Source organism: Narcine bancroftii, chromosome 2 (genome assembly GCF_036971445.1).
Source record: "Narcine bancroftii isolate sNarBan1 chromosome 2, sNarBan1.hap1, whole genome shotgun sequence".
Lineage (NCBI taxonomy): Eukaryota > Metazoa > Chordata > Chondrichthyes > Torpediniformes > Narcinidae > Narcine > Narcine bancroftii.
In genome coordinates, this window is record NC_091470.1 from 305,772,015 (window position 1) to 306,060,372 (window position 288,358).

At 40.2% G+C, this 288,358-nt stretch overlaps 1 protein-coding gene and 1 pseudogene across 1 annotated transcript; one reads left to right on the forward strand and one right to left on the reverse strand.

The window, feature by feature from the left end:
• Window positions 1–17,251: 17,251 nt before the first annotated feature.
• Window positions 17,252–167,163, reverse strand: sntg1 (syntrophin, gamma 1). Its single transcript, XM_069915697.1, has 17 exons — window positions 167,113–167,163; window positions 160,951–161,085; window positions 150,207–150,263; window positions 135,496–135,553; window positions 135,350–135,393; window positions 135,190–135,231; window positions 110,967–111,069; window positions 99,405–99,487; window positions 93,150–93,280; window positions 88,216–88,345; window positions 78,130–78,168; window positions 57,343–57,459; window positions 45,822–45,893; window positions 38,923–39,075; window positions 32,568–32,660; window positions 28,271–28,381; window positions 17,252–17,386 (listed from the first exon to the last, which is right to left on the reverse strand). The coding sequence occupies exons 1-17, from the start codon at window positions 167,161–167,163 to the stop codon at window positions 17,252–17,254; spliced, it is 1,554 nt and encodes a 517-aa protein (XP_069771798.1).
• Window positions 39,974–42,186, forward strand: LOC138752229 (T-complex protein 1 subunit zeta pseudogene; annotated as a pseudogene).
• Window positions 167,164–288,358: the final 121,195 nt, after the last annotated feature.

The following is a 288,358-nucleotide window of genomic DNA, read 5'->3' on the forward strand; positions in this document are numbered from 1 at the left end:
AAAACCATGGATAGATATGTGAGCATGGGATTGTGACTCAGAATTGAAATGGTTGGCCATTGGGAGGTCGCTGAGGTTGCGAATGGAATGGAGGTGCTAAGTGAGGCAATCTCCCAGTCCGTGACTGGTCTTTCCAATGTATAGAGCGCCACAAAGGGAGCACTGGATACAGTAAATAATTCCTCTAGATGTACAAGTGAAGTGTTGCTTCCCTTGAAAAGCCTGTTTGAGGCTCCAGACCCGTGGGGATGGAGGAGGTGTGGACGCAAGTGTTACACCTCCTGTGGGCACAGGGGAAGTTGCTGTGAGTGTGATGGGTGGGGAGGGATGAGGGAATCACGGAGGGAGAGGTCCCTGCAGAATGTCAAGGGGAGGAGAGGGAAAAATGTGCCTGGTGGCGGGATCCTGTTGGAAGTGCTAGAAATTCTGACAGATAATGTGGATCCGGAGGCTAGTGGGGTGGTAGGTGAGGATGAGGGAGATTCTACATTTGTTGCATCTAGAGGTAGAGGGGGCCAGGGCAGATGAGTAGGAAATGGAGGAGATGTGGGTGAGGGCTGAGTCGATGGTGGTGGAGTGAAAGCCACATTTGTGGAAGATGGCAGTTTTTTTCAGAAGATCTGGACTGGAAGGCCTCATCTTGGGAACAGATGCAGTGGAGATGGAGAAATTGAGGGGATAGAATCCTTTCAATGGATAGGGTGAGGAAGTGTAGTCAAGGTAGTTGTGGGAGTTGGAGGGTTTATAGTATATGTTGGTGGAAAGCTTGTTTCCTGAGATGGAGACAGAGATCCAGGAAGGGGAGAGTGTTATTGGAGATGGACTAGGTGAGTTTGAGATTGGGGTGGAAGTTGGCCAATAAGTGGATGAAGTTGACAAGTTCATCATGGGTGCTTGAGGCAGCCCCGATGTAGTCGTCGCTGTACCGGAGGAAGAGTTGAGGGGTCTTGCCAGTGTTGGCTTGCAGAATGGATTGCTCCACAAAACCCACAAACAGGTAAGTATAGCTGGGACCCATCGCGGGTACCCATGACTACACCTTTGATTTGGAGGAAATGGATGAGTTAAAGGAGAAGTTATTTAGAGTGAAGACAAGTTCTGCCAGGCGGAAGAGGGTGATGGAGAATGATTGGTTGGGTCTTTGGTCCAGGAAGAAGCAAAGTGCTTTCAGACCTTCTGTGTGAGGGAAAGAGGTATAAAGGATTGGACATCCATTGTAAAGATGAGTTGGTCCGTTTCTGGAAATCTGAAGTCATTGAGGAGATGGAGGGCTTGTGAGCTGTTGCAGATGTAGGTGGGAGGGATTGGACCAGGGGAGAAAATAAACTAGTTTGGTGGGGCAGGAATGGGTAGAAACAGTGGATTTACCTAGATAAACTTGTGTCTCTGAATAAGTTTCAGACATGGAGATGCTGTGACCACCCCACTCCTCCCCCCCCCCCTAACAATGCCCAATGTTCCAGACAGAGAGGCCACATGTTCCTCTACAATCCACATATAATTGCACATCACACTGGAAAAATCTTTTAATGTTTCAATATGAAGTATATGACTGAAAGATCAGTAATCTTAGTACTTGCTGCTTGATTTTACTGTTGTTTTTGAAACATTTAATTTCCACATATCTTCTTTCAAAGCGGCTTTGAATCCTGGGCTCCCAACATCCTTGCGATTAGCTTACTATTGACTGGCAAACTTACCATTGACTTCAGTTCTTCTAGCGTGTTTCATCCTATCCAAATTCTTTATGCATTGTCACATAGCATGGTTAGGGGAGCAATTAGGGCAATGATATTATAGAGTCAACATCTGGGGTCTAAATCCAGTGCTGACTATAAGGAGTTTGTACATTCTCTCCGTGTCTGCGTGGGTTTCCTCCACCCTTCAAAAAGTACAGGGGCTGTAGGTAAATTGGGTGTAATTGGGCAGCATGGGCTCATGGGCCAGAAGGGCCTGTTACCATGGCGTATGTATAAATTTAATTTAAAAATTTAACTTAGCTCCTGCCCGCTGTTTGTTTCATCATCTGATCTTTAGGATCAGCTCAGATGCCCTTTCTTTCATTGACTCAGTTTATTAGCATTTGGATCTTTCCTCTGCAAACTCTAATTAATTATGCCTTTGATTAGATTCTGAAGGCATCTCTCTGCTCAGTTTGAACCCTGATTACCATGGTAATGGTCCTATCTCAACCCCCATTTACCAGAATAGCCTAGGGAGTAAAGCAAGTATGTCTTCACAATGAGACAAATATATTGCCCAAAGCTCCTTTCAGTGTTGTCTAATATAACAAATTATAACATTTTGTCATGCATCACTGCTAGGGGAGGATGATTTCAAAGGTGACATCAAGAAATAAAGTTAGATTAATCTTACTAAGTATAAAGTATAGAGATTTCTTGTTTGGTGGCTGAATTTTGGACAAAAAAAGAAAATACCAGATTATCTGTTCTGACAATTGAGCTGTTCCCACCCCTATTGAAGGAAAGATTACAGCTTCTCTAGAGTATTCTTTGGCATTAACCTAATGTGATGGTGCCAGGAAGGTGATTTTGTACAAGGCTGATAACAGGTTTATACCTTTGCTAACAATTTTGAGAAAGGCAATGTATCTGGTGGACCTGATAGCATTCACTCAAGTGAATGTCAAGTTGAATTGTAAACCAAATGGGACCAGATTTGAGCCTGCCAAAGTAATATAGGCAGTATAGAAGCTACATTTTGTTAATAACTGGCATCCCTCTATATAATATGGTCTGAAAGAAATCTATAAACTGGGAATATAGTATTCAATATTTATATTATTTAGTGGATTGTTGCATTTAATGTATACAGATCAGTTAATTTGGATAGAGAGGAGGGAGGTAAAATTTTGGTGAATGTAAAATGTGTGAATGGCTTGGAATGAGTGTACAAGTACATTTAAAGATTGGAATTGCTGAGTAATTCAAACTGTTAATGAAATTGTTTGATGTACATCATATTTGATGTATTTGTGGAATCATTGGGTTATGTGAACATTTATTTTCTTCCTGCAGATGCAAAATGTATGTGTCTCATCTAGATTCATAGTGGGAATGTTTATATTGCTACATGAGAGATGTGTTGTGGCCGCATGCTTACGCAGGCCTCGTGTAGGGCTGATCACCACTGGTGACGCATCAGCGGTGATGCTGGGGAAATGTTAGAGCCCTTGTGTGAGGTGGAACAGGGAGCAAATTGGGAGGCACAGGGCATGGTTGAGGGAGCTTGGCTGTGAGGAAGAAAGAATTGTTGGAAGATATAAAATGATGACACAGGTTCTTTGCTAAAGACCATTACGTGTGTCCACTTTATTGTTATTGCAGCGTGTATTTAGCAGTCACTACACAGGTACCTCAAAGCTATAAATAAAGAATTTTTTTAAAAAGTGCCTTTTTGTTTGGCAGTCTTGGTTTTGGGTGATTTATATTTTATTGTTACCTTTTGAAATGTTACATTTCCATACATCTTCAAAATGTCCTTTTACATTTACTGTATTGGGTTATGAATGTGATCAGTGTTAGGCAGTCAACTTGCATTGTTCATACTTTTCTTAGACAATTTTCAAAAAATGTAGATCTGTATAAACAAAAAAGTCTAGACTCTTAAAAGAATAATAATATTATTTTGTTATCTGAAATATTTTCATCCTAAATTTAATTAGCATAAAGAAAGTAAGAAGGAAAAATATACTGTACAGTTTTGCTGGTCAAAACCAACCAACCTCACAAAAGTGGAGTAAAAATGCAAGTTCACTTTTGAACTCCAAATCAACATGGCATTAGTCAACTAAAGGTTTTCCATGCAGATTTTAAAGGTGCCTGATTGGTATCCACAGACAATCAATTGGAGTTTGCACAGAATCAACTATCTGAGACAGAACTCCTCACAGATCATTAAAAAAATATTTCCAATTGGCCTCTCATTAGTATATCCAAGAAATTTGTATTTAATTTAAAAACAATAAATTGGAGATACAGCACGGTAACAGGCCCTTCAAGGTCACAAGGCTACGCTGCCTAAATACACCCATGTGACCATTTAAATGTCCTTACAGACAGCAGTGCATTCGAACCTGAGTCACTGGCATTGATAGCATATGATAGCATTGTACTAATCGCAACACTGTCCTTGTCGCCCAAGTCTCGTGGCTGGGGAGGCAGGACTTGCCCCATTATGGGTTTTCCAAATGATAACCTTTTCTTCCAGGTCCCCAGAGTTCCTCTTGTTCCCCTTATTTCAGCAGAAACACTCTAGCCAGCTATTTCCTCTTGTAAGGACTTCAAGGGTTTTCAACAGGCTGAACTCAGAACTCACAGCCCATCTTCAAAATGGGGATTTCAACAAGCCTGCCAGCTTGCCATGTTGCAGCCTCATAAGCTATTGCAGAACTGTCTTTCTCTCTCCTTGTAAAAACCAAACCCCCTTGCAGGGCTCCAAACTCATCCTTGCAAGATCTTATCAGCATCTGCCTGTACATTGTTCCATTTGCACCTAGTTCTGAAGTTCCTTCCAAAGTAGTTCCATTTTCTCTGCAAAGTCACGGAGTGTGAATGTCTGGCTTCAGCAAAACCCTTGCATTTTAAATGAGATGTGAAGTGTAAGTATCTCTTTGTGAAGTGACCTACACTGAACCCCCACAATCTATCTCTTTTAAAAACATATTTACATATAATATAAAATATAATATAAACTGTAATGCCACACCTCAGCCAGAAAAAGTATCCTTTACACCTGATCAGTTTACATTAAATATCCATCCATTAATATTCTCAAAAATCAATAAAAATTCTTAACAATTAAAAGTAATATACTGGGTTTTGGTGGCATAGGTCCACAATCACATTCCTCCCACACTTGCCTTACCCAGAGTTGAGGGCCCAGCTTCATCACTCAAAATGCACCAGAATCCAGTTAATTTGCTTCAACTGCACAATGGGATGAAGATGTTGAATGGGAACAAGTTCCACCCGAAATTCTCTTTTTCTCCATGATTGGCAGTGAAGCCTTCCCCAGCTTTAGCAGTTTTCAAAGCTGTCAGGATCTATAAATATTTCTGAATCTATCAGGCTTTCAAAAGTACTTATAAGAAAATAAAACTTACTAAAATGATTAACAATGAAAATATAAAACTGAGCAAAATGTTTAAAATATCTTTTAATAATTAAAAAGACTAAACAGATCAGTTTTTAAAATAGGGATTGACCTTTTTACCTTTCCTCCCTGCAGCCTCAAAATTCTCTTTGAAATCAGTCCCATTAAGGGTTGTGCTCCTGGCTATGTCTGTTGTAGAGGCCAGCATCTTAGCATAAACAGCAGGGAATCTCAGAGGAAGCAAGTTTTATTAGTGGACTCTACAGTCACTACATTGCAGCTGTGCTGTACTGGGGGAAATACAGAATATTCTGTTATCCCAGAAACCGACTGATACTTTTTCATTGAATCCATGCAAACACCCAGCAAAATAAGTTAGGAGAGTGAAAGTGGGAGTGAGATTCCATTTTTTTGGGAATTCCTGCCTTGAGGGTGTACTGCATCTGATACTCCTTGGAAAACAAAATGGAGAGTGAGCCTTCAAGATAGATGCACTCTCAACACAGCAAATAAAATCATTTTATAAAATAGCCGAGTTTAAAGGGATGTTGGTTGGAGGTTGAGGGAAAGGGAGGATCTGACATGCTGTACAAATTTTTAGGATGCACAGAATTTGATGGTGTTTCTACTGATACTGCAAACTCTGGAGAGAGTAGCACTAAAGGACACCAATGTGACGAATTCGGAGAGAATCAATGAGTTAAATTTGACATCAACTTATTTTAAAATTGTCAGTCCATATCCTTCAGGTGAAATATTGCCCACAATTTATTTTAATCGGGAATATCTGTCAATGTCCTCAGAGACCACAATTAAGAACACAGGGAATGGGTTGGTCTTTAATCTGCTTTAAATAGCTCACTGGTAAATGAAAATTAATTATTAAAAAAAAATAAGTAAAATCTACAATGTGACAGATGTAATGATGGGGACTCAACCTTGATACACATGATCTGGCCTTGTCGAACTCTTGAACCATATTGGAGGGAGATTTTTTTTGTGCTTTGCCGATAATATTACATGTTAATCTTGAACCTAATCCTTTAACAGCTTTGTTTAGATTGTTAAAATATATTAATGAGCTATTTTCTTCATCTGATCGTCAAGTCATAATATTTAAAACTTTTATGGCATGAAAAGCTATCCTACTTAAATAAAAAGATCCAATTCCACCCATTAGTACTCAGTGGTTATGTCATGTCTTGCCTTAATTTAGAAGAGATCAGGTGTTCCCCATTGTATGCTAACACTAATTTTCATAAAATTTGGAGTCCTTTTATGGACTATTTTTGTGCTAATTTAATCTGTCTTACATTGAATGTATTTATTTATGAACATGGTTCTCCTTCAGTTAGTAATATTTTATAGATTTACCTTTTATTTTCGGGAGGGGTTAAAGTTCTTTTCTTTGTTTTTCTTTCCTTTTTTGTCATTCTGACAACATTGTATGGGGAAGGGGTATATCGTTAATGTCTTATTTCTGGAAATTTAATTAGATTCTTCATATTTGGTAACCTTGTGTTCTCTCTTCAATTCATGCTTATTCTATAAAACTCAATAAAAAGATTGAAAGAGTAAAAATTGGGCAATGGCTCAGTGCCCATCATTCATTGGCATAAATGAAAGTAATATGGAGATCTTTGATTCTCAAGATAAAAGAGTCCTATAACTAGTCAATTTCCCTGGGTAATTTCTGAAGATTTGAATTCTATTTAGATTTTATTTTTCCATTTAAATCAACAGCCTCTAAGGATTTTATTTGCTCTTAACAAGAGGCACAAGCTCATGCTAATTTTGCATCTAATGAAAGATATTAGAATTAAGTCAGTTTGATCTAATGGATACAAATAGGCTGGAAAATACAGCTGAAATGACAGCCAATGACTTACAGTCACAAATTTGAAAAGGAACATGTTATCAGAAAAAAAAGCATTAGAATCAATAAATCAATGGCATCAAAGCAACATGAAGAGGGCTCTAATGAATAAAATATCCTGTACAGCAATTATAGCAGTGAAAAAAAGGTAACAAGTCCAATGTAAATAAGATGGTAGTGAGTGCCAAGGATTGATTAATTATATTTCAGCTGATGCTGTTCTTTTGAAGCTTTGACAGGTACATGCTTATAAATGAAATAAACAAATAACAAATATTTCATTTGCCCTAAAGCTGGGATGGGGGTTAGAATTTTATTAAGAGTTTCTGCTCATAGACCAGTACAGCACAGGAACAGGTCTTTCTGCTCCATGTGCTTAAAATGAAGTCCAAATCAAACTAGACTTCTGATGTTTGCACCTGCTTAATATCCCTCCAAATCTTTTCACTGTATATATGTGAGTGTGGATTTTGGAGGGTCATTTGATCTCTCTGGACTGGGACCTGGTGGCAGTGTGGATTGAGGAAGGTTATGTGGCATCTCCATTTGGAACCTAGTGGGAAAAAGTGGATTATGCATGGTCACGCGACCTCTCTGCCTGGAACCTAGTCAATAGTCACATCACTCACTGATCAAAGTTGGACCCTTCACACCTGACCATTGGCCCCTTTAATCACCTTGTGGTTACCTGGGCCAGACCCTCCAGCTCATTGTATTTTAAAGTCTACCATGTGCAGTAGCTCTTCCTCTTTTGCTCTTTGGTCCTGAGATTTCACGAACTATGGACAACACTGGAGGAGTCATTGGTAAGGTGTGCACTATACAAGGCTGTTAGGTAGCATTGGAGCCATGCCCACGTTAGTCACGGAATGGTGGGTAGTGTATTGTAATCCTTGCTTATTATAAGTCTGTACACAGTTGCTAGTACTGGTAGTATTAAGTCTGATGTGACTAATTATACTGTATTTATGATTGAGAGTACTAGTGTATGTTATGCCTGTTGCGATTCACTTACATTTTTTTTTATGAAGATCCTTCCTCTGTTCAGCCTGTGTACAAACCCATTGGCTTTTGAACCCACTAAACATTTCCTTTTCCATACAACAATCTGATAATAAGCACTACAATTCCATTCATTTCAAACATTTTATGTGCTCTTGCTGAAAGGTAGCACTTGTTTCCATGGAGTTCATTGAAATGTCCCTTTAGCATTGAATCAAAATGTATGTTATGACTTTTAGTCTTTCAATGGCATTTGAAATGTGGATTTCCTTCAAGGAATATTTTTGTTTTTGTGCACAGAAGGAGGTGATGTGCACCACAGCCATGTAAAAGGTGATTAGAGTTAGGCAGATTAGAACCTTATTTGCCCTGTACATCTAAATATTCATCCATTAGCACGTAGAGACCGACATTTCTTTTCTGGACTTCAAACTCTGTGGTTCAGAAAGAAGATTTTTGACCACTATCAACTACTTAGTGAATATCTGATGCCTGTGGCTAAATGAGAAAACCACTAACAGTACGGCCCTAGATCACCATTACCCTTCATTTTAGAAAGGGCACCTTCCAGGTAAAGAATGTCATACTGGCTCATGGTCTATTTATTTTCTTCCCCACATAATAAGAGTTTGATGCTGGCTTTCCACAAGTACTGGGAGCAATTGATGGGATTCCAAGGCAACTCAGAATCTGAATGAAATATTCTCTAGTTAAGAAACAGAATAGCCTTCCATGTGAAATTGCAATTTTCCACCATACTTCCAATCAGGGCCACCAACAGACCTTGCAGGTGAGGCAGAATTTTACACGCACATGGTCCAACCTGATCTACTGCATTCTGTGTACTCAATGTGGCTCCTGTACATCAGTGAGACAAAACATATCGTCGCATACCTGTGCTCTGTATGTGGACCTAAGCTTGAACCCCCAGTAGCCAACCATTTTATATCCCCTGAACATTCCCACACAGACATGTCTGTCCTTGACCACATCCATTGCCAGAATTAGGCCAACAATAACTTGATGAACAACAAATCATATTCCAACCAGACATTCTTAAACCTAATGATATGAAATCATTGTTTATAATTTTGGGTATCCCCACTGCTATCTGGTTCCACCATTTTCATCTATTCATTATCTACTCCTTTTACTTTTCTCTAACCTTCTCAGTGGGCTCTCCCTCCATCTGTCTCCCCACCTCTCGCACCTTCTGGAAACAGAAACAAGGTACTGAATTTAGTTGATAAGCCATGATCATAATGAATGGCAGAGTAACCTCAAGGAATCCATCTTCCTACAGTCAATCCAGTCCAATGTTTCTTCCCTCCAGCTCCAGTGCATTTATAGATCAGGTAATGGAGATAATGATGATTGAAACATAGAAGTCTGCAGACACTGTGTTACAAACTAACAATCGTCTCAAATTTGTTAGGGACTAAAGAGACTTTGTTAGCATTAACAAAGGAACAGCAATGGCAAAAATTCACCAGACAATAGTAAATTCTAAATAATCGTTTTTTTTTAAACTATAACATGACATTTCTTACTTAACTCTAACTTAAACTCTAAATGTAAACCTCCTCCCCCCACCACCCCCATGCACAATTATAAATGTGTGTGTGTGTGTGTGTGTGTTAGTTAAAAGTCCCATATTCAGAAAAATCAATTTTAAAACTTTAGCATAATTTTGATCTTGCTTTATGGTCTTAAATTTTCAGTTTAGAAATAATTATAAAATGCTTTTTAAACACTTCAGGCCTCTTTAAACTCACAATTCTTTTGATGAGTTGTGTTTCAGAGAGAACTTCCTTCATATGAGTGATTTCACAAACTGCCTCTTAACTTGCTTAAGAGTTTGAGACTGTTTACTTCTCTTGACTGAAGACGTTTGGAATCTGTGTTCCTAACGATCAAACTGCTCTCTTTATCTTAAAAATGCAGTCAGAACAGGGCTTATTTATTTCAAAGCTATTTATTCTGTGTGGTCCTTTTTCAGGAGTAACATTGGCAGCTTTTTCTCCTCTGCAGAACATCTTGCTGCTCGTCAGTTCAACATCTTAACAGAATGGCAGGTTTTCTTCCACTTTGGCTCCCATTTCAATCATATATTTCTGGCAAATGTCTCATGTCGCATCATTTCTGTCACTGAAGTTCATAATGTCTTTTCACATTGATGTACTAAAAAGCACTTATTTGCAGAATCAAAGTAATTAATTTGTTTGATGGTTTTCTCCTGGTTCCTGGCTGCCTGGAATTGATGAACAAAATGGCTTATTGTATACTCAAGCAAACATGGTCCCACTTATTTCAAGAACCATCATCAAAATCTGTTCTCTTTGCAATGCAATATCAAACTCTTTGGGCTTTCAAACTGTGGTCAATAGTGTTTAAAATGCAAATACATTTGTTGATGCTGAAGCCAGTTACCAGCTGCAGAGAACCATATGTGTTTAAAATGCTAATCTGTTGTCTTTGTGCCCCTGTGACCAATCAAATTAACTCATTAAACCATTTCTAGATGAAATATAGCTTTAACATTAAACTATTAATATTAAACACAGATCAGTTACAGTGTGATGGTAATGAAAACACACCAAAATGCTGGAGAAACGCAGCCAGTCTTTTCAGTGCCCATAAAAAGCTAATATATATTGCCAACATTGAATATATTTAATGGAACAGGCATGAAGCGAGAAGGAGGACATAAAATGTGAGAATGAGAAGCAAGAGAGAAATGGTACAGAGAATTCAGTAAATGCCTGATATTTTCTAAACTTGGTGTCCAAATCAGGCACGTGTACCTACTTGCAAAGGTGAGATTATGTGGTATCAAAAACATCTACCAATGAAACATAACTGTGCCTTGTGATTAAAAAAAGCTGTCCTAATATCAATTTAATGCTAAAATATTAAATATATCTATAAAAAATAAACCTAATGATGCATCAGTCTCCAAGAGTGTTCTCTCTTTTTTTCGACTACTCTTCTTTATAACTGCCGCAGCTTTAAGAAATGATGATGAGCTTCAAATTTGCAATGAATCCCCTAATCTTAGATTAAAAGTCTTAGTCTCGCTTTTGTCATGGTTGTCTAGGGAGCTGCAACACCTGCCCAGATAGCTTGTGTTTGTAGAGCACGGGGTTGAGTTGGCCATGCCAGTGCCACCGCCCACGTGTTTCTCCAGCCCATTACGATTGTGTGAGAGAACTCTCTCATCCAGTGTCTAGTCATTTGTGTTTGTTGATTTTGTGTATTTTTTGATTAATTGCTGGAAAGCACTTGGGAACAACATTCCATTGTGTTTAAAATCTGTCATATAAATAAATATTCAATTCATTTCAATAAGAAAAAGATTGATTTTAATCATTGACCAGCTTTGTTTACCAAATATTTGAAAAATATTGGCTTTTATTGGAAAGTTACATCACTATCCAACTTCCCTCCTCTTGAATACATTCTCTCCCTCTCCTCCCCATCTTCCAAGGAATCAAGATGTATTGCTTTAATGCTCAAAATAAGCTGAGGTCAAAGATCAGCCATGAGCTATCCCCGTGAAATGGGCAGTGAGTCAATAAGTCGTTGGAATTATCTTCCTTAAAGAGCAGTGAAATCAGTCCTTTTACTTTACTTTTAAGGTAGTGTAAAGAAAAATGTGATCTGCATGGGGGTGAGAGACTGATAGCAGTAGACTAAAATGAAAAGTCTTTTAAAATAAATTAAGTTGTTAATTTCAGCCCATAGTTCTCAGCCTCTGTTTGTTTATTTTCTGAAGTATCAGTCCTAAGAGCCTTTACATGCTAATTGACAATATATTATTCTTCAGACATAAAGGAGCTCTCTAGAAAGATTTAACATTAAATTTCCTCTAGATATTAAGTGTTCCCAAGTATTACTGGACCATTTAATAGGCTTTTCTGAATTATGTTCCCATAACGTACATGAGTGTTGAACTTAAGGACTCTTACTTGTGCACTTTATTGATTTTCTTTTTCCTCTCTTTATATTGCACAGTCGGTTTGTTTACATTTGTTATCTGTTTACACTTCTTTGTTTGTTGAGATGTTTTACACTGTGTACAGTTTATTTTTTGCACGACCAATTAGTGTTAATTCTGCCACACCTGCAGGAAAAAGGAATCTCAGGATGGCATGTAATATCATGTGTGTACTCAAAAATTAAATCTGAAAATCTAAAGTGAAATCATTAATTTGCCAACTCTAAGTCTATTAAGGGATTATTCATTCTTTCCCTTTGTGATGCGGATGGAAGTTTAAAGCTTTAAACAATCACACCAGAGAAGAGATATCTTGGATGTTTGTTAAACCATACCCAGTGCCTAAAATAAAGAAGCCAAAATTATTAACACAAATGTTTTTACCTTTCAGTAAAATTCATCAAAAGTTCTTGACTGTTCAATGAAAATATCCCAATATAGTATGTTCTCCCTATTTCAGCAGTTCAATTCCTTCAAATAATATTGTATATAAATGGATGAAACAAAACCCCGGCAGAGTTACTGCAGCACGATTACAGTGCTGGTGATTCAGGTGCAAATTCAACGCTATCTGTAAGGAGTTTGTACATTTTCCTCATGTCTGCATGGGTTTCCTCCGGTTTCATCCCACCCTTCAAAAATGTAGGGGTGTGCATTTGGGCAGCATGGGTTTGTGGGCTGGTAGGGCCAGTTACTGTGCTGTATGTCTAAATTTAAATTAAAATGCTCAATTATTCCAAGATGAGCACCATCAACCATAACATTGCTATTTGTCAACTAAAAATACTACAAATTATACACACTAAATAATAATTATGGAAAACTTTACAAATTACAATTTATGGGCTGATAAGTGTGTAGGATGGAGGGAATTAAAATCAGATCAGTTTGCAATTTGCTGGGACAATGCATTTGCAGATGTGGGTTTAGATAGCAGAATATTAATCTAAACATATCCCAACAAAAAGCATGCTATGAAAGCGTATTTGTTCAGTAAATGCCCATTGACAGACATTCCTCAGGATAATATGACCAATTTTCTAAGGAATATTCTCAAGTGCATTGTACAGGAAACAATGACATCCCATATATGCTAGATGTGGTCATCAGTGGTCCACAGTCAACTGCAATTGTAAGTGCCAATACAATTTTTTATGTTGCAATTCAGAAAATAAAAGTTGCAAACTCATTCCAATCTGAAAATTAGATTTATTTTTACATATAATAAGGAAATAAGCTGTTCCTGGTCTGATATTCCCCAATAAGCTTGGGATCATATATCCTGGATTGTCTTCCTTCCTTTCATTTATTGTTACAGGATGTTGGTGACAGAGGCAAGGCCAAAATTTATTACCCATTGCAATGCACAAAAGTAATGGAGAAACTTAGCAAGTCCTGCAGCATCTATAGGAAGTGAAGGTAACCAATGTTTCAAGCTGAGCTCCTCATCAAGGTATCAGTAAAGGGGAAGCAGGCATCTGAATAAAATAGTGCAGAGAGGAGGGAAAAAGGGCAGGGGGAGGTGCACAGGTAATGGGTAAGAGGTCATAGGTGGGAGTTATTGGGGAGTGGGTAGCTCTGAATGGAGAGGGAAGGGAAGGTGGTGGGAATTTGGAGGAGGGTCTACAGGAATTGGAGGTCAATGCCATCTAGTTGGAGAGTCCCAAAATTTTCCTGCTAGCTAAAGGAAAAATTTATCTCTCTCTCATTGATGCCTCTTCCCCTTTCAGCTATTGTTACAATAGACTTCTTCTCTACCTCTATTTTATCCCATCAGCTGCATTTCTCCCTGTTTACCTATTGCCATCTTCATTCCTTGCTCTGTTTCCACTTACCATGGGATAAATGCTCTGCAGCAATTTACTGGGACTTCTTCAACAACTCCTTCCATCCAACTGATTACTACCATCCATAAAGACAAGCAGGCTTATGGGAATATCACTAGCTTCCCAGTGCACCTCAGAGCCACACACCATACAGATTAGGAAATATAACCATATAACCATATAACCGTTTACAGCACGGAAACAGGCCACGTCGGCCCTTCAGGTCCGTACCGGTTCACTTGAACAACTCCACTAGCTCCTCTGCAAACTCCTGAGGACGTGCTGAATTTGAATAAAAACAGTGCACTCGGGGGACAGAAGAATAAGGGGGGACATCCCACATTTCTAACGCTGAAAGGCCTGGGCAGAGTAGATGCGACAAGGGTGTTTCTCATGGCTGGGGAGTCCAGGGCAAGAGGGCAAAACTTCAGGATAAAAGGGCATCAATTTAAAACAGAGATGGAGAAATGTCTTCAGTCTGAGGGTCATGAGTCTGTGGAACTTGTTGCCACAGACGGCTGTGGATGTGAGGTCATTGGGTGTACTCAAGGCAGAGATCGACAGGCACCCGACCAGTCAGGGCATCAAGGGTTACGGGGAGTGGGCTGTACTGATGTTCTTTCAGCATTGCTTGATCAAAAACCTGGAACTCCATATTTTACAGAATTATGAGAAAATTTCACCAGAAATATTATAATGAATTAAGAACGGTTCATCCAACCTTTTCAATTCCAGAGTCAATCTCCATTATTAGCCTTTCCACACCACATTATTCTCTTATCACTCTCCTTTTCATATATATTCATATTCATCTACCCTTGCTTGACATTTCTCACTTTTGTTTCCCAATATGCAATGCTTCAAAAAAGTAATTTAATTTCCTATTAGCAGGCAAAAATATCATTCAACCTGTAGCTTTAATTTTTATTAATTAAAAAGAGAAACATGTAAATAAACTTTGGTGTAAATCAATCATTATTTAGAAATGCACAAATTTATCTCCTCCATTTATCATTGTTTTAATAATATATAGCCTGAGTTTGTTTAGTCAATCAAAACTTGACCTGAATACCAGACACATTTCAATGCTGGAAAGATATTTAAAAAATATCTGACAAAATATCTTTCTGGTTCCATATTATATGAATTTAGCTTTTTTATCCCCCAAGATATATTAACATGTTCCTTACACTTCTGATGCATAATTTGTACAGTACTAAAACAAATTCATGTTCCACAAGTTGATGCATTACTTAGCTTAATGGCTGCCAAGTTTGTGGGAACATAATGCAAAATGAACTTACATTATGATGATTTTATTAGATTTGTTCAATACTTTTCAATAACCATAAAGGAAAGGTTTTCTGTGAAATAGTAAAGCATAAATATGTGTTAGTATCATGTAATGAAAGTTACATAACATTTTACCAGAATTCTAGAGCATTTTAGATGAACGAGAATTTATCAAAATTTTATGCTACTGTAACAATAGATAAAATGTCAAGTAGAATGATCTGACAAATTGCTTGTGGTTCAGTGTCATTCAAGGCTGAACAGATAAATTAAATTTAGCATGGGTTACCAGTAAAACAATGAAAATATTGCCAAGTTTTCACAAAATTACAGCAAATACTTTTAAATAAGTGAATTTTATGATACTGTGGGTAACACATGAAAGAAAACACGTGGCAAAAACAACTCAATTGAATCCATTTTCATAGTATGGAAATGCTTGAGCTTTAGTGTGACACAAAAATTTCAAATGAAGAGAAATTGGATCTGTTGCTTGAAGGATCAATATGCACACCACCAGAGGCTGATGACTAAGATTGATTTTCCCAGTGAATTAAAAAAATAGGATAAAACTATTCTCTTTCATGATGGCGCTAATCTACAAAAATATTTTAATCATGTTCATAAAACAATAGTTTTAATATCTATTTATATAATTTAGGCTTTAACCTTTAACAATCTCTAAATTTGACTGTGCCTTAAAAAACCATGGAAAATACTATTGTCAGTCAATGAATGCAATAGTTACATGATTCAAATGATTGCATTAAAGAGACATGTTGTGGTCAAATTCTCACAGCATTGAATAAATAGACATCTAAACAAATAATTAAAAGAAGTAGCCAATACCAGAAGAGCAGATAATGCAAATATTTTTTTAAAATATTCCTTTTTAGTACAACACTTTCGAAGTGTTGAAACTTAGTGGGATACAAAACATGGATGAGTGGTGTGAAATGCAAAGCTCTTGGTGAAAAACAGCTCAACCCTTCCAAGGCTTTGTTTAGTCAACCTTAATATGTTTAGAGGATTAACAGAACATCTACAACAAATACTATAATCCTGTCTTATATCCTGGAATCATATTATAGTGTGTTAGCCACACGCACACACCCACGCACACCTTCTGTCTGCAATTATAACAAAAATAAATCCATTTGTATGAATTTTACATTGAATCATTTCATTGCACTCATTCACAAGGAGTGTAAGATATGTTAGATCTTCAGTTATTCAGATTATTATGTGGTTTAAAAAACAAATCAAATAGTGTTAAAATTTCACTGGCTGTTTTTATCAGAATGGTCGTACTTCAAAATGTACAGTTAAATATGCAATTGAACAGGTATATTTCTTAATGATTTAAAATTAGTCAATACAGTTGTTTAGGTAATGCTGGTAATGTTATCTAGATTTTAGCAGCTTTTGACAATGGTTCACAGAAGGTTAATTTTTTTGTTATTTTTATCTACAACATTGAATAACTTCTGATTATGTTATTCACAAGTTCAGATTTCAGTATTTCATCGACTTAACATGGAAACAGTGAACACAGGGCATATTGTAAAAATAAGTGCATTTTCACTACAAAAATTATTTTACATAAAAGTGATCCACTTTTGTCCATTTAAATCTTTAATTTTCATTTCACATATTCCTGTAATCATCATCTTCCATCAATCTCCGATTTATTACATTTAAACATCTTGTAAATTGATTTTAAAAATTCCTTCTTTGGAACTATTGATGTACATTAAATTGCAGGGTTGCATATGCAGAGATATGTCCAATAAGAAATCTGTTTACATTAAGTGACTACCATCATCCAAGAAGTACACTGTGACAAGCTTCAGGCTGAAATCTGTAAGGAGGCTTGAGCTCAGTCAATAAAAGAGGAAGAATTATCATGTGGTGTTCCCTTGAGATTTCAGTTCAATTCATTCAGTGGCTGCAGCTTCTGCCAATTTCAGTTCATTTTATTTAGTATGAGTTTACCACTTTGGGCAGAGGCGTGCAATTGTAACTGACAAATTTTCTCCTGAACTGGGAGTCTTACATAGAAATCTCACATGGCTGAAGTGGGATGAATATTCATCTTCAACAATAACGATTCTTCCAATGGGATGGAAGGACAGGGATCCATCAATTTTTGTACTTGATCTTCCCAGGAACAGCCTGACTTCCAACATAGAGTGGGTCCATGCAAGCAACTTTGGCAGCAAGGAAGGAGTGTATGCAATGCAGTACAGCAAAAAGGTTGGAAAATTCCAGCTCCTGCTTAAAAGAAATACAAGGAGAAAATAATATATGATTATTAAAATGTAGCGACGTGCAAAAAAAAAGAAACATTATTAATTTTAACTCTGTTACCCATTTACACACTGGATAGGAAGGTGTGGCCACTGGAATCACAGTGGGCACAACAAAATAACCACACAAGGTATTTTTAGAGTGAATCAAATGGATTCACTCTTCATCTCCCATGCAACCTTTTAAAAGCTCGAATTATGAGCTCAACCCACGCTGATGTCATCATACACTGACATCACATGGCCAATTCAATGACTTCTGTGATTTGTAGTGCCATCATAACACTGCTAAACAGCCACCCCCAACCCCAGCAGAAAGGTTTGTCTGTCTTTTAGGTGGTCGACCTCTATTGGCTGCTGCAGTGGGGAAGACTTGTCCACATGATCTGGTTTAAGCCCGCCAATAGTGAAAGACTGTGGCTTCCTTCCAATGTCCAAAATACAGGTCGACCTAGTTTGTCTGAGTATCCTATAAGGGCCTTTGTAGGGCATCTGTAAAGGTTGACCAAGTGTTCCTCTTCAAGCAAAGACGTATTCACAGTTTTTGAGGTCTTCAGGTGCAAAGGAAGAGTGTTCTCCAAGTGTTGATGTGGTATAGGGGTCAATTTTCCTACTGTCTCCCTTAGCCTACTCAACAGTTCCATAGGATCATTGCTAGAGTTGGAATTGTTGGAGATGAACTCCCCTCGAACCACCAACAGTGCACCGTACATGAGCTCCGCAGATGAAGCTTGGAGGTCCTCCATTGCCCAATAATACCCAGGACATCTCATCAGCCCAGTTCAGGCCTTCTAACCAAGCCATCAAGGCTGACTTGAGATGCCAATGAAATCTTTCCACCATTCCATTGGCCTGGGTATGATATGCATTCGTATGATGAATTGTTGTATTGAACAAGCGAGACAAGGCCATCCACAGTGAGGAAGTAAATTGTGGTCCTCTATCCGAAGTAACATGTGCTTATAAACCAAAATGAGACACCCAGGAACTGAGGAACACCCGAACACAAATGTGTGCCATAGCAGCTACCATAGGCACAGCCTCAGGCATTTGTGTAAACCTGTCTATTACTGTAAAAAGATAACAGTATCCTCTGGAATCACAGAGTACACGACAAAATAACCATACAAGGAGTTTTTAGAGTGAATCAAATGGATTTACTATTCATCATCCATGCAGCCCTTTAAAAGCCCAAATAATGTCCTCAACACACACTGACATCATCATGCACTGATGTCACATGGCCAGTTCGATGCCTTCTGGGAAATGCAGTGCTGCCATAGCACCGCTACAAAGGCGGTAAAAATCATACATGGGATCGAGCCATTGACATCACTGCTAATCCTACAGGCTTCAAATTCTGAGCTGAAATTTTAGACGAGTGACTAAAAACTTGGCTAGAGGTGAGCTTTAAGGTATACAGCATTGAGAGAAGAGAGTGCAACCAGAATGACATGGGGTCTTTATGACATGGGATTCTTTCTTGTGAGAAGTTGGAGACCATGATGGTCTTGGCAATATTTGCTACTTTCTGCAGCCTTTTGCATTCCCGTGCTCTTAAATTACCCAGGCGGGTTATGATTCAATCAGTCAGTATACTTTCTACAGTACACCTGAAGAACTTTGATAAGCATATTAAATGACATGGCAAATCTTTGCAGATGTCTTACAAAGTAGAGGCATTAGTGTGCCCCAATGTGCTGGTTCGAGGAGAGGTTGTTCAATATGTGAACTCCTGGGAACCTGAAGGTACTATCCTCTGCACCTCTGTTCCATTGATGCACAGAAATGTGTGGTCTTTCAGCCTCCCTTTTCTAAAATCCACAATAAGCTCCTTGGTCTAGTTAATGTTGAAAGCAAGATTATTGTTCTCGTACCACGAATCCAAATTCTTGATCTCCATCCTATATTACAATTAATCTTTTCCCATTATTAGACCGCTAACCGTGGAGTTGTCTGTAAATTTGGATGGAGTTGGGACTAAACTTGGATATGCAGACATTTGTGTTGATCTTGTACCCCAATATTTCTCCATATTCCTTCAATTTCTTATGTAGTTCTTTTATTGATATTTCTGGTTCTATTAGGTATACCTTATGTCATCTGCAAATAAACTCATTTTATACTCTTTCTCCTTTATTTTTATCCCTTTTATTTCATTTTCTGTTCTTATCAGTTCTGCCAATGGTTCTATTGCTAAAGCGAACAGTGAAGGAGATAGTGGACATGCCTGCCTAATTGACCTACTTAATTTAAATTGGTTCGATAAATATCCATTTACTGTTACCTTCGCCAATGTTCCATTATATAATGCTTTAATCCAATTAGTATATTTTTCTGGTAGATTGAACCTCTGTCGTATTTTGAATAAATAATTCCATTCTACCCTGTCAAAGGCTTTTTCTGCATCTAAAGCTACAGCCACTGTTGGCTTCTTATTTCCTTGAACTGCATGAATTAGATTAATAAATTTACAGACATTATCCGCTGTTCATCTTTTCTTAATAAATCCAGTTTGATCTTGTTTTACTATTTTTGGTACAGTCAGCCAATCTGTTTGCTAATAATTTTGCTATTATCTTATAATCTGAATTAAGTCGAGATATTGGTCTATATGATGCTGGTGTTATTGGATCCTTTCCCGTCTTTGGTATTACTTTAATTATTGCTGTCTTTCATGAATCTGGCAAGTTTTGTGTTTCTTCTATCTGGTTCATTACTTCCAGGAGAGGAAGAATTAATAACTCTTTAAATGTTTTATAGAATTCTATTGGGAATCCATCCTCTCCAAGCATTTTATTGTTTGGTAGCTTTTTTAATATATCCTGTACTTGCTCTATTTCAAATGGTTTTATCAGTTTGTTTTGTTCCTCCTTGAAATTTTGGCAGTTCAATTTTAGCTAAAAACTCTTCTATTTTATCATCAGTTTGGTATAATTGTTCATAAGATTCCTTAAAGTTCTCATTAATCTCCATTGGATCATATGTAATTTGTTTGACCTTTTTCCTTGATGCCAATACAATTCTTTTAGCTTGTTCTGTTTTAAGTTGCCAGGCTAATATTTTGTGTGTTTTTTCTCCTAGCTCATAATACTTTTGCTTTATTTTCATTATGTTCTTCTCCACCTTATATGTTTGTAATGTTTTGTATTTTATTTTTTTGTCCGCCAATTCTCTATTTTGTTATATCGTCTTTTGTTGCTAGTTCTTTTTCTGTACTTACTATCTCCCTTTTCAACTGTTCTATTTCCCGATTGTAGTCCTTTTTCATCTTAGTTACATAACTTATTATCTGCCCTCTAATGAAGGCTTTCATTGCATCCCATAATATAAATTTGTCTTTCACTAATTCCATATTTATTTCAAAGTGCATTTTAATTTGGCATTCAATAAATTCTCTAAATTCCTGTCTTTTAAGTAGCATGGAGTTTGACCTCCATCTATATGTTCTTGGTGGGATGTCCTCCAATTCTATTGCTAATAACAGGGGTGAGTGATCAGATAGAAATCTAGCTTTATATTCAGTTTTCCTAACTCTCCCTTGAATATGGGCCGACAACAAAAATATATCAATCCTTGAGTATGTTTTATGTCTACTCGAATAATATGAGTATTCCTTCTCCCTTGGGTGCTGCCTCCTCCATTTATCCATAAGTTTCATTTCCTGCATTGATTTAACCATACATTTGGCCACTTTATTTGTTTTGCTAGTCTTTTGTCCAGTTTTATCCAACATTGGATCCAAATTAAAGTTAAAATCCCCTCCTATCAATATATTCCCCTATGTATCTAAAATCTTCAAAAATAATCTTGCATAAACTTTTGATCCTCTTCATTTGGTGTGCATATATTGATCAAATTCAAAAATTCTGAATATATCTAACATTTATTCATTACATACCTCCCTGCTGGATCTATTATTTCCTCTTCTATTTTGATTGGTACATGTTTATTAATTAATATAGCTACACCTCTGGCTTTTGAATTATATGATGCTGCCGCTATGTGCCCCACCCAGTCTCTCCTTAATTTATTATGTTCCACTTCAGTTAGATGCGTTTCCTGCACAAATGCTATGTCTATTTTTTCTTTTTTCAGAAAATTTAATAGCCTTTTTCATTTAATTTGGCTATGTATTCCATTAATATTTATAGTCATATAGTTCAACATGGCCATCTCATATCCTGTTTACACCTCATTTCCCCTTCCTCACCACCACCATCCCCCTTTTCCCCATTTTCATCTCAGTTCTCCCTTTTTGAACTCAATGTATGACAACACTTTTAAAACATAAAGTACTTCAACAATTCCCACATCTAAAATTCCCTTAACCCCAAATTACCACCCCCCCCCCCTCTGAGTTGCCCCTTATCCCTTGCCGGGCAACCACAACTCCCCTCTCCATTTGGATTGCGAACTCGCTCACAAGCATCAACTGATTTCGCAGTGACGGTTATTCTCTCCCACCCAACCCCTTCCAGAAAAGACTTTTATCTTCACAAATAACAAAGTTCACCCTCTTTATTCCCCCTTACTTTCTTTTTTCCCTTTTCTTTCCCTTCTTTAGTTCTTACATATACATTATTTTTACATCTTTATATGTATTTTATTATCATTCTTCGTTCTGGTTTCATCTCTTCATCTCTCCTTCTGTCGTGCAGGCATTCTGCAAATTGTCGTGCTTCCTCCGGGTCCGACTCCGACTTCCACCAACTCCTTGCACATGCGCAGTTGCGCACTTTTGTTTGGCTCAGAGAGCCATTTTTTTCGGTCCAGCAACTCTGTGGGGTCGTCACCAACCTTGGAGAATGGGCTCTCTTCTTCACGACGGCTCCCTGTTTCTTCATGAAGGTAAGGCCTTCTCCTTTCTCTTCCGGCATCTTTTCTTCTTTTTTTCCCTGTTGTTTTTACTCTTTCTTTCTTGGGTGCCATTTTCTTTCTTTTCTCTACAACTTTATCTTTTATTTGTTATGTTTTGTGTTTCTTAAACTTTGAATTTTCTTCACTTTATTTCTTCTTTTCTGAAGAGGGCTGGTATTCTCCTACCGGCCACTACTCCATCACGTGTCTCTTGATATGCAGACATGAATGTATGGGCAGTAGAGCTGGAGATTGAGCAACAGTCTCAAAGTGCCATTGTGTTGATGGTCAAGGAGAAGGAGGTGATGTTGCCAATCTGGCCTGAATGGGGTCTGCCAACGAGGAAGCAAAGGATCCTGTTGCAGAGGGTAAATCAGAGTCCCAAATCTCTTTGGTTGATCATATGTTTTGTTGGTATGGTGATGTTGAACAACAAGCTGCAATGAATGATCAGCAGGTGTTCTTATGGTCCAGGTGATCAAAAACAGAGTGGAGAATCAGTGAGATGGCATCTGCCTTTGAGTTCTGATGATTAGGATAATAATTATGTTGTTACAACACCAGCAACTGGGGTTCAAATCTGGCGCTGTCTGCAAGGAGTTTGCATGTTCTCCCAGTGTCTGCATGAGTTTCCGCTGGGTTTTCCAGTTTCCTCCCACCTGACCAAAACGTACCTTGGATTGAAGATCTATTCAGTGGGCCGTAAGGGCTCGAAACCATGCTGTATATCTAAATTAAAATGAAAATTAAACAGAGTATCTCACGTCAAAAAGACAGTGAGATTCAGGTAATGTATAGGGTATTTGTTTTCCACATCGATTTCTTCCAGAACCAACAAGAGGCGTGAATATTAGCAGTAAGCTCTTTTGGAGGAAAGTGCAGAGGGTTGGGTGAAGAGGGCTGGGCAGGTGTCCAGGTATGAACAGGTAAGCATTTCAGGTAGTGCAGCTTATGTTAGTGTTATGGGAATGTCAGTCAGGGCAGAGGTTGCTCCTCATGCAGGATGTGGGACATCAGGGAGAAACCTAGCATTCCTGGTGACAACATCTGTGGGGAGTGTGTACAGCTGCAGCTCCTCAATGAAGCTAGAGCTGAAGATGAATGAACAGGGGATCATCTGAGGGCAGAGAAGGTCATAGGTTGCAGTTACAGTGAAGTGGTCACACCTCAGGCACAAGCTGCAGACAGTCTGGTGATCAGTAGGAAGTCTAAAAGAAAAAGGCAGACAGTGCAGAGATCCCTTGGGACCATTCTCTTCTGTGACAAGGACACCACTTTGGATACTGGTAAGAGGATGAGCTATCAGAAGGTACCTGCAAAAGCCAGGTCATTGGCACCACAACTGGCTCCAAGTCTCAGTGGAGAGAGGGGCAGTCAGGTAGTGGTAGGAGACTCAATGATCAGGGGCATAGATAGATAGATGTGGCTGCAAGTGAGGCGGGGATGGTGTGTGGCCTCCCTGGTGCCAAGGTCCAGGATATTGCTGAACAAGGACTGAATGTTCCTAAAGGGGAGAGAGAGCAGTTAGAGTGTGATTCATATAGATACCAATCACATAGGTAGGAAAGGAGGTGTGGTCCTGCAGAATGAGTTCAAAGAGCTAGGGAGAAAATTTAAAAAATAGGATCTTCCTGATTTGTAATCTCAAGATACTACCTGTGTGCCATGTGCTAATGAGGCAAGGTATAGGAAGATAGTACATTTTAATTTGTGGTTAAGGAGCTTTGGCAGGAGGAAGCGATTCAAATATTTGGATGCCGCTGTGCTGATTGTTTTCCTTTTCCACTGACATCTTGTCCCAGGAATTAACCGGGACATGGTCCAGTGGAAAAGGTAAACAATCAGCACGCCGGCATCAAATGATGTCAAATCCCTCCAGGATTGATGACCTCTACCCCTACTCCTATCCCCAGTTTCAGCTGATGCTGGCATGCTGATTAAACCAGTGGAAAAAAGACAACTTCCCTCCATTCCATTCAATTTGAAGGTAGACTCTCCGATCCCTGGGGATGAGTTGTGTTCAGTGGAAAAGCAGTGAGTGTCCTAGTTAAGGATGGCCCAATGAAACAGCACAAATGGCTTCCTATCACAGGATACTGGACGGCCAATTAACTGGGATCCCAGTGGAAAAGGGCTATTGATTCTGTGGACAGCCAGACTATTCCCCAGTGTAAAAGTGTCACACTTGAGAATATGCATTTAAGGTGCGGGATAGGAAGTTTAAGGGGTGATGTGGGGGCAATTATTTTAAACAGAGTGGTAAGTGCTTGGAATTAGCTGCCAGTTGTGGTGAAAGCACTACAATACAATAGTAGCATTTAAAAGGCTTAAACACATGAACATAAAGGAGATGGAGGGATATCAAAGCAGACAAGCTTTAGTATGATTTATATATAGTGTTCATTGCAGCATTCCCTCTTCCTACTTTGTTGTCTAGATTTTACTAAATGAAGTGAGTTGGATCAGGTTTGATGCATTGTTCAAAATGAAGAAAAACAAAATACTTCCTTCGATTCAAGATTTGGTCAGGCAGATTCTATAGATATATGTGGTGATACCATGGTAATACTATTTGTTCCATTTGTACCATCTCTGTGTGTTTGGCTAGCCTGCCTCCCTGTTGCCTAACCCTGTGACTCCTCCCCTTGGAATACCCTAATAAAGACTGCAACACTCAAATATGTCCTCCAGTCTTTTGAAGTAATTGATAGCATATCAATTTTATTCCTGTAATTTTTTAAAATCGCAATGGGTACGTTGCTGAGGCCGGACAAGCTAGACATTGATCTGCAATCGCCTGAAGCCTTAGACCAATTTGAGCTCTTGCTACACTGTTTCAACAACTTTCTGCAAGCCTCCACTCGTTGTGGGATCAGCTGACAACAAGGTGCATCTACCACAATCGTGGGTCGGCTACCACGGCTACACAGTGATCGGGGGCTGCACTATGTACAAAGAGGCATGGAACAAGCTCAAAAACAGTACAGGCCTAGGACAAACAAGGTCTACATGAAACATCTCCTGGCCACTCATAAGCAGCAACCTGGTGAGCCCCTCGAAGAATAGTTTTGGGTCCTGTGTGAACTTGGGTGAGCCTGCAGCTGCAGGGATGTTACTGCAGATGTCTATACAGATGAGCTTGTCCGGGACACCTGTGTAGCAGGTGAATATAGATCAGACTATATTCGCCAGTAGCTGCTGCAACAGGACGAACTGACCTTGCAGAGGGTCTTCGAGATATCCAAAACATTGGATGTAGCCCTCCGTAATATGGACTCATTCTCCGTCGACAACGCGCGCGGTGCCTAGTGGGGGACATGGGTGCTGCCAACTTGAAAAGTAGGGTCCCAGGCCGCAGCCATACAGGGGCATTCTGACTTCACTTCAGCCGCTGCTGCAGATGAGCACCCGCAGTGCTACTTCTGCGGCCAATAGAAGCACCTGTGGAAGCACTGCCCAGCCAAGGAAGTGGTAATGCTCAGGATGTGGAAAGTAGGGACACTATGCAAAAGTTTAAAAGTCCAGACCTTCTCCTTTCCCTAGAAGAGCCACGTGTAGGCAGTGGGGTCAGCTACCATCTTGGTAAGTGTCACTTCCGCCCCAAAACAACAGTACTGCATGCATGCCATGGAGGCTGCCATCTTGGCCAGCATCACTTCCAGGGTCACTTCTGTCCCTGAGCCACGTGTGCACCATGGAGGCAGCCATCTTACTGGTCTGGATCGCGGGTGCCACCTTATCAGTTTGGATTGGACAGTGACTCAGACAACGATCTAGTACCTGCATTGATCATACTCAACCAGGATAGCCTTCACCAGCTCACCTGTTCGATGACAGACATGGAGGTAAATGGTCACCTAACAAGCTGTTTGTTTGACAGCGGGAGCACAGAGTGTTTTTATACATCCTGATACTGTGCAGACCTCTTCCCTCATAGTGAGCCCAGCGAATGAAAGATCTCTATGGCCTCCAAATCCCACTCAGCAGAGATCTGCAGCTATTGCGCAGTGACACTGACTGTATGTGGCATGAAGTATATAAGCTTCTTGTAATGCCATAGCTCTACTCGCCCATAATACTGGGGTTGGACTTCTAGTGCCATCTCAAGAGCATCACTATGAGTTCATTAGGCCCCATCCTTCCCTCATGATCTGTAACCACTGTTTTTAAACCACCTGTTCCCCCCTCTGCATGTACCCAAGCAGCAAACCGTGATCCACCCGACTTGTGGGCAAACCGTGATCCACCCAACTTGTGGGCTCCCCATCCCAATCCACAAATCTCTCCCCTGACTGTAAGCCTGTCAAAACAGTATGGGAGACAGGGCATTCATCAAGTCAGAGATAAAATGGCTTCTGGCTGAGGGGATCACTGAACCGAATACTAGCCCCTGGAAAGCACAGGTCGTGATGGTCAAGAAACAGGAAAAACTCGGCATGGTGATTGACTACAACTGCTTCATGCAGCTGGATGTGTACACCCTTCTCTGCACGATGAATCAGATAGCCCAATACTGGGTGTTCTCCACCATTGTAAAGTCGGCATACCATCAGCTCCCGATTGGTCCAAAGGATTGCCAGTACTCTGTGCTCAAGTCAAACAGCCACTTCTACCACTTCCTATGGGTTCCTTTTGGAGTCACCAAAGGAGTCTCCGTTTTTCAGAGTGAAATGGACCGAATGGTAGACCAGCACAGGTACACCATCTGCGGCCATGACCTGCAGGACCATGACACCAACTTAGAAAAATTCTTCTGCACGCCCAAGGCACTCAATGTCACCTATAATAATAACGAATGTGTTTCGCACATCACGTCTGGCCATCCTCCGCTGCTTCGTGGAACATGGAGTCATTGGTCCCGACCCCGACTGCATGTGTTCCCTGTTGGAACTCACACTACCTCACAGCCTAAGGGCCCTGAAAAGGTGCCTGGTTTCTTTTTTCCTATTATGCTCAGTTGGTCCCAAATTACACAGACCCCTGGTGAAAGCCACCTCCTTCCCCCTGTTGGCAGAGGCTCAGGTGGCATTCATCCACATCAAAGGAAACGTTACCAAGGCCACAATGCATGCATAGGTGAATCCACCCTGTTCCAGGAGGATAACAATACCTCTGACTTTGCCCTGGCCACCACCCTTAACAAATCAGGCAGACCCGTGGCATTTTTCTCCCACACCTTCCTTGGCTCCAGGATCCAGCTCTCCTCCATTGAGAAGGAGGCTCAGGTCATTGATGATGCAGTGTGGCACTGGAGGCACTACCTAGCCAGCAAACAATTTACCCTGCTGACTGACCAATGGAATTTTTTTTATGTTTAATAATAAGCAGTGGGGTAAAATCAAGAATGACAAGATTCTGAGATGGAGAATCAAACTCTCCACCTACAACTATGACATCTTGTACCGGCCTGGGAAGCTCAACGAGCCTCCAGATACCCTGTCCCAGGGGACGTGTGCCAGCATGCAGTCCAACTGACTCCAAGCCCTCCACGGTGACCTCTGTCACCCTGGGGTCACTAGGCTTTTTCACTTTGTCAAAGCCCGAAACCTTCCCTACTGACCAGAAACTGCCGGGTCTGTGCTGAGTGCAAGCCACACTTCTACCAGCCCAATAAATCACACCTGATGAAGGCTACCTGCCCCTTTGAATGCCTGAGCATGGATTTCAAGGGGCCCCTGCCCTCCTCAAACCAAAACAGGTACTTCCTTAACGTCAATGATGAATACTCCTGGTTCCCATTTGCCAACTCCATTTGCCATCCACCTGTGCAAGATGACTAGGTGATTAATTTAATAAAATGCATGGCTTTCAGTGAATGGTCTCTTGAGAGAGTTTATTTCCTTGACTCTGACTTTAATCTTGAATGATTTAGAGAATTAACCTCATTCTCAATTTCACAGAAATATTCCAGTCCCACAAAAAAATAAAATTCACAATTATTATTCTTAAACACAGACTTCTCTAATCTGACATCAAACTCAAACTACATTACCTTTGCTTCAATTTGTTTAGTGTCGATACTCTGGAATAAAAATTTAATCTTGCTTTTACCATCATCTGAAGAACCTTTCAGCTGTGAAAATTTGTATCTCCAGAGGACAGCCTGCAAAATTACAAGATAAAATATAGTCAATTGCAAAGAGGTGGTTGGTATTCCCTGTGTTAACATTCTCTTTTAATACACATCTCAATTTTATTCCATGCAGAACAGTTAACCTTCAATCAAATGCAAAACCTAACAATGAATTTGGTTCAGAGACAGGACAGTCATGAGAAATCATTATTATTATCTTCCACGTTCTGCCTCATTCAATTCTTTCTCAAACTTAGTTTTGACAGGTTAAGTTGCTGGCTTGCTGATCTCTATTCAATGCTAGAAAATGGAATCTTTCATTAATTGAATCCTGTGTCCAGCACTTCACAGCAAAATCTAACATTTTGTTCATCATGTTCTCTTACTGAGAGGTTGGATATTTGAAATTAATCGATTCTGCTGCTTATCCTGTGATCAGACAGGTAAGATTTTTTCAATCTCATGATCATTTTAAGAAAATGCCAGCAATTGAATTGCAATAAAACCCCTGGTAATACAGCACCAATGGGGATTGGCAGATGTGGATAAGTTTATTTCCGGTTACTTGACCGAATTATAACACCTACATTAAGAATAAACAGTTTAAAAAACAAAAGTAAAAAAATTCTCTACTGTACTTACAATGAACAAACTTTACTTGCATGAATATATAAACTTAAAGAATTATTCTTGTTTTTCAGTCACAATCTTTGAAAACCTTTAACTGTTGCTGCATCTGCAGGTTCTTCCACCTCCACAGAAGCACCAGAAAGGTGAGCAATAAAATTTAATATAATTAAATCGTGCCCCCCTCATCTTATTTGCTCCAATCTTCGCCAAACGTTTTTGTTCTCCTTTAGAGAACATTTACAATTTTATACATGTATTTTAACCTATTATTTTATTCTTATTTATTTTAATTTTTAAAATCTATTTTCCTCTTTTTTTCTCCAGTTGCTTGAATTCCAGATACCAGGAGTTTTATTGTATTTAAGAACTTCACTGAAGGGAAAGCCACGTTGAGCATTAAATCTATCGAATTATGAGCAAAATGATTTCAGGATTTTTTTGGAATTCACCAAGTAACAAATTTGTTTTTATATGAAAACCATATGCAAGTATATTTTGCTAAAGTATGAGAAATTGGTATTATAACTTGTCCAATACTTGGCACCAATTTAACTATTCTTTGCATTGTTAATCTTTTATCAATCATTTTAAATTCATCAATAATATGCTTGATGCTGTTTAAGACAATTTTGTGATGAAGTCCCACTTCTATTATCTGATCACTTGGTCTCATTTAAATGTAACAGTGCTAAGTGGGATGTGATGTGGGAGGGTATGTTCCAGTGTGGATACACATAACTGTTCAGATCAAATACTTCATGTATTATTTAAGGAATAACAAATTCAAAGAATGATTTTCCCTCAACTATACTACCAATTTAAAAGAAAATAAACTGCCATGTCTTTCAGCTTTTAAGTTGTTGGATTTTGCCATTTGTAATTAGTTATTTTACTTGATTATAAGCTTCAAAATCATTTGAACACTGCAGAAGTCATATGGGGTACTTGGAGGATGTAAAAATGTTGCATGAATGCAAATTCTTTCTCTTTTCTGAATGATACTGGATTAAAGAGCAGAAGGATATAAGAAATCGAAGCAGAAGGAAGGCCTGAGGGAATTCCAGTCTGCTTGCAATTTGTGAAGATGATGGCTTAACATAACATCTGTCAGGTCTTCATGAACTCCCTGATCACCCAATTATCCAAATTTTATTCATCTTCGTCTTAAATACACTCAAGAGTGAATATCTACCATACTCTGAGATGGACTATTTCAAAGATGCATAACCTTTTGTGTAAGAAAACTATCCACATCTCAGTCCTAAACAGCTGATTCTTTATTGTGAAATAATGACCTTCAGTTCAATACTTCAGTTTGAGGAAATAGGGACTCAGCCTTTATCCTGTGACCAACCCTCAGTATCTTGGTTTTGAGGACCCCTTTCTCCTCTAACCTGCAACTAACATAAAAACACACAATTTTGCTTTTATTTTCTCCATCTCATGATACCTCTATCCCCTCTGATATCTATTTTTTTATTGTTAAAAAACATGCCTTCTTTCCCCTGTCCAAAATGCACCTTTATTCTTCACATCATGCTACATTTGCCATTTCCATCTTTAACTTCGCACCTTTCTCACAGCTCAGTTTTTTTTTAAGCTTTGTATCAAATGCAAGCTTGAATATTTTAAATTGTGTTTTCACTTCTCCTTAATATGAACAGTAAATCCCTGATGGTCTGTAGAAAACCCTGACACACTCCAAAGCCAAAAATGAAAATATCTACTATTGTCAGAGAAACAAGTAAATCTGCTGTGACTGTAGTAAATAAGCAAATTTGCTGGAGGAACTTAGCAAGACTTGCAGCGCCATATCAGACAAAGATATATAACCAATGAGGCCTTAATAGTTTTGAGATGTGGGAGGTCCAGGAAGTGAGGCAGAGGGCAGTTTTGAACTATTTGAGTTTTGTGTAATGCCAAATAGTAAAATATTAAATTTTGTAAGTTTTAATATTAATGGCCTTAATGAAGAGAGTATTAGCTTTTAAAAAAAAAAGTTGATATTAATTTTTTGCAAGAAAATCACTTAACAGGTAAGGAACATTAAAAATTAAAAAGAGATTGGGTTGGACAAGTGGTAGCTTCTACTTTTAACTCTAAAGCAAGAGGTGTGCCAATTTTGTTTAAGAAAACATTACCTGTTCAAATTCATAGAGCGACTATTGATCCTGCGGTAAGATTTGTTTAAGTACATTGTCAAACTTAATCTGAGAATTGGACTTTGATGAGTATTTATGCACCAAACAGAGATGATGAAGGATATAAAAGAGATACTTTTATGTTTTTAGCTGAGGCACATGAAAAAGTATTGGTAGGAGGGAATTTTAATTGTTATCTTGATCCAGTTCTGGATAAAATTACTAAATCAGTAATTCAAGCTAAAGCAGCAAAGACAACTTTAAATGCAATGAGAGATTTGAATTTGATCAATACTTGGTGAAGACTAAATCCTGAAGAAAATGACTATTCTTTTTATTCATATAGACACGATTCTTATTCTAGGATAGACTTATTTTTAATTTTAGCACAATTGCAAAGAAAAGTTTTGAAAGTGGATTATTAGGCTAGAGTTTATCCTGAACATTCACAAAAATAAACAAACAATGAGGCTCTTTGTCAAACCCTTATTTTCTTTGACTCCTATGAACATTGTGGGACCTGCTGAGTTTCTCCAGCAATTTTGTTTATTTAATTTATTGTTCATCCTTTAAACTTTATTTACACTAATGTTGCCATAAACAACCTTTTTGTTTGCACATTATCAATAGAAGCTTGCATTACGGTTTGCACCATGCACTTGAGACAGGTTTGTAAATTTGTTTTTTTTATGAATTATGGAGAGTCAGCTACATCTTGACATGCATGAGCTAACAGAAAAACACAAAGTCTGACAATGCTGGAATCTCAAGTGAACTGTGGACTGTGTGGCTCAGGCAGCATCCATGGGTAAATATAATCGACATTTCAACTTGGGACTCTTAATTGGGACTAAAGAAAAATGGGGTTATATTTCATACATGAAGGGGGAAAGATGCTATGAGTGGCCAAGATGCAGTAGGGGGGAGAAATAGAGAGACAACTAGGAAGGAGGCTAAGGGGGAGAGGTTAGAGAGAAAAGTGATAAAAGAAGTCAGTAAAGATGAGATGGAAACAGTAGAATTAGATAAATTTGAATGGACAATAATTAGACATTTGCAAGAAATATTCACTTTTAATGTTGATTTATTTACTACATCACCATCATGCTTGTCAATTTCAACTAATTTAACAAAATTTAGTTAGATCAAAGAATTTGATATATTGTTTCAAAAGTCTGGGCAAGAAACACATTTTAAATTCTGACATATTTTTTTTCTTTATATGCTATTAATTAAAAATGTGTTTGTGTACAGAATCCTCATTAAGGGTTTCTGTGAAGAAACCTAATTAAAATGTCTTTTTTACAATGTTTTGTGACAGTTTTGCAATAAGACACAGCAAATTCAATTAATTCTGGTTTTCTGAACGTTGAGCTCAAAGAATTTAATGGTAATTTTGAACCAAATTAACATTAATGAAAAGGTAAACTTTAGAATTCTGTTACCTTTGATGCAGCATCGAAACACACAAAACCCATATTGAAGTCTATTGTCAGTCCCATGAGGTGACTCTCCAACACACAGGTGTAGGTTTTACACTAAAAGAAAACAAAATATTGTACATGTAACTCAAAAAAAATTGCATTGAAACACATCTCAGGAATATTTCATGGCAATTCACTCTCCTCAGCAATGTAGTTAATATATGAGGCATAACACATAACACCCACTCTTAAATAATTACTGAGATGTCTCTGTCCTGTAACATCCTGAAGTGCCTCCATTGCAGCTTTTAAATGTTGCCATGATCTCAGTTCCACTGCTCTATGTGTAAGTCTATTCCAAGTATATAAGATACTACCAGAAGAAAGATTTCTTAGCATCAATTCTGAAATTACTTTCACTAGTTTGAAGTCATAAATCCTTAGATGATTTTCTAATTTGAAGGAATCAACTTGTTTTAAATTTCATTCTCTGACCTATCTTAAAATCTCTCTCCAATAGTTTTTGATTTAAAGCAAGTAAAAGTCTGAAACAGAATGAATGGAAAGGCAACAAAAGGCAAAAACAACACTGAAACTAGCATAATTAAAAAATGCTAAATATTAATTTAATGTTTATTCTTTAAAATATTCACATTTTACTTTGACATACTTTTGCACTTTAAAACAAAAAGACATCCAGATGTTATGAACCCCGAGAACCCCAAAACCCAGCAGCAATAGATATCCACCAAGACAAATGGTTACATAAACAAAAGGTGCTTTTAATTATCTTTAAACATGAAAACAGAATTACACTTTAACTTATCACTATTGACTTAACTAACCTAACTTAACACCCTTCTAATTCTAAGCACACGTGTATGCAATGTGTGTGTAAGTTCAGAAAGGTTCTTTGGTTCACAGTTCAATCTCACTTCTCAATCCTCCAAGTTCACTGATTGTAGGCAATTCTTATACTGTGTACAGAATTTAACAATTATAAAGTTCACCAGGCTTTGGTTCTTGAAAGGTAAATGGTTATTGCTCAGGAAGGTTCTTGTCGGTTTTCAGAGAGAGATTTGTTGTTCCTTTTTAATCAGCCTCTCCAGTGTCTTGCTGACAAAACTTGCTCCTTCAGGGTTCTCCAGATGATAACCTTTTTCTTTCAGGTCACCACAGAGTGCCTTTTTGTTTCTCTTGCTCCAAGTGAAACATTAGACAGCCAGTCCTCTCCTTCTGCATGAACCACAAGGTCTTTGTCCAGGCCATCTTCCAAACAGGCTATCCACAAGCTTGCCAGCTTGTCCTGTTCCAGTCCCAGCTGCTGTCTGGTGGCTGTAATACTGTACAAGTGATCTCTGTCTCTCTCTCTCTGAGAGAAAGCCTGTTTTACTCTCTCTGCTTGCAAAACCACATGATCCTCTTTCTACAGCTCCAGACATAAGCGGCTCTGACAAACTCTTTCATCTCTTTCATCTGTTGCCTTTTGTAAACAACAATCCATCTTGCTAAAGCTCTGAGGCCCTGATATGTCTAGCATGGGACAGAGTTCCAGTATTTTAAATAAGATCTTTGTTAAAGTGTTTGTATGCAACCTACTCCAGCAAACCTTTCCCAATTTATCTCCTAAAAACATATCTATATATACTTTGTCACACAGAAGAGAGAATTACTGATTAAACACTAAAGCAACTCAGCACAAGAACAGTATGAATTGCTTGACTAATTTATTCTAAAGTGATTCCTACTTTCAAACATGTTGAAGTATATGAAAGCCCTTTGTGGCTGAGAATGCTTGCATTTATTGTTGTTTACCTGTCTGGTTATTATCCATCAAAAAAGCAACAGTTTTATATGATTCAAATACTTTTTTTTGGTCAAATTCCTCCTTCCTGTAGGACTCCTAGCGTTTTAAAACACAGAAACAGGACATGTGATGATCGATACTTGAGCCAACTTTGAAAGACTATTCAGTTAGTTCAATTCTAAATCCATCATTCAAAATTCATCAATGAAAAACAAAGAGTAAAAGCAGAGAATCCAACAGCACAGAAGGAAATAGGACATCAGGAAAACAGTATGATTGGCATGGGCATGGAGGGCCATGGAAGAAGGTTTTGGTGTTGGATAACTCTGTGACACTCAGGATGCCATTTGGCCCATTGCGTCACACCTGGATCTTTTGAGGAACAATTCAACTTGCCTCATGCCTCAGCTATTTAGACATTACATGCATTTTTTTTTCAAAAATGTATTAAATTCCTTTTGAAATAATAACTTTCTTTGTGTAATGTTGTCCATGGTCTAATAAGAAGATATGGCGAACTAGTAACTTTGCTCTTGGGGTTTTTTATCATAATGCAATTCCATTGAGCATTTCTGTTAACTTGATACCTGTACAGTAAAAAAAAATTACCAGGGAAGTTGCTAACTAACGAAATTTAAGATTAAAACATTATCGTACTTTTAATAACTCCAGTCCAAAATTATTTGTTAACTTTCAGAATTCTTTGAACTCTTTACAATAAACACTGGCTTGTTGGAATTAGTCAGATTCCCAATTCTGAAAGAACTAAATCAAAGGCTTCAAAATTATTTGCCTTCAAAAGCCTAGCATCAAACCAACTCCAGGTAAAAGAAAGACACAAATTGAAAGGAAAATAATAATGCTTACCTTTAAAATTTTAAATGATTGACATTAAAATATGGTGAGAATTTTAAATAAAGTGATGGATATTATCCACACACACAAAATGTTATAGCTAAATGAGAGACAAGTCATTCTTGCTGCTGCCACTCAGATTTCAGATTTATTGTCAGAATACATTCATGACCACCTACAACCATGAGATTCCTTTTCCTTGCAGCCGTAGCAGAATTACCATTAATTGGTAGTGCAAAAAATAAGATACGCACAATATAAACAGGTAAACAAACAAAGAACTGTAAACAGATAATGTATGTAAACAAATTGTGTGCAATGCAGAGAAAACAAAAAGCACACAAGAGTGTTTCAATGAGTCCCTGATTGAGTTTGTCTGATGGTGGAGGGGGACCAGTTGTTCCTGAGTCTTGTGGTGTGAGTCTTGTGGTGTGAGTCTTGTGGCACCTATACCTCTTTATGATAGCAACAAGAAGAGAGCATGCGCTAGGTGGTGAGGATCTTTGATGATGGCTGCTGCCCACCAACAGCAGCGTTTCCTGTAGATGTACTCAATAGTGAGGAGGGTTTTTCCTGTGATATCCTACCTCTCGGAGGGCATTACACTCAGGAGTATTGGTTTCGCCATATCAGACCGTGATGCAGCCAGTCAACACACTTTCCTCCACACCTCTGTTTAAATCTGCTAGGGTTTTTGGTGTCATACCAAACCTCCGCAAACTCCTGAGGAAGTAGAGGTGCTGATGTGTTTTCTTCCTGATGCCATCGGTGTGTTGGGACCGGGAAAGATCCTCCAAGATAGTGACTCCCAAGAACTTAAAATTACTCACCCTCTCCACCTCTCATCCCCCAATTATCACTAGATTGTATTCCTCTGGCTTTCCTTTCCTGAAGTCAACAATCAGCTCCTTGGTTTCGGTTATATTGAGTGCAAGGTTGTTGTTGGTGCACTGTTCAGCTAAGTTTTCAATCTCCCTCCTGTATGCTGACTCATACCGTGGTATTGTGGGAAATTTGTAGATGGTGTTTTATTGCCATACAGAGGCACATAGTTGTAGGTGTAAAGTGAGTACAGCACTGGGCTAAGAACACAGCCCTGTGGTGCTCTGGTACTGATAAGAGTCTAGAGGTGAGGAAATCTATGATCCAGTTACACAGTGAGGAATTAACTCCCAGGTCCTGGAGTTTGCTGATCAGTTTTGAGGGAATTATGGTGTTAAATGCTGAATTGTAGTCGATAAAGAGCATCCTGATGTATGCATCTTTGGTGTTCAGGTGTTCCATGGCTTTGTGTAGAGCCAGTGAGATGGCATCCACTATAGACCTGTTACTACAATTGGCAAACTGGAATGTATCCATGTAACCACTCAGACAGGAGCTGATGCTTCATCACCAACCTTTCAAAACACTTCATCCCTGTTGATGTAAGTGCTGCTGGTCGATAGTTGTTAAGGCAGGTAACTGCACTCTTCTTGGGCATCAGTACGATTGATGCCTATTTTAAACAGGTAGGTACCATGCCCTGCTGGAGTGATATACTGAAGATATCCATGAATACCTTGGTAAATTCGTCAGCACAGATTTTTAATAATCAACAACGTACTCCATCAGGGCCAGATGCTTTTCTCAGATTCATTCTCCTGAAGGCAGCACGCACGCCATCCTCAGATACAGACAGGATTGGACCATCAAGGTCATGGTGATGCAGGGGGTTGTTCTTCACTGTTACTGTCATCAAATCAGGCGTAGAAGGCATCGAGTTCCTCTGGGAGAGAAGCTTTGATGTCTGCTACTTTACTGGATTTGGTTTTGTAACAGGTTATGGCATTTAAGACCTGCCACAGTTGTTGGATGTCCCTTGTTCTTTCCATTTTGATTTGGAATCTCCACTTTTCCCAGGAAAGGGCTCTTCACTCAAAATAAGGAGGTTGTTAACAGTACACCACTTTGATCAGTCAGAAGTCACATATTGGCCAATAGGTAAGGACAGCAGATTTCACTCCTGGACATAAGTGAACAAGATTGGAGTTTAATGACAATTATTTTGCAATCATTATTACTGACTGTAGCATTGTTATGTTTTGTGTTGCATTGTCTGTTATGTAAGAAACATGAGAAGTTGTGCTGTTTGTTAATTTGAACATTCCTAGTTCAGAGTTTGGGTGCATCAATCGCTAGAGCAATTGATTCACTGTAATGTAAAAGCTACACCTTCATTTTCTGATCCTTATTTTCACAATAGGGTAGGAGTGTGTAGCAATTAATTTAACAAGTGAAAATAAAAAGAACTGCTATTTTAGTCTGATTGTGTACAAGTACCATGACAGGAGCCCAGATGAAGATAAATAATATTGGAGTCTGGAAAATATTGATTTTAAACTTTATATTTGAGAAATGAGTTTGAAAGTAAAACATTTTAAAATATTTAAAGATCGAAACATTACAAAGGAATTAACAAGAATTGATAGAGCAAAAAATAGCACATTTTCCAACTCTGAATACCTCAAATGCAATCTTCCAAGTACTTCTTGATACTAATCCATACTCTGCCAATCCCACATTTATTTTTTAATGAAATTTCAGGGTTTGTAGGTTATAATATAGCATCATCTGCAAAAAGACTAATTTTATGTTCTTTATCTTCTGTCTTGAAGCCCTTAATCTCATTATCTCTTCTTATCACTAATGGTTCCATAGCCAACGCAAATAAAATTCCAAGTACTTCTTGAAGTGTGTAGTCCCTTTAGTGAGGAAATAAGACTTCAGTTTTGTGAGTGACTGTTCTCTGTAAGTTTAAATGATCGTGTGAAAATAATATTGTGAAATGAGAAAAAGAAAGACCAGTACAGACGCCTAACCTTTCATCCAGGATCATCAGGACAGGACACCTGCCATTGTTCAGAATCCTCTGGATTTTGGAATCCTTTTGATTTCCGCCCCTCTAAGCCCATCCAAGTTGCACTGCCATCTCTCTCTCTCTCTCCCCTCCTTGCCCGCTCAAGTCATGCAGCTGTCTCTCCTCCCCATCCACCTAAGTGCCGCTGCTGTCTCTCCCCCTCACCTGACAAGTCGCGCAGCCGTGTCTCCCCTCTCACCCATCTGAGTCATGCTGCCATCTCTCTCTCTCTCTCCCCTCCTTGCCCACCCAAGTCATGCTGCTGTCTCTCCTCCCCATCCACCTAAGTGCCGCTGCTGTCTCTCCCCCTCACCTGACAAGTCGCGCAGCCGTGTCTCCCCTCTCACCCATCTGAGTCATGCTGCCATCTCTCTCTCTCTCTCTTCCCCCTTGCCCTCTGTTGTACCAACATCAGGAGAATGGCCCCCTTCTCGCTTGCCCTGGTACAGCGGTTTCAGCTGCATGGGGGAATATGAGTAGCGATGACGGCCATTGAACCACTGCTGCTGAGCCAACTAAAAGTGTCATGATGGTGGATGGGTGTCAGTATAGGTGATTCAGAGGTGCTTATAAAGTAGTGGAATGCAACAGGATACACAGGAGTTGAGCAAGGCTCACATCAAACTCCATCTTTGATGAGCAGATGTCATCTACCAAAAAAAGTGCTAGTTTTTGAAGATTCCCGGTTTTCAGAATTCCAGAAAAAAGTTTAGGGACCTTTACTGAGACTAAGATATTGAGGAGTATGGATTTAAAAGAAAACTCTATATATTTTCGTTCATTCATGTGTTCACTTATCTATAACTTGGTATCCATACCTGTATTCGTTCTACCTCCAAGAAGGTTGCTGTCTGAAATGCCTTTTCCCAAAGAATGAGTTCATATTCTAGTTCCACACTGAAGATAAGGTCTTCTCCATTTTCTGTCTGAACACTAAAACAGTGCTTTCGTCGGTCCCACAGATCCCTGTCCTGATGAAAACCTGAAGTTATGTATTCTGGCATACATCATTTAATATCTTCACCTAACACACACATTAATGGTATTTATTGCAGATCTAACAGCTTATGATGAATAGGTTTTCTTATACAAATGTTGGCAAATTTGCTTATAAATTAACACTCAAATGTTGATACAGTTTGAATGAAAAACTATCCATCCATTCTAAAAATAGTGATTTGGTGTTTACAACCCCCTCCATAAATCTTCGTCCGCGAAGCCAAGCCAAAAAAGAATCATAATACATGATCATATGTTTCTTTCACTTTTCCTTAAGTTAAATATTTTACATTTTTATTTCTGAAATTAAAATCTTCACGAAAAGCTAATTCATAATCCCACTACTTCATAGAGCCAATTAAATTGATAAGTTAAGTCTTCCCACACCAATGTAGTTTACTGGCAATCTAGCTAATAATTGGAAATTCTTCAAACAGTGATTCCACATTTATTTAGGGGTGAGGGAGAGACTGATGGAAAACAAAAAGTGTCTATATTTTTGCACATGATGGGACATCTATAACAGTTTTCATATTGACGAGGACAGCTATCATGTTGGACACTCGATACAAAATTTAAGGAGTATTTTGTCCCAAGTATGAAAAGATTCAAGTTTTTCTCCTGCGACCAGTAACAAGGTATGAGTTTTGACCAATACTTAGTCAAGCTTCACACAGTTTAAGTCCTGTAAATTTGGAGATTTGAAAAATTCACTCATTATAGACAGAATAGTTTGCAGAATCCCAGATAATGGACTTAGAGAAAGACTGTTGAATGAAAAAGATTTGACACGGGAAAAGGCTGTGAATATGTGTAGGGCAGCAGAGACCACACAAGCAGGATAACATTATTACTAAGGAGCTGCACAGGATGGACACAGCCGTACAAGTGATGAAGAAAGATAGACAGAGCACCAGGTATTTCCCAATGCAACAAGCAAGCAAAGTGGTAAGCTCAAACAGCAAATGCAACAGGTGCAGAGGTAGACATATTCCAAAGATGTGTCCTGCTATAAATGTGGGAAGAAGAATCACTTTGCAAGGGCTACAGACTGCTGCAGGCCAGAACACTGAGATGAAAACTTTATTTCAAACTTCTCAAAAAGAATAACTTTTCTTGTCATCATTAAAGGAGTCACTTGTACAAACTGCTGCAAGAGAGTCACTCAAACCTCTGGTCCCAACTTTGATCCATCTTCAGATATGGAAAATGAGTCAGAAGATTCTGCAGGGACTGTTGAGATTCTTAGTCAAGATCCATCTTCCAATCAGTTTTGTAGGATTGGAGGATTATGTGTGGAGCTGGCTGATGTAACTTATTTTGTTTCTCGTAAAAGTGATGTTCTTCATTTGGCAAAACAAGAAGATATTGAGTACTACAGTGAGGTCCAGACACTGAGCTGAGAAATTGATGCACTGAAGGGAACAAATGAATCCCACGAGTGCCAGATGCAAGATATGAAAGTGTGATAATATGGAGGCCACTAATGTCACCATTTCACAGCTTGAGGATAAAATCAGTCATTTGCAAGGACGTTAGGAGAAGGCCCTGGAAATGGAGGAGCAGGTGAAAATATCCACAAGAATCAGGATTTATTGTCAAGAACAAGTCATGAAATTCAGTGTTTTGCGACATCATGGTGCAAACATTCATATTATAACCATCTTATGACATTACCATAAAAATAAAATAGAATAAAATAATAACAATAATGGAGCACGAAAAGTAAGACAGTGTCTTTGGTTCATTGATTATTCAGAAATCTGATGGCAGTGGGGAAGAAGCTGTCCTTGTGCTGCTGAGTGCTCATCTTTTAGCTGCCTGTATCTTTTCCCTAAGAGTAGCAAAGTGAAGAGGCCATGGTCTGGGTCGTGGGGGTCTTTCAAGAATAGAGGCAACTTTTTTAAAGACACCACCTCATGTAGAGAAGTCTGGGGCCTGTGATGTTGCAGGCCGAGTTAATAATCCATGGAGTTTATTCTTGTCCTGAGACTTGGCGCCTCCATACCAGGCAGTGATGCAGCCAACCAGAATGCTCTCCACGGTACGCCTGTAAAGGTTTGTGACAGTTTTGTTGACATACTGAACATCCTCAGACACCTCACAAAGTAAACACACCAGGACATGGTAACACACAAAGGACCAACAACGAATTGGCAGCTGTCTTGGCAGAGGCTGTGGTTGATTCTGTTCTGACAATGAAGAAACCAAATGAGTCAATGGATTGCTACATGGTTGAAATTCTGGAGATGAAACTCAAAATTAAAACAGAATTAAAACACACCTTGTTCAGGGAAAAGTATTAAATCATGGTGCTTGAGACCTGGACATGAAGAAAAGAGTGGAAGATGCTTACATTGTCACCTGCTGCGATTCATTGGAGTAGAAAAGACGGAAGTCATTTCTGGATTCTTCTATAAAAGTGCTGATGAAAAAAAAAATGCAAGCAGGGAGAAAGTTCATCGAAGACAGAGTTAATAAAATTTATAGCACTGAAAAGAAATGTTTGTGGAGATTTAAAAAAAAATGATTTGTAGTAATTATCCAAAAGAGTTTCGATCCATTTTTTATTGGAAGCATTTGCAAAAGGAAGCATTGTGGCCTTGAGAAGAGCAAAGCTTGCTTGTGAATTCTGTGGAGAACCTCACCCCAGAATGCTTGGCCATGCTGGATTTGTATATGAGCATACCTTGGGTGGATAAAAGTTCACCTTTGTGGAGTAATGCAACAATCCTCGGTCAGTGATGCTGCTTCTCAAGGGTCCACATAAACACACCTTAATAAAAATCAAAGATGCAGTGCATGATGGTCTGTGTGCAATGAAGGATGCAATTGAGGATGGATGTGTGGCAGATGCCTTGATCAAACACAACACCAACATAAAGAACAGAGCAGAGTTTGGATTGAAAGCATTTGCAGATGCTCTGTTGATGATTCTCAAGGTACTTGCTCAAAACCTAGGATATGACCCTCAAGAGAAACTCATAAAAATTCAGTCAGCATACTCTAAAAACAGTCAACTTGCTGGAGAAGACGTGAACTATCCAGTGAACAGAATAGAAAACAACTTCTGCATCTTCTGAGCAAGAACATTGACATCAAGCATGAGAACAAGATTAAAAATAAAGGAGAAGTTCTGCTGTGACGTTTATATGGTTCAGTGTTTGTGAGACGGGCTAACATTTTGCAGGTGTGAAATTCGTCCCGGTGGAACCTCAAAAAAGAAAAGACTGTTAAATGAAAATACATTTTGTGATTATTGGAAAACCAATACAGACAGGTAATAGCTGTTCAGTCTACTATATCTTGTACAGACTTGGTAAATAGGCTTGTTATGCAGATATAGTATTGTGTTTTTAGTTTTTTTTAAAGGGGAAAGATATGTTATTATGAAGACGCTGTTTACATCCGGTACCGCACGGATGGCAGTCTCTTCAATCTGAGGCGCCTGCAAGCTCACACCAAGACACAAGAGAAACTTGTCCGTGAACTACTCTTTGCAGATGATGCCGCTTTAGTTGCCCATTCAGAGCCAGCTCTTCAGCGCTTGACGTCCTGCTTTGCGGAAACTGCCAAAATGTTTGGCCTGGAAGTCAGCCTGAAGAAAACTGAGGTCCTCCATCAGCCAGCTCCCCACCATGACTACCAGCCCCCCCACATCTCCATCGGGCACACAAAACTCAAAACGGTCAACCAGTTTACCTATCTCGGCTGCACCATTTCATCAGATGCAAGGATCGACAATGAGATAGACAACAGACTCGCCAAGGCAAATAGCGCCTTTGGAAGACTACACAAAAGAGTCTGGAAAAACAACCAACTGAAAAACCTCACAAAGATAAGCGTATACAGAGCCGTTGTCATACCCACACTCCTGTTCGGCTCCTAATCATGGGTCCTCTACCGGCACCACCTACGGCTCCTAGAACGCTTCCACCAGCGTTGTCTCCGCTCCATCCTCAACATCCATTGGAGCGCTTACACCCCTAACGTCGAAGTACTCGAGATGGCAGAGGTCGACAGCATCGAGTCCACGCTGCTGAAGATCCAGCTGCGCTGGATGGGTCACGTCTCCAGAATGGAGGACCATCGCCTTTCCAAGATCGTGTTATATGGCGAGCTCTCCACTGGCCACCGTGACAGAGGTGCACCAAAGAAAAGGTACAAGGACTGCCTAAAGAAATCTCTTGGTGCCTGCCACATTGACCACCGCCAGTGGGCTGATAACGCCTCAAACCGTGCATCTTGGCGCCTCACAGTTTGGCGGGCAGCAACCTCCTTTGAAGAAGACCGCAGAGCCCACCTCACTGACAAATGGCAAAGGAGGAAAAACCCAACACCCAACCCCAACCAACAAATTTTCCCTTGCAACCGCTGCAATCGTGTCTGCCTGTCCCGCATCGGACTTGTCAGCCACAAACGAGCCTGCAGCTGACGTGGACTTTTTACCCCCTCCATAAATCTTCGTCCGCGAAGCCAAGCCAAAGAATAACAAAGTATGTACATAAGAACTATATTTCCGCGTGGTTGGGCAGAAGTCAGAAGTGATGAATATGAGGGGAGTCATGAGGATTGTCAGTTGAAGACAACTGGAAGTCGTTGGAGGCAGTGGAAGCAACACAAGGAAAATAAAGTCAGTTAATTGATAAACCCACATAAAATAATTCTTCTTGAAAGAACACGCATGACAGGCATGATTAACTGATAAGGGATGGGAATAAAACGCTTACACTGTCATGTTAAATCTAAATAAATTCATATAAAGGCTACAGTTAGAATGCCTCTTTCATGTGCATGGAAAACATAGATTAAAAATTTTGAAAACTGGTAATGTTGCAGAAGGATCCTAAAATTTTTTAGTGAACTGATTTTTAACATCCAGGAAAACATTGAACTCTTCCATACACCTTTTGAAAGAAGCTTTTTTTTCCCAAATAAAAAATAAATGTACAAATTGCTCAAAATGACATCCAGTGAAAAATGAAAGTCTGCATACAATTGTAGTAAAAACACAAAAATGCTGGAGGGTCTCAGCAGGTCATGTAGCCTGAGCCCTTCTTATGCACACAAAGTAGGCAGGCACCTGAAGAAAAAGGCTGGGTGAGGAGGGCAGAATGGACAGGGGAAGAGCACAGGCCAACAGACAAAAGGCCATAATTGGACATGGATGGGAGGACACGAGCCAAAAGGTGAGAATTGATCAAGGGAATGGGACAGTTCTGGAGGAAATAAGACAGAGGGAAAAGGAAAGAGACAAAGTTGGATGAAAACAGACATAGGGATAGAGGAAGGGGAAAGATGGGTCAGGAGGATTACGGAAACTGGAGAGTTTGATGTCAATGCCTTTTCTACTTAGGCACCTGCCTGCTTTTTGCTCATACCCTGACAGAGGGCAAATTGTTAGTTATATTTCTTTACATTCTCCAGTGTTTTTGTGTTTTTACATTGTGAAAAGTGATATTTTCAAGAAAAAACATTGGTGAATTAGATGCATTATTTACCTCTGGCTGCTTTGATTCATTACATGATGCTTTTAATCCCCAATTCAACATTGACCCTTTTATTTATTCCCCCATTTGTGGCTGTCTTATTATCATGTGGTCATAACTTCATCATTCAAATAGCCTCAGATCTATGAACAGGTTATTCTTATATATGTATATTGTTCTGCATATGACTGTTTATCATATGTGTGTTATGTCTAGTTAAGTGTCTGCATGTTTTGCACCAAGGACCAGAGAACCATGTCATTGGGTTGTATTTGTGCAACCTGATGATAATAAACTTGAACTGGAACTTAAGACAAATCATTTCAGCCAGGTCAGCTGGGAAAATAATGTTATCCTGAAAGACAGTTTGAACACACCCTTTCTTCAGAGGACCTTAAAACAACATTACAGCAAAATGTTTCAAACTCCATCTTTCAATTCTTTCTGATTGTCTTTTTCAAAATTGTTTGATTTTGAGGTGAAAATATTTTATGGTGTAAGAATTTATCATCATATATACACATATAAGGTACAGGTGCACTAAATTTTGAAAAAAATATTTAAAAAGTCATCTGACATCAGTGATTCACTTTCATTTAGTCCCATGACTTTAGCACAATGCCTTTACAGTGCCAACAATCAGGACCGGACATGGGTTCGAATCCCACGCTGTTTGTAAAAAGTTTGTACGTTTTCCCTGTGTCCATGTGGGTCTTCTCCAGGTGTTCTGGTTTACTCCCACCATTCAAAACATGTTGTAGGTGAGGTGTAAATTTAGCAGCATAGATCCATGGGCTGAAATGGTCTGTTAATGTGCTGTATGTCAAAATTCAAATAAACTTTTAAATTGGACACCTGCAACAAAATAATGGAATCTTGAATTTGATGTGCTGACCACAGAGCCATTTTCTAATCTATAGGCCCATGAAGGAAGGCTTTGCATTTGCTTGGTAAAAATTACTGATAATGATTGCTTCATTTTGAGCATTACTTAATCTTAGTCAATATGGCTCGATTTTAAATGTCTCAAAAAGTTAATCCCAACACACAATTGTACAATAAGCAGGAAAAGTTTCAAAGTACCATAGAACATCTCAATGGAAATTCACTGAAATGCATGCATTTCTTATCTGTAGGGTTCCAAATAGTTGTTGGGGGTATTCCAAAAATACCATTCCAGTCTTGGTCTGCATATATAGTATTAATAGAATCTGCTTGCTCAATCATACCTTAAGGATTTTGCACATTATCTCATAAACTGTGTAACTCCTCACAGCTTTCGTCCAATCCCATGTAGTCACCTAAGGAAAGAAATAACTTAGATGATTAAATATTTAAGTTATTTTATCTTTTTGACTGCAAGTGAACAACATTACTTAGAATATCTTTGGCCCAGCTTTGCAGATGAAAATAAACTGCAGCAGGAAAAATTTAGAGTTACTTGCAGGCCTCTGAGTGTCCAGCAGAACATTAGACTCCTGATTTTTCATTAGGATTCTCATGTAAAACTCCCACAAATAATGGCAACAATAATGCAAAATGTAACTTCAGTATGATTTTCAATCTCATTGGTTTGAAAAGCACTTCTTATTTACTGACAGAACAACCCATGTTTTAGTTTATATTCCCATCCCTTATCAGTTATCAAAAATGATGCTTTTTAAGGGAACAAAATGCAACCTGCATTCTTTGTGCTCAATGAGATCTGTAATTTTCTGTAACCTCAAATTCAGGTACCATCATCAACGAGAGGATATACTTTTCATTCAGTCAACGTAAGAGGGCAGAGCAGATCTTGTCTGGGCACTGTCTTCATTACAAAGTTTTCAAAGCCTCTTTGAAGAAATGCAAGGAACCTCAGGCCCAAAAATGTTCAAAATGGAGAAGCAGATTTAACAGATTTATGTTAATCTTTAATTTAATGTTAAACTATATTTCTTATATAAAAATATCTTAGTTAATTAATTAATTTATATAATTAAAATATTGTATCCGTATTCTTAGTAATTAGTTGTGGGTTGGTACAGGGTCACACACAGGTCACAGCACATCAATAGATACCACTGTTTCAGAGAAGAGTGTTCATTCTAGGAGTCATAGAGCTAACAGATTTAAAGTGGGTTTTAATTATTCAAGAACTGCTGAAAGAAGGCATCTGTTTTTAATCAAAGCCATTTAAGCCTCTTGAACAGAGATGAGGTCAGATGTTGTTATAGATATGGAATGGTTTTGAAAAAGGAAAAGAATCTTGGTAGAAATAAAACTGATGGATATGTGGTTTACAAGAATTAGGACTCACCTAAGTGATGATGTAAAGGTCACATGATTTGGAGAAATAGATGACCAAATTCAGACATTTTGAGTTCAGTTTTTTGGAAGAGTTCAGTTCGGAGAGTACGTCCCTGTTACACAGGGATTGAAACCTTGTGAAAGACAGGGTTGAATTACAGTAACCAGAATTGATGCTGTTGTGTTTTACTCTTGGGAAAGGGGGAACATAGAATCAGTGGCTTTTGAAATAAGGAAGACTACTTCACTAACTCTTTGGAAAAGAGGACAGATTTCTACTGGATCTATTTTTGTACAGCTACTTTGTTTAATTCTTGTCTAGTTTGTGACTTCATCGTGGAAGAAGATAGCCACATTTGTATAACCCATATTTGGGTTTATGACTTAATTGTGGAAGAAGATAGCCACTTCATTTAACCCTTGTTTGGGTTTGTGAATGCATCATGGAAGAAAATAGCCACATGGTGAGTAAAGAGGCCTGAAGATATCATTTTAATAATTGCTTTATAATTACTTTTGAACTGAGAATTTGACCTTCAAGCAAGACTAAAATGATGATGCTGAACTTTTAAAGATTGACTTTTCAGTGGGACTTTAATTATATACACGCACACGCACGCACGCACGCACGCACGCACGCACGCACGCACGCACGCACGCACGCACGCACGCACACACACACACACACACACACACACACACACACACACACACACACACACGTGGGCATAGTGGAGTTAAATTTAGAGTTAAGTAAGTATAGAGATAAGTAAGAAATGTTATGTTGTTAATTGTTTAATTAATAAAAAACCATTATTATTTTGAATTTACCACTGTCTAGTGAATTTTCCATTGCTGATCCTGTGTTAGTGCTAACAAAGTCCCTTGAGTCCCAAAAATAATTAAAAGGGTTGTTAGTTTATAAAACATGGCATTGAGAATCTTTCATCCAAGCATCAGGAATACAGCACTTGACTCAGCACACCTCATTTGTTCCTCACTGCAACAACCGCAGGTAGTCTGCACACCAATTGAGTTGGAAACTTTACTGCTGCATTCTTCCCACAAAATGGACCAACTAGCAGGTGATGATCATGCTTTAGGTGACAGGAACCTAGGCCCCACTCTAGACTGCCCTGGTGAGCTTTTGACAGAAGTGATTTTTTTTCTCTGTCTCAAATAATCAGTTATTGAAAGATCTAAATAATTTGAAAAAATAAGTTCAATGAATGATAAAAATAATATATATTTCAATACATATATTATCTGATATAAATCAACACAAACATAAAAAAACATTTTTGACATATTCAATCCAAGTGATATAAATGTCACTTGTATTATTTAAGAAAAGGTTGGACAGGTATATGGATGAGAAGAAGATGGAGGGTTATGGGCATTGTGCAGGGAGGTGGGACTAGAAAGGGGTGTTTGGTTCGGTGCGGACTAGAAGGGCCTAATGGCCTGTTTCCGTGCTGCAATTGTTATGTATATGTTATTCCAGTCATGGTTGTTGTAAAACTGATTGGCCAGATGCAATGTGTATTATCCTGGCACAGCTGAGTAATAGTTCAGACTCAGTTCTGAATCCAGCAGCAAATCAGTGGGAAGGAGGGGAAGGGGATGGGCAAATGCACCAACACTGTAGAGATGCAGTGGTCAGATCTGTGCTGAACTGCAAGGTTGGACGTCATTAGCAGTTCCCTTAAAAACTGACAGATTCACTCCTCACTGGGAAAATGTTTACCAATGCCTTCGTCCCTATTATAATTTCCTAACCCCGGCCTAAAAATGTCTGTGGGTCTGCTCCTTGCTAATAAAAATTGTCAACTTGACTTTCTATATCTGGGAGGATCTGTTCATCATACAAGGAGAAGAATTGGTGTCAAATAAAATTCAAATATATTAAGTCATCAGTTTTCTTTTCCCCCAAACAGGAATTACAATTGCAATATAGGGCTAGTTGGATAACCATGTTGAGGAACTTTGGGGGGGCATCCGAGGTGCTCTAGTATTTGCCAAAGCCCTTTCCTGCTCTTGGTGTTGAAGGCTTTGGTGAGGTCAACAAAGGTGATGTAGAGCCCTTTGTTTTGTTCTCTGCACTTTTCTTGGAGCAGTCTGAGGGCAAAGACCATGTCAGTAGTTCCTCTGTTTGCGCGAAAGCCGCACTGTGACTCTGGGAGAACATTCTCGGCGACACTAGGTATTATTCTATTTAGGAGAATCCTAGCGAAGATTTTGCCTGCATGATTCCCCTGTAGTTTGAGTTATCCAACTGCACGACAACCAACAAGGTCGGGTCAGATACAGCAATGAGCTCTCTGAACCCTTCTCCATTAACAATGGCGTGAAGCAAGGCTGCGTTCTTGCACCAACCCTCTTTTCAATCTCCTTCAGCATGATGCTGAAGCAAGCCATGAAGGACCTCAACAATGAAGACGCTGTTTACATCCGGTACCGCACGGATGGCATTCTCTTCAATCTGAGGCGCCTGCAAGCTCACACCAAGACACAAGAGCAACTTGTCCGTGAACTACTCTTTGCAGACGATGCCGCTTTAGTTGCCCATTCAGAGCCAGATCTTCAGCGCTTGATGTCCTGTTTTGCGGAAACTGCCAAAATGTTTGGCCTGGAAGTCAGCCTGAAGAAAACTGAGGTCCTCCATCTGCCAGCTCCCCACCATGACTACCAGCCCCCCCACATCTCCATCAGGCACACTGAACTCAAAATGGTCAACCAGTTTACCTATCTTGGCTGCACCATTTCATCAGATGCTAGGATCGACAATGAGATAGACAACAGACTCACCAAGGCAAATTACGCCTTTGGAAGACTACACAAAAGAGTCTGGAAAAACAACCAACTGAAAAACCTCACAAAGATTAGCGTATACAGAGCCGTTGTCATACCCACACTCCTGTTCGGCTCCGAATCATGGGTCCTCTACCAGCATCACCTACGGCTCCTAGAACATTTCCACCAGCGTTGTCTCCACTCCATCCTCAACATTCATTGGAGTGACTTCATCACCAACATCGAAGTTCTCGAGATGGCAGAGGCCGACAGCATCGAATCCACACTGATGAAGATCCAACTACGCTGGGTAGGTCACGTGTCCAAAATGGAGGACCATCGCCTTCCCAAGATCGTGTTATATGGCGAGCTCTCCACTGGCCACCGAGACAGAGGTGTACCAAAGAAGAGGTACAAGGACTGCCTAAAGAAATCTCTTGGTGCCTGCCACATTGACGATTGCCAGTGGCTGATATCGCCTCAAACCGTGCATCTTGGCGCCTCACAGTTCAGCGGGCAGCAACCTCCTTTGAAGAAGACTGCAGAGCCCACCTCACTGACAAAAGACAAAGGAGGAAAAACCCAACACCAACCAACCAATTTTCCCTTGCAACCGCTGCAACCGTGTCTGCCTGTCCCGCATCGGACTTGTCAGCCACAAACAAGCCTGCAGCTGACGTGGACATTACCCCTCCATTAATCTTTGTCCGCGAAGCCAAGCCAAATATATGGCTACTAATCTTTGAGATCTAATAGTTGTAAAAATGCTTTTTTATCAATGTTCATGTTGTTGTAATAAATGGCTTATAACACTGGAAAAGGAAGGACACTTTTGAGTGTGTTTTATAAATTTTGGGCTGCTGAACATGAAAATCGCCTGAAAAAGTTCCTATCGTGTAATGTTTTTTTAGATATAACCTATTTTTTTGATTTGCTATCATATTTTAAGTCTATTAAATCACACAAAACTATGAAGCGCAACATAACATCAAAAATTCATTTTCATCATTCACACTTGGACTTCTTCCCTGTTGATCTTGGTACAGTCAGTAATGAACAAGGTGAAAGGTTTCACTAGGAAATTGCGACTACGGAAAAGCAGTTTCAGAGCAACTGGAATCTATCAGTGCTCACCAATTATTGTTGGACACTGACACCAGGAGCATCAGATGTTGGGTACAAGCAAAATTTAGCGACAAAACATTTTTAGGTCAGTTGAACTTATGCAAGGTGTCAGCATCATTATGCAATTAAATGTGTTAAATTCAATAAACTGTAGCGGCGGCTACACTGCTAACTGAAGGATCGCACAACCAGACGGGTTGAGTTCAGTGAGCAAAACTGATTTATTGCAGGCTGCCTGACTGGTCTTATACTCTCAGCCCAGACCTGGCTGAGAACTGTGCTGGGGGGCCCCGACATCACTGGGGCGTCACGTGGGTCACCAAGCGCGGGCTTCTGAGCCCGGTGCCGAGGTCGGGAGGAAACCCCCGACGGCGCCATTTTGGCCAGCTGCGTGACAAGTGGGGCCGATTCGCCTGTCTAATGGCGTACCACCACAAAACTTTAACTTAATGTGTCTCCAATTTCCTATGTGTTACTGAAAATCTGAAATCATCTTTACGCTCAGCTTTAAGTTGTCTATCAGAGTCCCCAATTATTTTTCAGAAGCAAACCTTTTGAACAAAATATGTTGTCCAGTGTTATCAATGAGCACGTTGCTTAAATCAACTCTTATGTGTCTGGAATTAAAGCATATTTCAATCATTAGGTTCTTTCTGAAATATTTCATATATGTATTTATTCCTTCCTAAATATTAAATGAACAGCTTAGGTAGCATTTCATATAGTTGATCTGTAAATCATATAAGGTAGTGCCACCTGTCTTGAGTGGGGCTATGATTCCCTCACTGAATGTTTTCTGAAAGAACAAGCACAAGTACGGATATGCAGGGTGAAGATTTCACCTCTTTGTAATCAGGTTGAGCAGTCAGCTTAATCATGTAGTTGTTCCCTACTAATTGACTGCATTGGATTTTCTTGGTTATAGAGGATGTAAAAAGAAAACAACTTTTCCCATACTTCAAAGAAAAATGTTTAATTACATTTTCATTTACACCTTATGAAGTTTATGGAGGCATACAAATTTGATTCAAGTTTGTGAACTAAATGCACAATTTCTTGTTTTTGTCCCCCCCCCCCACCACCCCCACCATCCCTTCCCCTGCCAGCCCAAAGATTTTATGTTGGACCAGATTCAAAAGCATTCCATGTTTGATCAATATCGCAAATAGTTAAACTCAGTGAAACTTCAGATCATGTAATGGGTAGTGATCAATCTTTCAACTGCAGTCACTGTTAAATAAGATCAGAACTAATAGAATCAAAGGTTATTTGTATCATGTATAAAAGGTTCATCATTAAATTAATTTGGACAATCTTTCTGGAAGTCTTAGAGGATGCATATACATGCAAGATCGTGGATAATAGATTTAAACTTCCTATCAAATAACCATTTTCACTCAATGTAGCCCAATGATGTGGATAAACTCATTTATGGGATCAGGCATTGTTCTCACCCAAACTTAAAATTAAAGAAGAAATTGCTGGAGATCGCCAGCAATCTGCTCAGCAACTGCAAAAAAAAAAGAAACAGGTGAAGATATTTCAGCAAAGACTCTTCATCAGAACAGATTAAGATGAAGTGTTAAATGTTGATAACCTGTTTAACCTCAGATATACATTTCCTCCATTTTTTTTTTCAAATTCCAGAATTTTGATATTTTCCTCTTTACCTGAAATTACATTATTGGATATGAAAAAAAAAGGAAACACCTAATAGACTGAAAAGCACTCAATAGCTTGAATACGCATGGGATTGTCTGATCTCAGAAGCTAGGACTGGTCAGTACTTGGAGGGGAGACTGCCTGGGAACACCAGGTGCTGTAGGTTTCTGTGAGGGGCACTGGACAAAGTGGTGACACCCTGTCTAACTTATGGTAGACAAAAGTTAAAGAATTTCATGTATGTTACATTCTAAATGTAGTATTACTTGACAATAATTTAATCTTTACCTCTGGTCTCCTTTAAAGTCATATAAAAGACCATCAGTGTGAATGGTATAGAATGGTGACAATAACCAGAAACATAAAATTAATCAAAGGTTAAATAATATTTTCTGGTGGTGAAACATAACTGATAGATAACCTGTTCATAATTTTCAGCCAGCACATCAAATGAATTCCAAAAGACAGTCAACAAATGAAAAGCCTTTCTCATCAAAATTATCCAACAAATGCTCGTTTGTGAGCTTCAAACATTTAGTTTAATTTATCAGATTGTTTTCTTTGTTCTTCGTCACAGAATAAATTGTCATGGTGTTGCTTATAGGTTGGTGAGTTTTGTGTACATTCTGTTATTTCTGGAGATAATTAACAACTACTCGTGCCTGATCTAAGGAGCATTAATGTGTGTTTTCTATAAAATTAATGTCTGTAACTTCCCAAGGCTCCTTCAATTGTAGCTCCCAAACCTGCAAAGTCTACCATGTAGAAAGATGAGTGCATTGGATTTCATCATGTACAGATTCCTCTCCATACCTCATGCATTCTTATTCTGGAGAAGTAATACCTTTCATTGTCAGTGAACTAAAATCATTGTTCCTTTCTTACCAGACTAAAACCATAGACTTTTAGTATATGCAATAAGCAATTATGAGAGTTAAATAAACCTGAGATTTTCTCTGAAATCATCATCTTGCAGATACATGTTTTGAACTGGTTTCTGGCAAGAGCAAAATTGCTCTAAAATTAGATGATCTTGATGCCCTCAGAAAACAGAGGAAAAGATCAAGATGAAACTTCTCTTTCCTTCAATATGGAAATATAATTTTTAAGTTAAATTCTTGAAATAAAATCAAATATAATTTCCTATACTGCTCCTCAGTCTTAATAAACGTTGACAGATTGACACAGCAAATGTCCACCATCTTCTGCTGGGAGTCATCTATCATTTGTCAATAGCTTGTGATGACTTGGGTTATTCAACGACGCATCACTAAATGATTAAATATTGATCCATGAATTAGGAGCAGATATAAATATCACAGCAAGATTATATTTTACCCATCTATTCTAGATTGCAATTACTTGTAAAAATAACTAGCCAGGGGAATATTATTCCTTGTTAGTCATCTATTGATTAAAGGAAGTCACCACTAAATGAAGAGATAAATAGAAGACTCTGTGTCTCCTGATAATGCAACTATTCATGAGACACAAAATGAGAGATTTAAGCAGAATTAAGTTTGATTACCAGCTGAAGGATCTTTTCATATTTGAGACACAGCATGGACTGGGTTCAAATAATGAAGACTCTAATGTTTGGAACTTCTCTTTATATAATCCAAAGCAAGAATTTGCTAAAATTAGAGAGACAAATGTGCATTGAGGCACTATATTGAAGCAATAATTGCAGGCTATTATTGCCACAGAAGTGCTGTACTAATATTAGTGAAAGAAGGGAATTCAATGGCCAGGTCTAGTATCGACATTCTAATTGAATCTAGCTTTTCAGTCATTTGATTACGCAGTATGAACATGTCCAAAGAATTGGCTAAAAGATTATGTGTGCATTTATCTTAATCTTAAATGAATCAATATATTTATCTAAGAATTACTATATATTAAAATTTATGTCAAATTAATTTTAGTTATTTCCATTATTCTTCACTTCAAATAAAAAAGTATTTGATTCAATTTACACCTGTATCATAAATCTGAAATATTTAGGCTTGACTTGTTAAATGATAAATAATATAGTCCAGAAATTCTATTTCTACTTTTTAATAATATTTAAGCAGGATTGAGTGACACCCTCAAGTTGTTATTCAAACTCATAGAAAAATGACAACTCTGTATTATGCTCTGGTTACCTCATTAAACACCTCCCTGTGTCAATTTCTGTGTATTTTTAATGCAAGATACTGAAGCTACTCCCACTTAACGTGATGGCTGTAACCCAGGATGCCACTATTTGAAAGGATATGTTGTGTTCATTTAGTGACAAACTAAACTCACCAGTAATTGTAGGTAAGACCAATTACCTTACTCAATTCTGATGTGCATTTTTAAACCACCCGCACTCCCGACAGCCTTCGCGACTCTCAGCCCAGAAATAACATCATCTCTGACGAATGGCAGCAAGCCCAGTACTCCAGGGCTTCCTGTTCTTGTTAACTCAAACTTCCATGAGCCAGTTCATTGTTTAGCACAGTTCATCCCACTACAGTACCAGTGTTAGGAGGTGATGATCCCATTGTATATACCTCGTCTGCCTGCTTACGTGGGTAACCTCTCTGTGGTGGGCATGCAACCATCACTGGTTGCTGGCTTGAGGTGGTCAATCATGATCATCCCTTACCTGCCTCTCATGTCCACTAGACACATAATGCCATTGTGCCAAATCACTTATCCATCCAATCAGGGCCTTTTAGGCATGCCATGAGTGCCGACTTCAAATGGCAGTGGAATCTCTCCAAAAGGCCATTGGATTGTGAATGGTATGCCATAGGTGATGCAACTGTATGCTGAGTAGCTGGGCTAGTGCCATCCACAACGCTGATGTGAATTCTGCCCCACCCCCCCCCCCACCCCATCTGAGGTTATGTCTACAGGAAACCTGAAGCAAGCCACCCTATTCGCAACAAACTCTCTGGTGCACGACGTGGTGGAATTGTCTAAGAGTGGGTCAGCTTCTGGTCACCTCGTAAACCTATCAACCATTGTCAGAAGATACATGGCACCTGGCGACGATGGCAGTGATCCCACGATGTTTATATATACGTGGTCAAAATGCTTGTGTACTGGGGGAAAGAGTGGAGCGGTGATTTTACATGTTGCTGTTTTTCAGGTCTGACATTGTTTGCAAGTTCGGGCCCAGTGTGCAACCTGCTTCCCTAGGCCATGTCATACAAATCTTATAGGATTGTAGCCATTGAAGGCCTGAATCTCAAGTCTTCCAGCTTAAGAACAGATACTGCAGTACATCAGGCTGCTATGTCATCGTCCTTCTGCTACTGCACTCTGAAAATTCTCTTTGGTCATCTAGTGTCTGATTGGGCCTGTTGGGGTCACCACTGTGGTCATTTAATGATGAACTATCCTCACCAGTCATTGTAGTGAGTTAAGACTAACTGCCTCACTCAACTCTGATGCGTGTTTTTAAACCATCCATGCTCCCGATGGCCTTCACGGTGCTCAGCCCGAAAATGACATCATCTCTGACAATTGGCGGCAAGTTCAGTACTCCAGGGCTTGCTCTTCTTGCTGACTCAAATCTCCATGAGCCGGTTCATTGTTTAGTGCAGTTCAGCCTGCTACAATGTGTACAATATAAGCAGAACTCTTGAGAAGCTAGTGATTAATGATTGGATGCTGCAATGATGGGAGAAGGGAGAATGTGCTCCCCAAGAATTCAGAGGGACTTGGACAGGCTAGTAGAGAACAGCATCGGCAGGAGGTGCATTGCTTCAGTAAGGAGGCACAGAGATTTTCCAGACTTATAATTAGGCACATCTGATAGGGTTTCCCAGGGTAAGGAAGAGGAAGATGCAAGGAAGAGAAAGAAGCAGATTGTGACAGAGGCAGAAAGATGATATATGGAGACAACAAAGGGCTACGTTTATGAAATCTGATATGAAAGAAAAGTGAGGAGTGGCAGCAACTAAGGGAGCGATGGTGGACAGATGGGAAAAATGAATGATGAAGTTAGGGGACCCAGTGGGAGGAATGCGTGGATGATGCCAGATGGTGTAGGTGGAAGAGGGGAAAGTAATGAGATAACATGGGAATTGAATGTGTGAGATATCCTGAGTAGATCAGAAGGAAAGAATAAGAGATAGAAAGAGAACAGATCTCCTGAAATTAAAGAATTAGGTTGTAGACTCTCCAGACAGAATATAAAGTTCTGGTTCTCCAGTGTTGGTTTGGCCTAGCATGGATGAGGCCAAGGATAGACAGGTCTATATGGAAATGGGAATTAAGATGGCTTCTAACTGGGAGTGCCAAATGACGTCTGTGGACAGAGTCGAGGCGCTTGCCAAAATGGGTGTCTGTTCTGTGCTTGGTCTTATTGATGAAGATAAGGCCATAGAGTTCTTTGAAGTAGCCTGCTAAAAAATGCTGCTAACTCTTGGGCTTGTACATAGCAGAGTCTTGAGAAAAACATGGAGATTATGAGTTGTTTCTTCTATGAGTAAATAAGAACTGCTATTTTTCAGACCAGAGGGAGTGAAAACTACACTGGAGATACTGTGTATAGTGGGTGTGCACAGTAGTGGGGGCTAATTGGAGAAGATTCAATTGCTAGAGTTAACACCCACTGAAAAAAGTGGTGGAATTTTATGCCTGTTGTCAGGAGGTGCAGAATGGTGTGTGATTTTTCTCCTGCTCCATATTCAGCCTATTTTCAACTGCAATGCACTATATTTGTCTGACATTATGAGAAGATGGGCTTTCCTGCATTATGACTAAAGAAAATAAAATTTAAAAATTACAAGCTATAACATTTGTAATCAATTGGTGCAACATCTTATCCAACTGATATATTATCCATAAGCTGTGTACTAAATTAAAAATGCATGCTGATTAAGTCAAAACAAAACCTACTGGAGGTGCTGTAAATGTGTATAGACAAGCGCCTCTCACAGCGAGATACTTTGGTGTATATAATTTATCCTGCAACGAGTCTGCTTCCCGGTCTTCTACCCAGCCCATGTAGACTATCTGACAAAAAAAAAGACAACAACATTGAACAATTTTACATTAGTATCTCAAGATGATATATAGAGCAAAGTAAAGTATTTACATGCAAACAATTTCAAATTCAACAACCATTCTTTGGTGTTATCATTTTATGAAAGGGTACAAGATGTATGATTATTCTCATTCATCATGCAGTACAGTTTTTCTTTGACTTTAAAGTAGAGAAATGTTTTCCATTGGTTATGATGCACACAAAATGCTAACATTATGCTCCCTCTTTATTTGCATGTCCTGCTTCTACAGCCAATATTAATGCCTCTGAACACGAACACTGGCTCCATTTACCTGCAGAGGCCAAACATTGAATTACTAGGACAATCTAAAGCAAACTTGCAATAATTACTCAGTCTGCACTTCTGAGGAGGTACACTGTAGCTGGAGCAGGTACTGGAAGAAGCTTGAAAGCTGTGAACAATTGTCCAATAATTACCATTTACTGAAGCAGAAGAGAAGCAATGAACTCTTAACACTGTGATAAATCTCCAGGAGAAGATGGTTTTCCATCTGAATTTTATAAAGAATTTAAGGATTTATTAATTCCTATATTTGTGCAAGCATTAGATCAAGCTTTACAAACTTCTACTCTTCCAGAATCATTTTTGGTGGCAATAATTACTGTTATAGCTAAAAAAAGAGATAGAGACCCTTTGAAAACTTTATCTTATAAGCCTATTTCATTATTAAATATAGATTATAAAATAGCAGCAAAAGTTCTGGAAAATAGAATGAATAATTTGTTACCTAAATTAATTAATATGGATCAGACAGGGTTTGTTTAAAAAAAACTAGATTGCTTAGTATAATTCATTTAGTGCAAAAAAAGAGATTACTTAAGTGTTGCATTGGCTTTAGATGCAGAAAAGGTATTTGATAAATTAGAGTGTTTTTTTTGTTTAAAGTATTATTAAAGTTTGGATTTAGATCAAATTTTTAAAATGGGGTTAAAGCACAAAATAATAGTCCCAAAGTTCTTCTTTGGCTTGGCTTCGCGGACGAAGATTTATGGAGGGGGTAAAAAGTCCACGTCAGCTGCAGGCTCGTTTGTGGCTGACAAGTCCGATGCGGGACAGGCAGACACGATTGCAGCGGTTGCAGGGAAAAATTGGTTGGTTGGGGTTGGGTGTTGGGTTTTTCCTCCTTTGCCTTTTGTAAGTGAGGTAGGCTCTGCGGTCTTCTTCAAAGGAGGTTGCTGCCCGCCAAACTGTGAGGCGCCAAGATGCACGGTTTGAGGCGATATCAGCCCACTGGCGGTGGTCAATGTGGCAGGCACCAAGAGATTTCTTTAGGCAGTCCTTGTACCTTTTCTTTGGTGCACCTCTGTCACGGTGGCCAGTGGAGAGCTCACCATATAACACGATCTTGGGAAGGCGATGGTCCTCCATTCTGGAGACGTGACCCATCCAGCGCAGCTGGATCTTCAGCAGCGTGGACTCGATGCTGTCGACCTCTGCCATCTCGAGTACTTCGAAGTTAGGGATGTAAGCGCTCCAATGGATGTTGAGGATGGAGCGGAGACAACGCTGGTGGAAGCGTTCTAGGAGCCGTAGGTGGTGCCGGTAGAGGACCCATGATTAGGAGCCGAACAGGAGTGTGGGTATGACAACGGCTCTGTATACGCTTATCTTTGTGAGGTTTTTCAGTTGGTTGTTTTTCCAGACTCTTTTGTGTAGTCTTCCAAAGGCGCTATTTGCCTTGGCGAGTCTGTTGTCTATCTCATTGTCGATCCTTGCATCTGATGAAATGGTGCAGCCGAGATAGGTAAACTGGTTGACCGTTTTGAGTTTTGTGTGCCCGATGGAGATGTGGGGGGGCTGGTAATCATGGTGGGGAGCTGGCTGATGGAGGACCTCAGTTTTCTTCAGGCTGACTTCCAGGCCAAACATTTTGGCAGTTTCCGCAAAGCAGGACGTCAAGCGCTGAAGAGCTGGCTCTGAATGGGCAACTAAAGCGGCATCGTCTGCAAAGAGTAGTTCACGGACAAGTTTCTCTTGTGTCTTGGTGTGAGCTTGCAGGCGCCTCAGATTGAAGAGACTGCCATCCGTGCGGTACCGGATGTAAACAGCATCTTCATTGTTGGGGTCTTTCATGGCTTGGTTCAGCATCATGCTGAAGAAGATTGAAAAGAGGGTTGGTGCCAGAACACAGCCTTGCTTCACGCCATTGTTAATGGAGAAGGGTTCAGAGAGCTCATTGCTGTATCTGACCCGACCTTGTTGGTTTTCGTGCAGTTGGATAATCATGTTGAGGAACTTTGGGGGACATCCGATGCGCTCTAGTATTTGCCAAAGCCCTTTCCTGCTCACGGTGTCGAAAGTTTTGGTGAGGTCAACAAAGGTGATGTAGAGTCCTTTGTTTTGTTCTCTGCATTTTTCTTGGAGCTGTCTGAGGGCAAAGACCATGTCAGTAGTTCCTCTGTTTGCGCGAAAGCCGCACTGTGATTCTGGGAGAATATTCTCGGCGACACTAGGTATTATTCTATTTAGTAGAATCCTAGCGAAGATTTTGCCTGCAATGGAGAGCAACGTGATTCCCCTGTAGTTTGAGCAGTCTGATTTCTCGCCTTTGTTTTTGTACAGGGTGATGATGGTGGCATCACGAAGATCCTGAGGCAGTTTACCTTGGTCCCAACAAAGCTTGAAAAACTCATGCAGTTTGGCATGCAGAGTTTTGCCGCCAGCCTTCCAGACTTCTGGGGGGATTCCATCCATACCTGCTGCTTTGCCACTTTTCAGTTGTTCGACTGCCTTATATGTCTCATCCAGGGTGGGAACCTCATCCAGCTCTAGCCTTAGGGGCTGTTGAGGGAGCTGGAGCAGGGCGGAATCTTGGACTGAGCGGTTGGCACTGAAAAGAGATTGGAAGTGTTCTGACCATCGGTTGAGGATGGAGATCTTGTCGCTGAGGAGGACTTTGCTGTCTGAGCTGCGCAGCGGGCTTTGGACTTGGGGTGAGGGGCCGTACACAGCCTTCAGAGCCTCGTAGAAACCCCTGAAGTCGCCAATGTCCATGCTGAGCTGGGTTCGTTTGGCGAGGCTAGTCCACCACTCATTTTGGATCTCCCGGAGTTTGCGCTGAAGATGGCAGCATGCGCGACGGAAGGCTTGTTTCTTCTCTGGACAGGACGGCTTTGTAAGGTGAGCCTGGTGGGCAGCTCGCTTCTTTGCCAGCAGCTCCTGGATTTCCTGGCTGTTTTCGTCAAACCAGTCCTTGTTTTTCCTGGAGGAGAAGCCCAGTACCTCTTCAGTGGATTGCAGTATGGTAGTCTTCAACTGATCCCAGAGGGTTTCAGGGGACGGGTCCGTGAGGCGGGTTGCATCGTCGAGCTTTGCTTTGAGGTTTGCCTGGAAGTTTCCTCTCGCTTCGTCTGACTGCAGGTTTCCAACATTGAACCTCTTTCTGGGGTCTTTATTGTTCCTGGGCTTTGGTTTGAAGTGAAGTTTGAGCTTGCAGCGAACCAGCCGGTGGTCAGTGTGGCATTCCGCGCTAGGCATGACCCTGGTGTGGAGCACATCTCGTTTGTCACTTTCTCGCACCAGGATGTAGTCCAGGAGGTGCCAGTGTTTGGATCGGGGATGCATCCAGGTGGTCTTAAGGCTGTCCCTCTGCTGAAAAAGGGTGTTTGTAATGACAATCCGCTGTTCTGCGCAGAGCTCCAACAGGAGGCGCCCATTGTCGTTGCACTTGCCGACGCCATGCTTGCCCAGGATTCCTGGCCAGGTTTCTGAGTCTTTGCCGACACGAGCGTTGAAGTCGCCCAGGATGACAACCTTGTCGGCTGTAGGGGTGCGTTGGATGAGGTTGCGCAGGTCGGTGTAGAACTTGTCCTTTTCTGCTGGTTCCGCCTGGAGGGTTGGAGCATAGACACTGATGAGGGTGATGTGACGCTTGTTCTGAAGGGGGAGTCGCATGGACATGATTCGGTCCGAGAGGCCTGTCGGAAGGTTTTCGAGTTTGGAGGCAATGAAGCTCTTGACCATGAAGCCTACAGTTAGTCCCAAAGTTAAAGTAGTAAGAAATGGACAAGTGTCTCTGCTATTAACGTTAACTAGATCAAGTAATCAAGGATATCCCTTGTCACCAGCTTTATTTGTTTTAGCTATAGAACCACTTTCTCAGGTGATTTGTTCTGATTTACAAATTAAGGGCTTTAGGGTAGGTCAAGATAAACATAAATCAGTTTATTTGCAGATGATGTTTTAATATATTTTATTGAATTTGAGTCAATTTTCTGAAGATTGTGCACCAAATTTGAAGAATATGGAAAAGCTTCAGGTTATAAAATAAATTGGGATAAAAGTGAAATTATGCCTTTGATAGTAGATGACTAAACTCAGTGTCAGAGAGATACACAGTTTAAAAGGCAAAAGGAAGGTATTAAATATTTAGTAATAGATACAGATAACAATTTGAAGAATTGGGCTGGGTAGAATTTACTTAAAAAGATTGAGGAAGATTTTTTTTAAATGATAAATTTACCTATACTTTAGTTGGAAGAGTGAATTGTATAAAGTTGAATATATTTACAAGGATACAATATCTTTTTCAGACATTACCAATATTAATACCTCATAAAATTTTCAAGAATTAAATAAACAAATAAGGAAATTTCTTTTTAAAGGTAAAAGGAGACTAGGTGGCGACCTGGTGGCGACTCGAATCTCCGTTGGTTGCAGAGACTAGCCAGGTCTCCGGGGAGTCGCAGAAAATTCAAGCATGCTCGATTTTTTTTGGAGACTTTTTCCAGTCTCCAGCAGATCTTGGAGACGTTGCGGAGATGTCGCGGAGACGTCTCCCCAGTCACAGACAAAATTAGTCTCCATGACATCACCACAAGTGATGGAAATGTCGTGGAGCCTAATTTTGACTGTGACTGGGGAGACGTCTCTGCGACGTCTCCGAGACCTGCTGGAGACCAAGGAGACTGAGAGAATTTTGCAGCAACTGCCGGAAACATCGCAGAGATGTCGCCGTGACTTCCGGGCGAATTGGTTGTCACCTTGTCTGGAGACATCACGGATGTCTCCCTGGCGTCGCCTTGGTGAGAGCACAAGCTATTTTTTGGTCTCCCGAGACACGATCTCCGCCAATAAGATACCAGTGTAAAATGGCAAACGTTTCTATAGAGAAGTTAAGATGGAAATATGAATTAGGAGGACTACAGCTTCCTAATTTTAGGGATTATTATCGAACAGCACAGATGAAATTTCTTTCTTCCTTTTTTGAAAATGTAAAACCGGCATGGGTTAATATAGAACTGAACAAAATTGGAGAAATTAAACCAGAGATATTTCTATAGTGGGAATCAAAATTGTTGGTTGCTGATGACCACTATTGAAAGATTTACTTAATTTTTGGAAGAAATAAATCTAGATATTGGTGGAGGGTCTTTATCACATAAAATTCCATTGATTAATCTGCTTTTAGTTGTTTTTAAAGAAATAATTAGTTCTTAAATATATAGTATTATAGCAGGATTGTTAATGTGAAAGACTCCTAAGAAAGAGGTCAATTGAGGAACAAATATACTATACCACGTAATACACTTTTTTGTTATTTTCAATTAAGGGCAAATCTGAGATAAATAAGGGCAATAATGTTTTTGTCTAATCATACTAAGGTAGAACTTCTTATTAGGACTGGGATAGTCAAAAAATATATTTCTTTGATATCGTCATCATTACGAGTAGGAACTCCTCAATTAGGATTGTATAGATCTAGGCAGATATGGGAAATAGATTTGAATATCACGATAGATCAAAAAATTTGGGAAAATGTATGTAGAGATTCTATGACTAATACTATTAATGCAAGGTATAGATTAGTTCGATATATTTTTACATCAATTATATCTTACACCACAGAAGTTGCATAGTTTGAAATCAGATTTATCAGATCAATATTTTAGATGTGGTGAGGATGTAGGATCTTTCATAAATTCAATGTGGTCTTGTCCAAATGTGAGACCCTTTCAGGTGTCTATAAGCATTTTTTTTTTACAAGTTACAGGAGTTGTTTTTCCCATTAAATCCTACTCTGTTTTTATTAGGAAATATTGAAGGTACAAATTCTAAATTGAAATAATCTATTTATCAATTGAAATTTATCAAATTAGCTTTAGCAGTAGTGAGAAAATGTATTGCAATTACTTGGAAATCAGATATATTGTTAACTCTGCCAAAGTGGCATACTGAAATTCAAAGTTAAATTCTTTTGGAAAAAAGTTACTTGTAATTTAAGAAATAAATACTCTATGTTTTTACAAATTTGGTGCCCGTTCACTCAAATCATGGGATTAAATTTGTAGTGATATCTTTTATATACCTCTTGCCCTGTGGGATTCTCCTCTGTATGTTTATGTTAGAACTGATGAATTGTACTGCACAGCATCTCTCTGCAATCCAAAAACCCTTTTTTACTTTCTCTTTTCTTTCTTCTTATTCTTTTATACCTATAATTTTTTTTAACTTTTTCAATTTGTCTATTTTTTGTGGGGGGTTGGGTGGGAGGAAAGGAGGGGTTTTGGGATGGGGTGAAAACTATCATGTATGTAATTGACGTTCTTTTTTGATATCAGTAGTATTATAATAATTGTAGTTACTGCATGTCTGGAATATTAAATAAAATATTTAAAAAAAACAATGGCCCAATAATGACATCAGGCTGCAAGCTATTCTCACATTAAACATGAACCTTCTGCGTATCAAATGGTAAGTGGGACAAGACTAGATTTTTCCCACAGTGAGTAGTGTGCTCAAGACACAGCACAGGCAGTGGAAATTCAGATCAGGAATTAAGCCCCAAAGACTTAGATGCTGCACTACAATAAAATTATTGGTGTGGACAAAGTGAATGACTGTAACTCCCACTAACTGCATTACCAGTATCTCACACTGCTCCCATCAATATACTGCTACATCTGACCTTTGACAACATTATTTCTTGAAGCTCACACCAAATGATCAGAGGTGCATTCTGTCCTTGTGCATTTACTGCTGCTGGAAACCTTGCATCTTATTCCAGAACTCTCACTCACTGTCACATCACTGACATGAGTGCTACAGCATCTGGACACACTGGACATCCTCTCATGCATGACAAAATGACATATAATCGGAGTCACTAGTGATTCCCCATTGAGGTCAGGCACACCTGAATTATCTCACCACTCGGGGAAACACTGTCTTGTTCCAGATCTTACTGTATCTTGTTCCAAACTTAATTTAAAAAAATAAATCCTAGACACAAGTTGAGAATGACCATTATTGACATCAAGCTAGCATTCAACTAAGTAAGGCATCAATCTCTGGTAACATTAAAGAACAAAAGCATAGAGTGAAAAATATTCAACCAATGGAATTATAATGCTCATGAGAAGGCATCTCAGCCCTGAAATATTATTACATGTACTTTTCCTGCGATTTATAGGGCTAGCCAACTTCAGCTGCTTCATCAATGATGGATCAGGAGGCAGTAAGTAGCTTTAGCACCACAGAAAGTGAGCCGTCATCATCCTCAACACAAGTAAAGTCCAATGACTCATTCATACATTCTAAATAATTACCATTGTCATTGAAGTTCCAAGGTCAACACTGAGCAGAAGCTTAACCAAGTCAGTTACATAAATATTGTGGTTATAAAATGTTAGAAGTTCAAGTTCATTGTCAGCTGATTGTACATATACAAACAAATGAAACTGCACCACTCCAGACATGGTGCATCCACAAAGAACATAGAATGCACAGTACATAATTATCACATAAATAATCAAAATAATATATAAATATTTCAGATGATTTACGCAGTTTCAGAATACTGTTTATCAGTCTCACAGCCTGTGGGAAGAAGCTATTCCCCAGCCTGGCAGTCCTGATTTTGATGCTCCTGCACCTCTTCCTTAATGGTAATGGGTTGAAGATACTGCGCTGGATGGTAAGGATCTTCTATAATTTCTTAAGCCCTATTAAGACAGCAATCCCAGTAAATGTTGTCTATAGAGGAAAGGCAGACCCCAGTGATTGTCTTGGCTGTTTTAGTGATCCTCTGTATAGACTTCTGGTCTGATGCTTTGCAGCTGACATACCACACAATAATGAAGCCAGATAGGACACTCTCAATTATGCTCCCATAAAAGGATGTCAAAATGGGGGCCAGGAAACCTGCCGTCCTCAGCATGTTTAGGAAGTGTAGGCACTGCTGAACCTTCCCGATTAATGAGGAGGTGATGCAAGTCCAGGATAGGTCGTCCCTGATATGCAGGCCAAGGAACTTCATGCTCTCCAGTTTTTCATGATGGAACCTTTGATGTGTAATGGAAAATTGTTGAGCTTCATCCTCCTTAAGTCCACAATCATCCCCTTTGTCTTGTCCACATTGAGACTCAAGTTGGGCATGCTGTAGTAAATAAGTCACTTTCTTGGCATCCTCCATGGTCCTTCCCCACACCACCACAGCATAAGCTTTTCCATCATCTACAAGTCATAAGTAGGAGTGTGATAGGGTATTCTCCAATAGGTTTCAGGAACTTAAACCTATCCAGGACAAAGCAATTGGGTGAATGACATTGCACTCAAAACATTCACTGCCTCCACCCCCATGGCACTAAATTTAAATGTTTAATTTTTTTTTCAATTTAGAGATACAGCATGGTAACATGTCATTTTAGTCCATGAGCCCCTGCCATCCAATTACACCCTATTGACTTAGTACATTCTGAACAGTGGAAGGAAATTGGTGCCCCCAGAGGAAACCCACTGTGTGCCATCTGTAACAGATCTGTGTTAATATTAATCCATAGTTTAATGTTAAAATTATATTTTATCTAGATATAGTTTAATAATTAGTTTTAGGGTGGACAGGGCTCATTTACATTCTTCATAAACATGGTTCTTTGCAGCTGTTAGCTGACTTTAGCACCAAGACAACATATTAGCATTTTAAACACACATGGTTCTTTGAAAAGGAAGATGGAGAGCTATTTTCAGAGACGGAATGGATGCTGATTGAAGTTGAAGAGATGAATGGATTCATGATGCTTCTTGAGGTACTGGAAATGTTATCACAGAAGCACCACTGTAAACACACAGCCATTTTGTGACCATATGGGCAGACAGCCTGGAGCCAGAAGAAGTTAAATTATTTTGATTCTGTGAGTAAGTGGACAGAGATGTTTTAGCACATCAGTGTGAAAAGACATTATGAACTTCAAAGGCAGAAATGATGTCACCTACCATGTGACATGAGAGATTTGGAGAAATATATTATAAAATTCATAAATTTTGGATCAGTTCAGAAGTTAAGACCCTGAGTGATACACACAGGAGTTGGAACCTTGTGGAAGACAGAATTAAATTACAGTAACTAGAATATGTGCTGTTATGTGTTACTCCTAAAGAAAGGGAAAATAAGTGGATTTCAAAAGGGAACTCATTTTCTGACTGCTCTTTTGAAAATAAAGAATGCAGCCTCAACATGGAAGAAAACTCCATGACTGTTAAGAAGAAAACTGAAGAAGAAGAAAAATTTGACCTCCTGGAAAGACAGGAGATTATCGTATTCATAGGAGATTCAAATATAAGTGGCTTTTAATTAAGTAAGACCACTTCTTATTTGCGCCCAGAAAATGGTCACTCCTGTTGAAAGGCAGCTCATCAAGAGAATTGTGAGTTGAAACAGATCTGGAAGATATGATGTTTAAAAGTGCTTTAGAATTATTTCAGAACTGAAAATTTAAGACCTTCAAGCAAGACCAAAATGATGCTGAAGTTTTAAAAATGGAATTTTCATAGTTTGAGACTTTAACACACACACACACACACACACACACACACACACACACACACACACACACACACACACACACACACACACACAACACACACACACATATTTATAGTTGCACATAGTAGGGGTAAATTTAGAGTTTAAGTTAGAGATAAGTAAGAATTGTCATGTTATCATAGTCTAATAAAATCTATTATTTTGAATTTACCATTGCCTGGTGATTCTTTTTGCTTTTGCTATTCCTTAGATAGTGCTAACAAAGTCTCTTTAGCCCCTAACAAAATTGAGGGCATTGTTAGTTTGTAACACATCTTTAAAATGTAAAGCAGTTATTTATTTAGGCTACTTGAATAGTTCTTCCTAAACGTCTGCCCTCCAAATCTTAGAAAGATAACAACAACAAGTGCAAGGAAACACAAGTTATAGATGTTTCTCCGAGACACATTCCAGTTTCAAATTCGGCACCGTCTGTAAGGAGTTTGTACATTCTCCTGGTTTCCTCACACATTCCAAAAGCATACGAGGTTAATTGGTCGCATGAGTGCAATTGGGTGGCACAAACTCAGGGTTCGAAGAGTCTGTTACTGTTCTGTATCTCTAAATTTAACAAAATCTACCCCAGTAATAGAGGCAGCTCTTTCACTAGAAGGACTTCAACAAAGAAAGAATGGGGGAGTGGCGCATTACCAATTAGTTCTCAAGACCATTGGAGGATGAATAAGCAATCGTCTTCTATAGACAATAAAATCCATAGCTCTGCAATGAATTCTTGAAGAAATGATAGGGCTCCACATATCAAGGTTGATACTATGGGGAGTGGGGGGAAGTTAATTCAAACATAGAAAGTTTGAATTAAATCTTGATCTTCATTTCTATTAGTGGAAAGACCAGCTCTTTAAACACCAATCAGGAATAAGATTAAGACTACTTTTCTCTTTTTTTAATATTTTGATTTTCACATGTAAAAATGCATAAACAACATTAATTGAATTTATAATAATAATGACATTAAATAAGTCAACAAACTCTAAAACACATAATGCAACAATAATACTAAAATACATCAAAAAGACCTTTTTTTTTCATGTAAAGCATGGCTCTAACCCCAATCTCCTAACATACATTGTATTATTAGAGAAAAAATGTACTTTGCTCCTGAAGTAAAATGCTAAATATTAAAATTCAGAAATAATATTATGCCTAGACCAGTGGTTCTCCACCTTTTTCTTACCACCCACACACCACTTTATATTCTTTATGCCATAGGTGCTTTTGATTAGTAAGGGATTGCTTAAGATGGTATGTGGATGGAAAGAAAAAGTTTGAAAACCAGTTTCAATCGTACCTAATTGTCTTGTTATATATACGGTTTCATAACTCCAAAAGAAATGGGCTAATGACCATTTTTCTCAAGCAAAATATTTCAGTAACAATTGGGTCTAGAGCAGTGATTCTCAACCTTCCCTTCCCACCCACATACCACCTTAAGCAATCCCTTACTAATCAGAGCACCGATGGCATAGGGATTACTTAAAGTGGTATGTGAGTGGAAAGAAAGAAGTTGAGAACCACCAGCCTAGAGGGTATGAAAATAATTCAGAAATGATCCCCCAACATTTGAAACCTTCTACTTGAATTATTAATTGAGTAACAAATCTTTTCTAAGTTTAAATAGGACATAATGTCCCTAAGCCACTGAGCATGAGTGGGCAGGGTAGCATTTTTCTATCTAAACAATATTGCACATCTTGCGAAAAGATAGAGTTTGACATTGAATTGGAGTTAAAAGAATATCATCTGCTCCAATTGTACCAAAAAGAACAACCAAAGGATAAGGCTCGAAATTTACATTAACAATTAAAGATAAAGTTTGAAATATCTCCCTCCAGTAGTTTTCAAGCCTTGGACATGTCAGGAGAATATGGATTAAAGAAGCCTCTCCTCTCTTTTATCACAAAAATTTACATCTGAATAGATATGTGATTATTTGACTTTAGACATATAGGCTATTGTAGAATCTGCTAATGGCCATACTACCAAAATAAGAGACGCCCACACAGCACGAGGTGAACCAGTAACTGAACTTTATTTTGAATTACTCGCACTGCTCGCCCATTTCCTGTAAGGGCGCACTGGCCTTAGGGAGTGGCGTCAAGGCATCACTCCCCATCCAGCGGCACGCAGCACAGAACCAGTGCTGTCCCCAGGCAACGTGTGTCGCCAACCGTGGGTTTCTCGTCGGAAGGGAAAGGCGGGCCCATGCCATCTTGTGTTGGATGACTGGGGCGGCGATTTGGCCTGTCTAACTGCGCGGTCGCTCAGCCTACTACACCACACCCCCCCCCACCCCCGAATCACTGCCACCCTTTAAGCAAGTTACTCTACTGTCTTTGGGCAGGCAGCCTCTGTGTCTGACGTGGGGGTCCAGGGCAGGCTGGTTTGAGTCCATATGTGCTGCCTTGAGGTGGTCAATGGTAATCCTGTCCTGCCGTGTGTCAATGTCCAAGGTGAAAACGACACCGTCGCACTGCAACACCTTGAATGGGCCTTCATAGGGGCATTGTAGGGGAGTCCCTTCCTGTCCTCTCTGCATGAAATCGAATGCAGTGGACTCCAGGTTCACCAGGACATGGCAGGGTGGAGATCCATGTCGGAAAGGTGGCAGAAGTTTCTGTCTACCCGTTTGATCCCTCAATCACTAGAGGACATCTAGAGCACTGGGTTGTGGGCTGGGAGGCTTGAAGTGAATGTCCCCTGGTATGGATAGTGGGGAGCTGTACATCATCTTGACTGACGACACTGATGCTGTGATCTTTTTGATGCTGTGTGAATTCTTAAAAGCACCCATGGGAGATTCTTCATCCAATTAGGGCCTTATTGAGCTTTCAGATGGTGATGGAAACGTTCAATGAGGCCATTTGCCTGAGGATGGTAGGTCGTGGTGTGATGTAACTTGCTGCCATAGAACTTGGCTAGGATGACCCAGAGTGAAGACGTGAACTGGGCCCCTCAGTCTGAAGTGATGTAGGTCGGGACTCCAAAGCATGGGACCCAAACAGACACGAATGCTCTGTGTCACATGTGGGCAGGGGTATCACTTCTGGCCAACAGATAAAATGGTTGATTACTGTGAATAAATACCACATACCATGGCTCACAGGGAGCAGGCTGATGTGCACATGGTCAAAACGGCACTATGCCAGGTTGAAGCTCTGGAGTGGGACCTTGGTGTGTCTGTGCACTTTGGTCTTAGCCCATAGAGTTACATTGCGATGGAGGCCGTGCCACACTAAGTTGTCAAACAGTAGGCAGACTGTGGACCTTATGGAAGGATGTGACAGACTATATTTGGTTTAACACCTGCCGACATAAGTTCGTGGGTAGGATGGGTATGGGGAAGCCTGTGGACATGTTGCACAGTAAAGTCAGGCTCCCTGGTGAAGTACAGAAATTGCTAACCTTCAGGCTGGTTATAGCAGTCCGGTAGGCCTGGACGTCCACATCCTCTGCCTGGTCTTTGGCTAGCTGAGCAAAATCGAGCCCTCCTGAGGTTGACAGCGCGTCGGCCACCACGTTGAATTTGCCTGTGACGTAGCGAATGTCCATTGTATTCTCGGAAATGTGGGAGAGGGATTGTTGTTGCCTCACTGACCACAGGTCCAAGACCTTGCTGAGTGCATGGGTGAGTGGTTTGTGGTCTGTGTAGGCGACGAAAACCCTTCCTTTTGATGTACCGGAAATGTCATATTGCCAGGTACAATAGTTTGAGATTGAAAGCGCTGTACTTGAGTTCTGGTGTCTGGAGATATTTGCTGAATGAAGCCAGGGGGTACCACTGTTCATCAACGCACTGCTCCAGCACCTCACTGACCGCTCTGTCCAATGCGTCTGTTGTAAGGGTCGGGAGAAGAAAGAGTCTGGATGGGCCAAAGATGTGGCCTCCGCTAGTGCCGCTTTGTTGCCTGGAATGCTTCAATGGTTTCACGTGTCCACTGAAGTGCCATGTCACTGAGTTTGATGAGGTAGAATAGGGGATGCATGAAGGTAGCTCCTCCCGGGAGGAAACAATGAAAAAAGTTCACCATCCCTATGAATTCCTGTAGGCCTTTGATTGTACTCGGCCTGAGAAAATGTTGGATGGCTTCCACCTTAACTGGCAGCGGTGTGACCCCCTCTCAGGTGATATGGTGTCCCAGGAAATCAATAGTTTCCAGACCGAACTGGCACTTAGCCGGGTTCACCACGAGTCCCAACTCCTGCAACTTGTCAAAAAGGCGAGTCAAGTGTATCCTGTGTGTGCTGGTGATGGGCTGGCGATGAGAATGTCATCCAGAAAAATGAAATTGAGGTCCCTGCCAACCACTTCCATGAGACGCTGAAATATCTGGGCTGTGTTCTTTAGACCGAAAGGCATCCGAAGGAACTTGAAAAGGCCAAAAGGTGTAATAATGCCATTTTCGGGACTCTGTTAGGGTGCATCGGAATCTGATGGTACCCTTGGACGAGGTCCACCTTGGAAAAGATCCGGCAGCCCTGGAGCCTTGTGGCAAAATCCTGGTTGTGTGGGATGGGGTATCTATCTATGACAGTGGCATTGTTGAGTCATTTGTAGTCACCACAGGCACCAACCGCTGGAGTTCTTCTGGACCATGAGCAGCAGGGATGCCCAGGGGCTGTTTGAACAGTGGATGATACCCAACTCCTCCATGGTAGCGAACTTGCTCTTAGCTTGAAGGAGTTTGTCCTGCAGGAGATAACGTGCCTGTGCATACATTGGGGGCCCAGTGATCTCAATGTGGTGCTCCATACCATGTGCTGTTTTAACATTGTGGAAGTTGGAGTACACACCAGAATTGTTTGCACTCACACTCCATAGGAGGATTTTCCACTAAGGAGCTTACTTTGACTGCAGTAGTGGCGTCCAGGGCGCTGACGATGTGCCAGAACTTGGTATCCTCCTAGACAATGCCTCTGATCTGGAACTGTGATTTGGCCAGTTTTAACCAATTCCTGGGCTGGTTTGGCCAGAAATGCAGCAAATGCACGCTCACAGCATTGGTCGCAGCTGTTGCGACTGTAGCGGTAGTAGCATTCTGCATTTTGTCACATCCAAGTGCGTTTGAACCATCAGGATCACCACTGTAGCGTCTGCTAACGGCAGCACTATAGAAATGAGAGATGCCCACATAGCATGAGGTGAGCCAGTAACTGAACTTTATTTTGAATTCCTCGCACTGCTCGAAGGGACCGCCCATTTCCTGTGAGGGGCACACTGGCCTTAGGAATTGATGTCAGCGTGTCTCGGCGTCACTCCCCGACCAGCGGCACGCAATACAGAAGTGGTGCTGTCTTCCTGGGTAATGTGCGTCACCAACCGGGGGCTTCTGCTCGGAAGGGAAGGGGGGCCCATGCCATGTTGTGTCAGATGACTGGGGCCCATCTAACCACGTGGTCGCTCGGCCCGCTACACTATGTATAACTTTAAATTGTAACAAGCAGTTATGGGCACATAAGGATGTAGTATTAACCAGTTTAAAAATTAGATCCCAAACTTTCTCTGTAAATGAGAGATTTAAATCCTGTTCCCAGGCATTTTTAATTTAAACTAGGGGGGTATGTCTCAAACCCACCAGCATATCATATTAAACCAATGCAAGAATTTTGTAGCCTAAATAATACATCAACAGTGTTCACATCAGGTGCCCGAGGAAAATCAGGTATCTGAGATTGAAGAAAATGTCTGATTTTCAGATATCTGGAAAAATGAGTATTTGGTATATTGAACTTTCCAGAAAGCTGTTCAAATTACACAAAACTGTTATCAATAAAAATGATTCAATACTTAATCTAAACCATTCATGAAAAACAAGAAGGTTGAAAAAGATAATTGGATAAAATAGGGCTTGAAAGAAAAAAAAACATGAAGTGCAAAGTGTTTTCTAAACTGCACCCACATTCTCACAATATGCTCCATTTTCAATTGATTTATTTTAAGAGAAGGAGTCTAAGAAGTGCTGGAATGGAAACTTTTTTAGCAGAATTCAGCTCCATTGCTACCAGACGTTCCTCTCAGTTAGGAAAATCTAACCAAAATATAAAGTTACCTATATATAACATCTGAAATTAGGTTGAGCCATGCCTCCATTCTTTTTAGGTTTTTGAAGGTGAATTTTATTTAGACGAGGGAGCAGGTGCAATCTTACTAGCTCTCCATTCAGCCCCCGATGAAGTAGACAACAGCAATGCATATTTGCTTTCATCAACTACAGCTCAGTTTTTAACACTGTCATACCTTCAGTGCTGGTCAGAAAGCTTCAAAACCTGGGCCTCTGCAACACCCACTGCAATTGGATCCTTGACTTCCTCAGCAGATGACCATAGTCATTATGAATCAGAAGCAATGTTTTCTCCGCACTGACGCACAGACGCACCTCAAGAATGTGTGCTTAGCCCACTGCTCTACTTGCTCTACACCCATAATTGTGTGAATGCTATCTACAAATTTGCATATGACATCATGGTCTTCAGCAGAATCACAGGCACTGATGATGAAGCATACATGAGTGAGATAGATCAGCTTGCTGAGTAGTGTCACAACAACAACATTCCACTCACTCATTGTTAGCATAACTAAAGAAATGATTGTGGACTTCAGGAGGGAGAAATCAGGAGAACACAAACCAGACCTCATCAAGAGGTCAGCAGTGGAAATGGTAAAGAACTTCAAATTCCTAGGTGTCAAAATCTCTGAATTTGTGAACTCAGCCAATGCCATCATGGCCTTTAGTCTTCACTCCATTAAGGACTTCTACAAGATGTAATGTCTCAACAAAGTAGCCTAAAGCATCAAGGACTCTCACCAACCAAGGCCATGCCCTCTGCTTACTGCTTCCATCAGGGAGGAGGTACAGAAGCCTGAAGATGAACACCTGGTGGTACAAAAACAGATTCTTTCCCTCCACTATCAGATTTCTGAATGGGCAATGAACCACTTTTTCTCTTCACTTGCACTAATTTATTTATTTTTAAAAGTAATATAAAGCAACTCTGCATCTCCAATACTGCCGCAAAAAACCCGAATTTTATGACTTATGTTCATTACAATAAATTTTGATTCTAATTCAGATGAGGCATGGTTGCCCATCTATTGACTAGGTCTTTAAGTACATAGTTACTGGTAATGAGTGGAGTAACACAAGTGCTGAATCTAACAACCTCATTACTCAACTATGCTAGTTGCATCTGTCCATGGTAGAATCAGTAAAAGCAGCTATTGAACAGCCATTGTGGACCCTCTCTAATGTGTGGTGAAGCACTTGAATTGTGCTAAAAGAGTGAGACTCAAAATAAATCTATCAACTGAAATCTGGGTATCCGTGAGATGTAGTAGACCATTTGCTGCATCAGTCTGTAACCTGCATTAAGTAAGAATTTTCGCACACACATTGATTGTACAATCAATGAAACAACAAAATTATTATCATTATCACGCCAGGAAATAACTTCAGTTCTATGAGATAGAAATCCTGGGAGAAGCACTCAAGATATCCATAGAAGGGCAGCTAACATTGCAAAGCTGCAACACACCTGTACCAAACAGCAAACAACTGACTGACCAAAATAATCTCACAATTAATATGATAAAAGTACTGCAACCTGCTACATCTTGTCATGAATTGTAGTTAACAGCTAAACAGCAAACAGAAAATGGGGCTACAAGACGTTTCCTAATCTCAACAATGGCAGGGCCTATAAAAGAGTGCAAAGACAAGTTGAAACTTTTATTTTCATGTTCCAGCAGAACTGCCAAGTGAATGATTGATCTTTATTTCTTCTAAAATCCTTCCCATCACAGAAGCCAAGTTTAAACCAATTTAATTCAAGTAAATTGAAGAAATGGTTGAGAGCAATGCCAGAGACATAAGCTGTGGGGTCATGAATCTATTACTGAAGACCTGCAATTGAGAACTTGCTTTATCTCTACTCACACTGTTCTATACACTGACAAAATAGGCAACTCCTGAACAATGTGGAAAATTGTCAAGAGTATCATGAAAAAGAGAAAAATCTTCAGTAAGCACTGCAAGGTGCTTATTTAACTGAGATTCATCCAATAGTCCAATGTTATTGAACATTGGGGAAGAAACTGTCCAATGGGTTTGCAAACTCACATATCTTCTGCCTGAGTGAAGAAGAGAGTATGACCACGATGGGATGGGCCTTTCAAATATGTTGCTGCTTTTCTGAAGCAGTGAGAAGCATGGAGGGAAATCGAGACAAGGAGAGATTGGATTAAGTGATGGTGAGCTGCATTCACAACTCTTTCCGCCATTTCTAGTGGTCTTGAGGAGAGCAGTTCCCATACCAAACTGATATGCAATTGGACAGGATACTTCCTGTGTCACCTTAACTAAAAAATAAGAATTGACATATTTCTTTGAACCTATAAGGAAAAAAAGCTAATGGTGTGAATTCTTGGGCATAGCACTTACAAGAAAAGCCAGGTGATGATTGTATTCAGCAGCAAGTGACTCACTAACACCTCAAAGCCTTTCCACCGTCTACAAGACATTTGATAACATTCTCTACATTTTTTTCACGTAAGGATAGCACCAACTCTTTGCAGCCTATTTGTTTGCCATCCCATGCATCACCCAAATCATTTATTCTCCCTCGGCTATTAGGAATGGGTTCTAATTGCTGGCTTTGGCGGCATGACTTAAATTCTGAAAAATACATAAATAAAATATTGAAAATTCAGAGGCCATAACTTGGGTCTGAGGTTAGAATTGCTATCAGGAGATGTGGATTGTGGCATCAATATTCTTGGGGTGTCTCAATCCATTACTCTATATTAATACATGATTTTGCACATGTCACATTGATAGTTGTTTCCAACTCAACAAGTCTAAGTTCCCCCAAAATTCTAAATGGACAAGGGTAATCCATTGTTGTTATAAAAATTTCCAGCGTGATACAAAAGTTCAAGAAATAGTGATGTTCCTTTTCACTCTTGGTGAAATCAATTTTCACTTGCATTACAATGAAAATAGAATTGAATTTCCATCTATTATTAAATAGATATAGCCTCCAATAAACTAATAATATTGGTCATATTGATATTCTATTTTACATAAATATTTCTATGACAATATAGTTTGATATAAATTAGAAATTTAAAAAATATCCTTTATTTAATAGATTATCTTTCAGCTTCAAGCTTCTATAAATAAATGCAATAAACTATCTAGAGTGACTTTTAATAAAGGATCTGGAAGCTAAAGCTTACCTTGTAGGAGACTTGATCAAAATCTTTAGTTAAAAACATACTTTGATTTAGAATTGCTATTTATTTCTCCCAAAAACCATATAAAGCACAGTAATAAAAGCATTCAGTTGTAAATTCACAAATTGCTTCCACTTGGAAAAATTATGGAATTAGAAAATGCTGACAGAATATTATTATAATGCAATGAAAAGATGCTATAATATAATAAGATCAATGACTTGCAATGAGCAATTGGCAGTCAAAATATCTTGATGGATGATAAAAAAGATTAATAAAAAATATTTAGTCCATATTGATTTTATTCCTTTCATCAACCAGGAAGATTACAGTCTATTACAAAAGTCAACCAACTTGGTTGTTGTCCAGTGGAAAAATTTATACAACCTTTCAGTGATCTCCACACTGAATGAAGTCAAGATCTAAAATATCAATCCTGGACAGTTGATTACCAAGCGTAATATTTCCCTGGTTGTGTTGGCATAATAATGATTATATTCCACAAAGTACTTGGATATCTCTTGCTAATGAGTTCTACAATTATCCCTATAACCTTTGATCCTATTTCCAGTCAGACAATTATCCAGTTTTGGTGCAAAGGACTCCATCAAATCACCATTAGCTACATTTACGGAGTTTCTCTTCAATTAGCTTACTATCCTGTGGAGAAAAAAAAGTGTTTAATTATTTTGTCTCAGTTACACTTCTGCTCTTTTGAAAATTTATTTCTTATCTTCATTTTCCAGCTGTCTTTATTCCATAAATAAGAGGATCATGACCTCCTTCTGTTTTCTATTTGGAACGGAGAGAGGTTACTCCTCTGAGGATCTTTGTAATGTTGTGACTGCTCAAAAATTATCCCTGTTTTTCATTAAACCTTGACTAATATATGTTCTTTTGAAGATAAGATGCACAAAATTTCTTGATGTTTCATTCTCAATGATCCAGACAAGGTTAGAATGAATTAATTAGAGTTAACATGAAACATCCTTAAGATGCATCCCTGTACTTGCCTTACTAAGAGCATGTTCTCAGTAAATAAAGCTACAATTTCATTTTAATTTCTGTCTTTGATAATTGATCTGTTAAAATGTACATGTACATGCATGAAAATACACATATAATTGTGGAATTATCTGTCATTTCTTAACCATTTGACTGAAATGTGCCCTTCATTTCACAAATGTCATTGGAGTCATTTGTGTAAAAGGTTAATTATTAACAGAAATGAGATTCACTGCTTCTGAATCATATTAATAAAATACCGTAGTTCTTGCTCCCAAGCACATTTAAGATCAAAGAATATAAATATTTTAGTTTATTAAAAAAATCCAGAAAAATCAAAGGGTTACTAGGTGTATGATCCAAGTCAATGAATTCCTGAAAATCCTCATTAATAATATCAATAATCATTTAATTGGAACTCTTGTTCATGGGGATAGTCATGGGAATAGATAAGCTTTTATTTAAAGGTCGTAGTACTCCAAAGGTAAAAACAACATTTGAAACAGTGTAACCAAGTGATAAACATGTCAATGTTTTGTTACTTGAATATTTAATCTTACCTGTTGGTTTACTGGAAAATTTCTGTTTATCTTTTTAATCTGAGGAAATAAAAGGAATTAAATGTATTGTATTATGCAATGGGAGATTACGCTGGCACAGCAGCACAAGACAGACTATCAGAATAACAACATATACATATTTCTAATTAAACTATAATATTTTGGCTATAAAAATTTTAAAAATCTATTTAACTTTAATGGTCATTAATGTCTCAGATTAAATTTACATATATATTACAGCTGTAAATTACACTGGACAACAATTTTTTTCCAAATAATTTGCTTCCTGAAAAAAAATGGGGATTATGATCGACAACTTCAAGATGAACACAAATGTAATATTTGTGGTATCATCTTAGAAGTTGGAGAAATATTAAATTAACTTTTATTGAATTTCGCATGTTTAATCACATAATAATGCTGACACATTTTGTTAGTTTAACTGACCTAAGAATGTTTTGTCACTGATTTTTGTTTGTACTCAGTATCTGATGCCTCTCATGTCAGTGTCTAACAATAGTCGGCCAGCATTGATGGATCCCAGATGCCCTGATACTGCTTTACCAAGGTCCTGATGAAACCTTTCACCATGTTTGTCACTAGCTGCACCAAGATCAGCAGGGAAAGTCCAAGTACAAATACAGAAAATGAATTTTCAATGAAATATTCATATTTTTCTATGTTTGAAGTCTGGGGAATGAGAGTGCCAGAGCAGATAGAGGAGTAGAGGAGGGAAAAGATGATGTTAAAATTACATGCATTGTTGGAAGTCAACAGATTGAATGTGGTGGAATTGTTCTCAGATGCATCTGTTTCAATGCAAGGAGTATTTTAGGAATGGCAGATGAGCTTAGAGTGTGGATTGGCATGTGGAATTATGGCATTGTGGCCATTAGTGAAACTTGGTTGCAGGAGGGGCAGGACTGGCAGCTCAATGTTCCGGGCTTCTTTTGCTTTAGATGCAAAAATACAGCAGGATGAAAGGGGGAGGAGAGTTATTGCTCCTCAGGGAAAATATCACAGCTGTGCCCAGGCAGGACAAGCCAGAGGGCTCATCTACTGATGCTATATGTGTGGAACTGAGGAATGGAAAAGATATGACCACACTCATGGGATTGTATTATAGACCATCCAATAGTCAATGAGAATTGGACAAGTAAATCTGTAGAGAGATAGCAAACAGCTTCAGGAAATGTAAGATTGTGATATTAGAAGATTTTAACTTTCCATATATTGACTAGGACTCCCCTACTGTAAAAGGGCTGGATGGCTTGGACTTTTTCAAATGTATTCAGGAAAGTTTTCTAAACCAATATATAGTACTAACTAGCAAGAGTGCAATACTGGATCGTCTATTAGGGAACAAGAGAAGACAAGGTGACAGAAGTATGTATAGGGGAAAATTTTGGGTCGAGTGATCATAATGCTATTAGTTTCAAGTTAATTATGGAGAAGGATAGATCAGGACCTTGGGTTAAGATTCTAAATTGGAGAAAGGCCAATTATGAGGCAATGAGAAAGGATCTAGAATGTGTGGATTGGGATAAATTGCTTTTGGGCAAGGATGTGTGAAGTAAGTACTTTCAAAGGTAAAATTTTGAAAGTACAGAATTTGTACATTCCTGTCAGGATCAAAGGCAAGTTTCGAAGGTAAAGGGAACCTTAGTTTACATGGAATATTGGGGATCTGGTTTGGAAGAAGAGAGAGGTGTATAACAGGAATAGGGAACATGGAGCAAATGAGGCACTTGAGGAGCATAAAAAATGAAAGAACAATATCAAGAAATAAATTAGGAAGGCTAAAAGAACACAAGAGGTTGCTTTGGCAAACAACATACTCATAAAGGTTTCTACAGGTATATTAAGAGCAAAAAAATAATAAGAGACAAAATTGGTCCCTTTGAAGATCAGAGTGGCCGGCTTTGTTTGGAACCAAAAGAGATGGTAGAAGTCTTAAATCTTTTTTTTTCTTTTTATCAGTATTCACTCAGGAAAAAGGAACTGAGTCATGGGAAAGAAAACAAGCAGTGAGGTCATGGAACCTATACAGATTATAGAAGAGGAAATGTTTAGTGTCTTAAAGCAAATAAGGGTGGATAATTCCCCAGGGCCTAACAAGATATACCCTTGGACCTTGAGGGAGGCTAGTGTAGAAATTTCAGAAACTCTGGCAAAAATATTTAAAATGCACTTAGCCATAGATGTTGGACCATTGGATTGGTTTCAAAAAGGCCTCCAAATTAACTGTGGAAATTATAGTCTGGTGAGCCTGAATTCAGTAGTATGTAAATTATTGGAAGGTGTTGTAAGAGATTGGATGTACAATTACTTGATAACCATGGACTGATTAGGTATAGTCAACATGGCTTTGTGAGTGGTAGGTCATGTTTAACTAGTTTTATAGAGTTTTTTGAGTAAGTTACCAGGAAAGTTGATGAAGTAAAGCTGTGGATGCTGTCTACATTAACTTTAGTAAGGTTTTTGACAAGGTCCTGCATGGGAGATTAGTCAGGAAGGTTCACACACTAGGTATTCATGGTGAAGTAGTGTTGGGAGAAGCCAGAGAATAGTGGTGGATGATTGCTTCTCAGACTGGAGGCCTGTGACTAGTGATGTGCCTCAGGGATCAGTGCTGGGACCATTGTTGTTTGTCATTTAAAGCAATAATCTGAATGATCATGTGGTAAATTGGATCAGCAAGTTTGCAGGTGACACTAAGATTGGATGTGTTGCAGACTGCAAAAAAAAATTTCAAAGCTTGAAAAGGGATCTGGACCAGTTGGGAATATGAGCTGAAAAATGGCAGATGGAATTTAATGTAGACAAGTGTGAGGGGTTGTATTTTGGAAGTATAAATCAAGACATACGTGATAAATTGTAGGGCACTGAGGAGAGTGGTAGAATAGAGAGATCTGGGTATTCAGCTTCATAATTCCATGAAAGTGGTATCACAGGTGGATAGAGTTGTAAAGAGAGCTTTTCGCATATTGACCTTCATAAATCAAAGTACTGAGTTGGGATGTTATGTTAAAGTTGCATAAGACATTGGTGAGGCCAAATTTGAAGTATTGTGTGAGTTTTGGTCACCTAACTAAAGGAAGATATCAGTAAGATAGAAAGAGGGCAGAGAGGATTTACTAGGATGTTGTCTGGACTTCAGGAACTGGGTTACAGGGAAGGGTTAAAAAGGTTAGGTCATTATTCCCTGGAAGGTAGAAAAATGAGGGGAGATTTGGTAGAGGTAATTAAAATTATGAAGGGTTAAGAGTAAATATAGATAGGCTTTTTCCACTGAGTGTAGGTGAGATATAGACCAGAGGGCATGGGTTAAGAGTGAAAGGTAAAAGTTCAAGGGGAACATGAAAGAAAACCCCTTCACACAGAGAGTGGAGGGGGTTTGGAATGAGTTTCAAGCTGAGGTGGTGAATGCAGGCTCAATTTTAACATTTAAGAGGAATTTGGACAGGTACATGGATGGGAGACGTATGGAAGGACTATTTTATTGGGTGAAGGTCAGTGGGACTAGGCAAAAGAAAAATGTTTAGTTACAAAATGGAAGGGCTGATGAGGCTTGGTCCTGTGCTGTAATATTCTATGATTCTATGGATGTAGTTTAGTGCTCTGTAGCTGCCAAGAAAATTCTCAAACATTTTTAAATGTTTGGCCAGGCCAACGACAACATTTTGAGAATCAGAATCAGATTTTATTGCCATGAACACATTACAAAATTTGTTGCTTTGTAGCCGCATCAGACTGCAAACATTCATTGAAAACACTTTATAACAATCAATAAAAGTAGTGCATGAAAAATCAAAGTAAGACAGTGTCTTTGGTTCATTGATCATTCAGGAATCTGTTGGCAGTGGGGTAGAAGCAGTCCTTGTGCCACTGAGTGCACGCCTTTAGGCTCCTGTTGAACAGTGGGATAAGCATCCACCATTGAGATGCACCTGATTTGATCATCAGGGAGGAGGGGAGGTTGTTTCCAAATCATATTGACTGTGGTCTTCTTATGAAGAATTCAAGGATCCAGTTGCAGAGGCCCAGGGTTTGAAGCTTGTTGACCAGCACTGAGGGAATAGTGGTGATGAAGGCTAAGCTGTAGTCTATGAAGAGCATTTGAATGTATGAGTTGCTGTTTTCAAGGTGATCTAGAGCTGAGTGGAGAGCCAGCGATATTGTGTCTGCTGTGGAGCAATCGTGCCTATAGGCAAATTCCAGTGGGTCCAGACCTTTGCTTAGTGTCAATTCTGTCCATGACCAACCTCTCAAAGTGTTTCATCACAGTAGATGTTATTGCTACAGGTCGATAATCTTTGAGGCAGCTCACACTACTCTTCTTGGGCTCTGGGATGATTGATGCCCTTTTGTCTAACTGCAGCAATGAGAGGTTGAAAATCTCCACGAACAGTCCAGCTAGTTGGTTGGCACAGATTTTCAGTACCCTGCCCAGTACGCCAACGGGGCCTGATGCCTTGCAAGGATTCACCCTCTTGAATGATGTTCTAATGTTGACCTCAGAGGCAGATATCACTGGGTCCTCAGCCTTTGCAGGGGTTCTGGTAGGTACTGTTGGGTTCTCCTTCTCAAAGCTGCCATAGAAGGTGTTCAGCTCATCGGGTAATGAAGTATCTGCTGTTTGCCCTCACTTCATAAGTTGTAATGGCATGCTTGGACTGACCAAAACAGCTCGATTTGTGGTAGATTTCAAATATGATAGGACATCACACAAAAATTGGTAAATCTAAATAACAGCATGTGATAGGATAGTTTTAAGGTGATTTTCATGATCAGCAGCCTAAATTCTATAAAATACACCCCAAAGTGTTCTGGAAGAAAAAGCCTCATCGCTCAGTGTTATTGGTTCAATTATTTACAAAACATTTCAATTTAACATAGATACGACACAAGATCACTTGCATAAAATCAAAATGCTTAAGCTTTTGTTTAATGCTATCTATACCCATTCACTTCCCAATATCTCAAGTTTTCTTCTTCCTTGAAATGACAAGTGCATATACGATCTGGGAACATCCCCAAGCTGGACAGTTGACCAGAATCAGTTGTCTTTGACTTCCTTGGGTGGCAGCAAAGCTATCCTTAACAGATCCAAGGTTCTGCCAGTTCCAGGATAACTGGATCTAATTGTTTGTCTACCCTAATAGGAATCTATGAATGTTTATGGCCTATGTTGTCTACACTGGCACAAAATGGACTTTGGATGAATTCCAATTATCTGTATGTAATCCATGGCCATGCAGATTTCATATTTATTGCCAGAGTACATACATGACATCACATACAACCCTGAGATTCCTTTTTCCTGCTGGCGTGGCAGAATTACCACTCATTGATATTTCTGGTAATTGGTAACAGGTTGTGGAACTTCAAATGTTCATCCTAGTTTTTTTTTTAAATGTGGTTAAACTTTCTACCTTTACCCTCCTTTCTGGCTATGAGTTCCACACCTCAACTGCATGCTGAGTGAAGTGTCTATTTTCTCCACTCTCCTCCACCCTTTCTAGTTACTAGTTACTGAACCTACTGAGTGAATATAATTACCCCATTAATGTTTCTTAATGTTATGTACCTCAATTAAATCTCACTCAGACTATAAAGAAAACAACATCAGCCCAGCCATTTTTCCAGTTCTGGCAACATCCATGGAAAAACACTCTGCATCCCCTCTAGTTTTTTCATCTACTAATCAGAGGGAGATATGGATGTCTTCGTACAAAAATCATAGGAAGTTAGCAAGCAGGCAGTCAGCAATTACAAAAGACTTCTTGCTGTAATTGTAAAAATCATAGTGAGATTGCACCAAGTTTATTGAGTATCGTAGTAAAGAGTATATATTTATAAAGAGGGAATGTAACAAATTATCAATATATTGATGTGGTGAATCTTAGCAAAGCTTCAGGCCCTGATGGCATACCTGGCAGGGTGCTGAAAATATGCACCAACAAACTAGCTGGAGTGTTCATGGATATTTTAAACATCTCATTCTGGTAATCAGATGTTCCCACCAGCTTCAAAAGAGCATCAATCATCCCCATACCCAACAAGGGGAGTGTGAGCTGCCTCAACTACCTGTGATGAAATGTTTTGAGAGCTGGTCATAACCAGAATTAACACGTATCTAAGTAAAGATCTGGACCACTGCAATTCACCTATCGTCACAATCGGTCCACAGCAGATGCAGTATCGCTGGCTCTTAATTCAGATCTGGATCACCTCGAAAATAGCAATTCATAGACTACAGCTCAACCTTCAAAACTGTTATTCCCTCAGTGCTGGTCAAGAAGCTACAAACTCTAGGCCTCTGTACCCCCCTCTGCAACTGGATCCTTGACTTTCTCCTTGGAAGACCACAGTCAGTACAAATTGGAAGCAATGTCTCCTCTTCACTGATCATCAACACAGGCGCACCCCAAGGATGTGTACTTAGCTCACTGCTTTACTCATTATATACCCATGACTGTGAGGCCAGGCACAATTCCATTGCTATCTATAAGTTTGTCCATGACACCACAATTGTTACCAGAATCACAAACGCAATGAGGAAGTATACAGGAAGGAGATAGATCAGCTCATTGAATGGTGCAATGATAACAACCTTGCGTTCAATGTCAGCAAAACCAAGGAGATGATTGTGGACTTCAGGAAGAAGTCAGAGGAACACAACCAGTCCTCATTAAAGATTCAGTAGCAGAGAGAGGGAAGAATTTCAAACTCCTGGGTGTCAACATCTCCGAGGATCTTCCTGGAGCTTCCACATTGATGCAGTCACAAAGGAGGCTCACCAGTGGCAGCTTTGTAAGGTGTCTGAGGAGATTCAGTACATCACCAGACTCTCATAAACTTCAATAGGTGTACTGTGGAGAGCATTCTGGCTGGTAGCATCACTGCCTGGTATTGAGGTGCCAACTCTCAGGACAAGAATAAACTCTAGAGGGTTGTTAACTCGGCCTGCCACATCACAGGCACCAGACTTTACTCCATCTACATGAGATGGTGTTTTAAAAAAAGCATCTTCTATTCTCAAAGACCCCTACCACACAGGCCATGCCCTCTTCACTCTGCTACCATTGGGAAAAGATAGAGGAGTCTAAAGATGAGTACTCAGTGACACAAGGTCAGCTTCTTCCCCATTGCCATCAGATTCCTGAATAATCAATGAACTAAAGTCATTGCCTTACTTTTTGTGCAGTTATTTTATTTTTATAGTAATGGCATAATATGTATATTTGCACTATGTTCCTGCCACAAAACACCAAATTTCATGACTTGTTCATGACAATAAATCCTGAATCTGATATATGTTGAGAAGATTATCTCATGTGGAGAAATTCAGCAAACAGAACTATTCCCAGGTCCCACCTCCTCCCCCACAGGTAAGAACAATTAGAGGTCAATTCATCACAACCTAATCATATGGTTTGACACGATACATGCAAGTTCTAATGTGAGATCATCGGCCACAAATGTTAGCTCATCCTTCCCTCCACAGATGTTAGGTGACTGTTTAAATGATCTCCAGACGTTTCTGTTTTATTTCAGATTTCTAGCATCTGCAATATATATATATTGCTTTACAATTACAGGCTAGAAGGATATTGCTGAATATCCTTCAAACGGAGATGAAGAGAAATGTCTTTAATGTGTTAATGATTAATGTATTACTGATCTATGGGATTTCTCTAGTTTCATAAGATGTTGACCACATGGTTATTTGATACATTTAAGCGTGAAATCGATGAATTTTTGATTACCACAATAATTAAATAACATCGGGATGGTGCAGGAGGTGATGTTAAGGTCACAAATCACTGTGACTGGCACAGTTCTGGCATCCTGAGTCCAATTCCAACCTCTAGTGGTAGCTGCGTGGAATTTGTGCTTTGTGTCTGCAGGGGTTTCCCTTGGTCCTTCAGTTTCCTCGCACATCCCAAAAATCTGCTGGTTGGTAGGTTAATCAGCTACTCTAAATTTCCCCTATTGTAGCTGAATGGTAGAGGCATGTTAATAGTCATTTTTGAGTAGGACACCAGGAAATAAATATGGAAACTGGATTGCTGGTATTGTTTACAATAATAATGCTGAAGAAATTCAAGTAGCGTTCTTTATTGCAAAATGTGGCGGCCCCCTCGGGTGGCCTCCCAAAATGAAGGACGAGCATGACGATCCAGCAGGCAGCATGAGGCCCACAGCGCTGCCCTCCAATTGGCCACAACTAAAGGAGCCTAACTGGTCTATCAAGGAAAGCGGATCGCAAATGCACCAATCAGCGCTGAGGGGGTTTTGACCACGCCCTTCAGTTTGAGAATGAAAGCAGGGCTGTGAACCCAATAAAGCTCAGTGTTAACTACACTCAACTGGGGTTTGTGTTATTCGTTCTTGGAACAGCATGTTCTTTCTGAGCTAACCGGTGTGCAGTTATAACCTCTCCTGCGCTATAGGCTCTGCCAATGCTTGTAGCAGCTCACTCCAAAAAATATATAACTAACATTTCAGGCTTGAGCATTTCATCAAGATATAACCAAAAAGCAGGCAGGGGCGGTGGCGGGGGTGGGGGGGGGGGGCGGGGGGTGGGTGCGGAGAACGGGAAGGGGGAGGAGCACAGGGCCATGGACAAGAGGTCATAGTTGGATATGGATGGGAGAAAAAAAAATAGCTGAGAAGCAATAGGGAGAGGGAATAGCTGTCTGAATGGAGAGGGAAGGAGACAAGAAGCTGGAGGAAAAGAGACAGGGATAGGTGAAGACAGGGGAGGTGCCTAATGGAAACTGGAGAAGTTAATGTAAATATCATCTGGTTGGAGAGTACCTAGATGGAATATTAGAACAGGCATAAATTTGATTGACCAAAACGGCTTCCTCTTTTCTCATCAAAAAACAATTGATCATCAATGAATTCTCTACTTTCATATATTTTCAATATCCTTACATATACATATAGCTACTCATATCTACAACTACACAGTCAAGCACAGTTTGTAACCATGCACATTCTAATTCAAAGTATGTGCCAAATCCAGTTCTGTAATTGTAGATGTAGCAGAGCAGCCAACAGTTCTGTCAATAGTTCGAAGGAAGGCAGCATACCAGGAGAGGTGGCAGAAGCAGATTTGATTGCAACATTTAAGAGGCATTAGGGTATCACCTCAACATTCAGGAAATAGGGAGATAGAGAAAATGTGCTGTATTCATCTATATTTTATGCAACTGAATTTGGATAAGTTTGGGTGCAATTGCAAAACAAATTTCACATTCTTGTCATTTTTTATTCACATTGAACGTTGAAAAATAACTAGTGAAGCTCAAGGGTCAAATAAATACCTGTTAGAATCATTTGCATAAATTCAACTTCATAATGAGAGAAGTATTTGCAGATTCTGATATGAAGATCATAAGTCTTTCACTCAAAGATGTTATGGAGGCATCACCAATAGTTGACCACAACTCCTGCCTCCAGTTTCAATTTCATTGCAGTGTACAATATCAATTCTTGTTACTTTCCTGTCAATTTTTTAATTGCATAAAAGCTTAGTGAGTTTAAATTTGTGGATCAAATAAAAAAAAGTGGACTGAGATTATTCAACTTGATATGATTGGAGAACTTTTAAATGGAGTCAAATTAAGATCTTGCAATATACATCTGGATGTGATTGAACATCGTATTGTCAGTGGAAGTGAATTGGTAAAATTCTCTGAAATAATATTATTAGAAAGCAACTTATTTAATTGGAAAATACTCAAATGAAATTGTTCATCTTTTTAGCTTTGTCACTATTCATGGGAATAATTAAATAAGGTTGTTATAATTACATGTCCTGTTATTTTAGTTAAATTAATCAATTTAAAGGTTAAATAATGATGTAAATGTTATCTGTAACTGTATTACCATCACATAGTAATTGCAGGTAAATCTTTCATGAAACCTTTGTGATGTTAAAATCAAAGGCACACAAAAACACATTTATATACTATACATATACATTCATTTTTATCTATGTTGTATATTATCATTACATTAATGTGGAAGAGTAAAATTTGTATATTTCCTTGTACAAACATGAATACATACATTGTGCTTGGTAAGGTTGGATATATTAATTGCTAGCGCTTGCAGCCAATCTACGCAGTCTTCAGCAGTGAGACACTGAATGACACCACTGCACACTCCATCCACAGCAATGACTTGAAATGCATTTTGCCTAAAAAGTCACAAAATATATTAATAGATATAGTATCCAACATCATACAGCAACCTTGGGAAAGATTTAGAGACAAAGTCCCAGTTTTTGCTAAGTAGGACGAAAAGCTTGTGGAACACAAATCCCTAACCTTTGAAGTCTCAATCTTGTCAGTCAAGGAGCGTGGAGTGAGGCCGCATGCAAACTATCGGTCCTGAATAATGTATCTGGGTGGACCTGAACAAGTTCCATCCATGAGATTCCCTCGGAAAACTTTTACAGATTATTGGAAAGACCCTGTCAAATCTGTTATGATTTTTAAATATCTAATAACATTGGAAGATAATTATTTTAAAATCGTTGAAAACATTGAAATCATTAATAAGAACAAAACTTCTGAATTCATAAAAATAAATCAAACAAGAATAATTAAGAAATGTATCTCAGCCTGTTCTGCAGTTTTTCACAGATATACATTCCTCATTTATATCTATGGACTCACAGATCAAACCCAGTGCAGGATCTAAATGGATTCTGACCATGAGGGATGGGAAGTATCAGCAAGCTCTTGCTCCACTGTTGAATTAGAATTCATCAAAGGAATTTCCAGAAAAATTCAGGCTAATAATTTGTGGAATTTCCTTAATTATTCATTGCCCCTGCTGAGTGAGTCATCTGTTGGGTCCGATGTACCTGTACCTGTACCTGTCACACGTGCATGCCATTTCATCAGGTCTAACTTGATCCTCTTGCTAATTATAATAAAAACAACCTATCACTCTCAGTGGAACTTGCTTTCAAATATATGAAGAACAAAAATGTTATCAGAGTTCTTGAATAAATGTGCTGTTATGACACAGCAGCAACACTGATTTCCCTTGGCATTCTCCTCCAAAATTAAATGGAACTGCTGTTGAAATAGTGAAAAATTGGAATACTGGCAGGGGCATTTGCTAGGGATACTAAGGGGGCTTTAAACTAGTATGGATGAGGGAAGGGGTCCATATAAGGGAGGACAGCGGAGAGAAGGTTTGTCGGCAAAGACAGAAGGCTTGTAGACAAAATTTGAGGGTGGAAGGGCAGATGCTCAAGGAGGATAGGGATCAGTGCCATGATGAGGAGGGATGATGGCAATAAATAGTATTACTGTTCATAAAGAAGGGGATAAGCAGAAGGTAAGATGTGGGAAATCTCTGAAATGCATTTACTTTAATGCTAGGAGTATTGTAAGGAAGGTGGACGAGCTGAAGATTTGGATAGACACTTGGCAGTATGACATGGTTGCAGGAGGGATGTGACTGACAGTTAAATATTCCAAGATTTCGCTGCTTTAGGTGTGATAGAATTGGAGGGGTCAGGGAAAATATTACAGCGGTGCTGATACGAGATAGTTTGGAGGGCTCGTCAAGGGAGGCGGTATGGGTGGAATTAAAAAATAGAAAGGGTGAGGTTATAATTATAGGGGTGTATTATAGACAATCTAGTGGGGAGCGAGAAATAGAGGAACAAATGTGTAAGGAAATAGCTGAGCTTTCTAATAAACACAAGGTTGTGTTAGTTGGGGATTTTAATTTTCCTAATATAGATTGGGAGACACATTCTATGAAGGGGTTGGATGGTTTAGAATTTGTAAAATGTGTGCAGGATAGTTTTTTTTTGCAGCAATATGTTGAGGTACCCACTACAGAATAGGCAGTGTTGGATCTACTGTTGGGGAATTAAATAGGGCAGGTGACTGAGGTGTGTGTGGGGGAGCACTTCGGATCCAGTGATCATGGTATCATTAGTTTTAATATAATTATGGAAAGGGATAGATCTTGTCTGACAATGAAGGTTTTTGAGTGGGGGAAAGCCAGATTTGATGAAATGAGAAGGGGTTTTCAGGGAGTGGTTTGGCTGATTTGTTTTATGGGAAGGAGGTAGAGGAGAATTGGAGGTCATTTAAAGGTGAGATTTTGAGGGTACAGAATCTTTATGTTCCTATAAGGGTAAAAGCCAGGACCAAAAGTTCAAGAGAGCCATGGTTTTCAAGGGAGATTTGGAAATTGGTTTGAGATAAAAGGGAGACCTGCATTAAATACAGGAAGCAAGGTATAGACGAGATGCTTGGAAAATACATGGATTGTAAAAAGAAGCTTAAGAAGGAAATTAGGATAGCATAAAGAAGGCTATAGCGAACAGGGTGAAAGTAAATCCGAAGGGCTTTTACAAATATGTGAATAGCAAAAGGAGAGTGAAGGATAGAATTGGTCCATTAGAGAATCAGAGTGGACAAATGTGTGCAGAGCTGAATGAGATGGGGGAGATATTGAATGGATTCTTCTCCTCAGTATTCAATAGGGAAAATGATATGTATTGTGTAGGATAAGTGAGGCAAATGGGGTAATTATGGAAAACAAAGGGATTAGGAAAGAAAGGGTGATGGAACTTTTGAGGCATATAAAGGTTGATAAGTCTCTGGGTCCTGACAGGATTTTCCCCAGGACCTTGAGGGAAGTCAGGGATGAAAGAGTGGTGGCTATGACAGTGATTTTTCAACAGTCACTGGAGGGAGGAGTGGTGTCGCAGGATTGACATGTTGCAAACATGGTTCCTCTGTTTAAAAAGGGGTCCAGGTATAGGCCCAGCAATTATCGGCCAGTAAGTTAGATGTAAGTGGTTGGTAAGCTAATGGAAAGAATTCTTAGAGATAATATGTATAAGTATCTAGAGGGGCAGGGACTGATCAGGGACACACAACATGGGTTTGTGAGGGGAAGGTCATGTTTGAGGAAGTGACTAGGAAGATTGTTGAGGATAGAGTAGTAGGTGCAGTCTATATGGATTTCAGTAAGGGGCCTTTGATAAAGTTCCACATGAAAGGTTGGTGAAGAAGGCTCAGGTGCTAGGGATTAATGTTGAGATAGTCAGATGAGTTCAATGGTGGCTAGAAGATAGGCACCAGAGAGTCATGGTGGATAACTGTCTGTTGGGATGTAGGCCAGTGACAAACGGTGTGCCTCAGGGAATGGTGTTGGGTCCCTTGTTGTTCGTCATTTACATTAATGATTTGGATGATGGAGTGGTAAATTGGGTTATTAATTATGCAGATGATGCAAAAATAGGGGGACGTGGATAGTGAAGATAGTTTTAGGAGACTGCAGAAGGATTTGGACTGCTTAGAAGAGTGGGCTGAAAGATGGCAGATGGAGTTTAATATCAATAAGTGTGAAATACTTCATTTTGGGAAGAATAATCAAAACAAGACATATGCAGTAAAGGGGAGTACATTGAGGAATGCAGAGGAACAGAGAGATCTTGGAATAACAGTTCATTGTTTTTTGAAAGTGGATTCTCATGTAGATAGGGTGGTGAAGAAGGCTTTTGGTATGCTGGCCTATATAAATAAAAGCATAGAATATAGGAGCTGGGAGGTGATGCTGTGACTGTTCAAGGCATTGGTGAGGCCAAATTTAGACTATTATGTGTAGTTCTGGTCCCCAAATTATAGGAAGGATATCAATAATGTAGAGAGGGTGCAGAGAGATTTACTAAAATGTTGCCTGGATTACAGAATCTAGAATACAAAGAAAGATTGAGTAGACTGGGTCTTTATTCATTGGAGTGTGGAAGTTTGAGGGAGGATTTGATAAAGGCATTTAAAATTATGAGGGGGATAGACAGAGTAGATGTGAATAGGCTCTTCCCCTTGAGGGTAGGTGAGATTGGAATGAGGGATCAAGAGTTAAGGGTTAGGGGGAAAAAGTTTAGAAGTAACATGAGAGGGAGCTTCTTCACTCAGAGTGGTGGCTGAGTGGAATGACCTTCGGGAAGAGGTGGTTGCAGCAAGATCAATTTTGTAATTTAAGAGAAGGTTGGATGAATGCATGGATGTGAGGGTATTGGAGGGTTATGGACAAGGAGCAGGTAGGTGGAACTAGTGGAGTTCCACTAGTGCAGACTAGAGGGGCCGAGATGGCCAGTTTCCGGACTGTAATTGTTCTATGGTTATATAAATGCAACGCAGACTTGGATTTTTCTTTTCCACTAGCTGGAGCTAGCGTATTTTCCTCATCTGCAAAATGCGCCAGTCATCTATCAGTTTAAAGGGCCATAGAACATAGAACAATACAGCCTTCGATGTTATGCCGACCCATATATTCGTACCTAAAAAATAGTACTAAACCCTCCCTACCCTATAACACTCTATTTTCTTTCATCCATGTGCCTGTCTAAGAGTTTCTTAAATGCCCTTAATGTTTCATCCTTCACCACCATCCCCAGCAAGGCATTCTAGGCACCCACAACTCTCTGTGTAAAAAATAATTACACCTGAATGTCTCCCCTTAACTTTGGACATAAGTCCTTTGGTGCTTCCTGATCCTGCCCTGGGAAACATGTGCTGGGTTTTCCACCCTATCTATTTCCTCTCTTACTGTTGTAAACCTCCTTCAATCTCCTCTCATCCTTCTGCACAAAAAAAAGTCCCAGCTCTGCTAACCTTGCCTCATAAGACTTGTTTCCAATCCAGGCAGCACCCTGTTAAATCTCTTCTATGCCCTCTCCATAGCTTCCATATCCTTCCTATAATGAGGTGACCAGAACTTAATGAGGTGGCCCTTGTTGAGACAGAGGCCAAACCAGGCTCAAAGCAGGGGGATTCTAGGGCCTCAAGGTGTTCTGAGAGCGACTTGTGGGTCCACAGGAAAATAGATCAAGTTGTAGTCAAATCAGAGCATAATACTTGAAGAATATTCAAGTATTAATCACACTTGTGGCATTTTAATTCCAAATGCAAAATTTGAATAATAATTTACTACACACAAGTATTATGTCAAACTGTTACCTGGAAATATCAGTGCCTGGAACATGATGTGACAGACGAGAATGAAGAAGAGGAATTAACTGCAGATCACACCATCTCTTCTCCCACTTCAGGCTTGAGGATGTTGGCCATGAAGAACATGACAATAAATCCTAAAAATTATTTGTCACATTAGACTTTCCGAGTGAAAGACATTCTTAAAAGATTTGTATATTCATGTTTCCACATGGCAAAAAAAAATTGTTACTGTAATCATTCTACAAACTTTCATTAATTTAAATACATATTGAAGCAGTTCATCAGAATGAATATCAGGTCAAACACGTAAAGATTTCACATACCTGGAGTTGAAAATCAATAAGTTCATATTACTTTGACATACTTAATTATTCCTTGGCTTTGACTTTAGCTGTTGATTTAAATTAATGTAACATTCTAAAATTCATGTCATTTTAGGCTCTGTGAAATCAACAGAAAATTCTAGTAACTATTTGAATCCGGCAAAATCAATGAATGCCTATTTTGTCATTCTGGTGTGAGAATCCTTCCTTTTGTTTTAATTCCATTTCAGCCCCATTTTCTGAATTTGCCATTTTTCAAAATGGTGACCATGTTACTCATGCTAATGAAAGCCAAAGAAGCCATTATGAGGCTAAAAAAAACAAGAATACAACATTCAAAGGCATTGTCCAAACCTTAGGGTTACCAAAACCAATTGTTCCAAACATTATTAAGAAGAAAGAGCATACTGGTGAACTCAGTAATTGCAAAGGGACTGACAGGCCAAGGAAGACCTCCACTGCCTTTTGACAGAAGAATTCTCATCATAATGAAGAAAAATCCCTGAACACCTCTCTGACAGATCTTCAGTATCCAGGTGTGGATGTGTCAATTATGTTTTTTTTTACATAGAACTTGTGTGATTTTTCCATTCTGAAGTGTCTCCCTACCTTCAAGGTGTGGCCGTTCACTCAGGAACGACCAAAACTCCAAATATCCTGATGTCACTGTGAGTTTAGACAGAATAAGTGAAGTGCGACATTTAAGGAGACTGGGCATCCTATTCATTGCCTCATTGTTCATGGATCACCTGTAGTTCAATTTCGACTGGAGGTGATCCATGGAAATAATTAGGAGTTTAGGAGGTAAGATGTCCGAATGGAATGAGTCTTTATTCCTGTTCCGATCTTTTTACACAGACTGCGTTCTGAAAAATTGGGAATAATTTTCTGGAACACAGAAGCTGGGTAAAATAAACATAAATGACCACTGTCTGCAGAATATATCATAAACAGAAATACAGAGGTTACACTGCGTGATGCAAATGACTAATTAGCCACAGAAACAGGGTGGCCAGATTACAGTTTGTCAAGAAGTATTTATAAGAACCTGTAGAATTCTCAAAAAAGGTCTTGTGGTCAGATGAGATGAAGATCAACCTGTATCAGAGTGATGGCAAAAGCAAAGTGTGGAGCCATAAAGGGCTTGCCCAAGATCCAAAGCATACCGCGTCATCTGTGAAACGTGGTGGTGGGGATGTTATGGCCTGGGCATGTATGGCTGCCACTGGTACTGGTGCACTTAGCTTCATTGATATTGTAACTGCTGATGGCACTGAGAAATATAGAAGCATCTTATTTACTCAAATGCCCCCAGATGCATGGTATGGCACTCCTTCCAAGAGCAAAACAATGATCCCAACATATTGCTAAAGCAACAGAGGAGTTTTTCAAAGCTAAACACTGAAAAATTCTTGAATGGCCAAGTCAGTCACCCAATCTAAATCCAATTGGGCATCCCTTCCATATGCTGGAGAAAAAAACTTAGGGACAACTCCCTGAAACAAGCAACAGCTGTAGATGGCTGTAGTAGAGGCCTGGCAGAATATAATTAGAATAGATACTCAGAACCTGGTGATATCCATGAATCGCAGACTTCAAGCAGTCATTGCATGTAAGCAATATGCAACAAAATCTGGAATGTGCACTTAAATCACATATGAATTGTTTGATTGCAAATTTAAAACTATGAACCACAGAAGCAAATAAAGGGGAAAAAAAAATTGTCTTTGTCCCAAACATTATGGTGGCACTGTAAATGATATTGTCTTCCCAACATAGCCAACTCGGTTTAACTAGGACTTTAATACTGCAGACATCATACTGGAGAGGATACTGATATAGGACATTAGAACTCTACTATTTATTTAATAATATTTATTTCTTTTTATATACAGTATGTATGTACTGCATATGAATTGTTTGTCTGTACGTGTGTTATGTCTGTATGTGTGTTTGCATGGTTTTTCACCAAAGACTGAAGAACACCGATTGTCCTGACAATCTAATGATAATAAACTTGAACTTGAATTATACCTGAAGAGTTCAGGCTCAAAATGTCAACTGCCTATTGATTTCTAAGGATTTGGCATGTCTGCTGACTCCCTCCAGTATGTTTATATACTGCATTAGTATTAATTTGCATGTCCTTGTAGTGAATTTTCAAGATTTTAAAGATGTGGTACATTTTCAATATCTTGAAATGCTTGCTGCACATAATTCAGATAACAGAACTATAGAGAAAGCAAGGGATCACTGCTATTTAGATCATGGGTTTTGAGCCAGGCCTGAGACCTTGAATTTCAAATGCCATTTCCCCCAATTGACCAAAGGCTGCATTGAAGCCAATATAAAATGTCATCATGTGTCTTCCTTTGCTGGGAAGTGGCTGCTGATATATTGGATGCTGTCAACAAACCTTTTCTTATATGAAGCAGGGGCAAGTTGGTTAAGGACCTTTGCAAATGTTGAATGTAAAGCCCATCCTCTCATAAGAAATAAGAACAGGATTAGGCTATCTGGCTTCTGGTTCCTGCTCTACCATTCAACAAGATCATACCTGATCTGGACATAGCCTCAGCTCTATTTACTCACCTTAATTTGCATTCTATGCAAAAACCTCATATGCTTCTGTGAAAGTGTCAACATGATCTTGCTCAACCAGCAAGGTTTTGGTAATCTGACTCACCCTGGCTCTACCCCAAGAAACATGCCTGCATCTTATACAGAAACAAGGACTGATAATAAGGAGAACCTTGATAAGCTCAGACTGAAGGAGGGGGAACATTTTAAAGGCTGAAGGAGGGGGAGCATTTTAAAGGTTTTAAAACCACCAAGAGCATAGATAAGGTCATAGATATTTTTCCCAGTGTGGTAAGAATTTTATACCAGAAGGCACAGTTTAAGCTGAGAGGGAAACTATTTAAAAGGGACAGGAGAGGTGCCTTATTCAAAGAAGATGGTAGGTATATGGAATGAAATGGATTTATGTCAATCTTTAATTTAATGTTAAACTATATTTTTCATAAATAAAAATGTCTTAGTTAAGTAAATTGTAAGGTTAAAGTATTGTAGATGTATTCTTAGTAAGTTAGTGGTTACAGCACCATAAATACATTAGCATTTTAAACACACAGATCACAGCACAATTATAGACACACCATTGTTTTCACAGAAGAGTGTTCATTCTAGGAGTGTCAGTGGTTTGGGCAAACAGAGCTCATGGATTTCAAGTAGGTCTCAATTATTCAAGAACTGCTGAAGGAAGCCGTCTGTTTTTAAATCAAAGCCACTTTAGTCTCTTGAACAGTAATGAAGTCAGAGGTTGTTATGGATATGGAATAGTTGTGAAAAAGGAACAGAATTTTGGTAGACACAAAATTGATGGTCATGTGGTTTCCAAGAATTGGAACATTATATTGTTATGGATATGGAATAGTTTTGAAGAAGGAACAGAATTTTGGTAGACACAAAACTGATGGTCATGTGGTTTCCAAGAATTGGAACATGATATTGTTATGGATATGGAATAGTTTTGAAAAAGGAACAGAATTTTGGTAGGCACAAAACTGATGCTCATGTGGTTTCCAAGAATTGGAACATGATATTGTTATGGATATGGAATAGTTTTGAAAAAGGAACAGAATTTTGGTAGACACAAAACTGATGGTCATGTGGTTTCCAAGAATTGGGACTCACCTCGGTGACAATGTAACAGTCACATGATTTGGAGAACTAGATTACTGAATTCAGACATTATAAGTTCAGTTTTGGAAGAGTTCAGAAGTCAAAACCCTGTGACATAGGGGTTGAAAGCTTGTGAAAGACAGGATTGAGTTACAGCAATTGGTGCTGTTGTATGCTAATCCTGGGGAAAACGGTTTCCTTTGAAATAAGGAAGACCATTTCACTGTCTTTTTGATAAAGAGGACAGATATCTACTGATTTTATTTTTGTTTGCACTTTGTTTAACCCTTGTCTGGGTTTGTGAATTCATCGTGGAAGAAAATAGCCACATTGTGAGTAAAGAGGCCTGAAGATATAATGTTTAAAAACACTTTATAATTATTTATGTACTGAGAATTTAAGACCTTTAAACAAGACTAAAATTATGCTGAACTCATAAAGATTGACTTTTCAGAGTGGAGTGGAACTTTCATTACACACACACATACATACACATAAACACACACACATTTGCACAAAATGGGGTGAGGTTTAGAGTTAAGTAAGTTTAGAGATAAGTAAAAAATGTTATGTTATTAATAGTTTAATTTAAAAAAAATTATTTTGAATTTACCATTGTCTGGTGAATTTTCCATTGCTGTTCCTGTGTTAACAAAGTCCCTTTAGACCCAAAAATAATTAAAAGGGTTGTTAGTTCATAACAGGAATAAAATCCTAACGTAACTGGTAGAAGTGGGGACAACTGTAATGTTTAAAAGCAATTTAGACAAGTATATGGTCAGGAAATGGATCTGGGCCCAATGCAGGCAAATGAGATTAGTTCAGTCAGCATGGACAAGCTGGGCCATAGGATTACATTTTTGTATTGTCAGGAAACCTGGTGATATTACATTCATAGTCTAAATCATAGATTATAGACTGCTGGCAGCAAGAGCCCCATTGCAAATCTTCACATCACCCCACAAGCTCCCAACCCAAAAATAACCAATGCTATTTGTACTCATTGTGTTGTCAGCCCATAATCTCCTGTGCCTTTTTTATGCATGAGAGAACTATTTTGTTCATGGAGGCAATTGGTCAACAAAACTAAGACAATGAACAGATGCACTTCTATGTTTCAATATGTTCAAAGCAATAATTGTATTGTGTTGCCTTTCCATTTTTGCTGGTGAAGTCATGAAACATAGCAGCTCTGATTACTACAATTAGTGATTACTGCCATAAAGGACTCAGAACAAACTATTCTTCGGACATCAAGTTAAGTCAATCTCCAAATCAGTATTATGCTAGGTACAATGTATCAAAGCAAGGCAATGGAATATGCTACTGATATTTTCCTGCATGTGCAGTCAGAAGGCTTTATTATTTAATTGAATTTAATTTAGATATGGAGGACGGTCACAGGCCCTTCTGACCCATGCCCAATTTCACCCAATTAACCAACAAACCCTGTATGTTTTGAAGGGTGGGAGGAAGTGGGAGCACCCGGAGGAAACCCATGCAGACACAGGGAGAACATACAACCTCCTTACCGACAGCAAATGAGTCACTGGAACTGCATTAGCATCATGCTACCATTAGACTAACTATGCCGCTCTTTTAATAGCAGATTTAAATCACTCTTGTTTCTATATGTTAAATAAGGAGTAAGAGTATACATATTCCAGGCCTTTTTGGCAATAAATTCTCTCTAAAAGCTAAATTATCTGGATTTCAAGCAAGTGATTTACTGATAATGGCCTGACAGTATCCTTATATTATAAGGATCATTGTAAAGTTTGTTATAAAAATGCAACTTTCAGCAGTCAAGAATTCACCTGCAAAGTCTACAATACATTTCCAACATGAGGCACAAGAAGATTCAAATCATGTCATAATCATGCCATCATTAATACTGAAATAATTTTATTTTACCAGTATTGCCTCTCTTCATACAATAAGTGTTCAGACACTTGAGTTTATACCATGCTGTGGCACTTCTAATGTTTCCATCATTTTCCAAAGATTCTGCTTACCTGTCCAACCTGTGAACAGAGCTTCAGCATCAGTACAATTGCAGATAAAGCACTAATTTCCATTTACCCTAATCTCCCATCATTATTTACCAAAATTTAAAGTAAAGAAGTTGGGAATGAGTTGCTTCTGTTAAAATAAATCCAAGTTGCAGATCTACCTTCTAAAAATTGCAAAAGGAGAAAACTGACCACTGTGGAGGCTTCAACATAAAGTTTAAGGTTGAAATGTATCTTACTGTGTTGTTTGGATGATAATTCAGATGTAATCCACTGTCACAAAGTGGAGAAGATGTCCCACTGCTCTGGTCACTGGGGATACCTGGAGGCAAATGGGAAATAGATTAATGGCTGGCCAAAATCAATACACCGCAGCTTATGAGCAGTAATGTGCTTAACCGTATTTGTAGAAGGCCAAAGTATTGAAAAGGTGCCCAGCTAATACAATTAAAGAGGCAGAACAAAGTTTAAAAAAATCAGTGCATTCATCTAATTCACCCGAAAACGTTAATTTAAATCAATTCCAACAGTCAAAACAGTTCAAGTCCCAAAATGAGCAATTGTGTCATTTTTACTCACTAAATTAAATAAATGTTTAAAAGAACCCTCGTATCATAAGGATAAATGTGAAACTCAGAGATTGATATAAAATCCCAACTTTCATCAATCTTTTTGCTCCATCATTACCATTGCATTGTTTCAAGGCTGAAATGGCAGTAATGGTTTGGAGTATTTGGATCCATTGACCAAGACTCCATTAGTTTTTTAAAAATAGTTTTGAATCAAGATGGGACTTGTCCACAAGTCCTAAATTGAGGCAAGGTTGAATTTGGAGCAAATGGGCTAGAATTTGTCGAAGTTGATTGGAAGAGGATATTTGCAAGTAGGAGGATGGCTCAAAGGAGCATGTTTTTAATGGTAAGGTAGCAAAAGTTCAAGAACAGCATGCTCCTGTTGGGGTGAAGGGGAAGGGTGACAAATTTAAGGCACTCCGGTTGACGAAGGACATTGAGGCACTGGTCAGGAAAAAGGAGGCAGGTTATGCCAGACTTGGATTAAATGAATCCCTGAGTGGAATATGGTAGTGAAATATAGTTAAGATGGAAATCATGAAGGTAAAAGGAGAACAAACTGAAGCTGGCAGATAGGATATGGGAGAATCCCAAGAGATTCTTCAGGTATATTGAAAAGAAATGTATGGCTTGGGAGAGACTTGTTCCCATTAAAGATCAGTATGGGAAATGGGTGGGATTTTGAATGATTATTTCTCTTCAGTCATTACTGTAGAGGAGATCATGCAAGCCAAGGAACTGATGGAAACAAATGGTGAGGTGCTGAACCATATTAGAACCATCAGAGTGGTCTTGGCAACCTTGAAGTGTATTAAAGTTCACATATCCCCAGGGTTAGATGAAGTATATCTATACACTTTGTCAGCACCTAGTGAATAAATTGTAGGAGCTCCTGCTGAGATATTTATATAATCTTTGGCTCAGGTGAAGTGCTAGAATACTGAAGTGTGGCTAATGTTGTGCCATTATTTAAAAAAAGTGTTAAGGACAAGCAATGAGCTTGATGTCAAAGGTTGGAAAATTTCAGCAGATGATTCTAAGGGACAGGACCTACTATGAGCTGGATACTCGGAGACTGAATGGAGGTCATCAGCATGAATTCATGCAAAGCAGATCATGTCTCACAAATATGACAGAGCTTGTTGGAAGAGTAACAAATTGTATCGATGAGGGCAGGGCAGTGAATGTTGTATGTATGAATTTTAACAAGGTCCCACGTGGCAGGGGAGCCTGGACCCGATATGAGCTAGCCCACTGGATTCATCACTGGCATTATAGAGCAGAGAGCAGTTGTGGAAGGATGTTTTCTTTCTGACTGTTGGCCTGTGTCCAGTGATGTGCCGCAGGAGTCGGTGCTTGGTCCACTGCTGTTTGTCAACTATATTAACAATTTGGATGGCAGTGGAGTTAACTTGATGAGCAAATTTGCAGATGAAACCAAAATTGGTGATGTAGTGGACAGTGAGGAAGTGTATCCAAGTTTACAACAGGATCTAGATTAACTGGGAAGGTGGGCCCAGGAATGGCAAATGGAATTTAACTCTGACAAGTGTAAGATATTGCACCTTGTTAAGTCAAACCAGGCAGACTTTTATGGAGAATGGCTGCGTCCTGCATTGTGTTGTACACAGAGAGATCCAAGGATACAGGAGAAAGTGACATGTTAGGTAGAGATTAAGGCATTTGGCACAATGGCCTTCATTGGGTGGGAAGTAAAGTACAAAAGTTGTCACCTCATGATTCAATTGTATAATCCATTGGTGAGAACACACTTAGAGCACCATGCACAGTTCTGGTCACCCAGTTATTGGAAGAACATCACTAAATTATAAGGGATGCAAAGAAGATTCACCAGAATATTGCTGGATCTGGAGGGATTGATTTATAGGCAACAGTTGGGCAGGTTGGCTTTTAGTCCCTACAGCAAAAGAAGCTGAGGGGTAGTCTTGTAAAGGTTTATAATATAGTGATGGGGATGGATAAAGTGAATGCTTTTCTCCAGGGCAGGTGGTTGACATAATTTTCCTTTAAAATGGTTTGATATTCTACTTTGATGTAATACCAAAGTGCATGAATTATAGGTAGCAAAAGCAGGCCAAGTCCTGTCAATTCACCAAACTCTCCTCACTCACAGACAGGCTGACTGGAGCCTGTATTTGGGAGGTTCATCATACAGGCTTGTCAGCCTCATATAATCATATGAAACCATGGAAGTTACCTCCCTTTGTGACTTTTAGTATTGCTGATGAGGCCAACTACTGTTGTGTCATCTTCAAAATTGATGACGTGTCAAGTTTTCAGATCAAGAATGGCCAATATTGTGAGCCAGAATCCTTCATGAGGACTGAAGAACAAACACTGAAAATTCTTTGTCTGCCACTGAGGATGCTTGACCAGCTGAGTTATTTCAGCAGATTGCACATGCCCCACATCCCAACATCTGCAACCTCTCATGTGTCAAGATCATTAGCTTCAATTCCTTAACTTCCATGACTATCTCCATGATATACACAGATTAGAACTATTCATTTAAAATAGCTTGTGGCAAATAACATTGGGAATCCACTGAGAACATTGAGACTTTATGCTGAGGAAACCCTTGAAACAACAAGCTGGCCTGAGACAGGTAATCTTATATTTTATAATGTACATAGATATGTTTTAAAGGAGATAAATTGTGGCAGGTTATTTTTTAGTGTCTTCTTCTTTGGCTTGGCTTCGCGGACGAAGATTTATGGAGGGGGTAAAAAGTCCACGTCAGCTGCAGGCTCGTTTGTGGCTGACCAGTCCGATGCGGGACAGGCAGACACGATTGCAGCGGTTGCAAGGGAAAATTGGTTGGTTGGGGTTGGGTGTTGGGTTTTTCCTCCTTTGCCTTTTGTCAGTGAGGTGGGCTCTGCGGTCTTCTTCAAAGGAGGCTGCTGCCCGCCAAACTGTGAGGCGCCAAGATGCACGGTTTGAGGCGTTATCAGCCCACTGGCGGTGGTCAATGTGGCAGGCACCAAGAGATTTCTTTAGGCAGTCCTTGTACCTTTTCTTTGGTGCACCTCTGTCACGGTGGCCAGTGGAGAGCTCGCCATATAATACGATCTTGGGAAGGCGATGGTCCTCCATTCTGGAGACGTGACCCATCCAGCGCAGCTGGATCTTCAGCAGCGTGGACTCGATGCTGTCGACCTCTGCCATCTCGAGTACCTCGACGTTAGGGATGTGAGCGCTCCAATGGATGTTGAGGATGGAGCGGAGACAACGCTGGTGGAAGCGTTCTAGGAGCCGTAGGTGGTGCCGGTAGAGGACCCATGATTCGGAGCCGAACAGGAGTGTGGGTATGACAACGGCTCTGTATACGCTTATCTTTGTGAGGTTTTTCAGTTGGTTGTTTTTCCAGACTCTTTTGTGTAGTCTTCCAAAGGCGCTATTTGCCTTGGCGAGTCTGTTGTCTATCTCATTGTCGATCCTTGCATCTGATGAAATGGTGCAGCCGAGATAGGTAAACTGGTTGACCGTTTTGAGTTTTGTGTGCCCGATGGAGATGTGGGGGGGCTGGTAGTCATGGTGGGGAGCTGGCTGATGGAGGACCTCAGTTTTCTTCAGGCTGACTTCCAGGCCAAACATTTTGGCAGTTTCCGCAAAGCAGGACGTCAAGCGCTGATTCGGAGCCAGCTCATTTTTTAGTGTAGGTCACATACAAACACTTCAAAACAGATCTTGTTTAAAATGCCTGAGCTCTGCTCAAGCCAGACAGTCCAGGCTCCAAGTGCATTTGCAAAAACTGTGAAGAATGCCTATCAGGTCTTCACAAGTAGGTGTTAATTGGACATGCTGTGGACTAAAGAATTATTGTTTTGGAAAGCAACAGATGAATGAACTTGGAAGATTGGGTCCGGAGCCGCAATTTCTCTGAGTGCAGTTGGCTGTTCTAAGAGGGTTATGTGGTTTTCTCTGAGAGAGAGAGAGAGAGAGAGAGAGAGAGAGAGAGAGAGAGAGAGAGAGAGAGAGAGAGAGAGAGAGAAGCAGCAGCAGGGACTAGAACATGACCAGCAGGGAAGCTTGTGGAAAAAACCCATTTTGAAGACAGCTTGTGAGTTCTTAGTTCAGCCTGGTCAAAGCCCTTGTGGTCCATACAAGGGGAGAAGATTGGCTGCGTGATGTTTCACTTTAAATATGAGAAACAAAAAGGAACTCTGTGATAACCTGAAAGAAAGAGGTTATCATCAGGGAAAACCCTGATGGGGCAGGTTTTCGGCCAATCACTGAAGTGGCTGATCAGAAGGAATCAGTTGTGTGTGTCCAATGAGCAACAAATCTATCTCTCAAAAAAGAACCTTCCTGAGTGGTAACCATTTACCTTTCAAGCACCAAAGCCTGGTGAAATTTATAAATGTTAAATTCTGTGCACTGAATAATAATTAGAGGAGTGAGAAGTAAGATTGGACTGTGAGTTAAAGAACTTTTCTGAACTTATATACACATTATATACATGAAAGCTTAGAATTAGAAGGGGGTTAAGTTAGGTTAAGTTAACAGTAATGAGTTAAATTTGATCCTGTTTCTATGTTTAAAGAAAATTAAAAGTAACTTTCGTTTAAATAACCGTTTGTCTTGGTGAATTTCTATTGCTGCTGGGTTTTGGGGTCCTCTGGTCTCATAACAGGCCAAAAACTAATAAAACATGGAGCAGCATCAGCAATAAAACAATTGGCAAGTAATCCATTTCCATTACATTATTCAGTCTACCACGAAGCCCAAAAATAGCATCACAATAATGAATTTTACATTACATGTAAAATATCAACAGGAGTTAATGCCTGTCAATCAGAGGATTTTAATGTACTTCACGAATTGCATCTGGCATGGGGCTTTTTTTTTTACATCCAGCATATCAAAATGACATCAGGAATGGTGCAACACTCAAATTTTGATTTTGGCAAGAATTTTAACCAGATTGACACAAATGGTTCCTGTATTGCTGACAACTTTCTTTGTTCAGACTGTTTCATGACTCTTTGTAAAACAAATGATTTATCTAATCAGGAAGCCCACTCACCGGACTCTCAGACAGTTTCAGCAGGTTTTAGAAGCTTTTATACCTATAACAATCAACTTTGAGAATGCTCAAAAATATCAAAATTAGTTAACATTTGAATACAAGCAAAATTCTTTATTTTAATTTAAAATATGGTGAAGACGGTTCTAGCTACTTAAACCCTTGCTGCCAAATTACACCAGAATTAACCTACAACCTCCATTGAACTGGAATTCACTGTCTATGTATTCTTCAGATCGCTGGCTCCACCCTCACCTACCCCAATACCCTGGTTTTCCCACCTTACCTCAGATTCACCTGAGGACTGTTGTGTCAACTGACCATTGATTGCAAGCTATTAAAAGCATTTGTACTCCTCACCTGTCTCTGAATGCAATCAGTCATGTTACAATTTTAATAGCTTAACTTTGAAGCAGGAAGGAAGCCCTGTTGAAGCCAGGCATGCTCCAGATCAACCCTCTGTCCCCGAGGCTCCAGAGAACTCTAATAGATTCCGGAGATTGGCACTTCTCTCTTGAGTCGGCCCCAAGGGGTTCGCTGTCATCAGAGATTGTGCTACATATGAGTCAGCGATCGAAGGCTTGAAGGCCCATTACATGAGGCCCCAGAACAATGTGCTGGTGAGGCACCGACTCTCTCAATATCAGCAGTGGCCGGGTAAGTCACTAAGAAGCAGCCACGGCCTGGGTGAGAGAGGAAGAACAATTCTGGACACCCTCGTGGCAGGAGTGAGCTCGAGGTATGAGAGGCAGTGACTGCTAGAGTTGGGGAAGAAAGACTTGGGCAGCACCCTGGAGCTGGCGAGAGCACTCGAGCAGGCCCAACTGGGAGCTGACGACCTCATGGGCAAAAGCAGTGCCTTATAAGAGGACCTGGGCATTGAGGCACCTGTGACCCCCACAGCTCAAGCACCGACCGGTGCAGCCATGCATGACTGGGGATGCTATTTCTGTGGACAGGCTCAGCAACCACCCCACCCCCCCAGGCCCCGCAAAGGACTCTTTGTGCTTAGGATGCAATAAGCAAGGGCACTGGGTGAACATCTGCCGGGCTAAAGGGAACCCAAAGAGGGCAACCATGTGTGCAACCCACAAATCATCGCTCAACCCATGCCCAAGTCCTGAAGTGCCTCAGCCTATCCTTGCTGTTTGCCACCAGCGTCTTGCTGCGCTTCATGACGGTACGTGCCACCGGAATTAAAGCATTGTGGGAAGCCATGGCTATCTTGCTGCGTCTCAAGGTTGACGCCACCTAGTCCTTTGTCTGGTCAAGATGAGGGTGGCCATCTTGCTGCACCTCGTGATTGATGCCAGCTTGTCTGCCTGCAGGCTAAGAGGAGAGAGTCGACATCAGCGTGGGGAGCGATAAGGTTTCCGGAGCACTGGCACTGGTTGTCCTGGATCAAGCAATATCTCATCAATTGAATAACTTGACGATGGAGGTGAGAGTAAACGAACATTTGACTGATTGCTTAGTAGACACTTAAAATGTACCTGATGGACTATTGTTTTTTCTTAGTTTCACACTGACACTCTGCGACGATCCAAGGGTATTGTATACTACACCTGACTGTAAAAAGAGTGGGGAGGGGGGTGGTGGATTTTGTAAATTCCGATTATATGTATTGAAGGATTTGTGTGCTCCTGTGCTGCTGGACTTCCTCTGTCACCTTAAAAGCATGACCATTGAGAACTCTGATCCTCCTTCCAATCATGGTGTGGAACAGAAGGTCCCAAAAGCCGGACGCCACAATGCAGTCTCTCCACCCTAAATATTGATCTTCTCCCCCCCCCCCCACCCCCCCACTGTTTCTGAACTTGACTCCCGATTGCAAACCAATAGCTACAAATAGCAGGTGATTCAGTGCGGGGGATCGGGAATTTATTAGAGCCGAGTCACAGCGGCTGCTCAAAGAAAACATCATTAAGTCGAGTAACAGCCCAAGGTAGTCGTGAAAGGGGTAGAAAAGTCCAGGCAAGTGACTGACAACAGCCAAGCAATTAATCGTTTCACACTCCTGGATGCGTACCCACTCCTTTGAATTTTGGGCATGGTAAACAAAATTGCACAGTACCGGTTCTATTCGATTATCGACCTGAAAGCTGCATACCATCAGATTGAGGATTGCCCCTACACAGCATTTGAGGCAGAAGATGGCTCTATCAGTTCCAGAGGGTCCCTTTTGGAATCACAGAGACAGATGGACAAAATGGTTGATGAGTATGGGTTGAAGGCCATCTTCCCTTATCTCGACAATGTCTCCATTTGTGCACACTCTCTGGAAGCCCATGATGCCAACCTCTAGAGTTTTCTCCACACGTCCAAGGCACTGAACTTCACAAACAACTCCAGTAAGTGGGTGTTCCAGATGAAACATGTGGCGATTCTGGGCTATGTGGAGGAGAATGGAGTAATTAGTCCTGACTCCAATCGAATGTGTCCCCTATTAGACCTCCTGATCCTGAAGACCATGAAAGCCTTAAAGAGGTGCTTGGACTTCTTCTACTATGCCTAATGAGTCCCTCACTACACGGATAAGGTCCTGCCCCTCTTAAAGTCCACCTCTTTCCCTAAGTCGGGAGAAGCCCAGGCAGCTTTTGACTACATTTGGAGCAACATCGCAAAGGCCACCATGCATGCAGTGGATGAGAATATACCTTTCTAGGTGGAAAGCAATGTCTCTGATGTAGCTCTGGCCGCTACCCTTAACCAAACAGGCAAGCTTGTTGCCTTTCTCTATCTTATCCTACAAAGCTACGAGCTTCAGAACCCATCCATGGAGAAAGAGGCTCAAGCTATTGTAGAGGTCAACAGGCACTGGAGGCATTATCTGACCGGCAGAAAATTTACACTGCTCACCGATCAGCGATCGGTGGCATTTATGTTTAATAATTTCAAAAAGGGGAAAAATAAAGAATAATAAGATCACTAAGTGGAGGATTGAACTCTCCACCTATAATTATGACATAGCATATAGGCCAAGTACTCTCAATAAACTTCCAGATGCCCTGTCAAGAGGAAGCTATGCCTGTGCACACACCAACCAATTGCGGACACGGCACGATGAGTTTTGCCACTCAGGCATCACTCCATGGCTCATTTCATCAAGCCGCACTTCTACCGCCCCAACGAAGCACACACGATAAAGGCATCCTGCCCCTTTGAATGACTCAGTGTTGATTTCAAGGATTCCCTCCCTTCCACCAACAGAAATATGTATTTTCTCAATGTTATCGACGAGTATTCACGTTTTCAGATCACCATCCCCTGCTGAGACATGACCACCATCACAGTCATCAGGATATTGCAATCTATTTTTACCCTGTTCGGGTATCCCAGCTATATCCATAGTGACCGGGGCTCATCATTTATAAGTGAAGAGCTACGCCATTTCCTGCTTGTAATGGGCATTGCCGCAAGTAGGACGACTAGCTACAATCCCCGATGGAATGGACAAGTTGAATAAGAGAACGTGACTGTATGGAAGGCCGTGAAATTGGCTCTCTGGTCCAAAGGCCTTCCACTGGCAGGAAGTCCTATCTATGGCACTCCACTCCATAAGGTCGCTCCTCTGTACGGCGACCAACGAAACATCTCATGAGCTTAATTTTATGTTCCAGAGGAAATACACATCTGGGTCTACTCTCCCAGCTTCGCTAATGGCACCAGAGCCAGTCCTGCTGATAAAGCATGCAAGGAGGAGACAGGTCCCCTGATTGAGAGGGTGCACCTGCTGTATGCCAACCCAATGTATGCCTACGTGGCATCCCCTAATGACAGAGAGGACATTACCTCGATCAGAGACCTGGCACCCGCTGGAACTGAGGATCCGATACCTCAAGTGAGCCAGGGACGACTGGGTACCCCACTCAGGGTCCCAGAGGACACTGCTCGAGAAGTGGTCTAAACCACCCCACAACCTGAGACCCACTGACCCTATTCTACATGGGGATCCAGGAAATTCAGGAAGCCCAAAGTCCTCCAGTACTGCGGCACTCAACCAGAATTACCAGATCCCCTGACAGACTTAAATTGTAAATATTTGTAAATTATTGGTTTTTTTTTTGAATGAGTGGTCTCCGTTTTTCACCCACAGGCTCAATTCTGAAGGAATGGGTGAATTCAGTGAACTGGAATTCACTGTCAATATATTGTTCAATATATTGTTCAGATGGCTGGCTCCTCCCTTGGCTCCACCCTCACCTACCCAATATAAACCCTGGTTTTCCCACGTTACCTCAGATTCACCTGAGGACTATTGTGTCTACCAGCCATTGATTGTAAGCTATTAAAAGCGTGTTTATACTCCTCACCTGTCTCTGAGGGCAATCCGTCGCGTTACACAACCCAATACATTTTGGAGATCTCAGACAAGGGGACATCGTACAAACTCCTTAAAGACAGCACCCGATTTGAACCTGGATTTCTGGTGCTGAAACAATCATGCTAACTGTGCTACCCACAATTATAAATTTGATTGAACTACTCTAAATATTGCCAGTCTGAAAATAGGTGATAATGGATGAACTTCTGAAATTAGTAGCATAGTTCATTGGTAAGCTGTTAAGATCATTTTAACTGTGGAAATCAATGCAGATAAATTTCTAGATCTTTTAATCATCTCTTTTTTTTAATGTATCATGTGCATTTTTTCCATTCGGATTAATTCAATTCCAGATATTTTCTTCCAATATGAGACAAGCTCATAAGGCCATATTTATGAAATGAAACTCATCTTGACCTCTACTCACAGCAAGTGTTGCCTGGTCTGTAACATATACTGATTAACTCCAACTGACCTGCTGCACAAATTAAATATCAAAACAGTTAGAAGACCAGTAGTAGCCAGCGTGGTTTTGTATGTGGTAGATCACGTCTAAAGAATCTTATAGAGTTTTTCGAGAAGGTTACTAAAAAGGATGATGAGGGGAAGGTGGTGGGTGTTGTCTATTTGTACTTTACTAAGGCTTTTAAAAAGGTTCCCCATAAGAGGTTAGTAAGAAAGGTATTAATGATGAAGTAGTGAAATGGATTCAACAATGTTTGGATGGGTGATGCCAGAGTAGTAACGGAAAATTGTTTGTCAAATTGAAGGACGGTGACGAGTGGAGTGCCTCAGGGATCGGTACTGGGTCCACTGCTGTTTGTCATATATATTAATGACCTAGATGATAGGGTGGCAAATTGGATTAGTAAATTTGCAGATGATACAAAGGTGTTGTGGACATTGAGGAAGATTATCAAAGCTTCCAGGGTGATATAGGACAGTTAGAAGAGTGGGCTGAAAGTTGGCAGATGGAGTTTACTACTGATAAATGTGAGGTGTTACATTTTGGTAGGACTAATCAAAATAAGATGTACATGTTAAATGATAGACAAATGAGGAGCAGAGAGTAACAAAGGGATTTAGGAGTCAGGGTACATAGTTCTCAGAGTTGCATCACATGTGGATATGGAGATGAAGAAGGCATTTAGTATGTTGGCTTTCATAAATCAGAGTATATAACACAGGAGTTGGGATATTTATGTTGAAATTGTATAAGGCATTGGTAAGGCCAAAAATGGAATATTGTTTGCGGTTTTGATTGCCAAATTACGGCAAGGATATAAACAGTATAGAGAGAGTGCAGAGGAGATTTACAAGAAAGTTGCCGTTGTTTAAGAGTTTGAGCTACAAGGAAAGGTTGAACAGGTTGGAACTTTATTCCCTAGAGCATAGAAGGTCAAGGAGTGATTTGATAGACATATTCAAAATTATAAAAGGGACAGATAGTGTCAATGTGGATAGGTTTTTTCCACTGAGAGTGGGGGAGATTCAAACAAGAGGGCATGGATTGAGAGTAAAAGAGGAAAAGTTTAAGGTAAATATAAGAGGGAATTTCTTCACGCGGGGGTGTGGAATGAACTTCAGTCAGTGGTGGTAGAAGCGAGGTCGATGTTAATATTCAAGGAAAGGTTGGAAAGGTATATGAACAGGAGAGGTATGGAGAGTCATGGGCCAAATGTGGGTCAGTGAGACTAGGTGGGAGACAATGTTTGGGATGGACTAGTAGGGCCAAACTGGCCATTTTCTGTGCTGTAAATGGTTATATGGTTATAAGGGAGTGATAGAAAAATAATAGGTGATAGTGAAAGAAAATGTAGCCAAAGTCATTCATTTCTTTAAAAAAAACAGTGCTTACATGTGCAGTCTTCATACAGAGGGAGCTTCAGGAAGGCAGGTGCTCTTTTTAGAAATGATACTGAAAGAGTTACTTCCTCTCCAGCATTGCGTAGAACTTGAACCTGCATTTCATTATGGGATAAAAAAGGTATAAACACAACTGTATTAATTTCACAAGGAAACAATGCCGAGTATTCCTAATTTAAAGAGGCTATGGATTTATTAACATATGCATTCGAATTGTATGCCCTGCCAGTTAAATAAAAAACAAAGCACCAAAGCTAAAATGATTTTCCTCAGAAACATTCAAATGAAGATGAGCTACTCAAACAATTCTATTGCTTTTAATGAAGAGCTGGAGAGAGAACAGAGAGTTGTGAAGCACTAATATATGCAGAAAGCACAATGCTAAGACTAGGATTTATATCACTGATCATCAAAACTAAAATAAACTGATGCACAACAGATACATCTATAAATATATATCTTTCAGAGTGGCTGTCATCAGAAACCAAAGTCAAATTGCTTTTGAGCTTCCCTTTCAGTTCTACTTATTTCTGAATTGAGTGACAGACACTGTTGTATCTCTCAAAACACATGCTAATGAGGACAAGAGAAATATCAAGTATCTGTTGAAATCCTGATTTGGGATTACAGATAAGATTTAACATCTGTCTTTGGATCAGGCTCACTGGACCTTTCAGTTAATAGGTGAGATATGTGATTATTATAATCCACAGCCTGAATGGCAGGTTCTTCATTGGGATTTAAGAATGTTCTCACCACTCTTGTTAAAAATGTCAAAAATGTGAGATTTACATGGCTAACACTGTTAATATACAAAATGTAACGAAAAGGGAAGTTGTCACTTGAGAAAAACTATTGGGTAAATTGATTTGAAGGAGTAGTCTAAAATAGGCAAAATTAAACAGATTGCCCATGTCCTGTCGCACCCTAACAACTATCCCTCCAGTATAATACAGAAGTGCTTAAGAGTGGCTAAGTGATAATACTTACTTTATGGCATCACCTGACTTTAAACTAAACCCTATTGACTTTTGAGTATTGAAAAATATTTGACTGTTCATTATATGCATATGTTTTGGGTATGAATTCCATGTTTAATAATTTGTCATGTATTCAAAACTTGTTTGATTTAACTACAGTGTTTGATGAAATACAACAGAAAAAAAACCTCAAATCACAAAATTAAAACAAAGGTCTACTACTCTCCTTCCACCTGCCTATTCACTTCTCCCGCCTTCCCTTACCATTATCCAATCCCCTTAAGCTGCTTAGCCCTCCTCTTTTTTCCCCTTGATCTAACTGAGATCACCCCCCTCCTACTTAGTATCGAGAATGGGTCTCAATCTCAAACATTGACGATTTCTACCCATGGGCACTGCCTGAGTTCCTCCAGTGTTTCATTCTTTGTCTGATGCAAATTGGGCTCGATGCAAAAACACTCTCAAAACTGATGCTGTTTGCCACAGAGGAGTATTGAACAATAGAGACCAGCACAGAATGTTCAAAATGATTTGGGGTTTGGATATCTCTCTGGCAATAAAATTATTCCTCCTGCCATAATGGGCATCGGTTAATTCACCATAATCTATGGGATCTCGCAGGAAATATTTCAAGCCTCTTTCTCCATGTTTTTGATATGTGACCAGATGTTTGTTTGCCATTTGTAAGTTGCTTGATGTTCTTAGATGATCTACAATTGGGCAGGGCAACCCTATGTGACTCCCATTCTTCATCTTATGGATGAGCTCAGGTCACTAAACCACATGCATATTCCTGACATTTATTTCAGAGATCTCTAAAGCTTAGGTGACATTTGTTGATCATATACTGTTACTGAAAAGGGGGTAGTCTCAAATCCACGTCCACACCTCAGAAAAAGACACAAGTTATTGGGAATTTCACATTTATCATTGGGAAGGAAACAAGTGTTTGAATGATGTAATATAGGTGTTCAATTTAAACAATATATTTTGGCCATTTTCAACCTTTATTAATGGGTTCCCCAAAATACCACTATCTTGCTAAATGGAACTTTTAAGTAGAAAGTGTTAATGAAATTCACTTCCATCTCAGTGCAGCACTTCCTAACTTCAATAACACATCCTAGATTATACCAGAGAGCACAGGAATGGACAGGGTGTCAGTCACCCTCCTTTTCACACCCACACTTACACTCAGCCTGCGTCTCATTCAGCCAGATGCATCTTCCCATTTAGCCTTCCCGTTACGCTGGAAAACCTCAGCATAGTGGGATAGCTGAATTGTGGGTGTTGCCTACCAACACCACTTTGCACCGTGACAAGTTCCAGTTTAATCAGTAAGTGTCCAGCTCATGAATCATCATCCATTCTGCTAATCCAGTCTGCTTTCAACCAGAAATATTAGCATGTGCCAGTGTTTACTTTGGTAACTGTCAGTCAGCAGAAAGGGGATGCAATAACTTACAGAACAATACAGAGATGGAGAGAGAGAGAAATTCTCTCTCCGATGAGACTATCAGAACTTGTTCAATTTGCTAAATGATTGTCAAGTCACACCAACATCATGCACTTTGTAGCAATGGAAGGCCAACAGAAAGATTATAAATTACATATAGAAATTTTTACTGTTGGCTCTATTGTGCATGGGCAGAAGTTTTGCTCATTTGAACAGTGCATTTGAGCCCAGGATTTAGTAACTGCTATCTTTCCTTTGTTTTGATTAGTTGTTTTAACCTGTAATATTTGTCAGATTTCAGATTTATTGTCGTAGTACATAGATGACATCACATATAGCCCTGAGATTTTTTTGTTCCCTGTGGTCCAGGGAGAATTTCAACTCATAGGTAAATGTAAATTGTGCTCAAAATAAAAAAAATATGTATACAAAGAAGAAATGAAAACAAATTTAGAAATGTAAACAGACTTGTGCAATACTGAAAAAAAATGAATATACAGTAATAAATAAAGTGCATAGTAAATCCTTAAATGAGTCTCAGATTGAGTTTGTTGATAAGGAATTTGATGGCGGAGAGGTAGCAACTATATATTTTTCCTCATGGCAGCGGTAAGAACAGAGCATGGCCTGGGTAGAGTGGATCCTTGATGATTGCTGCCGCTCTCCAATGGTAGCATTCCAAGTTGATTTTCTTGATGGTGGAAAGTTTTGCCTGTGATGTACTGGGCTGTGTCAACTACCATTTTCAAGGTTTTCTGCTCAGAAGTATTGGTGCCCTCACTAGGCATTGATACAGCCGGTCAGCACAATTTCCACTACACATCTATGGATGTTTGCCAAGGTCTCTGATGTCACACCAAACCTCAGCCAACTCTTGAGGAAGTTAACTCCCAGGAATTTAAATTTGCTCACCTCTGATCCTACAATGTCCATTTGATCATACATCGCTGGATTTCCTTTTTTAAAGTCAGAAATCAGCTCCTTGGTTTTGGTGACACTGAGTGAGAGGTTGTTGTTAGCACACCATTCAGCCAGGTTTTCTATCTCCCTCCTGTATGCTGACTCATCACCCCTTTTTTATACAGCCCACTACCGTGGTATTGTAAGCAAATTTATAAATCATGTTGTCATACTGAGCCACACAGTCATAGGTGCAAATAAAGTAGAGCAGAGGGGTGAGTACACAACCCTGTGGTGTTCTGGTGCTGAATGTGGTGGTACACCACCGACCTACTGAAGGGAGCAACCTCTGTACCTGCAGGAGAGTATGGGGGACAGGATAACACCTGGCTGGCTGTCAATCAGCCGACCTGAATGGATCAAGCCCCACCTGGTTGGGTTTCAATCACCCTCCAGGATATAAGCCTGAGCTGGCCCTCTGAAGACTCACTCAAAGTTTACAGCAGTATAGCCAGCCCTGCTCTGTGGATGTCTTTGCCGATTAAAAGCCTGTTGCACAGTCTCTTCGGTTTTGTGTGTTTGCTTCTGTCTAACAGCGCACCACAATTTAATCAGTAACGTCATTTTTACAAGGCTGCTATGGAAAAACTCCTGAGTGGCGGGAGCCTTGAAATCGACCCACGCCACCCGGAAGCCCAAACACGCTTCGAGATCTGGAGCCACATTGTCGAAGCAATCATCAAGGTGCATGCAGACAACATTCTGGACTCCAATCGAAAGAAACTTGTCTTACTCTGATCCAAGCTGGGTCCTCATGCCTTCCAGGCAACCAAAGGTTGCTCCAAGTTCAAAGAAGCAATGGGCACTCTCGAGACCTTGTACAAACCCCCCACGAATGTGGTCTTCGCAAGGTACCTCCTGAATACCCGAGCCCAGCAACCCGGGGAGACGGCTGAGTCTTACCTGGGACACCTGCGTGAGTTGGTCCAACTGTGTCTGGCTGAATCCGGGGTAAATGAAGAGGAGGTTAAGAGACTGATCCAGGACACCTTCGTCCGAGAGCTACGCTTGAGGGTCAGCTGCTGGAAGAAAATATCTACCCCCTGGCCAAGACAGTGGTAGTAGTCCGAACCCTGGAAGCTGCAGACCAGCACACAGAAATCTTAGACTCCAGGCTCACCCAAGCCTTCTCGTGGTTGCCTCACACTGCTGCTGTGGCCCTAGACCAAGCTGAGGAAGGAAACATCGCTGCGATGGGTGCCCAGCACCCCTGTAAGTACTATGGGTCCCAGTGTGGGTCAGACCATAGATCGCATCAAAACTGCCCGGCTAGGAACCAATACTACTCCCAATGTGGCAAGAAAGGCCACTTTGCTAAAGTGCACCTCTCAAAGCCAGCCAGCAGCTCAGTGGCCCTCTACAACCTCCCTACCCCCTCCCCGCGGACCCCACCAACTGTGCATTCCGAGCGATTCCATTGCCCCCACTACCACTTCTGGCATCCTCGACCCTGGCGGCACAACTTCTGGCCCTGCCGGCAATGAATGTCATGTGTGCCCCGCGCATCTGGACCAGCCCCCGCCCTCGCCAGCGCCACCCGCCGAAGACTACAGTGACATCACTTCTGGCTTAATATCACTTCCGGCCCACGAAGTGACAGCACTTCTGCCGACCATGATGACATCACTTCCCCCGGCGCGACAAACACAGCCGGGGAAGGAGGCCAGCCATGCCTCAGCCTCCCATGCGGTGCCGCCATCTCAGAGGCTGACACCAGAGGCCGACACCAGGGCCCTCCGACAACAACACGATCAATATGGGCGATGACCAGGCCGCCCTACTGATGCTCCCCACACCTCTGGACACCATTAATCACTGCACCCCACAACCGATGATGATGTGGTCAACACAGGCGATGACCAGGCCACCATACTGATGCTCCCCACGCCTCCGGACGCCATTAATCACCACCTACTGCACCCCATGACTACGGAGGACATCACTGGTCGATACTCACCTTGCATGCTGCCTGCAGAGGACACCCACAACCACGACTCCCCTCCACAGCCAGAGATCGACAACTCAGACCCCCGAGACAGTCCTAGCAGCCACCTCTCTGACCAGGAACATTCACCTTGGACGCTCCATGATGGACATGCAAATCAATGGGCAGGTAACAAAGTACCTGTTCGACAGTGGCAGCACTGAGAGTTTTATTCACTTGAGCGTGGCCTATTCCCTTAAACTGAAAATCCACCCCACCACCTTTCCTATCACCCTCGCCACCAAGGACTGGACTGTTGGTACCCTCGGGCGCTGCTCAGCTGATATAACTGTGGGGGGGAGACGTACATGGGGTTAAGGCTCCTGGTCATGCCCAAACTCTGTGCCCCAGTCCACCTGGGCCTAGATTCCAGTGCCACCTGCAGAGCATCACCCTTTCCTTCGGGGGGGGGGCCCCAACCTCAACTCACGCTACACAGCACGCCAACCTACCAGCTCCGGCCAACCTGCAGCCTCTCCACACTGTGCAGAAGTAGGCACTATTGCGCCGCAGACAGAGATTTTATCAAGGCGGAGCTGCGGCGAGTTCTGACAGAAGGTGTGAGAGCCCAGCAGCAGCCCTTGGAGAACCCAAGTCCTGGTGGTCAAGGGGGGAAGTAAACTGAGGATGGTCGTGGATTACAGCCAGACCATAAACCGGTACACTCAACTAGACGCCTACACCCTGCCGAGGATAGCTGACATGGTCGATGAGATAGCCCGCTACCGGGTTTTCTTCACGATTGACATGAAGTTGGCCTATCACCAAATCCCGATTTACCCGCGGGACAAGCCCTACACCGCCTTCGAGGCAGACGGGCATTTGTACCAGTTCCTCCGAGTTCCTTTTTGGGTAACGAACAGGGTCTCCAAAAAAAAATAAAAAATCTCCATCTTCCAACGGGAGATGGACCATATGGTAGACCAGCACAAGTTGAAGACGATATTCCCAGGGCAGATTTGGGACACCCAGGTCCTCCTTGAGCACCAGAGGCCCACTTCAGCCATGGGGGAAGAAAGAAACTGCCCCCCCCACTCATCCAATACGACACACACACTTTGACCCCAGCCCCTCCAGCCACCCCTCCGCGCTGCACACCAGTCCCTCCGAACCCCATCGCCAAACCCCCCCACACCCCCTCTGACCAGTGACCAGGAACCAGTCCTGTGACGGTCGCAGTGACCCCGACGGCTGCCAGATCATCTCAACCTGTAAATACTGTATATTGTGTGTGATTTTTCTTTTGTAAATGCACCCTACCCCCCCACCAGGCAATTTTAAAGAAGGGTGAATGTGGTGGTACACCACCAGCCTGCTGCAGGGGGCAACCTCTACACCTGCAGGAGAGCATGGGGGACAGGACAATAATTGGCCGGCTGTCAATCAGCCGACCTGAATTGATCAAGTCCCACCCGGTCGGGTGTCAAACACCCTCCGGAATATAAACCTGAGCCGGCCCTCCGAAGATTCACTCAGAGTTTACAGCAGTATAGCCAGCTCTTCTCTGTGGATGTCTTTGCCGATTAAAGTTTATTCGGTTTTGTGTTTGCTTCTATCTAACAGCGCACCACACTGATGGCCATTGTAGAGATGTTCTTGCCAACCCTCACTGATTGGGGTCTGGAGGAAATCCAGATTCCAATTGCACAGCGGGGTATTGTAGAAGTAAGGGTCTGCTTTGCAAAGGTCTCCCTTTCTAAATAAGGGTGTGCCCTGCTGCTTTGCAAAAGAATGCTGAGGTTATAAATATTCAGAGAATGAGGAGCCACATGACAAAAATGCCGGGCAACCTCTGCCCAGCTAGTAAGTTTCCACAGCTTGGATTTTCTCCAGTTCAGGTGACATGCAAGAACAATGCCTGAGGAAAGGAGAACCTGTTTACTTGATTGGATCACATAATGATGCAATTTGCAGATGAATAGTGTATAGCTTAATGCTGATTGGGTAATGCTTGTCACATGGGAGAAGACTGCTTCTTAGATTGGTTAGTCAGATTGTGGAGGGTAGACAAACTGATGAAATTGTACATTTGGAGACCTCCTGATCCCCTGTTTTCCTTGGTTTAACTCTCTTGAACACAGCCCACATGTCATCTTCAGATACTGACAGTCGAGGATCATCAGGGGATTTAGGTTGCACAGTGGTTCTTCCTTGTTCTGGTAGTTCAGTCAGTCGAACAGGCATTGAGCTGATATGGGAGTGAAGTTTTTGTTGCCTTCTATTGCACCAGTTTGGTTAAGGGACATTTATACTGAGGTGATGTGGAAGTGTGGGAGTAGTGCATGTTAAATTGTGCAATTGGTTGTGTTTGGATTGTCAAATTGTCAAAGGGCTGTTTTTATCAGCAATTATACAGCTGAGAGTCTAAAAGGACAGCACCAGAATAATGGCCCATGATTTACTCTTTCTCTCTGCATTTGTATACTGAAGGTTATTACAAGAGATTATGGGGCAATTCCTCTGTCCTTTTGTTTCTGAAAACTACATTATACTTATGAGCCATTAGTGTTAATAACTGAGTAGAGATGGCAAAAAAAGGGAAAATAAACAAGACATGCCACATATGTATTAAGGTGCCTGTTTAGTGCTTTTAGGAAAATATGAAACCTTTTGTTTTATTTTGTCAAAATTTAATGGATGATGAAGATTAAATTACGTCCAATTAGTAAACAGTTAATTCTTTTCTGGAGCAACATCAGTTCCTACCAATGCTGAGATAAAAGCAGACCTTAACAAGTGAAAAGGCACTATATCTGTTTCTATCTCCCATCTTTTCCTCCCCTGTCTGGTTCCATCTCCCCAACAACCCCATCTCACCTGAATCTTGCCCACTCATCACTTGCAACTCCACCCCTCCCTCTCACCTCCTAATACTGACTATATCCCTACACACTCTCTCTTAGTCCGATGCAGGGCCTCAACGCAAAACATCAACTATCTCTTCCGTCCCCAGAGAATGTTTTAAGCATTGTTGCACACCAGTATAATAAACAGGGCAGCCAGCACAATGAAGGAATTGCTGAAGATTTTCATTCTCTGAAATACATTCATTTCAAATTACTAAATTAATGAACTTTGACCTTAACCCAAGGCTAGAAGTTCATTAGCTGTTTGTCAGGGAATTAAAATAACATTTCTCAAAATGTGTTCAGGTTGATTACTTTGTTTCACTGCCACCAAAGAAATCAGTGGGAAAACTTTCAGTTCGAGTGGCTCTCTGGCAATTTGTGTATCCATCCCTTCAACCAGGCCATTTCACACTAAATAACAGGGATGAAACGCAATTACTCAAAGCAGCCACACTCTCAAAGTGCCATTAATGTGTAGAACATAAAACAGTACAGCTCAGAACAGGACTTTTGGGTCATGTGTCAGTATGAAACACAATGTCCAAATCAAACTAAAACTCTCTTGTGCTTGACAGATATCCCTCTATTGCCTTCATGTTCATGTGTCTATGAAGAAAACTCCTAAATGTTAATGTATCTTGTTCCACCTTGCAACCTATTCCAGGCACCCACAACTGTGTAAAAGATTTGTCTCACACAATTTACTATGGTTTTTTTTTACACTGGGGAAAAGATTCTTACTCTTTATCCTATCAATGCCTCTCATGCTCTTGTAATATTCTGTCAGGCATACTCTTCAGCCTCTGATGCTCCAAAGAGAAAAAAAAACAAGTTTTTCAGCCTCTGCCCAAAACCTGTATCCTCTAAATCAGACAACATCCTGTTGAACCTTTTTCAAAGCCTCCATATCCTTCCTGTAATAGGGTGACCAGAATTGTACATAGTATTCAAAGTGCAGCCTAACCAAAGTTTTAAATAATTGAACATGAACTTTTAAATCATTGAACATTTGTACTCAATGTCCCATGCAACGAAGGCAAGCATACTTGAGCAACCACTTTCCTGGACACTTACAGTGAGCTATGGACTTGGACACCTACAGTGAGCTATGGACCTGGACACCCAGATATCTTTACACATCATTGCTATTAAGCCTCCAGCCATTAACTGTATATTTCCCCTTCTCGTTTGACCTCCCAATACCTAACACACATCTGGATTAAACTCCACCTGCCAGTTCTCTGCCCATATTTATAACTGATGAATTCTCTGATAGCCACAACTCTGCTAACCTTAATGTCATCTGAAAAAAAAACACACAAATGCTGGAGAAACACAGCAGGTCAAACAGTGCCTTTATGTAGCAAAGTTGAAGATACATCACCAACGTTTTGGGCTTGAGCCCTTCATCAAGGTGTGGGGGAGCATGAAAGATGTCTGAACAAAAAGGAGAAGGGAGGAGGGAGGATGGTGAAGGTGGGAGATGATAGGTGGGGGGAGGAGTCTAGGCTAGGTGGAGAGAGAATGGAAGTAGGAACTGGAATAACAATTAGTTATAGGGGAAGTGGGGGGGAGGCAAACTGATTAGTGGAATGCAGTGAACTCGATGTTCATGCCCTGGGGTTGGAGGGTGCCCATCGAAAAATGAGATGTTGTTCCTCCAATCTGTGGGTGGTCACGATAGGGTAGTGTGAAATGCCATGGACAGACATGTGAGATTGAGAGTGTGACTCAGAATTGAAATGGTTGTCTATGGGGAGGTCACTTTTGTGGCAGACGGAGAGGAGGTGATCTCCTAATCTGCGACCAGTCTCACTGATGTCGAGAAAGCCACAGAGGGTGCACTGGATGCAGTAAATGAGTCCTTTGAGGTACAGACAAAGTGTTGCTTCACCTGAAAGATATGTTAGGGACCTCGAACTGTGGTGAGGGAGGAGGTATGGCTGCAGATATTACACCTCCTACAACCACAATGGAAGGTGCAGGGGAGGGTGATGGGTGGAGAGGGAAGAGGGCACAAGGGAGTCATGGAGGGAGTGATCCTTACAGAAACCTGAGATGAGAGGAGAACGAAATATGTGTCTGGTGGTGGGGTACTGTGGTAAGTGCTGTAAATTCCGGCAGATAATGTGTTGGATGCGGAGGCTGGTGGGGTGGTAGGTGAGGACAAGGGGGATTCTGTGTTTATTGTTTCTAGGGGTGGGGGTGCTAAGGCAGATGAGCGGGAAATGGAGACATATCGGCCAGGACTGAGCTTATGGTGGTGGAAGGGAGGCCATATTTATGGAAGAAGGCAGACATTTCAGAAGCTCTGGACTGGAAGACTTAATCTTGGGAGCAGATGTGGCAGAAACATAGAAATTGAGAGAAGGGGATGGAGTCCTTGCAGGGGACAGAGTGTGAGGACTATCTTTACCTTTGCTCCATAAAGGCACTGTTTGACCTGCTGAGTTTCTCCAGCATTTGTGTGTTTTTTCACTTAACCATGTTGTCAATAGAATCCTGTGTTTTACCCCTTAATTTCATCTGAGAATTTACTAATCATTCCACCTGCTTTTTCATCCCAATCTTTTATGTATATCACAAACAACAGGGATCCCAACACAGATCCCTGTGGAACACCACTATTCACAGGCATCCAGCCAGAAATAACAGCCTTCCATCATTACCCTCTGCCTTTTATCGGCCAGCCAATTCCTTATCCAATTCACTGTGATCCTATGTATCTATACCTTCTCGCCAGCTTACCATGAGGGACTTTGTTAAACACTTGACTAAAATCCATGTGGACAACATCCACAATCCTACACTCAGCAGGTCAACTTTGTCACTCTTCAAAAAACTCAGTGAAATTGGAAGGACATGATCTTCCCCTCACAAAGCCTCACTGTCCCTAATCTGGCCTTCTAATTATCCTTAGCTACTTTCCAGTCTTCTGGGGCATACCCTGCAGCTAAAAGGATCTTATGAAGCCCAGCAACCTTTTCAATATATCTTTCATTTCATATGCCATCAGGACCCTTAATGCTCCTCAAAAGACCAAGCACTACCTCTTTTTTTCATCCCAGCCCTAACACATCAGCATTCTCCAGTTATGTCATGTCCTTCTCCTTGGTAAAAACTGATGCAAAGTACTCATTTAGTGCCTTATTCACTTCCTCTGACTCCGAGCATAAATTCCCTTCTTTGTCCTTGAATGTCCTAATTCTCTCCCTTGTCATCCTGTTGAGATTCTCTTGAATCTTGCTCATTTCTTGGCCTCCTTTTCCTTCCTAATTCCTTGCATGAGCTCTTTGCTGAATTCCTTCCAGGATCTTCTCTGATTGTAGCTCCCAGATCATTACATGTGCTTCCTTTTTGTTTGTTTTTGACTAGATTCATGTCCTCTCTTACCTTGCCATCCCTGACCTTACTTTGCACTGAAGCAGGTCAGCCTGGGCTCAAATTAGTTGGCTCTATGTCATTTGAGGGCTTACCTGATCACAGCTGCTTCCAAATAAATCCCCATAGCTTCTGTCCAATAATGGTATCATTCATCCTTCCCAATTTAAAACTTTTCTAAAATTTTCCCCAACTAATTCTTCCTTTGAAACTTAAAGAATTTCGATCGCCATTTCCAAAATGCTCTTCCACTGAAATTGCAATCATCTGACCAAGATCATTTGCTAACACAAGGTCCTTTACTGGTTGGACTATGTACATTCTACTTCAAGAAGTCCTTCTGGACACACTTAACAAAATCTGACTCATCAAAGGCTTTAGCACAAGGGACATCCCAGTTAATATTGGGAAAAGTAAAGTCGCCACTAAGATTATCCTGCTTTTGCAATTTTCCATAACTTTTCTATGTAATACCTTGGGTGGCTCAGTAAGCGTTAATGGTTCGTGCAACCTATTACAGCACCAGTAACAAGAGTTTGAACATGACGCTGTCTGTAAGAAGTTAGCATGTTCTCCCTATGACAGTACAAGTTTCCTCAGGTTTCCTGACATATGGGTGTGAATGGGTGGCTTGGACCTGTGGACCAGAAGGGCCTGTTACCGAGCTATATCTCTAAAATTAGAAAAAAATAAATTAATTGATTATATCTAGTCCTCCAGCTCCTGATAGCTATTGGGATGCCTTTTGTATAGCTCTATTGAGTGATTGCACCTTTCTTATTTCTGAACTCTACTCACACTGCTTCAGTAGTTGATCTTAGTTCCTTCTGAGTACCTTTGTGACACTGTCTCTGATAAACAATGCTACATGCTTCCTTCTTTTATCTCCTTTCTTATCCAATCTAAAACAGTGGAACTCAGGAGCAATGAGCTGCCAATCTTATCTCCTATCTCTCTTGCACCCAAATCTCTGTAATGACCACAATACCATAATTTCAACACAATATCATAGTTCCAGACCAGGCACTAAGCTCATCTACGTTTTCCACAGAACTCGTTGAATTAAAATAAATACACTTCTGCCTATGTTGCCATTCATCTGTTCCTTCTTTGCCTTCCTTTCAATCTTAATTGTTTGAGCATCAGCCATCCCTCCGTTGCTCTATTTACAGTCCTGCTGCTCTTCTTTTCACCCTGCTGCCAATCTAAATCCTTCCAAGTAGTACAAGAGAACCTCCCTGTGAAGATATTTGTTCATCTCCAGTTCAGGTGTAACACATTCCTCTTGTACAGGTCCCAAATCTGTCTTGGATTACTTAGGTTAGTATTTTCCCTAGTTTGTTAGTCATGTTGTAAAATAGATTTTTTTTGGGTTTCCTGAAAACAAATGCAACTTTAGAACTTCAAACAATTAAAGGCAACATCAGCCTCATTAAGCAGAAACTCACCCAGACAGCCGCACGCATATCGTGGGTGCAAGAATAATGTGAAAGGATAGACACAAATTAGAAGCATTCTCCACTCGCCTGGAGTACAGTTCCACCAATTCTCATGCTCAACATCAATTGTCCCATACTTGGTTGGCACCCAAAATGTTCACCTTTCTCTTCTTCTTTGGCTTGGCTTCGCGGACGAAGATTTATGGAGGGGGTAAAAAGTCCACGTCAGCTGCAGGCTCGTTTGTGGCTGACAAGTCCGATGCGGGACAGGCAGACACGATTGCAGCGGTTGCAAGGGAAAATTGGTTGGTTGGGGTTGGGTGTTGGGTTTTTCCTCCTTTGCCTTTTGTCAGTGAGGTGGGCTCTGCGGTCTTCTTCAAAGGAGGTTGCTGCCCGCCAAACTGTGAGGCGCCAAGATGCACGGTTTGAGGCGTTATCAGCCCACTGGCGGTGGTCAATGTGGCAGGCACCAAGAGATTTCTTTAGGCAGTCCTTGTACCTTTTCTTTGGTGCACCTCTGTCACGGTGGCCAGTGGAGAGCTCGCCATATAACAGGATCTTGGGAAGGCGATGGTCCTCCATTCTGGAGACGTGACCCATCCAGCGCAGCTGGATCTTCAGCAGCGTGGACTCGATGCTGTCGACCTCTGCCATCTCGAGTACTTCAACGTTAGGGGTGTAAGCGCTCCAATGGATGTTGAGGATGGAGCGGAGACAACGCTGGTGGAAGCGTTCTAGGAGCCGTAGGTGGTGCCGGTAGATGACCCATGATTCGGAGCCGAACAGGAGTGTGGGTATGACAACGGCTCTGTATACGCTTATCTTTGTGAGGTTTTTCAGTTGGTTGTTTTTCCAGACTCTTTTGTGTAGTCTTCCAAAGGCGCTATTTGCCTTGGCGAGTCTGTTGTCTATCTCATTGTCGATCCTTGCATCTGATGAAATGGTGCAGCCGAGATAGGTAAACTGGTTGACCGTTTTGAGTTTTGTGTGCCCGATGGAGATGTGGGGGGGCTGGTAGTCATGGTGGGGAGCTGGCTGATGGAGGACCTCAGTTTTCTTCAGGCTGACTTCCAGGCCAAACATTTTGGCAGTTTCCGCAAAGGTGCTTTTCACCTTTCTACCATGGGTACAAAGGCCCTGTGCTATGCATTATCTACAAGATGTATTTCTATTACTTGTCTAGAGTACGCAAGCATGTGACCTCCACCATCAAGAAGCACTATGACTTATAAGTTCCTCTCCAAGTAGCAGACCATATTGATTTGATAATATCACTGGTTCTTCATTGGCACGAAGTCAGAGAACTTCCAACACAACAGTTTTGAACAAAAGGCTACAGTGTCTAGCAGGATTGGGCTGTAGTCTTTGAAGCACCGTGAACAAATGAAATTCCAGAGGAGCAATGTTTCCTCATGAATGACTCCTTGAAGATCTGCAGGTTCAATCAACTCTGTGGGAGAGGGAATTCTACCTGTCTGGCTCTTACTATTAAAAGTTAAATGATTCCAAATGCTGGAAATAAAAACAAAAAAAAAAATCACTTGAACTATTCTTTAGAAATGAAGAATAGCTTTCGACCTGATGCATTACGTGCTGATCTCTTTCCACAAATGCTCTTTTACCTTCCCTGAGCTACTGCTTTGATTGTGACCTCCTCCAGTACAAATAATTTTTTGAACCCAAGTAAAATTTGAGCGATAAAATCAGAGTTGTACTTCACAGAAATGGGCATTTGGCACATTGTCTGCATACTGACCATTTTGTCCATCTGCACTGATCTCTTCTGTCCACACCAGGTCCATATTCTCCTCTGTGCCTTTCCAAATCCTTTCAAATCTCCTTAAAACCTCCTTCCTCTCACCTTAAATCTATGCCTTCTGGGGTTTGTTTAACCACAGCTCAATTATCCCGCATTCAATCATATGGCTGCCCAAATGTTCTTGGCAATCTCTCTGCTGTATGACCCTTTGTCTTTTTATGAATAGTGTTTGACAGATGGCAGAAAGCCAAAGTTATTCTTACAACACACATTTAACACATATATTGGGCATATAATATATTGGTTATGTTATTACACCAATAAATCAGAGGCTTGGAAATAATGATCCAAGGACATGAGTTCAAATAACATCACCAGTGACTAGTTAATTAAATAGTCTGGAGTAAAAATCTGACACTACATTGCCCTCTCTGATCTCTTCCAGGACACATGGCTGATGTTCACACAGTCACACCAGATGTCACCACCTGCCTCTAGATTTGGAGATCAAACAAGCTGGTAACTATTAAAGACATCTAAATATATATTTAAAAAAAAAATAAACTACAATCTTTCACCTCCTTTCTTGAATTTAGGGTCCCTGTTTAAATAAGTTGACTCTCCAATGCTAAGCCAAATCTGACTGGCATGGGATCAGGAGGGTAGATTCACAGGGAATTTTCCAAATCTCTCGGTTCTGCTGGAGGAGCAAGAGCCGTTCTGCTGTAGAGTGAAGTAACAGATGGGCTGGCATCTGTCACCCAGCTTACGTCAAAATGTAGATGTGGAATTGGGGAGTTGGGGGGGTGTTTGTTGTGATGGGAGTGAGGAAGGTCCTCAGCAACAACCCTGCCTCCCATGAACTTGTATGATGCACATCAATGACAGAGAATTTCATCTGCTGATTACCACCTACTGCATACCCTCAGGTGATGACATAGCACGCCCTCATGTTAAAAATTGCTTTGGAAGATTAATGAATGGAAGCAAGATCCCAGAGAAAGGCAATAACCTTCAAATATCTCTGAGTAACTCCAAGATTAAGTGAGCTGGCAAAGCCCTGAAGGTCACAATGAATCTTCAGTCAATTCCGTTCAGTCCATGTATCAAAAAATGGTTGCGAACACAAGATATACCAAAGGCTACAGAATACATAAACGTCCTGACTGTATAACTCTAGATTCATGCTCCACAAAGAGCTGCCTCTTAAGTCATGAACAAAACTGATATCAACATGAGAAAATACTGGGAGGATAGAGTGCATTCACAAGGTGCAGGACAAACCTAATATGAAAGGCACACTGCAACCAGTCTGCACTAAATCCATAGAGAAATGATGTAAAATGCTACAAATCCTATTGTGTAGCATTAATGAACTAAAAGTGAGATGATTTCTTAAAGCTGAGGTTTATTTCATTTCAATGAATCTGAAATCATTTGATTGAGGGCCATAGAAAAGATAATCTACCATAATTTTTTTTATGGTGTAGGAGAATCTGCAACTGGAGGGCACAGATTTAAGTTGAAAAGAGAAAGATGTAAAAGGAAGCTGAGGGACACCTTTTTAATGCATAGGATAATACATGGAACTATCTGCCAGATGAAGTGGTGAATGCAGTTCCAACCACACTCAAGATAATTGGCAATGCCGTTCAAAGAAGCCCACTTAAATTACACGTTATGGACCACCCTAAACATTCTTACTTTTACAATTTCTGGACTCTTATGGGTGCCATATACATTATATAATTTCCAAGATATACATCAAGAACTTGAATAAATGCTATCTCACGAATGACCATGAGCAGGTGTACAGGAAAGTCTTTGAGTCAACAAACTCTCCTGACTTAGCAATAGATCATCAGACTGTCATCGAAGTTATGTTAAAAGACTCCAGTGAATCAGAAATGTTAACATAACTTGCTCACATGCTTCAGACTTGATGGAAATTTACACAAAATAAAAATTGATAAAATTATGAGAGATGTAGATTGGGTAGACATGCAGAATCTTTGTCCCAGGGTAAAGAGGTATTAGATGACATGCATTTAAGGTAAAGGGAGATGGAGTTTAAAGGAGATGTGCAGGGCAAATTATTTTTTACCCCACAGGGTGGGCTGTCAGGTGCAGTGGAGGAATTCGACATGTTAGGTCGACATGAGGACGAGGAAGTGTTGAAGAGACTTCTAGGTAGAGTCATGAATATGCAAGGAATAGAGTGGCATGGATTTCATTCTTTGCACTTTTTTTAATCATAATACACAAATCTTGGAATAATTTTGGTTCTGTCCATGGTTCTAATGACCCTGTGCCTCACCTTCATCGATTTTATGCATTCAGGTATAATATAAATTAATATGAAATCTTTTGATGTTCAAAAACTGGTGTTTCCCCACCAACCCCCCCGTTAGTAAATTCCTCCAAAGGGATACAAAACAAAAGGAGAATTTGTAGAGCTGCAGCATTTCCCAATATGTGTTTCTTTGTGACAAGAATATGCAAAGTAATATTGTTCTTCACTCGCACGTGTTCAAGCAAACAAAAATAGAAATTGGTCTGGGTCCCATGCTTCTCCCCTGCCCTTTCTTCCCTCCTCAGGTGCCTACCTGCTTTTCGCTCACACCTTGAAGAGCTGTTCAGGCGGGTTGCAACCTCCTTTGAAGAAGACCGCAGAGCCCACCTCACTGACAAAAGACAAAGGAGGAAAAACCCAACAGCCAACCCCAACCCACCAATTTTCCCTTGCAACCGCTGCAACCGTGCCTGCCTGTCCCGCATCAGACTTGTCAGTCACCGACGTGCCTGCAGCAGACGTGGACATACACCTCCATAAATCTTCGTCCGCGAAGCCAAGCCAAAGAAAGACGTGCTTACCTCCTGTGGACGCTGCGTAACCTGATGAGTTTCTCCAGCATTTCTGTGTGTTTACTGCAATCACAGCATCTGCAGACTTTCATGTTTCACCACAGAAATAGATATTATCATCTTGGATAATGAAGCTAGCACCAAATGGATTCTCAAGTTAATTATCCAGGTAATCATGTATCAGTAACCTTGATGTACAATTAGCATGTATTTTTTACACTATTGGGAGTCAAGGATAAAGCATTTTAGCACATACATCTAATTAATGATGGTAGTATCAAATAAGTGAAGTGTATACAGTCCAAATGGAAACTGGTTCTCTAACAGATTGTATATAATATTCTTGGAATGAGATTAGAATCATAAAAAATAATTTATGTATTTTTGCAGTTTGTTAATGCTAATACATTTCAATGGAAGATTAATGGGGAAAAGTCATGTTGCGTAATGTTACAAATAATTGTGACAATGTGTTCCAATGTAATTTCTCTGCATACTATTTAATTAGTTTATTATAAATTAGCTAACAATTTCAATAAAACCATCCACAGAGGAATGCCTAATGTATACTTCGCATGTTCATTAACGATACCTAATTAATAATACAGTTTGCTTATCTATGCCACCTTAATGACAGGATGTGCATCAGCAGATAGGATTCTATTTGCATATCTGTGGAAGCACTGCTTCTGGAGGTTGTGCTGCAACTATCGATTTAAAGAGCTGTACTCAAACACACTGAGTGGACTTTTCCAACACCGTCATAGCTTCCGCATATTTGTTTCCACAGCTTTTGAAACATTGGTTTGATGCTCTGGGCATTTTGATGCATCCATTTCTTTCAAGGGATCGGAGCTGAATTTGAATACTTCGCCTTCAGAAGAAATTCAACTCAAACATGCAAAAAGGAGATATACAAGAATCTCCCACATATATTTGTTAGTATTCTGTCACCTCATAACCCATCCCTGATACCCTTCACCTTTTTTATGCATGCTATTGCTGATTCTCACTTTAGTCTCAACAAGGTGTCACAACTAGAAATGTCAACTGTCCATTCTTCTCCATGAAGGCTACCTAACATACAGAATTGCTCCAAATTCTCATGGCTTGATCATACTCGTGAAACTTCCTTGTTTGGTATGAAAATGTTTAAAACAGTGCAGTTACGGTATCAGTGAGCCATTCATGTTTCCTCAACATATATTAGACTGCAGCAGTGGCCAAAACGGAACACACATTGAACTTAGCTTTATGGGCAGGTTCCACTATGATGACATAAAATATGAATGTCTGCAGATGCTGTGATTGGGTTAGAAATACAAACATGCTGGAGTAACTCAGTTGGTCTTGCATCATCCAAAGGAAGTAAAGATATATAACTAACCAGGGAGGAGAAACAAAGATGCGTCTGGCGATGCACTCACATATAAGCAGGCAGAAATGGCGGAGGATGATATGTTGGATGCGGAAGCCGGTGGGGTCGTTGGTGAGGACAAGTGAAATCCTGTTCTTGTTGCCTGTGGGGGTGGGGGGGGCAGAGGGGGTCAGGACAGATGTGTGGGTAATGGAGGATATGCGGATGAGGGCTGAGTTGATGTGGTTGAGGGGAAGTCAGGTTTTTTTAAAGAAGGAAGATATCTCCAATGATCTAGCATAGGACCATATGCATGGAGATGGGGAAAATTGAGAGAAAGGAATGGGGACAGGTTATGAAGAGGTGCCTGTGGGACTTGATGGTGTATAGAAGATGTCTTGAGATTTTGACTCCCGAGAAGAAGATAGAGAGATTGAGAAAAGGGGAGTGTTACTAGAGATGGACCAAGTGAATTTGAGGTAGGGGTGGAAGTTGGTAGCAAAGTTGATAAAGTCGAAGACCTCATCATGGGTGCATAAGGCAGCACCAAAGTTGTCGTCGATGTAGCATTGGAAAAGTTGAGGAGCCTTGCCTGTGTAGGCTTGTAGCATGGATTGCTCCACGTAGCCAACAAAAAAGGCAGGTATAGCTGGAGCCCATGCGAATACCCAAGGCTACCACTTTAACTTGGAGAATGTGGGATGAGTCAAAGGAGAAACTGATTGAACTGCTAAGTCCTGAAGCACAATGCTGCTAGACTATAATAGTAGTGACCAAACCAACAAGTGGCTTTTGATCTTGTCCTCATCAACCTGTTTGTTCCAGGTACATCCATCCATGATGTCATTGGTAGAGATAATCACTGCACAGTATTAAGTTCTAGCTTCATACTGAGAATGTCTTTCATTGGGTTGTCTAACCTCTGATTATTCTGAAAGCAATAAGATTAAAATCAGAATTGGCAGCTCAAGACAGGCCATCTATGAAGTGCAATGGGCCATTACCAACAGTAGAAGTGTGTGTGTGTGTGTGTGTGTGTGTGTGTGTGTGTGTGTGTGTGTGTGTGTGTGTGTGTGTGTGTGTGTGTGTGTGTGTGTGTGTGTATGTGTTTTTAAACCCCTGGTATCCAGCACATATGGAGATTGATAGATGATGGATAAGTGTATTTTCTGATTGCTTGAAACTTACAATGCCAAATATTTCTGTGTTAAGAATAAACAGTTTTAAAGACAAAAATACTATACTGCTCTACTGTACTAACACTGAAAAAAACTTCACTTGCATGCACATATATACCTTGAAGTATTTTAGTTTATTTTCAGTCACATTTGTTAAAACGTTTAAGCATTGCTACATCTGCAGGTTTCTCCCCTTCCATGGAGGTGCCAGAAAAATGAGCAATAAAAATATTGATAATCAACCCCACCCCCCCCCCATCACCCATCTCTGCTCCCCCCCCCTCAAGTTTACAGATAAAACGTTTGACCGGGATCACTCTTACAAAGCAGGGATAAGAAGACACTTTAGGAGAGTTATCCCAACAATGAACAGTGTCAACTTGTTCTTCATCCCGGGTGACAAGCAAAGCAAGGCACTCCATTGGCTGAATATTTTCTCCCATCTTCTCCAAAGGTTTGTGTTACTTCAGAGAACATTTACAATTTTAAACCTACATATGTTTACCTATTATTTTATTATTATTTATTTTAATTTTCTTATTTCTTTTCCTCAATTGCTTGAGCCTGCTGGTTTCTTAAATTCCAGATACCAGGAGTTTTACGATATTATTAAATGACAGGCTGGTGTCCTATGGCAGGTGCTTACATCAAGCCACACAATTCAGGAGAACTATGGAATTTTCTTAGTTTCCCTGAATGACTACACTTCCAAAAAAACTCAAGCTCAGCATAAACCAGGACAATGAAACCACACATTGGTGCCCCTCCACTATACATTCAATCCCTTCTCCATCAGAGAGCAGTGGCTACAGTATGCACCATCTTCAAAATTCACTGCTGTATCACAGACTGAATACTTCAACAATATCAGTCCATGAGTTATTCCATATTTGTACTTCATTTGTTCAAATGATAATAAATTATTTCCCAAAAAACAATTTTCTATTCTTTTAATTCCTTTTCTCTCCCATTCTCTAAAGGAAAGGTTATCTATTGTGAAAGGGATTAGTTGAGTTTGCGTCAATAATAATTTTGGTAGTTGGTGATTTGTTTTTTTCCTTTCTACGTGAATCTTCTTCCAAATGTTGAGCAGATGGTGTAGTACTGGTGAACTTCTATATTGTATCAGTTTTTCATCCCACTTATAAAGTACAAGTTCTGGTACCTTCTCCCCTATTTTATTTAGCTCTGTCTTGGTCCAATCTGGTTTTTCCCTTGTTTGATAAAAATCTGATAAGTATCTTAATTGTGCTGCTCTATAATAATTCTTAAAGTTTGGTAGCTGCAAACCACCTTGTTTGTACCATTCTGTTAATTTATCTAGCACTATCCTCGGTTTTCCCCCCTTTCATAATAATTTCCTTATTATTCTCTTTAGTTCATTGAAAAATTTCTCTGTTAAGGGAATTGGTAACGATTGAAATAGGTATTGTATCCTTGGGAAGATATTCATTTTAATGCAATTTACCCTTCCTATCAGAGTTAGTGGTAAATCTTTCCAATGTTCTAAGTCATCTTGTAATTTCTTCATTAATGGCTGATAATTTAATTTGTATAGATGGCCTAGGTTATTATCTTATCTAATACCTAGGTATCGGATTGCGTGTTTTTACCAGTTAAATGGTGATTCTTTTCTAAACTCTGTGCAATCTGCATTATTCATTAGCATCACTTCACTTTTATTTGCATTGATTTTGTACCCTGATACTTCTCCATATTCCTTCAATTTCTTATATAATTCTTTTATTGATAATTCTGGTTCTGTTAAGTATACTATGATGTCATCTGCAAATAAACTGATTTCATTATTTCAACAAATTTGGGAACCGTACATGGAACACAACAGAGAGGGCCTACCGCGGACCTCCATCCCCTAAAATGATAGAATGAGAAGACAAAATGAACTGACCCAGGGTGTAAATGTAGATGACACAATTTTCATGTTTATTTTCATTGTGTGATGACATTATTTAATGGGTTTACTGTATTGTATATGTTGAACGTTTAATGGGTTTGGAGGGGAGTGGGAGGGAGGGAGGGAAGGGAGGGGGTAAAAAGGGGAGAAAATGACACTGTGTATATTCAAGAGGGAAATGTTTGTGTGTATTTTGATTAATATGGTTAATAGTGAGAAAAATATTTTAAAAAAAACAGTACCAGTCAAGCCCAAGAGCTTTATGTAAAGGAAGATAAGAGCATAAAAACACAACCAGCTGCATGTCATCCTCTAACACGTTCACCATTCTGACTTGGAAATTTATCATTGATTCTTTATTATCTCAAGGTCTCAAACAGTGAAGGAGGCACTTTGTCATCATCTTCTCTAGGTCATGAAGTGATTGATAATTGTCAGTATCTGCCAGATATTAAAATGTGAAAAATGCAAACACAAAACATTCACCGTCTACTGTTTCTGCAGCTAACTGTTGGATTGTTAGCAACCACACAAAGATTGTGGGTAAAGACAGTGACCTTGATGCTGTCTTTCTCATGTTCCTTCACTCTAAGAAACCTAGAGGCTTTGATTCAACTTGAATTGGTGGGTAACACCTTCACTGATTAATCATTAAACTGTTAAACAATTCCTCTCCTTCAAATGCCATGAATATTTGCAACACAAGGTGGTTTATGTAGCCTTTACTTTTTTTTCAGGTATTGCACTGAGCAAGGTCTCACCCAGGTTTCAATCTTCATCTCAATTCAATACACTTTGCTTCCCTCTGTTCATTGCTCTTCTCTCAAACGTTATTCATTTTACCAATCACTCAAGTAGAGATATGGGTCAGTAAATCTGAAGATGATATGAAAGTTGGAGGTGTTGTGGATAGTGATGAAGGCTGTCCTAGGTTACAACAGGATGCAAGGTTGGGCAGAAAAATGGCAGATGGAATTCCATCCGGATAAGTGTGAGGTGATGCATTTTGGTAGTCAAACTTGAAGATAGAGTGCATAGTTAATGGTAGGATAGTTAACATTGTTAAAGAACAGAGGGACCTTGGGATCCAAATCCATAGATCTCTCAAGGTCACCGCACAGGTTAGTTGGACAGTTAAGGAGGCCTGTGGTCTGCTGACCTTCATTGTTTGGGAATTGAGTTGAGTAGTTTTAAAGTAATGTTGCAGCTCTATCAATCTCTGATGAGACCATACTTAGCATATCATGTTCAGTTCTGGTCACCTCATTACTGGAAAAATGGGAAGCTATGGAGAGGGTGCAGAGAATATTTAGCAGGATGTTGTCTGATTGCAAAATATTTCTAATGAGGCAATGTACAAGGCTGCAATGTTCTATGTTTTCTAGGTAAACCCCAAATCCCTGTTACACCTAGCCCTTCAACTTCATCATTCTCATCACCTTAAAACATCATATTAATTTTGATTGCACCCTTGCACATATTCTACCAACGTCCCTACCTCAGCCTCAACAACCTATCCTCAAAATTCCAATCACTATACTTTCACATCTAACCACTGAAACCAAGCATCTATCCTCATATGAAGCTGTATGACTAAATTTTGGTAATGCAATTCTTTGAAACTTTAATTCAAGTTAAAAATGTGTTGTGATACAAGTTGTTGCTGGAGTTTATTTAGTATCTTTCACCAATATAACTCAAAACACTGACACATATACTAGGGTAAATGCAACAGGAATATTAAGATAAAATATAGGGGAAATTTTCCACTGAAATAATCATGGTGCACATTGAGAACTTAGATCAAGAAAATGCATGTGAGTTGTTATCCATTAAAATGAAATACAATAGATCCTCTCATATTTTTCATCCTGGTAAATTGAATTTGGCTTTATTTAGTGAAAACGTCAACCTCCATGGTCATTCATATAAACAAAGTTGATGGCATGTTAATGGTTTAGTCCTCCTGACTTCCCTAGTAGCTATTTTCTACGATAGTTGAGACGGATGTCAAAATGTACGCATATGTCCTAATGAGCTCTGTTTAAAATAAATTTTTAAAAAAGCAAAATCAGAAATCAATCTTACTCACCACTTCTTCATGCTTGCAATTCCTAACATTTATTCCATTTATCTAATGGAGCAGAGGAAGCAGGAGAACATTTTAAAAAAAATTGATTAGAAAATGGAATTTTACTGGAATGGTAAGAAGTTAATGTAAATTATTTTATTAAAAATGACAACAAACTCACCTGAAGGATAGCATCTCCAATAAACAGTAAACCTGATAGATCAGCTTTGCAAATAGTGCAAGAGAAAAGAAATAATATGTCAAGTATCTTCCAATTGCCAAATAATATTAAAACAATAGAAAATAAATGAGCTGAATGTGTCATACCTCTTTGCTCTTTGGAGATTTTTGATATTATGACTGGAATATTGTGTTCTGCTCCACCCTGTAGATATAGAATTATAAGATAGCATGACATATAGGAAAACCTGTTTCTTTCAATAAGCTGGACATTTTTATGGGTGATTAGTTTGAATCATTGAAAACTATTCCAAATAAATGCAGTGACATTTAATAGCAACAGAAGAGAACAAAGTGAAATGTCATGGGGTTTATTCAGTGAGTCTTTTAATTCATTAATATTCGGTGCAGCTGGGACAGCAAGTATTTATTGCCCATCCCTAAACACCTTCCTTAGCTATTGCAGCCTTTGTAGTGAAAGTTAACCCATTGTGCAGTTAGATTGGAAGCTTCATGACTTTTAACCAATAACATATTCCTAGTGTGCTCCAGTTTCCCACACACATACTGGGGTTGTAGGCACTGTGGTTGAAGTAAAACACAAAACGCTGGAGAAGCTCAGCTGGTCAAACAGTGACCTTTATGTAGCAAAGGTAAAGATACATAAACATTTTGGTTTGAGCCCTTCATCAAGGGAGGGGTTGTATATTAATTGGGGTATTTGGGTAACATGGGCCAGAAGGGCCTTTTACCGTGCTGTATGTCTACATTTAAAATTTAAAATGTAAAATCCTCGTTTGGGGGATTAGAGGTGGAGAGGATGAGCGGATGTGGGTTCTTGGGGGTCGCTGACTCGGAGGATCTTTCCTGGAGCCGGGACACCAATGGCATCATGAAGAAAGCCTCTGCTTCCTCAGGAGTTTGCGGAGGAGCTAGTGGAGTTGTTCAAGTGAACCGGTACGGACTTGAAGGGCCGACATGGCCTGTTTCCGTGCTGATAACGGTTATATGGTTTGTGCAGATAGAGTACATAGAATTGTAAATTTAGAAGGCAATCTTCTTTCCTGGATTGCTGCCTAATTCTGCAACTCCACTAGTTAATGGTTACGAGTCCAAACAAGAGTATTCTTTCTAAAATCTATTTCAAATTTTGACTGCCTAAGTCTTTGGTTCATCTCACAATAAAAACAGCAAAAGTATTTTCTGATCATGTCTACCATTCACTAACAACACAGACTTGTAATTTTAAGAAATATTGTCCCACTGAGTGCCTGAATAAGTTTTTCCCATAGACTTGCAAGGGTTTTAGCACTTAATTATTGTTGTTGGCTTGCCTTGATGTCTTCTTGGCACCAACTGGCCTTCCTCCAGACTGAATAACAATATGCATGTGGTTCATGTAGTAACTCAGAGATTATTACTTCTGGTTTTCAATTTAGCCATTAGCTGCTCAAGTTCTTCAACAGAACCTCTTTCACAGTTCTACCTACATTAATAATGCCCACGTAGATCACAAAAACTGTATCAACCCACTCAAAATTCCTCTGCAGGTCAGATGATATGTCCTGAAACCACACATCAGGCAGGCAACTATGCCTCAATGACTCTCGATCCTCATTACAGAGAATAGTGTCTATTCTCCTGACTATACTATCCCCTATTACCGCTCTGTTTCTCTTTTCTCTCCCCCTCTTGAGAGGATCCCTGAACCATAGTGCTATGGTCAGCTGACTCATCCCTCCTGGAGCCCCCACTCTTTTCCAACAGGAAAGAAGACTCTCCAACCTGTTGGATGAGCTCAAGGGCTGAGGCTCCTCCAGCACTGCCTTATGCATCCCCTACTGGCCTCGCCCTCTCAGCTCTGACCACAGACCAAATGTGAAGCAGTTAATCAAATGGGAGTGACCACCCTCTAAAACACAGTGTTCAACTACCTCTCCCCCTCCCTGATGTGCCGCAAAGTTTGAAGGTATAAGCCGGAGTTCCACGAGCGACCAACACTTACTGCCAATGTGGTCACATCTTTCACATCATGCGGCTAGAGCATATCACTTGGTCCTGCATCCTTACTTTATTTAATGAGTTGCAGTTTGGTGCTTTTATTTAATTACTGCCAGTAACCTCATTCAGTTTCAAGTACATGCCCACTCATCAATTGGTCTGTTTGAGTGGTTTAAAGAGGAAGGTTAAAGGAATTAACTGGTTCCCACAGAAGCCTCTGGAGCCAAAGCCTTTAAATCCCATTCTTACACTGGGGCACTCTTACAAAAGCTGTACCACTTGAGCTTCCCTTCGTTTTATTAGCTGCTGGGTCACCTCATCTTGTTTAAAATATGGGGCACCATTTGTATATCATTCTTCAATCAGTCAGGTTTAACCTCAGTTCTGAAACATTTGCAACTGACTGAGCCTCATAGATATTAAATAATTTGACCCACATTTGATAAAGAGCAAAGTGTACATTAGTATGACTGAAATTTCCATTGCAAATGTCAAACAATGGGCATTAATCTAGGAAGCAGCTCTGTGAGATTAGAATAAATGTGCATTTTCACCATGTAGGTCACTGTGAAAGAAATCTTTCTAATGTAAAGTTATTATGCAGGAATAGCTGTCAGAGCCCTTTATGTCTCATTGTGAGCTTTCACGGTTTTATCTGTTGAAATTTAAGTAGGTAATTTGGTAATTTGCCAGAAAGAGCAGCCTCAAATTTGTTAGTTGTTCAAAAACATTGACATGCCATTTTGAAAATTTGGCATCAATACAGAGAGCCTAAAACTATTGTACAACTACCACAGTAATATGAGATGACTAAAATCAGATAAAGTACAACTCCGATTATCCAAAATGGTTGGGACTGGACTGATTTTGGGTAACTTGATTTAAAAACACCTCAGTAGCAACAGCAAATCACTTGTATTGATGGTAAAACAACAACAAACGAGAAAGGAAGACTTTATAAGCATTAAAATAATGTTTCTCACCAAAACAAAATACTGGCCACTGCCAATCCCCGACATGTCTCCAATGCCATCGCCAATCACCGAGACCTCCCAACCACCACCACCACCAATCCCAGACATGGCCCCACCACTGCCGCCAATCCCCAGGCCAATGGAACACTTATTGATGAGTGGACTAATTCCAGCAGGGAATGTTCCAACTTTGTGTCCTAATTCGATATTGGAGCCCGACACAGGCCCAGTCTTCACCTGCACAATGTCCGCCTCCCAACCACCACCGCCAATCACCGACACCTCCCCATCGAGGTCCTGTTCATGCCTGGGAGCCTGAGCGTGGGCATAGCTTGGGGTGGAGGGGAGAAGCAGGGGTGCGACTGTTCCCCCGCTATTTCAGGCTCATGGTCCTCCCGCACCGCATATTTTTGAAATGTGAGACCAGAGCATCTGCTGCAGTTTCTGTGGCCTCAAAGTATCACCAGAGCTCTCAACACCTGACTCAGAACTCCTCTCTCAGTCTACTGCAGATGCACACCAGACGGGAGTTGGGAGCTCCGGTGTAGGCTGAGGGGAGGGTTTGGACTTGGAGTTGACCGTCGGCAGCTCCAGTGACCAGAGCTCCCGAGTCCTGAATCTGAATCCCCCCTCAGCCTACTACTGCACATGCACACTGGACTCCCTAGTGTGCATGGTAATAAGTCAAGGGAGGGTTCGGAGTTGGCTTCAGAAGTTCCAGTGTGCTAAGGAAGGAGGGAGGGAAGGGGAAGGAAGAGGAGAGGAAGGAGGGAGGGAGGGAGGGAAGGGGTGGGAAAGCCAAAGTTCTGCTCATGCCCAAGAGGCCACTTTCCTTATTGATACCACGACAAGGAATTCTTCTGACACTTGCACCTGGGAGACAGTGGCATGCAGTTTGAGAGGGAGAGTAGGAGAGAAAATTCAATAGGGGAAGATAAAGAAGAAATGGGCAAGGGAGGGAGTTACCTGAAACAAGGACAATCGTCATTCTAATTTCACGTCAGGTAAACTTTTTTCAACCTGTGTGGTCAGTTCGGCTCTGAAAAAAATTTCAGAAAATGAGGATTTTTGATTGTTTCAGATATCCTAATTTATCCAAAAATTTCAGAGGTGAACAGACATCACTCCTGCGTCCAAAAAAATGTTGGGTGAATGAGGATTTTGGATAATCCAATTTTGGATCATCGGAGTTGTACTGTTCCAACAGATGATGTAACAGAAAATACATGGGATAAAATAGACAGCACTCAAAGCTGATGTTCCCTGAATTGTAATGTCTTGTAATTGCTAATTATGCTGTAGAATTGATCAGTGCTTTTTCAATGTGCCATGATTTTGGACGTGTCTGGAGCCACTTAAAACAAGACTGCACCTTGCAACATGGTGGTTGTGGGTACAACAACCACTTACTCAAGCAGGAAAGGCTCAACATTGGAGCACCATTTTCTGTGGCTGTTTTGAAAGTATTCAAGAAGGTGAAAATGGGAGATGTCCTCTATTGAACAGAAACCAGTATGATCTTCACTACTGAGGCAGCAGGAGGAAATGAATTCATGAACCTAAGCACCATTGATCTGAGTGAAATGCTGCAGAAAATTCAATGACTTCAAATTGGTAGTCAGTTTCAATTTACAAATGCTACACAAGATCTCCTGTACTCCTAACCTCAAATAATGCTGTCCATCATTCACTTTCCAATAATCTATATTTATCAAGCACATATTACTTATATATTTCAAACTCTTCCAGTCCCTCAGGCTCACATTTCAGAGCCTCCATGCATTGACTGCTATTTAACCATGATAGGTGGTTCACTCAAACATGTTGACACACTTCTCTCTCTCTATGGCAAGGCAGGAGGTACATTAGCAACATCAATGGTCATTTAGGTTCAGAATTAGAATCAGAATCAAAATTTAGTGTCCTGAACATGTGTCATGCAATTCATTGCTTTGTAGCAGCAATATTGTGCATTACTGATGCAAAAATTGCAATAAAGTACAATCCATAAATACATGATTGAAAGAAATAAATGCATTAGTGCAAAGGAAGAGAAAAAAAGAGGCTGTGTTCATTGTCCATTCTGAAATCTAATGGTGGAGTGGAAGAAGCTGTTTTTGTACTGTTGGCTGTTCATCTTCAGGCTCCTGTACCTCCTTCCTGATGATAGCAGTGAGATGGGTGGTATGGTAACTGCAACACTAGCACATAGCCAGCAAATACGGGTTCCAGTTTGGCCCTGTCTGTAAGGAGTTTGTAAGTTCTCCCCACATCTGCATGGATTTCCTCTGGGTGCTCTGGTTTCTACATGTTCTTCAAAAAATATAGGGGTTGTAGGTTAATAGGCTGTATTTGGGCAGCATGAATTTGTGGGCCAGAAGGGTCTATCACCATCCTGTACAGTGCCCTCCATAATGTTTGGGACAAGGACACTTTTTCCTTTCACTTTTCCCTGTACTCCACAGTTTTAAATTTGTAATCAAACAATTCACAGATAATGAATGTGCACATACCAGATTTTATTTGCATGTATTTTGGTTTGACAATGTTGAAATTACAGCACTTTTTATACATAGTCCCCTCATTTCTGAGCAGTGTAATGTTTGGGACATTATGTCACAGGTGTTTATGAGTACTCAGGTATGCAGTTATAAGAAAGCTAGACTTGCTTCTAAGCTTTTGATTATCTTTGGAGTCTGCAGTTACTATTTTTCAACATGAGGACAAGAATTAAAATTGTATTTTTTTTAAATTAGGAATACAGCACAGTATCATCAAGGGTTCTTGATGATAGACAATTCTTTCTTGAGACACCACCTCTTGTAGATGTCCTTAATGTAATGAAGACTAATGCCTATGATGGCGCTGGCTGAGTTCACAACTTTCTGTAGCCTTATCCTGTCCTGTGCATTGGCATCTCCATACCAGACAGTGATGCAACCCAGTCAGAATGTTCTCCATAAACTTGTAGAAATTTGCAATAGTCTTTGGTGATATACCAAATCTTCTCAAACTCCTAACAAAGTATAGGCAGATTAACCTTCTTTATGATTGCATCGATATGAAGACCCTAGGATAGATCTTCAGAGATGTTGACACCCAAGAATTTAAAGTTCTTTTATCCTTTCCATTATTGAACCCTTGATGAGGACTGGTTTGTCTTCTCCTGGTTTCTCCTTCCTGAAGTACACAATCAGTTCCTTAGTTTTATTAACATAAATGCAAAGTTGTTGCTGTGACACCCTCAAATAGCTGATCTATTTCACTCCTGTATGCTTCTTCATTGTCAAGTGAGGATCTAACAATGACTATGATATCATTGGCAAATTTATAGATGGCATTTGAATTGTGCTTAGCCCCGCCGTCACGGGTGTAGACAGAGAAGAGCAGTGGGCTAGCCCCGCCGTCACGGGTGTAGACAGAGAAGAGCAGTGGGCTAGCCATGCCGTCACGGGTGTAGACAGCGAAGGGCAGTGGGCTAGCCACGCCGTCACGGGTGTAGACAGAGAAGAGCAGTGGGCTAGCCACGCCGTCACGGGTGTAGACAGAGAAGAGCAGTGGGCTAGCCACACCGTCACAGGTGTAGACAGAGAAGAGCAGTGGGCTAGCCACGCTGTCACGGGTGTAGACAGAGATGAGCAGTGGGCTAGTCACATCGTCACGGGTGTAGACAAAGAGCAGTGGGCTAGCCACGCCGTCACGGGTGTAGACAGAGAAGAGCAGTGGGCTAGCCACGCTGTCACGGGTGTAGACAGAGAAGAGCAGTGGGCTAGGCACGCATCCTTGAGATGCACCTGTGTTGATTTTCGGTGAGGAGAAGTAGCTACCAATCCACACTGACTGTGGTGTTCTGATGATGAATTCAAGGATTCAGCTGCAGAGGGTGATGCAAAGGCCCAGGTTTTAAAGCTTTCTGACCAGTACTGAGGGGATGATGGTGTTGAAACCTGAGCTGTAATCAATAAAAAGAAGCCTGATGTTGTTCAGGTGATCCAGGGCTGAGTGGAGAACCAATGAGAATATATTTGCTGCGGAGTGATTGTGGGGATGGATGAATTGCAGTGGGTGCAGGTATTTTCTTAGGTATGAATTAATTCTAGTCTTGACCAACCTCTTAAAATATTTCATTACAGTCAATATGAGTTCTACTGGACCAATAGATATTGAGGCAGCTCATTCTACTCTTCTCGGGCACCCATATGAATGATGCCCTTTAGAAGCAGGTGGGAACCTCTGACTGCAGTAATGAGACATCTAAAATATCTGTGAACATTCCAGTTGGCACAGATTTTCAGTACCCTGCCAGGTACACCATTAGGGCCTGACACCTTATGAGGGTTCAATCTCTTAAAAGATGTTCTGATGCTGGTCTCAGAGACAGATACCCCATAATCACCAGCTTCAACAGAAATTCTCATCGATATTATTCAATTCTCCTTTTCAAAGCAAGCATAAAAATGTTCAGCTCAACAGGGAGTGAAGTAACACAGCAATTTATGATGTTAGACTTCCTCTTGTCGGATGTAATGGCCTGCAAGCCCTGTAATAACTGGCAAGTATTTGTTTACCTATCATTGGTGCTGGTGACATCCAATATTCCAGAGCTATGACTCAACTGTGGCCATTAAGCTTAGTGAATGGGGTGATAGTCTCATATCTCCAGTTTTCCATTACAACTGAACTGGACAAACACCTTGATAAACAAGCTGATGAAGGTATAAATGCAAATCTCTTGCTTCCACCCATACCAGTATCCTTGCATATCTTTAACCAAATATTTATGTGTCCTTTAACCCAGCAAGTCCATGCCAATCTTCAAGCATTCATTTTCTCTAATACTATATACCATTTACTCTAATCCCTGTTAATTTTTCCAAAATTAACTTCGTCAAATTCTAGCACATGAGAGTGTTTTCAGTGACTAATTAACCTCCCAACCCCTTCATACTTGTGATATGGGAAGAAACAAAACACCAAGGTGAAATTTACATGATAACAGGGAGAATATTCAAATTTCACACAGGCAGCAGTGGAGATATGGATTGGACCGGAGTGGCTGGAAGTTCGAGGTAGCCACTCTCCTACTTGTGTCACTCTCTTTTTTCCCCAGCTGACAGAACAATGACGAACACTTAGAAGGCATTGACGTATTATCTCTGGATTCACTCCACCTAATCTCTCACATAATGGGACATGATTTGAACATGGATGTGGAATCTGTATGTAAGAAGTCATTGGGCACAATGGCCTTCAGGCAGGCATGGAAAAGGGTAGCACCTGCCATATGTTTGTAAAATGATATAACACACACATTCTGCTGCAAGTATCTTTAAGGAGGACTTTAAATGGCTTGCCTAAAGGAGACTGAGAGGAATCCACAATTTAATACATGGGCATTTACAGCCATGCAGTTCTTTGGAACTTTAACCATGCCAGGATGGTGGTGGTGCAGTAGTGGCTGCAGCTGCTTCTCCAGATCTGATGCTACCGTACCGGTTAAGTAAGGTGCCATGCAACTATTCTTAATTGAAGAACATTGGACAGTAGAGGGCTGTTGAGCTGTGGAAATGTGAGAACCTCAAAGTAAGGTACCTTCAGAAGAAAGCTGCAGGGCTGCACGACTTGGTCTGCTGTGGTGATCAGGTCTCTGTTGTGGGGACAAGGCCTCCAGACTTCAAAGTTGCTTGCTGCCAGTGGCCAAGGAGGAGATGCTGTGGTGGGTTTTGCTGAGGTGAGCCAGAGGGGGTTGCATTGTGGGCCTGGCTGGGAGGACCTGAAGGTCACTGTGTTCTATGGTGGAAGTATCAGGGAGCCCGGAATGGCCGTGTCAAGTGCCTGCCCCGGAGGTTCTGGAAGCTGTGCTGTCTTGGAAAATGGTGCCCTGCAGTGGATGGTGGGGTCAGCGAGGAGGCCCGTATGGACTTGTGAACTTTGAGGCGATTCTTCACTTCAAGCTATTAGACTTTTTAAAATCTAAGACTACAAAAATGTAACTGGTCTCCGCTGTGAATTCAGTCTAGTTTTTCAACTTTTACTGTATTGTTTGCACTGTTTTTTTTTTAAATTCACTATGTTGCTCTGTGTAGGTGTGTTTCAGACTTGTAGTTTTTTTTTCTGTTGTTTTGTCTGGTGTAGGAATGGCATAGTCTTGTGTTGTCTATGTTATTTTTATGTTATTTCATGATGTGTAGGTAGCATTGTAGTTTGGAGGAATGTTACCTTGTTTTCTACTGTTTTACAGTCTGGTCTTAAATGACAATAAAGGAATCGTATCGTGTTACATTGGATCAGGAGAACTTACTTTTTACTAACGTACACAGATTGTATTTTTCACAAACAATTAATTTCATTATATGCTGATTATGAAATTCTGATTTTAATCAAATTAAAAATTAAATAATCAGGCCACAGTTATTACTCTCACTTCAAGATATCACATGCAGAAATCAGTTATTCAGCATTCACATTGACAGCTAATGTTACTACTTTAAGTCTCAAAATGACATAATACTATCAAAGTTGTCAGATTTGAAACACATGTTTTCATATTCCTTATTCCTCTGGAGCGTAGAAGATTGAGGGGAGACTTGATAGAGGTGTTTAAGATTTTAAAAGGGACAGACAGAGTAAACGTGGATAGGCTTTTTCAATTAAGAGTGGGGGAGATTCAAACTAGAGGGCATGGTTTAAGATTGAAGAGGGAAAATTATAAGGGGAACATGAGGGGAAATTTCTTTACACAAAGGGTGGTAGGGATGTGGAATGAACTTCCGGCAGACGTTGTCGAGGCGGGATCATTGGTTACATTTAAGGATAGACTGGATAGTTACATGGAGAGGAGAGGACTGGAGGGGTATGGACCGGGTGCTGGTCAGTGGGACTAGGAGAGTGGGAATTTGTACAGCATGGACTAGTAGGGCCAAACTAGCCTGTTCTGTGCTGTAAGTGGTTATATGGTTATAATACAAAATGATTCCTTGCTTGCAAAATTTAGCTGATATCAATGAATCCACTAAATATTATTGTAAAACATTCTACCCTGCTGTTTGACATGGTTAACACAAACGACCATAGGTGTAAACTTTAGGCTGGAGATCATAGCACATTACAGATGTGGCACACTATATAAACCAATTCAACAATTTAAACCTTCCCTATCTCTCAGCCATAACTCTCTATTTTATTGCATCCAGGACTTAGATATGTCTTCTCATGTACATTCTGCTCACAGATGTGATTATTGTTCGTGTTATTTGTGAACTCTCTCACAACACATTGTTTATTTCATAATAGGTCCTAAATTAAATACAATAACAGTTGATTTAAGACCCAAATACAACTTATTTTCAGATGTGTTGCAAACTGCAGAATCAAAGAAAATGAGATAGGTTTGTGACTATTTCCTCATTTTATATTGGTACTTTTTTTTTGCCAACATTGTCAACTGGGAGTAAATATATCCAGTCATTTTTTTCAATCAATAGGAATTACATTTTTATTGGGTAGAAGTGCAAAATAGGAGATGATGTTTTTTTAAGCTTTTGAGCTATTTTCTTTTTCCAATAGTCACAAAGATGGGCAGCTGATTTTCCTCTTGCCCGTTTGTGCTATTGCCATAGATAGATTTTCTTTTTTAGAAGAATAATTTGAAGATATTTCAAAACCCTTTTGTCACTTGATGTACCTGTATGTGCTTCCATCACTGTTTCCCCAGGTCTTTTATTGTTATTATACAAAACAGTATACACTAATGGCTGTAAATGAGGTACAAGATTATTATTTTTAAAATATCCTTTTCTGATCCCAAAATAGCCATCAGATATTTCAGTATAAAATGGCGAATGCCAGATGGTTTTATCTGATCTTTACAGAAGATGAAGGCTAATTTAGTCATGTGCAATTCCTTACATCTGTTTCAAGCTGCATTAAACATCACAAGCAGACAGAACTCTCCAAGGTCTTAAAAATCTTCCACATCTTGAATTTCTGCCAATCTATTCACTTGGTTTTCAATAACTAAATATATCATTCAAATTCAAAGAATATACTTTTTAACATGGCATAAAATCTACTACTATTACACATTTGAAAAATTGTTCAGCAAGCTCATTCAGAAACATTTGAACTTAAAGGATCCAAACTTTAGATCATCTATCTGTTTTCAGAGCCAAATGTGACAGCTACTTTTAGATCTACTCTGTGATGTTTCTTTTTTTGCAATAAAGAAACATGATCTTTTAGAACAACTATACTTCATTACTAAAGAACTCACTCATGACCGTGTGAAGGCATCCATCTTGAATCCAACTGAAGCTGCAAGCAACTAGTCTCTGACTCCCTCTAGTGGTCAGGAGCACCTTACCACTACATTCCCTTTCCTTGAGATGATTCATGCAACATGACACACTAATACAGTATTCATTTCAATTGAAAGTTCAGCACAAACGTAAACACAAAATCAGGAGAACAAACTTTTAAGTGTGCAGTTCCTTTTCATTTAGAGATTCAGTCAGGTGCTTTGGTAACATGTGTGGATCTTCTTAATGCAGGTGCTTGTGTGGCTCTGCTGCTCCACTACTGTCTAGCACTGGTGATGTTTCCTCTGTTGCTGTGCAGGCTGGACTTTCTGCATTCGTCTATTCCTGCAGTGACTCTTGTATTTTTTTAGCAGGCTCTTTTGATTCCTTCTGAATATTTGACCCTCCTCTGTTCTGACCATGTAGGATCTTGGATTTACTTCCTCCAGAAGAGTAGCCTTTTAGTCCCAAAAGTTGGAATCTCTGAGTCTCACTAGGTCATATTGTGCCAGTGACTCTAAACTTCTTACTGACTTGCCATTGTTTTTTTTTCCTCCAGTGCAGACACTTGTTTCCATTTGACATCTTCAAGATATCTGTTCTTATTTGGGCTTGCAGAGTAGGGAAGTGTGGTGTGTGGTCTATATCCCATCAGAAGCCCAGTGGGTGACATGCCATGTTCAAGTGGCAAAATTCTGTACTTCAGTAGAGCTAGAATTCTAGAATTCTCTACAGCTGTAGCATGGTCCATTGTCACTGTAGAAATTTGAGGAATTACATGTCTTGCAAATATCAATTTCACATATTTGATTATGGAAGCAGCAGACATATTAGAAAGAAACCCTCTGGACAGTTTGATAGATAGTCAATAACCAGCAACTAATTCTTTCCATCCATGTGGAGCAGATAAGTCCCAACTTTCTGCCATGGATATGCTGGTACATCAGTTATTATCATGGGTTCCTTTGTGTGCTTTATGTGAGGTTTCAAACAGGTCTCACAGCTGGAAACCATCCTGTCAATGTCAGCATTTATCCCTGGCCAATAAACAGCAGATCTGGTCCTCCTCTTGATTTTTCCATTCCAAGGTGCCCCTTGTGCACTCTTTTCAGCATCTCTTGTTGCAATGATTGAGGAATGACAACGCTGTTCTGTCTGAGCAGAAGCCCATTAACAATACTCAGCTCCGATGGCTGATATTCACCTCTACACCATCCTTCATTCAGATTCTTGATGAACTTCTGTAGAACTGTTTCCTTTTCAGTTTCAGCTGTGATCTGCTTGGATATCATGTCAGACATAGGAAGAGGTTCAGTGATCAGGTTCACATGGAGATTCACATCGGTCTCTGTGGAACTCCCATTGTGTGTTTCATTTTGCGTAATTCCCCTGGATAACACATCAGCTAATAAATGAGGTTTCCCTGGTGCATGCACCCTCTTGACTAAGCTTAAGTTTTCACAGGTTTTGTCCATCTGGAACTACTGTGAATCTGACGTTACATGTACCTTGAGTTTACATGTACCTTTCATATCAATTCTCTGTCCATTGAAGCCTTTGAGGTGTACAGGATTTGTACGGGTGTATGGCTTTATCTTCATTGCCCTGATGTCATGCTCACAGATCAAGTTGACCTTTGCCCCTCTGTCCAGCTTGAAAGGAATATTTGTCCCATTTGTATGCAATGACACAGTCTACTCATCACGCTTGGCTGTTCAGTGTGTGTTGGTCTATAATCTTCCTGCACTACCATGCCCACGAAAAGTGTATCATTAAGAGGAGTTTCTTCTATAGTGTCCACAATTTTGTTTATATTTTGTTTCCCTTTGATTCTGCTCTTTGCACTTATAGGCGAGGCATTTTTTTGGCGCATGTTAAGTACAACATCATTTACAATTGAATGTCTCTTCTTTTTGTTCCCTATGCCTCTTTTTTTTTTGTTTATGTGTTTGGACACACTGTGGCTACAAATATGCCTTCATTTTCATTGGCATTTGCAGTCTCACTCAATTTTTTTTGAGTGCTGTAAAGCTAATCAAAGCTCTCTCACTACAGCTGTATGTATAAGCGAAACATGTACCTCTCCACCGTTTCATTTTTCTTTGGTGAACAGTGTTCATCAAAGGTCTCGATAATCTTATTGAACTTGCCCTGATCTTCTGCCTCGGCAAAAAAAATCATGTATTAATAACCTCTGTTGCTTGAGGTCCGACCATGGTAAGTAGCAGTGCAATCTTATGTGCACTAGGTTTGCTATTGATCCACTGGCTTGCAGGTACAGTGCAATTCTGATTAGTCAAAACTGGATTCTCCAAAATCCCATTTATCCAAATTTTTTTAAAAATTGGATTCATCTTGGTGATTGGTGGTGTCCAGCATTTTATGTGAGAATTAAATGTTATTTTAATTCTTAAAATCCCTTCTCTTTGCTATTGTTGTTTAAACATTGATATGTGATTTGCAACTATTTTTTTTAATGTTCAGTTTTCCAAAAGAAATAACATTTATCTGACATAGGCCCAGACTCAACCAGTTTAGATAATTGGTGTTGTGCTGTACCACATGAATCTTTGTTTGAACAACCTCCACTCATGGTCAACATGTCCAGTCCAATTTACTGCATCACAAATCTTTACACTCTCCATATCTCTGCTACTAACAATGGATACACACTCTGCAGACTCCTGTTGTTTCTTCCATTTCTGGTAGCATGCACACTGAACACTTATGGTACCATGTGATCTTTTGTTTATTGTAATAAATAAACTAGTTATTTTAAAACAACTATACTTTATTAGTTAAAGAAATCACTCATGACTGTGTAGAGGCATCCATATTGAATACAACTGAAGCTGCAACCAACTGGTCTCTGACTCCATCTAGTGGTTAGGAGGATCACTAGCACTCTATCATTACATGCTCCTTCTTGAAGTGGAACCAATAAGTATATGATAGAACATATTGTCAGTTTCAATCCAAAGGGATTTTCGCTATCTCATTTGCTGAGCCATAGAAGTGAGGTGCAATGGTGGAGTACATAATTAGTACAGCAAAAAGTATCCCTGTAGAATGGAAAAGAATACCTCAGCTTTCAAAATAATACAAATAATTGGCAAAAGGTCCTCAAGTCATTTAGGGCATTTGGTTCAATTTCTCAATGGTAGGTTCAATTGGCAGAGAAAATAGCTGTAGATGCAACCATAGTAATTGATACCCGAATCTCTCAAAGTTGTTTAGAATCCAGATTTCCATTATTAAAAGAGTTAAAATTTTAAGTAGGAATTGGCTTTGAATTACCCAACTGGGTTATATTTGGATGTAGCTTCCTTTTCTAGGAAAGAATTTCATTTTGAATTCCAATGCTTTCAGGGTTGACCAAGGAGATGACCCAAGATGTTCTATGGAGTACACTATATGTTGGTAAAATTCTGCTTGTTCCTTGAATGACAAACAGAGGGAGGCCTTTATGTGAAGAAAATCAAATTTTATCTGGACAAACTGATTTAAACACCAATATTGACAAACTTACTCTGGATATCAATTAAAACTGTTTCTCAAATATTTAACAATTATTTTTAAAAGATACCTTTATACTTAGCCCAAATCCACCAATGGTCTGTCTTCTAATTGTAACAGTTCTTTCCTAAAAAATGATACCAAGAGTTAAGATCAGTAATTACATAAATCAATGCAAAACCTAAACAATTCACACATCATATAAAAAGGGAATGTTTAGCAGACAATATACATGTTTTCTCACAATTAATAACAAGAATCTTTAGTGTTATTTTATGTCTGCAGTGGCGATTAATTTTATTCATTCTCAGTGAGCCTCTCAGTCAATGACGGAAATCTCCCTCATTAGGGGTTTTAGACTGCAGGCATGCAATGGCACAATCAAGGAATTTTGCTACTAAATAGACAGTTGAAAAAAGGAATGTGCAGGAATTTTGAGTCAATTCTTGCACCACGATTTTATCCTGCAGGACCCCTACAACATTGTGGAGGGAGCCTGCCATGTAAATCGTACCAGAAAAATTAATTGACTGGCATCCACTCTACTGCATGTCCAACCACCAGCACTGTTGCACTCAGGTACTTGAACTATAAAAAGGATGCCTAGGGTGAACAACCACATGGGCAGTAATTATGTTAATTTTTTTCTGCGATTATCCCGACATTGCGGTCTAAAAAACATAATTGACACACATTACTGCCTTCCTTTCCAATAATAGGACATTAGAACCAATTTATTCTTAAAACTTAAGATCAAACCCACATTCACCACATTGGATAACAGCACATTCCAAACTCTCAGCACTCTCTGAGTCAACAAATTCCCCTAATGTTCCCCCTTTCTGCTTAAAACTATGACTTTTCATATTTATCTCCCCCAATCTATTCTGTCTATACCTCTATCAAATCTCCTCTCATTCTTCTTTGCTCCAAGGAATAAAGTCCTAACAAGTTTAACCTTTCCCTGTAATTCAACTCCTGAAGACCCAGCAACATCCTAGTAAATCTTCTCTGCACTCTTTCATCTTATTGTTATTCAAACTCAATACTTTGATTTATAAAGGCTAAGATGCCAAAAGCTTTCTTTACAATGCTTTCCACCTACAATGCCACCTTCAGGGAATTAGTTGATCCAGATCCCTCTGCAAGCTTTGAAAATTTTCCTCACTCTCTACTTCGCCTCCTATCTTTGTGTCATCAGCAAACTTGTTGATCGAATTTCCCACATTATCATCGAGATCATTGATATAGACAACAAGCAACAATGATCGCAACACAGATCCCTATGTCAGAAACATCCACTACCACTCTTTCTCCCACACAGACAATGTAGAATGCAGTTTACAACTTCTCCATGGATTCCTAGATTCTTAACCTTCTGAACTAATGTCCCATGTGGGACCTTGTCAAAACTTTACTAAAGTCCACCTAGACAACATCCTCAGCCTTCCTTCATCTACCTTTTTGTTAACCTCCTTGAATAACTCTACAAGACTCATTAAAAATTACGAACAAAGGACATTCACCTTATGATAACTGGAAATGGTCTCCAAAGGTTGAATTCAGTTTTCAGACACTTGCTGGTAATGGAAGTGTATTTGGTGATCAGGGAGCAGTGTGTGAGATTGATAATTAAGACAATGGTTTTACTCTTCTATATTTTTTTTTAAATCAGAGGCCATTTCTGCTTATTCAGGACTCAATGTCAGTCAAGGTCAAAAGAGTGACTGGCCGTAGTAGGGATTGGTCAGGAGAACACTTTTGAGGTAGAGCTGGGTGTCTTGAGCATATAACTGTAAATTAATACTTATTTTTAGATGATATTGATATCCTTGCACAATTTTACCAAAATACATCTTATTTATTTTGAGCAGAATTGGCAGTTTTCTTGAATGTGTGGCGATGCACATCTCTGTAAGTGAACCGGCTCCTTTTGTATCACCACGCTGGCAGGGCAGCTCCAAAAGATGGCACCGTCAGGGCCTACTCTCTGCCTCGTGGCTTAGGCCACTGCTCGCAACCCGGGCCACGTGATGACATAAACTGCTGCACGGGGCAGAACTCCTATTGGCCTTAAAGGGGTGCGTGCAAAATTCAAATAAACAGTTCTACTGGAAATCCCACTGAGTCTAGCGGTGTTTTCTGTGTTGTCGCAGTCGCTATATTGGTGACCCCAATGAGCTCAGATGATATCTGGTCTCCAAATATGGACTCTTCGGCAATCAGTGCCATCTCTGTAAAGGTCCCTCCTTTCTGGACCCACCACCCCCACATGTGGTTCGGGCAGGCAGCAGCTCAGTTTCGACTGCGGCAGATCACCTCAGACTCCGCCATGTTCTACCATATGGTGAGTGTCCTCGATGAAGAAATGGTGGCTAGAGAGAACAAGTATATCACCCTCAAAACCCTCCTTCTCAGCACCTTCAGACTTTCCCATCAGCAGTGCACAGCCAGGCAGGGGGACAAAGCCTCGTCTGCATTGATAGATGAGATGCTCGCACTGGCAGAGGGTCACAAGTCCTGCCTGATATTTGAGCAAGCCTTCCTCAAACAACAGCCAGAGGACATCCAGCTCCTGATAGCGGACAAGGATTTCTCAGACCCCAGGAAGGTTTCAGTCCGCGCCGACGTGCTGTGGCGGTCGAAGAGGGAGAACAAGGCCACTATAAACCAAGTCGCCCGCTCTGCACCCAACCGACCACAACCTGCCCCCAGATAGAAGATCGAGGAGCACCAGGGATCCTGGTGTTTCTATCACCAGTGTTGTGGAGCACAAGCCTGCAAATGCCGCCAACCCTGCTCGCACCAGGGAAATGACCGGGCCAGCTGACACTGATGGCTGTAACAACTGGCCATACGAACAGCCTCCGCCACGTGATGGACAAAACCAATGGTCGGCGTTTCCTGGTGAACACTGGAGCAGAGTTGAGCATGCTGCCCCTGACCACTCTTAAGACCTGCACGAGACCCGATCCTGCTTGGCATACAAATGGCTCCAAAGGAAGACCTTCAAGTCTCATCCATAGAGCTTGTCTATGGTGCATCACTGTTGCAGCCAGAGGAGTTTCTCAGAGCAGACGCCGGATTGGAATGTGAGGCCCTGACGCTTCTCTCGGACCTCCGCAGCAAGCTCAACTCATTAACACCCCACCGCCAACCTACCACTGCAAGCACCCGGAAAACGTCCCCAATGAGCTGGACTTAGCGGAGTTAGTGTTCATCAGGTGAGGCCCACACCCAGCCCCCCTGCAACACCCGTACGAGGGCCCGTACAAGGTCCTCCAGCAATCGGGCAAAGCCTTTACACTGGACATTGGGGGCAGGAAGGAAGTTTTCACTGTCGACCAGTTAAAGCCGGCGCTCGTGGACTTGAGTGAGCCCATGCAAACGGCACAACCCAAACAGAGGGACCGGCTGCTCAAGCGGCGGGATGCGTAAACTAGTTCTGGGGGGTGGTTGTGTGGCGGCGCACATCTCTGTAAGTGAACCAGCCCCGTTTGTACCGCTGAACTGGCAGAAGATGGTGCCATCGGGGCTGCCTTGTGGCTTAGGCCTGGGCCATGTGATGACATCACCACTGCACGGGGTGAGACTCCCATTGGCCTTAAAGGGGCACGCGCGAAATTCAAATAAACAGTTCTATTGGAAACCCCACCAAGTCTAGTGGTGTTTTCTATGTGTAGCAGCTGCTACAAACGTTCAGCAGTAAAAGTAGTAATATGTTCTACAGACTGGTCTATTCATAAAGCATCATTGCAAAGGGTCAAAGTGTGAGTTCTCTCACTAGAGCAGAGAAAATGGTCAAAAGCATCATTATCACGTAGTCAGCTAGATGCAAGGTGAATCTCAGTTTCAAAAATAAAACTCAATCTTGAGCAAAAAGTGAATTTGAAATTGCTAGCCTGACTAATTATAATATCAATAATATATTAGTGTTTTGCCTTTGTGGCATTATTCCTTCTCCAGGAACGTTCACCCATTTGAAATCCTCTAAGGCTTGTGAGCACCTGTCACCCTGTACCTTCACTATTCTCCAAATAAAATGGTTGAATAATTTATATGTAAGCCTTCTCTTAAAAATGTGAGTCCATTTCTAGCATGACATGTAATCCGCAAAAGCTATAGAATATAACTTCAGAATACAAAATCCATAGATGGTTACAGACTTGATTATGCTCTGATCTTAATAGGGTAGTCTTGAGATACACCTGAACATAAGACCTTGACTGCTTTTATGGTAACCAGTATCATTGTATGTGAAAACAATAACTTGAGGAGTTCTCAAACAAAACACTCAAGGACTGCAATTTCAAATCATAGAGTCAAAGAGTTATGTAATGAGGAACAATGCCCTCAGCCCAACACATCCATGGCGGGCAAGTTGGCACTATTCACGAATTCCATTCACCTGCATTTGGTCAATATTCTTCTAAGCCCTTCCTATCTATGTATCTGTCCAAATTTCTTTGGAATGTTGTAATTATTCCTACTTTTATAGCTTCCCTTGGCAGCTTACTCCAGAGATGGACTGCTTTCTAAGTGAAAAGATTAAAGTTCAAATTCAAGTTTATTATCATCTGATTGTACATATACAAATCAATGAAACAGGGTCCCCCCCCCCCCCCCCAAGACCATGGCTTATGCACAAAACACACATATACTGTACATAATGATATATTGATAATCAACATAAATATTTTGGCCTATTTCAGATAAACGTTTTTTTGGAGAATTGGTCATTTTTTAAAAAAATAGCCCGATAGCAACAGAAAATCATTTGTAACAGCAAACAACAAGATAAGGTTTTTTTTAAGCATTAAAATAATGTTTAATTCTTATCATAAAAATGCTGGGGACCTCTGATCACCAACACTTCACCACTGAGGCTATGCTCATGCTGGCAGCCCGAGGTCTGCTGCTGCTGGCCCCGGGAGCCCGAGCTCCCCGGTCAGTTCAGCTCTGAAAATATTTCCAATAAATGATGATTTCTGATTTGTTTCAGATATCCTCATTTATCCACATTTTTTTTTAGATAACTGATGATTTTGGAGAATCCGATTTTGGATAATCAGAGATGTACTGTATATGAATATTTGGCATGATTTACATGGTTACAAGATACTCTACCAGTCTCACAGCCTGTGGGAAGAAGCCATTCCCGAGCCTGGGAATCCTGAGTTGCTTCTCAGGCCTCTATTAATCTCTCCCCTTTCACCTCAGGTTTTCCATTTTAGAAGTGGGGGGGGGGAAACTGAGCATTTCACTTTATCCATGTCCCTCATGTGAGGAAACTGGATGCTCTGATAGCTTGACATATTCTTCTTACATCTGTGAATGATTTGATCAAAAAGGGCACAAGTAAAAAAGATCATAAGCCTTCTTTACCAAATGCAAGTCAAATAAAATCTGAACATCTTCAACCAATTTCTCCACAGAGGGCATCAAATATGGAAACAGAGGTCAGAAAGAAAATTACATTCAGAATAAGAAAATAGCAATTTTTTTCCAGATGTGTGCAAATCTTATTTCTTGGTGTGATTGTTTTCCTAAAACTTCCTCTGCAAACGTCAACCAAGATTTTTGTGTGAAGTAATTGTCAACTTTAGGGGCGAATGTTGGCATCCTGGGCAATTCTCTGGTCAAGTCTAAAGCTGGAATGGCAATCTTCTGCCAATCCAGGGAATCTGCTCAATGAGCTTGAACTAGTTTAGATCTGATGGTTAAGAACAATGGAGAAACACTAAAACTGCAGATGCTGAAATCTTGAGCAGACAAAATATTTGGTCGAGGAACTCAAAAGGTCAGATAGCATTTATGGATAGAAATAATCTCACCATTTCGAGTCTGAACTCTTTCTCAAGACGACAATAAAAACAAGTGAAATTGCATACATAAAGGTGGAAAGAAGCTGGGGGAGGAGCCTAGAGGGGATAAGACAGAATGTGTGAAAGGTAGAGCAACAGAGGGGGAAACCATTAAACAGGGGTGGGGAGGGGGGGGGAGGTGATATGTTAGAGAGAGAGTAGGTAAAGATAATGGAAAGATCAGATTCAGATGAGGGTAGGGAGAAAAATCAATGTTCATTCTCTAAGGTTTAAGGTTGGCTGTGGGAATAATTGAGGGAGTTGAAATCCTTGGCTCCAGGCATTGCAGGCTTAGAACCATGCACAAAGCAAAGTAGTCACCAAATTCTAAATATTTTGGAAAGCCAGATGCATTTAGAAATATTGAAGTTATTTGATAGATTTCATGGGTTTTGCACTGCAATTGTTTTGGAGGATCCGTGTGCTGCAGGAAGATCCATGCAGATGGACAAAGAAGCAATTTAAGCCTTTTTTTTTGGTCCCAAGAAATTTCATAGCAATAATTTCACGAGAGAGGAAAACAGTAAAAATACCCAAGTGCTATTTCAAAATACAATTGCTGCATCTGGGACAGTAGGAAACTGCCAAGTGCCACAGGTCACAGAAGCTGAAATATTGAGGAGACAATTTTTATTCTCATGCTGGAAACAGCAACTTGCAACAAAGCAATAACCAAAGGTGCAAAAGATCTGGTGATGAAGGTGAACAGGCACTAGCAATTGCACAGATGAAGCTTTTTGTGTCATTTTGCTACATAATGGAATTTGCTCAGAGATTGTTAAGGGACAGACTCCTTGACACGGAACTCAAAATATTATAGAACCATTTGATCGCAAATGGCTTTGTGTTACAAGGAGAATATTAGTTCCAGTTCAAAGCTTATTAGTATTAGCTTTCTCATTTTGGCCAAAGTGCCAGCTGTTCTAACATGTTTTTTTTTAATACCTGGTTGGCTTGACAAAACATATATGCATCTATTGTTGATGCACCTCCATTGAAACCTCCCTTTAATCTTGTGCGATTAATCAGTGTTTCTATTGGTTTTGCTAATGAGGTTCACCTCCACCATAAGGCAAGTGAATGAATTTCTGTTCGGACTGGCAATTATTGCAAAGCTTCTTCAAGATGATGACAGGAAAATTATTGTTAAAGTGAACAATTGCACTAATTTAGTGGGTGAAAATGGACCAAAGCCATTCTAACTACAGTAAAGCCTCTGGTATTTGTCACCTATTGAATTGGTAGATGCCATAAAAGTGTATTTTCTGGTTGCTTGCCTAACTTTCTTTCTTTCTTTTTCTTTGGCTTGGCTTCGCGGACGAAGATTTATGGAGGGGGTAAAACTAACTAATGCCTAACTAATACACCTGCATTAAGAATAAACAGTTTGAGACAAAAATACTATACTCCACTTACACTGAACAAACTTCACTTGCGTGAATATATAAACCTTAAAGCATTTTACTTTATTTTCAGGCACATTCTTTGAAAACATTTAACCATCACTGCAACTGCAGCTTCCTCCCCTCCACGGAGCCACCTGAAAGATGAACTTTAACATTGTAGATAATTAAAACCCCCTCTGTCAAGTTTACATACAAAGCCTAACTAATGTATTTAATAATATACTAATGAAGATAAAGACTCATACTAAGCAGGGAAAAGGAGACACTAAGAAAATCACCCCAATGTCGAGCGGCTTCAACCAACTCTTCATTGCTGTTTCACACATATTTATTCAAACAGCTGCAATGAGGAAAGCATGGCCAAGGCACTCCGCTGGTGGAATATTTGCTCCCATCTCCACCAAACATTTAGGTGTTACTTCAGAGAACATTTACAATTTTAAACTCACAGTACATATTTATTTTCCTTTTTTTTTGTTGATTGCTTGATGCTGTCAGTTGCTTGAATTCTGAATACTTATTCATCAACCTTTCATTCAGACTACCATGCTGGAAACCTGAAATTATTCCAACTGTGAAATAAATACCTAGTCTTATTTTCAGCATCAAACAAACTTTTACTCAACTTTCAGGCTCCACTCAAATCTATTGTGGCACATTCACTGACATGTTCTCTCTTCTTGCAGGGGAAAATATCACATGGCAGGAGAGAGTAGGAAATGAGTGGAGAAACACTGAGCATCATGAGAAGAGCATTGTTTCCGCTGAACAACAGATTAGGGTATATGCTAAACCATTCCCCTCTATTCTTTTTCAATTTTCACTTACTCCACAGGCCCATTGGAACTTTTTGATGGTAGCACCCAGACCTGTACTGAAGCTATATGCGATGCAGATCTTGCTTTCTGCTCTCCACTCATTGCAATCGTGCTTTTGTTTCCTATTCACGTTGGATACTCATGAATTTGAGCCTCTTTCATCAGAAGCTAAAAAGCAAGATGACAGTGAAAATGAAGAAAGAACATCCACCAACTGCAGATTTATGTCAACAAGCTGAATCTTGTGTTTGCTGCCCAGATTCGGAGACCAGACTTTGAGCAAAGACCTTTATGATGTAAGACAACAGAAGCAGGATGGGGGATAGGGTTGTGTACTGTACACATGACAAACATCACATTCTAGTTTTGCTGCAGATGAGGACTCTGAAGTATTGAATCAAAAAGGAGCCTTTGGTTTTGGATGATGAAATGCATGGGGTATGGGCAAGGCTTTCAGAAAACCCACATATAGGAAAGCAGGGACCAAAGAGGGTCAATTCAGCACCCACAACATCAAACAAGCGGAGACAACCTTACAGGTGAGGTTTTCTGAGTGTAGATTTCCGATGCAGCAATGCATTGCTCACAAGCAAATGTTTTTCAGATTTGATTTTTTTTTTCCAAAGCCCAGAATGAACCAAGTACACAACAGTTCAGATTTCATTAAACAGGAAAGTTTTTGCAGATGCTGTGATTGTAATGCAATACACAAAAATTGCTGGAGAGACTCAGCAGGTCATGCAGCATCCATAGGAAGTAAAAGGTGTCCAATATTCTGACTTGGAGTCCTTTGTCAAGGAATGAGCAAACAGCAGGCCTGAATAAAAGTTTTTTTGGTGGGGGGGAGGAGAGAGGATAGAAAGGAGGAAGGGGCAGAGGGGGCACAGAATAGACTAACAGGCAAGAGGTCATTAGTGGTTTTAGGTAGGAGGATAGAAGAGGAAAAAAAAGATGAAAAGTGATAGGGGTAGGGGTTAGCTCTCTGAATGGAAAGGGTAGGGAAGGGGGTGGACAGCTGAAGGAGACAGAATGCTGGGGAAATAGGGAGATGGGGAGGAGTTTAATGGAAACTCGAGAAAACAATATTAATAGCATATGGTTGGGGAGTGTCTAAGTGGAATATTAGCAGTTGTTCCTCCAATTTGCGGGCAGCCTTGGTTTGGCAGTGCATGGGGCCATGGATGGACAAATGGGTGGAAATGATATGTGGAGTCAAAATGGTTGACCACTGGAGGGTTCCTATCATTGTAGAGGACAGAACAAACGTGCTCAACTAAACAATATCTCATTCTGCGTCCAGTCTCTTCGATATAGAGGGAGCCACAACAGCAGCACCAGATGCAGTTGATGACCCCCACAGATTGTAAAGTATTGATTCACTTGAAAGGATGGCGAATGGTGGTGAGGAAGGAGGTGTGGGCACAAGTGTAGCATTTCTGGCAGTTGCAGGGGTAGGAACCGAGGGGGTAATTAGTGTGAAGGGGTGAGTGGTTAAGGGAGTCCCGGAGGAAGCAGTGTCTGCAGAAAGGGGATGAGAAGGAAAGATGTGTCTGGTGGTGGGATCATGGAGTAAGTGGTGGAAATTGCAGAGGATCATCTATTGGATGTGGAGGGTTATAGCTGAGGACAAGTGGAATCCAGTCCTTATTGAGTGTCGGGGGTGGGGAGGGGAGGGCCAGGGAGGATGTGCAAGAATGATTTAATCAGCTTGACTACCCAGAGCTATGTCTATTTATTTTAGAGCAGGCTTTTTAAATGAATAAAGAAAGCTTCCAAGCCAGCCAAACCACTGCCTGTAAAGTATTCAAACATGATGCAGGCTTGGGGATCCATGGTGGGAAATAAAATAGGAAGGATTCTCTACTCCATTTAACAATATGTTCACATGTGCCAACTTAAGATAGAGAGCTCGGGTGTCCAGTTGGGAAATTCCAGCTCTGGCTACAAATCAACAATGATGTCCAAGTTTGATTAATGATCGGCTTGCTCTGCGTTGTGCTACTGATTGTTAAACTCATTAATCGTGGTGATGCTCTTCGTGTGGCAAGTGTTTGCAAGTATCCAGGACCTCATTAGTTGAACGTTGGGTCTGCGCCTTGCTTAACAAATACAAAACAAATGTTGATCCTGCTTCTCTCAAAATCTCTCCTGACGTAGATAATTAAATGGGTTATTGACTGATTAATGCCTTTGGAGGAATATATAGATTTGCTCTTTGAAGTGTTCTTCAAACCTCTGGAAATTAAATGGTAACTTTAACCAAGCAAAACAAAAGGGTGAATGTAGTATGGGAGATAAATTGAAGACTGACATAAGGCAGGGAAAATAAAATGATATTCAATCTTCAATGAACCTCACAACTCCTTCAGCAAATACATTTTCCAAATGTAAAGCTCACACTGAAATTTGTCAATGTCATATGAATAATTTGTGCGTGATTTGTAGTTCCTTTGTGCTGAATACATGCTGCATTTTATTCGCCAAGTTGCCATGGATGTACAAGGGCATTATCATCTGAAACATGAAAGTGTGTATTTATTTTCTCTTCTGACAGGACTTTTTGTTAAGCACAAAGTATTTTGGACACTGATTCATCAAATGTTGAAAAGAGTTTTGCAATAAATCCAGTTTAAATAAGCAAACCAATTAAGAAAAGTAGAGACACTTCATTCTTAATTGCAAAAATATCAGCAATTAGTATTTTGAAAGAAAAGGTTATTACTTACACTGGAATAGAAGGCTTCACTTGACACGCAGATAACGTCTTGCTCCTGAATTGTTAAAATATCCTTTGCTAAGTGCAATCGCACTTCAAAGGGCTCTTGAGAACCATCTTGCAGTAAACAAATTCCCGTCTTCGTCTTGAAAACAAGGAAAAGATTACACTGATTTAAAACAGATTTGGGAGAATGATAATTGAAAGGAATACTAGTATAACCTCAGGTTTCAAAGTACAATATGCGTGAAATTTCATTTCAGAAATAATGTCTAAGACACAGTTATGCAGCTCCTTGTAGATTACAAAACCCTTATTGATTCTGTGCTTTGGGTGAGCAGCATTGTCTTTATCCACAGCACAAAGGGTATTGTTCTTAATATGTTCAAATGTAGTAGTAACCAGCCAGGTATTTTTCTGCAGGAGATAGTTTTTAATTAGGGTTTTACACAGAAACATAAGAAAAGGACGAAGAGTAGACCATCTGGCCTGTTGAACCTGCTCCACCATTCAATAAGATCATGGCTGATCTGTGTTAAAAGCCCAGAGGACCCCAAAACCCAGCAGCAATAGCTATTCACCAAGCCAAATGGTTACTTAAACAAAAGTTGCTTTTAATTATCTTTAAACACGAAAACAGAATCACACTTTAACTTATCATTATTGACTTAACTAACCTAACAACGCCCTTCTAATTCTAAGCGCACGTGTATGTAATGTGTATACAAGATCAGAAAAGTTCTTTGGTTCACAGTCCAATCTCACTTCTTATTCTTCCAAGTTCACTGGTTGCAGGCAATTCTTATACTGTGCACAGAATTTAACATTTATTAAGTTCATTGGGTTTTGGTGCTTGAAAGGTAAATGGTTACTGCTCAGGAAGGTTCTTGCCAGTTTTCAGAGATTTGTGGTTCCAGGACATCTGCAATGGATTCCTTTTTAATCAGCCACTCCAGTGTCTTGCTGACAAAACTTTCCCCCTCAGGGTTCTCCAGATGATAACTTCTTTCTTTCAAGTCACTACAGAGTGCCTTTTCTGTTTTTCTTATTTCAAGTGAAACCTTAGACAGCCAGTCCTCTCCTCGTGCATGAACCACAAGGGCTTTCTCCAGGCTGAACCAAGCACTCACAATCCATCTTCCAAATAGGGGTTTCCATAAGCTTGCCAGCTTGTCCTGTTCCAGTCCCAGTTGCTGTTGCTGACTGTATCACTGTAGATGTGATCTCTGTCTCTCTCACTGAAAGAAAGCCTGTTTGATTCTCTCTGCTTGCAAAACCACATGACCCTCTTAGAACAGCAAGTTCCCCTCCAGACAGAAGGCAGCTCCGATAAGCTCTTTCATCTGTGGCCTTTTTGTAAACAATAATCCATTAGTGAAGTCTCTTGGGCACTCTCCAAAGTTTTTGCAAAGTCTCTGAGGGCCCCAACATGTCTAGCATTAGCAAAGCTCCAGTATTTTAAATAAGATCTATTTTAAAGTGTTTGTATGTGACCTACACTAACAAATCTTGCCCCAATTTATCTTCCAAAAACATATCTATGTACTCTGTCACATTGGGCCGTGAAATCAGTCCATCTAGCCACACTTACCATAACAATACAAAATTCTATCCAACTCTTGTTTAAATATATTTAATGAGGCAGCCTCCACTGTTCTCTTAGGTAGAGAAATCCACAGGCTCACTACTCTATAGTTCCTCTTCAACTCTGTCCTAAATCTACTCCCCTGGATTTTGAGATTATGTCCCCTCATTCTAGTCTTGTATCTCTTCTCAAAGGCTAACCCCCTCATCTCTTGAATCAAACCGGGGGGGGGGGGGGTGTGGTGGGGCTACTCTACACTGCCTCCAAAGCCAGCAAACCTTTTCTCAGGTAAGGAGCCCAGAATGGTATTCAGTACACATTGTGTGGCCTGACCGCATGATGTAAAATAACTGCAAATCTTTCCTGCCTTAAATTCAACCCCTCAAGCAACGAAAGCCAACAAGTTTCACAGGCTTGTTTAAATAAGTGAGTAAAGTGCAGTTGAGTTCTTTTCCAGCAAAAAGGAGATGGAGCAAGAGAATATGAGAACAGGCATGTTCAAATTGGTGAGACGTATAAGCAGAGTGGCCATTGTGGGAACAGCTATCATATGAGTGGCAAGATGTAGAGAAGGGAATTGAGGCTTTGGCCCAAGAGGCTTCGATGAGCAAAGGCTGAGGTGGTGGTGGTGGTGCAAGAGCAACCTATCCTATCAAGAAACAAAAGTGATCAGCAAGGAGCCATAGGGAAGGGAATTTTTTTCTTACTTCTTTCTATTTCACAGACAGGGTGAATAGAAGGCAGGGCAGAGAGATGCTCCTCTTGGTGAATATGGATACTCAGGGAAGCCAACAATATGCCTGATGACTTCATCTGCGAGATGTGCATCCAGCTGCAGCTCCTTACATGCTGTGCTAGGGAATTGGAGCAGGAGGTGGATGAACTCTGGGACATTAGGGAGGTAGAAGTTCAGAGATGCAATCACACCTTGGAGGCAGGAGGAAGGTAGCTAGATAACAGTTAGGGGAGAGAAAGAGAACAGATAGTCATTGCAGGACACCTATACAACCCACAGTGATCTGGTATCTGGCACAGAGTCTGGCCTTGTGTCTAAGATGGGAAGGGAGGAGAAGAGGCAAGATGTACTGATAGGAGATTCCATTGTTATGGTAGCAGGTAAGAGGTTCTGTGAAAGAGATTGAGAATCCCAAATGGTATGTTGCCTCCCAGATGCCAAAGTCTGGGATATCTCAGATCAAGTTCAAAGTATTCCCAAGAAGGAGGGTGAGTTGCCAGATGTTGTGATCCATGTAGGGACCAATAACATGGATAGGAAGGGTGATGAGGTCCTGAAATAGTGTTCAGTGAGTTAGGTACCAAGTTGAAAGACAGGACCTCTAGGGTTATGATCACAGGAGTGCTACCCGTCCAATGTGCCAGCAAAGTTAGAAATAGGAGGATAATGCAGCTTAATACATGGATAAAGAGATGGTGTAGGAGAGAGGGCTTCATATTTCTGGATCATTGAACTTTCTTGCATGGAAGGTGAGACATGTATCAACAGGATGAATTACATCTGAGCTGGAGTGGGATTAATATCCTTGTAGGAAGATTTGCTAGTGCTGCTCTGTGGGGGTTTAAAGTAGTTTGGTAAGGAGATAAGAAACTATAAAAAGGTAGAGATAGTGGAAAGATTGATACAATGTGAACTTGTGAGGAAGGACAGGCAGTGGAGGGAGCATAAATGTAGTAATTGGAGGGTTTGAAATGAAAGATATATTAGGAATAAGGGAGGTGAACAGAGCATGGATCAGTAAGTAGAATTACAATGTTGTGGCTGTTGTGGAGACTTGGCTGATGCAAGGTCAGGAGTGGCTGATGCAGGTACTGGGTTTAGATGTTTAAAAGGGATGGAGGGGTAGCCTTTATAATTAGGAATAGTATCACAGCTGCAGAAAGGGAAGATATTGCAGAGGGATTGTCCACTAAGAGAGTATGGGTAGACGTTAGAAACAAGAAGGGTGCAATCACTCAATTGGATAGTCAGAAGGCCAACAAAGAGATCCTTGAGAGCAAATTGGGAACAGCTGTTCTCAGAGAGAAAACACAAAAGTAATGCGAGGATGTTTGTGGACCAGTTGTGGGTTCTGAGACAGGGAAAAGATGATAGGATAAAGGAACCATGGTTGTCAAAAGAGGTGAGACAGCTCATTAAGAGGAAGGAAGCATATGAAAGGTTTATGAAACAAAAGACAGGAAGGGCTCATGATGAAACTTTAAAAAAGGACCTAGAAGAGCAAAACGGGGCCAAGAGAAAGCCTTGGCAAGTAGCATTAAGGAAAACCCTAAGACATTCAATGCATACATGAAAAGAAGCTGGATGATAAGAGTGAAGGTAGGGGTACTTAGAGGTAAAATAGGCAATTTGTGCCTGGAGGCAGAGGTGGTCCTAAATGAATACTTTGAAGCACCAGATTTCACCAGAGAGAGGGACCTTGATCAATGTGAGGTCAGTATTGAACAAGTTTATGTGCGGGATCATGTTAAGGTTAAGAAGGAAAAAAAATACAGGATCTCCTTAAAAACATTTGGATTAATAAGACCCCAGGACCTAATAAGATATACCCCAGGTTACTACAGGAAGTGAGGGAAGAGATTGCTGGCCTTTGACAATGTTCTTTTCATCCTCCCTCGCTACAGGGGAGGATTGGAAAATGGTAAATGTCGTTCCCTTGTTTAAAAATGGTAATAGGGAGAATCTGGGAACTACAGACCAGTGAGTTTTACGTCAGAGGTGGGCAAACATTTGGAGAGGATTCTTAGGAACAGAGATTATAAGCATTTAAATAATAGATTTTTCAGGAATAGCTAGCATGGTTTTGAGTGGTAGTCATGCCATGTAATCATAATTGAGTTTTTTGAGGACGTAACAAAAGAAATTGATAAAAGCAGGGTGGTATATGTGATGCATATTAATTTTAGTAAGGCATTTGATAAAGTTCCCCTTTGTACGGTCATTCAGAAAGTCATGAAGCATAGGATCCATGGAATCTCCTGGATTCTGAATTGGATTCTGAATTGTGAATTCTGAATTGGATTCTGACTTGTGAATTCTGAACTGGATTCTGAATTGTGAATTCTGAACTGCATTCTAAATTGGATTCTGAACTGGATTCTGAATTGGATTCTGAATTGTGAATTCTGAATTGGATTCTGAATTGTGAATTCTGAACTGGATTCTGAATTGGATTGCTGCTGAAAGTAGAGGGTACGATGAAACATATTCTGCCCGGAGGCCAGTGGCTAGTAGAATTCCATAATGATCTGTTTGGGGGCCTCTGGTCTTCGTGATTTCTATAAATGACCTGGAAGAAATAGAGGAATGGGCCATTAACTTTGCAGATGACATGAAAGTTGGAAGTGTTATGGATAGCGGTTGACATAGGTTACATCAGGATATGGACAGGATGCAGAGTTACGCAGAAACATGGCAGACAAAATACAATCTGGAAATGTGGCAAGTCAAATTTAAGGCAGAGTACATGATTAATGGCAGGTTTTTTTTTAAAGTGTGGAAGAACAGAGGGGCCATGGGGTCCAAATCCATAGATCTTTCAAGGTTGCCACAGAAGTTGATCGGATAATTAAGGATTATGGTCTGCAGGCCTTCATTAGTTAGGAGATTGTAGTACATGCTCCTAGTTCATTTACATTTGAGTGGAACTGCCATTTTAAGAGAACAAATCAAGCTGCAAAACCTGCAAGCTTTGGAGATTGACTGTGAGCTGATAGGCTGGGGACAGCATGTATGCAAATTCACTACTTCTGAAGAGAGAGGAAGACTCTAGGATACAGGTGCAGAGAACATGTGACCAACACATTACAGAAACAGTACACTGTTTGATCAGGGGCCATTTTAAGGAGGCAACACAGGAGCCGGAGCTCTTGAAATATTACTGTGCTGAAGTGGCCTCATGTGTGTTAATGGACAATTTCTCTGATTTCTCCCTGTAAGGGGGAATGAGTTTGCCCTACAGTGGCCAAAGGAAAAGTCGCTTTTAAAGGGGACTTAGTATACCACACCATGACCAGAAAGGGAAAGTCACATTTTGGCTGATCTACAAAGGGGTTCCAGAAGCTTTGTGAAAGCCAACTCACTTCATTTACCCTCGAAAGGGAAAAGGTGAGTTTTGACAACAACTTGTCTGAAAGGATATTTCTCGAAAAGCAACTCAACAAGGATTTCATGAGTTTACAACAGTCTGACACTCCTCTCCCTCCCCCCTCATTCGTAAACAAACCTTTGCATCAATTTAAAAGTCCTTGCATCAACACTGGATTTCTGAGACTGAATTTCAAACTGTCTTCCAAAATTGGGCCTGAACTGTAAAGGTTTGAGATATTTTCCACATACACACACACACATATAAACACAATTGTTCATAGTTGGAAGTTAATTTAGAAAGGATGTTATATATTTTTCCTCAACATGGAACAATTTGCTATCACATGACCAGGATTCTTACAGTAGTGACAAAGAGGACCTGAAGATAAATGGATTGAGCATTCTGGTCCTTAGATCTTACAGTATAATTATCACTCTGTCACTCTAATCTCATCTTTACTTAAGAGCACTGCCCCACTTACCTTACCTTTCTTATTCTTTGCAGGCTGAGAAGCATTTAGTTGCCCATCCATGGTGACTTGCTGCTTTCTCAAACTGCTGCTGCCTTTGAGTTGAAGCTATTCCCTCTATGCAGTCAAAGAGGGAGTTCCAGGATTTTGCCCTGCTGCTGGTGAAGGAATGGGGATATATTTCCAAGTCAGGATGGTAAGGAGCTTAGATGGCCATGCTTAGGGGTGGTGTTCCCATGCTAATGCTGCCCCATCTTTCCAGCTGGTAGGTGCAAGAGTTTGGCATCCTCGTGTTGTCATCAGATACAAGAGTCAAATTGCTCATCTTTTCAGAGACGATCAGCACATTCCCAAATATTTTAATACACAAATGTGTTAGTGAAACTCAGCACGTGAAGCAAAGCTACAGTATATAACCAATGTTTCCAGTCTGAGCCTTACCTTAACAAATGGTTCAGGCCGGAAACATTGGTAATATATCTTTGATTCCTTTAGATGCTACATTACCTGTTGAGTTTCTCCAGCACTCTTCTGTATTGATCGACAATCATAGCATCCGCACACTCTCCTGTGCTATACTTCAGTCATGCTGAAGACAGCAGAATTTGCTGAAACCTGGGACAATAACTGCTGACAGGCACTGCCTGAGGATAGTTATGAAAATGTGCTTATAGATCCAAGGCTCAGTACCTTCTGTGACCGGACTGAAAAAAACCCACCTGAGCATTGCACAGCTCTTTATGCCTGATGCTTGCCTCAGAAAAGTACTAATAATGATTTGTTACTGTCAACCAATCACCATTCCCCTGGTTTGGGATTTTCTAAACATCAATGTGGTTTTGAGATGGCATTGCAAAAAGTTTTGATCTATATTAATTTGCGGTACTTTATGTGCCAATGAAAAATCATGGCCAAGAGTAAGGAAGAAAGGGAATCATCCATTCATAACATCACAACATTGGCTCACTAACTTTGTGATGACCTTTAGATAACTGATGGGACTAATGCTACATTAATCCTTTTTTATTCTTCCCACACTTTATCGATTCAGCCACTCATCTTTACACTAGGAACAAACTGATTAACTGACCATCACTGGGATGTGGGAAGAAACCAAAACGCTCAGTAGAAGTGTGGTCATAAGGGCAACATACACAATCCACACCAAAGGCACCGGAGGTCAGGATTGAACCTGGCTGACCGGAACTGAGACAACGCCACTCCATCTACTTTTGTGCCACTCCAGAAGTATGTCAAATACTGGTGTCCACAAAAATAAGAAAAATTAAACTGGCAAGAAAAAAAATAAGGCAAAGAAATTTTGTAAGATATTCAGGAAAACCATAAAATAAATTCAGAAATTACAGATAATATAAAAGAAACAGCAAAAAAACAAAGGATAACAAGAACATGATTCTTTTACTAAAATTATAATCAGATTACATGGTGGCTCAAATACTGAAGAAGCACGTAGTGAGGAGTAAAGAAACAGCAGTGATGTGAAGGGATACATTTGTCATTGCTTCCAGATGAGATAGAACAATTATTGCAGATTTTAACACAAAGGGAAAGTTTGTTATGAAGTTCTCAAAGCCTAAAAGAGAGAAAAAAATATATACATCTAAGGAATCTGGACAAGAAAGTTTAGAGGGTTGATCAATCATTTCTCAAGACTGTAAAGAATATCTGATTGCTGTTGGTGAGGAAGCCAGTGAAGGGGGATTTGGAAAGAAGGTTCAGCCCAAGAATGAACTGATTTTCATGATTCGCTCATAAATTCCAGTATTATGGGAATTTCAGTGCTTGCTTATCTGAACAGAGGAGTGATGAACTTACTGACAAATTCTTATAGAACCATAGAACATTACAGGACAGAAACAGGCCCTCCTAGTCTGTGCCAAACTATTTTTCTGCCTAGTCCCACTGATCTTCATCCAGTCCATAGCCCTCCCATCTATGTACCTGTCCAAATTCTTCTTAAATGTTAAAATTGAGTTTGTATTTATCACTTCAGCTGGCAGCTCATTCCATATTCCAACCACTCTGTGTGAAGAAGTTCCCATTAATATTCTTCCTAAATTTTTCTCCTTTCAACCTTAACCCATCTCCTCTGGTTTTTATCTCACCTACACTCAATGGAAGAAGCCTACCTACCATTACTCTGTCTATATCTCTCAATTTTAAATCCTCTATCAAATATCTCCTAATTCTTCTACACTCCATGGAATAAAGTCCTAACCTGTTTAATCATTTCCCATAACTCAGTTCTTGAAGTCCAGGCAACATCCTAGTAAATCTTCTCTGTACTCTTTCAATCTCATTGATATCATTCCTGTAGTTAGATGACCAAAAGTGCATACAATACACCAAATTTAAACTCACCCCAATGACTTGTATTACTTCACCATAACATCCCAATTCCTATTCTCAATCCTTTGATATATGAAGGCAAATATGCCAAAAAGCTCTCTTTAAAGCCCTACCTGCTTGTGATGCCACTTTCAAGGAACTATGGATATGAACTCCAGATCCCTCTGTTCTACCACATGTCTCAGTGCCCTATCGTTTACCATGTATATTCTTTCTTGCTTTGCCCTTCCAAAATGCAACACCTCACACTTGTCTGGATTAAATTTCATCTTTTCAGTCTATTTTATCCAGCTGGTCCCGATCCCTCTGTAGTTAAACCAGTGAGCAAGGTATCTATCAACACTTGAGGCACTTGTATTCTAACACAGATGATCTCAAAAATGAGTTTGGAATTCACAACACTTGATTCAGCAGGTTTATGGGTATATTTTAAAATTTCACACCATTACCCTGTATCCTGAAATTTCACAATCCTGCCACCCCCCTCTTATAATGGGAATGGTCACTTTCATTCATAGCCATTTCTATGTACACGAGAGATAATAGTGACAATACTACCTTTTTGAATTGTGCAATGAGTCTGCTATCAGCAGCACCGAATCTCCCAACGCTTGATTTACGTTCTGTCTCATCTCCATTTACAATTTGTTGATAAAGATAAATTACCACTACAAACCACGAGTATAAAACAGATATCACCAGCAACATTGTTGAGAGGAATTGCACAATCTGTTTTCGCTCCAATATTCAGTATTATCATAATTTATGTCTGCCAGTGGCCTTGAATAAATTGTTAAAGAAGGGAATAAAACAAGGAAAGGTTTTTTTTAAGTGAGGCTAAAACAAAAAAATTCTGGAAAAAGCATCTGTTGAGAGAAAAACAAGTTAACCTTTCAGCAGGACCTGAAATATTTTTCTTTCTGTAAGTGTTGAATGGACTACCAACTATTTTCAGCCTTTTATTTCATTATTTTTATCTTTTAGCAGGGTCAGTGTCATGGGGTGGGAGGGGAGAGGATTTGTGGCCCATGCCCCCCCCCAAAGGATTATTGTGCCCACCCACCCAGTCCATCGCTGCCGTCCCCTCCATCCCAGTCTGATGCTGCTGCCGCCATCCTCTGCCACCCCATTCCCATGCTGTCAAAAATTCAGTGCTCCTCTGAGATTACCCTAATGTGCCTTGATTAGATTTGTTCTGATGTGGACTCTTATAGCATGAATGTAATTAGTTATTTATCTTAAATAAAATCTAACCATCATTTTCCACTGTTATTTGGTTATCCATTATGCTTTAAAGGAGTGGTTCTCAACCTTTTTTCTTTCGACTCACATACCACTTTAAGTATTCCCTATGCCATAGGTATTCTGTGATTAGTAAAGGATTGATTGCTGTGTACAGAAAAAGTTTGAAAATCACTGATTTAATCATATCTAATTGACTAATGGGTCAATGACAATTTTTACTCAAAAAAATATATTTTAGAAACAATTAGGTCTGGAGCAGTGATTGTCAACCTTCCCTTCCCACTCAAATACCACCTTAAGCAATTCCTTACTAATCACAGAGCCCCAATGGCATAGGGATTACTTAAAGTGATATGTGAGTGGAAATAATAAAAGGTTGAGAACCACTGCTTTAAACCTTGCCTCTCAATGGATTGATCTGCATTCACTCTTGATCAGTGAACTGTGCATAAAAATATTATAGTGGAAATATCAACACCTTGATTCAATGAATATTTGTTTCTAATATTGAGTTAGACTTCCATTTATATAATGCGTTGGCAATCAATATAGCATCAAAACAAGTTTCATAAAACTGAGTTCTACTCTGTTGTAAATTTAAATGTACACATACATGTACACATACATGTACACATGACCTGTAACAGGTCATTTTGGCCCACAAGCCTGTGCCACACAATTACACCCAATTAACCTACACCCTCTGTACATTTCAAATGGTGGGAGGAAACCAGAGTCCCCAACACAAACAAGGGGAAAATGTACAAACTCCTTACAGAGCCCAATACCGATCGCTTGTGCTGTAACAGCATTGTGCTAACACTACACCATCCATGCCACCTATTATATGTCATGATTTTACTGGTGAAGCAGACCCAATAAGCCAAATGTCATAATTCTGCTCCATGATCATGGTCCAAACTAGGTTGATGACTAGTGGTATTCCATCGGGATTTGTTCTGAGATTCCTGCTCTTTGTGATCTTTTGAAATAACTAATGAAAAATAGGGGGAGCGGGTTATTAAGTCTGCGGAGCAAAGTAGGATGAGAGCTGACTTAATATAGGTGAATAAGATTATGAGGGCACAGTGAGTGTGGAAAGCCACCACCTTTTTCCTAGGGTGTCAGATGCCAGAGGACATCTGTTTTAGGTGAGTGGAGAAAAGATGGAGTGGAGATGTGAGCAGTAGTTTTTCTTTTTAAGAAAGAGTGGTGGGGTACCTGGACTGCATTGTCAAGCATATTGGTTGCAGCTGGTACAATAGGGATAGTTAAAGGCCACAGATGCGCACATGGATCAAAGAAAAATGGAAAGTTATGGGCTGTGTGGGAGGTAAGGGTTGAATTGATGATGGAGCAACATTGTATGGGACAGCCTGTACTGTTCTATGTTCTTCCATCATAAATTCCTAAGCTGCATTCACAAATAGAAATTAGATATGCAAATAATTTGCATTGGAAATTATACGTTTCTCCTCCACTTGTCTTTTTCCAGCTCATCAACCTCTCTTCCGAAGCAACCTCTATTTTAACCAGTTTTACTTTTGTTTCCCAAATGGATGCAAAATGTTCTAATTAAAATTAGTATTGTAAGAATAAAATAATAAGGATAAAATATATGACTTTAAAATGAGGACTGCATTACAATTGCATGGATCAGCTACATTATGAACCTCTCCTTTATATCATTAAAACAAGTAAAATTATGCCCTATTTTCAAACACTCTCCTCTGCAATTTAAGCTTTCAAAAATGTGATGTCATTTTAACTACACAAAGCACAGGCCACTTTCCATTCCAAGTAAACATGATTAATTTTTCATGATAGGAAATAAAGAACATGTACAAAATTCAAACACACATTAAGCTCCGCCAAACAAATGTTCTGTCTTTTAATAACACAAAATATAAGGAAGTTGAATTTCCAGATGCCTATTGAATGCATGTGCAGAGAATTATGCATGGTGTGTCTGACTTTTTAGCTTAACTGTACACTATATTTTAATTTTTTTTATCAATTGAAAACTCATGTTCCAGTGATGTTTTTGCAGTATTGACATAAATGGTTTTTTTTCCAATCAAAGGAAACATGTAAACAGTACATGGATTTGGAATTACATTCAATCAAAGACCGAAGTAAAAAAAAATGGAGAAAGCTGTCCAATTGCCATTGAGCAAGTTGTCCAAGTATGGAATTCAGGCTGTTATCTGGTTATCATTTAGCTCCTAGAACGCTTCCACCAGCGTTGTCTCCACTCCATCCTCAACATCCATTGGAGCGCTTACATCCCTAACGTCGAAGTACTCGAGATGGCAGAGGTCGACAGCATCGAGTCCACGCTGCTGAAGATCCAGCTGCGCTGGATGGGTCACGTCTCCAGAATGGAGGACCATCGCCTTCCCAAGATCGTGTTATATGGCGAGCTCTCCACTGGCCACCGTGACAGAGGTGCACCAAAGAAAAGGTACAAGGACTGCCTAAAGAAATCTCTTGGTGCCTGCCACATTGACCACCGCCAGTGGGCTGATAACGCCTCAAACCGTGCATCTTGGCGCCTCACAGTTTGGCGGGCAGCAACCTCCTTTGAAGAAGACCGTAGAGCCCACCTCACTGACAAAAGGCAAAGGAGGAAAAACCCAACACCCAACCCCAACCAACCAATTTTCCCTTGCAACCGCTGCAATCGTGTCTGCCTGTCCCGCATCGGACTTGTCAGCCACAAACGAGCCTGCAGCTGACGTGGACTTTTTACCCCCTCCATAAATCTTCGTCCGCGAAGCCAAGCCAAAGATTGTGAGTTGAATGCTGCAGTGAGTTAGACACTATTTTGCAATCCTACACATTTTTAAAGCCAAACCAGGCTAAATACAAGCTTTCTTTTCCTGTTGGTTGTTTTCAGTTCAAAGTTAAATTGTGGTGCAAAGTCTTAATTTTGTTGTTAAGGAACGGTTGAACACAGCAAACAGCACAGCCAAGCATATCAGTAATCAGATACTTCATTCAAGTTATCAACATTTTTATATAGAGCATTCCGGTATTTAATAAAATTATCTTAAATGTTTAGGGCAGTACTTAGGGATCTTTCATTGGCATTTCACTGGCAAAGACGTTGTCTTTGCCTGTGTCTCCACATTTTATTCAATGGTGCTTGATGCTGATTTCCATTGGAACTTGAACTAGAACATGACTGTTCTCCAGCTCAGGCATCTTTCAGATGAGTTCATCAAATAAAAATCCTGAGCATACAAACTTGCAGTGATGTTTCAGTCACTTTTTCTGGAAAGTTAACAATGAAGGCATTTGTCCAGCTCTCAAAGGAAGAAGCTACAGCAAATTAGGCAGAAAAATGATCAAAGACATCAGAGCTGAGTGACAAGGGCATCGACTTACTTTGAAAGATGGATTTCTTGACATCCAAGGCATTAGATTAAAAATATTATTTTAATTTGCAAAATGAATCAGTTATATGTTTAACCTAGAACCAAAGAGTAGAGTCTAATTAATCTATTAAATTCATGTGTGGCATTCATATTTGTAATTAATTTTAATTTACATCTTGCACACGAATCAAACACAAATGCATTCGAAGTTCATCTTGCAAAATCTAAACTGAGTTTAAATTAACTACCTTTTTTTTCACTGTCTGCTCATGTGCTTTTTATTCATTTAATTATCCAAATTCTGAGGATTTAAGAGAATGAAAAATTCAATTGAAGATAATGCTGGAACTTTTAAACAGGTAATTCTTTGTTTAGTGAAAATGCCCATCCATCAGTGCTGTTCAGTTAATTGCCAATAAATGTAATGCAATAGATTTCATATATTGCAGTAGTTGTGGGTAGGGCAAAGAATGCACACTAATCAAACCACTGGGAACACTGAATTATTTAAAGCAATAATTGCAGAAAATAATCACATGAAACTGATTCTCTGGCAAAGATGTTCAATTTTAGAATTCAATGAAGGAAATTACTGCTTTCTGCTGATTTAAATTTACCGTGCTGAAAGCTGCTTAACATTGCCATTAAAAGCAGGCAAATGAATTCCAAATAAATATCAGATGTTAAAAAATATAGCTTCATTGCTTTCTTGTTTCAAATTCCAGGAAAAGACCAAACAAGGGATAAATTCTCCTGTTTTCCACCTATTTAGCATCATAATTGAAGTTACTGCTATTAAAATGCTTTGGAAAATATATCCCAGGCATAAAAAATGCATTTACAGCTTTATGCACCTATCTATCATTGAATAAAATGCGGAGACACAGGCAAAGACAACGTCCTTGCCAGATTTTATGGAAGATCTTTTGCTAAGGACATTGGGACAGAGGCAATGTTAACCGCACTGAGACAACCCCCAGGCAATTTATGATCACGTAATTGGGCAGAATGGTTAGCATAGCAGTTAGTGTAATACTGTTACAGTGCCAGCAATTGGGACCACTGTTCAAATCCTGCGCTTTGTAAGGAGTTTGTACATTCACCCTGTTTCTGCATGGATTTCCTCCAAGTGCTCCAGTTTCCTCCCTCCCTTCAAAGCATATCAGGTGTTGTAGATCAATTGGATATAATTGGGCAGCAGGAGCTTGCAAGCCAAAAAGGCCTGTTACCACATTGTATGTATAAATTTAAAATATAATCAATTCAGGTATAAAGGTCTCAATTTTTATATGATTCTTTTGTATAAATCTATTAACATTTTTTACCTTGGACAAGTCAGATGTATTGTTATTTCAAGCTTTTTTTCAATTTGGCTTTTTGCCTGATGAAGAAATATTACTTTTAAAGAATGTAAATGGTCATGCTACAGTTTGTTTGACCAGTTTCATAAGAGCTTAAGTCTTCTGACATCATTCTCAATACATCTGGTGGCATTTTCCACCTCAACAACCACAAAAGTCTGGCTTCTGTGGAACTAATTCAAAGGAAACAGTAGAGTAAGATAAAATTACAATGTTTAAAAGACATTTAGATGGGAACATATGGATTGGTAGTTTGTGAGATGGCAGGTAAGGTTACTGTAATGATAGAGTGCTGGTGATCCTCCTAATCACTAGAGGGAGTCAGAGACTAGTTTGTTGGCAGCTTGGTTTGGATTCAAGATGGATGCCTCCACACCATGATGAGTTGGTTCTATAGCTAATAAAGTATAGTTGTTTTAAAAGAACCCAAGCTACTTTATTACAATATAAGAAACATCACATGGTACCAGGAGTGAGAATCAGTCAATATAGCAGCAGATACGGAGAGTGTAAAGGATCCTTACACTGGAAATTGACTGGAAATGTCAACCATGAGTGGAAGCTATACAAACAGAAATTCATGCTGTAGCTGCAAGCCAATGCAATTGATAGCAAACCTGATGCACAGAAGATTGCACTCCCACTTACCTTGGCAGGACCTCAAGTAATAGAGGTTTTTCAATACATTTGTTTTTGCCAAAGCAAAAGACCAAGGCAATTGAAATGCTTGATGATCACCATTCACCAAAGAAAAATGAAATGTTTGAGAGGTACATATTTTGCTCGCACACGCGGCTGTAGGGAGAGAGGTTTGATAATTTTTTTAACTGACTTGAAACCAAAAACATGCAATTTTGGATTGCTGCAGGATTCAATGATCAAATTGTGTTTGGGATTATTGATAAGAAAGTAAAAGACAGGTTGCTGCGAGACGAGCTTACTACTGGCACTGTTAAGAAATGCCACCTCAGTGAATTAGCTCTGCAGCACACAAAGAAGTTCAGTTAGAGTGCAAAAGCTGGTGAAAATGAAGGCATAGCCTTTTCCACAGTGTGTGTCCACACACAAACAAAAAAAACGAGATATAAGAAACAACAAAAAGATGGAGAGACATTCAAGTGCAAGTGAGGTGGCACTCAACATGCAGCAAAACAATGGAAAAGTCTGTATTAGTGCAAAGGGCAGAATCACTAAGCAAAGCACTGTTTTTCCAAAGGGAAGCAAAACAGAAGTGAAAATGTGCACACTGTACACACTATAGAAGAAACTGCCATCAGAAGTACACTTTTCATTGGCAATGGACATTGAATAGCCAGCATGAACAGAGTCGAGCAGGACGTGGACTGCATACAAATGGAACAAATATTCCTTTAAAACTGGACACGGGGCAACGGTCAATTTGATCTGTGAGCGAGATATCAGGGCAATGAAGATAAAGTTATACATCCATGCAAATCCTGTACAGCTTAAAGCCTACAATGGACAGAGTATCGACTCAAAATTTACACATAAATTCAAGGTGAAAGATAAAGAGTACCATGCCAGGGGTGAAAGGTAAAGACCAAGAGCACCATGCCAGGGGTGAAAGGTAAAGACCAAGAGCACAGTAGTCCCAAATGAACATAAATCTCTTTAAATTTTTTTTATTGTTTTTTTTATAAGAAATACAAAACAATGAACGAAACTGAAAATACAACATCATATATGTATACATATATATATGTGTGTGTGTGTGTGTGTGTGTGTGTGTGTGTGTGTGTGTGTGTGTGTGTGTGTATATTTCTCTCTCTCAGGATAAAATTTCAATCAGCATGAACTTGGTCCTCTCTCCACTGCAATGGGTGAAAAATTTAAAAAAACCCAACTTACTCTAATTTAAAAAAGAAAAGACAGCTAAGCAACCTTTCCTCAGGGTTACATATATTTTGTAGTTTTGGATTCCTACCATAAATCATAAAACAAAGGTAAGACTTTATTCCATCTGGAAGAGTAATTACATCGAATCACATTAGAAGCATTTACATCATGTGAAAATAAGACATGAAAGGTTGCCATGTATCTTCAAATTTCACCGATGAATCAAATACATATTTAATATTTTCTAAGATTAGACAAGACGGAAACACTGTTGGAGGTCTCGAATCTTCTCATGTGAATAGGATGACTCTTCTAGCCAACAATGAAGAGAAGGTCACAACCAATTGAACTGGTGCAGTGAACTTGAATTCACTGTCTGTGTATTGCTCTTCCCCTGGCTCCACTCTCATCTACCCCAATATCAACCCTCATTTTGCTGCCTGACTTCAGATTCACCCAAGGTCTATTGTGTCTACCGGCCATTGATTGTAAGTGATTAAAAGCGTGTTTGTACTCCTCACTTGTCTGAGTGCAATCAGTCACATTACAGTTTTAATAGCTTAACTTCGAAATGGGATGGAAGCCCTGTTGAAGCCAGGCATGCTCCAGATTTACCCTCTGACCCCAGAGCAATTTGCCTGCTGGTTGGAGTACTTCCAGTCCTACCAAGACATCTTCAACTCAGATAGTCTCCGGATATCAGCACTTCTCTCGAAGGGTATGTTGTCATCAGAGATTATGCTACGTGCAAGTCAGCCTTACAAGGCTTGAGGGCCCATTACATGAGGCCCCAGAATGATGTGCTGGAGCGGCACTGACTCTCTCAATGTTGGCAGCGTTCGGGTGATTCACTGGACGACTATGTTCTTGAACTATGGGCCATGACCAGAAAATGCCACGATGAAGTGGCCACGGCCCAGATGAGAGAGGAAGAACATATCCGGGACACCCTCATGGCAGGAGTGACGTTGAGGTACGAGATTCAGAGACTGCTAGAAGTGGGGAAGAAAGAACTGGCCAGCATCCTGGAGTTCGCGAAAGCGCTCAAGCAGGCCCAACTGGGAGATGATGACCTCATAGGCAAAAGCTGCACCTATTCAGAGGATCAGGATATATGGACGCTGGTGACCCCCCTTAGCCCCAGCACTAACTGCTGTGGCCATGCACAACCAGGGATGCTACTTCTGTGGACAGGCACAGCACCCGCATGCCTCATGCCCCGCAGAGGAATCTGTGCAGGGACTATGAAGGTCTGCTAGGCAAAAGGGAACCCAAAGAGGGCAACCACATGTACAACACCCGAATCATCGCTCGACCCATGCCCGAGTCCCAAGGTGTCAGCCCCAACCTCTCCATGCTGTTCACCTCCAGAGCCTTGCTGCACCTCATGGCAGGACCCGCCACTGGAAGTGAAGCATCACAGAAAGCCACAGTGGCCATCTTGCTGCACCTTGAGTTTGGCACCACCTAGTCCTTCATTGGATCAAGATGGAGGATGCCACGCCTCATGGTCGACACCATCTTGTCTAGCCACGGGCCAAGAGGAGAGGGTCAACATATGTATGGGGAGCGACAGAGTTTCTGCAGCACTGGCATTGGTCGTCCTGGATCATGCAATATCTCACCAACTGAATAACTCGACGATGGAGGTGAGGGTAAAGTGACGTTTGAGTGATTGCTTATTAGACATTGGCTCCACTGAGAACTTTATAAACTCTGCGACAGCTCTGTGGTACAACTTAATAGTGTACCCGATGGACTATCGTATTTTCCTAGCTTTGCACTCGCACTCTGCGATGAGCCAGGCGTATTGTATAGTACATCTAACTGTAAAAGGGGAGAATTTTGTAAGTTCTGATTGGATGTACTGAAGGATTTGTCTGCTCCTGTGATGCTGGGCCTGGACTTCCTATGTCACCTTAAAAGCATGACCATAAAGATACTTTGGCCCACTCTCTCCAATCATAGTGCACGGACAAAATGGTCAATGAGTTCGGATTGAAGGCCACCTTCCCTCATCTCGACAATGTCACTGTTTCTCCACACGGCCAAGGTCCTCAACCTCATGTACAACTCCAGTAAATGCATGTTCTGGATGAAACGTCTGGCGATCCTGGGCAATGTGATGGAGAATGGCATCATTGGTCCTGACCCCGATCGAATGTGCCCCCTGTTAGGGCTCCTGATCCCAAGGACCTTGAAAGCCTTAAAGAGATGCTTGAGCTTCTTCTCCTACTATGCCCAGTGGGTCCCTCACTCTGCGGATATTTGAATAAATACCAAAGGAACTTGTATTTATGGCAGGTCTTCCAATTCAAATTAAAATACAAATACAGGGTTTGAAACTCAAACAAAGAGCCCAGTTTAAAGAATCCAGACATGGAATGTCCCAGTCTACAGAAGTTTGAATTTAAAAATATGAAAAAGCATGATCAAACCAAAGGTGTTCCTCGAAATTACAATAGCAGTTTGTGCAAAAAGAGAATTCAAGATGACACAATGCAACAGGTAAGAACAAGTTTTACTGGATTCCTCAACTTTATGACAAATTGCAGGAGCCATTTAGTGACTATTTTCACAGAATAAAACTATTCTTCAAGATTAATGGCACAACTGAAGTGATTGGAGTAAATATTGAGTAACTGAATGCAACAGGATGAGGATTTAGCTGATAAATGTCAATGATTTAATTGGGTCAAGCACTTGGTTAACTTGAATGGAACAGATGCTCTTCAATTAAATCATTTAAATGTTGAGCAACCATTTTGATAAAGCAAAATGCAGCACAAAAGGAAAATGCAGAACCTTGGGATTGTCCATAAAACAGATAAAAAGTAAAGATTCGACTGCAGAGGAAGAACCATGAACTAAAAAGTACAAACGGTACACGAGAAGTGTTTGCTTCTTCAAAAAGTGATCCAAGTTTTCATGTGGACTCGAGGTTTTGTACAAATTGGATAATGTTTGATCTGCTCTCCATGAAAGTATGACTATTGTGACGGATCCAAAGGACCCCAAACCAGGCAGCAATAGAAATTCACCAAGACAAATGTTACTTAAACAAAAGTGGCTTTTAATTTTCTTTAAACATAAAAACAGGATCAAACTTTAACTTATTACTATCAACTTAACCCCCTTATAATTCTAAGTGCACATGTATGTAATGTTTATATTTTCAGGGAAGTTCTTTGCTTTAATAGTCCAAGTTCTCCAAGTTCACCAGTATCAGGCAATTCTTATACTGTGCACAGAATTTAACATTTATGAATTTTCACCAGGCTCTGGTGCTTAAATGGTTACTGCCCATGAAGGTTCTTGTTGGTTTCAGGGTGAGATTTGTTGCTCGATGGACACACAAATTGATTTTCTCCGATCAGCCGCTCCAGTGTCTTGCCGAAGAAACTTGCCCCATTATGGGTTTTACTAATGATAACCTCTTCTTCCAGGTCACCACAGAGTTTCTTGTTTCCCCTATTTTAGGAGAAACACTCTAATCAGCCATTTCCGCTTGTAAGGACTATGTAGAGTGCGTCAAAAGAATCAAAGACTTGTTGATCCAAACCAAGGCTTTTATTAACTAGAAGACTAGAGAATATCACATGTAGGTCAACCAGTCCAGAATGACCTGGTCTGGATAGGAACAACCCTTTAAGACCTGCCAGTAGGCGTGGTTACACTCTCAGCCAATCACAGCCATCCTATACTACAATCTGTACATATTCACATTGGTGATAGAATCTGTACTATCACAAACTACAAGGGTTTTCAACAGGCTGAACTCAGAACTCACATCCCATCTTCAAAATGGGGTCTTTCACAAGCTGCCAGCTTGCCATGTTGCAGCTTCCAAAAGCAACTACAGAATTGTGTTTTTCTACCTCCAAAAGAGAAATCCTGTTTGCTTTTTTTTTTCCTTTCCCTGCTTCCAAAACCAGAACTCCTTACAGAACTCCAAATCCAATCTTTGAAAGAACTTATCACCACTTGAGCCCAGACTCCTCCATTTGCACCTGGTTTTGAAAATTAATCAGTGGGGTGGGGAACAGAGGGTGAGAGCAGTGTCCAGGGAGTATGGCCACCTAGCTAGGAATAAAAAAGATAACAAAGGTAGGATGGAGATTAGGGTAGAAGGTAAAAAAAGAGAATATATGTGAGGGTCATTCTCTGAGATGCATATATTTTAATGCAAGAAGCATAGTGAACAAGGTAGATGAGCTGAGAGCATGGATAGATACTTGGGGTCACGATATTGTGGCAATTAGTGAGACCTGGCTACAGGAGGGGCAGGACTGGCAACTTAATGTTCCGGGATACATTTGTTTTAGAAGTGATAGATCAGGGGGTAAAAAAGGAGGAGGAGTTGCTCTGCTTGTTAGGGAGGACATTACTGCCGTGAGGTGGCAGGATGGTATGGAGGGATCGACCAGTGAGGCTGTTTGGGTGGAACTGAGGGGTGGAGGAGGCAAGAGGGTGCTAATAGGGGTGTATTACAGACCACCAAATGGGCCAAAGGAATTAGAGGAACAAATTTGGAGGGAGATAACGTATATGTGTGAAAATCATAGGGTAGTGATCATGGGAGATTTTAACTTCCCACACATTGATTGGGATACCCATACGGTTAGAGGGCTGGATGGGCTGGAGTTCGTTAAATGTGTTCAGGATTGTTTTCTAAATCAGTTAGTAGAAGAACCGACTCAGGATGGTGTAATACTGGATCTCCTGTTAGGGAACAAGCTAGGTCAGGTAGCGGACATTAATGTTGGAGAACCAATTGGGTCTAGTGATCATAATTCTGTTAGTTTTAGGGTAGTTTTAGGGAAGAGCAAGGAGAGGCCTAAAGTTGAGGTTCTGGATTGGAAAAGAGCAAATTTTGAAGGAATAAGAAGGGATTTGGGGAGTATTGAATGGGACAGGATATTTTCAGGTAAGGATGTTAATGAAAAATGGAGGTTATTCAAAAAAGAAATTTTGAGGGTACAGAGTAGTTATGTCCCAGTGTGGATCAAAGGAAAAGCTGGAAGTCATAGGGAGGCTTGGTTTTCAAGGAATATTGGAAATTTGGTTAGGAGAAAAAGGGAGGTGTACAAGAGGTATAAAGAGCAGGGAGCTGAGAAGTTGAAGGAAGACTACAAGGAGTGTAGAAGGAATCTTAAGAAAGAAATTAGAAAGGCCAAAAAAAGGCATGAAGAGGCTTTGGCTGACAGAGTAAAAATAAATCCAAAGGGTTTCTATAAGTACATTAAAAGTAAAAGATTAGTGAGAGATAAAATTGGACCTCTTGTAGATAGCGAGGGTAGGCTGAGTGAGAAGTCTGAGGAAATGGGGGAAATTTTGAATGATTTCTTTGCCTCGGTCTTCACTAGGGAAAAAAATGTTGAACCAGTTGAAGTAAAGAAAAATAGTGGGGAGGTCATGAAGCATATAAGGATAACCGAGGAGGTAGTGATGGCTGTGTTAAAAAAGATAAAGGTGGATAAATCTCCCCGACCGGACAAAATATTCCCTAGGACACTCAGGGAGGCTAGTGGACAGTCAGTGGGGCCATTAACAGAGATATTTAGGATGTCACTGGCCACGGGGGTGGTACCAAAGGATTGGAGGGTGGCGCATGTGGTTCCTCTGTTTAAGAAAGGGTCCAAATGCAAACCTGGGAATTATAGGCCTGTAAGTCTGACGTCTGTGGTGGGCAAGTTGATGGAAAGTGTTCTGAGGGATGCTATTTACAAATTTTTGGAGGTACAGGGATTGATAGGGAGTAATCAGCATGGTTTTGTCAGGGGTAGATCATGCTTGACAAACGTGATTGAGTTCTTCAAGGGGGTTACAAAAAAGGTTGATGAAGGGAAAGCTGTGGATGTTGTCTATTTGGACTTTAGTAAAGTTTTTGACAAAGTTCCCCACAGGAGGTTAGGAAAAAAGGTGGAGGCATTAGGTATAAATAAGGAAGTAGTGAAATGGATTCAGCAGTGGTTGGATGGAAGGTGTCAGAGAGTAGTGGTAGAAAATTGTTTGTCCAATTGGAGGCCGGTGACTAGTGGAGTTCCTCAGGGTTCGGTCCTGGGTCCACTAATATTTGTTATATATATTAACGATCTGGATGTAGGGGTGGAGAATTGGATAAGTTTGCAGATGACACAAAGATTGGTGGTGTTGTGGACAGTGAGGTAGATTACCTTAGATTAAAAGGTGATTTAGGAAGGCTGGAGGTTTGGGCTGAGAAATGGCTGATGGAATTTAATACAGATAAATGTGAGGTGCTACATTTTGGAAAGGCAAATTTAAATAGGTCATATACATTGAATGGTAGACAATTGAGGAGTGCAGAGCAACAAAGGGATTTAGGAGTTATGGTAAATAGTACCCTCAAGGCTGCTACTCAGGTAGATGGTGTGGTGAAGAAGGCATTTGGAATGTTGGCCTTCATAAATTGGAGTATTGAATTCAAGAGTAGGGAGGTTATGATGAAATTGCACAAGGCATTGGTGAGGCCAAATTTGGAGTACTGTGTACAGTTTTGGTCACTAAATTATAGGAAAGATATAAACAAAATAGAGAGAGTGCAGAGAAGGTTCACGAGAATGTTGACAGGATTTCAGGGTCTGAGTTACAGGGAAAGGTTCTGCAGACTGGGGCTTTTTTCTCTGGAGCGTAGAAGATTGAGAGGGGACTTGATAGAGGTGTTTAAGATTTTAAAAGGGACAGACAGAGTAAATGTGGATAGGCCTTTTCAATTAAGAAAGGGGGAGATTCAAACTAGAGGACATGGTTTAAGATTGAAGGAGGAAAATTATAAGGGGAACATGAGGGGAAATTTCTTTACGGAGAGGGTGGTGGGGATGTAGAATGAGCTTCCAGCAGACGTGGTCGAGGCGGGATCATTGGTTACATTTAAGGAAAGACTGGATCGTTACATGGATAGGAGGGGACTAGAGGGGTATGGACCGGGTGCTGGTCAGTGGGACTAGGAGGGTGGGGATTTGCTACGGCATGGACAAGTAGGGCCGAACTGGCCTGTTCTGTGCTGTAATGTGGTTATATGATTATATGGTTAATTTCAAAGCACTTCATTGGCTTTTGCAAAGCCACTGGTACCTGCATGACTGGCTTCAACCAAGCTCTTGCATTTTAAATGAGATGTGAAGTGTAAATATCTGTTTTTTGGTGATCAGATTAAACCCTCACAATCTATCTCTTTTAAAGACATATTAATATATAATATAAAATATAATCTACCCCGTACCACTATTAACATTTTAAACATGTTTGGAAATGTGTCAAATATATTTTGTAATGATTCTTACTGAATGTTATCATGAGTGTAAGTTTGTAAATTTAAATTTAAGTGATGGCTTAAATGTATGTAAGCCTCCAATATAAACTGTGCATTCAATTTTCTTATTTTTTTAATAAAAAGGATTTGGGGTGTATTATAGGTCTTTACTGCCAAGGAATATGCAACCTCCTGGATGTGGATTTCCACTATCATTTGAAAGTATATCACATGGTTGTCATATGAAAATGATTTTTTACAAATCATCCTTACAGTTCAGTTGAAGATCATATGTCACAAATAAAAGATGTATTTTCTTGAAGCTCTACAAGCCAGTGAGTAAATGTGTAAAGGGCAAAACTGAACAGCCCATAACAGTGTAACGCACACCACAAAATGATAAAATAATCTATAGCTCAGGATAATCTATAATCTCAGGATACTCTTTTTTTTCCAAAATCTCATAATTCTTTTTTTCCCACTGATGCTGGTCACCCCACTGAGGTACTCCTGCAATTTATTTTTTGCTCTAAATTTCAGCAAATGCAGTTCCTCCCATATCTCTCATTTTTTCTATTCATCTCCTATTCTCCAAATTGTTTTGATTCTTCTTCCCCTCCTTCCAAAACCCTTTTATTGCATGTTTATCCCATGAATATCTCCCTGCATGTGTTTCTCAAAATACAGCAGCAATAATGAACCTTACATAGCAGCAAATAAATACCATTAAGTCCCAATGATTTATTTCTGGACCTTATTTTCTTACTTCTCCTTCATGCTTCACCTGCATTATCTTCTGTTTTTAGTGTGGGCTTCAGAAATCTACCTATCTTATTACACAATCATAGCTGATAACATCTTCCTAACTTACTCATGAGTAATCTAGAGTGAAGTCTGGTGCATAATCAAGATGGCCTAATTCTGAATAGAGGTAAAATAGGGAAAGAAGCTATCCAAACAGAGGCAAATAACCATCATGAAAGCTCAGAGCAAAGTGGTGGAAATTAGCATATGGATTACAGAAAGTTGGTATGGCCATGAAGCTATGTGTGAGGGAAAGGTAGCGGGTACAAAGGTGAACCAAGTAGCATCTTTTAAATTAAAGTATGAACCAAGGGATACTGCTGATAGTCAATTTCAAAAGTATTTATTTGCAGGATTAAATCTATTGGGCAAAAACATAAATGTCAGCAAAGATGACCAAAGACTTTGACCGAACAGAAGGTTTGAATGAAATCCATCGCAGGCTCTGACTTTGCATTTCTTAAAGCCATTTATGTGAGGAAACAGCCTCAAGATGACAACCAACAATATCAAGGACCTTCAACGTTCTGGTCACAACCGCTCCTCAATGTTGCCTTCGGGTAACAATATATAGAAGGCTGAAAACCAACACCTGAAGTGTTCAGGATGAGATCATTTCCAATGGCAGTCAGGCACTTAAATCTCTTCTTGTTAACACTAATCATGGATTGTTCTGATACCACAAGCAGACTCCCTGTAATACCACTTTTTTTCTTCTCTTGTTAACTGAAAATTTTTTATCTATTAACTCTTTTTCAACTTAATTTAAATGAAGTACCACTTTTGCTGCAGCAGGAATTTTGATGTATATGTTCATTGTTCAATGTATCTAACAATAAACATGATCTCATTCTCCACACATTATTCCAACTTATTTCATTGTTTACATGTGAAAGGACAACTCCAATATCACACCTTCTGTCATTACTTTCCACCAGCACCTTTCATATCTTCTCCCTCCAAAAATATCGTTTCATCATTGCTACTAATAGATAACACCCCCAGCAAAGTAAGAAGGATGAAGGGTGTTACTTAACATTGGATTTGATCTCAAAAACTATGCTGATGCTCAGTGAAATATTAAGGAAGTGCTTACATTGTGGAAGGTGCAATCATTTGATCTCTCAGTATTGTTCTTCCGAAGAGTTTTATGATATCAGTTAAATTGCACATTTTTATTTCCAAGCGTGTTTGAGAGAATTTCCATCATATTTAGCCATTCATCCTTCTTAATGATTTAACTGTGGCTGAATGTCAAAGCCCTCACTGAACTGAAACTTCAATGACCACCAGTGGGAATGGTGAAATCATGACCCAGAGATTGCCAGCTCTTTGTGGGTTATTTTCCTTGATTTCAGCGATTCGTGTTGTCACTTTACAGATCCCTAAGAAAATTAATAAGAGTATAACCACTAGAAACAGTATTCAGAATATATTGCAAATTTGCAATGATCAATGCAAACACTATACTTTAAAAGCCATGCAAGATCTTCCTTAATCATCTATTCCAACAGTTTTAGCTTAAAGCATGAAATCAACTTACCTCCTCAGCCACAGTCCTGAAATCCATGTGCTACAGCACAGACAGTAATGCTGGCCTGCAAAATGAGAAAGACATCACCCGAATCAGTTCACTTTAATTAAGCCATAGCAAACAAGGCAAGATGTATAATTAATAAATATTACAAGTTATGCAAGATTGCATATTTTACTCTTGAATGCATAGGCATTCTTCTGTATAAAACTGAGAGGCATTCTTCTGTATAAAACTGAGTATTAAAACTAATTAACAGAAAAAGTGCTGAATATAGATTAGATGATACTTTGATATAAAACAGCACAGAGCAGCTGTTTAACTACAAGAGTTAAACAAGAAAGTCTGCAGACGCTGGGGTCAAATGCAATACAGAAATGTACTGGAGAAATTCAGCAGGTTACTAAGCATCCATTGGAAAGGGTAACATTAGTGTCAGGTCAGTTCCTATGGATACTGTGTGACCCGCTGAGTTTCTCCAGCACAGTTGTGTATTGTGTATTGTTTAGCTACAAGGATTCTTCCTTTGTCATAGCTGATTAGTTCATCCAACAATACCACCTGCCAGAATAAGCATGCACCTGAATCAACTGTAAAATGTATCATGTTTTGCAGTACTGTAAGTTGCACAAGACAAACTAATTGGAGCCCATTTATTTTAGGAAGGTATTCATATTAATGCTTGGGTGGGACAATATGAAAACACCCAAGCATTTCCAATGTTGTAAAAATTAACCATGCTGTAACTGCCTGAAGAAACCAGTATTAAACATGTCACAGATATTAAGGGAAAAGTAATTTTATTGCATGTCTTATTAGATCAGGCAAATGTTTAGAAAAATCTTTAACCTGTGATAAATTTTTTGAATCTTCAACTAAAAGTGTGTCGCAAAGGTACTGTATGCCTACATGACAAAAAATACTTAAATACCATTCCTATGATATGTCATTGAAAAATGAATGAATTCAGTATCCAGAAAAACAATTCTGCACAATAAAAAGTAAATATTACAAGTTTCTACAGAAATTACTACTTCGTGCCATTAGGATTCATGGTACCTAATTTACTATTTAATAATTTTATTTGTTATTAGCATAATCTCCAGTTTGACTGATATTTTTCGATGAGGCCATTATTTATCAGAGTGTGAAGTTATTTGGGGAATAATTGTTTAAGGAAGGTAGAAGATCTGATTGAAATGCTACCCAAGTTGACATTGTGGGCCAGAGACACAGTGCCCTCCATAATGTTTGGGGGAAAGGCACTTTTTTCCTTTATTTTTCTTTATTTTCCCCTGTGTTCCACAGTTTTAATTTGTAATCAAACAATTCATGTGTGATTTTCATTGGTAAACTCTGGTCCACATGTTGAAAAATGGCAATTACAGACTCCAAAGGTGATCAAAAGCTTAGAAGCAAGCCTAGCTCTCTTATACCTGCACCAATGATGCAAGGAAACATAACTGAGTACTCACAAATACCTGTGAAGCCAAATGTCCCAAACATTATTGTGTCGTGAAATCAGGGAACTATGGAAAATAATTTCATATTTTCATCATGGTCAAACCAAATTGTATAGAAATAAGTTTTAATAAAATCTGGAATGTCACTTTAATCACATGTAAATTATTGATTACAAATTTAAAACTGTGGAGCACAGGGGCAAATAAAGAAAAAAAATCTTTGTTCCAAACATTATAGAGGACATTGTATATATTACAGAATAGAAGAAATTATTATTCATTAATTATCATCACATAGTAATTGTAATTCACAGCAGGACCCTTCCATTTTGTGGCCCATTTTTCATCCTAAACTTTCAAATATGTAATGATTCGAGTGAATGGTGATGAAAAACATTAAAGTGCACCTCCCAGAGATACTGGACCCAGTTGAATTCACCTACAGATGGATCCGTTCCACTAATAATGCAATAGCTTTGACCCTCCATTCAATATGCCAGGCTGCTGCTTATCACTTTAGTTTGGCATTTAATATGATCATTAACCAGAGGCTGGAAGAGAAGCTGACCTCGCTGGGACTCAACCACCTTCTCTGTAACTAGATTCTGGACTTCCTAACAAAAAAAAACATGTTATCTGTCTGGGTCAGTAGCAAAACATAGATCACCAGTGCTCCCCAGGACTGTGCATTCAGTCCATTCGGGTTCATGCTACTGGCCCACGAATGCATCATCAGATCCAGCTTTAGCCGTGTCATCAAGTTTGCTGATGAGATGACAATAACTGGCCTAATCAGCAACACCAGTGAGTCGCACTATAGAGAAGAGATTGAAGACCTCATGTTATGGTGCACGAATAACAACCTGAGTCTCAATGCGGTTAAGATAAAAGAGATGATTGTGGATTTCAGGAGGGCTAGGGACAACCAGTCTCCACTATGCATCAATAACTCTGTCAATGGAGAGAGTAGAGAACACCAAATTCCTTGGAATTTACTTTAATTGACTTATCCTACACATCTCCTCACTTGTCAGAAAGGTGCAATAGTGACAGCACTTCCTGAAAAGACTGAGACAGGGAAGGCTACCAGCCACTATCCTGTTGACTTTTTACAGGAATTCTATTGAGAGCATCCTGACTGACTGCATTACAGTGTGTTATGGTTGCTGTAAAGCATTGGATCAGAGGTCAATTCACAGGACCATAAGAGCAGTAGAGAGGATCATGGGGGGGGGGGGGGGGGGGGGGGGTGGGGGGCGTCTCCCTCACCAGCGATAAAATCTACCAGGATCGTTGTCTGAGAGGCTTCACAAAATCACCACTTTCCAGCTACTCCCATCATGAAAGTATCAGAACTAGAACCACCAGGCTGAGAAACAGCTTTCTCCCATGGGCAGTGAATCCGCCAAATGACTGATGAACAAAAATGTTTATTAAGTTTTTTATGTACTACATATAAATCACTTGTAAATATGCAAGTTAGGACTTTATATGGGTTTGCATGCTTTTACATCAAAGAACACCATTTTGTCTCATTGTACAGTACTTGTATAATAAACTTGAACTTTATTAATTTAGACATACAGAATTGTAACAGGATATTTTGGCCCACATGCCCATGCCACCGAATTTCAATCAATTTAACTGCAACCCCAGTACTTTTCAAATGGTGGGAAGAAACTGGAGCCCTTGGGGAACACACACAGAGACTTGTAACAAGAATGTTCAGAGACTGGATTTGAAATACATAGTCATAATTTGATGTGAGCATCCCCTCACTGATGCTGTGCAACACTTATTATGAGTCCAAAACTGGAAGATAGTATCTTTCCAAGACCTATGTTTTGCATAAGATAAATTGACTGTAAAGCCAGCAATGAGATTGCATGCAAGTGGCAATGCTGAGATTCAATCAGTCGAAGAAATGATCAAATGTTCTCACTCCCACCAGTGCCTGATTATTGCAGAGATTTCTGCAAGTTATCTGCTCTGCAGCTGCTTCTTGCTTATGTTTAGCTTGTAAGGAAATGCCTTTTTCTGACTTTGAAGCTTTCATTGTTGTGAACTGCAGCAGCAACTTTGCCATTAATGTTTTGTTGCATTTGCACTAGTGGGCTGCCGACTGCGCCATGATTGAAGCGGCGACCCAACACTGGGAACCTGCAGCCTACACCACCGGTCGAGATGGGCTACGCACTTCGAAGTCAGCGCTTGACTAAGCAGCACATGGCTGCAGCACCCCACTCTGATAGGCTGGGCAGGAGCAGCCAATCGCGTGGAGCTAAGGAAGCAGCCACACCCAGGGATGAGAGGGGCTTACTGATTGGCCTCTCCCTGGATAGCGCTAAATAACCAATCCCAGGAAGCAGATTGTATGGCCACAATTCAGGTGGCATGATGACATCAGAGATAGTCTTCTGAGCCCTTTATAAGCAGAGCTCCCAGCACAATAAAACAGTGTTGAATTCACTCCTGTAGTCTCTTCTTTGAGCATAATCTCTCCAGCAGTAGCTACAAGTTCTAACTTACAAGACAAATGTTGCAAACAAGACTTCCATTTAAATTTTTGAAACAGAAGGCTACATTGGCCATTCAATGAAGCACAAAAATGACACAATAGATTAGAATATAGTTCAAGGTAATGTAATATCTTGTGGTGTATACTAGTTATCAAGATGGAAAATATCACCAAATTAATTAGGCAGAAAAGCCAAGGAAACTACAGGTATGTATCCTAAAGTGTACCTTGGTTATTGATAGGGTTTTTGTGTTCTAGTTAATTGCAAAATGACAGTAGCTTCAAATAAGGATGTTGTGGCGGCTGTGTAGGGGGCCAAGTGGGCGCTTAGGCAGTAATGCGAACCGCCACCATCAGTGCAGTGCACGGACTCACCCAAGGGCTGGTACTGGCATGCTAGTGGTACTGAGTGCCGAGGGACGGCACGTTGATCAGCTGGGTCCCCTGCTGAAAGGCCCGGGACGTTAACAAGTCTCAATTTAAACCTGCTGGTCCACAGGACCAGCAGCTGTTCCTTAACAAAGTCCCACCTTGACCTGTAGAGCCCGGGACAGCAGGGAATAAAAGCCATTTGTAAAGCTTCAATAAACCAGTCCTGAGTTGACTACTCTGGCGTCTGTTAGTAGCTCTACCATAGTAGCCACTACAATGTTTATTTTTACAGGAAGGAAGTTACTACATGACAAACATATGACATTCTAAATACACCATGCTGTCTTTGAGGAAATATGCATCACCACTTCTCGTTTATCTTACTGATGCATCGGACTTGTCAGCCACAAACGAGCCTGCAGCTGACATGGACATTTACCCCCTCCATAAATCTTCGTCCGTGAAGCCAAGCCAAAGAAGAATAAACCCTTTGTAATACTAGTGGGAGTGAGGGGATTCAAGAAAGAGTTCAGTGACTCTTCTCTACTCTAAGCCCAATATTCAAAGTACTGGAGTGTTCGCTATACATTTATACAGAAGTTGGGCAGGGGTCTGTATAAGACCCTAACAAGTTTTACATCATCTGCATTCTGTGTTTACCATTATGTGCTATCTTATAATGTCTAGAATTTTCTGAGAAGATCAGCGTGTTCCTTATCTCAAGGCATATTGACATTCTTGGGAATAATACTATCTCACTTGGCACAAATGTTAAAAAGCAATTACATTATAATGTTTGCAGTACCTGAAAGCCTTGCCTTTAGCCTTAATGCATTAACCCTTTATTAAACATAAAACTTATTCTTCTACACTTCGACGAGAAGAACAGGCTGACACCAAAGAAAGATCATCTCTCCCTAAAAAAACAGGCCCTTTGCATAGCCATGACTGAGGTTCACCTATCCAAGGTGAGCTCACCCAAGGCAATTGGACAAAACAACATACTTAGTCGAGTTCTGAAGAACTATGCAGACCAACTAATGGAGGTCCTTACAAACATCTTCAACAGATATTTGCAGCAGTCCATCGTCCCTGCAAGTTTTAAGACAGCCCAGTACCAAGGATGGTGACAATAAAAGGCCTCAATGACTATCGCTCAATGACACTGACCTCCATCCTTATGAAATGATTCAAGTGTCTGGAGATGAAACACATCAAAGTGCATGATCCTGAGACACTGGACTCATTTCTATTTTCCCAAGGACGGAACCATACCACTGATACAGATGGCAACATCTCTCCATTCCACCCTGTCCCACCTGGAAAATTATGCCTCATATGCCAGGCTGCTGTTCATTGACTTCAGCTTGGTATTTAATAGCATCATACCCCAGGGATAGTGGAGAAGTTGTCCTCAATAGCAGTCAAAATCTCTCTGTTAGTGGATTCTGGACTTCCTAACAGAAAGACCATGATCAGTCTAGGTTGGCAAGTCTGCCTCTTTCTCTCCATCTGAGATTCCAACTGCCAGCCACATTTCCTTCTCTCTGTCACTTGCAAAACCCCCTCCTTCTCTAGCAAACAATAGGAGTCAATCTTTTGCTCCCATCTGTTGTTTTAGGTAAACAAATTCTCATTAACTTTTGAGTAAGCACGTTGCAGAAAGGTTAGAAATGTCCAACACAGATGACCTGACTCGAGTCCAGGACAATTTCATGACATCATTTCAATTAGCAGCTACTTGTGAAATGTACATAGCATTCTCCATAGTTTCTGTAAAGTCACTGTATATGAATTCTTCAGTATTTCAAATAAGATACGTTTTAAAGTGTGTATGTATGAAAATTTTACCAATTTATCTCCCAAAAACATTCCCAAATATTACATCACACTACTGACCAAAGACTGCAATGCCAGATCCAACTTCAACAGTGTCATCAAATTTGCAGACAACACTACAGTAGTTAGCCTCATCAGCAAGAACGATCAGTTGCTCTACAGATAAGAGGTGGAAAATCTCATGAAATAGTGTGAGAATAACAACCTCAATCTCAACATAGACAAGATAAAGGATCAAAGAACGCTATTTCATTGGGTTTTACTTGTAAAATCAAAAAAAATTTAAACTTGTATATCCTTAGATTTAGCAATGAATCTTCATTTTGTGTAAGACATTGTTTATTACAATTTATGGTGGTACATAATATACATATGTCTAAACTCAAATGATCCTCCTTTTATGCAGAAGTTGATCCATTATGTGGAAAATGAAAAATATTTGAAGCCTCATTGTTTGGGATTGTCCCAAATTAGAAAGATATTCTCCCAATATCTTGCTAATGTTTATCAACAATTTTGAAGATTAAAATTATAACCATATAACCATATAACCACTTACAGCACAGAACAGGCCAATTCAGCCCTACTAGTCCATGCCGTAGCAAATCCCCACCCTCCTAGTCCCACTGACCAGCACCCGGTCCATACCCCTCTAGTCCCCTCCTATCCATGTAACGATCCAGTCTTTCCTTAAATGTAACCAATGATCCCGCCTCGACCACGTCTGCTGAAAGCTCATTCCACATCCCCACCACCCTTTGCGTAAAGAAATTTCCCCTCATGTTCCCCTTATAATTTTCCCCCTTCAATCTTAAACCATGTCCTCTAGTTTGAATCTCCCCCTTTCTTAATTAAAAAAGCCTATCCACATTTACTCTGTCTGTCCCTTTTAAAATCTTAAACACCTCTATCAAGTCCCCTCTCAATCTTCTACGCTCCAGAGAAAAACGCTCCAGAGAAAAAAGCCCCAGTCTGCACAACCTTTCCCGGTAACTCAGACCCTGAAATCCTGACAACATTCTCGTGAACCTTCTCTGCACTCTCTCTATTTGGTTTATATCTTTCCTATAATTTGGTGACCAAAACTGTACACAGTACTCCAAATTTGGCCTCACCAATGCCTTGTACAATTTCATCATAACCTCCCTACTCTTGAATTCAATACTCCGATTTATGAAGGCCAACATTACAAATGCCTTCTTCACCACACCATCTACCTGAGTATCAGCCTTGAGGGTACTATTTACCATAACTTCTAAATCCCTTTGTTGCTCTGCACTCCTCAATTGTCTACCATTCAATGTATATGACCTATTTAAATTTGCCTTTCCAAAATGTAGCACCTCACATTTATCTGCATTAAATTCCATCAGCCATTTCTCAGCCCACACCTCCAGCCTTCCTAAATCACCTTTTAATCTACGGTAATCTACCTCACTCTCCACAACACCACCAATCTTTGTGTCATCCGCAAACTTGCTTATCCAATTCTCCACCCCTACATCCAGATCGTTAATATATATAACAAATAATAGTGGACCCAGGACCGAACCCTGAGGAACTCCACTAGTCACCGGCCCCCAATTCGACAAACAATTTTCTACCACTACTCTCTGACACCTCCCATCCAACCACTGCTGAATCCATTTCACTACCTCCTTATTTATACCTAATGCCTCCACATTTTTCCTAACCGCCTGTGGGGAACTTTGTCAAAAGCTTTACTAAAGTCCAAATAGACAACATCCACAGCTTTCCCTTCATCAACCTTTTTTGTAACCCCCTCGAAGAACTCAATCACGTTTGTCAAGCATGATCTACCCCTGACAAAACCATGCTGATTACTCCCTATCAATCCCTGTTCATCGAAAAATTTGTAAATAGCATCCCTCAGAACACTTTCCATCAACTTGCCCACCACAGACGTCAGACTTACAGGCCTATAATTCCCAGGTTGGCAATTGGACCCTTTCTTAAACAGAGGAACCACATGGGCCACCCTCCAATCCTTTGGCACCACTCCTGTGGCCAGTGACATCCTAAATATCTCTGTTAATGGCCCCACTAACTGTCCACTAGTGTCCCTGAGTGTCCTAGGGAATATTTTGTTCGGTCGGGGAGATTTATCCACCTTTATCTTTTTTAACACAGCCATCACTACCTCCTCGGTTATCCTTATATGCTTCATGACCTCCCCACTATTTTTCTTTACTTCAACTGGTTCAACATTTTTTTCCCTAGTGAAGACCGAGGCAAAGAAATCATTCAAAATTTCCCCCATTTCCTCAGACTTCTCACTCAGCCTACCCTCGCTATCTACAAGAGGTCCAATTTTATCTCTCACTAATCTTTTACTTTTAATGTACTTATAGAAACCCTTTGGATTTATTTTTACTCTGTCAGCCAAAACCTCTTCATGCCTTTTTTTGGCCTTTCTAATTTCTTTCTTAAGATTCCTTCTACACTCCTTGTAGTCCTCCTTCAACTTCTCAGCTCCCTGCTCTTTATACCTCTTGTACACCTCCCTTTTACTCCTAACCAAATTTCCAATATTGCTTGAAAACCAAGCCTCCCTATGACTTCCAGCCTTTCCTTTGATCCACACTGGGACATAACTACTCTGTACCCTCAAAATTTCTTTTTTGAATATCCTCCATTTTTCATTAACATCCTTACCTGAAAATATCCTGTCCCACTCAATACTCCACAAATCCCTTCTTATTCCTTCAAAATTTGCTCTTTTCCAATCCAGAACCTCAACTTTAGGCCTCTCCTTGCTCTTCCCTAAAACTACCCTAAAACTAACAGAATTATGATCACTAGACCCAATTGGTTCTCCAACATTAATGTCCGCTACCTGACCTAGCTCGTTCCCTAACAGGAGATCCAGTATTACACCATCCCGAGTCGGTTCTTCTACTAACTGATTTAGAAAACAATCCTGAAGACATTTAACGAACTCCAGCCCATCCAGCCCTCTAACCGTATGGGTATCCTAATCAATGTGTGGGAAGTTAAAATCTCCCATCATCACTACCTTATGATTTTTACACATATACGTTATCTCCCTACAAATTTGTTCCTCTAATTTTCTTGGCCCATTTGGTCGTCTGTAATACACCCCTATTAGCACCCTCTTGCCTCCTCCACCCCTCAATTCCACCCAAACAGCCTTACTGGTCAATCCCTCCATACCATCCTGCCACCTCACGGCAGTAATGTCCTCCTTATCAAGCAGAGCAACTCCTCCTCCTTTTTTACCCCCTGATCTATCACTTCTAAAACAAATGTATCCTGGAATATTAAGATGCCAGTCCTGCCCCTCCTGTAGCCAGGTCTCACTAATTGCCACAATATCGTGACCCCAAGTATCTATCCATGCTCTCAGCTCATCTACCTTGTTCACTAGGCTTCTTGCATTAAAATATATGCATCTCAGAGAATGACGCTCACATATATTCTCTTTTTTTACCTTCTACCCTAATCTCCATCCTACCTTTGTTATCTTTTTTATTCCTAGCTAGGTGGCCATACTCCCTGGACACTGCTCTCACACTCTGTTCCCCACCCCCCTGCCAAACTTTTAAACCTTCCCCCACAGCTCTAACAAATCTGCTTGCCAGCACATTGGTCCCATGCCCTTTAACTGCCCTGTTTGTTTTTTTTCTCATTAACTGGATAAAGTTTCATCAGCATCTCAAAAAAATCTTTTAGCTTTTAACATGTTAATAGCCAGACCAGCTGGTTTTAATGAAATGGAATGAGGAACTCTCTCCAACTCATGGACAGTGGCTACATGATGTAATGACATATTTAAGTTTAGTGAAAAATCAGATACAATATTAAAGATAGAAATTTTCAGTTTGAAACAATATGGAGCCCATTCATCGAATACTATCACAACTGGCAGTTTTTAGGGAATTTGGATGCTCCAGCAATGCTCCTCTGAGGGTCGCTACTTGATCTATTTTTGTTAATTTTTTTTCTTATTATTAAGTAACTTTGATGAGAGGGAGTTAGATTAGTAATAGTTTTTTTTTTCTTTTTTCTGTTTTTTTTTATATAAGTTAATCATATATGGTTTAATTATGATTGTCATAGATCGTAACAATTACTTAGACATACCAAGGTATGACGAGTGTTGGTATAATGTAACTCAAGTGGTTTATGTTCATAATTATTTTAACATAAATATAAAATTTAAAAATATGGATGAAATTTATAGTAAAGTGCATTTATATTAATTAGATTATATTAGTCTTCTTTGGCTTGGCTTCGCGGACAAAGATTTATGGAGGGGTAATGTCCACGTCAGCTGCAGGCTCGTTTGTGGCTGACAAGTCCGATGCAGGACAGGCAGACACGGTTGCAGCGGTTGCAGGTGAAAATTGGTTGGTTGGGGTTGGGTGTTGGGTTTTTCCTCCTTTGTCTTTTGTCAGTGAGGTGGGCTCTGTGGTCTTCATCAAAGGAGGTTGCTGCCCGCCGAACTGTGAGGCGCCAAGATGCACGGTTTGAGGCAATATCAGCCCACTGGCAGTGGTCAATGTGGCAGGCACCAAGAGATTTCTTTAGGCAGTCCTTGTACCTCTTCTTTGGTGCACCTCTGTCACGGTGGCCAGTGGAGAGCTCGCCATATAACACGATCTTGGGAAGGCGATGGACCTCCATTCTGGAGACGTGATCTGCCCAGCGCAGTTGGATCTTCAGCAGCGTGGATTCAATGCTGTCGGCCTCTGCCATCTCGAGTACTTCGATGTTAGGGATGAAGTCGCTCCAATGAATGTTGAAGATGGAGCAGAGACAACGCTGGTGGAAGCGTTCTAGGAGCCGTAGGTGATGCCGGTAGAGGACCCAAGATTCGGAGCCGAACAGGAGTGTGGGTATGACAATGGCTCTGTATACGCTAATCTTTGTGAGGTTTTTCAGCTGGTTGTTTTTCCATATATAGGATTATTATGTTGAACTCGATAAAAATATTTTTAAAAGAAAAAAGCTAACTTGTATATCTAGTTTGTTGTAATATATTCCAATAACCTATCCTCTACTGTAGTCAAGCTCACAGGCAGATTAATCACTTAGCCTTTCTTAAAAAACGGAACAACATTAATTTCCTCCAATCCTCTGGCATGTTACCCATAGCTTACAATGTTTTAAACACCTCTGCTAGGCCTCTTACAATTTCTGTGCTATCCTCCCTCAAGGTCTGTGAAATGTCTTGTCAGTCCCTGAGTATTTATCCATTTTTATTTGCCTCAGGACAGCAAGCATCTCCTCTTCTATCATCATTATAGGGTTCATTAACTCACCTGTTTTGCTTCATTTCTAAAGACTCTGTCCATCTACCAACTCAATACTGATGAAAAAAAAAATTAATTTAAGATCTCTCCCATCTCTTTCTGCTCCAGGCATGGATGACAACTCTGGTCTTCCACAGGACCAATTGTAGCCCTTGCTATCGCTTTGCTTTTAATATATCTATAGAAGCCCTAGCGATTTTCCTTCACCTTTTCTACCAGAGCCACCTCATACCTTCTCTTAGCCCTGCTGATTTCCTCTGCAGACTCAAAATATTATCACAGAGAGCAAATCTTTTTATAATTGTATGAAGCATATAAGGGTGGAGTTTCTCCAGCACTTTTATGTGCTGGACTTTGTTGCATTAAACATAATTCCTTTGGTAAATAGAAAGGGGGAACATATGTTGGTAAATATGAGGTCATCCTCTTGAGAATGAAAAAATAGATCAGATTATTATTTATATGGTGGAGGATTCCTGCATGCTGTGTGCAGAGGGACTTGAGCATGCTTGTGCATGAACCGCAAAAGGTGGATTTGCAGGTTCATCCAGTAATTAAGTAGGCAAATGGAATGATGACTTTAATTGCTGGAGTGATTGAAATTAAGAACAGGAAGATTTTGTTCCAACTATCCAGGATACTGGTGAGGCTGCTCCTGGAGAACTATTTGCAGTTCTGGTCTCCTTACTTGAGAAAAAAATATATCGGCTTTGGATGTGGTGCAGAGGAGGTTCATGAAGTGAGGGGGTTAGTTGATGAGCAGAGATCGAGTCACCTGTGATGATACATGTTGAAAGTCACAAGAATGATAGAGGATCTTAAGGAAGCATACAAAATTATGAAAGGAATAGGTAAGATAGAGGAAGGAAAGTTGTTTCTGCTGGTAGATGAGACTCAAAAATAAGGGAATTAGCCTCAAGATTCAAGGGAATAAATTTAGGATGTAGATGGGGAGGAATTGCTTTTCCAGAGCGTAGTGAATCTATATAATTGTCTGCCCAAGGAAATAGTAGAGGTTGCCTCGTTAAATAGATTTAGGAGTTTGGTTGCTTTTCGCACAGTGGAGGAATTAAGGGCTATGCAGGAAAATGATCAAGCATGATCTTATTGAATACTAGATCGGGCTTGGTAGGCCAGATGGCCTACACCTGTTCATATTTCTTGTGTTCTGATGGAAAGCTGTCATATGATTTGGACAACAGATCTCTCTGCTGTGTTTTTCGTTTGGTAACAACACTACATCCTATGACCACATGGCTTATTGGCACCACCAAAAAATCTGTCTGCATTACTGAAATTTTACTTTCTTTCATACACTAAAGTAATTATGACTATTTATCTTTTTGTCCTTTCATTGTGATTATCTTGATTTCTGTCTTGCCATATGTGATAATTTAACTTTAGTTGGTCTAACTTCTATGTCTGTTCCGCTGCAGAAAGTAAAAATTTAGTGTATAGAGTGCATTTTACTTTTATATATGACAATAGACTTTCATCTCATCTATTTACATAGACATTCACAAATATGCCAAAATGTATGTTTATATTTCCAAAGCAGATCTAAATTAAATAGTTTTATGTGTTGAAAAAAGTTACATGACATTTCTATTGCTTATAATCCTACATTTGTTAAAAGTAAAATTGTTAACACGATGAAATCATGTTAGTTTGTTCAAATTTTAAAACTTTTGGATAATAATTCAGGAAAACGGAAAACAATTGTACCCAAAATATTAGGATATGCTGGCTAGTTATCTTTTACTCTTTATATTTTCATGATTTATTGAATTGTCAGATGATATTTCTTCAAATCAGATCCTTCAGCTTCCATGTAAATGAAAATCAAATATTCTTAGAGTTGGGGGACTATTTTGTATTGGAAGTTTAAATCACATTCAAGGCATTAATTGTTGATAACTATTGTTGAAGCTGAGCCCTCACTTTGCTACCTGGAAATACTCGGTCCCGTGCAAAGACTAGAATCCAGAAGCTGAGAGATTGATGGCGGCCAGCCTCTGGGAATGAGGCATCAGGCACTGAAAGCTTCCAAACAATTCAGAGATTCAGAACCAGTGGTAAAGAAGGTGTGATCTGAATACAGGACCAGAAGATCTGGCTCACTGCTGCAAAACATGTCACGGAGTTACAGAGGATATGAGAGTGCTAAAGGAGGTGACATCAGAGGAGGCAGCGAGATTCACGGCCACTCAATGTTTCAGAAGCTTCTGTTTTAAAAATGGCACCAGATTATGTGGTGACTCGTTGTTTACCTTTGCAGGGCAAGAAAAATTGTAGGGTTTTTTTGTGTATTTTGTATACATGGCAATATATTTCAATCAAAGATCCTTCAATATTCAGTAACTTCTTTGACCTGAAAGTTGACTCTAGTTCTTTCACCAAATGCTCCCTGACCTGATGAATGCTTCTTACATCTTCTGTTTCAACATTTCAACACCAAGTGGTGAACTGACACAACAATGAAGGACTCAGCAATAGAAAAGCCCTTCAGTTGCAGTCAAAACTGTAATTCATTGTTGACCTTGGTAACCATGTTTAGTTTAGTTTTGATAAATGAAAGCCAGTAGTCCCAACATGATGAAATAGAAAGCGAACAAGATGAGGTACAAAAAGTGGTTATATGACATTTTCGGGTGAATAATACCAATAACTATAGGAAGCATGGTGATCAGTGACAAACAAGACAGGAAAGAATGACATTAGATTGTCATCTTACAAGGGTGGGTGCCCAATGCTCAACAAGAATGGAGTGGCTGAATGGTCTGTTTTCATCCCATTCAGCTTAATGATTCTACAATTTAAAGGGGAACCCAGAAGTTTTATGGACAATGTTAAATTGTATATGGGTAGCAAATAGATAGTGCCCATATCAGAGACCTTAACCAAGAATCTTGAAGATATGACTGAGATGTTCAAGGAATATTTTTATGTGCTTTTTCAAAAAAGAAATGCTGGCCATGTGTCACAGGAAAAGAGGAAATGGCTGAGAAAATGGATGGGTGAAATATTGAGAGAGGAGCTGATGATATATGGAGTACGTAGTCACAAGTTCTGGTTGGAATGAATATTAGGGTGCTGTAGGAAGAAAAAATAGAATGTGCAAGTATTGGCCATGATCATCTGGTCATTCCTGAAATAAAGGGGTTCTGCCAAAGAAATGAAGAACAAAAACAATTACATCCTTGTTCAACAAAGATTTTTGGAATAACTCCAGAAATCATAGATCAATGCCGCTTTGTGTTGATCCTCAGCGGTAGGGAAGCGTTAAGGAAATAATAGGAAGTAAAATTTCCTGTTACTGAGAAAAGAAGATAAATAATGAACATGGATTTGTTTTTTTTTCTGTATTGACAAAACAGAGAGGATAAATAAGGGTAACATATTTTGAAGTTGTGGCAGTAAAATGGAAAGCCATTCATTTTGGATGGATGGACGATGAGAGACGATATAAGGGATATAATTCTAAAGTTGGTGAAGGAACAGATACCTAAATATTAATATGTGGTAAGACAAGTCTTTAATTATGGCTGGGCAAGTTGAAAAAATTGTTTTAAAAGCATGCATAATCCCAGGCATTGGGCATAAATGAGAAGACACAGTGTAATAAAACTCTGGTTTTCCCACAAGTGGACTATATTTGGTCACTGTATTTGAGGTGGAATGTAATGGCTGTGAAGAAAACTTCACTAGATTAGCTGTGGGAATGAGGGACTTACATTACAGGGAAAGGTTTGAAAAGTAGGGATTATTTCCTATGAACAAGGTGAAGCAGGTCATGAGAATCTGTCCCCATTGTCAGAAGCAACAGGAACCAGATTTAAAATGACAGGTAAAAAAAATCAATGGCTTAATTGGGTTAAACATTTGCATAGTTAACATCTTGAATGCAAAGATAGATTCCTTTTCTAATCTTTGAAAGGAAGATGTATCAGTAGATAAAAGGACGAGAAGTTTAGAGAATGAGAATTGATCTCATTGAAGTGCAAGGATTTTTAGGGGATGTGATGGGGAAATAGTGGTTGGACAAAAGAGCATAGTCTCATACCTAGGGGATACTCATTTAAGGCAGAAATGAGGAAGAATTCCTTGTGGATATTTGGATTAATCATAACCTTACTGAATGGAGGTGGACTCAAAGGGCTGAATGGCCTGCTCCTATTCCTTATGGTTATATAACTATTCTTCATTTATGTGCTCAGTTTCACAGATACATTTGACAATAAAGAAAAAAAGTTTATTCAACATTACAATTTACCTCAAAGAGAAACATAGAGATTGAATGTTCCCCCACCTCCATTAATGTTTGCATTTGGCTGAACTAATGTAACTACACAGTACTCACTCAGGGGCTCCGTGTGGCTGGTGGAACAGTGACAGCCAGTGCAGGAGACTCCAGCTATCAGAAGAGGATGAACTAGAGTAATACTGCAACCAGATGTCCTGGATTCAGCTCAAAGTTCTCATCAGGAGTGTGAGCAATCGGACTTGTGTGGCTAACAGGTAACACTAGCAGAGCAGAAAACATGAATACTGTCATCCTGAGAAAGGAGAGCAGATAGAGCTTCGTGATTCCATCACCACCTCTTTATTGTTTTCTCAACACTCCAAATGGAAGAAGGACTACTGGCTCGCTGCAAAATCCCTAAGCCCCTTTGAAACTTTGGGTCCCGTCAATGGCAGCAGTCTAAAATTCTGCAGCGACATGCAAAGGTTGTGAGGGTCCTCTCCAAACTGTAGAGTCAGCATGAAACTATAAAAGAAAAGCTACATTAAATTCTCCCTCCATTAGCCACCTATTACCCTGCCTGTGGAACTATACTCCACCCCCTGTCCCTTCCCTCCCAACCATTTTGATTAGGCACCTACCTAGAATTTACTCATACTTTAATGAAAGGCTCAAGCCCAAAACTCTGGTTATATATCTTTACTATTGTAAAGGACTGTGGTGACCCACTTACCAGCAAGCAAACATGGCTATCAAAATGACAGACATACTGTGGAAAACAAAGGAAATTGACCTGCATCCAACACAGGTTTTTATCTGAACTGATGACATCACTGTTAACATCACTTCGTGTCCATGTGGCAGAAGCAGTGATTTATACAAGTCCAGCATACAAGTTTGCAGGTGTCAGTTTTGCACTAGATTCCATAATATGTATGTTGACTTTCCTGTCTACACATATGTCTATAGTAGCTCAGTATAGAATAGAATACACGGTTTGACCTGCTGAATTACCCCAGCATTTTGTTTTATATAACAAGTGGAAAAGGTAAGGAAGAACCAGTCGATGTGATACATTTGGATTTTCAGAAGATTTGTCATAAGTTGCAACAAGAGTTTAATCAGCCAGCTTAAAGTATAAGGAGTTAGTGATAATATACTGATATGGAGTGAGAAATGAGTTATTAGAAATAAAGCAGAGAGTGTAAACAAAAAAAAACTTTTGTCAGGTTTGCATGCTGAAGGGACTGAAGGGTCATTCATTGAGCATTAGCTATTTGTGATCCATGTCAATTTAACTGGGGGACCAAATGACATGTTACCAGATTGCTGATTACACAGAACTACATGGGATGTGTGAGTGAAGAGGAGGATATGAAGATGCTTTGGGAGATGCACACTTAGTGAGTGTTCAAGAACATGCCAAATAAGGGGGAAGATGTGAAACATTTACTCTTCGGTTCATTAAACACAACTCTATACTTTTTTAAAATTTGGTTGATGTTCAAAGGGACCAAGCTATGCTCATGCACAACATGGAGTTGTGAACATACAGAAGCCAACATACAGATGTAGTTATGATTGGGAAGACCAATGTTATGTTGGGATTTACTCAGAGAATGTGAGCACAGGCAGAAATATACTTACTACAATTAGATTGGCCATTGTTAAGAAGGCACCTGCAATATTTTATACAGTATTGGTCTCACTGCCATCAAAATATGTATCTTGGTCAATATGGTTTATAGTGAGAAAAATAAAAAAAATTTAAAAAAACATGTACTTGTTACAAAGGCTGTATTACCAAAACTCAGTGGAGCAGGTTTGCCACACATTGTGAGATTGAGTAGACTGGGCCTGATTAAAGTTTAGAAGAATAAAAGGTAACTTTTTTTCATATTTACAATATGCTTACAGAACTCAGAGTGGATGCTGGGAGGATTGTTCTTTGGTCGAAGAATCTGGAACAGGAAGAGATGGTCACAGAGTAAGGAGGAGGTCATTTAGTACTGAGATTAAGGAGAAATATCTTGATTCAGGAGTAATGAATCTTTGGAATATTTTATTCCAACCTGCTGTGGATGCTCAGTCATTTGGGTTCATTTGGAATAGTAAGAGAATTAAGGATGATATGGAATGTGCAGGAAAATAACATTAAGAGTAAAAGATCATCCAATATCTTGATTAATTATGGAAAATGCTCAAAGGGACTACAACTTTTAATGTTCTGATGGAACTTGAGTTCTTGGCCACAAGATGCCATTGGGTTAATAATCCCACAAAATTTTCACTGAACACTTTAACTATGCTCCTTTAATTCCATGGATAGGCACCATCCATTTTATAGAGCATATCCATCAACCTTCTTCTGTGAGCTGCCCATTGATTTATTCACTTGAATCCTTTGCAGTAAAACACACCCAAGCTACCCTTTCTCCCAGCCCTTGTTGCAGGCCACTTACCCAGCACCTCATCAAAGCTTCTGTCCACTAAATGTTGATGCCTTTGTATGTTATATAGGTTCCTGTTTTATTAGATTTAACCCTCACTGTTCTGTGAACTCATTGCCTCTCAGGAGTTAAAATACCTCCAAGTGTTCTCTTTCCAGTTCTAAACAGCTGATCAAACAGAGAGGTCACGCCTCAGTGATTTTATATGTGCAGTGATCACATTTTTCATCATCCAGATTGCCTCCAGAAAATTTTATTTGCACTTGATAGAAATTCATCCAAACTTTCGAAGAAATTAGAGTTCAAATGGTCACAGAAAACTGAACAAACTTTATATTACTGAAAAGACAAGGGGAATAAATGAAACACATCTGAAGATATTGAAGAAAATTAAGGTTAAAGAGTGAAAGGGGAGCTGTGGAGAAAACTAGGGGTCTCAACTCACAAGACTACAAGCACAAACTCAATTTTTAATGATTAGAAACATTAGCCTGAGTCTTTTCGCTTGGATTTGTCAGTTGGAAGGTTCTTGTGATCTTCTGAATGGAAGTGATAATAGAAAGCTTATCACGAATAAAAGCAATAATTGTGTCAAAATGGATAGATGAAGTTCACCACAAACCTCAGGCCTCCCCCAAGGAAGTAATAAACTCTAAAATGAAATATGAAAAATGATAACTTCTGCAAGACCTTTATATAAAATAATCTATAAAAAGATCTGGACTCAAATTAAAATGGTAGAATGTCACAGGTCAGCACCAGAATGAATGTTATAGGGGGGGGGGGCATTAGCATGTTAGGTGGGAGGCACAGTGCAATGCTTAGTGGGGGGGGGGGTCAGTTGGCGCACACTAGTGATGCAAACTGGGTGGGTTGGGGAAGAGTCACTAGCATGCGTCAAGGTAGACACTAGTGAGGGGTGGTCTGATGGCAAGCATTGGGCATGACCATGTGGGGCACACAGCACCTCGCTGGTGGGGGGGCATTGCCCGCAAATGCCCCCCTGATGCCGACCATGGAAATATTAACTGCATCATCAGTTAATGAAAAAAAATATAATGGAATACAATTCTAAGGATATTAAATTGCAAATTTTACATAACATTATTTAGACCACATAACCATCAATAAAATGTGTATTGACACTAAGTTTGGTAGGAACAGAGTTTCTAACTATTATTGCAACATTTCAAAATTTGGCTATAAAAGTAAACCACTGTCTCAAATAGTCATGAATTGACACCTGCAAAGTGAGGTAAGATTCAGACATAACTTCCAAACTCGCAAGACACCAAATGAATCAGTGTTCATCCAAGTAAATGCTGGTATAGAAATTCAACTTACATATTCCTAGAACTTTTAATGTGGAACTTTTAATATTTAGATATATCTCTGATTGAGTTCACAGCATTCTGGAGGGGGACTTTGATCAGCCAGATGTCATGGTTCACATAAGGACCAATGACATAGGTAGGAGTAGGGACAAGGTCCTGAAGAGGGAATATAGGGAGTTAGGAAAGTTAAAAAAACAAAACCTCATGGGTGATAATCTCAGGATTTCTGCCTATGCCACGTGCCAGAGAGGGTAGGAACAGGAAGTTGTGGCAGATGAATGCATGGCTGAAGAGTTGGTGCAGGGGTTCAGATTTGTGGATCATTACGATCTCTATTGGGGAAGGTCTGGCCTGTTCAAAAAGGATAAGCTGCACCTGAACTGTAAAAGGTCTGATATTATCCTGGTGGGCAGGTTTGGTAGAGATTTTGGGGAGGGTATAAACTAGCTTGGTGGGGGGAGGAGGGGGTGGGAATCAGAATGTGAGGGCAGAGATTAGGGCAGAAGGTCAAAAGCATGATGCCACATGTTCTGAGTTCGTGAGGAGTGACAGGCAGGGGATAGAACATAAATGTAACCAGTTAGAGGAGTTGAAATGTGTCTATTTCAACAATAGGAGTATTAGGAATAAAGGGGATGAACTAAGAGCATGGATCAGTACATGAAACTATAATGTTGTTACAGAAACTTGGGTGGAGGAAGAGCAGGATTGGCTGATGCAGATTTGGGTGTTTTAAAAGGAATAGGTTGGGAGGTGGGAGGAGTAGCATTACTGGCCAGGGATAGTATCATGGCTATAGAAAGGGAGGGAGTGTTCACTGTGTCACTGTGGGTTGAAGTCAGAAATAGAAAGGGAGCAATCACTATGCTGGGAGTAAGCAGGCAGATTTTGGAATGGTGCAGGAAATACAGTGTTGTAGTCATAGGTGATTTCAACTTCTCTAATATTAATTGGCATCTTCTAACTGCAAGAGGGATGGATAGGGCTGAAGTTGTCAGGTGTGTACTAGAAGGATTCCTGACACACTATGTGGACCAGCTGACAAGAGGAGAGGGCATACTGGATCTAGTACTGGGTAAGGAACCTGGTCAAATGGTGGACCTCTTGGTAGGTGAGCATTTTGGTGAGAGCGACCACACTCCCTTAGCTTCAGCACACCTATGAAAAAGGGATAAAAACAGACAAAATGGGAAAGGCTAATGACAAAAGGATGAGGCAGGAACTAGCAAGAGTACATTGGAAACAGATGTTCAAGGATGAAACCACAGACATAATGTGGAGGAAGTTTAGGGACAACTTGTGTTGGGTTCAAGATATGTTTGTCCCATTGGGACAAGAAAAAGATAGTTGGAAAAAGGAACCATGGCTGATGAAACAGGTGAAGCTACTAGTGAAAAGGAAGAAGGAAGCATAATATTAGATACAGGAAATAGGAAGGGACATGTGAAATATATGGTAACCAGGAAGGAGCTTAAGAAAGGACTTGGGAGAGCTCAAAAGGGGCATGTGAAAGGCCTTGGCATGTAGAATTAATGAGAATCCCAAGTAATTCTATGCATTTGCAAAGAATGGAAAGATTATGTGCCTGGAGGTGGAAGAGGTTGGGAAGGTCCTAGATGAAGACTTTGTTTCAGTATTCACAAGAGAATCAGGGTGATGTTGGAATGGAACACGCTTGTGTGTTGGACAATGTGGAGATGAATGAAGAAGTGTTGAATCTTCTTAAAAACATCAAGATTGATAAATCCCTGGGACTGAATGTGATATACCTCAGGTTGCTTTGAATAGATTGAAAAAGTTTTCAGCCCAGCAGTTTTTCAGTCCTTCCTGACCTTTGATCAGGCTTGATCCATCTGATGACAGCAAGGGGGAGCATCTTGATTTAGATGGACCATCAATTGACTTTATGGTGCTGAAAAACTCTCTGGTTGCCTGCATGTCTTCATAGCATTCCACCTGCTCAGCCTTACTCTGCCATCACTTCTCCCTCATTTCTCGCAGTTCTGCCTGTATTTTGTACTGCAGATGTTAAACGTGTCTTTCTTTAAGACAGATGGTGGGTCATTTTGCCTTGTTCTTGGCTCTAAGGGCTGCAGGAATGGTCTCATGGCTTTCATCAAACCAATCTTGATGCCCTTGAGTTTTCATTCGGAGTATAGTTGTTGCAGTCTGCATGACAACATCTTTGAACTGCTTCCACTTTTCAGAACAGGTTCCCAAAAGTAGTAAATAGCTGGAGAGCTTTTCATCTTGAAAACGTTTGGTTTGACCTGGATCTTCCCGTCTACCAATGTTGAATGACTCTCTGACAGTCTTTGATTGTTTATGATGCAAAAGGGCTACATGCAGTTTGAGGACCGACTGAACCAGCCTGTAATCTGTCCAACACTCAGCACCTCACATGGCCCAGCTGTTGGTGACATCTTCAAGATCAAGGTGGTGTATTATGACATAGTCAGGTAGGTGCCAGTGTTTGGACCTAAGATGCATCCAAGTTGTTTTGTACTTGTTTGCAAGTCTGAACATCGTGTCAGTGATGCACAGGTTGTGCTCGACACACTTACTCAGAAGCAGCAGGCCATTACTGTTTGATTTTCCCACTCCATGTCTCCCAAGGACTCCATCCCAGTTGTCGCTATCTATCGCTACCCTAGTGTTGAAGTCACCCAAGAAGTCACTGACTCCAGTGGGTAGCATAGGGGTTTGTTGCTGCCAGGGGTTGTCTGAATAGTCTGGTCCAGGTCCTCATAGAAATTTTCCTTGTCTTTGTTTGTACTCACGAGAGTTTGCGCATAGACAATGACAATGGTGATATTCCAGCACTTAATGAGAGGGAAGCGGAAGTTCATGATACGTTCACTGACTCCAGTGGGTAGCATAGGGGTGTTGTTCAGCAGAGCAGGTTTGATTGAAGAGCCTACTCCGTGGATCCTATTGTCAGTCTGTGGTTTTTCTTTCCAAACATATGTATATCCACTTGCTACTTCCTGTAATGAACCCTCATCTGCAAGCCTGGTCTCACTGAGTGCAGCAATGTCAATGCAATAACAGCATGTGACAGATGATGTTCTGTTTGTATTGTATATAGATAAGTTTTTGGGAGATAAATTGGGGAAGGTTTTTTTAGTGTAGGTCACATACAAATAGTTCAAAAGAGATCTCATTTAAAGCACTGGAGCTCTGCTCAAGCCTTTGCAAAAACTTTTGGTAGTGCCCAAGAGACTTCACTCATGGATTGTGATTTTGAAAATGTCAAATATAAAGTGTTCACAATCACTACTCTGGAGACAAAGTCTTGGAGAACAGGTTCAGCTTTATTTTGAGTCTGCAGAGTCGGGTGCCTCTGGTCTGGAGACACACCGGAGGTTCAGAATCATCACTCTTTTGTACAGTCCTTGGCTCAATATCACCCCACCTTCATTTACCTTCTTCAAATCAGAATCTTAGTATATTACAATATTCTTCTTCTCCCTTCCATCAATCCAAGAATCACTCAGTTCCTCCTTCTTCATACATCGCATATTATGTTAATTAGTTCATTCCCTCCTTAGGGACGTCTAAGTTAATATTCATGTTTCTATTAAGCAAGTGCAGTACTAGCCTGAACCAGATCCTTGGTGTTCCTGATAAGAAGAAGCCCACTATCCAGTACTATCTACTCTCAAGCTTTTATCTACATACTTTGCATTCCATCACTTTTCACAGAATGGTGCGAGTTTAATTATTTCCATCCATATTTCACAAAAAGCAACAGATGAAAGAGATTGTAGGAGGTGTTCATAGCCGCAGGCTGTCTGGAGTGCAACTTGCTTTTCTAGTAGGATCATGTGGTTTTGCAAGCAGAGAGTGAGTCAAACAGGTTTTTCTCTGAGAGAGAGTTCAGTTCTGCAGTGTTACAGTCACCAGCAGCAGCTGGGACTGGAACAGGACAAGCTGGAAAGCCTGTGGAAAAATTCAATTTTGAAAACGGCTTGTGAGTTCTTAGTTCAGCCTGATCAAAGCCCTGGTGGTCCATACAAGAGGAGAGGACTGGCTACCTAATGTTTCACTTGAAATAAAGGAAACAAAAAGGAACTCTGTGGTGATCTGAAAGAAAGAGGTTATCATCTGCAAAACCCCGATTGGGGCATGTTTCTTCAGCAAGACACGGACATGGCTGATTAAAAGAGATCAGTTTGTGTCCAGAACCAACAAATCTCTCTCTGAAAACTGACAAGAACCTTCCTGAATGGTAACCATTTACCTTTCATGCATCAAAACTTGGTGAACTTCATACATATTAAATTTTGTGCACAGTATAAGAATTGCCTGCAACCAGTAAACTTGGGGGAATGAGAAGTGAGATTGGACTGTGAATCAAAGAACTTCACTAAACTTACACACACATTACATACACATGCGCTTATAATTAGAAGGGGGTTAAGTTAGGTTAGTTAAATTAATGGTAATAAATTAAAGTTTAATCCTGTTTTCATGTTTAAAGATAATTAACAGCAATTTTTATATAAGTAACCATTTGTCTTGGTGAATTTCTATTGCTGCTCGGTTTTGGGGTCCTCTGGGCTCATAACAGGTGAACTTCAGCCACTCTAAGTGCAGTTCTTCTTTCAGGCCTTGCCACCTTGTCTCTATCCAGTTAGGTGTAGACATTCCAGGTGCCAAAAATGAGCTTTCTTTGAGTTATTTTTCTTGTATGTCAACTGCTGAAGTGATGATCTGCCAGCCATGGATCTGTGGTAGGGCAGGCAATGATTGGGGTACCTTTTCTAACCCCTTCCCTCATGTGAGGATTGGCAGTGTTGTCCTAAAAAGGACTCCCTAGTCACCCTGAATGCAGCTGGACATCTCTGCTGCTCCAGGCAGAGATACAAATGACCACCTATGTACATGTTTATGGCTACAACTGCAAGTGGTCATCTCCACCTGTTGCTTTGCCACTCCCCCATCACCACAGGACCTGATTAATCGCACAACAGAAACCTGTGCCTGCTGGAGTATAAGTGGAAAAGCTGTTGATTTGGGGTGATCCCTCTCAGCAGAGAAGACCTTGATCCAATGGCATAGACAGCCATTATGGCTGGAGACCACTCTTGCGGTAGTGGATGACCAGGATGTTTAAGTCTCTTAGTGCACCACAATGCCTGCTGAGCTTCCCTACTTGATTGTTGGACCATTGATTGGCCTCTTCTGCTCAATCCACCAGGGCCAGACTTCACCCACTGGGATAGACAGATCCCCTACCTCACTGAGGGCCCTGATTCATCTTCTGACACCCTGCCTGGTTTAGCCCGTCTGCCGAGATGGTTTACTGGGGTGTGGCCTCTGTGCATGCTACAACTACTTCGATCCACAGGTGAGAGCTGAGTGTCAGGTGTGGCCAAGGTGGACGAGCTGCCCGAAAAGAGCATTACATTCAGTTCTAATTGCCTCATTACAGGAAGGATGAAGATCCTTGAGAGATGGTGCAGAGGAGATTTACCAGGATGTTGCCAGGGTTGGAGATCATGTCTTATAAAGCAAGGTTAACCAAGCTAAGACATCTCTTTGGGGCAATGTCCCTCGTGATTTTATCTATATATGGTATGTCTTGATCTCAAGCTGGCCTCTCAGTTAGTTTGAAATGAAGTCACAATGGTGAACTCCCATAACCCTGCAAGTGCTCTACACTCCCCATCAGTGAATTGTGTTCCATTGTCACACACCCGCTTCTCAGGAATCCCTTGTTCAGCAATGAGTATTGTGGTTAAAAACCAAATTCTTCAATCCATCTGATGAACTGGCACTTAAAACAGTTGAATACAAACAGGAGATAACATGCCTTGTTTTATGTGAACTAACCAGTTACCATGCTAATCTGGGCCCGAGATTATTAACCCGCTCCTTTGTCAGTGTGCACTTCTGTACTTCTGGCCTACTCAGAATAATATTGAAAGATTCTATTTACTTTATTTAATATTTTTGAGACCTAGACAACAAGGGCAAGGTTGGTGTCGTCACCTATCGCCAAATGCTCTTGAGAAGCTGGTGGTGCACAGCCTTCTTGAAAGTCTACAGTACTCCCACTGTGCTGTGGATCGAATGATCCAGAGTTTAGACCCAAAGATGTGAACAATCAACTATGTATTTCCACATTATCAGTGGTCACACTCCCACTGGTTTACTGTCCTCATCCTACATGATGGTCGGGATCACAGATTTGGGAGGTGCTATCAGAACAACCAATAGTGCACTCTCCTGCCAGTAGTGAAGGGAATGCATGTTTAATTGGTTGGTTGATTGGTTGTTTTATAAGAGGTGGCATCCAGTTTCTTGAGAGTTGTCAGAGCTCTATTTATCAGGTAACTGCAGAGTTTTTCATCACACTCCTGATGTGCTTTGTAGAAGGCCTTTAGGTGTCAGAAGGTGAATCAGGAGACCCAGGCTCTAACCTGCTTCTGTGGCCATAGCGTGATCTGATCCATTCTCACTTTGTCAAGATGGACAATCTCTGGAAATTTTGTGGCAAGAATATTATTTACCACTTATGAGGTCCAGTCTGAATGTTGTCTAAGCCTTATTTTATGCAAGCAGGGGCTATTTTATTTAATGAGGATCTGTGGATGGAAATGAGAAAAAAGCAATCTTTAGTGAGGAGTTCCATTTCTGACCTTATGATGGAAGAAAAGTCTATGATGAAACAGATGAAGATGGCTGAGCCCCAGACATACCCTAATGGTCCACTAGATTGATGCCCTAAGGCTGCGATGATTGACCTCTGACAATTACAATCATGTTCCTTTGATGCCCTATTCACTTCAGTTGTAAATGAGTGCCTTCAGGTCTTATCCTGTCACTCTCACCACACCTCTGGAATTCAGCTCTTTGGCCAGAGTATTGAACTGATGAAATCCTGAAAACAGCCAAGCTAGTCAGCTGTACTTGATTACTGATGGGTAAGTGCCTTTTGAAAGCACTGGCAATGACCGCTTCCATCACTTTACTGATAATAGATAATAAAGCAATGTGTAGTTTTAGCTAAATTAAATTTAACCTGATTTTTGTGAATAGGACATATCTGCAAAAGGTTTCACATAAAAATTATAATTTTTAAAATGTCAGAAACCTGAAACAAAGCTGGTCTGCTTACAGGAACACAAATACCTGAGAAAAAAGCCCTGCAAATGGTAACTGACACAGCCCAAGACATCACAAGAAAAGTCTTCACATCTTTGAGAACATCTACAGCAGGGGTGTCAAACTCAAATTCACAGAGAGCAAAAATTAAAAACTTGGACTAAGTCGTGGGCCAAACTAAATATTTATTGAAAATTTTCAACAACATCTGCATGTTTTCTCTTCTTTCAACTTATGTAATGTTAAACTTTTTCTTATTAAAATAAATGTTTAATAATAGTTTTGGTTAAACTCTTTCCAGAAGAAGCATTAACAAATGAGAAATAAAATATTCAATAAATAATGTTTCTCTATAGCCTTTAAGCTCCTTTTAAATGTATTATTTTCACAAGCCAACAGGTCAAAAAAATAACAACTTGCTTCAATGACAAACAGGTTTGTCTTTTAAAATGATGAACATGTAGTCTGCCTCCCACCTGTCTTGAAAGGTCCTGTTTTCTGTCTTTCGTTTGGCCATTTTTCGTAAGAGGTTTATTACTTGTGAGTTGGGCGACAGGTCGCAGATGCTAATGAAAGTAAAGAGAGGAGGTGGGGGCGATTAGCGGGCTGACGGGCCAGCGCCAATGCATTTGCAAAGCATTCTGGGATTTGTAGTATTAGCTGTGCATGCGCTATACTTGCGCGGCAGCCAGCGGGCCAGCTCTAATACATATTTGACATGATCTGGCGGGCCAAATATAATTATATCATGGGCCAAATTTGGCCCGCGGGCCTGCGTTTGACATGTGTGATCTACAGAGAACACTGTCATCAGAGAGTGGCAGTAATCATCAAGGATCCACAGCACACACTCTGTTCTCTCTGCTACCATCAGGAAAGACTGGCACCATCAGGTTCAGGAACAGCTGTGATCCATCCACCATCAGACTCCTCAACAACAAACTCAATTAGGGACTCATTTAAGGACTCTAACTTTTGCACTTAATTGATTTTTTAAAATCTCTATATTGCAGTTTGGTTACTTATTCTTTATTTGTTTACGTATGTACGTTAAGTACAGAATCTTTATGCACTACCAATAAGTGGTAATTCTGCCTCACCTGAAGGGAAAGGAATCTCAGGGTTGTATGTGACATCATGTATGTATTCTGACAATAAATCTGAAAATCTGAAAATGTTGGAAGCATTCAGCAAGTCAGGCAACCTCTGTGAAAACAGTTTGGATGAGTCAACAGAGTTAACCTGAAACATTGACTCTGTTTCTTTTTTTCCCCACAGACACTGCACTATCTGCTGATGACATTTTTGTTTGTTTTTATTTCAGTTTTCCATATTGTCAGCCAATCCCAGTGTTTTAAATGTATTGAGGCACTTTTGATGCCTTTTACAAGTAGATCACTGCAGTTCTGGAATACAGGTATATGAGCTGTATGTCTTCTGGACTTGTATCCAATGCCCTCAGCTGTTTCTTGTTTGAATTCAATTGGTTTGAAATTGACTTTATATTGTTGGGGTTGTCAAGAAGAAGGCAGGACAGATCATCATTTTGAGTCTGATAACCCTGAATCTTTTTAGACCCATGCATCTTACACAGAGGTGTCATCTCTCAAGAGCTAGTAATGGTTAATTCCTGTTTGCACCTGCTTTATCTTTTCGTTTAAGATAATCGTACATACAAAGTTGTCTTATAAAAAAAAGCATGTCATATCATATACATATTACATATTAATATAAATGTCATTTTAAAAATCCATGACTGTTGATTTAACATTATTTCTTAAAAATAATTCTGGATAGAAACAAATTCAGTTAAATTATACCAGTCCTTGGTCAAAACACAGAGTAATATCTGTCTAATTTGATGATATGATCTAGGACACACAAAATTAAACCCATATAAAATCAATTAATCTAAAAAAAGGGGGAAAAAATTAAAAATTTAAAAAAAACTAAACCAATTCTAATTTACCCCCTCCCTCTAATCAAGGACACCTTGTGGGGAAAAGAAGAGATAGATCGAATAGCGACCTTCAGAAACCAATCAGAGAATCGCCGGAGCATCCAAATTACTTAAATCTTCCAGTCATGATAGTATTCTATGAATGGGCCCCACATCTTTTCAAATTGAAACTTTCTACCTATAATGTTGCATCTAATTTTCTTCAAGCTCAAATATGACATTACATCATGTAACCATTGTGCATGAGTAGGTGAGAAGTTATTCCATTTCATTAAAACTGCTTGTCTGGCTATCAACGTGCTAAAAGCTAAAACTTCTCTTGAGATCCATGCAAAAGTTTGTCTGGTTCACGAGAAAAAAACAAACAAGGCAATTAAAAGGCATGGTTCTATTTTGATCTTAAAAATTGTTGATAAAGACTGAAAATTGTTTCCCAAATATCATCCTAAATTGGGTCACTCTCAAAATGTATGAATCAATGAAGCTTCAAAAAATGAAGAATCAGTATTCAAACTAAGAGTAGTCTTCATCTGAAAATGTTATATCGAGATCACATTCCCAATCATTCTTAATCCCAGCCATTGAGACTGATCTTAAATCCAATATTTTTTTACAAATAGATGATGTTAATCTACTGTGAATGAACAGTAAATTAAAAAAAAAGAATATTTGAATTTGCAATTCGAAAAAAATCATGTAATTTTGACTGAACAAAATGCCTAACTTGGAATAAAGATTAAATTTGGCTGACATTTGTTCAAAGGGGGAAAAGTTATTTCAAATAAAAAGAACTTTTTAACTTTTTATACCCTAACCCTAACCCTAACCCTAACCCTAACCCAATCTATACCATTCCTTAAAACCTACATCTAACACTGTCAGCTGAAAAAAGATGGTTATCTATAATGGGACCAGCATGAGGAAAAACTGTTATAACTAAAAAAAATTCCAAATTGAGCCCATATTTTCAACTTATTTCTCATTATCAGATTATGCGTCAATTCAGAAAAGGAAAAGAGTAAAACTGAATCTAAAATTGCCAACATAAATGATTTTTTAGTAAACGAGTTCCAATTCTATCCAAGAAGGGTGATTCATTAATTTATTAAAATGTTATAATAAAAGTAAATTACAGACATTAATTGACCAGTTGAAAATTTGGAAGTGATAATCCCCCATTCCTTTTAGATTTTTGAAGATGGGCTTTATTTGTATGAGGAAATAACTGAATCTAATGAGTTAAAGAAAGATTTGGGAATGAAAGTTGTTAAAGCTTGAAAAAAGTAAGGAAATGTAGGTAAAATATTCATTTTAATTGAATTGGTACATCCAATCATTGTAATAGATAATGGTGACCATCCCGATAATAGTAATTTAATCCGATTAAGTAATACTAAGAAATTTTCTTCCAATAAATTTTTATAACCTTTGGTAATTGTAATTCAGAAGTAGTGAAATTGGTCTTTCACTACTTTGAATGGAAAATTAGTATACATTGAAAAAGATTCCTTAAAGGGTAATAATCCACTCTTGTTCAAATTTTGCTTTCTCTTATCCAGTCACCCAGAATCGCTTGCTGAGAGGAGGTTCATATTATTATCAGTATCTGAACTGGCTCATTGCAGTTATCACATTCCAGATCAGATTTTCACATCCCGATCTCATGCTTCTCCAACAGTGACAGATGAAGTGGCACCTCTGCTGCCAGCTTTTATTTTGTTAGTGGCTCCATAGCTCAGTAGTTACTGCAAATTTGATACCACTCTTGGTGGAGGATCTGTAACGTGAACAAGAACAGGCTTGATCTGCTGACCACTGTATAAATTCAGCAGATCAAGCAGTATCTGCTGAGGCAAAACGTTTAAGGGTTGTCCAACATTTTAGAAAACATACTTCATGGGAAAATACCTGTTGGCATTCATACTTTTGTTTGGTAGCTTACTCAGGTTGGCATTATGCTCTGTCATTGAGCTTCAGATTAGCTTTAGAATGCTTCTCAGTTCATTCTTGTCCATGAGTGTGTTCAACTCTAACTTCTCCACTTGCTTCTTCCATCATTCCAAAGCACTGATATTTGTTCTCCTTTATGACCTGCAAGAACTCCAAGACCTGGGAGTCAACACTCCACTGTGTAATGGGATCCTGATTTTCTTCACTCCAGACCACAATCAGTGCAAATTGGCAAGAACATCTCCTCCACAATCTCCATCAGTACCAGAGCCACACAGGGCTGTGTTCTTAGCCCCTTGCTTTACTTGTTGACTTTGTGGCTCCGTATGACAACACCATTTACAAATGTACTGAAGATACCCTCGTAGTGGGTTATATAAAAATGGGTCAGCATACTGGAGGGAGATTAAAAACTTGGCTGAATAGTATACTAACAACAATCTCACACTCAAACTCATCAAAACCAAGGAGCTGATTGTAGTGTTTACGAATGGAAAGCCAGAGGGGAATGATCCAGTTATCATTGAGAGATCAGAGATGGAGATAGGTGAGAAAATTTAAATTCCTGGGAGTTACGATCTCAGAGGTCCTTTCCTGGACCCAACACACTAATATCATTGTGAAGGTAGCACATCAGTACCTCTACTTCCTCAGGGGTTTGCAGAGGTTTGGTATGACATTGAAAATCTTATCAAACTACTACAGATGTGTAGTGAAAAGTATACTGACTGACTGCATCATGGTCTGGTATAGGGATACAAAGGCCCCTGAGCGGAAAGTCATGCAAAAATTTACGGACATAACCCAGTGCATCAAAGACCAAGCCTTCCCAGTATCGAGAATATCTACATGGAATACTGCCATCAGAGAGCAGCAGCAATCACCAATAATTCACAGCACTCAGGACATGCTCTGTTCTCACTGCTGCCATCAGGAAGAGAAATAGGTGCCACAAGACTCATGCTACCAGATTCAGGAACAGTTGCTACCTCTCCACCATCAGATTCCAAAATAACAAACTCAATCAGAGACTTGTTTAAGGACTCTTACTTTGCACGTTATTTATTGCTGAATATTTTTTTCAGTATTGCACAGCTTGTCTATATCATTTTAAATGTATTAAATTTTTAAATTAGACATACAGCACAGTAACAGGCCATTTCAGCCCACAAGTCTGTGTGACAAATTTACACCCCATTAGCCTACACCCCTGGTACGTTTTGAATGGTGGGAGGAAACCAGAGCCCCTGGAGAAAACCCACAGAGACATGGGGAGAACTTATAAGCTCCTTATAGACAGCTTGGGATTTGAACCCCAGGCCCGATGGCTGGCGCTGTAAAGGCATTGTGCCAGCCATGCCTTTTATTCAAAAGAATGATGCATCAGTTAATCATAGGGAAGTAATAATAATGGAAGTAATAATTGGAATTAATAATCACCATACAGTATGGGCTGGAGATTGGCAGCTTTTTTTTAAAAAAACAACAGAAACTTCCTGAATTCAGAGATTTAGTCCAAAGAGATTCACAATTGAAATGTAAAAATGCCAGCAAAATTTGACAGTGGTAATAAATGGACTGCTAATTAAATTCAGAAAATAAGAGTTGCTCAAACAATGGATCTGGAAAGTGTGGACTAGAGAAATTATGTATGAGGCTACGGCAGAAAAGGAACATGGTGGAAAATTAAGGAAATTATGCAATATATTACAGGGATCTTTACAATGCACAATCCAAGGATATCCAAGGATTCAGAAGGAAAAAGAGAAATAGGAAAAAAAAGCAGCATGGAAAAAATGAATCATGAAAAAAAGAATTATTCTTCCAGAATAATTTAAGGGATGATGACCCAATTGAGAATACTGTAGACAGCAAGTAGCAAAAAAGCGGCATTGATGAGCAGATCATCGAAAGCAGTATGAGGAACTGCCCTTGCCTTTTTAACTGAGTAGGTAGCTTTGAAAAAAATAGTGTGATATTTCAGCATGTTGCACAAATGAAATTAATGTGGAGAAAAATGAGAATGGCCTATGTGTAAAATATGCATCACTGACAATTTCTAGCATCATCAAGGGGTCAATCAGCATTTTCTAAGGTCAATAAATCATACATCATTCAACAAAGAAACATTTGAAATGAGGGTTCCTCAAAAAAAAGGAAATAGTGGAAATGCCTCCAAGCTGTCTACATTTATCAGAGGACATCTGTTCAAGGTGAGTGGAGGAAGATTTAGGGGAGTAATCTGAGACAATTTTCTTTTTACACAGAGAATGGTGGGTTCCCTTATATGTAACATAATGACATACATTAATGTTTGTTTGCCATAGTTGTCATTAGCACATTGCCTTACCAATTGTAATGATAATGATCATGGTTGCAATGTAACTAGCAATACCTTAAGGATTATGGCTCCCATATGATTATACTTGGCTGTCAGCAGGGGCTGACACAGAGCAGGAGACTGCAGCATGCAGGAGCCATAATGGAGGCTTGCAGCCTTATGGCATGCCTCATGGTGCTGCTTACAATAACTTTAAAGTTAAAAACTTTTTCTTTCCTCCATGTGTTGTCTAAGAACTCACATACGAATACAAGATGAAAAATTGTGTCAGAAGTGGGAGGAAAGAAATTAGAAGGAAATACTTTAAAAGGTAAAATCTAAAGTCAGCAACTGATCAGTGAAGAGAAGCGAACAAAGTGGAAAAATGGAAGGATCACACTCACCCACAAAACTTCAGCTGTCAGGTCATTTGGCTGAAAATTGGAACAGATTTAAACAGCATTTTGGATTGTATTTAGTGGCAGTTGGAACTGACGGGAAAAATTATTAAGTGAAAGCGTCAGTTTTCTTACATGTCGTGGGTGATGAAGTCCTGGAGGTGTATAATAACTTCACATTTGCTGCTGAAGCAGTGAAATAAAACTGGAAAAAATAATGGTACAGTTTGAGGCATTCTGCATACCTAAATGTAACGTGTCATTTCAGAGGCACAGATTTTTCATGTGTACAAAACATGGAAGAAAGTACTAATTAGCATATGACTGAATTGAGAAACAGAAGCAAAACATATGAGTTTCGTGGACTGACTGACTCGCTGATAAAAGACAGACTTGTGTGTGGTATTCCAGATAATAGTCTAAGGGAAAGACTGCTAAGAGAGCAAAATCTAGACCTGGAAAAGCCATAGCACTCTGTACAGCAACAGAAACTGTAAAAATGCAGGCAAAAGAGCTGTTGTGAAACTAGCTGTAAGGTGAATGTGTTGAGGAAAAACTGACAAACAGTTGAACAAAAAGCACACCAAAGTGAAAAGAGAAGTGTGGCCAGTGAACAAAAAATGAAAGGGACAATCAAAAGCCATGTCGTCGATGCGGTACACAACACCTACCAAAAAAGTGGCCAGCATATGGTAAAAGATGCAATATGTGCAAGAAAAGCAACCATTATGCCCATTGCTATAGGAACCAAGGTTCATGCAGTAGATGAAAGGGAGGTAGAGGAATTCAATGTAGATGTTGTGACTGAAAACAAGAAAGAAAACAGAGACTGGATGTTGAAATTAAAAGTGAATGATATATACATTTCAGATAAATTGGATATTGGAGCACAAATTAATGTAATATCAGAGACTGATTTTAAGATTAGACTGAGACCAAAGATGTATGGAACAAAAGTGAAGGTGACAGAATCACAAGTGCACTGTCCATATCAGGTGCAAAGTGGACCTCAAAAGTCAGAGACAAACAAAGATGAAACACTGAGAAAAAAACATCTTCTTAGATGGCCCAACATGAAGCGGGACTGCTCAGCTAACACTTCAAAGTACTGGAACTGTAGGCTGAACTATCAGTGGTTGAAGACCATCTACAAAGGAAGCAAAATCCTTATCCCAAAGAGTCTGAGAAAAGAGATGCTAAAAAGGATCCATGGAGGACATCTCAGAATCAAAAAGTGTAAGAAAAGAGCAGGAAAGGTGATGTACTGGCCAAGAATCAACAATTATATAACAAATGAAATGTCAAACTATACAATATGCCAGAAATATCAAGCAAGCAATCCTGCAGAACCACTAAAGCCACACCCAGCACCATACAGACTTTACCTGAGGTAGGCGCTGACCTAGTCAAATATCAAGGGATGGACTACTTTGTAGTCATAGACTATTACTCCCTGTATTCAGAGGAGTGTAGACTGAACACCACTACTGCAGATGCTGTAATAACAGATATGAAAGCCAATTTCTCCAGACATGGCATAGCAAGCGAAATCTTCACAGACAATGACCCCAGTCTTGCAATTTAAAGTTCTGATAGTTTGCCAAAGAGTGGGACTTTATACACACCACGTAAAGTCCTCATTTTTCACAGTCCAATAGTCTAGTGGAAAAATCAGTACAGACAGTGAAAAGACTGATCTACAAGGCAAAAGACAGTGGAACAGACCTCCACCAGTGTATGGTGGTATACCACACAATGCCACTTGAATGTGGTATGTCACCAGCACAACTCCTTATGGGACGAAGGCTAAGATCAAACCTACCCATTCAGGAGAACCTCCTAAAAACAATAGAGGAGGAGAAAGTGAGGAAGTTCAAAGAACAACAGAAAGAAAAGCAAAAGTATTACTTTAACAGAGGAACAAAAAAAACTACCAGAACTCCACACTGATGACCAAGTAAGGTGAAAAGACAAAACAAACTTATGGAGTCAGAAGGGAAGTCCAACAAAGATCATACACCATTCAGACAGATGAAGGTGCTGTTCTGCGAAAAAATCATTAAGAGCTTCAAACTGGACCTGCCACAGTTGAACAACCTGAATGCACATCTGAGAAGACATCTTCTGAGGCAACAACTCAGATTCAAGGACAATCAATCAGGAGATCATCAAGACATGTAAATCCTCCTAAGAGACTCATTGAGAAAATTTAAAGACTCCAGCTTATAGAATAAAATAGTGCAATCTTATTCGCTCTTCAAGTTTTAGTGTATGTAAACATGAACACACAAAACAAGTTCCTGTAAGATCACCACTTCAGCTTTTCCTTCTCAACAGGGGTGTTCTTCCTATTTCTGGTACCTTGTGCCAGTCTGGTGATCCCTGGAATCTGCCAAACACAGACCCTCTGGTTGCAGGATTTCACAAACACCATCGGCTCTTAACAAGCTAATTAAATCATTAGATTTCTGATTTAAACATACACCATGGTTACAGGCTTTTATAGCTTGGAACCCATACCTGCCAAATTCCCCAATCTCCATACAATATTTTTTGAAAGGTGGGAGGAAACTCTGTGTCCAGAGCAGTGGTTCTCAACCTTCTTTCCACTCACATACATATTCCCTATGATTAGTAAGTGATTGCTTAAGGTGATATGTGGGTGGAAAGAAAAAGGTTGAGAACCATTAGATTAACCTGCTTTTAGATTGTATAAAATAGAAGTGATCCAGACCATAGACATTATTTTGTTGTAAATCTGAAGAACTCTGAATCTAGAAACGTAAATATGATTGTCAATACGGAGTACAAAATAAAGAGAGATCATTTGTAAGAATATATGAACCACCATCTGCTGGCAAAGACAGAACACTTGTCTTGGCAAATCAATCAGATATTTTGAGGCATCAACCTGGCCAGGAAAGGATTTGATGAAAAATAGCAGATGGTTTATTCCTCTACTTCACACCTCTGCTTTTCAATTGTATTTTACTTAATTGTCAAATAGTCACCCAGGAAGTATCTTGGCAAAATTAATGTTATTGTGGTCCAATTTGCAGCAATTTCATAACAGGATTTAATAAATGAAACAATGAACTGATTATGATCAGAACAGTTTCATAACTGTCTCATCTGCAGGAAGATTCCAGAAACCTGTACATGAACAGTATTTAATATTTAATGAAAAATGCCATTTAATACTATTGCTGTCCATTGTCTCTGCACATTCAAACATCTCTGAACAAAAACCTAGCATGTTTAGTGTAAAAGCATTTGGTCACTGTTAGAGAGGTGTAGAGAGGGGGATAAAAAAAAAAGGAAAATCAAAATAAACACTCTTGCAATTAAATCACACATTTCACAGACAGCCCTGAATATAAAACATTTTATGTACAAGGAAGTACTTTCGAAGCCAATATTTATGATGTAGAATGCATAACAATCAATTTATTCACAGCAAGATCCAAAAGCAGTCATATTATTTTGAGCTGATAACTCTTCAGCAGTATTGGATGTAACATAGTTATCTGGCAGGGTAAATGGGGTAATTTGCCTCCTCTTCTTCAGATAGCATGAAATCTTTTGTCTTACCATGAGAATGAATATATGGTTATCACCTCGCATGGAGGATTGTACTGCTGACATGATGTCAGCCTGGATAATTGTATTTTACACATTAATCCACAACCTTCTAACTGAGAGGAGAGAGTACAATGAACAGAGGGGAGGGGAGAGGAGAGAAGACCAGACTTCTATTATTATATTCACCAGTACTATATCTGGTAGATCATTCCAAAGAACTTTACAGCTTATATAAATAGGCAATTACAGTGACTGGAAGCATCCTAGCCAATGAGCACACAGCACAGTGAATAAGTTTGAAACTGATATGAAACCAGGCTTTCACCAAAATTTGAATCAGGTCATGTACTGCCAGTCTGAGACCGCCCGCAAATTGGAGGAACACCACCTCATCTTCCAACTGGGCACCCTCCAACCAGATGGCATTAATATTGACTTCTCTGGCTTTCATTAAAATTTCACCCCCCCCTCACCCCCTTTCTTCCCCATAGTCTCACTTTTTCCTGTCTCATTTCATACAGACATGATAAATTTCACTTTGTCCCTTATCACATCCAATTAACAATTTTTTGTTGGTCTGGATTCCTCCCCCATTCTGAGATGTTCTGACATATCCTGCTTTTCCCTTTTCTGATTTTTCCTTGAAGAAGGGCTCAGGCCCCAAATGTCAGTAATATATTTTTGTTAAAAGATCCTTTAGATGCTGAATAAACCGGCTGTGTTCCTCCAGCATTTTGGAGTTTTTATTACATTCGCAGAATCTGCAGCCTATCACGTTTCTCTCATTGTTCACAGACTATTTGGCCTTAAAAGCTTTACATTGGCAAGCAGGTTTGTTGACTTGTTGCCTTAGACTGATAAGGATTAGCAGGACTCTCAGCTCAACTCCTGTTAACCACAGAAAATTCAAAGGGGCAGCAGATAACAACCTTTCAGTCATGCTTACCTACATTTAAAGTTATTTGTCACAAAATTCCTAGGACAGTGAGAAGGGTTCCTTTGTGAGCAAACACAGGACATTGCTAACATTCATGCATCATAATTACAGAAATAAGTTTGCAATGAAAAGAATCAATTAGCACCAAGCAAGAGAAGCATAGTGTAGTGCTGCTATATATCTCAGCAGGTGTAGACAATTCAATTTGGATTCTTTCTTCACTGAACCAAGACTCAAGAGATGTTCCTGTCACATGACTGAAACAAAATTCAAACTCCAAAAATATATATCCTGTGAATATGATTCCCTACAGGATTATGCAATTAGAGCATGTATTGTTTTTGTCCTTAAGGAATAATTGATTGGAATCGGTTTTGGTTCATGTTCAATTGCTTTCTATGATTTATTTAATGAGTTTTTTTCCTAAAGGAAGAGAGAGAAATTCATCTGGGCTTAATTAATAATAGATATTGAACTGATTATTAAAATTGATATTTGAAACATTAGGCCTTTTCATAGAGGAAAAAAAATCAAATGTAAAGGCTGATATTCTCCGCTTTTACATCGATTCAACTACCTTTCTAAAAACTGTGACAGTGGTTGCTGGATGAGGCTCCAATCCTTCCGGGGTGATGGGGGGGGGGGAGGGGTTGTCTCACAGGTGAAGCGAGTTGCTCTACCTTGTTCCCATAAAGGGAATGCCGCTGAAGGCAGCTGCTTTAGGGGTGGGCTGATAACATCACGATGACGCCATCAGCCCACGACCCATGATCCACCACCAGGGCTCCCATTGTGATTTGGTGCTTAGGTTAGGGCTCCTTCTTGCTACCCATTAATGTGCTCTTCCCATTCCTCTTCCACTTTGCTCCTTCACCAAGGCCGTTAAGACCGAAGAGCAGAAGGACAGCGAGGAGTAGGACGACAGCGAGGAGCTGGAGTGGGAATGGACATGCAAGGTGAAGGGCAATGGAGGGAGTCCAGCCTGAATATCATGGAGGCCCAGCAGGGGCAAGGAGAATCAGAGCCTGCTGATCTGCCGGGGCCAGAGGGGAAAGGGATCTGGGTGCTGAGCTCTACAGCCCGGGATGAAGGAGGACAGATGCTGAGGAATGGACATAGAGAAGCAGAGCTGGGGGTCTGATGGACAGAAGAGGGAAGCAAAGAGCTGGCTTGGTATGCTGGAGGGGCAGCACCAGTCAGAAGAGCTGGAAGAAGGATCAATGGCTATGGTCATTACCCGTAATCCCCTATATAGCTGGAACCACTCAGCGTTTCCCAGAGTGGTTCCAGCAGCATGGGGGATTATGGGTAATGAACACAGTTATTGTCCAGCACATTTACTTGACCTCATGCCGATGGCTGGCGCTACTGCTCCACCTGCCCCACCTCCGGAGAACAGCTTTCAACACTGCTCTCTATAAAAGCCATGCTGGAGCAGCCTTATAGGCTTTCTCCATAAAAAGGTAAGTCTGCTTATTTTTCCACCCAATGGAACTGGCCTAAATGTAGCATTGCTCCATAAAAACACCTCATGAGGCATAAACATTGCAAACTTTCTGGCACAAGCTGGACTTCAAATATGGGGAGTTTTTCTGTACCAAGCAACAGAAGGCTTGTGGCTATCTCTACAATGTTGGCTTGAAGAGCCATCTTATTCAAATGGAACGACTCCAACCGCATTTCAATGATTCTCTCATATTATGTCCTGTTTGTGAGTGCTGCTGTGCAAATAATTCTGATGCAAAGTCCACAGACTGTACAACAGGTTTTAATTAGCTTAAACTTGTACATACCAGTCTCAGTATGTTTGCTAGCTCCACATGTCTGACTCTCCGAAGGGGCCGGCTCAAGTCTTTATATGGGCTCGTGATTAACAGCCGGCAGGTGGAGCCAGCCTCCTAGCTTGCCTACCTGCAGGTACAGTGGTTGCCCCCTGAAGTAAGCTGGTAGGACTACGGCCAGTGTAGTGGTTGTATCACCACACAGTTTAAGTTTAGAAAAAAATAGATATCATTGGTTCATCAGTGAAATTTGAAGATAATTTTATGTCTTATTTTCCATTTGATGTAAATATTTTTAATGTGATTAGATGTACTCACTCTTCCAGATTTTTGATGTATTTTCTATCTTCACGCAGTGCAGTGGAGAGGGGAACCAAGTTTATACTGTTTAAAGTTTTATCTTGATAGATATACACACATGTGATATTGTATTTTCAGTTTTATTCCCTTTTCTTCATTGTACTGTATTTATTATAAAAACCAATAAAAAAAGATTGAAAATAAGGAGTAGGTTCTCCTTACACCTTAAAATGGTGGCCCTGCCTGAACTGCTGTAATGGCAGTACTGCTGCTTGTGTGGACCCAGGAGAGAGGGAAGCAAAGACACAGCACTGCTCAAAAGGGTTCAACCATCTTGTCCTAATGTCAGGAGCTCTGTACAGGCTTCAAACGGACTGTTAAAGGAGCCAATGGTGTTTTTAAGTAAAATCCTGCAACACCAAGTCTGTGTCCAATATGGTGGCAACTGTGCTGGGCTTGCAGTGGCCATTGGGGTTGCACACTCTGGGGAGCAACAGAACAGCACAGGGCTCTAGAAGCATTAATGCTCCAGAGGCATTAATACATTAATTGGAGTGTAATATAGACTATGCAACCGTGTCTGCCTGTCCCACATCGGACTTGTCAGCCACAAACGAGCCTGCAGCTGACGTGGACATTTACCCCCTCCACAAATCTTCGTCCGCGAAGCCAAGCCAAAGAATATAGACTACCAAATGGGCTGAGGGAATTAGAGGAGCAAATTTGTAAGGAGATTGGGTATATGTGTAATAAACATAAGATGATTGTTGTTGGAGATTTCAACTTTCCCACATTAACAGGAACACCCATACAGTAAGAGACCTGAATGAGGAGGAGATTGTTAAGTGTGTTCAGGAAAGATTTCTTAATCCATATGTAGAGGAACCGACTTGAGAGGGGGTAGTTTCGGATCTCCTATTAGGGAAAGAGGTTTGTGTTGGGGAACACTTTGGGTCTAGTGATCACAATACTATTAGTTTTAGACTAGTAATTAAAAAGAATGGAGGTGGGCCAAAGGTTGAGATCCTTGATTGGAAGAAAGAAAATTGAGGGGATGAGAAAAGATTTGGAGGGTGTGGATTGGAATAAGATATTTTCAGGGAAGAATGTAGCAGATACATGGAGGATATTCAAAGGAAAAGTTGTTTAGAGAGTGCAGAGTCAGTATGTCCCCATGAGGATTAAAGGAAAGTTTAGAAACTGTAGGGAGCCTTGGTTTTCAAAAGATATTGGGAACTTAGTTCAGAGGAAGAGGGATGTGTACAACAGTTATAAACAGCAAGGAAATGGATGAATTAAAAAAAATCTTAAGAAGGAAATTAGAAAGGCTAAAAGGAGATATGAAGCTGGTTTTGCAGGAAAAGTAAAAAAATAAATCCAAAGGGTTTCTATAGGTACATTAAAAGTAAAAGAATAGTGAACGATAAAATTGGACCCTTTGAAGATGAGGGGAATAGGCTCCGTGAGAAGCCAGAGGAGATGGGTGAAATTTAAACAATTTTTTTTCTTCAGTATTCACTAAGGAAAAGAATATCGAGCCAGATGAAGTGAAGAAATATGGTAGGGAGCTCATGGATAAAATAAGGAATAATGAGGAGGTAGTGTTGGCTATATTGAAAAAAGATCAAGGTGGATAAATCTCCAGGTCCTGACGAAATATTCCCTAGGACCCTGAAGGAGGTTAGTGAACGAATAATGGGGGCGTTGACAGAATTATTTAAAATGTCACTGGCCATGGGGGAAGTGCCGGAGGACTGGAGATTGGCTTGTGTTGTTCTGCTGTTCAAAAAAAGGATCCAAAAGTAGACCTGGTAGTTATAGGTCTGCAAGTCTGACGTCAGTGGTGGGTAAATTAATGGAAAGTGTTCTTAGAGGTGGTATATACATCTATTTTAGAAAAACAGGGGTTGATTTGGAGTCGTCAGCATGGTTTTATACGTGGAAGATCATGTCTAACAAATCTTAGTTTTTTGAGGAGGTCACTAAAAAGGTTGATGAAGGGAAGGTGGTGGATGTTGTCTATTTTGACTTTAGTAAGGCTTTTGATAAAGTTCCCCATAAGAGGTTAGTAAGGAAGGTGGAAGCATTAAGTATTAATGACCAAGCAGTGAAATGGATTCAGCAATATTGGATGGGAGATGCCAGAAAGTAGTGGTGGAAAATTGTTTGTTGAATTGGAGTCTGGTGATGAGTGGAGTGCCTCATGGATCAGTACTGGGTCCACTACTGTTTGTCATATATATTTAATGATCTAGATGATGGGATGCAAATTGGATTAGTAAATTTGCAGATGATACAAAGGTTGGCAGTGTTGTGGACAACAGCTTACAGGGTGATATAGGGCAGTTAGAAGATTGGGCTGAAAGATGGCAGATGGAGTTTAATACTGATAAATGTGAGGTGCTATATTTTGGTAGGACTAATAAAAATAGGACATACATATTAAATGGTAGACAGATGAGGAGTGCAGTGGGACAAAGGGATTTAGGAGTCTTGGTACATAGATCTGTGAAAGTTGAATCACATGTGGGTAGTGTGGTGAAGAAGGCATTTAGTATGTTAGCTTTCATAAATCAGAGTATAGAACACTGGAGTTGGGATGTTATGATGAAATTGTATAAGGTATTGGTGAGGCCATATTTGGAATATTGTGTGCATTTTTGGTTGCCAAATTACAGGAAGGATATAAACAGTATAGAGAGAGTGCAGAGGAGATTTACGAGAATGTTGCTGGTGTTTCAGAGTTTGAGTTACAGGGAAAGGATGAGCAGGCTGGGACTTTATTCCCTAGAGCATAGAAGGTTGAGGGGTGATTTGATAGAGGTATTCAAACTTATAAGGGGGACAGATAGAGTCAATGTGGATAGGCTTTTTCACTGAGAGTGGGGGAGATTCAAACAAGAGGCCATAGATTGAGAGTAAAAGTTTAAGGGAAACATGAGAGGAAATTTCTTCACATAAAGGGTGGTGGGGGTACGGAATGAACTTCCGGCAGAGTTAATAGAAGTAGGATCGATGTTAACATTCAAGGGAAGGTTGGAGAGTTATATGAATGGGAGAGGTGTGGAGGGTCATGGGCCAAATGTGGGTCAGTGGGACTAGGTGGGAGAAGATGTTCGGCAAAGACTAGTAGGGCTAAACTGGCCTGTTTCTGTGCTGTAATTGGTTATAAAAGTGATCATGCCAGCAGATGAGCAAGGGGCTCAATGACTGCTGGACATTGGCTCATGGGAACTGGGTATCAGAACTAGGATTTGAGAGGGTGCTGAGGGGAAGAAAGGCCACCAAATAGCCTCGGGTTCTGAAAGCCTCCTGATCACGTCAGAGGTTGGTTGTCGATGAAGCCTGTGTATGGCTGCAGAGGATGCAGGACCACTGAAGGTGAATCCACAGACACTCAGTGTCTCTGAAGGGCCGACTTTACTTCTCTTTTTCCTCTAGTTGGAGCACCAGGCAATGCTCATGATGACTATTTGCATGCCTTTCAGTGTATCATGTATGTTACATTTTCATTGTATTAATACATGACAATAAAAGTAACCTTGAACTTGAATCTAGGTTGTTTAGGTCAGAGATGAGGAAAAATTGCTTCACGGAGAGGGAATTATATCAATAAATGCTGTGCAGGTGATATAAGTCACGTAGCCAACAGAGTTAGCAAGGTATGAGATGTGGATGTGAAGACTCCAATTATGCTCATTCTATAAGCATATGAACTGTGAGATGAGATTAGCGATGATTGGCAATCGGTGATAGTGATGAATTGAATAGCTTCCAAGTGTATGGTGCACCAATTGGGATGTTGCACTTGAAGGTTCAATTATTGCCTTCTTCATGAGGTCATTGAATTGCTTCCAAGTCCTTGGAACTTACCTCAAAAGATAACCCAATATGATTACCTGCCCCCAATGCCTTTTTGAGCAGCACTTCAAGGTTCTGATGGCTACCTACAGATGGAGGATGTGCCACATCCTTTCACCTCCATAAGCTGGGTATGTGAAAGCCTTTGAACTCACTCTCTTCTGCAAATGTTCACTGTGAAAATCTTCCATGTTTTCCATATCAGCTTCACATCAAATATCTGTGAACAGCTACTCCAACACCAATGCTTCTCCCCTTTAAGCAGGGAAGGTTGACATTAATCAATTCAGCCTGACAATAAATGGTGCTTATCACTGAAAATATTATGCCTTTGATAATTGTTTTTTTTCTGCTTCAAGTGGTAACGACACTATTTGTTGCTCGATGCATCAGCAACACTTTGACTCACAAGCCTCAGTAATCAAGCTGGACCGATTAACAAGCAACAAGCAAAGCCAGTGTGCTTGCTGCATTGCTCTCAGTGGGCACGGGTTAATGGAGCATCGTTATCCCTGCATCTGTCTTCAAAGGCTATTAAATTTGGTCCCCACTAGCACTACCAATAAAACTACATGAATCTTAGAACAGTGAATAGTGGATTAAACAGTAAAAGACAGACTAGAAGGGCCAAAGGGCCTGTTGCTGTGCAATAGTGTTCTATAGTTCTAAAAGATGACAACCTGCGACTGTAACTTATTGTTGTGGTTCAGATCGGGTGAGCTCTCCTTGTTAAATATAGAAGTGCTGACGCTAGAATCTTGAGTGAACAATGAGAAGCTGGAGGGACTCAGCAGATCAAGCAGCATCAATGGAGAGTCAATATTTTAGATAAGGAGCCTTTTTTGAGACCCCAGTTGACACTTTGGATTAGACCCTTTATTGAGACTGAATTAGATCTGACATACTCCTAACCCAAAGCATTGACTGATCATTTCTATCCAGGGGTGGTGCATAATCCACAAAGACATGTTTATTTCTCCTCTTTGCTTTCTGTACAATAATTGATATTCAGCTTATGTCAGTAAAGTATATGCTGTTTTCTTGAAAACCAACTATCCTGTACGGAACATCATTGAAAGTTTTCTGATGATCTAAGTACACCACATGCTTCGGTCCCCTTTATCTCATACAACTCCAATAAATAAGCCAATCATGCTTTCCCCTGCATAAGTCGTACTTATTTTGCTCTATCTTATTATTCCTTTCTCAATTTTTGTTATTGCTTCCTTCATAATAGATCCAAATAAATTATTACTAAATTAATAGTTCTATGTTTCCTTGCTCCCATCTTGAATAATGGAGTCAGATGTGCAACCTTCCAGTTCTCAAGAATAATTTCAGAATCTTTAGAATATTGGAAGAGGGTTAAAAAAAAAAACAATCATAACCTTTATCACCACTTCTTAAAAACTTCAGGATGTGGACCCCCAGCTCCTTTTAATTCATTGATTTTCATCCTGAGAAACTTTTTTTTCATTAATATCAACTTCCTTGTTTTTGCAAGACCTTCAGTTCTCCAATATTTCAGTTAGGATTTTTTTTGTGTTTCATTCAATGGAAGCAAGCACAAAGTATTTAATTCATTTCTCTGCAGTCCCCTGTTACCCATTATAAATATTCCTGTTTCTTTTTTTTTGCCCATTTATTCTCATATTGTATCTTTCCTTTCTTTAATTAATTTCTTCAATCACTTTTGCTAAATTCTAAAATGTCCCCAATCATCAGGCTTACTTCTTGCAACTTTGAAAGGTTTTTCCTTTGATATAAAATCCCCCTCAATTTCTCCAGCCTCTTTGTTTTTATTGTCATATCCTTTCCTGCAGTTTCCCAGCATCATAACCAAACTCACCACTCATACCTGTGTCATTTTCTTTGTTAAGATTTAAGGCCTTGGTTTTTCATTGAACAGTATCACTTTCAGACTTGATATAATTCAAACATATTATGGGTATACTTCCTTAAATATTCCTATACATTCAGATTATGAATTAATCCCTACTAATTGCACAATATTGGACCCAAAAGAGTCTTCTTGATTCCTGAATATGTCAATATGGAAAACCTTCTTATTCATGTTCTATGAAATCATCCTTCACTTTTTGGATACAAATTTGATGTATCCAGTTTATGTGCAGATTACAATCCTCAATGATGACTACATTAACCCTACTTCAGACAGCTCTATGGAATTTCATGAAAAATACATGACTAAACCATGCAAACATATGAAATAGAAATATGTGAAGGGAACATGTCTACTCCATTATTAAATCAGGCTGTTCTGTTTGTAATAAAGTAAAACACTAAAGTCTGCAGATGTTGGGATTGTAGCAAAAACACAGAGATGCTGGAGGAACTCAGCTGGTCACACAGCATCCATAGTAGGTAAAGATATATTACCGATGTTTCAGACCCGAGCCCTACCTCAAGGTGTGAGCAAAAAGCAGGCAAGGGGCCTATATTAAAAATCTGGTGAAAAGGGGGAAAATGGGAGGAGTAAGAAAACAGAACAACAGACAAAAGGGGTTAATTGGATATGATAACAGGACAGCAGAGGAAAGATGAAAATTGATACTTTGCATTTTCATTAAACCACTGTAACCTCCCACCCCTTTGGTTATCAGATATTTACCTACCTCTATCTTTGAAGTATTCAATCTCTGCCTCCACTATCCTTTGAGGAAGAAAGTTCCCAAAGACCCTTGATCCAGGAATTGACGGCAAATTTACTGGTTAAGGGTCCAGTGGAAAAGTGAATCAATTGGCACGCTGGCATCAAATCATGCAAAAATCACACTGGGAATTGACAGCTTTGATCCCTATTCACATCCCTGGCATCAGCTGACACTGGTGTGCCGATTAAGCCAGTGAAAAAAGGACAAGTTGCATCCTGGGACTATTGTTGAAGGTAGACCCTCCAATCCCCAGGGACAACTTGTGGTCAGTGTGAAAGCAGTTTGTGTCCTGGTTAAAAGGGGCCTAGTGGGAATAGCAAAAATGGCTTCTTTAACCGGGACACTGCATGGCCACTTAACTGGGATGACAATGAAAAAATCACAATCCTCCAAGAGAAAAAGTTTTACTTAATCTCTGCCTTTCTATAATAACCCCTTATTTTTAAACAGTGACCCAAGTTCTAGGTTTTACCACAAAAGAAAATATTCTTATCCATCCTATGAAGATTCCCCAGGATCTAATAGGTTCTATTGAATAACATTATTGACTCATTTTATCAGATCAAGCTGAATTTTTCCTCACATGATAACCTGCACAACTCCAGTCACCATCTCTGAACCATTTCTAATCCAATTCCACCCTTCTCCAGATGACGAGATAATGTACACAATGCCTCACAACTCTCACCAATAATTTCTGAGTCTTCTCTTTTTAGCTTAACAAATTGATTATAATCCTAACTTGTGATCTACCAAGCCATGATCAGTTCCAAAAACTGTAATGATCTCTTCCCTTTTTAATATCTTAACTTCACTTCCTTTTCCTTTCTGTCTTTTCAAATACTGAATGCCCTTCAAAATTCCCTGTTCTGATACACTGGTGCCTTATTTCCATAAAGGCAATTATATCAAAGTAATTTACTATATTTATGTCATTAATTCATCTACCTTATTAAGAATGCTGCACGCATATAGATGAAGAGCTTTTAATATTGTTCCTTTGACACTTCTCTGTGCATTAACTTCAAATGCACTTGCCTTTCTTTCCTCTGCTAACACTTTACTCACTTCCCATTGTTGCTTGTTTCTCTCCTTCCTGAATTCTAATGTTCTTCCCCATGCTGGTGAGTTTAAATCCACACTAACACCTCAACCAATTAACCGTACATGGTGTTGTGAGTGAAGAAACAGGTTTGTTAGGTCTCAAAGGCGAGGATCTGGACACAGTTTTGATGGGGAAGGATTTTATTTACAGAAACCAAGTGTGGGAAATGGTAACAGATAAAGCGCGCGTGCACACACACACACACACACACACACACACACACACACACACACACACACACACACACACACACACACACACAGAGTTTACAGCAGCCATGGGAATGTAATAGCGGACAACTAATAATGAACGTAGGGAAAATAGCGTGGGAACAAAATACACACATTCACAGACATAAAAGGAAAGAAATCACTATGATGCCCCACCACCCCTTAACAGTGCAGGCATGGCTCTATGCTACAAGGGACACTAATTCAATGCTCCCAACCCTTTTAACAGCGCACATCTTACCAACAGTTTCTCCAATGCCGTTCCACATTTCTAGGCCTGGAGTGAAGCAGGGTAGTCCCAAGTTGGCAAAGAGGGACAACAAAGAACACATGGCACTTTTATAGTGCTGGAGGGTCCAGCCCAAGTCATTAGCAGGACCCAATGGCTCAGTGCCAGGAAAGTTAATCCAATTACAACAGCCAAAAGCTCAAGGCCAAGTACACGCAGGCTGGAGAGACCAGTCCAGGTAATTCACAAGAGTCCAACAGCAATGTGTGCACTAATAGGTGGGGTGGAACCAAATCTTGATTGGCAGCTGGTGTGTCCTCTGACTTGGTAGGGAGCAGTGCTATCAAATGACAGCCACAATCCTTCCCAATACACATGGATATCATATTAGTTGTTATGCATTCATTATGGATTGTTACATATCTGCCTCCAAAGAAAGGATTTATTTCATTGCTGTTTCGAGTTAAATCATGGCTTAACGTTTCAATTTGAAAGACATGTAAAATTGTGGATGAAAGTATCTTACAAAAGGGACTGTGAGCTATCATGAACCTTACACACAAGAAAGTCACTTTGCACAATGAACAATTTGATTTTCAAATGCTTTAAATTACTTTGCTTATGTGGCAACTGTGGTGGAGCACTGTATTGCAGTCATTGTACTGGTTGGCCCACCCCAGATACGGTAACTCCTCCCTCTCCAGGATTCCCAATAAAGGTGGCATCGCTCAATCCACTCCCGCAATACTGGTTGGAATTGGGCCAACAGTATGAAAGACATGACTGTAAGTTTACAGTGATTAAAGCCTGTTAATCTCCACTTTTGGCTTGTCAGGTTTAATTGATTACATTAAATTTCATGGACAAGGCTATTCCAGCAAAGAAGCTCGACAATGATCCCAAGAACCTAGAGACCTATGTAAAATTCGATCAGTGGCTGCACTCCCTCAACATCTTTATGAGGCAACACAACATTTAGGAAAAGGTTGATAGTGTTGGGTATAAGCCCGCCCTCTGCTGGACATCATAATGCTCACGTCATGTCACCCTTCTATATAGATAACCCTGTGTGTCAGTAGCCAGGATAGTCTAATAAAAGTAAAGGATGAGAAAGCATCACGTCTCCGAGTCTTAATTATGTGAGTGCATACACAAGAGTGGTGATGAGGAACGAAACGAACCCTACATGTACTCCATGCACCAACCTTGAGAAAGAAAATAACAGAAGATAGAAGACAACTACCTAACAACCCCAACAAATTTCTGCCAAAAGATCAAGGTGAAAATGCGCCAACATGGCGGAGAGAAAGTTTGGAGAATCCAACGAAGTAGAAGAAAGTTGGAATAACTATGTAGAATGGTTTAACCACTACTGCGTAGCCCACAATGTTGTGGAAAGTCCAGTAAACTGCAAACATGCCCTCTTCCTCAGTATAATGGGCAGCAAAACATTCGACCTCCTTAAGACCTTGCTGGCCCCAGAGGATCCAAGGACAAAGACAGTCAATGAATTATGCACAGCTCTAAGAACCATTTAAGCTCCAAACCACCAATTATGGCAGAAAGGCAACAATTCTATGAAGGGAGACAAGGACCAGGAGAAACAATAAGTTAATACCTGGCATTGTTGTGCAAACTGGCAGAGCACTGTCATTTCAAGCAGTTCACCGAGCAAGGCAAGAATTATTAGGAATGGATCAATATGTTACGTTACAGATTGCATACAGGGCTGCCAGCAGATCGGAAATAGAGATAAAAACCTGGATGTGGGTCAACCAGACCTACTGGTCAGGAGTTCTTCCCACTACCAATGCTTCCATTGTGGGAAATACAACCACCAACTTGAAAACTGTTTCTTCAAAAATTCTAAATGCAACCATTGCAAAACAGAAGGACATAACAAAGCTAAATGTCTGCTTCTAAAGTGCAGATGGCATGCAAATAAACAGGCATCTAAAGTCGAAACAATCGCACAGAGAGGGGGGGGGCAACCTGGCAACGATGATGATAACAGCCCAATACCTGACCTTCAAGCTCCTGAGATATTAAACATCCAAGGAATAAATGGAGGAAACACGGCAATCTATATACAGCTAAAAATAAACGGACTCCCCCTGAAGATGAGTTAGATGCAGGGGCAGAGGTGTCCCTAATACCGTTACATGAAAAGGATCGCTTGCTACCATGCCTCCTGGTAAAAACAACTGAAATAACTCTAAGATCTGTTACAGGAGACAGATTCAAAGTGTTTGGAATTTGTATGGTCCAAGTACAATACAAACAACAGCAACCAAAAACACTCTCTCTCTACATTGTAGATACCCAGGGACCAGAACTCTTTGGAAGAAACCAGCTACAACACATTCTCCTAGACTGGCTGGGAAATTGGTTCAATTCTAAATGTAAACCACACAGATACCACCCAGCCAACAAGGGGGAAAATCAAAGGTGTTCAAGCCAAACTGCAATTAAAAGATATACGCAGAAATTCTTCAAAGCCAGAACAGTCCCATTTGCTATGAAAGGAAAAATTGAGGCTGAATTAAACAGACTAAAACATGAAGGGATATTAGAACCAATACTAAACAGCGATTGGGCAGCACCCATTGTACCCGTACGAAAAGCAAACGGTGAAATTATAAAATCACCATCAATCCATCACTCAAAATAACCGAACACCCAATGCCCAAGGCAGAAGAATTGTTCCAAGCACTAAATGGAGGGCAAAAATTCACAAAACTAGATTTGTCACAAGCATATCAACAGATAGAATTGGACAAAAAAAATCAAGGGAATATGTGACAATCAATCCCCATCTAGGACTATTCACCTACACACGGGCCTTACGGAATTTCAGCAACACCTGTGATTTTTCAGGCAACATTGGACAAGTTACTACAGGGACTCTCAGTTGGGTGTTACCTAGATGACATCGTCATCACAGGTCGACAGTGAACACTTATAAAACATTGAAAAGGTTTTAACCAGATTACAACAGGCTAATATACAATTATGAAAGGACAATGTGTCTTCATGTGCCCCTCAGTAACATACCTTGGGTTTACAATCGACAAGGAGAGGGTGCGAATGAATCCAGCAGAAACAGAAGCTGTTCGCAAGGCCTCATACCCAACCAACAAATTGGAATTAAAATCCTTCTTAGGACTTGTTAATCACTACAGTAAACATATCCCTACTATGTCTACACTATGCAGCCCACTGAACCAATTACTCAAGAAAGATCAAACATGGTATTGGAACACAGAAAATAAAAACACAGTCAATCAACTAAAGGAAATACTAATGTCAACAAATAAGGTGCTGATCTACTATGACCCTAGTAAAGAAGTTACATTAGCCGTGGATCCTTCACCAGTGGGACTAGGAGCGGTACTACCCCAAATCACAGAAAAAGGTGAGCAACCAGTAGCGTATAATTCGCGAACATTAACCACAAGTGAATGCAATTATGCCCAACTAGAAAAAGGATTGACAATAATTTTCGGTGTAAAGAATTCCACCAATATCTTTAGTGAAAAATATTCACCCTGATCAAAGACAATAAGCCTCTTAGTTTAATCCTGGGGCCATACAAAGGTATACCAGTATTAGCTGCAGCCAGAATTCAAAGATGGGCCATGCTACTACCAGCATATAGCTAAGACATAAACCAGGAACACTCAACAGCCATGCAAATGCCTTATCACGAATGCCACTACACGAGACAGAACAATGAGAAGAAATTATTAAATGAACAGCAGAGGCTGCAGCCGTCAACCAAGAAAAACTTCAACAACTGTCCAAGATGATCACTAAGGAAACCCAAAAAGAGGCCACGTTAAGCAAGATCTTATACTTCACCCTTAATGAGTGGTCCGAATTTGAAGTCATCCCAGAACATCTAAAACTTTACCACACACACCACCATGAACTATCAGTCAAAGAAGAATGTTTACTATGGGGTACCCGTACAATTATTCCAGGCAAATGGCAAATTATCATGTTATCAGGACTGCAACATAACCATCCGGGAATGGTACGAATGAAGGCCCGGCCCAGATGCATGTCTGGTGGCCCTCCAAATTCAGAGACATTAAAATAACAGTAAGGGAATGCAAAGTATGTCAGTCGATGCAGCCAAAAATGCCACAAGCCGAAGCTAAACCATGGAAATGGCCATCCAAACCCTGGCATCAGATTCGTGTAGACTTCACTGGACCATTCATTGGTGAGACTTTTCTAATAGCTGTGGACGCACACTCCAAACGGCCAGTAGTTTCACAGCTGAAAAATACCAAAGGAGATCGCACAATTGACTGTCTACAAGCCATCTTTGCCACTTACAGATTGCCTCATGAATTAGTTATGGACAATGGGCTTCAATTTACATCAGAACCTTTTTTAAAAGTTATGCGCGACAACAATATCAGACATATTTTATCAGCACCCTATCACCCAAGTACTAATGGGGAGGCAGAACATTTTGTGCAAACATTGAAAGCGACAATGAAAACCAAAAAACTTCTAAATGCCTCCTGGACACACAAAATCACAGATTCCTGTTGGGATACGAAACACGCCACATTCTACCACAAAACATACTTGTTGTGAATGTCTGCCAAGCTGCCTGTCTCCCCTCTGGAGAGCCTTGCTGTTCTAACATTAGCTGTTAAGGACACTCCCCTTAGATATAACAGTATATGCATCTATTGTCTTTCATTATTGTACCATGAGTTTCTGCTAATAAAAGCCATGATTATGGTTTGACCACATCGTCTTTGTCTACTTTATCAACTGGCACTTCAGTACCCCAGCAGAACTAATGTTTGGCTGCAACCTGTGGACCAGGCTGTCCACAGTTCATCCAGATCTGGGTCTCCATTTGCAAAAAAAATCTTTGCTGCAAACCTCACCTAGAACATTGGAAGTGGACAAGATAGTTCTGGTACAAGATTGTCGACAGTATAAAGACCCATGGGTGGTAGGAGTAATCTTACAAAAATTGAGCCCCTGCTCATGCCCTGTTCTAGTGGGGGACCGATTGCGGATGTGACACATTGATCAATTACGAGCATTGACTGACACCAAGATCCATGAACTACGTCATGAACTGGTGGAGGTGGAACCAGATCTGCTGTGGCCTGTCCCGACCATCCTCCCCTTTTATAATTACAAGTACTCATGAGATGTATTCTAATTTTCGCTTGTAGTCCTGGGCCCAATGTAATATTATTAGTTCGAAGGGGTCCATCAGCATTTACTGCATGGGGGCCATCTGCTGGACATCATGATACCCACATCATGATGTCACCCTTCCATAATATATAACCCTGTGTGTTAGTAGCCAGGTTAGTCTAATAGAAGTAAAGGATGAGAAAGCATCACGTCTCCCGAGTCTTAATTGTGTGAGTGCATACACAAAAGATAAGAGACCTACTGTTTGCACAGGTCGGCCATTGCGCCTTCCAGATGATTAGGAACTGTGAGACTTACTCAGCCACTATGGGACTCCTTCAGAAGCAGTATCTGGTCCCAAAGAACATGATCTATGCCAGATACCTCCTGGACAGCCATCGACAAGCACCTTGTGAGTATATAGATTAATATATTCGAGCCTTGCAGGTGCAGGGGAGGGGTTGTGGCTGGACCAATGTTACAGCTGCTGTCTTACCAGGAGGAACTGATCAAGGACACTAGTGTGGCCAGTCTCAGGTCTGATCATATCAGACAAAGGCTCCTGAAGAAGGTAATCAAACGCTGCAGGATGTGGCCAATCTCACAAGGGCATTAGAGAAGGCCCAACAGAACATGGAGGTTTATTTCACCAGCAGCGCAGGCGCCATGTGGGGAGTTGGGTGCCACAATCTTGGAACGCGAGATACCAAACTGCAGCCACCATCACCCAACGTGCTATTGCTGCGGCCAGACAAGCACCCGTGGAAGAACTGGCTTGCTAGAAGCGCGACCTGTTACAGCTGTGGAAGAAAAGGTCCAGACCTTCCCCTTGTAGCACCGTGTACAAACAGCAACTGCCACCATCTTGGACCACATCACTTCCAGTTGTGAAAAACAGCACTGTGCGGCCCTAAGCACAACGCCCAGGGTCAATAACACTTCCAACTTCACTTCTGGTGGCGACCATTTGCGAACCATGGGGGCAGCCATCTTCAGGCCGGATATCTAGGAGACCGCCGGTGTACACATACGGTAGCAGTGAGTCAGACATCATTCTGGATCAAAGCAGCCCACACCAATTAGCACAGTCTACCATGGACACATGGCTGCATTATAAACTGCTTGTATGACATGGGGAGCACCGAAAGCTTCATACACCCTTCAAAAGCTTCGTACAGCACTGCTCCCTCAGTGTGACCCCCGACAAGTGTAAAATTTCATTGGGCTCCAAATCCCATTCAACTGAAATCCAAGGGGGCTCCACAGTAACACTAACCATGGGGAGCACCAAGTACAAGAATGATGCTACTACTCTGTGCACCGGTCATACTGGGGCTTGACTTTGCAATCTTGTGCACCATGTCAGCAATGCGGGGGAAGGAGTAGACATCCAAGAGGGTGAACTGGTTGATGGTCTGTCTGTAGTCTATGACCATCCTGTGCTTCTCTCCACTCTTCACCACCACGACCTGTGCTATCCAAGGGCTTGTGCTCGGCTCTATGATGTCTTCTGCCAGGAGTCCCTTAATCTCAGCCTTGATAAAGGCTTTGTCCCAGTGATACATGCTGTAGACAAATCCATCCTATTACAGGTGGAAACCGATGTGCCCAATTTCGCCCTGGATGCCATGCTTCCTTACTCTCTGGAATAAGTCAGGAAACTGACTAAAACCTGTCCTGTTTGAGCAGAATGCAAACCGCAATACTTCAAAGCTCCAGAGGCCACTGTCATCAAGGCAACCCAACCTTTTGAGAGGATTAGATTAGATTTTAAAGGGCCGTTATCTTCCAACAAAGGTTGGAAGGCCAGTAGCATTTTTCTCCTGTACCCTCTAGGGCCCCAAACTCTGGCCCTCAGCTACTGAGAAGGAGGCCCAGGCCATAGTGGAACTTGTGCACCACTGGAGGCATGACCTAGCCGGCAAAGCATTCACCCTGCTGACCGAACAATGTTTGTCGTATTTATGTTTAACAACAAATAGCGGGACAAAATTAAGAACGAGAACATCCTAAGATGGAGAATTGACCTATCCACCTAAACTATGAGATCTTGCACTGGCCCAGGAAGCTCAATGAGCCCCTCGATGCCCTGTCCCAGGGTATCTGCACTAATGCACAAGCAGATCATCTCCAAGCCCTACACAACAGCCTCTGCCACCCCAGGGTCACCAGGCTCTATCACTTTGTACATGGTGGAGGACATCAGGGAGCTGATCCACAGCTGTCCGGTTTGCTGATCAAGGCCACCTGCCCCTTCAAAAGTATGGACTTCAAGGGTCCCCTTTCCTCCATGAAGCAGAATGTGCATTTTCTTAACATTATTCACGAACACTAACGATTCCTGTTTGCTGTCCCCTGCCCAGATATGACTACGACCACTGTCATTAAGTCACAAGATCACAAGATAAAGGAACAAAATCAGGTCACTAGGCCCATTGAGTTTGTTCTGTGACTCTACCCTAAGCTGAACTATGCTCATGCCTAGTTCCAATTTCCAGCCTTCTCCCCATGTCCCTATGTAACCTTTTCACACTCTTTGGATACCTGAGTCATAAGCGAGGAGTTGCTCAAATACCTGCTGGCCAAAGGCATTGTCACAAGTAGGACCACCAGCTATAACACCCCCCCGAAGGGAATGGCCAGGTGGAAAGGGAGGACAGCACCAGTCATAGGGCAGTCCTCCTGGCCCTCAAGTCAAAAGGGCTGCCCATCTCCCAGTGGCAAGAGGTCCTTCCAGAGGCTCTCTATGCCACCAGGTCCCTCCTCTGTATGGTGACAAATGTAACCCCACATGAAAAATTATTCTCCTTCCCCAGGAGGTCAGTGTCGGGAACAAGGCTTCCGGTCTGGCTGAAGACCCCAGAACCTAAATGAGGTATGGGTTCTCCCATATAGGTCCTGAGTTTGAACTTTGATGATCTGATGGGAGGCAGGTTGAACCCCCATGTCCTCCTTTCGGTCTCCTCACTGATGATCAATGTTCTGGCCCCTAAATCAATCTCAAACTTAATATCTTTCCTCTGACGGTGACTGTGGCAGAATATGGTTCAGGTGGTTCCTTATCCGTTTCCACTCAAAACATAATGTAAGCACACACTGATTCTTCTAGGTAGTGTGCAGCTGCCAGAGCTCAGGCTTAACCTTATCCTTTGAACTCCTGCACTTCTTAGCTAAATGTCCCTTTTTGTCACAACCACAGCAGGCAGTGTCTTTCAATTTGCACAGTGCATCCCTCCACATCAAAAACATTCCACCTGCTTTGCCTGTATTCCAGTCTCCCTCCTGACTTGGTACCCTGCCGCTGAGTGTAACCAATCCACCCCCCCCCCACCCACCCCACCCCACACACACCCCGTGTCCTTTCTGGATATCCTTCACATCATTATTATTAACCATCTCCATACCTTGGGCAAACTCTAGGGCTTTCTTGCAAGTCAGCTGGGTGTTTCCCCCAACAAGCGGCATTGTATAGCATCATTATTAATGCCACGTACTAATCTATCACAGAGCATAACATCCAACATTGCCTCAAAATTACAATCTCCAACAGCTGCCAAAGCTCAGCCACAAAATTGGCCACAGACTGCGCAGTCTTCCTGAAAAGGATGTAAAACAAACCGTTTCACTATCACAGAAGGTTTCAGATTGTGGTGGTTCCCCACGAGCTTGACCAGTTCATTAGATGTAATTTTCCTCTGTTTCTGCAGTGTGACTAAGTTCCTTATCAACTTTATGTTTTAATCCCCACCCTCACAGGAGAATAGAGCACTTCTTAACCTCCTCAGTAATTCCATTAGCACATAAAGAATGTCCCAATCTTTCTTCATACTCTGGCCAATCCTCATTTCCTTCCACAAATTCACCAGTAATCCTACACGTAGCCATCCAAACGCAAAGCTCCCATTCAAAACAGGTCAACACTTCCATAAAACCAGTTCACTTCATCACCAAAACTACGTGGTGACTTCTACTTTGAGAAAGAAACTCTTGACAACTTCAAGATCAGAACAACTTTATCTGGAGCAACAAAAAAAACACACACACACAGAGAAGCTTGTCTTCTTCCTCTGTTGCTTCTCCACTGACACAGCAAAGCCTTCAAGCTATACACAAAGAAAACAGGAAGTAAAGAAGACAGACAAGAAGTAAAGAAGACAGACAGGAAGTAAATAAGGTAGACAGGAAGAAAACCTCTCCCAGCTTCACTTTAAAAACTGCTCACATTATGATTATCAATACAATCCCAGTGAATACATCAAATCATTTTCCATTTATACTGCTTGTGGTAAACCACTGTAATGCATAATTATCTGGTCAAGCATGCATATTGGCAGGTTGCACCTGTGGCCTCACCCCACAGGCTCCTGTATAAGTGTGACTGTTCCACAGCCCATGTAACTCAGTGCAGGACAACCAAACAGTAAGGATATGCTATGTTCTCAAATGAATTAAAACCTATTGGTTTCTCCACAATAGTTTCCTGAGTGATTGATGGTTCAATTTAATTCACTTGAAGTTTTCTACAATGGAGCAGATCCTCAAACCAGGAAAACTGGAAATCGACCCCCAATCACTGGAGGCATCTACCAGCTTTTAATTCTGGCTGTGCTGTTTTGAAGTATTGCTGCAGGCCTCCTCTACCACTGTGCGATCAGAGACCAACAAACTGGAAGTACTGCACTCCCGAATCGTTACACTGGTGTACTCCATGATCAGGGACACCACAACGTACCAGGGGGCCATGGGCATTCTCAAAGGGCAGTACTGGGATAAAATCTACATTGTCTATGCTAGACACTTTCTAGTGACATGAAAACATCAACCTGGTGAGTCAAATGCTGAATATCTTCAGGTCTTGCAAGCACTTGACAGGGCCTGCAAATTCAAAGGCATGTCTGTCATGGAGTATATAGAGGACATGATCTGGGACACCCATGTTGCAGTGATCAGGTCGAATTACATATGACAGAGACTTTTGTAGCCAGGGGAACTCAGTCTGTGGAGAGCAATCAAGCTGGCAGGTACGCTAGAGGTGGCTTTCCAGATCATGGAGGCCTACTCGACTGAAAACATAGCCACCTCATGGTCACCCCAGTCGCAGCCATCCTGGGAAGCGCCACCACCACCACACCCTACTACACTAATGACCAGACTACAGCCCAGTGCTCCCCGAAAGCCTCCCGATGCTCTCGACCAGTTCTGGTAATGACCCGACATGAGGAAAAATGGTCAGTTGAGACCCTTGATCATTACCATTTTTTCCCATGGATGCTGCCTGACCAGCTGAATCCTTCCAGCTTCTCATTATTTGACAGATAATTTGAGAAATATCTAGATAAGCATCTGAAATGCCAAGATATGGAAAACTATTGGCCAAAGGCAAGTGAATGAGATTAGAACTATTTATTATTGAAAGTACTTGATGTTCAGTGGGCTGAAGGAACCATTTCTGAACTGTGTGAATCTATGATGCCAAGAAACTGTAGTTTCCAAGGGTTTTGAGTTATTCCTTATTTTTCCCTGGTTAGTGCTTGGAATAGAACAAATTGTAAATATGCTGAAGGCTTTCTGAATTTGCATTTAAACAGTAGTATTTGCATTGGTTAACAAACACTGGTACAATTAGTAAATTGCTTTATAAGTAGAAATACGTACACAGTTGATGGCAGCATAGTGATTCAATATAAAGGCCAATACAAGCATACTCTTTATAACATGGTTTTGAAAAGCATAGGTTTTGATATAACATGGTTATATAATTTCTGACCTGCAGTTTTAAATTTGCAGCTTTCAAGTTTTATTGTTATTGTTATTTAAACCACCATGAAAGACCTCAACAATGAAGACGCTGTTTACATCCGGTACCGGACGGATGGCAGTCTCTTCAATCTGAGTCGCCTGCAAGCTCACACCAAGACACAAGAGCAACTTGTCCGTGAACTACTCTTTGCAGACGATGCCGCTTTAGTTGCCCATTCAGAGCCAGCTCTTCAGCGCTTGACGTCCTGTTTTGCGGAAACTGCCAAAATGTTTGGCCTGGAAGTCAGCCTGAAGAAAACTGAGGTCCTCCATCAGCCAGCTCCCCACCATGACTACCAGCCCCCCAACATCTCCATCGGGCACACAAAACTCAAAACGGTCAACCAGTTTACCTATCTCGGCTGCACCATTTCATCGGATGCAAGGATCGACAACGAGATAGACAACAGACTCACCAAGGCAAATAGCGCCCTTGAAAGACTACACAAAAGAGTCTGGAAAAACAACCAACGAAAAACCTCACAAAGATTAGTGTATACAGAACTGTTGTCATACCCACACTCCTGTTTGGCTCCGAATCATGGGTCCTCTACCGGCATCACCTACGGCTCCTAGAACGCTTCCACTAGCGTTGTCTCCGCTCTATCCTCAACATTCATTGGAGCGACTTCATCCCTAACATCGAAGTACTCGAGATGGCAGAGGCCGACAGCATCGAATCCACGCTGCTGAAGATCCAACTGCGCTGGGTAGGTCACGTCTCCAGAATGGAGGACCATCGCCTTCCCAAGATCGTGTTATATGGCGAGCTCTCCACTGGCCACCGTGACAGAGGTGCACCAAAGACGAGGTACAAGGACTGCCTAAAGAAATCTCTTGGTGCCTGCCACATTGACCACCACCAGTGGGCTGATATCGCCTCAAACCGTGCATCTTGGAGCCTCACAGTTCGGTGGGCAGCAACCTCCTTTGAAGAAGACCGCAGAGCCCACCTCACTGACAAAAGAAAAAGGAGGAAAAACCCAACACCCAACCCCAACCAACCAATTTTCCCCTGCAACCGTGTCTGCCTGTCCCGCATCGGACTTGTCAGCCACAAACGAGCCTGCAGCTGACGTGGACATTTACCCCTCAATAAATCTTCGTCCGCGAAGCCAAGCCAAAGAAGAAGATTTAAGCCACCTCAAAATACTTTGCAAGATTCTACAATATTTGAAATATAGGTACTGAGTTGTGGAATAGAGAGAGTTAAATGGCTGTGTTGAAAGTTATTGCTGTCCCTGCACCATCCCACAGCGTGCTGCCTTACACTGATGAGAATCTGGTTTATTCCTCATCTCTACTCTGATGTGGCAGAGCAGTGAGTTTCCAAATAAACGATGTTCACTTTTGGCAATAAAGATCTATTGCCAATAAAGATCAGTTTTATATATCCCCTTCATAGGATTGGGACATATTACATTAAAGTGCATTGTAATAATGGTTTGAACAGTGCAGCTTTCCATAACACTGAACTTGCTTGGAACATATTAACCATGTTATACAGGGTATGCCTGTATCTTATCATTTGCTTAAATGTTTGTATTATCAGTATAAACGTCCACATCTGATCATTAGTTCGAATGGTTGTTCATAGAATCTCACTCTGTGATAAACAGCTAGGTTTTGTTTTTTTCTAAGCATATTCACATCTAACAGATGCAATATTTCTAAGCAAGCATGCCAAGAAATTGGATTAATTAGCTTATATATAGAAATTCCACACTAAAACCATTAATTCCTGTTAGATTGCTTCAGTATTCACTTTCAGGTGAAATCATGCCCGTCGGGAATTGGGCTCCATAGCTTCATTCCAAACGTGTTCATCTTAGCATGTCTACTGTTCTTTAATACCTAGTTACACTGAATCACAGAGTTAAATACAATGGAAACACTGGTGGTCTGTACCAGGTAACTGAGGGAGTCCTACGTTTGCCATGGATTTAAAAGAAGAGTGAATTCTTAGCACAGGGTAACTTATATATAAAAAAAAATTTTAATTTAGATATACTGCACGGTAACAGGCCATTTCGGCCTACATGTCCATGCCACCCATTTAACCTGCACCCTCCGGTACATTTTGAATGATGGGAGGAAACTGGAGCCCCCACATAGACACAGGGAGAATGTACAAACTCCTTACAGACAGCGTGGAATTCAAATCCCAGTCCCAATTGCTGCCGCTGTAAAGGCTTTGTGCTAACTCCTGCACTAACCATTCCGCTCAGTTTCTCTACTGGCTTTGTTCCTCTTTACCTAACAATTACAGCAGCGATCAAGGGAAATTTTGGTGTGAACAGGTCTTCCCTAGCATTTTGATCCCAACCTACACTCAGCAAAAAGCATTTTAAAAGCCTTGGTATCTTTGCTATAAACACTCCACATAATTTCATAGCAAATCAATATTGTTGAAATTGTTATGCCATTCTAGAAGTAATTAGGAGAAAGAGTTACTGTTTCATGCCAGTGGCCTTAAAAATGGGATATATGTGAAGGAAGCATAAGGAATGGTTGTGATAAAGTGGAATGCACAAAAATTAAATGGAAGAAGATGATGATTTAAGGTGAGTGTATTTTTATAATGATCTGTGTTACTTCAGTGAAGAGATCCATTTACTGATTCAGTGTAAGTGGACAGTTAGGAAATGGTTGGAGGGATAAGGGCTGAACATAGGCAGATGGGACTTGCTTGGTTAACATGGACAACTTGAGTCAAAGGGCCAGCTTTGGTGCTGTAAACCCCGATGACTACTGAGCTATTTTGTTCTCTCGAGTGGACTGGACAGAGGTGAAGTCCAAAAGGCCAAACATTTTCTGAAGGTCCTTTGGTCTGCAAAACCCAATGTTAGAATGACAGAAAATGTAGTGAGACATTTGCAAGAAGCAGTAGCTCTATAAAATTCCCAAATATTTCATCACACAAACACCAGCTAATTTGTACCTGAGAGATAGATATTGCTATAGACTAATGTGCTATAAAGTGTTCTGGCAAAATGATGTAATGATAGCTGATCTCTCCAATTAACTATTAAAATATCACACCGTCTCAGCTCTTATCTAATTACATTCACTGATTAAATTACCGTTTACATTCCTCACACTTACAAAGTGCTCTCTCTTTTTCTCTAGTGTACTTTCTACCATGCTTAATTTTGCAGCTGTCAATAAGCCAGGCAGTAAAATATCCAAGAGTTTCACAATGCAGATGAAGTTTGCTACCCTTGAATTTTTCCAGTAGTTCTGCTATTTTTTAAAAAATCACAAAGAACATTTTATAAGCACAGGAGATTAAACTAAAACAAGCAAACATCTTAGAGATGTTGCAACAGACCTCACGGTCTTCAGTAGAAGAATGTCTGCTCTCTTTGGTACAGTTGATCATTGCTTAGTGATTATTGCAAATACACATTCTTACTCTCATGCAAATTCAATATTCTGAATAATTTAAAGGTCTAATCAATAATTATTGAGTTAAAACAGTGGTTCTCAACCTTTTCCTTTCCACTCACATACCACTTTAAGTAATCCCTAGGCCATAGGTCCTCTGTCATTAGGAAGGGATTGCTTAAGGTGATATGTGGTGGAAAGAAAAAGTTGGAAAACAACTGTTTTAATTGTACCTCATTGACTTGTTATGTGCACAGTTTCATAGCTCCAAAGGAAATGGACCAATGACAATTATTCTCAAGCAAAATACTTCAGTAACAATTGGATCTAGAGCAGTGATTCCCCACCTTCCCTTCCCACTCACATACCACCTTAAGCAATCCCTTACTTTAAAAAAAAATATTTAATACTTCACCATGAACTATTTCAATAACTATACAAACATTCATCATTAAAATATACAGTGTCATTTTCCCCTTTCTCCCCACCCTCCCCATAACATAAATCAAAAATAAAAGAACGCAAAAGAAAAAAAAATTGTATCGTCCAAAATTCCATATTTAAGTATTTTTGTACTTAAAGTGATAAGCTACTAATATGAAAGCAATCCCTTACTAATCACAAGGCACTGATGGCATATGGATTACTTAAAGTGGTATGTGAGTGGGAAGAAAAAGGTTGAGCTCCATTGATTTAAAGGAAATCAATTTCATTAATCAAAATCAAGAACAATGGCTCATAGACACAAACAATGAGCATTGTTAATAAGGCAATCTGCCCAGCTGCCATTACAATTCAAAGGAATTTGCTAACCATCAACATGCTTAACTGGACCATCCACTTAATTACTATATACACACACCAAAAAAAAGGTTACTCAGAAGCTGCAAAGAACAATACAATTCATAACTCCTCAAAGTGTCTTTGCCTTCTACAAAGCCCTTTAAGTATGGAAGTAGTACTCTTAACTTGCTGAGTGAATGCAGCTTCATCATTGAACTAACTTGATAGAACGCAGCACAAAACCCTTAACTTGACTGGTAGCCCATTCGGCACTGTAAAATTGGAATCATTAACATCCCTCAGTTGTAGATTTTATTTTGCCACTCAACAATGCATTGAAGCCTTCACTTCTATAATCACTATCAACTAGAAGAATAAACCAGCAACAAAAAAAAAATGCCTCCTCTAAATTCTATGCAATTTAATTCTGGAAATATATCAACTTTCCTTGTTTTTCATGAGCCAAATTCCTGGTGCTGCCAACCCAACAATTTCATGTACGTGCCTGAAATAAACAACATGCTGTCCTTTTCGGTAACATTCCTGAATAAATGATACATAACCAAAGAATTGGGATTCCATGCTGCAATAAAATTAATAATCCACATAAATAATCAAAAATTCCATCTAGATTTTATGTATGGAGAATTGGAGTACAAAGAGGTATACAAAGTGCCAGTGAAAGCAGTGAACAGTCCCATATGTTAGAACAGGTATCTACTTCACTGGAAGTTTGGCAGCGTAGATAGATCAATATGCTACTGGAGTTCTAAAAATTGGATGACTAAAAGAGACTATAGAAATTTGCTTTGTACTTTGAAAAGAATAGGTAGATCCTAGGACAAGTAATAATTTCAAAGCTGAGGTCAATATATTCTTTGACTAAGCAAAGTTAGTCAGCAGTATGAAGATACTACAGGTGGATGAATTTAACATACATATGTTCTGCAATCTCATTAGAAATGGATGGCTAGCAACCAGCATATGATCCTAACCATTATTTGACTAATTTATTTGTGTTTAAACAATGAAACTTAAAAGCCAAACATTAGAGACAAAAAGATCAGTCACTGGCCTTCCAGCCACCAAAGGAATCCCAATATTAAATGGATTTTTGTGTTTGTTCTGGCAAAAGGGAATTGGACCAGGAACTTCCCTTTATACATGTTTGCACTTCTGGCTGTAGGCACTTTCCTCCTAGATACAGTACTTCAACCTCTGCACCATGATGAAATAAAATTCTGGGTTCAGAATCTATGCCCCTCCTTTCTATCAAATAATGTTTCAGAGATTCCTCCTCAGTTTTCATACATTTTTTTCACCAAGTAATCGCACCCAGAAGAATTCTGCCAAACTAAGAATTTAAAACTTTCTGAAACTAATAAAAAAACAATTGTTGCAGTTAGGATAGGACCAATTAATACATTGTTCATGCACATATGATACTGCTAACAGTAGATATGAATCTGCAGATGTCAAGACCAGTTTCAATTTCTGTGAGAAGATTGTGCATTCTACTTTGCAGTGGTAGCTATTTTAAATAATGAGTATTGATGTTTCTTTTTATACTGCTACATTCAGAAGAACCCAGTGTTATCACTCACTGCAATGTTACCTGGCATTTCATCTTGTGATAAAATAAAATTTGTATTCATTTATCTTGCATTTAATTCCCTGGAAGCATTGTGTAAATGAGAAAATGTGAAATGAAATGTTGAACACAGTTATTATATTGATCCATAGTTTCACAGTAAAGTCCATCGTTAATAATATCAGAGGTATTCTCAATAAGATTTCACATAATAGCTCATCCAAAGATATAAAGTTCACCAAAAAAAACAATAAAGAGCAAGAGATGGCGAACAGTGAGAGTTCAGAGTGACTTCCAGACCTTAGGGAATTGGAGATTATTTCTGCTACATCAGAGTATAATTTCACACATTTTTAAATTAGATACTGGCTGAAGCGTGCAGCACAGACTGTGAAGGACAAAGCATCTGCCTTGCCAGTTAAATTACAAGCCAAATGTATAATTATTTATATCCTGCTTCCAATGTCAATGCACAATAGGGTTCCCAATTTGTTTGTTCTCAGCAGGTGTCTACTTTAATGGACCATTACATGGAATATTTGTCTTCTCAATCTTGCTGTTGAATACTTGGGAAAATATTTCTTTCATGTGCGAATTTTGGAAGTGGGTCGTACTAGTATGATTTACCATGGCTTGCAATTAAACCTCATTACTGAGCCCTTCTGGTCTTGCAACTGTTTTGAATCACCACCTCCTCACTAGCTGAGCAGAATGGCATTGAGGCCAGCAACATTCAGCTGAATGCTAAATCTTGGATGAATGACTTTGATAGAGCTGGCATTGGGGTGGTGACGTGGGTGTGCACAAGGATGCAGAAAAGTAAAAGAGTGACAGAAGAAAGCATGAAATTGGAACTGACAAATGGAATCTTTCATTCCAGATTTACAGATCAGACAATGCCCCATTTTACCATCTCTTCTGAAGTGTGCCATCTCTGGCAATGCTGATGTCTTGACATTTATGCTCAAATTCTGCAGTGGGAAATGCTCGCAACTGTTTAACTCTGAGGCAACAGTACTGTGGACTAAACCATGATGAGGCTAAGTTTGGATTTAGTTTTATTAAAAAGACCTGAGTTTTGGATAATAACATTGCCCAGAAATTTTAGTTGGAATTTATTTACAATTATATTGCTTTTGTGAAATGTCAATGGCATAGAAATATCTAAGTAATCTATTTTAACATTACTTCTACTGAAGATTCCTATTCTTTTGTATATTGTCCTTGATTTAGTTTGCTGTAATCAATCTGATCTGACAAATGATCTGTTACCAGAAACCAGAAAATGTCTGACCTGCTGAATGGTTTTCTACTTTTTTTTTCTTTCCATTACAGAGTTTAGACATTGTCTATAAAATGGAGTCACAGAGATGCACAGCATGGAAGCAGGTTGTTTGGCCCACCAATCCCATGTAACCATCAACAACCCATTTATATTAGTTCCTCATGAATCCATTTATTTTTATTCTCTCCATATTCTTAATAACTCATCCCAGATTCCACCATTCCCCTACACACTAGGGAAATTTACAGTGGTCGATTAACATACCAACCCATACGTCTTTGGGATACAGAGAGGAAACCGAAACACCCAGAGGCACCACATATGGCGAGAGGGACAACATGCAAAATCTACACAGGCAGCACCTGAGGTTTGGATTGAACCCTTGGTCCCTGGTATTGTGAAACAGCGGCCCCACCTGCTGCTCCATTGTACAATAAATTACACCCTGCAGAATGACTTTGTATTTGGAATAAAATATGATTAGATCACTGCATTGCTGCAGCAATTTTAAATGATAATTTCCAACAGGAGGCAAACCTGCTGAGCCACTCAATAATTGATCTTTTACTTCAGGCAACATCTTAAAATATTCTACTATTCTTGGCTGTAACATTGTGCAAGTGTAGTAATGCATGCAAAGTATTAAATATGTACATTACCAGAACTTTCAAGATCATCGCCAGAGAAATCAATTAAGTGCTGTATTTTAAAGCTTGGTAAATTATGTTTGAACAAACAGCTGCTCTCTTCTTCAAGTATCTGGAGTGAGCTACCAGAGGAAACAAAAGTAGCGGGTAAAATTGCCACATTCAAGGGACATTCAAATGGATGGGAAGGTTTTCGAAGGATAAGAACCAGAAAAATAGCACTAGCCCAGAATGACAACTTGGTTGGCATGACAAGATGGACTCAAGGGCCTGTTCCATGCTCCATGACTTTCTCGATGACTCTAATGAAGCACTATTGTACAGTTAAGGGTTCACAGAATGGTCCATCTTACCGTTGTGACCATGTGATACGATGCTGGGACTTTTTCATGCAGTCTAACCTTCAGAAACTGGAAAATAAACTATTTATCGTCCCATTAAATTTAACTTTAAAATTACAAGAAGTTAAGAAAAGACTTACACACACTTTAAAGATGGAATTGGCAAATCGGTGTAGTAGGTTTCTAGTAATTTTTTTTGTCATTTGGGGGCGTTATTAAATATTTTTTCACCTGTGCAGTAATTTCTATTTGTTTGTATATTTTGCCTATCTGTGTAACTATATAAAATCGTAGAACTAGAGAACATTACAGCTCAGAAACCAGGCTCTTCATCTGTTCTCATTTGTGCTGAACCATTTTTTTGTGGCCTTGTCCCACTGACCTGCTCTCAGTCCATAGCCCTCCATACCTCTCCCATCCATGTGCCTGTCCGAATTCCTCTTAAGTGTTAAAATTGACCACCTCAACTGAAAGAATTTCAATGCATCGGTATGTGGTGCTTATGTGTATGACAATAAACACTCATTCATTCAAGAACATAGAGCATTACAGCACAGTAAAGGCCTTCAGCCTACAACACTATGCTGACCAATATAAATCTACTGCACAACCTTAACCCTCACATCCATAACCCTACATTTTTCTGACATCCAATCTGTCTAAATGCCTATCTAAGAGTCTTTTAGATGTACTGGCCTCCACCACTACCCCAGGAAATATATTCCATTCACCCACCACTCCCACTGCAAAAAACTTACTACTTCCCTAAACATATCTCCACTCATCTTAAATGGATGACATCTGGTATTTTTTTTTAATCAGCCTGGGAAAAAAGATGCCCCTCATAATCTTCTAAACCTCTATTAGGTCACCTCTTATCCGCTCCCAAGAGGAAAGCCCTAGCTCAATCAACCTTGTTTTATAAGACATTCTCCAATGCAGGCAACATCCTGGTAAATATCCTCTGCACCCTCTCTAAACCATCTACATATTTCCTATAATGAGGTGACCAGAAATTAACACAATACTCCATGTGGTCTAACCAGAGTTTTATAGAGCTGCAACATTAATTCAAAGCTGACAAACTCAATACACCAACTAATTAAGCGCAGCACCCTCTCTGCCCTCTTAATCAGCCTATCAACTTGTGCAGTAACCTTTTATGATCTATGGACAACAAGACCCCTTTGCTCCTCCACACTGTAAAAAAAATCCATATACTCCATCTTGAAGTTCGACCTCCTAAAGTGCATCACTTCACACTCATCTGGATTGACCCCATCTGCCACTTCTCTGCCCAACTCTGCATCCTTTCTACATCCTGCTGTAACCTTCCATACTATCTGTAATACCTCCAACTGTCAAGTCATTTGCAGTTACCAATGCACCTTCCACTCCTTCATCCATCAAATTAAAAAAAAACAGATTTTAAAAGAGCAGGGGGCCCATAAAAAAATCCTTGTGAAATACCACTTGTCACTGACCTCCAAGCAAACCATTCCATTTACTACCACCCTCTGCCATTTGCAGGAAAGCTAATTTTCAATCCAAGCATCAAAGTCCATGGATCCATGCCTCATGACTTTCTGAATGACTCTACCACAGGGGACCTACTTAGATGTCTTAATAAAATCCATACACACCACATCCATCACCCTACCTTCAACAATTTCTTTTGCCTCAATTTGGCTCATGACCTGCCCCTTACAAGAACCCTGCTGACTATACCTGAGGAGACTGTGCTTCCCTAAGTTCTTTTATTTCATATCACAGAAATACACAGAAGATTTACTAGGATGTTGCCCAGACTTCAGGAACTGAGTGACATGGAAAGGTTAAGCAGGTTAGGAATTTATAATCTAGAGCATTGAAGAATGAGAGGAGATTTGACAGAGGTATTTAAAATTATGAGGGGGATAGTCAGAGAAAGTGTAGGAAGGTATGTAGGTAGGCTTTTTCCACTGAGGGTAGGCGAGATACAAATTAGATGACATGTGTTAAGAGTGAAAGAGGAAAAGTTTAGGGGGAACTTCTTCACACAGAGAGTGGGGAGAGTGTGGAACAAGATGTTAGCTTAACTGGGGAATGCAGACTCAATTTTAACATTTAAGAAGATGGGAGAGGAATGACAAACTATGGACTGGATGCAGGTCAGTGGGACTAAGCAAAAAATGACTCAGCACAGACTAGAAGGGCCAAAGGAGCCTGTTTCTGTGCTTATTGTTCTATGCAGGATTAATTTCCTTATTCAGCACTTCCATTAAAATTAAGATACTCCATATTCAAAAATAAAAAAAGACAATTGGTAATTTTATTAGAAAGATGAATAGAAGTGAAATTTCAAACACAGTTATGTAAGCTCTTGGTGAGTTTAGTCATCAATTTCCACAGGCTTCTTGACAGATATTGATGAATTTATTTCTTTGGCTTAATAAAGACAAAATGTAACCCTTGGATTGCCAGTTCCTGGCACTTAGACTTTTGCTCTTTCCTCCAGTGTGAACCACACACAATCACTAGAAGGCCACCTCAGTGAGGTTCACAAACAAGCTTCTTTTTTTAATAAACAGCAACTGTTACTTGCAGAATGCCTTTGACATTCAATGAGCCTCCTTTCCCCTCCAATTAGGTTCACCAGTTGTCAAAACTGAGTGTTTCTTATTCTCACTCAGAAAGCCCTTGAAACTATTAAAACATTTTAAATATTTTCAAAAATATTAAAACATTAGAAATAGAGGATTTAAGTGGTGTGGATGCTCCAGGGATTCCCTGTCTGGTGTCTGTGGGCCATTATTCGTTCATATTTACAATATATACAGATAGACTTGTTTAGAGGGAGGGGGTAGATTAGTAGGGATTTTTTTTTCCTTTTTTATTATTAATAAGTAAAGTGGGGTGGGGTTTGTAGGCGACACTTCCCAGCTTCTAATATTTCCCAACCTCAAAACATGTCATCTTCTAAGAGAAGTTACCCTTGATATTCTGAATTGTATTTTATTCATCCAAATAAATCAAACTTTGTAATTGTAGCTGTAAATAGCTTTGATTTTTCATTGATAAAAGCCAATAAACATTTTCATAGCTTCGCATTTCATAACAATGAGTAACATAAAGCATATTGTAAATGATAATGATACTCAACTTCAAACAAATATAAACAAATTAAAATGATAATAAATGATAAATAATGAATAATGATAATGAATAATAAGGATAAATTCAAAGAAAAGTTTCTCGAGAGCTCATGTCTCTTCCACGGTCATTCCAAGAATGGGAAATGAGCTCCTCGTCTGCTCAGATATGATGTCATTGTAACTATGGTAACTCTACAGAAACAATTAATCCTTAAAGGAAAAGTACAAAAAAACCCATAAATCATAAACACAAGGTTTTAACCTCTACAGGTTTAACTACATATCACTGATCATATCGCAGAATAACATGAACACAGAGAAGTATAAAATATCTTGTATAAGGGACTTTTACATGTATTATTTATATAATTTTTCGACATAGTACAAGTTATAATTTAATTATTTCATTATAATGGTAATAATTATGGTTCTGCTTCTAATTTACAATTGATATGTGACATGTATATGATATGATTTTATTTATGTTTTCATTAATATATCTTGTGTAAAGGGCTTTTGTTAAACTCAATAAAATATTTTAAAAAGAAAAGAAATAAATAACTACACATGCACTCTTGGACAATCAAATACATCCTAAGTTAATCTTAAACCATGCAGTGGACGACAAGGTTAGTGTAGTGGTTAATGCAATACTATTAAATCACCAGCGAGTTGGGTTTAAATCTGGCGCTGTCTGTTTGAGTTTGTCTGGGTGGTCTGGTTTTCTCCTACCTTCCAAAAACATATGTGGTTTGTAGGTTAATTGGGGTATTTTAGCAGAATGGGCTTGTGGTCCAGAAAGACTGTATGTCTAAATTTAGGGATTTTTAAAAAAAAATGCATTACAGTGTTCAATGCAGAGCTGTTTCTTCTCATTAATTTCTATGGCATGTTCTCGCACCAACCCTCTTTTCAATCTTCTTCAGCATGATGCTGAACCAAGCCATGAAAGACCTCAACAATGAAGACGCTGCTTACATCCGGTACCGCACGGATGGCAGTCTCTTCAATCTGAGGCGTCTGCAAGCTCACATCAAGACACAAGAGCAACTTGTCCGTGAACTACTCTTTGCAGATGATGCCGCTTTAGTTGCCCATTCAGAGCCAGCTCTTCAGCGCTTGACGTCCTGTTTTGCGGAAACTGCCAAAATGTTTGGCCTGGAAGTCAGCCTGAAGAAAACTGAGGTCCTCCATCAGCCAGCTCCCCACCATGACTACCAGCCCCTCCACATCTTCATCGGGCACACAAAACTCAAAACGGTCAACCAGTTTACCTATCTCGGCTGCATCATTTCATCGGATGCAAGGATCGACAACGAGATAGACAACAGACTCACCAAGGCAAATAGCGCCCTTGAAAGACTACACAAAAGAGTCTGGAAAAACAACCAACGAAAAACCTCACAAAGATTAGTGTATACAGAACTGTTGTCATACCCACACTCCTGTTTGGCTCCGAATCATGGGTCCTCTACCGGCATCACCTACGGCTCCTAGAACGCTTCCACTAGCGTTGTCTCCGCTCTATCCTCAACATTCATTGGAGCGACTTCATCCCTAACATCGAAGTACTCGAGATGGCAGAGGCCGACAGCATCGAATCCACGCTGCTGAAGATCCAACTGTGCTGGGTAGGTCACGTCTCCAGAATGGAGGACCATCGCCTTCCCAAGATCGTGTTATATGGTGAGCTCTCCATTGGCCACCGTGACAGAGGTACACCAAAGAAGAGGTACAAGGACTGCCTAAAGAAATCTCTTGGTGCCTGCCACATTGACCACTGCCAGTGGGCTGATATCGCCTCAAACCGTGCATCTTGGCGCCTCACAGTTCGGCGGGCAGCAACCTCCTTTGAAGAAGACCGCAGAGCCCACCTCACTGACAAAAGACAAAGGAGGAAAAACCCAACACCCAACCCCAACCAACCAATTTTCCCCTGCAACCGCTGCAACCGTGTCTGCCTGTCCCGCATCGGACTTGTCAGCCACAAACGAGCCTGCAGCTGCCGTGGACATTTACCCCTCCATTTACCCCTCCATAAATCTTCGTCTGCAAAGCCAAGCCAAAGAAGAAGACTGTATTGGGTCAAGCAAGCCTGCAGCTGGCTCAGCAAGTATATTCCCAAACCTGAGATTAGAAATCCATGGAAGTCTGCACTGTCCCATTAGATTCCAACTGGAGTCCACCAAAACAAAGCAGATATCTAGAGGATTCAAGTGGATCTGTCACCTATTTTGTGAACATCTGCCCTTCTATTTTCCATCCAACCTAGTACTTAAGATAAAAGTTTCCAGTGCTGGTCTGAAATCTAATCTATTATATGGGTGTCATGTGTCCAACAATACTAGCGGCGGTTGCCCCTCATCTCCAGCAACCTGAGTTTGATCCTGACCTCCAGTGTTGTCTGTGTGGAACTTGCACATTCTCCCTGCAACCGTATGGGTTTCTTCAGATGCACTGTCGGTTCCCACATGTCGGTTGGTGAATTTGCCTTTGTAAAATACCTGCTGGTGTTTAGCTGGGTGGTGGAATCTGGAGGGAATTTAGGGCAGTCTTGGATGAATAACAATAGATTACCATCATCTACACAAGAGGAATATCTTCTGGTGGTCAATTACCCCTCCATCAGCCCTTCTTTGGAATATGGGAGAAAATGGAGCACTCAGAAGAAACCCACACATTCAGAGGGAAAATGTTCAACCTCAACAGACTCTACTTGATGTCAGGATTGAACCCAAAGACACAGAATCTATGAGGCAAAAATTCTACCAGCTTTGCCATCTTTCTAAAATGAAGCAAGCAAATTGCCTTGGACAGATCAGACTAGGCAATTTAAGTTATGTTGGAGCATTCTTCTTCCTCAAATAGAGATATGCTATTACATTCAAAGCCTAAAACTTCTTGAAATGCATACCACAGTAAAATTAATCTTGTGTGTCACACCAACAGACATCAATGTAATGGGCTCTTGTGTGAAATATACAAAGAAACTAATGTAATATCCCAAATTGAATCGCATTAGACAGGATTGCCAATTACTCTTTGCAGGTAAACTTGTTTCAAATACCATATCAAATGTTATTTGATTCAACTGAAGTTCTCACTCCACAATTCTCAATTCACCTAACTAAAACCCTAGAAACATGCAACACTACAGAAACAAGCCTTTTGGCCCTTTTAGCCTGTCCCACTGACATGCATCTGAACCATATCTCTCCATGTCCCTCCATCCATATACTTGTCCAAATTTTTCTGTCAAAATTAAGCCACATTTACAATTCAGCTCGCAGCTCGTTCCACACTTTCTGCATGAAGTTCCCCCTAATTTACTCTCTAAACTCTTCCCCTTTCACCCTTAACCCATGTCCTCTAGATTTTATCTCACTTAATTTCAATGGGAAAAAACCCTGTTTGAATTTACTCTATTTATACCCAAGATAATTTTGCTCATTCTTCTGCACTCAAGGGAATAAAGTCCTGTTTAATCTTTCCTGGTAACTCAGTCTTTCAAATCCCGGCAACATGCTTGTAAATATTCTCTCCATTCTTTCAGTTTTATTGATATCTTTTCTGAGGTTAGGTGACCAAAACTGCACACAATACTCCAAATTTGCCCCCACTAATCTTGTACAACTTCACCATAATATCCCAACTCCTATTCTCAGTGCTTTGATTTGTGAAAAACAATGTGCCAAAACCTTTCTTTATGACCCCATTGAACTGTGACACCTCTTTCAGGGAATTATAATCTGTATTCACAGATCCCTCAGTTCTACAGCATTTTTCATTACTCTACTGTTTATTAGAGTACCACCTTCCAAAGTGTAACACCTCACACTTGTCTGCATTAAATTCTATCTGCCATTCTTCAGCTCATTTTCCAGCTGCAAGCTTTGAAAGGCTTCCTCACTGTCCATTACACCTTCAAGCTCTGTGTCATCTGCAAACTTGATGAACCAATTTACCACATTATCATCCACAACATTGATATAGATGACAAACAATAATATACCCAGCACCAATCCTTAAGGCACACCACTAGTCAATGGCCTCCAGTCACCACCCACAACCATTCTCTGACTTCTCCTCTAAAGCAAAAGTCGAATTCAATTTCAATTGTGGTGAATTATTGGGCATTTTAAAAATAGTTATTCAGAGAAAATATAAGTATCATATTTATTTTCATTTAATTTTACTTGTGTGAAATATACAAACTCAATTTTCAGAAAAGATTAATTAAATTGATTATTCCTCACTCATGTATTAGTTGAAGTAACTGCAGGCCCTGACAGATTTTATAGTCCTATGCTGTAAATAAGATGCGTGTTCTACCAACAACATCCAAGAAACTATTGAAAACGATACTTAGGGATCGGTCGGTTTATCACATTTGGAAATAAATTGACAGATTAGGAACAGTCAACATGGATTTGTGAGAAGCATGTTGGGTCTTTCCAATTTGATTGACATTTTGAGGAAATGACAAAACTAACTGATGAGGGTAGAGCAGTGGATCTTGTCTACTTCAGCCATTCTCAACTTTTTCTTCAGATATGGCCTGCCTAGAACTCTGCTCAAAGAGTATGGGCCACCAAGAGGCCCCTTTCCCTGTGATGCAATCAAGTTTTGGTTTCTTCTGTACTTCTCTCCTGCATCAGCTGCATGAGATGAAAAGAAAACAAGGCTTTTCCTTAAATATGCTGTGGCCCCCTTTGAAAAAGGCTGGTCTACATGGTCTTTAGAAGGGAGTCTGATAAGATCCCTTATGATTGGGTGATCCATGGCGAATTGATTGTTTGGATACAAAATTGATGCCTCACCGAAGACGGAGGGTTATTCTGGCTGGATATCCATGACTAGTGATATTCCATAGGGATGGGTGTCAGGATGACTATTGTTTATATTAGACGGAAATGACAGGATGAAAAATTAAGCAAATAGGTTAAGTTTCTAGATGATAAAGACTGGTGTAGTTGTGAGCAGTGTCGAGGGCTATCAAATAATATAAAAGTTAAAGGCAGAGAAATGATAGGAGGAGTTTAATCTGGACAAGTGGGGGGGGAGGGGTATTGCACTTTGGTGGGGGTGCTAAATGTAATTAGACCATGTGCAGTTAATGACAGGGTTCTTAAAAGCATTGGTGTGCAGAGGAATCTCAAGGACCAGGTCCATAGCTCATTGAAAGTGACCACACAAATAGATAGGGTGGCAAACCTTGTATCGTTTTTGTTGAACAGGGCATTAACTATAAAAGTCACATTGGAGCTGTGTGCAATTCTGGTCACGCCATCAAAAGAAGGATTTGAAGGCTTACCACAAGGTGGCCTGTTTAGAAGGCAAGAGTTAAGGGGAAAAGTTGGACAAACTGGAGTTGTTTTCACAAGAGCATCAGATGCTAGAATGGACAGTCAAGATCTTTTCCCTGAGGCAATAATGTCACACGTTGGGGAAAAAAAAAATTGCTTAAGGTGAGGGGGAGGAAGTTTAAGTGAGATGTGGAGGGAAAATCTTTACACAAAAAATGCTGGGTGGCTGGAATGGGCTGCCAGTAGTCGAGGTGAAAGCGGATACCACCGTAGCATTTAAGAGTCCTCTAGACAGACACATGAATATGAAAAGGTTGGAGTGATACCTATCAGGCCCAAGAATCAGTGTTTTCGTTCGATTTTTTCCATCATGTTTGGCAAAGACATTTAGGCTGAAGGGTCTGTTCCTGTCCTGTGGTGTTCTACATGTAAATTCCATGCACATCCTTCAACATGAAACATTAACTTATTTTGCTTTCCACCAGTGCTGCCTTACTACAGATCCTGATCATTTTTTATTTGGTTTTATTTCAGATTTCCAGCGTCAGCAATTTCTTTTTTTTTTGCCTTTTGATTAGAAGGCAATTTTCTACTTAATTTGTAATCATCTGTGATGATCTTTCCAAATGGTGCAAGAAGTAATTTCAGTTTTGTTTAATGGGCAGCAACATGGTTTATGAAGCACTTAGCCTTATCACCACTAGGTATTATACAAATTAGAAATGGAACCCCCTATGTTATAATTGACCTTGTGTTCATGTTTCTCAGTTGCCACTGCAGAATCATTTCCTTTACACCTATTGTTATGAAGGATATTGAGGAATTTGATTTTATATCTGAAAATGTAGAGAGAGAGAGAGCAAGAAAATTTCCCCTTTGGATCAAAACAGTTAAAATGTGACATAATTGGGCATCAGGACATAGATGCTGGCAAGTTCCATCAGGAATAAAAGGTTGTCAGCTTTTATGAGGAGACCAAAGAAGCTGGGATTGTTCAAGGGCAGATTCATGAGTGACGTTCAAAATTAAGAGGATATTGGTGGAGAAAATAATAGAAACTGTTTCAAGGTGGGGGAAGGCAAGAATTTCAGCATGAAGTAGCTTCGATAGTTGTTGTGCAAACAGCACTGAATTTAAATGAATTGAACTATTTCCACAGTAACCAGGAAAGAGAAGGAGGGAGAGAATAATTGGATCATTCATTCAAAAACTTAGTATAGGTACAGAGATAGAGTCACAGAATCATAGAGAGATACAGCAAGGAAACAGAGGCTTCAGCCCACCAAGATCATGTTAAGTATCAACATCCATTTGTATATTAATCCTATCCAAATCTATTTTATACTCCCTGTATCGCGTCGAATGACTCAAAGACTTGTAGATTTTTATTACCAAAGGACTGGAGCGTAGTACGTCGAGGTCAACCAGACCAGACTGACCTGGATCTGGTTAGGTGCAACACTTTATGCCCTGACCAGTAGGTGTGGCTCTCAGCCAATCATTAACACTATATACAAATATATACTGAGGTGATAAGATCCCATATTATCACTTCCCACTGTGGTGATATGTTTCCTCCATTGTATATAATTATCATTGTTGGTGGTGTATATGGAGCTGGCCCGCCCATGGATGACACCTACACTATGACTCCTCCCCTGTGGTCCTGGGCCATAAAGGTAAAGCCACCTTTCCCTTGCCGCCATTCCTATCCTGAGATCTGGGCCAGCAAGTTTCTTCTGTGTATTAAAGCCTATCCTTCTCTCAGCTCGTCTCTGTGGTTACTGATAGTGCCCTACACCCATTGCTATCACTCCAGGTTTACTGACATATCAACATACTGGAGGCCATTGCGGTGGCCAATTAAACCATTAACCTGCACACTTTTAAGGTGCAAGAGGCTATCAGAGCACCCAGAGGAAGCTCACGCAGTCAGGGAGAGAACATGCAAACTCCAAACATTTACTTACGTTTAACTTTTACAGGTAGGTTCTTCCATTGCATCGAGCAGAAACTGGAACCAAAGCAGAGGCAGGGATTTGGAAATTTTGCTGCAGGAGGATTTTGCCAACACATGGCACACAAAATCTACACAATCGTGATTACATGGATGAGAAAATTCTGGATTTGGTGATTGGGAAATTCAGTGAATCGTGAGAATGGTACTGTGTTCGCATTTCAAAAAATACATCAGAGTTCACTTCATAGGAAACACCATTAGCAGGACGCAAATCAAGAAGCTGTAAAAGAATTCAAGTGTGACATCACCAGAAGGCACCACAATTGAATCAGAATTTAGTGTCACAAATAAGTCACAAAATTTGCTGTTTTGCATCAGCAATCATAGTGCAAACATTCATATAAACCACTTTTACAGCAATAAATTGGAAAAAAAAAACCCAAAATAGTGCACAAAATGTAAGGAGAGTCTAGATTTGTTGATTATTCAGGAAGGTAGGAATTTCAGCATGAAGTTGCTTTAATAGTTGTTGTGCAAACAGCACTGAATTTAAATGAACTGAACTATTTCCACGGTAACCAGGAAAGAGAAGGAGGGAGAGAATAATTGGACCATTCATTCAAAAACTTAGTATAGATACAGAGATAGAGTCACAGCAGGGAAGAAAATGTCCTTGTGCCATTGAGTGCTCGTCTTTAAGCTCCTGTACCGTTTTCCCAATGGTAGCAAAGTGAAGAGGGCATGGCCTGGATGGTGAGGGTCTTTGAGGATAGGGGCTGGTGAGTATTGACGTCTCTTTATTTTAAAGGTGTTTACCTTGAATTATAAATCAGTATAGAAAGCATTGCTAAATTTGGTACCATAATGTATATTAATAATTAGATTAAATCATATACATCATTATTAAAAATTATATAATGCTGCTCGTAAAATGTGGTGGAGGCCTGAACTGTCCTCATAAGTAAGTAGCAGAGTTGCTCGAAGAGCTATAATGTGAGGGGCTGTGCACCAAGATCAGAAAACTGGATTAACCTGAAGTGTACCTTGACTGCTCCAGGCAGATTGACCTCCTCTATGCCTTGGATTCTTGAATTTCCAATGATTTTAAGATTGTCATCATGTACATGCAGCATTTTTCTCTTGGCAACCACGCAAATGGATTTTAGCTTTCAAAACGACTGCTTATTTTACCAAACTACATTTTCAATTCTGAAGGGATATGAAGCAGTTCTCATTCATTGAAAAAGGGCACAGAAAATGAATTGCCTGAAATACCAGCACTTCTGTGTACTGCACCTGCTGAGGCCAACACTAGCTCCCCAGCATTGACGGACTTCTTGTTTACCAGCACTTCTGTGTACTGTACCTGCTGAGACCAACATTAGCTCCCCAGCATTGACGGACTTCTTGTTTACCTCCATTACAATCAATTAATCCTATTTTTTTTTAAAAGTTAAATCATTATTCTGAGCCTTTATTCACTACAAGTGTTCTGTCTTCAACTCTGGTCTTGTAAACCAGGGGTTGACAGTTCAATCCTCGCTCGGGCCTAATTTCTGTGCATGAGTGGTGACCTCTGTCTTCCATATGGTAAGCAAAGAATTTCATGCATGTTACATTTATAAATATAGTGTTATGTAACAATAATGGAACCTTTACCTTGTCAATGTGATTTTCTGTTCTCCTATACTGGGTTTGCCTTGTCAATGAGTGACTTTGGCTTACAAATTCCATGACTTGGCAATCATGCCAGCTATGCATTTGACACCGAATTCCACAGACACACCGGTCGGTATCAGTTATCACCCCCATTACGCTGTCCTACACCAAATATTCACCACAATATGTCCAGTATGGATCCAAGATCGTGCTTCATTTTCTGAGAATGTTTCAATGCAAAAGAAATACCCTCTGGTAAAGTAATACCATTGGTTGATTAAAATGTAATCAATACTGAATGGTGAAAGACAAATAAAATTATAAAATCAGATAACCATCAAAGCTCTTTTCACTTTAATCCTCCAACTGCAACATAGAGATTGCTGCAGCTGTTATTTTTGGACTCACTTGTTCACATTCAGTGCAAAGTGATGGCTAGTTGAAAATGACGTTTAAACAATATACTGCTCACTTAAGATTCAGCCTTTCTCACTTTTCATTATATTTCAGAAACTGAGAAATTCCCTGGAGAGGACAAACATAGATACACAATCACTGAAAATATGGGCATGAGTAGGCTCTACAGCTCTTTGTGCCTGGTCCACCATTCAATCTGCTTCAGTATACTGTATCCACGATCACCACATACTCTTCTTAGTACTTAATGATCAACATCCTCCGCTTTCTGTAGTAGGAAATTTTACAGAATCGCCACCCTCCGGGTGAAGAAATTTCTCCTCATCGTGGCTCTAAATAGTAAGACCCATAACCTGTTGCTATGATCCCTGGCTTTGGGTGCCCCAGCCACTGAGAGAAATCTTCCTGAACATAACATGGTTTTTCTTTCCACTTGGTGTTTCCTCAATGCCTTGCTTTATTTCAAAGGGATGGTGAACACATGTGTGCAGCCCCTAATGGTTAATCTCACTCCACAAGGACCTAAACCAGGACCAAAACAATAGCTAATTATTTCTGACTGGCAACTAAAACTTTCATTCTTGCTCCTCACCCAAGTGAAACCAAGAAAACTATCAATGAACATATCGAATGAAGGCCAACTATTTATTTTGTTCCTTGCCCTTTATCTGTGAAGTTCCAATTCAAATGCAGCCTGAAGGAAATGAGATGAAATCTGTGCTCCCTGCTGGTTGCACGTGAATTGATTTCAGCATGTGCTACATTAATCTCCAGTCAATCATGATTTCAGCCCCAAATGAAAAAAAACCTGCAATTTATCACTGAAAATGTTGCATCCACCACATGAGGGAAGAGTGTAGACCTCATAGCAGCTGCCAAAAGGCAGATGGGAATAGTTTTGATTTGATTTATTAAATCCTCATTGACACATTAGTGCCTCAGTGACTTCATTAGTGCGACAGTTAAATTTAATCGGCATTACAAAGTAACATGCTTATTAAAATTAAAAATACATTGAAAAACTTTCAAGATTTGCTTAATAATTTAAGACTTAATGTGCCATTAGAACAAAGGATTATTTAATTTAGGTAATGTAGAGGTGATGTGCTGATGTAGCATGGATTGAAGGCAGATTTAAGGCTTCTGTTTTCATTCGAGGAGAGGGGAAAACTGCCGGGCATACAAAGCTCAAGACTGTGACGGCCATAACAGCCATGACATATGCAACTGCACACCTACGTTTTCAGGATATGACAGCTGCCAGAAGGCCACCTGTTCCACTCATCAGTAATGATGTCCAGAAACCAGTGAAATGGTTAGCCACTTATACCAGTGGGTAATTTTAATGGAGTCCTTATAGTTTTCAGCATCAGGAGTCTGGTCTGGTCATCCTCTAGGGGGCAGCAGATGCCTTCCACAAGACAAGGAGAGTCTAAAACATTTACTATCCATTTTCCTCCAATAGATTTCCAAACTCTGCCTGACCTGCTGTGTTCCTCCAGGAATTTTGTACACTGTTCCAAAGTCTCTGAGAGCTGATCGGAGCTCAGAGTTTTAAATCCTCTGTGTAACTGAACAAACGGCTGCCTGCATTCAGTTGACAATCTGGCGCTAAATTGCAGATTTTTAAATCATTTCCACCCTCCAATGAACTTAAAACGGACATCACCAGATCCACATTCAACCATCAAATGGATACATTTTTCTGTAGCACAAACTAACCATTTGTCAAGGAGGGGCAATGTTGCCCACCCATCTCTTCACTGCCATCATGTGACAGCAGCTGGTTTTGCACTGCCTGATCGCCACCTTTTCTTGTGCAAACCACAAGGAACCTTGATGCGGATGCTCAAGACCAAGGGCACCATTTTCCTCGTGCTTCTTACCAAGGGGTCTAAAAAGGCAGAGCTTCACAACATTCACATTTTATGTAAAGTATCAGAAAATTTTCAAAAATTTTATCAATGTTGCTGAAATTTTAATTGATTGTCCATAAAGTCTCCATGTTTGTCAAAAAGTCTTTTTTGAATGTCCAACACCAAATTAATAGGAAAATAAATACTTTCAAATAGGATTCAAAATCCAAAGCAGTGACATTTTGTTTCCGAACGGCTTTTTTCTTGGATCTGCAGCAGATAAGAAAAAATCATGCTGGATCATTAAATGGCTACTTCATGGCAACAATTTCTATTAGTACTTTAATTCTTGATGCTGATTTGTGCTTAACATGTAGACCAACAATTCAGCAAAAGAACTTATCTTTGGCATTTAGATAGCTCCTTAGCTCCAATGCAAGCCATCAATTGTTAACAGAGACAGAGCTAGGTAACAGGAAGAAGAAGAAAGAGAGGGTGGTTTAATGAAAACCAGAGAAGTCCATGTTAATGCCATCTGATTGGAGGATGCCCAGGTGGAAGATGAGGTGTTGTTCTTCCAATTTGTGGGTGATCTCTGTTTGGCAGTACACGAGACCATAGACAGACAGGTCTGCAAGGGAATGGGATGGGAAATTGAAATGGGATGGAAAATTGAACTGGGTAGCCACTGGGAGATCCACACTATTGCGGGGGACAGAGCTAGGGTGCTCAACATAGTGATCTCCTAGTCTGCGCCCAGTCTCTCTGAAGTAGAGGAGACAATAATGGGAGCACCGGATGCAGTAGATGACCCCTGCAGATTCACAAGTGAAATGTTGCTTCATTTAAAAAGACTGTTTGGGACCACAAAAGGCAGTGAGTGAGGAGGTGTGGGCAGAGTGGGAGCATATTCTATGGTCACAGGGGAAGGTGCCAAGGGGATGATTGGTGGGGAGGGAGGAGGACTGGACAAGGGAGTAATGGAGGGTCAGGTCCCTGCAAAAGGCAGAGAGGGAAATAGATGTCAATATGTGTCTGGTGGCACAACATCTCATCTTTCATCTGAGATCATCCAACCGGATGGCATTAACATCAACTTCTCTGATTTCCATGAAATCCCTTCCTCTTCTACCCTCTGTCGTTTTCCCCCCTGCTCTCTCTCTCTCTCTATTCCCTTTTCTCTCTTTCTACTTTTAGAGAGCCAAAATCAATTCTCACTTTTCCTCTTGTCATATCCAACTAATGGTTTTTTGTTGGTCTGGACTCCACCCCCTGTCATTCATCTCAATTCTGACACTTTCCTTCCTTTGCTTATACCTTGAAGAACAGCTCAGGTCGGGAGGGGTCACGTGATGGAGTAGTGGCCGGACGGTGAACTCCAGCCCTCTCCAGAAAAGTCGGGAAAAACAAGAGAAAATACAAAGGCACAGAAATACAAGTTAAAGAAAAGTGAGTATAAAGGTGGAAAGAAGATGGAGACAAAAGGAGAAAAATCAAAATCAACGGAAAGAAGAGAGGAAGAGAAGACAACGGAGGAAAAAGGTGAAGGCCTTACCTGTCCGAAGAGGCCCGCTGTGGAGAGAAGACCCCACTACCTCAGGTCGGTAGAAAGAGAACTACAACAATGGCTCACAGAGCCGAGTAAAAGTGCGCAACCGCGCATGCGCATACAAAAAAACACACCGACGGGAGGGGGGACCAGCTGGGGAGTCGATCTCCACAGCCGGCAACGACAGCTGCAGAACACCTGCAGCAAGAAGAGACCACAGAAGACAATAGAAACAAGAAAGAAGAGGAGGAAAGGGCAGCAAAGAAACAACAGATGGTCAACCTAGAGGAAGAAGAAGAGGAAGAGGAAGAGTACAGGGAAATAGAAGAAGAAAAGATAGGCAAGGTAAAGGAGGTACTTGCTCTTGTTAGAGGATACATGGAGTCATTTAAAGAATGGCAAACACAGGAATTCAATGATTTAAGAAGAAGAATAAACAACACAGAAAAGAAAATAAATAAAATGGATATGACCTTAACAGAAATGGGGAAAAAAATGGACAAGATGGAAGAACGGGCAATAGCAGCAGAAATGGAGGTAGAAGACTTAAAAAAGAAATTGGAGGAATCTAATAAAAAAACTAAAGAGACACAAGAATTACTAGCCCAAAAAATAGATATAATGGAAAATTATAACAGAAGAAATAACATAAAGATAGTGGGCCTTAAGGAAGATGTAGAAGGCAAGAATATGAGGGAGTTTATAAAAGAATGGATCCCTAAGGCCCTAGGATGTCCAGAACTACAGCAAGAAATGGAAATAGAAAGGGCACATAGAGCATTGGCCCCTAAACCACAACCACAACAAAAACCAAGATCTATTGTAGTAAAATTCCTAAGATATACTACAAGAGAAAAGGTACTGGAGAAGACAATGGAAAAAGTAAGAGGGGGCAACAAACCACTGGAGTATAAAGGGCAAAAAATCTTCATTTATCCAGATATAAGCTTTGAACTCCTAAAGAAGAGAAAAGAGTTCAATGCAGCAAAAGCGATTTTATGGAAGAAAGGATATAAATTTACACTGAAGCATCCTGCGGTATTGAAAATATTTATTCCAGGACAACAAAACAGACTATTCTCGGATCCAGAAGAAGCACGAAAATTTGCAGAACAATTACAAAAATAGACTGAGGGATGAAGACGGGTAATGAGAGCAAAAATTATCACGATTGATATGTATGTGGGTAAAGATAAAAATAGACTGAGGGATGAAGACGGGTAAGGAGGGTAAAAATGACCACGATTGATATGTATGCGGGTAAAGAGGTATAAGAGTGAATAGAGACAATGGGCATATGTGAAAGTATCTGTAATTAGAGGAAAACATAGAAAGTATAGACAAGAATTAATAAGGGAAGGTAATGGAATAGAGAGAATAAGGAGGGAACTAAAAGAGTGACCTTTGTGACATATAAAAAACGAAATCTTTTCTGGGGGGGGCTGGGTGGGGGGAAAAGAGCGGTCACTGCAAAATCAGTTGACGCTTGCGAGTGGATTCGCAAATCCAAATGGAGAGGGGAGATGTGGTTGTCCGACAAGGGATAAAGGGCAACTCAGGAGGGGAAGGGGAGATTGGGGATAAAGAAGATAGAAATAGGAGAATAAGGAAAATGTTGGATGTTGTAGGAATGTTGTCTGGTAAAGAGTTGAAAATAAGAAAACAGAAATGGAAAAGGAGGAAAGGTAATGATGGAAAAACGGAAAGAGAAGATAAACAAAATATAAAATGGCTACGCTGAACTATATGACTCTAAATATTAATGGAATACATAACCAAATTAAAAGGAAGAAACTACTAAATTTACTGAAAAAGGAAAAAATAGATATAGCATTTGTCCAAGAAACACATTTAACTGAATTGGAGCACAAGAAATTAAAGAGAGATTGGGTAGGACATGTAACAGCAGCATCGTATAATTCAAAAGCAAGAGGAGTGGCTATATTAATTAGCAAAAATGTGCCATTTAAAATAGAAGAGGAAATAATAGATCCAGCAGGGAGATATGTTATGATAAAATGTCAGATATATTCAGAGCTTTGGAATCTACTTAATATATATTCACCTAACGAAGAAGATCAAAAGTTTATGCAAGATATCTTTTTGAAGGTAGCTAATACGCAAGGGAACATACTAATAGGAGGGGATTTCAATCTGAATTTGGATCCAAATATGGATAAAACGGGGAAAAAAATTAACAGGAAGAACAAAGTAACCAAATTTATAATTAAATCAATGCAAGAAATGAAACTTGTGGACATATGGAGGAAACAAAACCCAAAAGAAAAGGAATACTCATACTACTCGACTAGACATAAAACATACTCAAGGATAGACCTATTCCTGTTATCAGCCCACATACAAGGGAGAGTTAGGAAAACGGAATATAAAGCTAGACTATTATCGGACCACTCACCCCTGTTATTGGCAATAGAGCTAGAAGACATCCCTCCAAGAATGTATAGATGGAGATTAAACCCCATGCTACTTAAAAGACAGGATTTTAGAGAATTTATTGAAAAACAATTAAAAATGTACTTTGAAGTAAATACGGAATCAGTGGAAGATAAGTTTATACTATGGGACGCAATGAAAGCATTCATTAGAGGGCAAATAATAAGTTATGCAACCAAGATGAAGAAGGACTATAATCAGGAAACAGAGCAGTTGGAAAGGGAAATAAAAAACATAGAAAAAAAATTAGCAATAAAGGAAGATACAACCAAAAGAAGAGAATTGGCGGATAAAAAAATAAAATATGAAACATTACAAACATATAAGGTGGAGAAGAATATAATGAAGACAAAACAGAAATATTATGAACTAGGGGAAAAAACACACAAAATCCTAGCATGGCAGCTTAAGACAGAGCAAACTAAGAAAATGGTATTGGCAACAAGGAAAAAAGACAAACAAATTACATATAATCCAAAAGAAATTAAGGAAAACTTCAGAGAATTCTATGAACAATTATACCGAACCGAAAACGAAGGGAAAGAAGGGAAAATAGATGAATTTTTGACTAAAATTGAACTACCAAAACTACAAATAGAGGAACAAAATAAATTAACAGAACCATTTGGAACAGTAGAAATACAAGAGATAATAAAAAATTTACCAAATAATAAGACACCAGGAGAGGATGGACTCCCAATAGAATTCTACAAAACATTTAAAGACCTAATAATACCGCCCCTCCTGGATGTAATCAACCAGATTGATGAGACACAAAACTTACCACATTCATGTAAAACAGCAATAATTACAGTGATACTAAAACAAGGGAAAGATCCACTCTCACCAGCGTCATATAGACCAATATCTTTGCTAAACACAGATTATAAGATAATAGCTAAACTATTAGCGAACAGATTAGCAGAACAGGTACCGAAAATGGTAAATTTAGACCAAACTGGATTTATCAAAAAAAGACGCACAACAGACAATATTTGTAAATTTATTAACTTAATTCATGCAGTAGAAGGAAATAAAGCACCGGCAGTAGCAGTTGCTTTAGACGCAGAGAAGGCCTTCGACAGAGTAGAATGGAATTACTTGTTCAAAGTATTGCAAAAATTCAGTTTACCGGAGAAGTATATTAATTGGATTAAAGCATTATATAAGGGACCGTTAGCGAAAGTGACAGTAAATGGACATGTATCAAAGCAATTTAACTTAAGCAGGTCAACGCGGCAGGGATGCCCACTATCACCATTATTGTTTGCGCTAGCTATAGAACCACTAGCAGAATCGATAAGAAGAGATAATAATATAAAAGGAATAAAAATAAAAGACAGGGAATATAAAATCAGTCTGTTTGCGGATGATGTGATAGTGTACTTAACAGAACCAGAACTATCAATAAAAGAACTATATAAGAAATTGAAGGAATATGGAGAAGTGTCGGGATACAAGATAAACGTAAATAAAAGTGAAGCAATGCCTATGAATAACGCGGATTTCTCAAAATTTAAGGAGGAATCCCCATTCAGATGGCAAACGCAGGCAATAAGATACCTAGGTGTGCAAATAAACAAAAATCTAGGCCAATTATATAAACTCAATTACAATCCACTAATGAAAAAATTACAGGACGATTTAGAGCATTGGAAAGAGCTACCACTAACACTGATAGGAAGGATAAACTGTATTAAAATGAACATTTTTCCAAGGATACTATACTTATTTCAGGCATTGCCAATACAACTGACAGAAAAATTCTTCAAAGAGTTAAAGAAAATAATAAGGAGATTTTTATGGAGAGGGGGGAAACCGAGGATAGCACTAGACAAATTAACAGAATGGTATAAACAAGGAGGCTTACAATTGCCAAACTTCAAAAATTATTATAGAGCCGCACAATTAAGGTACCTATCAGATTTTTATCAAACAAGGGAAAAACCAGACTGGACGAGACTAGAATTAGATAAAATAGGGGAAAAGATACCTGAACACATATTATATAAATGGGACGAAAAATTGGTACAACATAGAACTTCTCCAGTATTACACCATCTCCTCAATATATGGAAGAAGATTCATGTAGAAAGAAATAAAATAAATTACCAAATACCAAAACTAATATTGACGCAAAATAAGCTACTCCCTTTTACAATAGACAACCTTGCCTTTAGAAAATGGGAAAAAAAAGGGATTAAAAGAATAGAAAATTGTTTTTCAGGAAGTAGATTCTTATCCTTTGAACAAATGAGAGATAAGTACAATATAACGGGAGATACAGCGCTGGCATATTACCAACTGAGATCCTACTTGAAAGATAAATTAGGAAGCAACTTGAGTTTACCAGAGGGAAGTAACCTTGAATATGTGATTACAGATACAATGTTAATCAAAAGATTTATAAAAAATATGTATATTAAACTGCAAGAAAAGGAAAATGAGGAAACAAATGGTAAAACTAAACAAAAATGGGAACAAGATTTAAATATAAAGATAAAAAAGGAAACATGGGAGAAGTTATGCTCTGGAACGATGAGAAATACAATAAATACGAGGCTGCGTATGATACAATATAATTGGTTACACAGACTATACATTACACCGCAAAAGTTAAATAAATGGGACCCAACAGTATCTGATAGATGTTTTCGATGTAAAAAAGAAAGGGGAACAACAATTCATGCAATCTGGACATGTGAGAGAGTAGAAAAATTTTGGGATGATCTCAATCAGATATTAAATAAAATAACAGAAAACAATATACCAAAGAATCCAGAGATCTTTCTCCTAAGTAACATAAAAAATAAAGAATTTGGAATTGACTTGGAGGATGCACAAAAAAGATTTGTTAAGATAGCCCTAGCTGTAGCAAAAAAATGTATTATGTCAACCTGGAAATTGGAAGATAATTTGAAAATACAACAATGGTATATAGAAATGAATAAATGTATTCCATTAGAAAAAATAACATATAGTTTAAGAAATAATATTGAAATATTCGAACAAGTATGGGAGCCTTACATTAAATACAATAGCGAAAACCTACCGGGAACAAACATTACCTAAGTTGATGGAAGGAGAAGAGAAGAAAAGAATGGACTCAGTAGAATTTCTGGTGTATTTTTGTTGAATGACAACATTGTCTAACTGAATTAATGCAACCTAGATTGTATAACTAAAATGGATGAGAGGGGGGGGGGATGGGGGGGTGGCTTGGGAGGAGGGAGGGGGGAGGGAGAAAAAGTCACTGTAAATGTGTGGAAAAGAAAAAGTGTATATCATGGCTATTGTGATTTATGGTGTGAAAAATAAAAAATTTAAAAAAAAAAAAAAAAAAAAAAGAACAGCTCAGGTCCAAACATCGGTAATATATTTTTACCTCTTATGGATGCTGCAAGACTGGCTGAGTTCCTACAGCATTTCTGTGTGTTTTCACTACAATCACAGCATCTGCAGACATTCATGTTTCACACCGTCACACTTCAAGTGTGGCCTAAACAGGGGGGAGGGGGAGGGAGAGAGGAGGGGGCGTGGCGAGATGGCGTAGGAAGAAGTGGAAACCCACCTCTCTCCAGCTGAACTATTCAATGCCCGAATTATAAAGTTTGGAAAATCTGGAAAAAGTTTCTGAAGATATTTGAAGTCAGAAGATATACAATGAGTACAAATGTGAAGAAAGCTCAAACTCAATTACAAAAGAAATTGCCTTTTAAAAGTGCTGAAGAATGGAGGCCTACTTCCCAGAAAGAAGCCACGGAGTTGACTGAAATTGCTCTTAAATTGCAACCTGGCAGGCTGAGTATTACGCTAATGCCCATCTTGCAGCCACAAGATGACGCCGGCTTTGTTGCCCACCCAGCTAAGCCAGAAATGTGGGCCAGGACGAGGCAGCCGAGTGGCGTCTCGTGACATCCTCTAACCAGCGCGAGCCTGTTAGCGTGGCCAGCGGCACAGTGGTCCGCAGCAGTGCATCAGGGCTTCTGGGCATGCACGGAAATATGTGCGTATGCGAACTGCTGGAGTGGGTTTGGACTGTGGGGGGACCCGACTGGCATCGAGCTGAGGAAGACGGCCCGATGTCGGCGGGGGTCCAGACCCGCCGTCAGACATCACACCCAGCAGCGACTGCAGGTGAAGAGGGGGAGGAAAGTCCTGCTCTGCTGGGGACTCGGGAGCAAGAAATTTTAACTGCAGCAGCCACAGTTAAGGAAGGTAGGCCTCAGAGAGGTACTTTAATTAAGATGTCTCAAGGAGTGGAAGTATCCGGAATTGAAGCTGTTTTTACTGTTTCCTAAACAGATGGAGAATGTTTTTTTTTCCAAATGACTTCAGATGAATCAAGGATTTATGGACATGAAGGCCAGAATGAACAATATTTATGAAGTATCATCTGTAAAAAAAAAAAGGATATGTCTACAGTGAAAAATGATATGAATAAATGTTTGATGGTGGTCGATACAGTGCAAGATAATTTTAAGAAAATTGAAGAGGCTTTTCTTGAATGTAAAGATCAAGTGGAACAAAATAGAGAAAAAATGGAAAAAAGTGAAAGATTCTTTCATGGGCTGGGAGGTTCAGAAGAGAGAATTGTTGAAGAAGATTGATTCTTTGGAAAATCAAAGTCGGCATAATGATGTGAAGATAATGGGACTTCCAGAAGATATTGAAGGCTCAGAACAGGTTAAGTTTTTTTAAGAAGTGGATTCCAGATATTCTGGGTGCTGAATTTTTCCCGAACAGCTTGGAATTGGATGGAGCATATAGAGCATTAAGGAAGAAACCTTACCCAGGTCAGCCGCCCTGGATTGTCTTAATTCGCTGTTTGAGATACCAGGATAGGGAGATGATTTTGCGGATGGCTGTTCAAAAAGCCCATCAAAATCAGGCTCCACTGATAGTTCAGTGTAATAGAGTATTATTTTATGCAGATTTGAGCCAAGAGATCATTAAGAGATGTATGGAATTTAATTCAGCTAAAGAGGTATTGTGGAGAAAAGGGTACAAGTTTACCTTTTGGTACCCTGCTGTGTTGAAAGTTTTCTCAGGGAATTATCAATCTCAATTCTTTGAGAGTGATAATGATGCATTCATTTTTACAAATTCTTTGCCAGATCTACGTGTTCGATCTGATCGACCACAATCACCTGAGAGGAAAGTATCTGACAAAAGGAATGGGAATGGGAAGGGGAAATGACGCAAAGTCTACTTGATATCGAAGACCCAGAACAATCCTTGTCTGGACTGGAGTGAGTACGATGAATTTGAACAGGACAATTAATTTTTAAGAAGCTCAGTTGGGGGGTGGTGCGGTAGTCATCTGCCACTAGTGGCGTTGTCCACGCCCAGCTAATTGGGGACTTACTACATTTGTTGCAGTTTTAGGGAGTTTTTTAAAAATATTTTATTCTTTTTTTAAGGGGTTTTTTGTGTAGTTTTAGAAAGGGATTTTTTATTTACAAAGGGGAGCCCTTTTTTAATATTTGTATTGGCTGTGTGAGTTGTTTATTTTTTAAGTAAAATATGCCTAATTTGAATTTTGCAACTTTTAATGTTCAGGGTCTTAATAATCCAATTAAGCATAAGCGTGTATTCTTTGGCTTGGCTTCGCGGACGAAGATTTATGGAGGGGGTAAAAGTCCATGTCAGCTGCAGGCTCGTTTGTGGCTGACAAGTCCGATGCGGGACAGGCAGACATGGTTGCAGCGGCTGCAGGGGAAAATTGGTTGGTTGGGGTTGGGTGTTGGGTTTTTCCTCCTTTGCCTTTTGTCAGTGAGGTGGGCTCTGCGGTCTTCTTCAAAGGAGGTTGCTGCCCACCGAACTGTGAGGCGCCAAGATGCACGGTTTGAGGCGATATCAGCCCACTGGCGGTGGTCAATGTGGCAGGCACCAAGAGATTTCTTTAGGCAGTCCTTGTACCTTTTCTTTGGTGCACCTCTGTCACGGTGGCCAGTGGAGAGCTCGCCATATAACACGATCTTGGGAAGGCGATGGTCCTCCATTCTGGAGACGTGACCCACCCAGCGCAGCTGGATCTTCAGCAGCGTGGACTCGATGCTGTCGACCTCTGCCATCTCGAGTACTTCGACGTTAGGGATGAAAGTGCTCCAATGGATGTTGAGGATGGAGCGGAGACAACGCTGGTGGAAGCGTTCTAGGAGCCATAGGTGATGCCGGTAGAGGACCCATAATTCGGAGCCGAACAGGAGTGTGGTTATGACAACGGCTCTGTATACGCTTATCTTTGTGAGGTTTTTCAGTTGGTTGTTTTTCCAGACTCTTTTGTGTAGTCTTCCAAAGGCGCTATTTGCCTTGGCGAGTCTTTTGTCTATCTCATTGTCGATCCTTGCATCTGATGAAATGGTGCAGCCGAGATAGGTAAACTGGTTGACCGTTTTGAGTTTTGTGTGCCCGATGGAGATGTGGGGGGGCTGGTAGTCATGGTGGGGAGCTGGCTGATGGAGGACCTCAGTCTTCTTCAGGCTGACTTCCAGGCCAAACATTTTGGCAGTTTCCGCAAAGCAGGACGTCAAGCGCTGAAGAGCTGGCTCTGAATGGGCAACTAAAGCGGCATCGTCTGCATAAGCGTGTATTAGCGTATATTAAAAAGATGAAGGTTGATATTGCTTTTCTACAGGAAACAAAAAAAACATTAAAAAGAATAAATAAAGTGTGGCCTAAACAGAGTTTTATACAACTGCAACTTTACCTCATGGCTATTGAACTCAATCCCCCAACTAATGAAGGCCAACACGCAATAAGGCTTATTAACCACTGAAGTATATACGTAGTGCATATGTATCATTTGTATGTATGTGCGTTATGTCTCGATGTGTCTTTTGCACCGAGGACCAGAAAACATAGTTTCATCAGGATGTACTTGTATAACTGGATGATAATAAACTCATGTTGCAAGCATGAGGATTCCACAGACCTGGACCCCATGATTCCTCTGTTCTTCCATATTGTTAAGAATCCTGTCATTAAACACATACACTGCCCTCAAGTTCAAACTTCCAAAGTGCATCAGTTCACACATCCAGATTGAATTCCATCTGGTACCTTTCACCCAACTTTGCATCCTATCCAAATCCTATTGTAAACTTTGACAATAATCTACACTATTCACACCACCACTCACCTTTGTGTCATCTGCAAAATGATTTAGATCAAGATAAATTAACTTTGAAAATTAGTGTTTGAAAGATCAAATACAATTGCTGATTTCAGTCCAGATGCTAATTCATAGGTGAATGCCGCCATAAAAATCTGGGCCAAAGAATTGTATGCAAACAGATTAAACATTCGTAAACAAATATTCTCCCAGCATCATCTAAATATACAAATATTTTTCACATTAGTTATTTTTGTGATATTTTACGTTACTCCAAAATGATCAAATCACATTCCCTACCTTACATCCCAGTTTATCTAATGCCTACACAATAATTTATGAAAATGAACAATTCTACAACCATGTACAAGTACTTTTCTGGGTGACTGATACGTGCTTTCTTTAAATCAAAGTCATGCTTTGACAAGTTTTCATTGAATCTTGGTTCCTAATTTAAAGATCAGCATTTTTTTTTGTCTGCAGCAAAAGGAAATACTTTTATAGCAAAGCACGACTTTGAGTTGTTCAAGTCACCAACATTTCTATTCAGACTTTATATTACAGGTGCAAATGTGCCTTATATATTCATATATATGATGCACTGACAAATTTCCAAATTACAACTGAGATGGTGGTTTGAAACCTAGAAATTCAATCCACTAAACCATTTTACAATGATTTGTTCTTAGTAACTCATTTATATTTATATATTGCCATTTTGAAGTTAAGACTGGTGGAGTACATGCCTTAAAATCACTGCAGTTCCTGTGCTGCTAGTGTTCGCAATGTCATGGTTGGTATTTTGATTCTGTGATGATTTGTGTACATGCCAGGCCTGTGAGTGATTTGGTTGGAAGCTGGAGATAGTGGTATGTCAGGACACTCCTGCTCTTTTTATTTGAAAGGCCAGGAGAATATATGCTGTGTTGTTTCAGCACATATTGTAGATAAGGAGTCATGCATTTATACAGCAAGGTTCATTTCCTCAGGACTCTTCAAAGCCAATAAAAGACCTGAAATATAGATACCCGAGGATAAAAAAAATCTCTGTAATATGAAAATGATTTGATACCGATGTAAACAACAGTCATGCTGTGCAGAGGTACAGGAAATGGGTATTACTTTCAATGACAAAGATACTAATCAGATGGCTCTGCTATGGATTGTACTAAGCCTTTGTCCAAGGAGAGTGAGTTGTATTCCATTACAGGTGCCTAACCTTTTATCTGGAATTCCAAAAACCGACAACCTTCAAAACCGGCACTTTTTTTTCGGTGACGTTTGCTCATCAAAGATGGAGTTTGACACCAAACATGGCCAGCGCATTCCGCTACTTTATAAGCTCCTCCGAATCACCTATGTTGACACCCGTCCAGCGTCACTCCACTTTCAGTCAGCCCGACAGTGGCTCAATAGCTGTCGTCACTACCTGCAATCCCCCTCATAGCTCAAACCTCTGTATCAGCACCAGCGCAGGGGAATCAAGAAGGGGGCCATTCTGCTGGTGCTGGTACAGCAGGGGGTGGTGGTGGAAGAGAGAGACCAGCAAAATTCAGACAGGCGAGGGGGAGAGAGATGGCAGCATGACTTGGGCAGGTGAGGGGGGGGGAAGAAAGTAGCGTGACTCAGGTGGGCATGGAGGGAGAGAGATGGCAGTGCATCTTGGGTGGACGAGGGGGAGAGATGGCAGTGCGACCCCGGCGGTCGAGGAGGGAGAGATGGCAGTGCGACAGGCGGGCGAGGCGGGAGAGACGCAACGTGACTCGGGTGGGTGGGCAGGCTTAAAGGGACAGAAATCAAAATGATTACAAAATCCAGAAGATACCGAACAATGGCAAGTGTCCGGTTCCAATGATCCCATATAAAAAATTAGGCACATGTACTTAGTCTTGAAGCATTTAGATGGTGGTGATTCATAAGGATACAGAGATTAATGGTAACAATATTTACAAACATCAGGCAAACATGTCTGTGAATTGAGTGCAATAAGTTGTCAGTGATTTCTTTGAAATAAAATTATCCAATGTTTTTACATTTGCAATTTTTTAAAATAAAGACTAGTTAGTTGAATGCTAACAGATACAAGGTAACATACTGGTTTGATTCAACAATATAAATAATTAATTAATTTGTCTGCATTTTGGGGTGGAGTAGAGCAATACTCTAGCAATGGAAGCTTAATCTTACACACTGGCTAAGAACAGGCCTGATGATGTTTAAGACACTTGAAGCTGCATTTGCGATGTGCCCTTCCTATTTTAACTGCCTTATTTTTGGCAGGGCCTGGTTGCCCACTCCAGGCAGGCAGGTATCAGATAACAGGGAGGGTAAGCAACCAGATGTTGTGACCCACATTGGTACCAATGACATAGATAGGAGTAGGGATGAGGTTCTGAAGATGGAATGTTATATAGTCAGGATAATGTGAACTATTTAATCAGGTTAAAGTACTATTATCAGCATTGTCTATTATTATAATTGGACATATTAATTCAATTAAAATGAATATTACTGAAGCAAAAAATCTATATGATAAAAGAATAAGTGCATGTCAATTATTCTCCTAGTCTTCACAACCTGATATCTTTGAACCCATCCTTTTAATTATTCAATCTTGCCTTTTATTTTAAGGTAACATTTGCAGAACACAATTGGCAAGATATCTGTATCAATTTTATTCAGCAATTTTTAATTGATTTTTTTGTTGTATTTGCCACTTGGGCTTCCCGTTTACTTATCTCACTCAAATTATTCTGCTCCTATTTACATGCCTGATATCTGTTGAAGCTTCAGGATATTGTTTTCCACCCATTTTCATTAATATCCAGGTCTAAGTCACAATTCTTTGTAGACAGATTCTTTCAGGAAAAAAGTAATGTTCATTCACACATTTTTCACAACTGAGAATATTTTCCATTTCTAATTCACAAGTACCAGGCTTTAATTGTAAATTATTTTTTTTAATGTAGCTAAAAAGTGCTGCAGAACAAATGTATTCCACAGATCTAACTTTAACGATCTTTCTCCCAAAGCTCCCCAACAGGCTCCCATCTCTGTAACAGAAACAGAGGCAGGTGGAAGAAACCAGTTAAAAGGGTCAGCTAACATATCCTGATGTTAACCAGAGCAAGTAAGAAGCAACCTGACCCAAAATATATGCAGTGTACTCCACCATGGTGATTAAATCCATGGATTAGTAGTAGAAAAGTCAAAACTAATGATCCATAGACAAAATCTTACAACTGTAGCTGGGGAATTAAAACTCAGTTAATTAACTGAAAATGAAATAAAGTCAGGTCACTGAAAACGAACCATGAACTGCTGTTACGTCTGGAAAAAATCTAAATGATTTAATAATGTCCTTCAGAGAAGGAAATATGGTGTCTTTGCCTTCCCTACACAGCATTGTGACTGCCTCTTCTCTCTTAAACAGTCTGGCAAGCTACACAGATCCAGGACAATTAAAATAGGCAATTAATAGCAGCCTAGGCTGGAATGCACAATCAGTGAACACATTTAAAAAAAAATCTTCACTAAAAGAATCAGGTGCCATTGGCCAAAAATGAGCCATGCAAAATGCTGTCTTTTATTTCATTCTTCTGATGCGATAGAATTAGGAATACTGCATTTTTCATAATTTACACCACAGAATTGTGAATGCTGAATAACTGTGTGACTATCAAGAGAATGAAAAGGAATAGACAGAGAAAGCAAAGCACCCCTGTGGGCATTCTCATAGACAAGAAGGATATTGCTTTGGATACTGTTGGTGGGGACGACCTATGTCCCTGGCACCAAGACTGGACCCTCAGTTCAGAAGGGAAGAAGGGAAAAGAGGAGCAGTAGTGATAGGAGATTCGATAGTTAGATGGACAGATTAAAGGTTCAGTGGGACAGAATAAGAATCCTGGATGGTCTGTAGTCTCCACGGTGCAAGCATCCGCAATGTCTTAGATCAAGTTCTCAGTATTCTCAGGAGGGAGGGTGACCAGCCAGATGTTGTGGTCCATGTGGGGACCAATGATGTGGGTAGAAAGGATGAGGAGGTCCTGCAATGAGAGTTTAGGGAGTAAGGTACAAAGTTGAAGGACAGGGCCTCCAGGGTTGCGATCTCAGCAGTGCTACCTGTTCCCGATGCTAGTGAGGCTAGAAATAGGAAATGAATTCAGGTAAATAAGCGGCTGAAGAGTTGGTGCAGGGTTGGGGGGGGTTCATGTTTCTGGACATTTGGGCTCCGTTCCAAGGAAGATGTAACCTATTCCAACAGGATGGTTTGCACCTGAACTGGAGGGGAACTAACATCCTTATGAATAGGTTTACTAGTGATGCTCTGGCAGGGGTTTAAAGTAGATTGGCAGGGTGATGAGTACCAGAGTGTTAGAGTAGTTGGTGAGGACTGCATGAATAAACATAAATCAAAGGTTTGTTTGTGATAGAAATATTCTCAGGCGTATTTATTTCAATGCAAGGTGTACTGTCGGAATAACGATCATAAGGCATGGATTGGCACGTGGGATTACAACATTATTGCTATTAATGAGACTTGGTTGCAGGACGGGCAGAACTGGCATCTCAATATTCAAGGTTCTGTTGTTTCAGATGAAATAAAGGGATATGGATGAAAGGGTGAGGAGTGGCATTGCTAGTCAGGGAAAATGTCACAGCTGTGCTGAACAGGAAAGTCTTGGGGACTTGTCTACAGAGGCTATAAAGATGGAGCTGAGGAACAGGAAAGGTGTGACCACACTGAGAGGGTTGTATTATAGACCGCCCAATATTTATAGAGAATTGGAGGAGCAAATCTGTAGAGAGATAGCCGATCGATGTAAAAAACAGAAAGTTGTGGTAGTGGCAGATTTTAACTTTCCACATATTCACTGGGACTCCTACACTGTAAAAGGGATGGATGGCTTGGAGTTTGTCAAATAAGTTCAGGAAAGTTTTCTAAATCAATATAAAGAGGTACCAATGAGAGGGGATGCAATGCTTGATCTCCTATTAGAGAACCAGACTGGTCAGGTGACAGATGTATGTGTAGGCAAGCATTTTGGGTGCAAAAGTTCAAAAGTAAGAGTCCTTAAATGAGTCCGTTGATGAGGACTAATGGTTGAAGGGTAGCAGCTAATTCTGAACCTGGTGGTGTGAGCCTTGTGGCATTTATGCCTCCTTCCTGATGGTAGCAGCAAGAACAGACCATGTGCTGGGTGGTGAGGGTCCTTGATGATTGCTGCTGGTCTCTGATGGCAGTATTCCCTTTTGATGGTCTCGACGGTGGGAAAGGTTTTACCTAGAAGGTCCTGGGCTGAGTCCACCTCCTTTTTCAGGGCTTTAAACTCAGGGGCATTGGTGTCCCCCTACCAGACTATGATGCAGCCAGTCAGCTCACTTTCCACTGCACATCTGTAGAAATTGTCAGTGTTTCTGATGTCACAACAAAACTTCGCTAACTCCTGAGGAGGTAAAGGCTCTGATGGGCTTTCTTCATGATGCCATTTGTGTGTTGGGAGAATCTAAGCAAAATTATTTGTGATGTCCTAGAGGGTTATCTTTGCAATCCAGTGCCATGCCGGGAAATGAATGGTTGAAATATTGGCCACCATAAATATGCAAGTTAGTATCCTTGAAACATAATGGAACACACTTTAATAAATATTATTGCACCAAAATCCAATATATTCATGAAGATTTATCTTTTAAGTCTACAGATTCCATGTGGAGATTTGTCCATTACTGAATGGATAGATTGTCAGAAAATCAGTTTGGAGAATATTTGGAATAGAAGCTGTGGAAGATTTTCCAGTGACCCCAAAGAACCAGCACTGAATATTAAGCATCTTCTGTGCTTTAAGAACAAACAAAAAATAACTATTAATGACTTGTTAGATTGTCTTGAAATGTCTCTCTACCTAATGCCATTGTAAAATTATAACTGTAAGCAGAAATTCAAATTTACTCAAACTGCATATTTCAAGCAGTGCAGAACCCTTTCTCTTCTTTCCTGAATCTACCAACTTTTTTTTCCAACTATATTGTGCACAGTTTTAGCTACTGGACTGATTTGCCAAAGTGGTTACACTTAGAAATTAAAATGCATAATTAGTTGCAATAGGACTGGCAAGAGAAAAACTGTGGATTCCAAAAAAAATTCTAAATTGTACCTATCATTATCAGATTGCTTGTTAATTTAGAAAAAGAAAAAAGGACCCTAGGACTGGCAAATTAGATGGTTTTCTAAAAAAAAATAAATAACATTTCCACCCAAGAAGGATGGTGAACTAATTAATCAAATTTTACCAAAAGGAGCAAATTATGATATTGACCACCCATTGGTAGAATCTAAAATTTGGAAGTGACAGACCTCCACTCCTTTTAATTTTTGAATATATGCTTTGTTTAAATGAGGTTGTTTTCCTTGCCATATATATGAGGCAGTAAACGATCCAGTGAATCAAAAAAAAAAGATTTAGGAATAAAGATTGGTATAGACTGGAAAGATATAAAAATTTCAGTAATATTCATTTTAATTGAATTAATATGTCCAATTATAATAATAGACAATGCTGATAATAGTACTTTAACCTGATTAAATTTTGCAGAAAAGTGTTCCTTCGATAAATTTTAGTAACTGTAATTCCAAGGTATCTAAACTGATCATTCACTAACTTCAAAGGGAAATTGGAATATCTGAAAGAAGACCCCTTCAGGGGTAATAATTCACTCATATGCAGATTTAATTTATAGCCAGAAAACTAGCTCATCTTTTTTCTTTTAACCTTCTTTACAGGTTTTAGGGTGTGGAGTAGATTTAGTATAAAAAATTTTAAAGATCTTTTTATTTGAGATATTCTCGCTTCTTTTGAACAATTGAGGGCAAAATTTAAATTACCGAACAGTTATTTTTTTCAGATAGCTACAAGTCAGACATTTTGTTCAGTCCAAGATCTCTGATTTTCCACATATTTCTGAAACAAACATTCTTGATTTATTTTTTGACTTTCAATTTTCTCATAGAGACTCAATATCAATTATTTATAATTTATTTTTTTCTGCTTTAATATTTTTATTGAGTTTAACATATAAACCTACATACAAAATTTTAAGGAAAACACGCAAGTTTTCTCAAATACATCCAAGCACAAAAAAGATTGGAATGACATTAGGCAGTTCCTTGATCCACATGAGAAACAAGTTATTGGATTGATCAATTATTTATAATAATTTGATGGATTTGAGAATATTTTTGCTAGTTAATATTAAGAGTGATTGGGAGCATGATTTGGATTTCTCATTTACAGATGATATTTTTCTAAATTTAATTAATGAGTTTTCCTTCTGCTACAGAATGACTATATCTTTAAAAGATATAGATTGTGGGGGGTTTTAGTGTGGGTGACTTCACAAACAGAGTAACACAACAAAAGACATCACATTTGCTGAAGGTAAACTTTCAGGCCCCAAGTTGGCTTTGCAAAAGACAATGGAACTTTAGAATTAACTTTAAAAGCAGGTGCAAATGGAAAAGTCGGGGCTCAAGTCCTGATAAGATCTTTCAAAGATTGGGTTTGAAGCCTTGAGAGGTTTTGGTTTTTACAAGCAGGGGGGGAGACGGGGAGACGGGGGGGCACAATGAGTGGAGGAAGGCGGGAGGTGGCAAGGAGAAAGGGGGTGACGGGGAGAAAGGGGGTGACGGGGAGAAGGGGGGCGACGGGGAGAAAGGGGGCGACGGGGAGAAAGGGGGCGACGGGGAGAAAGGGGGCGACGGGGAGAAAGGGGACGACGGGGAGAAAGGGGGCGACGGGGAGAAAGGGGGCGACGGGGAGAAAGGGGGCGACGGGGAGAAGTCAGTTATACAGTTGCAGTTGAGGCTGCCACTTGGCAAGCTGGCAGGCTTATTGAAACCCCATTTTGAAGACGGGTTGTGAGTTCTGAGTTCAGACTCTTCGAAATCCTTGTTGTCCTTACAAGAGGAAACAGCTGGCTAGAGTGTTTCTCCTGAAATAAGGGAAACAAGAGAAACTCTGTGGTGACCTGGAAGAAGAGGTTATCATTTGGAATACCCACGACGAGTCAATTTTCTTCGGCAAGACACTGAAGTGACTGATTGGAGGAAATCAGTTGGTGTGTGTCCAACGAGCAACGAATATCTCTCTGAAACCAACAGGAACCTTCCTGAGCGATAACTATTTACCTTTAAGCACCAGAGCCTGGTGAAGAATCAGATATGTTAAATTCTTTCCACAGTATGAGAATTGCCTGATACCAGTGAACTTGGAGAAGTGAAAAGTGAATGATTGGACTGTGAAACAAAGCACTTTCCTGAACATATACACATTATATACACGTGCGCTTTGAATTAGAATGGGATTAAGTTATTAATAGTAATAAGTTAAAGTTTGATCCTGTTTTTATGTTTAAAAGAAAAAAAAATTAAGTAACCATTTGTCTTAGTGAATTTCTATTGCTGCTATGTTTTGGAGTCCCCTGGGCTTGTAACACTATTGTGCCCAACATTATTTGTTGCAATTCAAAGTAGTATATAGAATACATATTTTAAAAGTTAAACTATCTTGATTTTATTCTGATATTGATTCATTACGTGATAAGTGTACACTTTTTTAGGCCTATTGATACATATGTTTTGGAGTTGCCCTAGTTTAGAAGATTTGGGGAAAATTTATTTTCAAATTTTGTCAGTCACTTTTAAGGTCAAATTTGAACCCTGCCCCTTAATTGTTGTATTTGTTGTTTCTCAAGAAGAAGGAACTTGTATCGACTTCAGCTCAGAAGCGAATTTTACCATTTTCCTCCTTGATAGCTCGATGGGCAATCTTGATTAAGTGGAAAGACAGTACTCCACCTACTCATACTCAATGGTTACAGGAGGTCATGGCCTTCCCAAGTTTAGAAAAAAAAATCAGATGCAATATTAAAGATGTAAAGTTGATTTTTTTTTTAATCAAGATGTTGAGCCCATTGATGGAGTATGCCCATAATGTAAAGAATCAAGGTGTTTGGAT

Coding starts and splice junctions, on each gene's coding strand:
- sntg1 (XM_069915697.1), bottom strand. CDS start 167,163: ATGGATGGGCAACTAAATGCTTCTCAGCCTGCAAAGAATAAGAAAGGT. Junction 135,232..135,349: donor TTGGAGATGCTATCCTTCAG/GTGAGTTTGTTG, acceptor CTGCTCCATTAG/ATAAATGGAATAAATGTTAG. Junction 57,460..78,129: donor ATTTTCCAGTAAACCAACAG/GTAAGATTAAAT, acceptor TTTTTTTGTCAG/ATAGTCTACATGGGCTGGGT.